At 41.6% G+C, this 283,335-nt stretch overlaps 13 protein-coding genes across 19 annotated transcripts; 7 read left to right on the forward strand and 6 right to left on the reverse strand.

Annotated features, from left to right (window-relative positions):
* The first annotated feature begins 6,032 nt into the window (after positions 1-6,032).
* On the forward strand, positions 6,033-33,746 carry LOC133128562 (C-1-tetrahydrofolate synthase, cytoplasmic-like). Its single transcript, XM_061242191.1, has 28 exons — positions 6,033-6,397; positions 6,479-6,563; positions 7,287-7,346; positions 8,592-8,645; positions 9,152-9,288; positions 11,380-11,480; positions 11,686-11,822; positions 12,424-12,535; positions 13,064-13,191; positions 13,803-13,900; positions 14,662-14,835; positions 15,491-15,627; positions 15,932-15,978; positions 16,386-16,493; positions 16,573-16,647; positions 19,896-19,998; positions 20,214-20,269; positions 20,625-20,759; positions 21,415-21,483; positions 22,563-22,674; positions 23,119-23,258; positions 23,867-23,908; positions 24,916-25,016; positions 26,523-26,700; positions 27,338-27,445; positions 28,964-29,116; positions 31,959-32,058; positions 32,381-33,746. The coding sequence occupies exons 1-27, from the start codon at positions 6,297-6,299 to the stop codon at positions 32,028-32,030; spliced, it is 2,823 nt and encodes a 940-aa protein (XP_061098175.1). The 5' UTR covers positions 6,033-6,296; the 3' UTR covers positions 32,031-32,058; positions 32,381-33,746.
* Positions 33,747-40,334: 6,588 nt separating this feature from the next.
* On the forward strand, positions 40,335-44,613 carry si:dkey-1h6.8 (uncharacterized). The gene is made up of 2 exons (XM_061243768.1): positions 40,335-40,451; positions 41,416-44,613. The coding sequence occupies exon 2, from the start codon at positions 41,591-41,593 to the stop codon at positions 43,229-43,231; it is 1,641 nt and encodes a 546-aa protein (XP_061099752.1). The 5' UTR covers positions 40,335-40,451; positions 41,416-41,590; the 3' UTR covers positions 43,232-44,613.
* Positions 44,614-50,397: 5,784 nt separating this feature from the next.
* LOC133128826 (zinc finger and BTB domain-containing protein 25-like) lies at positions 50,398-54,710 on the reverse strand. Its single transcript, XM_061242634.1, has 3 exons — positions 54,521-54,710; positions 53,684-53,937; positions 50,398-53,267 (listed from the first exon to the last, which is right to left on the reverse strand). Exons 1-3 carry the CDS (start codon positions 54,533-54,535, stop codon positions 52,184-52,186), a joined length of 1,353 nt encoding a protein of 450 aa, XP_061098618.1. The 5' UTR covers positions 54,536-54,710; the 3' UTR covers positions 50,398-52,183.
* A 1,720-nt stretch (positions 54,711-56,430) lies between these two features.
* LOC133129830 (zinc finger and BTB domain-containing protein 1-like) lies at positions 56,431-62,404 on the forward strand. Of its 4 annotated transcripts, none has more exons than XM_061244175.1 (2): positions 56,431-56,578; positions 58,436-62,404. In XM_061244175.1, exon 2 carries the CDS (start codon positions 58,446-58,448, stop codon positions 60,261-60,263), a length of 1,818 nt encoding a protein of 605 aa, XP_061100159.1. In that variant the 5' UTR covers positions 56,431-56,578; positions 58,436-58,445; the 3' UTR covers positions 60,264-62,404. The 4 variants fall into 4 exon arrangements, with proteins under 4 accessions (XP_061100159.1, XP_061100158.1, XP_061100160.1 ...); XM_061244174.1 differs by lacking the exon at positions 56,431-56,578 and adding an exon at positions 57,045-57,263; XM_061244176.1 differs by lacking the exon at positions 56,431-56,578 and adding an exon at positions 57,268-57,379.
* A 16,196-nt stretch (positions 62,405-78,600) lies between these two features.
* LOC133129680 (uncharacterized) lies at positions 78,601-80,538 on the reverse strand. The gene has a single exon (XM_061243931.1). It carries the CDS (start codon positions 80,266-80,268, stop codon positions 79,249-79,251), a length of 1,020 nt encoding a protein of 339 aa, XP_061099915.1. The 5' UTR covers positions 80,269-80,538; the 3' UTR covers positions 78,601-79,248.
* Positions 80,539-88,497: 7,959 nt separating this feature from the next.
* Positions 88,498-94,290, reverse strand: myh6 (myosin, heavy chain 6, cardiac muscle, alpha). The gene has a single exon (XM_061241596.1). It carries the CDS (start codon positions 94,288-94,290, stop codon positions 88,498-88,500), a length of 5,793 nt encoding a protein of 1,930 aa, XP_061097580.1.
* A 4,823-nt stretch (positions 94,291-99,113) lies between these two features.
* On the reverse strand, positions 99,114-128,412 carry LOC133129181 (serine/threonine-protein kinase PAK 5-like). Of its 3 annotated transcripts, none has more exons than XM_061243089.1 (9): positions 128,198-128,412; positions 115,073-115,303; positions 108,811-109,389; positions 107,006-107,500; positions 105,399-105,532; positions 103,674-103,800; positions 103,195-103,320; positions 100,805-100,939; positions 99,114-99,859 (listed from the first exon to the last, which is right to left on the reverse strand). In XM_061243089.1, the coding sequence occupies exons 2-9, from the start codon at positions 115,277-115,279 to the stop codon at positions 99,692-99,694; spliced, it is 1,971 nt and encodes a 656-aa protein (XP_061099073.1). In that variant the 5' UTR covers positions 115,280-115,303; positions 128,198-128,412; the 3' UTR covers positions 99,114-99,691. The 3 variants fall into 3 exon arrangements, with proteins under 3 accessions (XP_061099073.1, XP_061099074.1, XP_061099071.1); XM_061243090.1 differs by lacking the exon at positions 128,198-128,412 and adding an exon at positions 124,956-125,285; XM_061243087.1 differs by lacking the exon at positions 128,198-128,412 and adding an exon at positions 120,704-120,874.
* Positions 128,413-139,347: 10,935 nt separating this feature from the next.
* On the reverse strand, positions 139,348-149,561 carry LOC133129412 (protein phosphatase 1 regulatory subunit 14B-like). The gene is made up of 4 exons (XM_061243482.1): positions 149,142-149,561; positions 140,873-140,953; positions 140,403-140,435; positions 139,348-139,736 (listed from the first exon to the last, which is right to left on the reverse strand). The coding sequence occupies exons 1-4, from the start codon at positions 149,328-149,330 to the stop codon at positions 139,668-139,670; spliced, it is 372 nt and encodes a 123-aa protein (XP_061099466.1). The 5' UTR covers positions 149,331-149,561; the 3' UTR covers positions 139,348-139,667.
* A 3,429-nt stretch (positions 149,562-152,990) lies between these two features.
* On the forward strand, positions 152,991-169,249 carry LOC133129411 (kunitz-type protease inhibitor 1-like). 2 transcript variants are annotated; one of them, XM_061243480.1, is made up of 11 exons: positions 152,991-153,184; positions 153,581-154,022; positions 154,492-154,649; positions 155,348-155,489; positions 163,223-163,393; positions 163,953-163,985; positions 164,613-164,744; positions 166,681-166,731; positions 166,863-167,084; positions 167,442-167,498; positions 167,966-169,249. In XM_061243480.1, the coding sequence occupies exons 2-11, from the start codon at positions 153,629-153,631 to the stop codon at positions 168,145-168,147; spliced, it is 1,542 nt and encodes a 513-aa protein (XP_061099464.1). In that variant the 5' UTR covers positions 152,991-153,184; positions 153,581-153,628; the 3' UTR covers positions 168,148-169,249. The 2 variants fall into 2 exon arrangements, with proteins under 2 accessions (XP_061099464.1, XP_061099465.1); XM_061243481.1 differs by having other exon boundaries at positions 152,995-153,184; positions 166,914-167,084.
* A 1,199-nt stretch (positions 169,250-170,448) lies between these two features.
* Positions 170,449-228,489, forward strand: LOC133129813 (pleckstrin homology domain-containing family G member 3-like). The gene is made up of 19 exons (XM_061244143.1): positions 170,449-170,827; positions 180,909-180,976; positions 200,589-201,088; positions 208,205-208,305; positions 209,367-209,436; positions 209,627-209,673; positions 212,193-212,343; positions 212,746-212,877; positions 214,132-214,314; positions 214,871-214,963; positions 215,621-215,707; positions 216,179-216,212; positions 216,561-216,662; positions 217,092-217,124; positions 218,772-218,782; positions 219,457-219,831; positions 221,576-221,689; positions 223,396-224,803; positions 225,820-228,489. Exons 2-19 carry the CDS (start codon positions 180,928-180,930, stop codon positions 226,827-226,829), a joined length of 4,500 nt encoding a protein of 1,499 aa, XP_061100127.1. The 5' UTR covers positions 170,449-170,827; positions 180,909-180,927; the 3' UTR covers positions 226,830-228,489.
* Positions 228,490-231,308: 2,819 nt separating this feature from the next.
* Positions 231,309-244,196, forward strand: LOC133128015 (neuroglobin-like). The gene is made up of 5 exons (XM_061241214.1): positions 231,309-231,553; positions 235,538-235,645; positions 236,894-237,014; positions 237,609-237,689; positions 241,134-244,196. Exons 1-5 carry the CDS (start codon positions 231,384-231,386, stop codon positions 241,254-241,256), a joined length of 603 nt encoding a protein of 200 aa, XP_061097198.1. The 5' UTR covers positions 231,309-231,383; the 3' UTR covers positions 241,257-244,196.
* Positions 244,197-245,266: 1,070 nt separating this feature from the next.
* On the reverse strand, positions 245,267-247,584 carry LOC133129725 (zinc finger and BTB domain-containing protein 18.2-like). Its single transcript, XM_061243995.1, has 2 exons — positions 247,482-247,584; positions 245,267-246,980 (listed from the first exon to the last, which is right to left on the reverse strand). The coding sequence occupies exon 2, from the start codon at positions 246,934-246,936 to the stop codon at positions 245,452-245,454; it is 1,485 nt and encodes a 494-aa protein (XP_061099979.1). The 5' UTR covers positions 246,937-246,980; positions 247,482-247,584; the 3' UTR covers positions 245,267-245,451.
* A 3,455-nt stretch (positions 247,585-251,039) lies between these two features.
* LOC133128462 (RAC-alpha serine/threonine-protein kinase-like) lies at positions 251,040-278,527 on the forward strand. Its single transcript, XM_061241994.1, has 14 exons — positions 251,040-251,205; positions 258,425-258,570; positions 266,786-266,914; positions 267,027-267,142; positions 267,590-267,712; positions 268,319-268,450; positions 268,602-268,667; positions 271,107-271,175; positions 271,500-271,625; positions 273,661-273,789; positions 274,565-274,779; positions 275,052-275,139; positions 276,010-276,112; positions 277,293-278,527. The coding sequence occupies exons 2-14, from the start codon at positions 258,525-258,527 to the stop codon at positions 277,370-277,372; spliced, it is 1,422 nt and encodes a 473-aa protein (XP_061097978.1). The 5' UTR covers positions 251,040-251,205; positions 258,425-258,524; the 3' UTR covers positions 277,373-278,527.
* The last annotated feature ends 4,808 nt before the right edge of the window (positions 278,528-283,335 follow it).

A 283,335-nucleotide genomic window follows, 5' to 3' on the forward strand; every position in this document is an offset into this window, starting at 1 on the left:
TTTGCACATGCAGTAATGAAGTGAGACAGAAAATTGGATATTTTAAAGAAAAAAAAATGAAGAAAAAATAATATGAGAACAACTAAAATCGTAATTTGATTCAATTCATGTTAATCATTTATTTATTGCAATATGGGTAACTGCCACTAGATGGCAGTTTCACTTTACAATCTAAATACAAACAGACTGATACAGACATAGGCCTAGAAAGGAATCAAGCCAAAATAGTCCAAATAAGATACCAAGGTCCAGATTTACCCAGAAGTCTTTTGTGACTAGTTTCAGGCATGGATATGACACATTCTGCCCCAGAAACATGCATTTTATCTATAAAACAGGCAAACAGGGCCAGAAGGAGAGTACTGTATGTGTGTCATCTACATGAGTCATTGCAAGGTGCGCTTCTCTCATTAATGTATATGCATTTAAGGGGCGATCGCACAAATTACAGATGGAGATATTATAAGAGTGGGTGATTATATATTCTGTTTAATTTGTTAAAGTCTGTGCAATTTAACCAGGGTTTTTTTTGGTGTGATAAACATTCTTTGCAACAATAATTACACTCTTTTACCTTCCCAAGCAAGAAATCATCAAATGGTACAGATTGTTCATATTAATTATTATTAATTATTAAATATTTGTTTTAAACATTTGGTTAAAGTCACTGCAAAGTTGTTAAAAATCACAGACAACAGTCTTGGAGTGTTTAAAAACATAAATGAATGCATGACCATTTTATAGAAACAGCTGTTTTTGCAAAGCTTAGGAATTGTACCAAGTAGCAAATCCAGGTGGAATACAGTAAAATATTGAGTTTGCATGCCCCCTTTAGTGGTTGTTACAGAAGTCAGAGGTGGATTCCATGATTTGTCTCTTTTTTATTTGGCAGTTCCATGAATTTCCCTGTTTTTAGTACTTTCTATCAATTTTCTGCAGTGTTGGATGGTAACTAAAGTATAATGTAGGCTTCAGTCAGTTGTTGCAATCAGATTTTTTGATGGCTCCTGTCAATAGTGTTGATCTTGGATGCTGCTTCCGTATCTAGAGACAACAGATGCTCCATCAAAGGCTCAAACCTCGCAATGTAGGCTACAACATGTTCCAAATCTAACTTTAAATAAATAAAAACAAACACACAGTGACACTATTTTATTATTTTAGCCATCCAAATTGAGCATGCTCTGTATGCTCTGCTTCCTACTCTGTTTCTAACTGCCGTCACCTTCAGTCCTCACTACTTATTCCATTCCAGCCAGCGAAGTTGAAACAGAAACTTGAATCAAGAAAGCCAGAAACCAGAGAGCGCACAATGCCCCAGTTAAAAGTTGCAGAGGAGTGCAGTAAAGAGCAGCCTTTTCACCTTCTTTCAAACGTGTGGGCGGCAGCGATTCGCATGGGAAGGTGTGATATAGAGTCTTCTTGCGTTCAAGGCAGTGCAATCATCTTCAATCTAAAATGATTAAACGCTGTTGTTCTAATTAACTTTTCTATTTGTTCACACATTTCATTAAAATGATATTGCCCTGCCTCTAGATATAAACACAATGACTCACCGTGAGGCTATCACACATGAATAAGTATTTAGGGAAATATCTTTCAATCAGTTTCTGTATATATATATATATATTTTTTTCAACCAAATATAATCCTATGATCTTATGAAGTTGCAATATGAATGTATTTGGTCCGCTGCAATACTTGTCCTCTGACGCTTGAGCTGAACCAATGCTGTTACTGCTTCAGAGAAGCAGAAGGTACAATAGGTAAGATTTATGTGTTAAAACATTGTTACAAGACCATTGTAAATCCCTTCCTATCATTGATAAAGGCTCACTGAGACATTGACTCACCCCCTGCCTGTGTTTATAGTCCTTAAATTCGGGTTTCAAAACATACAGTTGGCGGACTCTGTACCAAAACATTATACAGCTGTACAATAATTCAAGCACATTGATTGAAAATTGATTCAAACTGCCACAGTCTATGGAGTGTGTGTGGTGGGGGGGATTCAACCTCAAGCGTGTTCACAGAGAATGATGAGGGATAAACAGTGTTTGTGGTTTGAGGGTGTTGCTGCAATTCCTCTGACATGACGTATTGTGCCTTTAATGCACTACTGGATACAAACCATGGTCACAGGCCCCCTGTCGACCATCTATCTATCCATTTTCTTACTCCTGGTCAGGGTCACAGTGGGCTGGAGCCTGTCCCAGCAGCCAGTGTGTGAAAGGCAGGAATATACTGGAGACGTCACACATCCAACAGAGGGCCCACACACCACTCCCTCACACATCCATACCCCAAGGACAATACACAGTCTCCAATTAGCCTGGCCTGCATGTGTTTGGACTATGGGAGCCTGGTATACCTGGATGAAACCCACGTGGACATGGGGAGGACATGTAAACACCACACAGAAAGGCCGTCAGGCTTTCAAACTCCAAGTACTTTCTTGCAGTCAGGTGACAATAGTACACACTGCCCCACTGTGCCACCCTCTCTTGTCTTGTTGTATTTTTTACAATGAGACGAGGCTTACCCAGCCAACTGAAACCCTTAGTGGGTCATGCTACAGTTAAACATTACCCTGTGGCATAGCTGGATTGCAGTCAACAATGGCACAGTCAGGGATTTTTGCCATCCAATATCTCTTTGAAGTGAGAATACAGGCTGTGGGCCAGCCTGTTGCCTAGTGGTCAAGATACATGACTGGGACGCAGAAGGTTGGTGGTTCAAGCCCCGGTGTAGCCACAATAAGATCAGCAACAACTGTTGTGTTCTCACAAGGCCTCAATCCCTGCATTGCTCTAGGGGTGCATATCCTCAGTTTAGTCTAATCAACTGTAAGTCTCTTTGGATAAAAGTGTCATCTGAATAACAAATTATAAGAATAATAATGCGAAAATGACATTTCACTGAAGCCCAGTGAAGCCAGTGCGAATTTAAAAGAGAAACGGAAGAAATGCCAAGGCATATCAGCATAAGGTAACTATAGCAATGTCACCAAGGGGCTGTTGTCAAGGACACTGATAAATACATTACAGAAAGCAACAGGCCCCAGTCAATTCTCTGTGACAATGAAATATTTAGTGAATTGTGTGGAATCAGAAATATTCTGTAAAAATAAAATAATTTCCAATAAATAAATAAATATACAAATTTGTGTCCCATATGTTAAGTTCAGAGCAATCAACTCTGATGAATAATCCTTGGCAGAGTGTGTTGGATCATTTTAGAGTAAAATAAAATTTTAAGGCTAATCCATTTCACTTAATTGCTGCTTGCCAGTTATACAACCTGGCATCTAGCAGAGCAGGCATTGACCTCCAACACGCCCACGTGTATGGCATGACTAACATGAGCAACTGCCAAATCACAGACTCCAGTCACCAAGTACTCCAAGGCTGCACTTTTGCTGTCGATCTGTTGGCTTTGCTTTCATGAACATATTGACAGGTTTGAATATGAATTCACCCATTTATTGCTTAAGACAAACATTCACAAACATTCCGACAATGGCTATTTGTATACTGTGACTTAGGCCATGTTTTTATTTATTTATCAGGGACAGTGCAGTTTTTTTATCAGTATCCACACCAATGCAAATGTGCCAGAGTTAGCTAATGAGCTCATTTTCATCTGTAGTCCCTAACATGCATGTCTTTGGACTGCGGGGGGAAACTGGAGAACCCGGAGGAAGCCCACGTCGACAAGGGGAGAACATGCAATCTCCACACAGGGGGACCGGGCAGGGCTTGAACCCAGGACCTTCTTGTTGTGAGGAAACAGTGCTACCCACTGTGCCACCATGCACAATCAGAGCCAATAAATTCCTTTTTAAAACATTGTTTGAGAGTGCCACGCAACGCAGTATTTTGTGCAGGTTCTGTAATCTTTCACTCAGCTTTAGGGACATACTGTTTTCTCTGGCCACTGCGTCAGCCCAAGCACTCATAGGTAAATGTCCTTTTATCCAAAGCGCAGTACAACAGATGGTTATCATTCACCCATTCACACACACAGCAGTTGGCTGGAATACAAGGCACCAACCAGCTCGTCAGGAGCAATTGTGGATTAGGTGAAGTTCCTCTGTAACTGGCTATTTGAGTATTTGTATTGCCCCTTTCTCTGAAAAGAAATGGGGTTTCTTAGTGGTAGAAGAGATCAGTGCTGACATGACTTGACTTAAATAATACAGGTTTTATTCCTGAATATTTGGACAATTTCACAAAACATCTTAACCATATTTTTACAGAACATGGCAAACTAAAGGCCAGTGGCTGTGACTGACAACATGCAATAGATGTCGCTGGTCACAACGAGAATTTGGTTTATACTATGGCCGACTGGAGTGCGTGAGCCGTTGATCACTGTCTACGTCAGGTGAAAATACATGGACATTCTGTGATTTCAGGCAACATACACTCTGTTGCTGGTCTATAAACTGGCCTTAAGAAATGTTGGAAAGGAAAGTACAGATTCAAGTTCACTTCCCCTGCTTTTCTTTTTTGGGTTTTTGGAAGGTTTGGTGTGCAATTTGTATTTCCATTTTGCGTAACGTACACCTACTGATCACATGCGATGATCTAATCAGCCAATCGTGTGGCAGCAGTGCAACGCATAGAATTATGCAGATATGGCTCAGGAGCTCAGCATGGAGAAAAAATATGATCTAAGTGACTTTGACCATGGAATGATTGTTGGTGCCAGACAGGGTGGTTTGAGTATCTCAGAAACTGCTGATTTTCATGCACAACAGTCTCTAGAGTTTGCAGAGAATGGTGCAAAAACCAAAAAAGCGTCCAGTGATCAGCAGTTCTGTGGGCAGAAATGTCGTGTTAATGAGAGAGGTCTGAGGAGAATGGCCAGCCTGGTCAAAGCTGACAGGAAGGTGATAGTAACACAAATAACCAAACATTACAACAGTGGTGTGCAGAAGAGCATCTCTGAACACACAACACATTAAATCAATGTTGACAGGCTACAGCAGCAGAAGACTTAATACATCTAAATATTATATTTTTTACAATGAGACGAGGCTTACCCAGCCAACTGAAACCCTTAGTGGGTCATGCTACAGTTAAACATTACCCTGTGGCATAGCTGGATTGCAGTCAACAATGGCACAGTCAGGGATTTTTGCCATCCAATATCTCTTTGAAGTGAGAATACAGGCTTCCCCCCGCAGACCTAAAAAATAGGTCTAATAAGTACCTAATAAAGTGCTCACTGAGTGTATACTTGCGCACAGTGTTCCTGGGAAAATATGAGTTGTGAAAAATGCAGAATTTCAGTGCTAATGATAGTTGGCTTCATATAAATGCTGTTTAGTTGAATGAGTTGAGGTGAAACATTTGCATTAAATATTTCACTGCGAAGTCGAAGAAGGCAGTTGTTCAGAAAAATCACAGAATGAGCCAAGGGCATAATTTCTGTTGTCACGAACTGCCGTTCAAAGGTGAGAAATTCTGATCCGCAGAAGAAATGGGCCAATAGGAAGCATTTTCTCTTAACCTCTGGAATGCTTCCAAGCGACACGTGGGAAGTTTATTTCAACGCAAAGGAAGTTTAGGGGTGGGGTGGTGGTGGGGGGAGGAGCACAAAGCTTTCAGCTGGAGACCGACAGGACTCCATGTAAAGTGAAACTATTCTTCTCCTCTACCAGGAACCCTCCCACCCTCTCAGTGCCAGAGAGCACCCACGTGCTTGTCCGCAGAAGAAAAACAGACTCGGGTTACACATTTCCCCCCTCTAACCCTCCACCTCCATGCCACGCGATTGGTGGAGGTGGCCCTCTCCCTTCGGGCCCTGGTTAACCCCTCCTCTGGGTAAATTTGGCACAGAGCTTTACTGGGCTGGCCTTGACAGAGCATTTTTCCTGTCAAGCTTATTCAGATTTGCACTGGAGCAAGCAGGATAAGGTGGAAAAAGCCCAGCTTTCCAAGATAAGATGCAGACAGAAACCCACGAATCTGAGCTAACAAGGTTGTAAACCAGCTATGCTGGGAGGGGCAGCCTGTCTGGCAGGCCGGAGGCTCGATCAAACTCTGGATTTGTCCCCAATGGACAGTTACACTCATACTCAGGACCTCCTGCCAGTTGTTTGTGGATTCCTGATCGAGGTCACTTTCTCCTGCTGAACTGTGCTCTCTCCATTCTGCAAGACAGCCGCTACACATCGGAGGGAAGGGACAGGGGAGGCTCTTTCAGTTCCCCCCTCTGTGCATCTCTCTCTCTTTCTCTCTCTCTATCTCTCTTTCTCACCAAAGCAACCAGAGTAGAAGTGTCTAGCAATGTATTCCGTGGCCACCCTGATGTTCAGGCAAGGGCCAAGATGCTGGACAGCAGGAGGAAGGACCATTGCCACCGTCGTCTCGGGAAACAAGACCTCCCTGTAAGTACCGAGAGCACCAGCGCTGACCTCCGAGCTGACCCTTGGGGCCCGAGGTTGACCTAGTCCCACTCGTGTCCCCAGACAGGTGCGGGAGAGGCTGAAAATGGACGTGGAGAAGATGGCCGCACAGTTTCCCAGATTCCGTCCTGGCTTGGTGGTGCTGCAGGTGTGTCCCCCACAAGCCTTCCCATGTGGCATTCAAACCATTTAACCCAGTGGACTTTGGTAGAATACTTTTAGCTGGAATATGAGTGCTCCACTTTCTAAGCTGAATCTCGCTGTTGAGCTGAGAGTGCAATTGTTACATGACGCCTGCAAATCCAGACGTGCACGCAGACATACAGTACGTGACTGTGTAGGACCTGTGTAGGATTGTGGCTCTCATTGTGCTGATTGCAACGCAGCCATCTGATCATTTACCAGATTGGTAGTACAATAAAGCAGTAAAAGTCAGAAAGTATTTAATATAAACGATGTACTTGAATTGTTTGCCAAATGTTTGATGGTGACTCATTCACTAATGCTAACGCTACAGATCCGCTAATTGCACACAGTCACAGGGCTGTTTAGAGGTCTGAGTGCTCATAGTATACTGCAAGGCAAGGGTATTCAATCTGAAAGGGGCCGGCATAGGTGCAGATTTGTATTTTAGCGCAGCACAACTAAGTCTTCAATCAAAACATTGATAAGTAGAATCAGATGTCTCAATGCTGGGCTAAAACCAAAATCTGCATGCACAGTAGCCCTATTCAGATTCAGCAGGTAAAGTGACAGGGATTTGAGTCTGTAGTGCAGACACTCAAACAGTTTGAATGACTGGGTAAGAGGTATTTGATTCTGTATTGCTGGTTGCGCTTCGGGAGGTGATGTTTAACCTCTTGTTTTCCAGGTGGGAGACAGAGAAGACTCCAATCTCTACATCAGCATGAAGTTGAAAGCTGCTGCCCAGGTTGGTTTGGGCAGATCTTGATGAAAACCTGCCATGTCTCTACCAGCAGGATAGCCACTCAATTTTGAGAGTGTTTAGGCTAACATTAGTCCTTCCATAATGGTTATTCAGAACACTTCATCTTTTAAATATGGCCCAATACAGGATTTCATCAAATACATGAACATATCATGATCATATAATAGCATGTAAATGCTAACACACCCTTTATATTTATGTTTATGATTTATATAACATTTCTAATAATAAAGGGAGAAAACGTTTTGGGAATGATACTTCCGGTATACTGCTAAATAGAGCTGCAAAAGCTAAATATGTGTAAACTAGTCTGGGTTCAACGTACGCATTTCACAGCTTAAATACAATTGGATTTCAAGTTGCAAAGTCCCGACTCATGCGACTTAAAAATCTGATTAACCGGCATGATTTTAACTTATGAATTTGATTACATGATTTTGGTACGTCCCATGAGACTGGCCAGCCTAGGATAGATTACGTCATCTTAGATAACGTTGTTGCATTTGGTACACAAATCTGACAGTGTGCTCGTAACTAGGATATTTTTAAAGAGGAATGAAAAGCTGCATGTCAATCATTCACTGATGATAAGGAGCCTTGTAAATTTGTGGTTGCAGAATGCTCAATTTGCTTATGAGGTTGTTGCTATTGCTGCCACATGATTGGCTGATTCAATTTTGCATTAACAAGCTGGTGCACAGGTGTGCCTAATGAAGTGGTCACTGACCCTGCTGGAAAGAAACAGCTCAAACTAGGTTTTGGAACAGCTGGTCGCTGGTTGACCAGTTAGACCAGCTCTATACACAACATGCTTTGACCAGCTCAATCTATGTGTTGAAACAGCTGGTAGCTGGTATTTCTAGCTGGTCATTTTACCCAAGCGGAGCATCTAGCCAAAACCAATCTCATGTACTCTCTTCCTGCTGGTCAGCAGCTAAGCCCTTCACACCCCAATGCTGTTTGATAGCTTAGCACTGTCATTCACTGAGTCTTATTCCACTAACTGCAGGTGAAATAATTCAGTATTTAATAATAAATAACATACTTCTCTCCCCTACAACTGAACTGCCAGTGTGAGACATGTTGCTAGCTTTTGAAACATTGAGTTGAAGTTGGGTGTGTGCAATCATTTGCACTTTGAATTTAATTGGGAATAGTCTGATTCTGTTATGTATAGAGGTTTAACTGGTTTTGAACCTTTTTTCCTTCTTTTTTTTTTTTTTCAAGATTGGCATCAACGCCAACCACATTAGGCTGCCAAAGACTGCATCAGAAGCTGAGGTGGGTGCTACTAGTAACCGTGTTCACAAAGAACAGAGAATAGTAGCACTGCATGGTATATTAGAACAGAGGTTGCCAAGCAGAGGTTCCCTTTATTTTGGGCCCCTCGGAAATGGGGGGATGTGAAATCGTGATTGCAGGCCAGTGGGGGTAGGGGAGAGGGGGAGTGGGTAGTTATGATTGCGTTCATGGACTGGAGGGGTGGGGATGAATTATGTATTGTGATCATGGACCTGGGTGGTGGGAGGCAAGATCACTTTCCCGCCCCCTGTCCCCCATGTCCCCAGCATTTTGCAAATGGACATTTAGTGGCAGTTACTGTACTACTTCGCATTAATTTACCAGCCCCAAATCATGACCTCTGATTTGGAAAAACCTAGTGGACCAAAAGATTTGCAGATGGCAGGCCGCTCCCTGGCAGCGTGTACACACTACTTGCTACCTTGGGGGTGGGAGGTCTTCAGGAACAAACAAGACAAAATACTTTCCTGTCTCATTTGCCACAGGTCCTGCGCAGCATCAAGGCGGTCAACGAGGACCCCGCTGTCCACGGACTCATTGTACAGCTGCCCCTAGACTCCATACACCCAATAGACACGGAGAAGGTCACCAACGCTGTGGCTCCAGGGAAAGACGTGGATGGGTAAGAACCCAGAGGCATGACCTACAGACCAGTTTAAAGACCGTTCTTTTTTTGGAACCCACCCAAAATATTGTATTCATTAACCATTCCAAACTACTGCGGCATTGATTACTCGCACTCAGATTCCAAAGGGTGCATGTGCCGTAGACCAAGGTAAACACCCACGGAAAATAAGACCCCTGTTTTTTGGTGGCCATTCAGTTTGCCTGTTTACACATCAGGTGTGTTGCATTCTAGCCTTAAGATATTACATCATATAACTAGTTTCATTCAGATCCATCCACACCTTTGTTTAACCTACCTTCTCACAGACTTACAGAGAAACATAGAGCAAGTAGTGGGTATCTTTTACTCCACCTCCCGCGGAGGGAACAACCTCTTTGTTTGGTCAGTCATAACTGCCAGCACTGCAGTGACAACCCTGTGAAGGTGTGCTTTTCCACCTTTGGGTAAACAGCACAGGCAAGTTCAAAGCACTGTCATGAGGGTGATATGACCTCTCTGCCACCTGCCTGTTTCATCCAGTTTCAACTAACCTTTCTTCGCTGGGTCAACCTGGGTCAACTTCTCTCCAGAGCCTGCATTTGGACTTGGTTTCCCTCAGCCAAAAACATCAGCATGAACATGGACATTCTACATTACCTTACATTACATTACATTACATTATTGGCATTTGGCAGACGCTCTTATCCAGAGCGACGTACAACAAAGTGCATACCCATAACCAGGGATAAGTTCGCTGAAAGACCCTAGAGGGAAGTACAATTTCAACTGCTACCTGTACAACAAAGATAAGGACGAGGGCCATTAAAAAATTTTTTTTTTTTTTTGAGAACAAAGAAACAAACAAACAGAGCAAAAGTGACCAAAGTTAACTATCTAAACACTGCTTACCTAGCCAACTAAAAATACCGATACACAAAGCAAGTCACAGAGACAACAATTAGGGTTCACAGGGAGGTAGGGAGGGATGGGGAGAGGTGCTGCTTGAAGAGGTGTGTCTTCAGCTTGCGCTTGAAGGTGGGGAGAGATTCTACAGTTCTGACCTCAACGGGGAGTTCGTTCCACCACTGTGGAGCCAGAACAGACAGTAATCGTGACCGTGAGGTGGAGGTTCGGAGAGGGGGAGGTGCCAAGCGGCCTGTGGAGGCTGAACGAAGAGGTCTGGCAGGGGTGTAGGGTCTGATGATGTTTTGTAGATAAGCTGGGGAAGACCCTTTAACTGCTTGGAAGGCTAGCACCAATGTTTTGAATTTGATGCGAGCCATGACAGGCAGCCAGTGGAGGGAAGTAAGCAGGGGGGTGATGTGTGAGTATTTGGGAAGGTTGAACACCAGACGAGCTGCTGCATTCTGGATGAGTTGGAGGGGTCTGATGGCGGATGCTGGGAGGCCAGCCAAGAGGGAATTGCAGTAGTCCAGGCGGGACAGAACCATCGCTTGGACCAGATTCTAGTTCAAATGGACACCAAAGACATTGTTCTCTCAGCCAAGTCATGTTCATTGATTGGTAAAAATTATAATACAAACACCCTCCGATGACACCACTGAGAGCCTTGCAATGGCCTTACCTCGAAATGGTTTTGAAAGCTAAATTTGTATAATCATTAGCCAAACAAAAGAGAGCTCTATATTTGGAAAATATATACCTTTAATGATGCATTCCTGGTACTATTCTATTTTAGGGTATCTGTTTTTTGTTTACATGCTTAGAAATGTGGTCATTAGGCTCTCATATTACTGTCAATTTGGATGGCGGATTTTCAGTGATTCCAATGGCAAACGTCCCAGCTTGCAATTAAATTTGGGAAGAGGGAACAGCCTGAACTGAGAGAGAAATGAAGGCATTGCTTGTCCTCACCTACTGAGAGGGGTACTGATCAGTCCTGTGGATTCCTGTTCGACACAGTGTAATTTGCAGGACCCATTCAACCACATAGCCAATGTAACTGCACAGGGAGGGAAAAATAGTCCAGCAGTTTTGCTATAAACATGTTTTCTCATCATGTAATGGCTGCCAACCCCTCTCCCCCACCACCTGATTTTGTTCACGCGTGTGTGTGTCCGCGTGTATATCTCTGTGTTTCCCCAGGTTGACCAGTATAAATGCTGGGAAGCTGTCTCGTGGGGACCTCGGAGACTGCTTACTTCCCTGCACTCCCAATGGCTGCATGGAGCTCATCAGACAGACAGGTGCTTAACCCAATAGGACTCCCCTGGTCTCTCCATAGCTCTTCCCACTAGAGCTGGTATCACAATTAATATGATATCAGTATACACGTAAACACACAGGTCACATGTCACCTTGACGCAAAGTTACTTGTTAAAAGTTAAAAAGGAGTAAAAACATTCAGATAAAACATAAAAAAGGCTGATAGAGCGGTTTGAATGCACACAGGCATATCGGTGGCCGGGAAGAAGGCGGTGGTGATTGGGCGGAGCAAAATCGTGGGGGCGCCCATGCATGACCTACTGCTGTGGAGCCACGCCACGGTGACCACCTGCCACTCAAAGACACCCGACCTCGCTGCCCAGGTAAGACTCCGCCTCTCCAACTGCTCGCTGCAAAAATCACCAGCTGAAGAATCGCCGCCTATAGTTACTATTGATACCCAATAGCATTTCTATTGCATTACACATGCTTTAAAATGTGTTACTCACACATTTTATGAACATTAAGCTTAACTCCCACTGCACTTTTCACCAAGTGCTACTAGTTTTTCATTTTATCACAAATGCATTAAATACTCCAACACTGAACCTATGTCATGTTGCAGGCATTTAAATAAATGTCATGCATTAATTTTCTGCCACAGTATTTAGATGTCTGAAGACAACACAATAGTATCATGGAATCTGATCTTTAGATTACTTGGAGTGATTACCGAAGAATAAGCCAGATAGGTGCCAGTCATGTCATGTTGCAGGCATTTAAATAAATGTCATGAACTGCACTGATTTGCTGCCATAGTATTTAGATGCCTGAAAATAGAAAATAGAATTCAATAGAATCATGGAATCCAAACTTTGAATTGCTTGCAGTGATTACTGAAGAATATGCCAGATCGGTGGATATCATGTCTTGTTCCTGACCTGGCATTAATTGTAGCCAATCATGATTCTGCATTATTTCCAGGTGGGCCAGGCAGACATTTTGGTGGTGGGTGCTGGGAAGGCGGAGATGGTGAAGGGAGAGTGGGTAAAGAAGGGGGCAGTGGTCATCGACTGTGGCATCAATCACATTCCAGGTGGGCCCCAAGCAGCTATCCTTCCCACATGACGTTGTTACATTACATTACATTACAGTTTTTTAGCTGATGCTATCCAAAGGGACTTACAGGTGGGTCAATCCACCGAATGTGGGGTTAAGGGCCTTGCTCAAGGGCTGCACTGTGGCCAAACTGGCACTTGAACCACCTACCTTCCAGGTCCCAGCCAAGCACCTTAGGCTGTAGGCTGCCCCCAAACATGTTGTCACGTTTCGGTTTGGGGGAAATGAAAGACAGGAGGCATTCTGTACCAATGTAGCATTCACACTATACCATGACTGATGAGAATATAATACTATGCGATGACAGATGATGAATATAATACTATGCGATGACTGATGATGAATATAAAGCTATTCGATGAATGATGGACAATGACATATCTGTATGCGGTGGAGGTATGACAGGTACATAATTACCTAGGGATGCACTACAACAGTCTTCGTATGGCAGTAAAAACCAGTTCAAGGCCCTTAGTTAAACCATGTCACTTTGCCTCCCTCTCAGACAGCAGCAAACCCAGTGGGAAGCGGGTGGTGGGAGACGTGCACTACCTCTCTGCCAAGGAGCGGGCCGGCTTCATCACACCTGTGCCTGGGGGTGTCGGGCCCATGACTGTTGCTATGCTAATGGAGGTGCCCCATTTTTTGCCAGACAAATTCAAATGCAAATCTTTTATTAACTGTGTAATATTTGACAGGCATTTGCTTCAGATAAGGTTTCGACTGAAGGATAAACATTTCTGTGTACTCTTTATTTGCGGAGTACTTGCAGGCATACAATTTTTTAGCTAATTAGCTTGGAGTTACATTAACTCTTTTTTGAGATTAAACTAGGTTTCTATTTTCCATTTAGCTCTTGCCTAAAGTGTTGCCGTTAAAATGGTGAAATTGAAAAAAAGCAAAAATAGCAACAAAAAAAACATATTATTTGGTTCATATTTCATGTCTGGTCTCACAAGTATTTCACTTCACACCATGGAATTTTGTCTCCCGAGCAAAAAGTTACAATGAAAAATTCATTTTAGTTTCCCTGTTCAGGCTTGCTATTTCTTTCCATAAGCTATGGGCCAGAATGTTCAGATGAGCTGTGTTGTACTTTATGTTGACACAGATTTAGCACATGATGTTTAAAATAGCATTGCTTTCATTTTCTCTGCACATTTTAGATGAATGTGTTGTTATTGCTTTGGCTATTGTTACTGTATATTATCACAACAATTTATTGAACAACTACTCATTTTTAGAATACAGTGGAGAGTGCCAAGCGTTTCCTCCAGACATACAAGCCAGGAAAATGGAACATTTCCTACACTAAAATGAGGAAGGAGAAACCAGTACCAAGGTATATATCAGAGAGCCTTTGACATTATGGCCTCAATTTTTCAGTTTTAGGCTACTTCGTGATGAAACTCTATTATCTGTACATTGTACACTCTATGAATTGCAAACTGAGATAGTGAGCTGTAGCACAACTAACATATTGGTTTATATTCTATATTATTGACAGAAAGCATTTCATGACCACATCATCACATCTCTAGGAAGTGTATTTTGATCAAACAGATAGTAATGTGGTGATTAAATGGTAGCATTCTCCTAGTTTTTGTTTTTCTACACCTGAAACTACTGCAAATGTATTAGATATAATTATGAATATCAATATCTCTGAGGCTGATATTCTTTAAACAAATCTGAACATATGAGAAATATGCATTCAAAGCAATGTTTCAAAATACTTTAGCAGTAGAACATTTGCCTGAGTTCACCAGCAGTGAATTACTTGCAACTACTTGTCTGATGTAAAAGACGGTGCAGCTCAGATACAGATTGTCTCCAAAAATTCTGCAACTTCCAATATGTTCTGATGAAGGAAGCATATGCTTGTTTGGTCTCTACTGAATTGATAGAGGACATTAGAGTAATGAGATGACATGAAAATGATGTGTCTTTCCAAATTAGACTATTGAAAAGACTCAGGAAAGAATTTGCTACGATCTGATTTGAAAGAAATGCCATGCTTCTCAGTGCTATTCATGCTTGTATCTTGGGTTCCTGCTGTTACTGTATATCATCTTGAAACCTTCCTGTGGCCTGGTCCCTCAGTAATGCCGTGACCTCACACTCCTGCACACCTAAGCCCATTACCCAACTGGCAAAGGAAGTCGGTCTCTTATCCACTGAGATGGATCTTCATGGGCACTCTAAAGCCAAGGTGCAGCTGGATGTCATGAAGCGTCTTCAGGAAAATCCAGATGGGAAATATGTCATTGTTACAGGGTAAGAACCCCCTCATCCCCTTATGTTGCACATAAACACATATTTCCTGGTTGTGTCATAATGTTGGAACCCGGTCTCTAGGCTGTTGACATGTATAGCACCTATACTCTAGAAAACTGTGAACAAACAGTAAATGAATAGTCATGAGCTTCTTTTCATTTCTTTATGAATGTGAACCTGATCAAAATGTTCCCTTGAAAAGAACATTATGAAAGGGTTTTTGAAGGATTTTCTATGGAGAACTCTCAGAAATCCTCCCCAATATGCTCACTAATCTCATGAAGTACTATAGAAAGCTTTCAGTAATGTTATCCTTGCAAATGTAGGGGGATAGGTTACTTTTGGGAAATAAAATTATTCTCTGACAATTGTATAGGTGTAAACTAGATAATTTCCCCATTTTAGCACACATTTTAACACATCCTTTCGTGCTCATGTTTATCAGGGGTACCAGTCATTTTTGAAGGCACTCTTTTTCAATTCAGTCAAAATGGCAGTTGTATGAAGGGACTGACAGGGCTTGGACTGTAAAGTTCACACGCATTCAGCAAACACAACCAGCGATGTAATGCTTCATCTGATGAGCCACTGTACACTCTGGATTTAGGAATGGGGGGACAATTCAAACCCTAGATATGTCTGTGTGCTCCATCAGGATCACACCCACATTGCTGGGGGAGGGGAAGAGGACAACTGCACTAGGACTGGCTCAGGCACTGGGGGCACATCTGGATGTTAATGCCTTCGCCTGCTTGCGTCAGCCCACCCAGGGCCCAGACTTCGGGATTCAAGGTATTTGTGTGCATTGGAGGAAAAACATTATTCCCATTGATGGTCACACTAATAGGATCTTACACAGCACTGAATGGGATATGAGTCATTGAGTGTGGGTTGTTAATTGAGTCTACATAAGTGGCTCAAGAATCTATAATTGACTAATTGACCCATGAAATGCATTCACACGTGTAAATGTACAAACAACTGAAAAAGACTTGGGCTAGCCATGGTTTCAATGAGATTCTTTGAACAGAAAACCTACAGGACACATACAGAGAGTAGAAACTTGGAACATGGCGGTTTTCAAATCTTTCCACAGGAGGTGCTATTGGAAGTGGATATTCCCAAGCTATTCCAATGGAAGAGGTGAGAAGCGGCTGTCCCTAATTATTCGCAAATGGACTGGGGAGCGTTGTCAAAACAAAATAAATTTCAGTTCACAGAGAGCTCGGCGTATGTGAGCTTTGCTTCAACCTCTGCTTTTAAGTAAACTATAACTTTATGTGGTGTGGCAGTGTCTGATAAAATGACCCATCACAGCTGCCGACTGCAGAAGCCATCCAGTTTTTCCTATGTATAGACTGGGAAATGCATCAGCGTAAATGTAGCTAATTCTGCAATTATTCATTAGTGGCTAATTAATTTATGAATTAATTAATATGGCTATTAATTCAGCGTAATTACCTGAAATGAAAATCGGTGTACGCACCAGCCCTCCAGTTTGGAGCCCCTGACCCAATCAGATTCAATGTCTTTCCGGTTTTGGGATCCAGGTCAACCTTCACCTCAGCGGGGACATCCAGGCTGTCCTGGCAGCCAGCCATCTAGTGGCTGACACTGTGGATTCCCGCCTTCACCACGAGTCAACGCTGACCGACAGGGTATGCATTTTAAATTCAATGTACTCTCCTGTGATTTGTGAGCAATTTGAGCATGCCCTGTGCCCTCTCTCACACACAGGACCTGTATGACCGTTTAGTTCCACACAACAAGGATGAGTGGAAGTTCTCCCCTACCCAGCTCAAGAGACTGAAGGTAAATTATTGCCACCCTGAACACACTCAAATGGAACAGAAATCCAAAGCCCAAGATTTCTGTGATAAATATGATTAATTTCAAAAATTGTATTTAATATGTTTTTGATTATTATATATGTATTTATATAATTTAGCACTGGGCAAAAGACTGTAAAGCCATTTATCTGTGCAGGGTCTCTTCATTAGTTTTTTTTTGGGGGGGGGGGGCTGTACATTTAAGTAAACCCAGAGAAACAATAACACAATGAATTGTAACAAAAACTTCCTATGGTCACAAAAAAATACTGGTAAGTAGTTCTGTGATAAAATCTTCTAAAACGTTTCTTTGAGGATTTGCCATAGCACTTATTTTGATTTTACCTGCTTTTCTTCTTACCCCTGTCCGAATGATCCATAGTTTCAATTATGTTGAGGTGGGCAATCTAATACTGTGAGTGCTGCATCTGCAGTCTTCTGCTCCAAGTAGACTTTAATTGTGTTTGCAGAAAGTTTAGCGTCATTATCGTGTTGAAAGATTTTGCCAATCGGTTGTTTTCCTAAAGGAAAACAACACGATGAACCAAGATCTGTTTATACTATCTATACAGCATTGACAATTCCATTCATTTTGACCACATCCCCTAGACTATTGGTGAAACATGCACCCCCTGCCCAAGTGAAAACCATTTTTTCTAAGACTTCAGTAAGACTTATGGTTGAAACTGTACTCCGGTGCCATATGACTTCAAGCACTTCACTCGGTTTCCTTCTCTCTTCCGTTCATCAGAAGAGACACCTTTCTCTCTCCACCTTTTTCAACACCTTTTTGGGTCTTCTACTGCATTTTCCGTCTTTGTCTGACCCAGCTTACTCAAATTAATTTGACGGATTCAAAGTCACATCTGGAAAATCTGGTCAGGCGGGCTGTTGCTTGCTAAGAATGGGCATGTTAATATGTCTGTTAAATTGTGTTATCTTAACTATTTCAAGAGCTCTCCTTGCGGCACCCTGGCTATTGCCAGTATTTGTTAAATTCGACCACCTGCACACCTAGTTCAGCTGATCAATATCTCATTAAGTCGAATGACGCATGCTGGTGGTGGAATTGAAGAAACAGATTAAATGGTTGGGGTGCCTCGAGGAGAGTTTTGTGAACCAACCTGTGTTCTTCTAGTCATCTCGCAAGATGTCAATAACTTTTTTGAAAACAGAATAAATTCTTGTTACTTTCTATTGCATTAATGTTTCTTTGTATTTATTCAGTGTTTCTCAGAGCAAATAAACACCTGTTGCTCAGATATAGATAAAATAACTTTAAACATTATTTTTTTTGGTGGTCTTTTATATATTTATCTATGCTGAACCTATTATACAAGTACCATGTGACTCTTCCTCCAAGGAAAGCCCTTTAATATTCTAAGCCATATTCAAACCAATGGAGGTGAAATGATGATTTAATCTGTTTTGAAAAAACACATTCCACTGTAGCTTCCCTTGTTGTGTGTTCCACACTGGGTTCATTTTGTCTAATAAGTCGGTTTAGACAATCTGTCGAAGGCAGGCTGAAGTATCATGAATGTGAAGGAATAATTTATCACAAAGAAAATGCAATGCAGTGGACCTGATTATTTAATCTTGAATGTGCCCAATGTGGCCCAACACTAACCGGTAACTGATGTCCATTCATTCTGGAGTACAACCCACACCATCACACCTCCTCCGACAAGCCTGCCCACTTGCAAGGTTTGTGCTCGGAGGGTACCTCTCCCCACGCGTGCAGTACATTTGCCTCCTGCCACTCCTTCTGCGCACAGCAGAAGGATTTGCTCATTTTTTTGGCCAGTTTCTGCTGGTATATTTGTATTCGCCTACACCTTGGAGATGCTATCTTAGTGTATGTGAGCAGACAGCACCATAGTACACGCCAGGGGGCTTTTCTGTGCTCTGGGATACAAGAGGGTATCCAGGGTTCACGCCACTTATTTCCCCTGACTGTTGGTAGCTGTGAAATAACCATTAGTTTGTGACTGCAGGCATGATATTGTGGATGAGCACCCACCTAATATGTGTTCTGGCTTTGATCTGACTGGGCATTTTCATTCTACTTTGATACAGTCAAGGAATTGATTGTCCAATATCCCCCTGAAGATTAATAAAGTGTCTGTCTGTCTGTCTGTCGGTCTGACAGTCTGTCCATCTCTCTCTTTGTCTTTCTCTCATATTTTCTGACTATACAGTGGCTTAAAAAAGTATGCAGACCCCTTCTCTTTTTGAACCTTTTATTGTCTTGTGGATTTAATTTTAAATGGATAGAATTGCCAAAAACCCATTACGACAAAGTGAAAACATGTTTTTAGAAAACATGCAAATTTATTAAAAATCTAAAATTGAAATCTCACATTTATATGTAAGTATAGAGACCCCTAATTCAGTACTTTGTAGAATCCCCTTTGGCAGCAATTACAGCTTTGAGTCTTCTTGGGTAAGTCTCTACAAGCTTTGCACACCTGGATTTGGGCAGGTTATCCCATTCTTCCAGGAAGATATCCTCTCAAGCTCTGTCAGATTGGATGGGGTCTCTCCACAGACCTATGGGGTTTATGTCTGGAATTTGGCAACTCCAGCGTTGTCTTGTCTCTGTATGCTTTGGGTCAATGTCGAGTTGAAAGTTGAACCGTGGCCCTAGTCTGAGGTCGCATGCACTCTGGAAAAGGTTTTCTTCAAGGTCTTCTCTATTTTTGCCTGCATTCATCTTTCCCTCAAATCTGACCAGTCTCTCTGTCACTGCCACTGAGAAGCACCTCATAGGATGTTGCTGTCACCACTAAGCTTCACTGTAGGGATGGTATTAGCCAGGTGATGAGCAGTGCTTGGTGTTTGCCAGACGTAGTGCTAGGATTTCAATTTGAGATTTTTATAAAACATGTTTTCACTTTGTCATTATGGGTTATTGAGTGTAGATCGATGATCGATTTTATCCATTAAAAATTTACAGTGTGCAAAAAGTGAAGGGGTCTGAATACTTTCTAAAACCACTGTATATGTTTAAACTCATAATTATTGTCGGGTTTCTAATTCACTGCCCCCACAGGACCAGAAAGAACAAGCAAATAATTTGCATGTCTACAAACCCTTCTGCACACGTGACTAAGATGAGAATGCAAGAAACATGGAATGACAGATGGTCAATGTGTTGTCAGCCATTTTGTATGCTGTTGTAGTTTTTCCGCCTGCTGGTTGGGTTTCACTTCTTTCTCCCTCTTTTAGAAATTGGGGATTGACAAGACTGACCCCATGACCCTGAATGAAGAAGAGATCACCCGTTTGGTCCGGCTGGACATTGACCCCGATGCCAGCATTTGGGAAAGAGGTACCGTACCTGTTCTGAGTAATACTACTCGGAAATGTGTAATCTGTGTGATTTTAACATATCTGTTGTGTGGCTTGTATATATATGTACACGTACAGTAGTTGTGATCTTGTTGTCTTGGTGGTGCATTTGCATTTTGAATATCCAACATTATGTTGTGGTTAGACCAAATAATACCAGTACAGCTTTTGAGTTTAAAGTATATTTCATTGCAGGACTGGATAACAATAACCAGAGCCAGTCTCTGGTGGAAACAAGACTGGCCAAGATGGTGAGTGATGAAGGAAAAGAATACTGGATGTGTCAATATCACCCTAAAACTGAGTTTTAACTGAGTGCAAAAAGAGTGAGCTTGAGGCAAGAGTGAAATAAAAATAGCCATTTGCTAACAATGTAAACATGACACACAGCCTATGTGGTTATACACAGATACAGTCACAAATGCAGGTGTGTATACAGGAATAAGAAGTTCATACTGTTCAGAATGTGCAAGGATTAAATCTGTGACAGCAATCAGTCAGCTTGTTGTTCACTGCAGTTTCCACTGACTGGAAAAGCACTGCCTTGCATGCTTTGAGACTTGGTTATTAGCAGAAGCAATGCCTGTTTGTTTGTTTTTTTTACAGTTCAACATTGCAGTGGCCAGTGAAATTATGGCCATTCTGGCTCTTACCAGTGGCATGGAGGACATGCAACAGCGTCTGGCCAGAATGGTGGTGGCCACCAACCGAAGCGGGGAGTCCATCACAACAGAGGACCTGGTTAGTGTGCCTGACCTGTTTGTGTGTGTGCCTGTGGAATGTGTGCACATGAGTGTGTGAATGTGTGGTGTGGAGTATGTTTATATATATTTATTATGTGTCTTATGCAGCATATACTCCCTGCTGGAAAAAAAACAGCTCAAGCTATGTTTTGAAACAGCTGGATCAGACAAGCTGCCAGCACTCACTGGTTGACCGGCTCATACCCAGCTAGACCAGCTTTATAACCAGCTTGGCCATGCTGGTTGACCAGCTCATACTCAGTTAGACAAGCTTTATAATCAGCTTGGTCATGCTGGTTGACCAGCTCATACTCAGTTAGACAAGCTTTATAACCAGCTTGGCCATGCTGGTTGACCAGCTCATACTCAGTTAGCTGCTCGTACGCAGCGTATGAGCAGCTTCACCAGCTTAATTTTCAAGACGGTCAAGATGGCATCGCTGGATTTCACATCAGGGCTGTCTCAGTGAATGTTCTGGAAAGGATTATGTTGTGGTTACATTTACTGCTCATAATTACAGCTGGTAATTCATATTAGGACTTCTATAGAACATACTGAGATCTGGGGAAACATGTTGGTTGAAAATGTGTCATGCCCACTCAAGATGGAGTCCAGGTCCCTCTGCAATTTAAAAGTGGTGTGTTCTCCGGCAGGGTGTTAGCAGAGCGCTGACTGTGTTGCTGCGAGACGCCATCAAGCCAAATTTGATCCAGACTTTGGAGGTGGGTGGAAACCAACAGGCAGTCTTTAGCCAAGCTCCATGGGAGATGGGTTCTTAATGTTTCCCCATGAAATGAACTGCAGTACTCTGAAGTAGTGGCTGAATATTCTCTGGCATGTATGTTATTTCTGAAAGGGGATTATGTTCCCATAAGGAGACAATGGGACAATGGCATTTGAGGGTGCAGTATGATCGCACCAGCTGAGTCGTAAAGATCACCCATGAATCAGTGCTATTACATCTTGCTGTGTGGGCAGATATCACTGGGGGAGTGCTCATTCTCCACATTTATTTACAGTATGTCATGTTTTTATATTTATAATAGCATAGCAACTGCATAACAACACTACTCAGGACAATTAAAGAACACTACACGTGCTCAAGACAATTAAATAATAATGCATTAATAATTTGCTTTGTGTAAAAATAAACTTGAGTTGGGATTCCTTCCGACATAATTTCTTTTAAATTTTGCGTAACAAAGCAAGTACAAGGATGTATGTTTATTCAATGCTGTATGGAGAGTGAAATGATCCCTTAACGGTACCACTTTACAATAAGGTTACGTGAATTGGCATTAACCAAGTTAATCTATACATCTACATATGTTAATGTATTTGTACATCATTAATTCATGTTAACAAATACATTAGTGCATGCCAATTCATGTTGGAATGAAATAACAGTTAGATAACAGTGGATAACAAATACATTAACAAACGAAAAGTTAACTTCATGCTTAATTAACGTATTTATACATCGATTCATTCATGTTAACAACTACATTTGCTAATGCCAATCCGTGTACCTTATTGTACAGTGTACCCGTGTTGTTATGTTATACTGCACACTCATCTTGACTCCCAGTCCCATCTATAAACTGTGCACAAGACTGATTTCTGGAATAACTTGAGTAGGTACTGATGCATCATTAATCCGTTTGGGGGCTGAGAACGGCGATGCGTGTTACAGCAGAGACCGCCGGCCCGCGGTTCTGACGCTTTTCGCAGCTGTAGAACTGCTGCGGTATCGCGTCTGCTGTCAGCCCCGCTGAATGGCTAAAGCGATGCTTCTCCCCAGGGGACCCCAGTGTTTGTTCACACAAACCCGTTTGCCGATATCGCCCATGGCAACCCCTCCGTTCTCGCAGACAAAATCGCCTTGAAGCTGGTGGGCCCAAAAGGATTCGTGGGTAAGTTCCCTTTCTTGTGTGATTTTTTCTCCATCTCTGTATTTCTCAAAGACGCCTGTTTGCATCACAGTCCTATATAATTTGTAATAATTGCAGATAAAATCTTTTATTTTATCTTTATTGCCTTAGCTTTTCTTCCAAAAATATAAAGGCACTATTTAAAGAAAAGGAAATATGAACTGAAACACTGAATTCTGAATATGACTGGTGCATTCTGATGATTGGCATTTTTACCTGATCACACTGGCAGGCAGGGAACATTCACGGTTTATTCTGCTAAGGGTTTTATCAGACTAAGGCTCAACCTCAACCACATGAAGGGGCAAAGTGCTCTCATATGAAGAGACATTAAGTACTTGAAGATCAAACACACATTATTCTGCCCTTATTGTCTTGCTCACTGATAGTTTTGAGCTGACATGTGACCCAACTTCCCTCCCTTAGTCACGGAGGCCGGGTACGGTGCCGACATCGGCGTGGAGAAATTTTTTAACATCAAGTGTCGCAGCTCTGGGCTGCAGCCACACGTTGTAGTCCTGGTGGCCACAGTTTGTGGACTCAAGCTGCACGGAGGAGGTCCCTTGGTGAGTGAATCCGTCAAATATTAAATGTTAAACCGATACTTACAGAGTACACATGGCCCCTGTTGGACTGGGCTTTCTTTGTTTGATTGGATTAACACTGGACATTTTACAGTAGAGGCTAAGGGATGAGAACACTCCTACTGAAGGATTTCAATTTTCTTCTTTGTAGCCCTTCAAAGGTGTATGATCACAAATATGTTATTAGAATGCTCTTAACTGAACACAGTAATGCCGATGTAACAATCAGTACTGGAATTTGAAAGCGACAGAGTTCTATAACACTGACTTAGAATTTGAACCCTCTACAAAGGGTTAAAATGTCACCTTTTGCACCTACTGGGGAAGAATCAGTATATTCTCCACATTGTAAATGCCTTACACCTCGTGCAAATGTGTGGAAACTCACAGCAGAGGTGTGCAGTTTTAGCCCACAGGTGTGATGTCATGAGTCATGCAAATATGTATCTTCAGTGTTTTACAGTCTGTGTGATTCTCTGAGCTTGTCCAACCTTCTGCAAATGTATTTGTTATTAAGGGGAGTATAAAAACCATACATGTGCCTTTACCATGCTCTTATGTAACTGGTTACCTTTGCTGCTGCGGTACAGGTCCTTGCCAGGAAGCCCCACCAAAAAGAGTACAAAGAGGAGGTAATTCTTTCTCTTCCTCTCACCAAGGTCACTGCACTACTTACGGCTACTTTTTCTCCTCCACTTTCTTCATCCTCCGTCTCTACGTCAAAGAGAACTGAAAGATGAAAATGACATTTTGCCCAGTGTCCATCACACTCCATCTTCCACGTCATGTTAGATGTTGATAACAGGAGGAAGTCTAGTGAAAGCAGGTCTCAAGATAAAAGAAAGGCCAAGCTTTAAAGACAAGCTGATACGGAAGTTACAGCAGCACTATATATGACGCATATATGTGAAACAAATTTTCGGGGGATTTTTGAAAGGGCATGCAGTTGATTTGACTGCCTGATATTAAATGAGGAGGGGGAACAACGTGTGCTGCTCTTTGAAAGGATATTGATTGAAGGGAAATTGACATTTGATAGACGTAATGTACACGTCCACTGGTACAACATGACGTAAAATCTCAATTCAAGTTTCGGTATGAAAATACACAGGTATTTAAATTGTATTCATTTTATGGAACATATACTTTAAGACATGTTCGTATGGTTATGAAGAATTGACTAAATTGAGGAAAAAGTGAATTTTGATTTCAGCTTGTCTTTAAATAATAAGTGGAGGGCACAGAACAGACAATTGTGTTGATGAAGAACACAGAAGAGAACAGACAGGTGTGAGGGCACATATCGAACAGACAGGGGCTTCACTGTGAAACTGACTGCCCAGGCCCCCAAGGTCAGATGGGAGGTGGAACTAAAAAGCCCTGGACTAAAACGTTTTTTGGGAAGGGGGTCCACAGACAGAGGATTTGTAGGTAGCTAGGTAGAGATAGACAAGGAAAGGCCTCAGAACAGACAGGTCATGTAGATAAGGGAGGGCTCAGAACAGATAATAAGGGGAGGAAGACAGGCTTACAGATAAAAGAAGCAGAGAAGTGCAGACATATCTGTAAATAAGAACAGGAGGGCCAGTAACCTACAGGTGTTGGATCCTGTGATGAGGACTCGTTTGTTCCCCTGTAGAACTGGCCCCTGCTGGAGAAAGGCTGCAGTCACCTAAAGAGGCAGGTGCAGAACTGCCAGGCCTTCGGGATCCCTGTAGTTGTGGCGGTCAACACCTTTGAGTGAGTGACCGTGACAAGACATCCCCACTCATTCCTTCCTGCTGTTCTAACCCTCCTAGCTTGACCAGCTACAGGGTGGCCTGTAGCGTAGTGGTTAAGGTAAATGACTGGGACACGCAAGGTCGATGGTTCTAATCCAGGTGTAGCCACAATAAGATCCGCACAACTGTTGGGCCCTTGAGCAAGGCCCTTAACCCTGCATTGCTCCAGGGGAGGATTGTCTCCTGCTTAGTCTAATCAACTATACAGCTGGATAAGGGCGTCTGCCAAATGCCAATAATGTGATGTGATGTGATGTGATGTAATGTAATGTAATGTAATGTAATGTAATGTAATGTAATGAAAACTGAGCTGGTCAAGCTGGTCATAAGCTGGTAATAAAGCTGGTCTAGCTGGGTAGGAGCTAGTCAAACAGCAGTTTCAAAACATAGCTTGAGCTGGTCAAACCATGTCATGCTGGGAGCTGGTCTTAATTGGTCAACCAGCTAAATCATGTCTGAACTAGTCAACCAGCTACCAGGTGTTTCAAACCGAGCTTGAGCTGTCTTTTCAGTAGGGAACAGTGGTACCAGCACTGGCTGTCTTATAGGACTTATAGGATTTATAGGACCCTACAATAGGTGTAAGTCTGCACTGGTAGACACCAGCATGTCACATATGTATGCATCATTACCGAGAAAATACGTCAATGTGTAGCAGCACGCTTATACAGGGCTCCCACTTTACATTCAATTTATGCAAGCCAGCCATTTGATTTATATGCATTGCTAAATATGCAAAAGGAAATGCTTCCCTTTGGGAGTCAAATCTGGTGCATATCACCACCTCGCTACATCATATGGCTGAAATATCTATCCCGGGGTTCAGTGACTCACCGTCCTCGAGGACCAATAAACTGCTGGTTTTCTACCCTCTCCTTACCTGGGAGCCAGTTTGGCCAATCAGTAGCATTAATTACCTGGGAGAATAGAAAACTAGGGCTGGATTTGGATTTGAGGGCCAGAGCTAATGATTCCTGATCTAGCCTGTTGCACATTTGTTCTGAACCAAGGTTTTGTGGGGCTAGGCTAGGCTAGCTAGGGCAAATATGGCATTCCGATTGGCTGAGACGTGAGCATTTTTAGGCAGTAATAATAGCATAACTTATAGCACACGACTGAGTGAGGAGAGAATGATCAAACTTTTACTGTCTGTGATTCACGGCACGCTAGACAGGGTTAGAGATGCTCAGAGATGCTAAAATATATTCAGTACACGTATATTCCTCTGCTTCGTGTTGGCCCATAGCATGACCCTGTCAGGCAATTATTTCCTCATAACTGACTCATTCATAGGGTATTATCCCTTACTTACAACAGCCACGTAGTTGTCAACTTTTATTCTCTCACCGTTTTCCCTAACGTTCATGGCGAGCAGAACAAGATTTGAATATATTGGTGAAAGTTAGCTAACCTTTGCTATCTCGATAGCATGTCTGATGGGCTAGTGTTCTGGGTGTGACCGCAGGACAGACACTGAAGCAGAGGTGGACCTTGTGCGCAGCACCGCCAAATCGGCAGGTGCATTCGATGCCGTGCACTGCTCGCCCTGGGCGGAAGGTGGCGCCGGGGCGGTGGAGCTCGGCGAGGCGGTGATGAGTGCAGCAGAGAAGCCCGCCAGCCTCAGGTTCCTCTACGATGATGAGGTAACTTACTGCAGATCAGACCTGGGCCAAATTCTTAATCATTTTGGATTCAAATGCATTTGTACGCTTTACTGAGCTTGTCTGGTGTATTGAAACCTATGACATACATGCAAACCCCGTCTTCTGGTCCCCTGATAGGCTCAATTGCACCAGGCAAGATCAATCGAGCACAAAGGCACAAGATATCTGTCAGCGATGCTCACTAAATTGTTCATGAATCCCACCTTTTTAAATATTTCATACATGGCTAAAGGCAGGAGTTTCTGCACGCGGTGCACATTGTATACTCCCTTGCCATCGTCCCACACACTTCAGAAGCAGAAGTTGAATGTAAATTGTATGATGGCCCTTTCAGCTACATGATAGATGCAAAGTCCAGGCATTCAACATTGGGGATACAAGTTAGAGTTGAAAAATTTGTTTTGAGAATATGTCAATTCAAAAATGTGTTTGTGTCATGTAAATTAGATTTTACTCATTGCAAAACCCATCGTTAAAATAGTAATAGTTTCCCTGACAACATTCTCTTGTATTAAAACCCCCATGAAAGAGATGATAGCATGGCGGGTGCACAAACCCAAACCCCCTGCTTGGTGAGAACCTAGCCACTCACCCGGGTGTGACACATCTCCCACAGCTGCCAATAGCAGACAAGATCAGAGTCGTTGCCATGGAGATGTGCGGTGCCAAAGATGTGGAGCTTCTTCCAGAGGCCAAGCGCAAAGTGGAACTGTTCACTAACCGGGTGAGATTTTGGGGGAGAAGCAATGAACTAGAAGGGGGGAACAGGTTTGCCCAGGCAGCTATGAGTGTTTCCAAATTCAATTTGCCACACGTACCCCGCATTGCCTTTGAGGGTAGCATCGATGGTGGCCCAGGTGCTCAGTCAGGAAAATGTGAATTCTGGCTGTGATGGTAACCCTGCTGTAAAATCCAGCTATGCTGGCTTGAAAATTGAGCTGGTCAAGCTGGATGTACGCTGGTCTAGTTGGGTATGAGCTGATCAACCAGCTTGTGGAAGTAGCATGTCTGCACTGGTAGCTGGTCAACTGGCTTCTAGCTGTTTCAAAATGCTTGAGCTGGTCAAACCAGTGCCAGACTGACTCAAATCAGCTGTGAGAACTTTTCGTAACTAAACACAACTTTTGGCTCAGATAAGTGAGTCCTTGGTGGGGTGAGGTGGTTCCAAGCATACTGAGGAGCATGTGAAGTTTTGCTCTCCCATCTGTTGAACTATACTCTGGAACATCTGCAACCATCATACATTTTCACATTTTCAGTCTGTGTTGACAAAGTAAGAAAGATGAAAGATTTCAAATTGCAGGTCTTTCTAAAAATGTGAAGTATGGTGACCTGTAGGTGTTGGGGTATGAAGGAAAAATCCACCCATGACAATCCAGTCATGAAAACACTTTAAACTTGATCTGAGGTCTTTGTTTCTTCCTGCTTGACAGAGTCAGGAATAGTAAAAAAGCATTATTTACAGCAATCCCTTATACCCTGTAATAGGGGCTATACAAATGTGTGAATGCCAGTTTCAAGGACAACCTTGAAGTAAAGTAAAGTAAGGCCTATGGAGGAGTTGGAACTCCCTGGCCTGAGACTTATTATGTCTGGCTGTTTACCTTTTTGATATTTGATATAAAAGATAGAAGCAATGTACTGTAGATCAGAATGGAATACATAATTATACAGTCCAGTCTGTATGTATTTTGGACAGTGGCACAATTTATATTCTTTTGGCTCCAGCACATAGAATTTGAAATGAAACAATGAAAATGAGGTTACAGTGCAGACTGTCATTGGCTTTCACTAGCTGTGGTCCTCATGTTGACAAGTGGCAATAACAGACTCCAAAGGGAATCGAAAGCCTTGAATCAAAACTAGACACTGAAAGCTTTCTTATACATGCAGGAAGGAAACAATTGAATACACCTTGACCAGTCAGAAACAGCTGAGAATCCAACTGTCTAAATACTTTGTAAAAGAATGGATGTAATTCCTTCTCAGATACTGGATATGAATGTAAATACCCTCAAATTAAAGGTGACAGAGTGCCCTTAAACATCATTATTCAGTGTTTCATTTCAAATCCAATGTGCTGCAGTACAGAGCCAAAAGAACACAAAATTGTACCACAGTCCAAATACTGTATACACTACAGTAAACAGTATGCGGTAGAGTACATATATAAATGTGATAATAATAAGAACAACAACATATTAAAGCTTCATAGGTGACACCATGGCTTCTTCTTGTTTAGGGCCATGGCAATCTGCCGATCTGTATGGCCAAGACTCCCCTCTCACTGTCACATGACCCAGAGAAGAAGGGGGTGCCCGATAGCTTTGTACTGCCCATCCAGGATATTGGGGTCAATGTGGGAGCTGGATACCTCTATGTGCTAGTCAACGGGGTAAGTTGCACAATGCCCGTGTCTCGCAGTAAATCACTAAGATTTCTGTTCAATATGTCAGCTGAGGATAAAGCACCGCAAACTCTCTCCAAGTGGTTTCTACACATGTTTATCCAATCATTACAGCATTGATTTCGCTCTAATATTGTAAAATGAGAGGGATAGATAATAGCAGAGAATAGCACCATTCCTATTTCACAAATCAATATTGTGGGACTTATTGTGAGTGGTCTCAAATGTCATGCAGACTCAGATCCACATAGTCCAATGCTTTATATTGAGGATATAACTGAAGATTCATCAGCAACGTTTCCTCACTGCAAGAAGGTCCGCCCTGGTTTTGAATCCCAGCCTGGGCCTTTCTGTTTGTACCTCTGGGTACTCCGGTTTCCTCCGACATCCAATGACGTGCAGGTTAGGTGAATCGTAGAGTCTAAATTGGCCTACGGTATGAATGTGTGAGTCAATGGTGAGTGAGCCTTGCCCTCAATTGCCGACCTGTCCAGGGTGTACCTCTCGCCCAATGCATGCTGGGATAGGCTCCAGCACCCCATGTGACCCTGACCAGGAATAAACAGGTTAGATAATGGATGGATTTCTTCATCATCGTGGCAAATCGCCAAACAACTCCCCATAAACAGCTTATGAATAAATAAGTAGCCGGGCAACATAACCTGTTCTGACAAGGTAATACGTCATGAAAATAAAATAAAATTCTCCCAGAGGACCTGAAGGTCGTCACCCCGACACACTCCGAGCACAGAGGAAGAGCTCTGTCAAGAACATCCGTGAGGCATCAGGAGGTGTTGATTAAGCCGTGAGAATCTAAATTAACCATGGGCCACATGACTATTTTTAACTGGCTGTCACGGGTCGTGAGGCAGCGCTGAATATGAATATGCAGAATAATTGATGTCAGCTGTCTTCCCAGTTTATATTTTTTACCGTTTGTTAAATCTGTCGCTTCCAAAGGCCTCTTCTTAACAGGTATGACTGACAGTATTTCTGATTGAGTGACCTATTTCTCGTTTTGTTTCTGAAGGCTGAAATATATTCCATAGAGGAAAAGCAACATATGTTGGTATTTATATGTCATTTATAAAAAAAACATTAAAAAGTTATTTTTATACTCTTTTTTGTGCTGTTGTATTGTATTGTAGCCATTATTGTATTGTAGCCATGTTTTATTATTAAAGTCTATACTCTAAATTTTAGTCCAGTGTGCTAAACTCAAGAAGCTATATACAGTGCAGTCTGTAAGTATTTGGAGAGTAACACATTTGTTGCTGTTTTTGCTCTGTACTCCAGCAAATAAAACACATTTACATCCATATTGGGTCGACCAAGTAGGAATGACATCCCTTTTTATACATAGTCCCCCCAATGTTAGCTCAAATGTTCCTTGAGCAGGTTTGTGAAGCTTCATCATTAGGTCATGCATAAAATAGCGAGCAAAAGTTCTAGAGTAGATTCTAGGGTGCAATCTGCATTTGGAGTCTGTTGTTGTTGTCCCTCAACATGAGAACCAGAGAAGCATCAATGCCAGTAAAGTAGGCCATCATTAGCTGAAAAATAAGAATAAATCAATCAAAATTAGGTATGCCAAAATCAACTGTTGGTACATTGTTAAGAAGCAGGAATGCACCGGTGAGCTCAGCATTGGCAAACAACCTGGTAGACCACGGAAGACCAGTGCAGTGGATGACAGAAGAATCTTTCAAATGGTGAAGAAAAAACACTTTGTAACTGTTCAACAGATCAAGGACACTCTCAAGGAAGTGGGCGTAGATGTGTCAAAGGCCACCATCAAGACAAGACTACGCCAGCATAGCATCACATGCTATTTAGCTGACACGTTTCATCTAACACAACTTACAGTTGATTACACTAAGCAGGGGACAATCCCCCTGGAATGCATGGTTAAGGGCCTTGCTCAAGGACCCAACATCTTATTGCAGTTACACCGGGGATTGAACTGCCAACCTTGAGGGTCCCAGTCATGTACCTTAACCACTATGCTACAGGCTGCACAGAGGGTCAGCTGCATGATGCAGACACCTGGCAAGCCGCAACATGAGAATGGCCAGGTTACAGTTTGCCAAAATGTACATTAGAAAACCTGTAGAGTGATATGGACAGATGAGATGGAGATCAACCTGTACCAGAGTGATGGAAAGAGGAAAGTGTGAAGAAAAAAAGGAATAGCTCATGATCCAAAATATGGGATGATTGCCAAAGTATACAGAAACATCTTGTCTCCTCAGCCAAGCAAATGCATAAAAACTAACTGGATGACAGTTCATCATGCAGCAATGAGCCAAAACATACAGCCAAGGCAACCAATTATTTTTTTCAAGCCAAAAAGTGGAATGTTCTTGACTGACCTCAATCCAACTTAGCATGCATTTCACTTGCTGAAGACCAGACTGAAGGCAAATAGCCCCCGAAACAAGCAGGACCCAAAAGAGGCCTGGCAGAGCATCAACATGGAAGATATCCAGCATCTTGTGATGCCTATGGGTCTAGACTTCAGGCAGTCATTGATTGAAAAGGATTTGCAACAAAATACTGAATATTCAGTGTTCATTTGTCCAATAAATTTCAGTCCCCTAAAATTAAAAAAGGGCTGTAATTCCTACATGGTTCACCCAATGTGGATTTAAAAACCTAAAAAAAATAAAGCTGCACTTTAACCATATAGTGATTAATTTACTAGTTTATTTGCTGGAGTACAGAGCAAAAACAACAAAAGATGTGCCACTGTCCAAATACTTTTGGACTTTGCTGCAGTTTACTGTTCCCATTAAAAGTTATATGTGTTGCTTTTTACTGCCTATCCCAGGCACTTGTGTTTCCAAAGGCTCCTGAATGGCCCTATTTTCATGACGTGGACCTGGATTCAGACACCAGTTAAGAAGACTGATTCCTGTGATTCACATCAGGTAAGAACATCAGCTGGCGGATTTTCATTTTCAGCAGTTGATAACAAATTCAAATGTGCGCTTTTTGTCCTGGCCACAGGCCAATGTTTTCTTCTGTGTTATGTAAAACAATTATTAATAGTTCTAGATTTCTCTGAGAAACATAACTGTTAAATGATTGTGTGAACGCATGAATGGACCATGCAGCTATCTGGGAAAAACGGCATACTCGATGAGACTTCAAGCCAATAGGAAGACACAGCTACTGTAGATGGCTGATTCTCTCACTCTCTCTCTCTCTCTCTCTCTCTCTCTCTCTCTCTCTCTCTCTCGCCTGCATTAGAACTGGGGAAACTTCCTCCTCCACGACAAAGTGCTGTTCTTTCATTTATATCTTCATGCTGTGCTTCTACAGCGTCTCTAGCCAGCTCCCTTCATCCTCACTGCTGGGAACCGGAGACAGACCGAGACTCCACGTGGCATCCACACCACATCCATGTCATGCTATGTTTTTCTACCATAGAATCTGCTGCCAAAAGACATCTATTTCTGAAGACGTGGATAAAAAATTGACTATCCCACAGGGAGAAAAACATGTTGCCTGCTTGTGCTCAGTCCTGACTGTCTCTCTTCTGTGGCAGAATACAGCCATTTTAGGCCAGGCCTAGGCAGCAAGCTTTCTTACAGAATCAAATCCAATCAAATACCCCAGGTGAAGTAGCCAGGATACAACATAACATTTGAATAAGCAATTCACATAAATTACACTAAGAAATAAAACTACAAGAATACTATTAAGGACATTCCAGCAAGAACTTCCGTGCATAAACTATATAGAACTAAAACACTAAAATACAGTGCATTTCGGACTATGCTAAATAAGGCAATTAAATTAAGCATTGAAGTATACTGTGTCATTGATGGGGGTTGAGTGTTCTCCTGGTTTTAAAGGATAAGATTCAAGAGAAGGACCAGTATACTTTTTCCCTTCTTGACAGTCTACTTCACATTTCTATTTAATCGTTCTTTCTTGTCTCCCTTTAATTTCACTATTCAGTAATGTCAACTTCTCCAGGTTAGTTTGTGCGGTGTTACTTAACCAAGCTGTTGAAGGTCAACAATTCAGTAATTTTATGAGAGAAGATATGGTCCTTTGGGACAGAAGACTGACAGTCATTACCACAATACACAAAATACTCTCCTTCCTGCTTATGACCAAGAATAGACCTCATAATTTGAATGAATAGTCTAATTACAAGCTCTGTGCTTCCTTGCTGACATATGGTTTAGGCATTACTGTGATGTTTCACATTGAGCAGGGTCGAAGATCTTATCCCACACATGCCTCCCCCTGTCTCCATATCTATGAGCAGACACCGCACCGTGTAGCTGGTGCTTCCGTGATTTAATCCTAGTTTCCGTTTACAGTACATGTCTATTTTATTGTTACTTAGAAAAAGGTTTTTTAAATGCTTTCAAAACGTTTGGACAGATTGTGTTAAATAACAAGATTGTAGCACAATTTGGAAAACAAACCCCAGTAACCGCAACTTTCCAGTTAGACTGTAAATAGTTCTAGACTTTATACCAAAGAAAATGTCTTGGAGACATGTTTGTGACCAAGAGTCGAAAAAAAATGTTGTACATTGCTTGCATGGCAGGACGTCTCTGGTGACTGTAACACCAATAAAAAGGAAATTATTGATGTTTATTGATTTATTGATTGAATGTATTTAAAAAACAATTAGGAGCCAAGTTGGGCTGAATGGTCTGTTGCTGTCAAAACTTTTTTATTCTTATGTTTTATGTTTATGAAATTGCATTGGTGCTGTTGATATAACTCACTTAGCCTTTTAAATGATTTGTTCTCTCGATCATTGTCCCAGTCAATAAAAAAAGCCAAGCAGGGGTATAAGGCTTAAGTAACAACAAATAACATTTTGTATGGTTGTGTGGACTTACCTCCTGGTATTTCTCCAGTTCACTCAGTGAGCACTTTATTAGGTATTTATTAGACTTATTTTTTTTACTTCTACTGCTGCAGCCTATCCACTTAGAGTTATAATGCGTTGTGTGTTCAGAGATGCTCTTCTGCACACCACTGTTGTAATGTGTGGTTATTCCTGTCAGCTTTGACCAGTCTGGCCATTCTCCCCTGACTTGTCTCTCATTAACAAGGCATTTCTGTCTGCAGAACTGCTGCTCACTGGATTTTTGTTTTTGTTTCTTGCACCATTCTTTGCAAACACTAGAGACAAGTGTGTGTGAAAATCCCAGGAAATCAGCAGACTCAAACCACCCTGCCACCAACAATCAGTCCACGGTCAAAGTGACTTTGGCATTTTTGCCCCATTCTGATGGTTGATGTGAACTTTAGCTGAAGCTCCAGACCCGTATCTAGATGATTGTATGCATTGGACAGCTGCCACACAATTGACTGATTAGATAATTGCATGAATAAATAGGTGTAATAAAGTAAAACTGTTCCTAATAAAGTGCTTGGTGAGTGTAATATCAGCATACCCAGGCATGGGTGTAAATATAACAATAAATCTATAAAATATTTATAAATCTATAGATATATTTTTCATCATGCTCAGGCATTCAGCATCTGATTTTTTTGGAAATGACAGGTTATGTGTTTGAGGCCATTTTTCTACAAATCTAGAATTAAACAGGATAAAAGCAGTTTATTTTTATACTGTAATTCTGGATTCTAGACCAAAAAAGCTGAAAAATGAATGTCCCCCTATCCACATCAGCAGAGAGGTGGGCTGAGGAAGGGAACAAGAACAGATGACCACTAGCCAAAGAGCAGTAACCTCAGGCCGACATTGGCTCAGCCGGTAAGAGGCAGTCGTCTGACAGTCGGAGGGTTGCCAGTTTGATCCCGCACTGGGTGTGTCGAAGTATCCCTGAGTAAGACAACTAACCCCTAAATGCTCCTGCCGAGCTTGCATGGCAACCAATCACCGTAGGTGTGTGAGTGTATGGGTGAATGAGGAGTATCAATTTTACAGCACTTTGGATAAAGGTGCTATTAAATGCCAACCATTTACCATTATCTCTGCTCCCTCTTCTACACTCCTCACATTACAAAGACTTCACAATTTCACAAATTGTCACACTTAATGATTGACTGCTTTCTAGGTTGGATTACTGCTTCACCAGTATAATCCTACATCCCATTACATTGATAAAATCCTGCCCTGCTACTTCAGGTTGCAGGTGCTGAGATGATCTGTAAAAAGGTCTCTGTATGACCATGCTTCAAACTGCATTGAAAGCACAGAAAAATTAGATTTTTCTGCAGGAGTTTGCTGCAGCTGCCCTCACTGTGGAACATTTTTTTCCCAAGGAAAACTTGTACCTACATTCAAATTCTCAAGGTTACAAGGTAAGCATCAAAGATGCACACAACAACAAATGCATTAACCCCAAGTCCTGATTGAAGATTAACCTCAATTCCATCTGATCTAAGTTTCACCTTATTTAACAGCCATTAATGTATGATCAGACAATGGATATCGCTACATTGTCACCAACATTCAATTATCGCCCCACTTTGATTTTGTAAGCTGTTGCTCATCAAAAGTATAAACACATACAGTAAACAATAAGAATGCATCATGAAAGTGGAGTCATTTGTGAGCTCAATACCTGGAGGCTATTTTATAGCTAGTGAACCTTCTATTATGTTGCCCTGACAAATCATCCATCGCTCTAGTATAAACAAAGTCATTGTGACAGACCATCAAATGTGATAATCGCTAGTGGCAACAATGATACATCACCTAACTACAAACTGGCCTTTAGTCCTTTTTGAAAATAGATTTGCTGCTGAACTGCTGCTTGTGCAAACAGAAAGATACAAGTAAAGATATTGCTCCTGAAGTGACCAGAATAATTGGTCAGTGTGAACAAGACTACCAAAGGCTACAGCCTAGCCATCCTAGTCAGTGACACAGTTCACAACTGACTGACACTCCAGTGTCTCTTTGTTGATATTCAAGACAAATTGACAAATTACTCATTCAAATTAGATATGTTGTCCGGTGCAGGCACTTCCAGCACTGGACAATCATTTCAGAAAAACACATTACTAATACTTACAGGATTAACTGTTAATGGATTTCAAAATAAGGTCAGTAGTTTGTGGCTTGGTCGAACACATTTAGTTTAATGCAGTTAGTCCGTAAAACAGCGAGAACAGAAATAGGATGTACTGCATTTGCCCTCTTACATATCCCGTATCACAAAACATAGGCCTTGGGAGTTATGCAGACATAGACAGGCGAGGGTGAGCATACAGAGCAGTTTCAAACCTACTGTCATGACTGATTCATCCTACGTCTTGCCCAACAGACAATGAGTATAAAACTTGCCTTCATACTTGTAATCTGAGTCTTCAGAGCACAATTGCACGGTTCTTTTCCTTCATACTCTATTGTCACCAGGTAAAAGCTATTCCGTGGCTGATCTCAGGAAGTGTCCCTTTACCCCTGTGTAGTCTTATCATTCTGTATACTCCCCTTGTCCTAAGGGTCAAAAATTACCCGCCTTCACTAAACCCCTAAAATAAAGCAGCTTAATTGAATTTTGAACCCCAAATCTATTTTGCATGAAGAAACAACCTGTGACTTATCACAAACTTTGTCACCAAATTTCAAGTTGAAAGGGGGTTTTCTCTGCTGTTAAACATAGTGGCGGGTCATTTTTGACCCTTAAGACAACACAAGGGTTAAACATAATTGGAACTCATTAACAATATTTGAATCTTTACGGAAATGTCAGCAATGTATTCTTTAAAAAAAGATACCCCACAAAGCCCATCAGCAAACACTTAGTATTTGTTTCATTCAGAATATATTTAGAAATGCTTGAAAGGTCCAAAAAAGACATCCCTGGACTTTATTTTTGCAGATGCAGCAGATCTGTTAATTAAAATACAGCATTGAGGGCATAATGAGACAAGAGTGAATAAAGGGCTTAATATGGTTATTAATCCCTTTATTCACTCTCATCGCATTATACGCTCAATGAGCTTCAGCCAAAGTTTCTTGCAGATAAATACAGAGAGAGCCAGTCATTTTCAGGAGTTACACAACTTAACCCTTGTGTTGTCTTAAGGGTAAAAAATTACGGCCACTATGTTTACCAGCAGATAAAACCCCTAAATTATTTTTTTTTCCAGCTTGGAATGTGATGACAAAATTTGTGATGAATGACAGGTTGTTTCTTCATGCAAAATAAATTTGGGGTTTAGAATTCAATTAAGACGCTTTATTTTAGTGGTTTAATGAAGGTGGGTCATTGTGTACCCTTAGGACAAGGGGAGTATACAGAATGTTAAGACTACACAAGGGTTAAACTTAGCAGCACTGATGCACCCACCAGCATTCAAACTGAGTGCAGCCTCTGAGACAATGTGGGATGGGAGCTGTATTTTCACTCAGAAAGGTAAAGCAAAGGATCATTAGTTTTACTCATGCAGGGCCATGTGTTCTATTACCAAGATGAATTTCTACCATTATGGCGATGCCATCATGATAAGTATGAATAGCTCTTAATGCCTTAGTTCAGCTGAGGACAACTTTTTTGAAAGGTAGAAAAATCTTAAATTTCACTAACCTAAGGGGGATAAGGAGGCTCAGGGTGGAGCATGGAGTCTAGAGAGTGGCTAAGGTGTATGGCTTTGAGATGAAGATTATAGTGGTAAGCACATATAATTCCATACTGGGGCAGATAGTAGATATTCCGTACAGTACCTTCCCCAAAAGCCTTCATCATAACAATTGCCAATCAAATGCCCACAGTGCATTGCAGCAAAGACACCAAGGTCTTGTATCATAGCTATTCTTGATTTATTGAGTGCTTAGGAGGACGTATTGCTGAATGAAATACACACATGACTAAAATGTGACACATTTATGAAGACCAGATGATCTGATTCCTATTGTTGTCCCACTCAGGGTTGCCAGGGGGTATTGAGTAAGGAAGACTTCATTAAAGTCAGTATTTGATTGAGGAAGTCATATACAGTACATACGTACCTCTGAGCACTCTTTCGCAAAACCACAATTATGTTCTCACAGGTACACTTTGTGGCAATTTTAAAATGAAATGTCCACTAGGGGTGGTAAAGAAGCTCCAGCTTTACGGGATATAACATCACAAGCATTTTTTAAATCCTCCAGAACTACTCCTTTTTATGTAGACTATTAGGTAGACCAGTGTCATGTGGTGGCTGTGTGAATCTAACAGCAAAATGTAAGATAATGAGAAAAAAAGAGCTTTAAATAGAGATTAAAATGGCCTTTCCACAAACCCACCAGACCCACCTCCTTGATTAGTTTTGATTTAATAGAGTTTGTATTATGGACTGTGTTGTATAAATGAGGTTTTATTACCCATATTGCAAAAGGGCAAAGCCCAAGTGCTAAAACACTAAACCAAGGGAGAAATGACACTCGTGCCTCACCTCCAGTACGTCTAAGCCTCCCTTTAGCACCCCCAGTCAACATTTGATTTCAAAACTGCAGCAAGGCGTACCTGTGAGAACGCAATTGCGCTTCTTCAAATAAGTGCTCAGAGGTACATTTACCCCATGAGACCGGGTAGCGTGCAATATTTAAATATGAATTTAGGGGATTTTGAGATATATTTTTGGGGGAGGAAAATTGTCCTTTCTTCCACCAAAATTATGGATACACATTGAAATATCCCATCACATTTCACACTTCAACTGAGTGAGGCTTGTCACACAGAGATAAGGGGTTCTGTGATGTTGCTGTGAAAACACAACTAGGCACAGTTGGGGAAGAACATTTCTGTGGATGCAAACCAGATTCCCACTTGTTGTGGGGCAACAACTTATATTCCAATCAAATTTATTTACATTAACCATTGCTAGAGACATTAATAGGTCCATTTGATAAGTTTCCGTAGCTTATGGAACTGGTCTCCATATATTCATGCACTTCTGTCAGTGCGGTTTGGGAGATGAAGTACTACACCCTCAACTGAAATGCAAAGTAAAATGAATGATTAACTTTGTCTCAAAAAGTTATTGATGATGATGAGGATAATCATGATGACGATATTGATACTGAGCGCTCTTATCCACAACTTATAATGTGATACAATTAATGTAAACATTCACACAGAACAGCAAGAATAGTTTTCAAGCAGAACAACAGTGCTAAATGACATAACAGGAAAAACATTGACTAATAATAACTCACAAGAGGAATATAATCATGTTGCATTCCATGTTCACACATAATATAAAGGAAACTAAGGAAAAACTCACCCATGCTACACCAACACAAACCTTACAAATCTGTACACCCTTTATGTCCATACACATACAGTATACATACAAACACAAACATACAAAGGGAAGTGTTGAGATGTTATACACTGGAAACATTCCAGGATGCTAAGCAAAATAATCTTCTAGCATTGGCTCTGTGCTATTATTAAATATTTTAATATATTTTGCCCAAATTTCTTCACTTTTCAGGGTTGGGGACAGGGTACCAGTTTTAATTACTAATATACGTATATAGACTCAGGGAGCACTTTTTTAGGTATTTATTAGACTTACTTTTTAGACATCTGCTGCTGTAGTCTATCCACTTAGAGTTATGATGCGTTGTGTGTTCAGAGATGCTCTTCAGCCTACCACTGTTGTAGTGTATGGTTATTTGTGTTACTGTCACCTTCTTGTCAGCTTTGACCAGTCTGGCCATTCTCCTCTGACGTCTCTAATTAGCAAGGCGTTTCTGTCTGCAGAACTGCTGCTCACTGGATGTTTGTTTGTTTTTTTGCACCATTCTTTGCAAGCTCTAGAGACTAGTGTGCATGAAAATCCCAGAAGATCAGCCATATCTGAGATAGTCAAACCACCCTGTCTGCTACCAACAATCATTCCACGGTCCAAGTTCCCCATTCTGATGGTTGATGTGAACATTAACTGAAGCTCCTGACCCATAGCTACTTGATTGTATGCATTGCACTGCTGCCACACAATTGGATGATAAGATAATCGCATAAATAAGTAGGTGTAATAAAGTAAAAATCGTCCTAATAAAGTGCTCGTTGAGTGTATCACATCATTACCTTAATTCATTTTAGGGCAATTACCTGCTGGTCTCTGAAGTGTCGTTCACAATTATGGTATTATACATTTGTGGAAACAAACTGTCAGTGGTTAGGTTTCTATGGCAACTGTGGTCGACACCTACCTGCTCGCTGACGACAGCCACCAGTCACCAGAGTGTTTTCAGCTTTGCAGACAAGCGCATGGTTGCAGAAGACTTTGCTTCTCAGTCCAGTGGGCTTTCGCCTTCCGGGGTATTTTGAAGTTTGGAAATAAAAAACCACATCGTCCTGCAAAAGATTTCGCGACAGTAAGTAAGCTCATCCACAGTTCAATGTGTTGTATTTTTGTTGTAATTGTCATCTGAGTAAAATTGTGAAAATCTTTGATTTTCGAAACTTATTTTGAACCATTAAATTAATTGTTAGCAAGAATAAGCGTATAATTAAAAACGATTATCTCTATATTAGCGCATGTCTATATTAGCACATGATGCATTATAATTTCTGAAGTAATAGATTTTGAATGGTTGTTAGGCAAATTCATTTTTCGCACGGTAATTATCCATCAAACATTTCATAGTATAACTGCTGTTTTAGTACTTAATGCTACAGGGTGCTTGGGGTGGTAGCGGAAATTTGAATGCATGTCGAGCAAGCGTCTCCAAAATAAAATATTTTACGTATTCGTATAGAAAGTAGCTGCTATTAACATGCACTACAGTGGTATATATTTTAAATATATGCACATTCATAGCACATTTTAGATAGCACGTTTCAAGAGTTTCCAGGTTGCTGAAGAAGGGAATCTCACGACAGTTCACCTGTTATTGTGCGGCGGTAGATGAAAAAATAGAAAATGAAAAGAGACATCGCTTGTATCACATCATGATTTGTAATATATCCCCGAAATATATTAAACTGACATTACTTTAAGTTATATATTTAAGGATTAAAAGGCATATCAGAGCTTTAATTGTATAGTGATTCAGGATCTATTTGTGGCATGCTATTTCCTGTCCTGCTGGAAGGTAAAGTTGTATTTTAGGTATTTAGCACTTATGTATATAGGTTTTCAATATAGAGCATTTTTAAAAGCATATAATTCTATAGCAATAACTATATAATTAAGTATAATGGCTATAATATACAATAACTTTTATTTTGTTGTAGCTTTTTGTATAACACTTGATCATCAAGACTTTTAAAAGGCGTAATATTGTTGAATTAGAGTATACTGAATTATGATTGTTGTTATGTTTTGATTTACTTCAGGTACTCTGGTGCTTCTCTTTGACATAATTTTAAAGGAACTAGGGTGAAAATTGGAAATGTAAAATCACACCCAGAAGAGGTTGTTCTGCATGTTAACCTACACATGTGCTGATGTGTACAACACATTTTTTGTTAAGTAAGGAAAATCTTTAAACCTTGTCCAAGTCAACAAACAATGTCAGGACAGGAGGTTCAAGTTGAACAGAGCCAACAAAAATTTGGTTTGAAAAGGAAGCTCACAGGTCCCCCAAGGCTGCTTTTGGGCAAATTCAGGGCTAAGACTCAGGGAGACAACCAGACAGAGGCTCAGACCAAGGGACCCAATGGCATGAATGACAGCAAGGGGCCCGGAATGGGCTCTCCCAAAAACCGGCAAGGCAACATGGGAGAAGATGGCTCCCTGGGCATCTGTGTGGAGAATTTCCAGAAGCTCACTGGCAAGCAGCCAGAGATGCAGGGTGTGCAGGTCTCAGCCATGGCTTCTGAGGTGTGCTCCACCATAAGGAATAGCGAAGCAGAGGGTGAGGGTTGTGATGTTGGGAATACGGTGAAAGGGCGGGCAAAGAAAAAGTCCCGGAGATGGCTCTGGGCCCCCTCTCTGGTCTGCATTAGGAGACGGAGGAGGAGGGCTTGTGGGGAACAAACTTCAGACAGAACCTTCCATGATGCAAAGACCGATCTTGCTGGCAAACTCTTCGTGGCTGACCCCACTGGCCCAAGCGAAGATCCTAAAGCCACCACTTCCCAATGTCAACCTGCTGTGACAGAAGGAAAAGGTGGATTCCCAGACAGAGCTGGATCCACCTTGAAAAGACTGCTCACATCCAACAAATCCAAGGAGCCAAAGGGAGCGCATTGGGACCCTGCAGTGCAAAGTAGATCAAGTGACCAGCTTCACCCGAAAGTGTCCTTCAGGAAAAAAATGGGACTTATCTTTAAACGTGGAAGCAAGAATGCCCCTACCTCGGCAGAACATAGAGGCACAACAGCTCCTCCGGATGAAGAAACTGGTGGACTGCCTCTCTCTGGCAAAGCCAGCAGCCCAGAGGGTGACTGTTCGGAAGCTACTTCAAAGTCAGGCGGTCACCTGACGGTAAGCGTGGAGGTCAGCAATTTCGGACACGCAGGGATGGAAAAGAGAAAACCTGCGGAGGGCAGCAATCGGGATGATGGCTGCGGGAGCCCTGTGGGGTTGAGGAAGATGGCAGAAGAGCATAAACCTAGGCGTTGCTATAAGGACGAGCAGGACAGACCTGACCGGAGACTGAAATCCGACCTTCCCTCAAAGGCTGCTGGTAGCCTTCCGCCGGTGATGGAAGAGACCCCTGCCGCAGAGAAAGACTCCGATTGGTCCCCTGGTGTCGGGGCAGATTCCCTCAAGGATCTGTTAAAGGAGTCCGATGTCAGTTCCCTACTGGATGTTGCATGTACCGAGAATGACAGAATTCCAGAGAACGTACGCACGGAGGACGCAATGGGGTCGCGGCTTTCCTTGAGCGGAATTGCTGTGGAGAACAGTGTGCAAGATCCCCTGGTCTTGAATGGGATTGACTGCATGGGGTACCTCAGCAGGGATGTTGTACCCGTGGACATTGAGATTGTGGTAACCAATGGACCGATGGGATCTCCTTTGGAGGACCTTCACCGTGGGGATAGATCCCTTGTAACCGACCACCCTTGCGAGGCTCTGCTGGTGCAGACCGCCTCCTCCTTGGTCCAGGCAGCAGTGAAGGCGGCCCTGGACCAAATTGCAGAAGAACTGGAGGCCGCAGCTGCTGCCCACCAGGAGGCGCAAGCATGCAAATGTCAACTCTAACCCCCTCCTTGACATTTTCCTACACATTAACCCTTCAAGGAGTAGGTTTATTTTTTAGTTAGTGTTCTAGAACTCCACTGCTTTCAGTAACCAGTAGTGATTATGACATCAGCATTAGAATGTTCAGTTAAGAACATTCTAATCACATACAGTGCAGTCCATAAGTATTTGGACAGTGACAAATCTTTTTGTTGTTTTTCGCTGCGTACTCCAGCAAACAAATATTTTACTGTCCAAATACTTATGGACTGCACATCACTTGTGATCTCACCTGTCACAGGGTTAATGGATCATGTCCTACAATACTTATTGGGGACAGGAGGCCAGCAGGCATGTGATGCGGCTAAACACCATACACACAGAACACACATAAAGAACCAAGTTTTTTTTATCTAACCTTGCATTCTCGACAAGTCCAATTTTCCATCAGTGCCCTACCAGAGCAGTGTGACAATTTAAATCATCCAGGAATGTCAGACTGAGTGCCACACCCATCGATACAATTAGGGAAGTAGCCATTACGATGTTCTTGCTTACATCACGGGAGGTGAATCTGAACATTAGAAATATGTTGTTGTGCTGGTAATAGCTTTAATGAAACTGGACAGACTAAATAAAACTTAGATTAAGCATTTATTAGATTAATCAATCATTTAAAAAAATATTATTTAATTTAATAATATTCATGGTGTCCAGCTGCTTGTTGTGTTGAAGTCTGGTTCATTATATGTCTGGCAGAACTAGGGAAAAAAAAGAAGCTTATTCTATTAATGCTATCCAGTGGCGATTGCTTTTTACACTGTGTTTCATACCAGATTGTATCTGAAATCTATTGGATCAGAATCTGAAGTGCATTAACATTGTTGTGCTTGAAAATATCTTGTTTAATGTATTACAACTGTCAATAGTGTGTATTGTAGCCAGTATTGTATTGAAACCATTTGTATACTGTATGGAAGGATACTTTGCATTTCCTGTTGTTTTCTTCTTCTGTGATTTCATCACGATCACACATCATTACTGCTGTGAACAGTGGGTTTGTGAACAGTGTGGGTTTAATGCCAAATGGCTGACCTGCTGGGTATGCTTATGTTCCTCCATATCAAATGCAGTGCAAGACATCAAGTTATCAAGTTTGCCCTTGAGAATTCTTATCAAAATTGATTCTCTGTGTTATTCCAATCTATAGCTCTGGTTTACCTTTTTATATTTATGCACATGTGTCCTATGCATTTGTCATTTCTGACTTTATTAAAATAGATTTTGTGTATTGCTGTTCATGAACATGCAGACAGATAGATTGAACAACGTTTCATCAAGACATTTGAGACACAACTTAAAATGGAGAAACACTGAGACACATAAAGATCCTCTGAAAGACCTATGTTGGCAAAATGGCAGTGACTGCTTTGTGTATTTGGATTTTAATTTATCTTAAGACACTGATTCATGCCTTCCAAAGCACTCTTATAGGGAAAAGGCTTCTACGAATGTGTTGTTAATCACCCACTAAGCCTGAATTTCATTAGGAAATTGCAGGATGAAGGGAAGTTTGGCAAATAAATTACAGTGTTGTGAATAAATTACTACCAGTGAGAAACAATAAACACTTTAGACATTATATATTCTCGCAGAGAAGCACATTCAGACAAACAAAATGATACAAAGACACAGGATTATTGGCACCCTTAATAAAGTAGTAAATGGAGAAAAAAGGCTGCATATAATAAACAACATGGATAATGATCTTTATTTTATGTTCAAACATACAGGAAAACAATATACTTTTATTTCAATACATTTACACTCATGTTTCAGTGTCTAAAATCTATTTTTTTCTGAAAACCACAGTTGGTAAAATTATTGGCACTCCGAACAATTATTGTAAATAAAAATCAAGTGAAATTGCCAATACAATGTTACTTTAATTTAGTTAATCTCGGTTTAAAGGAACAAAAAAAGGAAAGGTACTACTAAATTAACTATGTATATTGTGTCATTCCATCACATCCTGTTTCACGATAAAGATGTATAAAGATGAGGTAACAAGCATGCAAAATCCTTTTGTCAACTGTCGAGGACCCGGCCCTAGGCCCTCCTGATGAGAGATTGACAGAAGATGGGTTAGGCAGGAATGCATTGTTAACCCCTCGCACATGCCAATGGGGTAGGAGTAAAAGCTCCCGTAAGAGGAGAAGTATATGGTACAAGATAAATGTACAACCGTATATGGATACTGAGGAGTCTGAAGTCAGAGGACTTAGATTCAGGGTTTTAGAGAGCAAGGCTAAAGGCCTGACTGAGGCCATGCGTAGAATGTGTTCTAGCATGACCATGGAAGATGCTGAACACGCAGAACGGAAAATTGGAGACCCAGGGAGTTTTGCATTCAAGGAGACGATAGATGTGATAACATACTTGGTTGACACGTGTGTGCTGGCTCCTACAGGGGAGGAGCACGAGGCCTGGTTAAAAAAACAGGATGAGAAAGACAATGAAGATAATTGGGAAATCAAAGAGCAGGAGGAGATTGAAAAATGTAAAAGAGATAAGGAAAATGGCAAGGACGTCAATACCGAAAGAAAATTAAGAGGCTTCAAGGGCCTTCCTGAGGATAACACAAATAATTTATCGAATAGATTCAAAGGACTGACTATAGAGGAGTTAAATGATGAATTACACTCAGCTATTAGCTGGATGTCCTTTGTAGATCCCTTAAGGCGCCACAAAAAGGGGCACCTGAAGAGGGTGTTGAGATGGTGGCAGGCTTTAACGTCTGGCTTGCATGAGATCAAAGTTTGGAGGAAGTCAAGGAGAGATTATGAAACTGAAACAGACACCAATGATGAATAGGTTCATTAAAAATTACATAAGGGCTAGTGTTTTTCCACTCGTATATTAAGATGGTGGAAATTCCCAAACCAGAGGGGCCCATGAAATAAAATATTGGGGACATTTCTTTTGAGGTATGAGAAAATGACAATTGGAAAAACAGAAATAATTAATATGATCATTAAAAAACAGGTTATATAACAGATAAATGTCTTCCCGCTTGACATATTGGGGACATTTCTTACAACCATCAGCATGGGGGAAGCCAAAGAACTGTCACTACAGAAGACACAGAAGTCGGGTAATGGGTACAGAAAAATACATAAACGGTTAAACATACCACTTAGCACTGTAAGGGCAACAAAAAAACATATGGAATGGTTGCAAACTTGCCAGCAAAATGATGCAAGGGCATATTATCCCCACGGACGGTAAGGAAGATGGTGAGGGAGGCCATGAGTGACCCAATGAATGCAGTTTAAGAATTACAGAGGTTGGTTGTGTATTGGGGTCACCAGGTCTAAAGAAAACATAAAATGGCAGCTGCCTAACTGCAGACTCTTTGGAAGGGTGGCAAAATATTGAGTACAATAAACAAACCCACGCATCTGGAGTTTGCCAAACCTCATTGGAATTATGAAAAGAGTGCTATGGTCAGATGAAACCAAAATGTAATATTTTGGCTATACACACCATCAACATGTTTGGAATTCATTCAAGGAGAAACACTTCATACCTACTGACAAAAATGGCGGTGGGCCATTGACGTTTTGGAGATGTTTTGCAGCAAGTGATCCAGGGACACTATTTAAGATCAATAGCAAAATGAATTATTGGCAGAAAAAATGGTTGCCTCTGCTAGGAAGTTGAGTCTTGGTAGTAGGTAGATTGTCCAGCTGGATAATGACCATCTCAGTTTCCAGACTTAAATCCTATGAAAAACCAGTGGTGTGAACTGAAGAGGGGCGTGTCCCAAGGATATCCATGATTCTGAAAAGTTCTGTAAGGAGGAATGCTCAAAAATCCCCGCAAATGTGTTCTCTGAATTTATCACAACATTATTGGAAAGACTCATGGCTGTCATCTTTGCCAGGGGTGTTTGCTCAAAGTATTAAACTGGGGGTTCCAATAATAGTGGAACCAGTTTTTTTTATTAAAGAGTTTGTTTGATTCCATTGAATCACTAATAAAGCACACTACTTTACGCATTTTGGAAAAGAAAGCTTATGTCAATAACTATAATTTTTTAGTTGACAGCACTTTTTGTGCATATTCATCAAGGGCACCAATAATTCTGGAGCCCATTGTACATACACAAGCACTCTCACACAGTCTTGCACAAACATACAGTCTCAAATACAATAATAAGCACTTAAAGGCACCTCATGTACAGTATATAGTTAAAGAATCATTTTTAAAAAAGACTGCCTTAAATTTGGTATGCTATTACATTACATTAGGGCTTCTGTAGCAGTAGTTTGCCCTGCTGTAAAATTGCCTTGTTAATCTCAGGCTAAATAGCCTTTCAAAGCCAGGAAATATAATTTCACTGCCCAGTAATATCAACACATCTCCTAATTAACCAGCTGAATGTGACACCCCTGCTGATTATAACCTTGGGCACACAGGCACACATATCTGTCACTTTCAAACGCCCTGCTTAGCTGAATAAAAAGGGTGGTGTTCAGGTTTCGTGAAGGCTTCATCATCCAAGCGCCCTGGCAACTTTAGTCGTGTGATGTAGCTGTTCATGTTGCCTTTCTTTTTCAGCAAATGTGTCTCAGTTCTGGACATTCCCAATGTTCCTTCTTCCTGTTGTTGCCTAGTACCCCTGCTTGCACATGTCTATAATGTTAGCCATAAATAGTATATCTATAAATAGTAGTATCTTCCACAATGCTCAGTTAATGTGTGTTATTTGTAAAATTATAAAGCTGAATTTCATGAAGATAATGCTCAGCAAAGGCTGAAAACCTCATCGCTCGATTTATTGCTTTCAAAAAATGAGATGGAATGTTGCATACCTACTTACATAACCAAGTTATGTCAAAAGGCTCACATTTGTTTTATTTAGTTAACTCCTTAAGTCTTTCAAACAGTATGGGCCAGTGTGGGGTTTTTGGATGAATTCCTTTTTTCAAGGTGCAATTTTCACTATGGTAGCTGGATATACTGTTTGAAAACATTACAACGCATAGTTCTATCTCTATAACCTATTTGAATTGCTTTTCATTGCTTTAGTGAGAATAGATCCTTATCTTGTAGCATGTGGGTGGGGGACCTCCGCTTCTTTGCTTTTTCAGACTACACAAATCAAGGTAATATCAGTGTCCTTTTTCACAGCAAGGGTCCAGCGAACAAAATGCATAATAGTTCCTAATTCTAAAAAACCACAATAATCTGAAAATATTTTCAATGAGAAAAAAATCTTACACTGCCACTGTGTTTGAGCTTCTGTAACTTTGTTTAAGCATTTTTAGAGTTATTTTGACTCTTGGAAAAGACACCCCAAAGGGTTACCTTTCAGAAAAGACCTGTATGCCTGTAGTCAAAAAGGTTCAAGAATAGTAACCATTTTATTTTGGGTATGTCATTTTCAAGGTTGTGTTAAGAAAGGGGGGCTTAAACCAACTGGGCTAAACTACGTTACTGCTATTCAGCTACGTGGATCCTGTTGACGTAACTGGGTTATGTGAGTCCAACATTTTCTTTTTTTTCCTGTGTCCTTCCAACAAACAGATGTTTTCAGTTCAATGGCAGAGGCATTATAGATCCCATGTGTCATTTGTAGTTATGAAGTATGCACACTGGCTACAGTCCTTTTATACATTTCAGCGACAGAAGTAAAATAAGTACCATCTAAATGAGATATCTTGGCACTCTTAACCCAGCCAGGAGTTTCAGCAGTACACACACAAAAAGTTCAATGTAAACGGCCGGACACGGCTTCATACTGGAAATCACTATCTGACAGTGGACAAACTTTCCTCACAGACCATGTTTATCATTTTTAAATGTGTCAGTAATAAACAAAAGTCCATCAGGCCTGGGGTGAAAGGCAGCACTAATCATTTATTTGGCTTAGTGGATAATGAATCCAAAAGAACTAGGAACTGGTTACAGCCTTCTGCCACAATCTGTCTTAACTCACCAAACATATGTTACAGATGACTGATTTTGCCCATGACTACCATTTTGCATACTATACTGTATCCATGAATATTAATTTCATATGTAATCGTAGAAATAGCCTGTCTGTAGCCTGTTACTGCTATTTTGTGTCAGTATACTGCAGTCAGTGCATCTTCAGTCTTTATCTGACCAAACATAATTCCACTATACAGATCAATCTCCAATGAAATGGAGTAGTTTCTGTAGTTTTTTACATCCACAGCTTTCTGTGTTTTTGTATCTTCCGTGATTCAAAGTATGACACCACAGATTGTAAATCTTGTTTCCATAGCAATTTGTAAGGCAGTAAGATCAGCGGAGTCCAGCACGTATATAACACAAAGACTAAGTCTTCTGTGTGAAGCACATTAATTTTTATCACCAAAAAATCACTTAGCCTACTTTTACCACCCAATAACAACCCACTAGGATATGCCACAAGAGCCGCAAACAGACATATCTAAATAAGTTAATAATACTACCAATAACTGCCAGGCACAATGATCTGGAATAAATTCCACATTGAAGTCAGCATTCTGACTTAGTACCCAGGGATGCTGCAAGATTACGATGACCAGAAATGAGACAATAATCATATTACTCTTTTTGGTAATTCTGACAGACTAACAGTCTTTTTGGTTATTCTGACATTGGGCCTAAGGAACCACCCAACACTAACGTGTCATAACCCGTCTATTCATTATTTGGTCCAAGAACTCCCTCTAGAGGTGATGTGCCCTTACTGCATTGCAATGAGCAAACATGAAGCATGTAATCCCATGACATTTTCACGATTTATTTCCACAAAAAATGTAATTATAACGTAAAATAAAATGTATAGAATCTATATATTCTGTGGGCATAATCTTCCTATGCTCAGAGGGACGCCAACAGAAGCAATGTGATTTCTTTCTAATTTAGATTTTAGATTTAAAGTATCTACTATTATGGCAAAACTATCTACTTTTGAAGTCACAATGATCAATAAGCTCATAATACAATCAGAAATACTGTGACAGAACTTACATTGCATTCACTATGCAGCATGAAAACAAGACATAAAAAGTTAACTGAATTCTAAAGTAAAAATGTGAGCATTTTAACACAATCAACATTTATCTCTCCATGTGTGATGAAGGCCGGAAAAAAACAGATTAAGCCGATTTCTAAAAAAGGAAATTTTATTTGCAAAAGTTTTTTGTAATGTTCAAAACATTAACATACATAAGTGTTCTTATCAATAAATACTTGGATGTCCTAACATATTCTAACAGATGTTACTGACAAATTGCAGTAGGTATTATGATGACACACTGCAGAACAGTGAACTGAACCTACCACAGCAAAAATGACCACACCATTAACACACACTCACAAAGACAAAGTGGCAAGTAAATTTTAGGCAAGTTCTTTTCCTTTCTTGATCCGAATGAGGCAAAATCTCAATTTTGAATAGAGGCTCAAATAACTTCTAAATGGAAACACAAATGAGGTTGCTAAAATCTAAATATGAGGTTTGCAATCATTCAGTTGTATGTACTGTACTGTACAGTACAACCATTCCAGAATGACTTTTTTAAATGTAGCTACTACAGTCCATCCGACAACCATGGCAGACATACAGTATATAGCTGAACACAGCTATCATCAGTGAATGTCATTTCTTTAGCAGTTCCATGAAACCCATTCATAAGTCACCAAGGAAATACCTTAACAGCTATGAAAAACAGATTAACAGATGCAATTGATAAGATCCACAGCGTGTGTATTTCTGAGGTAGCCCCATTACCAATTTGAAATCCGAGAACATGTTTACTTTCTCTTAACAGAGAACAAAATGCTATTTATTTGTAGGTGCCTATAAGGAGTTTTCTAAGGCAACACCTAGACATTTTGGAACTGTTCGAGTGTTGTTAAACTGTGATGCCTGTATATGAATATCAAATAAATGATTGTGTTTTGGACATGTCCATGACTTTAATACTAGGGTGTTTTTCATCACAGATGTTTGCTCTTGAAGTGAGCTGTCCATTGCAAAAAGACGTACCTGTAATGCATTACCGAATGCATCTCCTTTTACTGGTTTGTTACATTATATGACATTTATTTAGGAGACATTTCTACCCAAAGCAACGTACAATAAAAGTGTTACAGAATTTCCCTTTGATGGCCAGAGACAGATTTTCTAGCCTATAATTTACACACCTTTTACCTGAATATGCAGTTTCAATAAATATTAGCTGCTGTCCAGTCGGATGATCATGGTTTACTGTTGCCCACCATTGTGGTATCTCAGAACTAAAAAATGCAGATGCTGCCAAGAGCATTGGGAATCGGATCTGGGACAGCTATGTAATCGTTTTGGATTCGAATACTCTTTGATGCTTTACTAAGTCTGGTATATTGGAACCTATGAAATACTCTCAAAACGTGCAACCCCTGCCTTCTGGTCCCCTTGGTTGACTCAATTGCACAAGGCAAGGTCAATCGAGCACAGAAAAGAACTTGAATCCAAAACAATTACGTTTTTGACCAAGGTCTAATTTCTAAGTAATTTGTTACTAAGCTGACACTTTTATCCAAAGAGGCTTACAGTTGATTGGACTAAGCAGGGGACGATCCCCCCTGGAGCAGTGCAGGGTTAAGGGCCTTGCTCAAGGGCCCAGCAGCTGCGCGGATCATACTGGGGCTACACCAGGGGCTTGACTCACCAACCTTCTGGGTCCCAATCATGTACCTTAGCCACTAGGCTACAGCCTGCCCTTGACTTTACCCAAAAACAATTACATATTAGACCAAGGTCTGGAGCAAAGCAGGGCAGGAATGGGCATGGACAGCGTAAAGACGTAAAGGCTACAGAAAACGAAAGAGAAACATCCACCAAGCAACCGGCAAAAAAGATCCCAGGCGGACAGCCATTTTACTTCATCTCCTCTCTCCCGTATTCCCTTACTCCACGACGAAAGTGTCGATGCTTTCTTGGGAGACCTCCGAGTCCAGGGAGTAGCAGGAGCTGCCGTTGTCGGGCACGTCCCTGGGGGAGCCGTCGGCGGCCAGCTCGGCCTGGCCCTCGCAGAAGTGCTGGGAGGCCTGTATGAGCTGGCTGCAGAGGCGGCTGTAGCGGTGGTAGCGGGAGCCTCTCCCCGTGTGGCTGTACATGTGCTCCTGCAGCTGGCTCTTGTGGGCGAAGCGGAGGCCGCAGACGGCGCAGACGATCCTGCGCTTGCGGGAGCGGGGGCTGCCGACGGCCCCCCCGCCCCCCCTCAGTTCGGCCGCGAGCTCCTCAGCCAGGGCGCGGCTCTGCTGCAGGGCCTCCTCCAGCCCCCCGCCCCCGGACCCCGACTCCGACTCCCGCGAGCTGGGGCTCCGGCCGGCCAGGAGGAGGTGCTCGCCCGAGCCCTCCAGTTCCTCCTCCAGCGCCTCGCCCGCCCGCTTGGGGCTGGCGTCGCCGGGGGCGCCCAGCGGGGGGCAGACGGCGGCGCGGGCGAAGAAGACCGCAGGGCTGGGGGTCTTCAGGGCCGGGGAGCGGGTCGCCCCGGTCTCGTCCTCCTCCTCCGCAGACACCTCCATCTCCACCTGCTCCTGCTTCACCGTCACCGCGGCGACCGGGTCATCGCCGCAGGCCACAGAGGACACCCCGCCCAGCTCTGCCCCGCCCAGCTCGGTCGACGCCCCCCCGGGCGCCGCGGGCGGAGCCGGCTGTGCCCGGGAGCGGTCGGATCTACCCGCGCTCCGCCCCGCGCCGGGGCCCCTCCCCGGGGCTCCTTTAGGGCCCGGGCCATCTTTGGCCGCCGACTGGGACGAGATCTGGATGCCGTAAAGGTTCGACATTTTGAGGGCGTCTTGGGCGGAGGTGTCCTGGCCCCCTTCGCTGGGACTCCGGCGGAGCTGATAGGCGTGGAGGAACTTGATGCCCTCCTGCAGTCGGCCCGGCTCCACCTGCTGCTTGGGCCCTGTGCCCGTGTACATGATGTGGAGCAGGTAGCTGAAGACGTCCGGCTGGATGTCTGTGGGCTGGATCTTGATGCATTCGCTGAGAGGAGTGAGAGGTGCGTCAGGAGGTGGGACAGGGGAACAGGAATGTCGCAAACTTCAAACTAAATTGTGACACTCAATTGATTTGGACATATTAGAAAAGCATCGGGATTTTTATTCTTTGTGTCGGCATTTAATTTGGTTATTGCCAGCCAATAAAGATAACAGCACGTGTATCTCTATGTCTTTCCCTGACATTTATTAGATCATAATATTATGCATATAGTATTTTCAACTTTTAATTCCAATTTCACAATGCCAAAAGGTCTGAATGACAAAATGAGACAAAAAGAATATTACTGTACAAACACACATGATAAACACGTCTTATGGAATAATATAAACATTATACATACTGGTAGCCATACTATCTATAAACCAGTGGCTGCATTTATATTCCACAAGGTATCTGACCTGGACTGGTGGATGAAAATCATTTTGAAGTAGTTGGAAAATGCCGCCAGCACAGCACGGTGGGCTTTGAAATAGACATTGCCGATTGCGACGGTGCAGTCGCACAGGAAGCCAAACTCCCTCTGGATGTTCAGCTGTTGCAGGAGGAACAAGCTGTGGCCGGACACGTCCATGGCGCCCCCCAGCTGCCACACCGAACCTCGACGATGTGCACAGTAGCTTTGTGGCTCCACCTGGGTCAATCGGATCGCCCCCTGCTGGTCAAAAGGCCACATTTTTCTATTGCGGTCCAACAGAGCCAGCTGTTTCCATCTGGATGGAGCAATCGCGCGCACACTGCTGCATTCGCCTGTCTTTTCACCAAATCCTGTCCACATTGTTTTCCTGGCTCATTTTGCATTTACATTAAAGAGTTCAACAATTAGAAGTATAAGAAATATGATGAAGCATGATAAAGCAGTGGCTATGTTTTCTTCATCCCATCAAGTTATCTAAATCTTTTTTTTATTAAACTTTTGTATCAGGGTGATTACCAATTCGTTCTTTAGGTAGCTTGCAAGGTACACCTATTTTCAAATATTCCCGTCTACTTAAATATCTATTCGGGTGGTTGCACTTATGATCTAGCCTACTAGCCTTAAGAGCGCACCACACGTCAATCATACCAGACAATACAGTTCGCTTAATATAATACACCAAATCTCAGTTAGAGCATCATGCAGTTTATGTCGTCAATGCACATATTACTTCACAAAATCAGCGGCATTTCCCGTTTTATGCATGTATGCATTCCGGTTCAAAGAATGCATCACCTATCAATATGATCTGCATAATTACCGTATGTGCTCCCATTTCATTTTTTGCCAACTCGCGACAGCTAGGCGGCTAAGCTAATTTCAAGACTGCATCACATCCATTTTTACACATCTGCGCTAAATGAAATGTTCTTGCGGGAATAAAAACAACGTGTCATGCAACCCGGGCTGTAACTGTACATGATTAAGAACAGAGCAGATAGCACCAAAAGGTATTCACTCGCATCGATTATGCAAAATCCCCCTTACCGCTTATGTACGTAAATGGGTTCAGATTAGTATTTGTTGCTGCAGGGTAGTTCTCGTTCGCTCTCGCGCTCCTTCCTGCGCGACTCCTAGCTCAGTTTGTTGTCTATCACGTGACCACATTTGTAGCGCTGAACACACAAAGGTAGAATATTTGCCTTTTTGCGTAAAGCCTTTTTATGTCACGCGAGCAACTGTACTTCCAACATATTTGAATCTTCACATCGTTGTTTCCATGTGTCGTGACATTAAGTCGGAAACAATAGATATGTTAAGGGAATTTGGTTAAATGCTTTGCTGTGCGTAAAGTAATGTAACGCAACACAATACTTCCAACACCTTTTATTTGAAGTTGGAATGTGCTGTTTTCATGTGTTGTGACATTACTTCGGAAACAAATATTGGGGAAATGTTTTGCTTGGAGTTGCAGTATTGTTATACATAAGCAGGTTGTCATGCATTGAGTGTTTCTCCAACTTTTAGCTGCGTTATTGTAATTATAACCTCCACATAGAACCAACTAGACTAATTTAATTATAATAACTGAATTTGCCAAATAAAGCACTTTGCCAGCAAATTATTAGCGTACGACTTTTGGTGATGACAACACCAATCTATTTTATAAAGTGGACACGATTTAATTTGAACCCCATTTAACCCCGTTGGTCACAGTAGTGACCGTAAAAAACGCATTTAGTTACAAGGCTCTAAGATTATTACTGAAGGATATGTGAATGTATTTTCTGCAACCATTTAGATAATAAAGGGTCATGAAGTATGTACAGTGTCACATGTGTAGTGTGTAGCCACATGGTCAGGGCTGTTTACTTCCTGGTTGGACCGTGAGAAGAGTGTGGCTACTTCAAAGATGTACAGAAAAAGAGGTTATTAAAGTATGCTAATAGAAATCGAAAGATGTCATATTTAAGGTGTCTATTATTGGCATGTACATGTACACAATTTATTGTGGTTATAGTATGAGTAAACATGTTGACGGTACAGTGTCTCCAAGTATATACATACTTATAGCCTACACATACATCGTTCTTGTTGAACCTAACTTTTTACCCTGTTCTTTCTTTTAGTTTGACTTTGAGTCAAGTCTTTGGTCCATAAGTATTTGGACTGTGGTATAATTTCTGTTCTTTTGGCTCTATACTCCAGCGCATTGGATTTGAAATCAAACGATCAGTACAAGGTTCAAATACAGACTGTTACCTTTAATTCGATGGTATACACATACCTATCAGGTGATCCCTCGAGGAATTACATCCCTTTTTATTCAGTTAAGTTCCTTCATTTTATGGGACCAACAGTAATCGGACAGTTGGCTTCTCAGCTGTGTCTGATTAGATCGCTTAAATCGCTTATTTAGTGCAGGTATAAGAAAGCTTTCAGTATGAAGTCTTGATTCTATTGTGGACTGTCAGTGACAGTCAAGGAACCCATTATGAGGCTAACAAATAAGAAAAGAACATTGTTGAGGTCAGTAGTTGTAATTGAGTAATATGCACTTGTAAGTCGCCTTAGATTAAAAGCATCTGCCAAATGACTAAAATGTAAAGTGGCTGGTAGGCCAAGGCTTCTACAGTTGATGACCAAATAATTCACACCATAATGAAGAAAAAAACACAAACACCTGTCTAACAGATCAGAAACACTCTTCAATAGGCATCAGTGGAGGCGTCGGTGACTACTGTCTGCAGAAGACTTCACAAACAGAAATACAGAGGCTACGCTGCAAGGTGTAAACCACTAGTAAGCTGCAAAAACAGGATGCCAGGTCACAGCTTGCTAAGAAGTACCTAAAAGAGCCTGCATAATTCTGGAACAGGTATTGTGGACAGATAAGACCAAGATTGTAAAATATATCTTTTCATACCTGTATAAGATGTGAGAGTAACAATGCTGTGATATATTAGGGATGGTATTAGATGGTATTAGACGTGTAAAAAAACTGGGCAGGGGTATATAGGAATGGAGACAATGACATGCGTAATGTGATAATTTAGCCTATGGTTAGAAGACAACACTTAATCGTGACCGACCATAAAACTCACTTTTTGACCTACTTATTCATAAAAATATTGTAAAAATGAGAATAGATTATTTCAAATGGTTACGAATGACACATGATGAGGATATTTTCAATTCTTGGGAAAAAAAACAGTATTAAATGGGTTGAACTTGAATCATGTACATATTGAAAATTACGCGCTATGCGGGTGTCCTGTAGGCCTATAATTTTGACAGATGTTCGGTGCCCTTCTCTTCAAGCAGTTTACAACCAGCTTTGGAGGGCTGAATTTTCGTAGGAAGGGTTGGACCTGGAACAGACTGACACAGACTCAGTGCGGTAGCACACAAGAGTGTCTGTGCGGAAGTGCTTCGAAACGCGCTGCAGGAGTGGTCTGCCGTCGCGACAATTCTCACGCTTTACACTTTAAAAAGACGCTAATCTCAGGTCACAAGCATAATCTTAAATATTACCCTGAAGGACTCGGTGCTCCGTATTAGTGGTGAGTCTCAGCTACGCATTTATTTGAGTAGGCTACTGCCATTTCTGTTTGTGCGTGGTAACTCGATTGCTTTATTATCGCTGGGTGGCCGTGTGAATGTGAGACCTCACAGTGTTGTAGGTTAACTCCGTCTCCGTTTTGGTTTACGTAGCCTCCTTTTATTTGATTGTAGCTATTGTAGTTAGATAAGTATATTTTAACAGGAATGACGTAAAAGGCGCAAGTACACGTTAGCAAATGCATAGTTTTGATGACTTTTGGGTGTGATTGACAGCCACAATGCCCGCATGACTCCATCGTTGGTACAGGCCAATGAAAATGTGTGGGAGGGACATAAACCACATAGCTTGAGAACGTCAACAATGAGTATCAACAAAGGATGCAATTAGCCAAAGTTTGGCAGGAAAATGTGTCACTGTCTTGATTAGTAATGGTAGTAAATTATGTTTAGAAACACGTGGTATGCACAAAAAGTGTTAAAAGCAACCATGTGCCCTTTCATTGTCACGGAAGTTCGATGTACGCATTTGAGCTTGTATATCCCGTTAGCTTGCGAGCTGATTAAACGGCTCGATAGCAAGCTAAGATTGATATGTTTGCTCAACACGAAACTAATTCGTGAAGCTCAATCAATTTGGACGTTTTAGAATTGTGCATTGTGATCTTTATTCTTTGAAAGTGTCAGCGTTTCTTTCGCGTATTGTCAGGCAATAAAAGATACGGCTCCAGACGAACGTACAGCATGCATAATTACCTCGCTAAATGAAGCTGCTATACCTACAGTTTTTGGTTTGGCAACCGCTGGGTGGCTAGAAGCACCACAAAATGGAAGGCGGAAGTAGAGGAGTCGAATATCTGCATAAGCGCGACATTTCTGTACAACAGAGCGGTTCCAAATGTAGACCATCCTGCTGCACAGGAATGTACAAATGTGAAAGGAATAAAATTGTAATCCTAAACTAGCATGAATGAAACTCTGGGCCTTTTCAATGATTAATTGTTAATAGCATAGAACTGCAGTTGTGTGACCGTTTTGAAAGTTTTTTGTTTTTTTTCAAATTGAGTTACTTCTTGTCGAACAGCTTTCATGAAATATGGTGTGCAAAACTCTTGAACTAACATGGAATACATACATCATGTCAAGAGGCTCCATTTGTTTTCCCAACTCACAGGGAGGCGGATATGCCAGGCAGACCCCAGGTAATGACGCGGCCGAATCACAGCGAGCACGTCCTGCAGCAGCTCAATAACCAGAGGGAGTGGGGCTTCCTCTGCGACTGCTCCGTTGCAGTGGGTGACGTTGACTTCCGGGCCCACAAGGCTGTGCTGGCGGCCTGCAGCTCCTACTTCCGGATGATGTTCATCAAGGACCAGCGGGCTCGCCTAGACCTCAGCAACATACCGGTCAGCGCCGAGTGCTTCGACCTGATCCTGCAGCTGATGTACTTGGGGCGGACCATGACAGAACCTGGAGACTTCGAGGAGCTGAAGGTGGCCATGGCTTACCTGCAGATGTATTACATCCCAGATTCCCTGGAGGATCTCAGGGGAAGCCAGAGCGCTAATGCTAACCTCCCTCCACCCTCCTCCTCCTCTTCCACCTCCTGCTCATCTTCCTCTAGCTCCTCCCCATCCTTGGGCCCAGCGGAAGCCAAGATGATGTTCGGGGTACGCTTATACGAGCAGCCGAGACGGAGCAGTGCGGAGGGAGAGCGCCCTCTCCAGCACCCGTTGGCTCCCGCGCCGTCCGTCCTGTTAGCCCCTGCGCCCGTCCCCCAGGCTGTCAGCAGGCCTCCCACAGAGGAGCCGATAGCTACACCCCTTGTGCCAAGGCCCGTGCCGGTGGACAGCGTGACAGAGCGACCCTGTGACCTGCGGAAGAGGCCTTCGGGACGCCGGGCTCCCGCCAGAGAGCGCCCCCGTTTCGGCCGCACCTTCACCTGCGACGACTGTGGCTTCGTCTTCAGCTGCGAGAAGCTGCTGGTGGAGCACGGCCTCACCTGCACCAACCGCAAGGCCTTCCAGACGCCGGAGGCCCGAGCCCGGGCCCACGGCGCCCCCGCCTGGGGGGAGGCCTCAGGCTTCGAGGGGTCGGAGGGGCAAGAGTGGAGGGAGGGAGACGACTGGCGCGAGCGTGGCCTGGACCCCAGCGTGGAAACGCCGATAAGGTCTGTAGGGACGGTCACGGAGAGCGGGCCCACCAGGAACGGAGCCACCATCAAAGTGGAGCTGGAGGAGATCTCTACCATGGACGGCGTGACGGCGGTCCGGGTGGGCGAGAGCACGGAGGACGGCGGCCCGTTGAGCCCGCAATACCAGGAGGAGAAGAAGAACCGGTGCCCGTTCGGCCGAGGGGTTGAAGAGACCGGCGCGTCAGGGGTGGAGGACGGTCTCGCGTTCGAGGAACCGGGCGCCGTGCCAATTAAGCGGGAGGAGCAGGGCTCGGAGTGTGAACCCTGCGAGCTCTGCGGCGCCCCCTTGGAGGAGGAGGACCGCTCGGCGCACTACATCTCCAGCCACATGGCCCACATCTGCGCCTGCGGGAGGTGCGGCCAGATCTTCGTCCGAGGGCGGCAGCTGCAGGAGCACGCTGAGCGCTGCGGGGAGCCCCGGGACTCCGCTCGGTCGCCGGCGGAGGCCGACGGGCAGGCCTGGGCGTGGGGCTCGGGGGAAGAGGGTCCGATGGAGCGCGGCGGGGCCGGCGTCCGCTGCCCGCACTGCAGCCTGCCCCTGGAGAGCGAGGAGATGGCCGCCAGGCACGCGGCCCGCTGCCGGGAGGAGGGCGGAGGTGGGGGCGGCCGCTCTTACCGCGCGGGCTCGCACAGGAAGGGGCTGTATGAGCGCGGCGGCCCGCGGGAACCGCGATACAGCCGGCGGCTCCTACGGGACAGGCAACTGCGTCCGCGAAGCACCCTCGGGCAAGACGCGCCCCGGTACTGCTCTCCTGGCACCTCCTCCGCCGGGACGCCGCCTTCCTGCACGACCACCTGCGCCACGTGACCTCTCACCTGCTGTGCACCAACTGGCAGCGCTGCCCACCCGCCATGATGTCACAGCCTCCTCCAGCACTGTGACCGAACCCACAGACAAGCGCCCGTAAGCCTATGGTCTACATGGGGAGAAACTCCATACCACATCAGACATGGAGACTTACTCCGACTTCTGACAAACCGAATAATTCCTTAGTGTTTTGTGCACGCACGTGTTAGTTCTATGTTTTACAGAAGCCATAAAATTTGTAAATGGTTGTATTCACAATAAGCACCGAAATTGCTTGTACAAAGTACAATTATGAATCGTATGTGTAATCATAACTGAGTCCACTGTGTTGCTTTCTTTTGGGACAATAGTGGCCTGAGCATTCTGTGCACATTAAAATGCGTTCCCTTTTTCAGCCGCAGTTACTTGTATACATACATTCCTGATGGCACAGGACAAGTCTTGTACGATTACACAAGAGGCATGGAGCCAACTTTGGTTGTCTACTGCTAAAGGACTAGCTGTTACTTGTACTCTTGTGGTAATGTGTCCTTATTTTTGTGTTTGTAAGAGATGTTTCATTGCCAGAATGTGACATCATTTTTTTCTATTAATCCACTCTGTCTTTCTCAGTCATACAGTTATCTGGATGGATTTGGATCCTAGCCTGTTCCTAGCATTAGAAAACCTACATTGTGGCTTATGGAACACAGAAAAACACAGATTCTATAGTGTCAAGCACTGGTCTGTAGCACACAGAATCTTTGCGTGAGACAGAAACTCTGTGATTATACATAAGTTTGGCAGACTTGCAGAACAGTGCATATGTCAGTTCAGTGGGTTTATAAGAGCAAGAAATACAGAGGACGGTAGACAACATCAAACAAGGAAGTGCTAGAGTAACATGTACTCTCCGCATAATTTAATATCCTGACAACATACCCAATATAAAAAGCTAAGATGCTTAAGGAAAGTTGATTGAGGGAGGCTAGAAACAGTCTGTTGTGTGGTGTCTGCACTGTGTTTGGCCTGCATGGGAACATGGCCAGCAGTACTGCTCTCCAGATGGTTGATGTTGTGACAAAAATGTTTATGGGGTTGGTTTTCCCTTTGAATTTATTCCCGCACACACTAAGTTCTCTTTTCTGGCTGAAAATATGGACTTAATTTGTGAAATCATAACGGTATGACTCTTGACTTTTCAGTTATGGTGACGTGTGCTCTGTTCTTATACCTGCCAAATGAAAAGCTGCAAGGTTAGCTAGGTCAGACAGATATGTGCATTTTCCCTGTCCGGCAGTCAGTTTTTTTAAAGAGATAAAAACAATGCTGCACGCCCTACTTAATGAAGAACACTACTATTTGTGTGAATTTGGCTAGCACTGCACCTAAACCAAGCATAGCCAAATGGATTCTGTTTTCAACAGAATGTCTTTCAACTACCCTCTGAAATATGTCAACAAATGCACATTGTTGTCCTTTGTTTAGCTTAAAGTCTTGTACTGTCTGTGCGGTTGTGACCTTTTACGGATCTTCAGCAAGTTCGGCTTTAGTTGCTACTGGACCCAAAGAGCCTGGAAATGGTGACATCACCTATGAAGCTAAATGTTTTGCCACTAGAGGCACTAGAGAGCAAAATGTGTAGCGGAGGACTTGGAGCCAACAGTGCCTGTTCTCTTGTTTAGATTTTTCTGCCCCTCTGCTAAGTGGCAGGCTCAGCGATATACCTTTGTGTAAGTTTGTGTTACAGGGACAGTGTGTTTGTTTACATTAAGACAATGAAATGTTGGCTCTATTTGTCAAGTAATCTAAAGATTGACTAGAACCAAACTAGTGAATACTGAGTTTTTGTGTGACTGTCCTATTTGTGTTCTCCCATTCTTTTGAAATTTCTAGGTGATCTGATGATGCTTTTTTAAATTTTAGTTGCAGTTATTGGAAACAGGCTCTTAGAAATTATCCTTGGTACTTTATTTTAGATGTAGGTGTAGAACTAGTTTTTGCATCTACGAGGTCAAAATGTTTTGCATAGTGGAGTTTTATTTTCTTTTATCATATACGGTAAATATTCTAGTTTGAAAAATGAAAGCTATCTTATTTTTCAAGCCGTCAACAAATGTCCATTAAATTGTTTAATTAAACAATAGCTATTGGAAACTTAATTGGGTGTCTTTGATTAAGTGAGTTTGAAGGGAAGTAATCCAATATTGATTGAATGAATGCAGCCAATCATGAGAATTTGGACTGGATGTCCAAATTCACACAGCCTGGTTTTCACATTCCTAAATGGGTGTTTATGTACTTGAATTGCTCTTTAATGTACAAAAGTTTGGAATCGCCTTGTCTTTTTCTACCAAAATGTATAAAAATACCTTTTAATATAAGCTCTGAGTCTGTGCTTTGACCACATGTGAATTGTTTGATTACAAACAGAGAAAATGAAATATTACGTCAGAAAAAGCAGAAAAAGACATGGTGATTCCAAACTTTTGAACAGTAGTGTACCGCATGGTTTGTTGATTCAGGCCAATACATACAATGTAGGCTGGTAAAGCCGGCAGTAGTCACGGAACAAGGCTGTTTTTAGAAGCCTTTTGCATGTAGGGGATAGTCAAAGTTGCTCTGAAGAACCATTTTCGACTGCTGCAATTGTGGAATGCCTGAATATCAAACTATAAAAACGGACATTTATGTATGCTTGTGAAAAAAAAGCTATAAAATGAATCCTATCATAAGTACAGCCTCCTAAATATAATTTCACTATACACGCTTTTTTGAAGTTACTTGAACAGCTATTGTAAAGCCAGCTGGTCATCATTTATGTCAATCGTTGCACATAAAAACTGTAAGGGCAAATAAAAACCATACAGTAATATACAACAACAAAAAAGAAAAATGCATTTAAATTGAACTTGAAATTGAACTTGAACCAGGCCAGTTTCTTTCCATCCTTTCCCACAGTATATCTGAACTGCTCTCTATGAATTTGCTGTTAACTTCTGTGCTTTTTAGATATATGATTCTCGCTATCTAAGCTTAGTCATACAAGTAACACCTGCTCTGCTGACTTGCAGGGATGCCTATCACAGTCCTCATCTGCACACTCTGGGACAGGAACCCTGTCTGTGTAAATGATCTGCATCAGGTTCAATGAAGTCTTCTGTCTTTTGGTTTGTTGTTTGAAAGCATCTTAAAGCGTGAAAAAAAAAACTGCAATCTTTCCAAATATAATCCTTCGCTTAAGCATGTACATCCACAGTTTATTTTCTTACCTTTCTTTTCTTGGTTCCATCAAATTAGTATACTTCTTCCAAAGTACACAAACTGTACAGCAAGCAGGTGGACTACTATGAAACTGCAGTGGTAGTGACTGGGTGTAGTGGAATGCAATGTTACAGTATCAAATTTATTAAAGTGCTAAACAGCTTTGAAATTAATGGTTGAGATATTAACAGGGTGTAATTCATGTCATAGAATGACACCCGTTAATATCCCAAGCGTGAATTTAAAAGGTGTTATGTGTTTAGCTAAAGTAAGTTGCAAAAAAGTTGTTGCGTATGTTGAAACTACACTCCGCCACATCCCATCACCTCTACTCAAGTTTCATAATAGTCCGCCGCCTGCACATTTTGATGTAGTCTGGCAGAAAATAATGACTGTGGATGTTTGTGCTTAACCGTGGGTATTTGAATATACCCATTTTGAATGTACATTATTGGCGCTTTGAGGCCCCAAGGCAAAGGATCTTTATGGCCCACTTTACCTGGGTGAACTACAACTAATATTCATAAAATGTTTATGTTCTATGTTTTATAAAACATTCTCGTAAAATTATGTGGATGGACAGATACTATTCCGGGTAAGTTGAAACATAACATAATTTAATTTTTTAGGTGAACTGCCCCTTTAAGAAACGCTTCAGAAATTGGTGGAATATTTGATTTTACCACTTGGGTGCAGTGTTGAGCTGCATTTTGGCTGAACCGCCTCTGAAAAGAACCGCTCTGACACCTTGTTTGGGTAAAGAGTGACTGACCTTCCATCGCACTTCCCTGAGAAGGCAGAATAGCGACAAGACGCCCACTGTGGTGTGAATATTTATCTGCAGGGGGTATTTTTCACAAAGAAAAATATATCATGTTCTGTTCATTGGTTTCTATGTATTGTAGGAGTTGTTCCTTGTCACACAATGTTACAAACATGCTTATAAATCATTGGTGAGAGGAAATATTCATATCATGTTAAATATTCGTAATGCTTGACTGATAACAAAACACACATTGCCATGCGTTTTCATGTCTGCATTTAATTTTGTTCCCTACAGACGGAATTTTTAAATTATATGAAAGCGGACAGACTTGCCATTTTCCCATTTTGTATTTGTCATATTTCTGCAGGCCTAGAAAAGGAGTGCTGATGCAAAAATGTCTGTGTCCAAATACTTTCCTGCACTTTACTGAGATTGTCCTGTATGGTGTATCGGAACCTATTAAAAAGTGCAAATCCTGCCTTCTGGTCCTTTTGGCTCAATTGCGCCAGACAAGATCAATCGAGCACAGAAAAGTAGTTGAATCCAAAACAATTACGTAATTTGACCCATGTCTGGCTTCACACAAAGGTGCAACACAGAAAACTATGCTCCAGACAACAAAAATGGCTCTCCTTTTCTCAAGGCCTTTTATCATTTTATGCATACAGCTGTGATATGCCCTCCAATCCTCCAGTCCCTTGATTTGACTTTTTCCTGAAATGAGTGATTTAGTCCTGCATGTCCAGAGTCAATTAACAGTTATTACAGCAGCCGGGTTGATAAAGACGTCTTTGCTGTGATCGTATCTGCCGTGGACATAATGGTTCCATTTGTTTCTGTTATGCAATTCCCTGGTTGTTTTGGTAAATGCAATCAACGATAAAGCACTCAGTGTACCAGCCTGACCTGTTTTTTTTTTTTTTGTTGGGGTGGTGGTGGGGGGGGGGGTCTAGTGCGCAGGTTACATAAAACGCAAGCTGTCAATCACCCACGTCTCAGCGTCATCACCCTTCCCTCTATATTGGTATGTCACCGTGCCCCGAGCACAGCACCACATCATCTGCGAGAGGTGCATTGTGGGTCTGATCAATGGCCTCTGTCATCAAGGACGCCTGACACTGATTGAGTGCTCCAGAGAAGCCAGCCTGGAGATTGTGCCGTATATCAGCACATATATCAGCGTGTGTGACAGGGGCTTCGCACAACATGCTGGGGTTTAAAATACCTGCCAACTCTCGAGAAACTCGCATTACTGCCTTTCCTGGTTATCTGTTTGAGGAGGGGGAAATGGTACTAGAATGCTAAATGGTTCGCTCTTTCCTATGCTACTTTGTTTGAGCGGTTGCAGGGGCAGATACAAATAAGTGACGTGAACAGTGTCTGGCTCGCTCTCTCATCCTTATGTAATGGCGTGACAGGTTCCCCATGGCCCCTGACATACAGCTCCTCCGGAGCAGGAAATTGAGTGCTAATTGAGTAGGGACTGGAAAGAGGCCTTGTAGGAATGGGAGCACAGAGCCTTCAGCCACATCCTTCAACTGCCCAGTGCCACACAGCTCTAATGGAAAAGATGTACATATATAATTGTACATAAAATATACACTTAGTGAGGACTTTATTCGGTACTTATTTCTTTAGACTTCTACTGCTGTAGCCTATCCACTTAGAGTTATGATGCGTTGTGTATTCAGAGATGCTCTTCTGCATACCACTGTTGTAATGTGTGGTTATTCCTGTCAGCTTTGACCAGTCTGGCCATTCTCTTCTGACGTTTCTCATTAACAAGGCGTTTCTGTCTGCAGAACTGCTGCTCACTGGATTTATTTTATTTTATTTTTTTGCCCCATTATTTGTAATCCCAGGAGATCAGCAGTTTCTGAGATTCTAAAACCACACTGTCTGCCACCAACAGTCATTCCACGGTCAAAGTGACTTAGATCACATTTTTTTCCATTCTGATGATTGATGTGAACATTAACTGAAGCTCCTGACCCATATCTACATGATTGTATGCATTGCGCTGCTGCCACACAATTACATTGTGGCTGATTACATAATTGCATGAATAAGTAGGAGGGAGGCACGGATGGTGCGGTCCTGGGTTCGAATCCCGGTCGGCCAGGCCCTCTCTGTCCGGAGTTTGCATGTTCTCCCCGTGTTCGCGTGGGTTTCCTCCGGGTACTCCGGTCTCCTCCCACAGTCCAAAGACATGCAGGTTAGGCTGGTTGGAGATTCTAAATTGCCCATAGGTATGAGTGTGTGAGTGAATGGTGTGTGTGCCCTGTGATGGATTGGTGACCTGTCCAGGTTGTATTTCTGCCTCTCGCCCAATGTATGCTGGGATAGGCTCCAGCCTTAACCCAGCGGGTTAAGATAATGGATGAATAAGTAGGTGTGATAAAGTAAAAGTTCCTAATGACAGGTGAGGGTATAACTGTACTTATAATAATTGACAACAGCATGATAGTTTGAGGCTCATTTGATACCTTAGACCAATGGTTCTTAACCTTATTGGAGGTACTGAACCCTGCAAGCTTCATCAGTGCATTCACTGAACCCTTCGTAATTGGAAAAATAAAATATGATTTCTTAAAAACATAGGTATATATTTTATTGGAAAATAAAATATATACCTATGCTTTTATCGAACCCCCTGGGGTTCAATCGAATCCAGGTTAAGAACCACTGCCTTAGACCCTTTACAACTTAAAACCATTCAGCCAACAAATGTGTTCTATACTGTATCAGCATAATTTACAGATGAATCTAGTCCCAACCCCCAATTGCCATAGAGATCCATTCAAATGTAAAGAGTTTTAGTATTGCTTGTAGGAAAACCTGAAAATAAGATATGATAGGTCACAAACATCAGGAAGTCATGGCATGCAAAGGATATGCAACCAAGTATAAAAAATAACTATTTAATCTGCTATTAACATGATTATGTTAATTTGTCCAATTATTTTTGAGCCCCAAAATTGGGGGGAAAAAAGCCAAAAGTCTCATTATTCATTATTAACTTCCACCTCCAATATCCTGTGTTAGACAGCTAAAATAACAATAACATTGTCAATGTCCAAATATATATGGACCTGACTGTGTGTAGCTAGTCATGACAAATGGGCAACTAGCTAGGGCGCAGACAATAGCAGGTATGGAAGTCGAATAAAAGTTAAAACGGCTTGCCATACTGAATAATATGCAAACTGGGAGACTCGAGTCACTGTCCCCAGCTAACAAGCAAACTCTTTGAACTCGCGTGGGACTCTACTGGGGGACTGTGGCTTGAGCATAATTAGCTTAATTTGCCCAGACTAGGGTAAAGGATCAGCAGAGCGGCATAATTGTCTGTGATTCCATTGGGCCCGTTTGAGCCCGTTACTTGTCTGTTTTCATTGAGCGTATGGCCCAGCCCTGGCTCACCTGCGCTGTGTCACCGGGGATCTGTCGTCTGCACGATATCATGATACCAGATGCTCACAGTGTTCCAGAGAAACACAGCGCCTGGGTGGCTCTTTCCAGCATTACTTTGAGGTTAAAAGCACGTAATGTGTGTGTCTGGCCGGTCGGCACAGAGGACGCTGACAGGTCATGAGTGTTTATGCCAGACCTGGGTCAGATACTGGGTTAAAACACTTTTCTAAGCTTTACTGAGCTAGTCTGGTGTATTGGAAACTATGAAATAGAAATCTCAAATACTGTAAACCCTGCCGTCTGGTCCAACCAACGGCTCAATTGCACCAGGCCAGATCAATCGAGCACAGAAAAGTATTTGAATGCAAAACAATTTTGTATTTCACCCAGGCCTGGTTTGAGAATTAAGAATTGACTATGCTACCTTCGACCAGGGGATTTTGATAAAAACAATACATTCTCAGATCAAAAGCTAGTTTCATTATGATTCAGTAGTGATGTTATCAGATGATGTCAGCATTTTGCAAAAGTGACTCTTGTGCCCTAAGGAGTTCACATTTTAATTTGTTTGACTATCACTTGATTAATTACTCCCCAGGCTAAAAGGCCTAGGGATTAATTGCCGCACTTGTCTTCCCAGGACAAACCAGTTGGCAGCTTGCCCAGTGATGCTGAGCTCTCAGTCCCAGTCTTTATGAGTCTGCTCTGGAAGAGGGAAAGAGAGGAGACAGGGAACAGGGAACAGGATGCCTGTAGCATAGTGGTTCAGGTATATGACTGGGACCCGGAAGGTCGGTGGTTCGATCCCGGGTGTTGCCACAATAAGATCTGCACAGCCGTTGGGCCCTTGAGCAAGGCAAGGCCCTTAACCCTGCATAGCTCCAGGGGAGGATTGTCTCCTGCTTAGTCTGATCAACTGTATGTCGCTCTGGATAAGAGCATTGGCCAAATTCCGTTAATGTAAATGTAATGGAACATATGGCATGTCTGATAAAACTGCCAAATGGGGGAGAGTATGAAACATGCAAAGACATTGTTTCCCCTCCCCCAGAGGCTTGTTGTTGAATTCTCATCTTATCCATTGAATTTTGATATTAAGTTAAGATGTGTACTTATTTTGCTAATTTTAAGATCTATATTGCTCTGGAGCTTGCTGTTAGAACATGCCTTCAGCCTTAAGTACAATAATCTTGTATCCTAATATATTCATTGAGGTCCATTTATTGACGTCTTTGTCCAATGAGACAATGATCCCAAAGCAACAAAGATTTTTTTCAAAGCTAAAAAATGGTCAATTCCTGGCTTTCATATGCTGAAGAGAAAACTAGCCCCTGAAACAAGCATGAGCTAAAGATGGCTGCAATACAGGCCTGGCAGCGAATCACCAGAGAAGACACCCAGCAACTGGTGATATCCATGAATCACAGACATCAAGCAGTCATTGTATGCAAAGGATATGCAACAAAATACTAAACATGACTGCTTTCATTTACATAAGATTGCTGTGTCCCAGACGTTATGGTGCCTTGAAATGGGGGGACTATGTATTACATTACATTACATTACATTATTGGCATTTGGCAGACGCTCTTATCCAGAGCGACGTAGAGTTGATTAGACCAAGCAGGAGACAATCCTCCCCTGAACCAATGCAGGGCTAAGGGCCTTGCTCAAGGACCCAACGGCAGTGCGGATCTTATTGTGGCTACACCGGGGATCGAACCACCAACCTTGCGGGTCCCAGTCATGTATAAACTGCTGTAATTTCTACATGGTGAAACCCAAATGTATAAAAATTGCCTTTTGTTAAAATGTATTTTATTGGACAATGCGCTCTTTAAACACACGTGACCTTTAAAATTACAAATCTCAAATTGTGGAGTACAAAGGCAAATAAATAAATGATGGGTCTTTGTCCCAAACTTTATGCAGGGCACTCTATATAATAGTGCACAGTAATAAAAGGAATAGCTGCAAACTGCAAAAACAAAATACTACTAATTACATTTACTAGGATGATAATAGATATACACCTGGTTAGTGCTGATTGACTCAATGTGAATAGAAATTCTACCAGAGCTATTATCCCCTTTAAGTAGAGTTTTGTCTTGCTATAGTGCATCCATATAGGTCATCCTTGGCAATGCCATCTTTCCATGTTTTTTCAAGAGCATTTACCCTTCTCTTCATTCATAAACAGCAGTATGGTGCTATAGTAGGCTATTCTGAGAGCCAAAAATGTAGGTATGAATGTGTAAGTGGATGGTGTGCAAGCCCTGCTATGGATGGTGTATTCCTGCCTCTTGCCCATTGCATGCTGGGATAGGCTCAGCCCCCACAGAGGTACAAAAATGCAGTCATGCCAAAAATAGAAAAGGATGCACTGATGCCAGAAAGCTGAGATTTTCATAGATCCTCTTATGCTATTCAATCAAGTTAAACCCTCTAATGTAAGTCCATCCATCCGCATTGTTTAATGTATTTTCTCAGCTTCAATCAGTAAAGCAATGCAATTCGGCTCTAGATTATACAGGCCCAAACCTTCACCTTTCATGTGTGCTTTGGAGCCCTCATTAGCGTGTTTGTAATCTTTTCAAAACAGTGAAATGCCTTTACATTCTCTCATACTCAATGAACAGTTACATAAAGGAGTCTGTGTTTATTACATGATACAATCAAAAGTGACAGGACTCCCGCAATTCAGCTTTCTTCTTATTAATGGAAAATATTCCAACACGCACAGAAATAAAGGTTTGAAAAGTGCCTAAAAAGGTACAAATGCTTGTCGCCGGGATGGTACCCTATAGGTACAGTGGGCTCCAGAATAATTGGCATCCTTAATAAAAATGGAGAGAAAAGGCTGCATATAATAAACAGAATAGATAATAATATATACTCAGTGAGCACTTCATTAGGTGTTCATTAGACTTTTTTTTTTCTTCTGCTGCTGTAGCCTATCCACCTAAGAGGTTTGACGCCACTTTTGTAATGTGTGGTTATTTGCGTTACTGTCACTTTCCTCTATACTCTAGAGACTGTGTAAAAATCCCTCCATACCAATAAACTCCTTGGAAGGGTGGCATGAAGACAGCCCTTACTGAGCACAATAAACAAAACCAAACATCTGGAGTTTGCCAAACCTCATTGGAATTATGACTGGAAGATATTGCGATGGTCAGATGAGACCAAAATTCAACGTTTTGGCCATACACTCCATCAATGTGTTTGGCCGCAAAATGGAATGCATGCACCTCATACCTAACCGTCAAATATGGAGGTGAGTCATTGATGCTTTGGAGATGCAGTGGTCCAGGGCCACTATTTTAGATCAATGGCACAATTAATTCAACAAAGTAAATCTTTGGTTGCCTCTTGAAAGCCTTTGGAGTAGGTAGATTGTCCACAACCATGTTCTGTAATGGCAATCTCAGTCTCCAGACTAAAATCGCATGAAAAGCATGTGGTCTGAACTGAAGTGTGGGGCATCCCAAGGATATCAACAATCCTATGCATGTTGGAAAATAAAGCTTATTAAAACAATTATTTTTTTGTTAGTTTTTAGTTAGTTAGTGCACTATAATGTGCATATTTATGAAGGGTATGTACAATGTTCTCTTTAGGTACAAATTAGTATAAAATGGTCGAAATTAATTATATATTGCAGAGTACAGTATATAATTAATTTCTACCTTTTTTGCTTGGAAGACATACTTATTTCTACCCAAAGAAAAACAATACTGTACTTTCAGGGTACATTTGGGAAATATGGTCCTTGAAGAACAAAAATGTACCTCCACAGTAACTTATTTTCTGAGAGTGAATGCAAAAAACTAATCAGTAAGATTTATGTAAAGGTCCCATAAATAAACCAGTGAAGTTCTCAGATGGGTCTGCTCCAAGATGAGAAATGTCTTATATACACAGATGCATTTGTCTATTTTTAGTGTGTGTTAGAATGCCTTGCCTTATTTGGGAAGGTTTGATAAGGCACAGGACAAGATAGTTTGCTTCCTTTCGGGAACATAATCTCTCAGCAAGGAATTTAGGGAAGCGTGTAAGAGATTCAAGCTAACCTTCTGTACCGACGACATTGTGTTAAAACAAGCTCAGTCAGGACACTTCAGTGCAAAGTTCAAAGGCTGCTGATACAAATTCAATGTGAGAAACATGGAAGTATACTTGCTGTATTATAGAAGAAATACAAAAACTCTCAGCTGCGTCATAGGGTGTGTAAAAGTGAGAAGCAGAGACAAAAAGTTTTATTTAGGTATTCAGTTTTTTACGTAATATTTACTGTTGTAGTAAGCTTAACCGATACAATCGAGTGCATAACATGAAATTGTCACTGTTTTAATTTTATTTTTAATGACTGGATAATCCTATTGTTTGTGTTTGTTGCTAATGTGAGTGCTTTGCCCTGTCAAATTCTCTATCAGGACAGTTTAATTTAAATGTTATAAAATCATCCTTACTCGCCAGCGGGCTTAACTGAATTGCTTTGGGTTGGGCTTTCCCCAGGATTTTGGTAATCTCTCACTTTTTCAAATTGCTTCTGTACAAAAAGGTGTGCAGTAAGTATCGCCGAATAGCTGTGCCTGTTCACAACAGCTGAATATGAACATCAGATCAAAATCCAAGGGCAACAGTCATTGAACGGCACAGAGGGCTCTACAGAATGCTATCAGCCTCTCTTGAAACTTCTACCCCCATTGGTCCAGGTAAAGCACCAATAAAGACCCATTGGCTGGGAATGGGTGAATCACAGACTAGATTGTAAATGGCTTTTACTTTTGCTTTTCTTTCCACCTCAAAAACATAAAAGGGGTCTTACCTCATTTTCCCCTTCTCCTGTTAATTTGATGATTTGAATTGAATTGCCCTCTCCACGAGAATTCTAAAAACTGGTGGAGCAACTATAGAACATTACTCTGCCCTCCATGCTTACAGCTAATCTACCTACTGGTCTGCTCCACCCCTGATGTAAGGTCCCAGTGAGAGTGTCTTTGAGATGCCTTAAACCGTACACTTGGTCTCTTCAATTGCTAGGCTATCTACTCTGAGATGGTAGATGGCAGGTTTTGAGCGTTCAGTGAGACTCAGCCCATTTAAATTATAACTGTCAAACTAGGTTGCGCTTCTCTCTCTGGCAAAGGCTTGCAAGTTGAGAAGTGCATCAGGGAGCTACATCCCATTGGTAGACCCAAAGCTCAAATCACTCAGATACTCTTAATTTCTGGATTAAGCCACACACCTCTCCACCCAGCTATTAAATGTCATTTGTAGCGCATGCTAATGTGCGGCAAGGTTACTTTCACCTTCTCTAAAATAGTTTTCAAAGGCATGAAATGAATATATTATATATAAAAAACAGATCATGTTTTTTTAAGTTTGAACTGAAAATGGCTGTCTTTTAACATTTTTCTCTGAAAGATTGAGGTTGTCTTTCATTATATATTGTGAATAAGCAATTAATTGATAGCAAGGTTTTCAGAGCATTTCATTATGGTAAAAAAAATAATCATAATAATAATATTGTCACTTATATAATATACCACAGTCCTGCTGGCTGGGATTATAGTGCTAATTGTTTGTTGTTTGAAACAAAACCAATGTTTGCCGACAGGAGTAAGAATGGTGCTACTACTCATGTTAAGTCAGGAATTATGTAATTATGCCAAGTGTAGGTGTTTTCACAATGTTGTTGGCATAAAGGGATATTGTATCAGGTATGTTGGCCCATTGTAAGCACAGTGCTATAAAGTGCATGCATAAAAAGGTGCCATAGAGAATTCCAGATTTGTTTTTCAGGACTGTTCAATTCACAAGGGCTTTGCTTATCACTTTGCTTCAGACCTAATGGGCAGAACAAGTGGTGCATCCAATTAAGCCTGTTGAAAAGTACAGTAATTGCAACATATTCATCTTCTTCTTTCTAAGACAAATGTAATTTTACTTCAATGTTCAATTTAATTTAATTATAGTATTATTTTGTCATATCTCATACTTTGCCCTGCAGTGGTTAAGTAAACAGGCCATTTCAAATTGACATTGTAATCCTGAAGCATTGCAGGTTTGCAGTTCTTTTGTTGAAAACAACAACAGACAATCCACCATGTAACCATCTCATGCTGAAGATAAGCAGGGCTGGCCACTGCTGGGTTCATATTAATTGAAACTATGGCTTTACTCATGATGTCATTATTTATACTGGTGCTGTGACTATTTTGTACACTTCCTCCGCATTGTGATTGATTACACTGGAGGGGTCAGAGCTGACACCTCTGTTTCACCTTTCCCTCCCCCATCTCTGCTAAAATGTGCAATGGGGACAGAACATGGTGAAAACATTTAGAAATTTGGATACAGGTTGTCTTTGAAGCCTCAACAAATATATCTCACCTTGATCGGCAAGTCCATAAAGGAAGACCTTGTAGAAGCTGTAAGCGGTGTAAAATGTTTCAGTTTGAAACCAAATTTATAATAAAATATTTATGTGTGTACCACAGAGTAGGTATCTGCTGATATGTGTGTTATGTCACCAGCAACGATACTGTAATAGTCATTTTAATATCCCAGGATTGGCAAAGGCACTGATACATTTGAAATAAAAAATAAGAATACTTGTAAGAAGCTGTCTAATTGCTGGTCAGTTTTTTTTTATCTTTCATTGCCCGGTGCTTTTTGTTACTATATAAATGGTAAATAGTCTGCATTTATATGTTCTGTTCTGGGAGGGATCAAACCGGCACCCTTCCGACTGCGTGATGACTGCTCTCATCTCCTGAGCCAATGTAGTTATCAAAAAAATCCCCATAATGAATCATCCACAAAGAAATCTGAGATAACAATAAAAATGGTTGTATATTTTCTGACATTTGATACAGTTACAGTGGGTCAAAATGAGCCCATACAACACATGCAATGTTGGTATGGGACTTTTGAAAACCAAGCAGTATGTTATTGCATGTTTACTATTTAATCCCACCAAAATACAAAATGAAAAAAATCGTACAGTATCAAGATGAAAAAAAGGTTAACAGGTTTTTCAGAGATATCAAACACGGCATGGGGTCAAATTGACCCCAAACATATTAGGAGGGTTTAAAAAAAACGTGCGGTAGCAACAGTATCGTATTGCACCGGTAATCGGAGTTGCGAAGCTTGATGTATCAATTAATACGCCTGAACAGTGAGGGGAGGGAGGAGTCAGCCGTCTCCACAGCTCCTGTGAGCATTCTGTCCTCCCTTGCTGTCCTTATTACTGCATTCCCGAGCGACATGTTGCTCTCACGACATCTCTGCGGATCTCTGCGATGTCATGTGAAAGCTGAGGCGTATTGGCAGGGTCGCAAGAGACCTTGCACGGTACGGTTATTTGTGTGTTTGCGTACTGGAAAGAGACACACCCCGCCCACCCGCTCCAATCTTCCTTATTAAGAAGAGCTATGGCTTCATATGCAATTCCGGGATGTTAGCGTGCGCGTGCCGAGCATTTCAGATATTTAAACAGCATGTCTTGCCGTTTTCGCAGTTTTCCGTGAATTGCTGCGATTAGATCATTGTGCGAGCCCAACCTTCATCTGTTTTACTATTTGCAAATAAAAAGTGTATGCCAAACCGAGTAAATTGTTTGGGTAATTTGGTAAGTAAGAGTAACTTGTGGCCTAGGCCATGTTTCACATCCATGTTCTGTGGCCACATTAGCATCTCCCTTAACCTTCAGATGTACCCTTGCTACCCTCCCTCTCATTACATTCACTCCCCTCCTCTAAAAGAAATCCAATAGTACAGGGCTTGGACAGTGAGAAAAAAAATCAGGGATTTCATGATTGTTTTAGCCACAAAGGATAAATGTAGGAGGCTCAGGGGTGGGGGTGGGGTTGTACGCATGCCACCATCCTGTTCTCTTTCAGTGAGGAATGTAACACAGTCTGACCATTTTCTCAGTCAGGAATTGCAGCATTGGACTGTATTCATTAATGTGATGGACTTGGCTTGCAGGACCATTATGCCAAAAATGTGATTGACATACTGACTTATAAATAATTGTGGTAAATAGACTGAATGATACAGTAAAAGCTATGCCTCGTGCTGCTGGTTGAAACAGGAACTGATTTGTAGCAATTGTCACATTTCTATTTCCTCCTAACTTCAAGCAACACATCCCTCAGGCTTGCAGTGATGCTATTCACAGTTGTTCCTGCTGATAGCCCTCTGTCGCTACACATAGTAGCACAGGGTCTGGGCTATCATGGAAATACAATGCTAAGAACGAGCTAAGTGATGTTACAGGCAGTGATGTCACAGTCGATGATGTCACAGGAAGAGCGCTGTCATAGCCGGAGTGATGCCAGACAGTATGACATCAGACGGTACACTCACAGGCAGAGCACCATTAGGGGTGATTCATTGATCTAATTTTTACCGCTGAGCCTCAGATCTCTGTATACTGACAACAGCATGACTGGGACCAGCATCCTGGTAAAGGAAGGTATATGCGTCATCGGTAAATATGCGTGTGTCACTCTTCGTCTCTATCTTTTGCCTGTCTTTACCCATTAACATTTACTGTCCGAGGCCTTCCGAAGTTGTTTGGTCTAAAATTGTTGTTCCTACAAAAGTAAAGAAAGTAGTTGAACAAACATTTTGAATGGCTAGCTAGTTTGTTAACACATTTTTATTTTATTTTTTTGTAAGCTAGTAGCTAGTAGCCTAGTTATTCAGTCATTGAAAGGCATGGCATGACATGAAAACATTAGCACCACTGACTAGCTAGTTTTCTGCAGCGGTTTAGGGTTGTTACAGACTTGGTTCGCTATTTCACTATATTGCTATTGATTGATTGCATGTTATTTTTGTATAACCACAGCTTATCCCCAATCCATCCCCCTCACCCAGTCAAAAATAATACATATGTGCTTTTTAAATGCTATGTTCCCCCGGCCCATGTTCAGCGGATTTTGACTGTGAACCTTCGCTGGCGGCCTTAGCTGGAACCCTGTTCTGTTCCAAAAGTACCAGCAGCAGCAGGGCTCTCCTGCTGAGAATGGAGACTGCTCTGGCCAGGGGGGTGGGCGGGTGTAGGGATGTGGGGGGGGGGGGGGGGATGAATGAGCCAGGACGGCTCACTGTACGTATGCGCAGCGGGAACATTAACAATGCCTGACATTCCCAAACAGTTTTCCCCTTAAGTGGGGGAGGGTGTTCTGAATGCATTTGCAGTGACATCGTGGGCATTTCCAGACCCTTGTTAAACCGAATGCCCAACATTTACCATGCTTGCAAGGCTCATGCAATTCCATTCTGTGGCGTGCACAGGAAATGCACACATGGATCTCTGGAGCCGAAACTGCACCTGCACCATCTTCTACTTTCTTAGCAAATCATTTTTACTGATTCCGATCTGGCCCTCACTATATTTTGGAGGCACATGCACTATGATGTATAGATTCTCCCTCACACCGGCCTGTGAGTGTATTGCATATGACCATAATACTTGCTTGACCAAAAAAAAAGGAAGGGAATTATCTCAGCTGAAAAGCCAGTTGTACACATGGCTAGTTCCCCTTCTTTTATTTATTTTATTCCACCACACTTAATTCACTGCTTCAGTAACACCATGTTCTACAGTAATACTTTCTCTAATAGCCAGCTCATGAAATCCACTGGGAATAGATTCTCTTTGTTTTTGGCTGTCTCCCCAGTAGCTATTTAGTTTTCTAAAGTGCTCCCTTTTATGTTATTCTCCTCCCCTTTGCAAAAGACATGCAAAGCTCCATTTAACATTGCTTTTCAAAGATGTCCTGGGCCTTTGAACTGAATTGACACATTCTGATTGGATGTTGATTTCACTTCCATCTGCGAGGCCTCACATCACAGACAGAGGTTACATCGGGCTCAGTTCTCGACTAGTAAGAGATCTATCTACTTGCAAGGGAGTTTTTAGTATTCATCGAGGAAAACAATATTCTCAGAATACCATTCTACCAGAATACCATAATTCTATGCACATAAGCACCAAAGGAAGCTTTTTAAACAGTAGGCTACGGTCGTTATGATGTAGCATGTTCTGAAGTCGATTAAGCCTGCTGTTTCAGGGACAATAGGAATCACGAAAATCCGTTGTACAGTCCACGCACGAAGTAAGGCTGCCTGAAACTAAAAACGTGGAACCTCTCGAAATTGGCTGCAGAACCACTGGCTTGGTCTGGCCATGCGCGAGGTATTTTTTAGTTACTGGTCATTGTTGAAGACCCAATCAAGTTGATAGGTGATTGCAGTGTCAAGGATTGACAGGTCTTATCTTCACAGTGTGTGCATAGCAACGGCGAATAACACATGTAGCCTACAGCTTTCAAATGTGCGTCAGTTGGATGCTATTCTTGATACTAGCAGCAAATAAACTCGCACGTAGTGATGTTATAGTGTTTCTGACGTATTTTTGTCAACTAAATCTCTTTAATTCCAAGGAATGTATGATGTCTTTGTTTTCATGGTATAAGTTCCGTTATTTGCCGCAGCTAGTGTGCCTGACCTTGAAATTAATCATTAACCAGCCCCCCATATTTTTCTATCACGTGCAAGTGACACTTGAAGAGAGTTGCGCGTGCAATGAGTTAATGCAATTGACTCCTTTCATCAAGCAGCAGGCAGATCACTCACTCTTGAAATATTAAAATAAATAGCTTTGAGATGTGCGAATTAACGGGTCTCTTGTCTCTGACTTTGGAAACTTTCAGTGAACTCATTCAAAACATCATAACATGCATTTTGCTTGCCAGTTCTTTCCCACCAAGACCGCTTATTGTAATGCCAAGATTAGACATCGTATTATACCTATGCATCGTTTGAGCCTACTCTTGTAATCTTACTGAAAACGGTATGTCGTTGATAAATGATCACGGATCACCAGTCTGCAATAAAAGAGCGTTTACATTACAATCGAATGCCCATATCTTACAAAACAACGATCTTTTAAAACAAAGTTTATTTATTACATGATATATCTATTGAACATTGTCTTTCATAAAAAGTATCTAATTTGACTAACATGATCTTTCCTATGTACAATACCAAATACAATGTAGCTATCCCACATTTACATGGTTATATGCACATAGTACCTGAGCGTGACACAATACGGGTTCCGCTGCCAGTCGATTCCTGATTAATTATTACAATGAAAATAGCTATATTCAAGCGAATCACAAATTAAAATGCCTGTCCAATTCCACTGTTCATTCGAAACATGGCTCAGTTTCCATATACTGGCTATCCCTATTGAAATCACATAATATTTACACTCACTGAAATCCAAAACCGTTCATCTCTATATATTTGTGTAAATGTTTTCAATAAGTTTCTTGTTGACAGAGACAATCTCGTGACCGCGGTTTGGACTATTCAAAATAAATATTAAAAATAAGGTTTGAGGCATGTTGTGTACATACATGTAATGGCATATCCGTATATAAAGTTATTAGTTTTAAAGCAGCTATTATGTATTTAATATGTATCAACATACCATTCATATCACAGTTTATGCTTTATCAAAAGACGTTCCTAAAAAAGCTTGTCTCTCACTGTATCCTCAGAATTCTTCGTAGGCAGGTCCTTTAATAAAGATGGCCCTTCAGTTGTATCAGTAACAGGTTGTGATTCCGTCGGACTCTCCTGGTTCTGTCTCTGCAAGGTTCTCTGGGTTTGTTCAGTATTTGTGTCACCAAACGGTCCGTATGAACTCATGAATGCGTCAGACGGGGCTTCCGACGAAAGCTCGTCGAGCCTGAGATAGGCTTCAGCAGACTGGAAGTCTGTCGAGGAAAGAGTTGCCGATCCTTCGTGGGTCTCCTGTGGCATTTCAAATGTCTTGATCAGCCCCGAGGCCTCTCTCTTTACTGCAGCCTCTTCAGCAATAATAGTATGAATAGTCTGGGGTGCTGGCTTGGTGGCAGCAACTCTTGTGGTCTTCACGCTTGTGTAGCTTTGTGAGGTGGTTTGGTGTCCTGTGGGTCGAACCTGCGCACTTTGAGTTGAAGTGTCACCTGAAAGAACAGCAGGGCTTTTAGGTATATTTCCCCAATGAAATATTTGGGCCTTGGTTTCGTCTTGCGGGTCAGTTATTAGCCCCGTCTTACCCGTTACAGTGAGCAACAAAGGTGAGCCTGTCTGCGTGGAATTTGTGTCCGTGGAATTGGCAAGAGTGCTGGGGGTGGTTTTGGTGGAGAGGTTGGATGCGACACTGACCCCCTCGGGTAGCCCTGGTCTTACAACCGAATACGATGATGATGTTGGCTTCCAAATCAGACTGTAGTAAATAGCCAATATGATAGCAGCCAGTGACACGGATAATACATACGCGAACACAGTGGCCAGTCTCACCCACTTTTTGTTCGTCTTCGCGGCCATCTTAGCCTTTTTGTCCCCGGTGTATGTGGCAGGTTTTCCTCTCTCCATGTTAGGCATGAAGTCCCGCTCCTTCATGGTCCCCCTGCGGCTTCCCCTGTGCCCCACGACCCCGTCCGTCTTGAATGGTTTTTGATTATCCAATATCCAAGAGAAAGCTGGATTTGTGTGGACCATACACCTTTGAGCGACTGTCTATTTTGAAAACAAACGGCTTTTGCTTTCATTTATATAGCCTCCGAAAAGAAACGCGCGCATGTCTTTGAAATCCATTTCTGCACTTTGTTCCTACATGACAATGATAGCAAGGCTCTGACGATGTTTTCCAGTGTCTGTGAACTCTCCGCGCTCTGAAAACAATCAAAACATACAGCAATACGGGGATCCCGCAGTCTAGGTTTAGGTGTGATATATCCGTTATTATATGCGATCATGAGGTACATAAAACGCCTCTTTCTTATCCAACAAATGAAGTAAATGGTTCAGCATCAAATACTGTAAGGGAGGCGGGCAGTGGTTCTTAAAGGGAAAACACCCACTGAGAGACCTGCATTCATTAATCTGTCAGCATAATCCACCGCAGTTTACGCGCGTAAAAAGCCTGGTACATTAAATGTAATTAAACGTTAAAACACAAAACGTGTGTTAGCACCGTGGAAATTGGTTTCCTAACAAGTCGTTGTGGTTGTGCACATCCTAAACATATTCTCTCTCCCCCATAGAATTTGCTTGAATTAATCATAATTAATAATAGTAATGTGTTGTGCTTAGTGGCACCGCTCTTAGCGCTTTCCTTGATTTGAAACATATTTCGCACATTTAATTATTTTCGACTTCACAATTGATAGTCTATGCAACTGAATGCTGTGAATGGCAGCTCGAATAAAATGCGGCTTGTTTCACATTTTCTTTGTCTTAATAAGCATATATTAAAGTACATATATTTAAATATGAACAAAATATTAAAGATATATTAAAATATCAAGAATAGATAACCTTGATGAATGTATACAAATGAAACATGATGAGTTTGAAATTAGTATTAGATTTTTCACTTTGCAATCTTCCAGAATACTTTCTACTATAAGGTCAGGTGTGTATTACATTATTATTATTATTATTATTATTATTATTATTATTATTATTATTATTATTCATTTACGTGTACTAGGCCTATATGCACATGGCTGGCTCAATTGCAACAATTCAGAACCTTGGACAGCGGTCACATTATTGCGAGATAATGGATCAATGTAGCGGAAAGACAACCTGGTGGGACTATATTTTGAGAAACTGTGGGAATTTGTGGGAATACTTTTGTTTTCTTCACAATTGGCACATGCAGTCCTACCACACAAGAGCAGCCATCCTTGTGGTTAGCATTTCATGTCAGTGCTAAAGGAAAATCGATTAGTTCGATAGTTATTTCACAGGGATTCCAAAACGTTCCAAAAAATAAATGTAATGCACTCTGTGACACAGGTGCAGCTACGCACTTGTACTGGCATGCAGTAAGATAAGGATAAGGATGTTAATGAGGCATATCTCCACGCAAACCATAATTCTAAAATACCTCTATGTCCACTAGTTTGTACAAGGAGGCTATATTAACGATATTAATTAATTAACTTGTTTAATGTATAACTAATTTATTTGCTTCTATTTGAGCCCAAATAGGTTCAATATTTCTCAAAACCTAACCTGCTGTATCCACATTTGAAACTTGCTGATTTTTACTTTAATGTTTCTCTTATAGTATTAGTAATGATGATTCAACTACAATGGCAATGCAATGATAATGATTTGCTGTCGGTGCTAATTGGTCTGATCCACTACTGGATGGTTTGCTTTTTTGTATTCCTGATGGTAACTATAGTGAGTTGCGAGGCTGGTGAGGAAAAAGTGTGGAAGCATGTACGCCCAATGTACGGAAATGCTAACGAGCACTTTTTAACACGTCTGACCTTGAGAACATGCCGTACAGCATTAGCTGACGGCTGACGGCGTTTGTCACAGAGGCACACGCAGGGCATCAGTGAGATGACGTAGAATGACCGCAAGTAAGGCTCATCTCATTCGCGAGCCCACTGCCACAGGGACTGTCTCAATCGTTTCTCTCGTGAGCACTCTCCTAAATTACCCACGGACTACATTTATTTCCTCCGCTGCTAACTAGCATGCTAGCCTGGTTGCCCTCTTGCTGCATTCAGTTGTGCATCACGTTGTCTTTAATTAAGATCCTGGACTGAGCTCATTACACAAGTGAGAATTTGGAGGTATTCACGCGTACACTCACAGAGGACTTTATTATGAACATTTTGACTTTATTGCACTTACTTATTCATGCGATTATCTAATCAGCCAATTGTGTGGCAGCAGTGCAATCCAAACAATCATGCAGATATGGGTCAAGAGCTTCCGTTAAGGTTCACGTCAACAATCAGGATGGGGAAAAATGTAACGTAAAATAAAGTGGAATGATTGTTGATGGCAGGCTTGAGACTGCTGATGTCCTTGGATTTTCATTAGTCTCTAGAGTTTGCAAAGAATGATGCAGACAGAAGCGCCTTGTTAATGAGAGATGTCAAAGGAGAATGGGCAGACTGGCCAAAGCTGACAGGAAGGTGACAGTAACGCAAATAACCACGCATTACAACAATGCTATGCAAAAAAAGCATCTGTGAACACACAACGCATCATAACTAAAGTGGATAGACTACAGCAGTAAAAGTCTAAAATATAAGTCTACTAAATACCTAATAATGTGCTCGGTGAGTGTATATCTCGTTTTGTATTACATTCTCTATTCATTATTAATAAACTGTCACTAGAATAGGCTTCTTTGGGCCTAGTTCTACTGTTTCTCTTGGTTTATAATTGTGTTATAAGTCTATGGCTTTTTAGTCAACATTAGTAAACAGAATGTTTTGACAGTGAGTACAAACAAGAAGCATGCATGTGTATTTTAAAATTTCACACTCTTATAGTCCTGTGTTGAGTTCAGCAAGCAAGCTTCTCCCCAAGTAATTGACTGACACCTACAACATGATTCCTATCCCCATATAATTATCATCTCAGAAAAGAAATTATTAAGAGCTGGGCCAGAACAAAGAGAAATATCCTGTGAATTATCAGAAGATGTACAAATATGTTAAAATGTGTGCTTCAATCCGTAGTAGGTGGCTGAGACCGGGGGGACCGCAGTCCGAGAGGGGTATTCGTGGTGACAGAGCTGGCTGAAAGTAAGGGTTTTGGTTTATTTTGCCTTTATTATTTTAGTTTGTTATTTTTACCTGGGTGAGGGTAAAGGGAGAATACTTTCTGTTTGTTTTGTGTAAGCCCTCATCTCTCTTGCTTTTCCTGCTCTGAAAACCAGAGACAACGCCTCTGAAAATGCAATTTAATATTTAGAACCGTATTTAAGCATGCCCTCCATTTTTCAATTCTTTATGGCATTACGGGTATTCTCTGGCGGTTTGTTCTTTTGACTGAGTCACAGTTTAAGCGAGTGTAATACCAGTGTAATAAATTGCCTCAGCTCTACATCATTATGGCAGAGTGAGAAAAGAACATACCAGCATGCAACCTCTACTTTTTACCTGCTGAACTGTACCTAATTTCCCATTGACACTGTTGCCTTTTTTGTGATGTACCCTTCCTGCAACTTTTGTTGTTAGTTTTCTTTGATATTGAAAAGTTCCTGTTGGTTCCTGTTGGTTGGTTGTGACGCACCTACATCAGTTGTTGCTGGAGCAGCATTGACATCACAGAGCACTGCAGGGCCGTATGAAATGAGTGAAAGTGTGGGCCCTTTGGATGCGAGCCTGAACAAACAGGAGGCATTCAGTCACAGCCAAAGAATTAACACGAGTACAAATATTGTGCCAGATTCTGTTTTCATATTTAATTATGCATTTTTACAGACCTACTGCACTAGTGACTGAAATGGGAAAGCTGGAATTTTATTTTTAGCACATTCCGTAACCATGAGACCAAGTGAACGTCAGTATGAATAAAAATGCTAATAACTGTTCTGATAAATCACTGTAAAGTACACTAAATTCTGAAATATTTACATATTTTTACATAGTTTTACATAAACATTTACATCAGGGGTGCACAACAAGGGCTGATGTGTTTCAGGATTTTGTGCCAACTTCTGGTCTTAATTATTTAATTGACTCGATCATATCTTATCTGACTTGTATGAGTACCGGCTACAGCTGCAGACTGCAAGTGTATCCTAATGATTTTACTGTGCTCAAGTACAGGCTTGATCCAGGGTAAGTTATAGAATGTCAGCAAATTAAAAACAAGGCAATTGGTTGGAACAAAAAGCAGTACGCAGACCGGCCCTTGAGGACCGGATTTGTACACCCCTGGTTTAAATATACACTCAGTGAGCACTTTATTAGGTGTTTATTAGACTTATTTTTTATACTTATTGGTTTTCTACTGTAGCCTATCCACTGGAAAGGTTTGACACAGAGTGTTCAGAGATTCTCTCCTGCATACCACTGTTGTTGTGATGTATGGTTATTTGTGTTACAGTCACCTTCCTGTCACCTTTGACCAGTCTGACCCTTCTGCACTGACCTCTCTCAACAATTCTTTCGTTTTTTTGTATGATTTTCTGCAAACTCTAGAGACTGTAAATCACAGGAGATCAGCCGTTTCTGAGACATTCAAACCCCCGCAGTCTGGCAGCAACAAACATACCACAGTCATGTCACTTGGATGACATTTGGTCTGAAAAACAGCTGAAACCCTTGTCTTGTCTGTATGCTTTTATGCATTGAGTTGCTGCCACATGATTGGCTGAGTAAATATTTTCATTAACAAGCTGGTGTTCAGGTCTACCTCATAAAGTGCTCAGAGAGTGTATATAGTCAGGATGCCTAAACTGCTCAAATATTTTGAAACCCCCAAAGTGACAACTAAGCTGCCACCAATTCAGGGTGGAATACTGTTTATGAGAATAACATTTAAATTGTTTCAAAATTACTGCTCAGTTGAATGGGTCACAGAGAACATATAGCATGTAATGGGTATTTGTATATGTACAATTTACAATGTAATCGTTTAACCATCATTTAATTTGCAGCCAAAGTGCCTCACAAAAGTATAATTCACATGATAAGCAAACACCACAAGAACTAAATATATGTAAAGTTATAGTCATATGGTAGATGGTGACACTACTGAGAAGGTGCATGTCTTGAGACCTATGAAATAAAAAAGTTGTTTGTTTTTCTTCTTTAATTAGGAACATTGAGGTGTAGTCTGAAAAGGTGGGTTTATTGAATAGGGAAAGTTATTTCACAATCAAGGTCAGGTCAAAGTCAAAGTAGATGCATGGCAGAAAAGAGCCCATTGTCTTCAGATAGGAAGGAATGGATCCACTATGGAAACATAAAAGACATAATGAAACATATTCCATGAATTAAACATGAAATGTCATACTTTCATGATTGCATAAGCACAAATGAGCTTGATGCAAGTGCAAGTGGAATTGGGTGCTGGTTTCATCTCCTGTAAATTGAATATTTGTTGTTGCGCCAGGTTTTGTTGTGAACAGTAAACTCATTTGCATCAACATGAGTTGGGTGCCACAATTGGGGGTGTGGCAATAGAAGCATTCTGCGCTGTGTCAATATTGCATTTCTGTTTTAGACCATAGACCTCTATAGAGCCAGTCTCCCAGTCTCTCATTCATGTAGCTTACATTGATTCATTCCATAAGTAGCTGGCATTGGGCTGCATAACTGAATGCAGCTTGCATATTACATAGTCAAATTGAAATAAGATATTTCTCAAGTCTGTGTTGTGTTCATACATGCAGTGCATTCATAATGCCAAAGCATATTAATTTTGTTTGAGGGATAAATAAACATGATAACTGCAACTATTCAATCTCACCTTTGTTTTGATATCACAAGTAATTGTTTATCGAGTGGCTTGTAATGGCCCCTCTCATAATGAGCTTTCTCTTTGTCCATGATGAAATTAGGCTATTTTTTTTTAAAGGGAAAGAAATGGGGCCATATGATATACTGCAGTTAATTTATTGCAATAGAGCCAGCCTCTTACACCTGTGCCATAGTTGTGCTAAAGCCTGGTGACATGAAATTGAGTTGGACGCGCCTCAATTTGATTTAAGGCTAGCATTTGACATTTGCACCTTGGCCGTTAAAATAGTGCCCAAAGGCCTTCAGTGACATTGATTGAAGTACAGCAATCTTAGGTTTAGCTTTTTCTGTTGATTTCATACTATTTATTTTTCTTCGGATTCACAGAACTGAGCAAGGCCATCCCGTGTCTATAGCATTCTCAATAGATTTTAAACCAGTGTTCTCTGAAACATACATAGCCAGGTGGTGTTTGATAGTTTAGAGATAGATTAGTGCCCGTGCTCTAACAGAGCATTTAATGTACTATGGTTAAAACATTCCCATTTTTAAAGAGACTGAATATGTTCCCTTTAATATTCGCGTATTCGTCCCTCTTGGACAACTGCTATTTACAATACTGTTAATCCAATTTATTTTTACTGTTCTCATTCCCTACTTTGTATGAATAAGTATATAGTACTAGACTGCTCTCAAGAGAGACTTGTGCACAGAGGGCTTCCCTGGAATCACGCTGAAATCCTGAAATAAGGCTGGCTTACTTGATCCATCAATACGCTTGATGGACCAAGTCAGTTTTCCCCGGAGGCCTCCCATCCAAGTACCAGCCCTCACTCACTTACCTGTAGTCATTCATCTGGATCAGGGTGTATGGAGGTATGGCTGCTGACTTTCCACATTGCATATTCATTAGTGAGACAAATTGGGAAATTAAAGAGCTGAGACATAATTGCAGTGAAATATATTGTTTTATTACCATGTTTGTGACAAACATTAGAACTTGCATGCTCAAAAATGTATAATCTTCAATATTAAAGAAGACATCTTCCCACAATACAGGTCAGTGAGGTGACATACTATCAGATTAATCACTGAAAGCACAGCTTAAGCATTAAGATTCTATTTAGGATTCATTGTCAATTATTTTATTGTTTTTCCAGCACCACAGAGGAACACATATTGATAGGTTTCTATATAGCAAACCAATATAATGGCTTAAAGCTGCATTTATAGTGCCTCATTACACTTTTAATGCACTAGGAGAACTTTAATGCACTAGGAGAACTGCTTCATAGATATAAGCAGTCATAACACATAGGTAATCATAAAAGCCTTTTATATTTTTATATAATTAATTGCTATGAGAAATCACAAGGCCAAAGGGTAAACATTTTATAGGGGTATATGATGTCTTATAGTTTGTCATAGGGATACTTTAAATCACATTATAAACTGTTACAATTACCTATAGGTTGTTATGAGTGCTTACATCAGTGTTTAGAGTGCATTACACGTATATCATAAGGCACTATAAATGCAGAGATCATCATATGTGCTTGCTTCATAGAAAGTGTTACACAAATATTAATTGTGCCACATATCAGACTGATGCATATCAAAGTAGCCAGTCTGAAAAAGATACAAAAAAGATACAATCCTAGGTCTGTGCAGTGTCATGATGAGATGTTCATACTGTGAATGTTACAGAAACCAATATTTACCATTAATTTCCAAAAAGTAATTTGCATAGAGGACGAAGATTTCAAGACGATTGCATACAGGATTGCAAGAGGATACTTTAGTTTATGTTTTATAATTTATTTGTTTATTGTACATGCCACTACTTCCTCTACTACCCTTCAGTAGAGGTCAGTTATTTATTTTCAGTTTTTTGGATGCTCTACCTTTTCAATTTTCATAGAAGCCCTCAGAAATACTCACAGTGAATAGCATCAAAGTAATTTGGTAACTGAGTAAGATTGAGCCATGTGGTGCATTACGTAGTTACTCAGCTTCAGTAATGGTCCTGATCATTGCTGCATTTGTTAACAAAGCAACTGAAAATCAGGGCACTAGGAAACTGGGCCAGGCATGTTTACTGTTACAATGAGAAAGCATAGCTGCAAAACTAAGAAGGCTATTCAGAAAAAATGTAACAAGTGATGCTATACTCCTATAACACCTTTGGGATGTGGTAGAACGGGAGATTCTGAATGTGAAGCTGACAAATCTGCAGAAATCTCATGATGCAATCATATCAACATATAACAGAATCTCGAAGGAATGTTTTCAAAAGAATTGAGGCTGTTTTGAGAGCAAAGGGAGGCCCTACCCAGTATTAGTATAGTGTTCCTAATAGATTACTCAGTGAGAGCACTAATTTTTTTTACTCATAACCTTAGTCATTATTCTCATAACTATACTATGTCATACTTTTAATTGTACATGCATTCAGAAGGTGTAATGGAGGATAACACACATGGATCCGGTTAATTTATCACTCATCATGTGATTTTTTGCCAGAGCCATCCCTGGTCTTGGCACGGAGCTTGTTCACCTGAGACTCTGCAATGTCGGCCCGCTCCTCAGCTTCCTCTAGCTCGTGCTGTAGTTTGCGGAACTTAGCCAGGTTGCTGTTAGCCTGTTCCTCGGCCTCCTCAGTTGCTCTTTTGTAGGACTTCACCTTAAGCTGTAGCTTGTCCACCAGGTCCTGGAGCCGGGCCATGTTCTTGCGGTCCTCTTCCGTCTGGTAGGTGAGCTCCTTTATGCGGCGCTCATATTTGCGTACCCCCTTGACGGACTCTATGCCCCGCTTCTGTTCTGCTTCCAGCTCATTTTCCAGCTCGCGGATCCGGCCCTCCAGCTTCTGCAATTGTTTCTTCCCACCCTTCATGGCAATCTGCTCAGCCTCATCCAGACGGTTCTGCAAATCCTTGATGGTCTGCTCCATGTTCTTCTTCATCCGCTCCAGGTGAGCACTGGTGTCCTGCTCCTTCTTCAGCTCCTCCGCCATCATGGCAGCGTCAGTGATGGCCTTCTTGGCCTTTTCCTCAGCGTTACGGCTCTCCTGCACGGATTCCTCCACCTCATTCTGCAGCTGCATAATGTCCGTCTCATGTTTCTTTTTCTGGTTTATCAGGCTGGTGTTCTGGGAGTGCAGAAGCTGCATCCTCTCTGTGGCATCTGTGAGCTCCTGTTCCGCAAGCTTCCGTCCCCGTTCTGTTTGCTCCAGCATGGCTCTCAGCTCTTCCAGCTCCGCTTGCAGCAGGTTGTTCCTGCGCTCCAGAAGGGTAATGTTCTCTTTCAGGTCTTCACTTGCATGGGACACATCATCCAGCTGCAACTGAGTGTCCTTCAGGTAGGCCTGGACAGCCTTGAGCTGTTTCTGGGCATCAGCAGCCTGCCTGTTGGCTTGGCTCAGCTGGATTTCCATCTCATTTAGGTCACCCTCCATCTTCTTTTTCACTCTAAGGGCCTCATTACGGCTTCTGGTCTCTGACTCAAGAGAAGTCTGCAAGGATTCAATCATCCGCTGGTAGTTCCTTTTAGCTTGTTCCATCTCCTCGTCCTTCTCAGAGAGCTTTCTCTCAATGTCTGCTTTAACCTGGTTAAATTCCAGTTGAGCGCGAAGGATCTTGCCCTCCTCATGCTCCAGGGAGCCCTCAGCTTCCTCCAGTGCAGACTGCAGTTCTGCCTTCTCCTGCTCAAGCTGCTTCCTAACTTTTTCCAGCTCATGGGCACTCTTTCCTCCCTCACCAAGCTGGTCTGTCAGGTCTGAGATCTCCTCCTGTAAGTTTTTGTTTTCTCTCTTTGTGGTCTCCAAGTGATCTAGGGCTTCCTCATAAGCATTTTTCAGTTTGAAGAGCTCGGTGCTGAGAGATCGAGCTTCCTTTTGGGATGATTCCAGCTCACACTGAGATTCCTCATACTTCTGCTTCCACTCTGCAAGGACTTTGTCAAATGCCCTTTGTTTCTTGTCCAGGGCTGCAGACGCTGCATTCGATCTCTCAAGATCTAGCATTAGGTCTTCAATCTCGTTCTGCAGGCGATGTTTAGTCTTTTCAAGGGAGGAACATTTGGCATTAACAGCCTCAACCGCCTCTTCAGATTCCTGCAGCCTCTGGACTAGTTTTTTCTTAGCCTCTTCCAGCTCCTCTGTCCTCTGGATACCATCAGTCTCATACTTAGCCCTCCATGTGGATACCTCAGTGTTAGCCTTGGACAATGCTCTCTGCAACTCTGCCTTAGCTTCCTGCTCTTCCTCATACTGCTCCCTCAGCAAGTCGCAGTCATGGCGGGCAGATTGAACTGCATGGGCAAGGGCATTCTTTGCTTTCACCTCTTCCTCGAGCTGTCTGCGCAAGTCCTCTAGCTGCTGGGTGTAAGAGCTCTTGCCTCGGGTGAGCTGAGAGATCAGGCACTCCTTTTCCTCAAGCTGGCGGCTGAGCTCCCCATTTTCAGTGAGAAGCTTGGCCCTAAGCATAGTGAAGTCATTGAGGGACCGTTGAGCCTCCTCAGCCTTGGTCTTGTGCTCGTGCATCTGGTCCTCCAGAGTGCGGCTCAGCTTTTCAAGGTTGTTCTTAGCTTTGATAATGGTTTCCATATTGGAGGCTAAGTCATCCATCTCCAGCTTCAACTCACTCTTTTCCTTCTCAAGTTTCTGCTTGACACGTTGCAGATTATCAATTTGTTCTCCCAGCTCTGCCACACTGTCTGCATGTTTCTTCCGCAGTGCAGCAGCAATAGTCTCATGTTGCAGAGTAGATTCTTCCAAGTCCCTGCGAATCCTCTGAAATTCTGCCTCTCTCTTTTTATTGAGCTCAACTTGGGTGGATGTTGCACCTCCGGCTTCTTCCAGCCGTTCACTGAGGTCCTCCAGCTCGCGAGATATGTCTGACCGCTGTTTCTCCACTTTGGCACGGGCTGCACGCTCAGCATCCAATTCTTCCTCCAGCTCCTCAATGCGGGCTTGGTTCTCTTTCAGCTTCTTCTGCAATTGAGCACTGATCAGCTGTTCATCATCCACCTTTCCATTTAGCTGATTGACTTCAAAATCCTTCTTCTTCAGTTTTTCTTCAAGTTGCTGTTTGTCATTCTCCAAATCCATCACATTCTCTTGGGTCAGTTTCACATCACCCTCAAGCTTCCTCTTTACCCGTTCTAAGTCCATTCTTACTTTTTTCTCTTGTTCCAGGGAGCCCTCTAGGTCATCAACCTGTTGCTCAAGCTTAGCTTTGGCTTTAGTCAATGTGTTTGCCTTGTCTTCTTCAGTCTGAAGGTCATCAAGTGTCTGCTGATGAGATTCCTGCAAAGCCTTCTTCTCCTTTGTCAACTTCATGATGTTATCATCTTGCGAGGCCATTTCCTCAGTGAGGTTTTTTACTTTGTTCTCAATGGCATGCTTCTCCTTTTCAACCTTAGCTAACGTGAGCTCCAGGTCATCAATGTCTTTCTTCAGCTCAGAGCACTCATCCTCAAGCTTGCGTTTTTTGGCAGTGAGATCTGCATTCATCTCCTCCTCATCTTCTATTCTCTCCATTAATTCTTTGGCCTTTGCCTCCATCTGAATCTTACTCTTGATTAACTGTTCACAGCGCTCCTCTGCATCGGTCAGTGTATCCTGTTCAGACTGCAGCTGGAGGTGAAGGTCATTTTTCTCTTGGAGAATGGACACCATCTTCTCCTCCAGCTCTTTCCGTCTGCCCTCAGATTTTTCCAGAGCCTCTTTCAGTTTGTGGAACTCATCCTTCATGTTTGCCATTTCTTTCTCTGCCTCTGCGCTCTTTAGCAGGGGTTTGATCTTGAAATACATCTTCATCCAGGGCCAGTTCTTCACACCAAGGAATGATCGAAGGTTCCACTGGATAACCATCAATGCATCCCTGCGCTCCACAAGCTTTTGGAACTCTGCTCTCATTAGTATCGCACGACCATTAGCCTGGATTCTTGTTATGATGCGTGCAAGCTGGTCATCCCTCATCTCTTCCAGCGTGCCCAGCAGTCCAGCTTTAAAAAATACTTTAGTATGTCCGAAGCGATATTGCGTGTGATCAATGTCTAGAGATCCCAGCAGTTTTTCTGCACTTTTCTTGCTGTCAATGAACTGGCCTTCTGGAATGGCAGATGGATTCAGGATTCTGTACCTCTGCTTAAAGTCACCATAGAGGACTCTGTTCGGGAAGCCCTTTCTACAGATGCGTATGCCTTCCAGTACACCATTACAGCGAAGCTGATGCATTACAAGGCAGTTGTCCATGATTCCTGGTGTCTTGGTTTCATTGGGGATCAAACATCGTACAAAGTGGGGGTGAGTGGTTCTTAAGTTATTCATGAGCTTGTTGAGGTTTTCCCTGTGTAGGGCAGAGACAGTTTGGAAAGAGGACCCTTTCTTTTTGCCTCCTTTACCAGATTTGTCATCAGCCCCAGCATAATTGGAGAACAGGTTACTAAGCAGTTTGAGGGCAGACTTCTGGTAAAGGCCCACCACAGTTTCATTAAGTGGGTCTTTGTTCTTTACCAGCCAGCCCGAGATGTTGTAGTCAACAGTGCCAGCATAATGCATAAGGGCAAAGTGTGCCTCTGGCCTACCCTTCACTACACGTGGCTTCTGGAACATACTTGACTTACCTAAGTGGTTGTCGTAGAGCTTAGACTTAAAGGTCTGGTCACTAGCCTTTGGGAACATGCACTCTTCCTCCAGAATGGACATGATCCCGAGGGGCTTTTCAATTAAATCGATACAAGCCTGCAAGTCCATCCCAAAGTCAATGAACTCCCAATCAATTCCTTCCTTCTTGTACTCCTCTTGTTCCAGCACAAACATGTGATGGTTGAAAAACTGTTGCAGTTTCTCATTCGTGAAGTTGATGCACAACTGTTCAAAGGTGTTGAAGTCAAAGATCTCAAATCCTGCAATGTCTAGCACTCCTATGAAATACTGACGCTGCTGCTTGGTTTCAAGGGACTGGTTGATCCTTACAACCATCCAGTTGAACATTTTCTCATACACTGACTTTGCCAGTGCACCAATGGAATAGTAAACTTGATCCACATTTTGGCCTTTGGTGACAAACTCATTTCCAACTTTAACCCTTGGATGGCAGAGTCCCTTGAGAAGGTCAGCAGAGTTCAGCCCCATTAGGAAGGCTGACTTGTCAGCAGACTCACTGCCATCAGGCTCAGCCTGCTCCTCGCGCTGCTTCTGCTTGAATTTCATATTTCCATAATGCATGATGGCACCTGTTAGCTTATAGACACCTGTCTTCTCCTCTGCCGTGAAGCCCAGCACATCAAAGGCACTGTCTGTGGCAATCAGTTCATCTGAGTCATCAATGGATGTGACCGTCACCTCTCCTTGGGAGACGTAAGCATAATCGTATGGGTTGTTGGTGATCAGCAGCATGTCCAGCAATTCTGGCTTTTTGTTGGACATGATCTGGTAGAATATGTGATAGTCCCTCTCAGCCTTGAGCTGAAAGGTCACACGAGATTTCTCAAGTAGGTAGGTTTCTATGTCAGCAGAGGACAGCTTGCCACTTACTCCAAAATGAATGCGAATAAATTTACCAAAACGTGAGGAGTTGTCATTCCTTGCCGTCTTGGCATTGCCGAAAGCCTCCAGCGCTGGGTTTGCCTGGATGATTTGATCCTCCAGTGTCCCCTTGCTGGTGTCCTTCTTTCCTCCTCCTGCAGCAGCAATGCTGGCGAAATACTGAATGACTCTCTTGGTGTTCACAGTCTTCCCTGCCCCGGATTCTCCAGTGATGAGGATAGACTGGTTCTCCCGGTCAGTTAGCATATACTGATAGGCATTATCAGAAATGGAGAAGATGTGAGGTGGAGCCTCAGACCTCTTCTTTCCCCTGTAAGCCGCCACCACCTCTGCATCGTAGACAGGTAACCACTTGTAGGGATTCACGGTCACGCAGAAAAGGCCAGAGTAGGTGTAGATCATCCAGGCTGCATAACGCTCTTTGAGGTTAAACAGCACAGCAGGCTCATGGAGGAATGTGAACATGGCCATGTCTTCGATTTTGTCAAATTTTGGCGGGTTTTGGGGGTGCACATCCCCCTCCTTGACAGTCACAGTTCTCCCATCCTCCGTCTTCACAGTCACTTTACCCCCATCTTTGCCAGTGATCTGGCCCTTGATGTATTCCACTTTATCATCAACCACAAAGCACTCAGTCTTTATGTCGAAGGCCCTGGTCTGGGCCTCCAGGCGCTCCTTGTCCGACTTCCTCAGGAATGGAGCCGCTTTTCCAAACTCGGCCATGGCAGCATCACCCATCTTTGGCGTGGGAGGAAAGTGTTGAAAGACAGAGCTTTCACTGAATGCAGAGGTCTACTGAAAGAACTCCAGGCACCATGTTGCACTTATATAGGCAGAGCTACTGCCAAATATGGTGGTGGCTGATGGCATGGGCGGAAAAGTAAACCATTTTGGCCCTACATTGAGGAAGACAGGTCAGTACAAGGACCTTTACTTTCCAATATCCAATTTAGGGAAACAGGCTCCTCATTTTATCTCCCCAGACCAACTCCATGTCCTCACCCCCACTCCCATCACCCTCACCCACTAGACATTCCACACACCTCCGGGAAAGGAAGTCACTGACCTACACTTGAGATTTATTTGGAATTGAATTCCTGGACAAAATTCTGTATATTTGTATTTGGAACCATACCTCATATTCCAAATCTGATTCCAAAGTATGTCTAGATTACTGCTAGATAGGAGAATGGTGCACAGAGAGCAGGCTGTTACACACTGCTTGGCTGGATTCAACACAAGTTAATTTCTGGAGACAGAGCGTGGTTTTATCTGGCTCATCCCTCTTCCAGATGGCACTGACACTTGCCTGTCCGTCCAGTCAGAGTGCTGGAGCTCACTCACACTCAACACTGATCTTTAAATATCTCCACACACAAAGTAACTCTTACACTATCCCATATCTGATTGTCTTATAACCGAGTGGAAAAAAGTCACACACAAATAAGCATATATGCACTAATTTATATATGAATACATATGTATGAAACATTGAGACATTATGGTATAATAAATAAATAGAGGGGGTGGGCTCTTCCACTAAATATGACCCAGAGGAAAAAAGAATGACCCCCTGAGTGATGGATGTATCTTAATTGAACCTAAATTCTTGCACTTGCAAATCACTTTAACTTTATATTATTGAACTGTACAGTGTATCGTTTTGCTTTAACCAATTAAGAAAAGAGATTTCCCAGCAGGGATTATGATTTTTAATTTTTTTATCTGTGTACAGATTTTGTTGTCACTGTCACTGTGACCTGTTGGATTTGACATCAACTTTACATCAAAGCTCTCCAAGCTCTCCAATACTGCAGGGAATATTGTTTTTATGAATGGTTTCATAGTTTCATAGGTAGAGAATCAAGATGCATCATCAACTTCAATAATAAAATATTGCGTCAAAAGAGAAGAAATTATTCAAATTATGAAACTAAAATTTTCCTGTCTTGTACTAACTGGCTGCATGTGTGTTTAATTTGGCTACACTTAATGATAAGATCTGACACATAACTCATTGCCAAACCTTAAGGGCTTCACTGAGTGCTGATAACACCAGCTAGTGGCTGCAAAGTATTTCACTTTCCAGCAATGTCTCACTTGCATCTGAGGCTTGCCATCACTCTGTGCAGCTAAAACAGAACAGAGCCTGTGATAAGGTATTATCATATGTTACATGGTATTTATAAATCGGTTGATTAGCAAAGCATGTGTCCTCTCAGAAAGACACCATCTGCCACATGTCCTTTCCACAAATACCATGGCTCTGGAACCTAAGTGAGCTGCTGGCTCACAGCAAATTCAGCTTAACCCCTTCGCATAGACTCCCAACCTAGCAACCATTTCCCATTTGTGCAGTATTCTACTTTGAGGCTTTATAGCTCCAGAGGTGAGAATCAAAGAGGCTTCTAAAATGGCTTACATGAAGGAAGACACTTGCACGATTTACAATACTAGCTTAAGACGAAGGTATGAACAAATGCAAATACCTTAAAAGCAAGAACAGAAGAAGACCTAGCAACAACTGTATTGGTTGTTATTAGTATTATGGTTGTCTGATTTCTTCAGGTATATGGACGTGGTCCATGACCTTGGACTTGAACCAAGGTCATATATTATGTGAAACATAAAGTCTGTCTGTCAGTGCAATCAGTCCAGATAAGATGCTTCATGATTGAATGTGTGGGGTCAATCTGCTTAATCAATCTTTCTTGGCCGCTTGACATTGAATTTTGCATAAGCATTCCATAAATCAAGTAATGTGATGGGACAAAAGCAAGGAACATACAAGGAACTGTACACCCTATTTATTTACACTGTAAAATAAGACTATGTTAGATATGGCAGGTAGGCTACCAGTAATTGCTCAGATTTATGTAAAATAAAAGCATTTATGCATATCATAAAAACATGGCATGTAATGGCAAGTGCTCAGATTTCTTTATTTAAATCAAAACTAGAAGCATAGTTAGCCAGTTTAGCTAGTTAAAAAGGGCAAAATGAATAAAAGCGTTAAAGCCTTCTCTGAGTAATCTGTTTTGTTTTACCAACACTGATAAATATAATTATGTAGCTAGCTAGCTAGCTAAATAAAAACATTTGAAAACTGTCATTTCACGACAGGATTTGGAAAACCTACCTCAACCATTAATTAATCCAATATAAAATTGTATTTGAAATTGTACTTCCCTCTAGGGTCTTTCAGCGAACTTATCCCTGGTTATGGGTATGCACTTTGTTGTACGTCGCTCTGGATAAGAGCGTCTGCCAAATGCCAATAATGTAATGTAATGTAATGTAATATAAGATATTTAAATTCCTATTCATCCTTTCCTGGTAAGGTACCCAGGGCACATGCTCTGGTGCCACAAAGCCCCATAGTCAAACAGCTCCCATAGGAATCCATGGAGCCAGTAAGCAGAAGCTGTCTCCAGTTCTCGATGATGTAGCTGCACAGAAATCCTGTGCTTGATCTGAATGTTTGAGACCACTGGAAGACAAGCCTGTTACCAAGACATACACAGCCCCACGTGGGCACCCAATTATATTATTACATTATTTAAACTGTTACTAAGATTGCAAGGCTGCCCATCCAGGTGAGGGGAAATTTGAGTGAAAGGTGTGTGAAAACGCTGCTGAACAACTCCACATCAATCTGTCCCGAAAAAAATATATATAAAAAAATTAAAAAATTCTCCTCTAGAGGGCACTACAGACATACGTGTTCAAAAGCAAGGCACAACTGGCCATGCAGCTTGTTATTTTTAAAAGGGCATTTAGGTCAAAATGCAGGGTATCCACAGCAATGGCTGTATGGCCAACATGTTAATTGAGCCCTAAGGAGGCTTCAACCTTGTATGAAATTCGAAGAGATCAGAGGAATCTCCTGGATTGGCTCTCGGCTCATGTCCGGATCCATATACATCACTTGTCCTGTCAGTCTTGCACCTCGGGCAGGCAACACAAGGCAGACTGGTAGAGACTGGTAGATCCAAAAAATGAAAGTACTCTGGTTTCCTCCCACAGCCCAAAGACATGCAGGTAAGGTTATTTACAGGAGGCGACACTGGCTCAGAGCAGTCATCTGGCAGTTCTCTCCCGCCCTGGGGGAAAGTGTCAAAGTGTCCTGAAGCAAGACACCTAACCCCCAAATCCTCCTAACGAGCTGGTTGGTGCCTTGCATGGCAGCCAATTTCCGTTGGTGTGTGATTGTATGTATGAATGGGCGAATGAGAAGCATCAATTTTACAGCACTTTGGATAAAGGCACTATATAAATGGTAACCATTTACCATTCATTTGGAGAGTCTAAACTGCCCCCAGGTATGAGTGTGTAAGTGAATGGTGTGTGTGCCCTGCGATGGATTGGCAGCCTGTCCAGGGTGTATTCCTGCCTCTCACCCAATGCAAACTGGGATAGGTTCCAGCACCCCCCACACCCTAACCAGGAATGAAAGGGTTAGATAATGGTGGCCTTACACCACAAAAGAGCCATTACATTACATTATTGGCATTTGGCAGAAGCTCTTATCCAGAGCGACGTACAGTTGATTAGCAGGGGACAATCCTCCCCTGGAGCAATGCAGGGTTAAGGGCCTTGCTCAAGGGCCCAACGGCTGTGCGGATCTTATTGTGGCTACACCAGGATTCGAACCACCGACCTTACGTGTCCCAGTCATTTACCTTAACCACTACACTACAGGCCACATCACAGTGAAGGGCACACCCCAGGCAGGAACTGGGTGTGCAAGCCACACGCCCTGGTTTGGCAAATCACACACCTCAGTCTCTGTGGCCAAGAGTGGATTCCTCAATCTTAAACATCTCAAGACCTTAGGATTATAAGGTCCTATCTGACATTTTTGACAAAAATGGGTTAGTGTCATACATATATTGTTTATAGGGCAATTTGATAGGATTTTGATATTGTAAATTCAGAGCACTTTTAGGATGTCTGTCATTTTGATATATGAAGAACCTGCATTTCAGTTTTGCTGTGTTAAGATGTGAAAGCTTTGAAGCTCAATATCTCAAAACTACTAAAAATTCAGAACCTTATAATTCCAACGTCCCAACCTCCTCTTACACCGACCACACCAAGCAATCCCACACAGCCTTGGTGCAGTAAGATACATTTCTGTTGCCCACTTCTAGCCCAATGTACTGCCTTAGTGTTATGTTAACTCATTGTATTCTGTGCACATTATGTGCAGTGCAGTAAACCTGTCCTATGAATCAGCAATGTAATAACAGCTATAATTGTATGATACAATAATTGTATGATACTACGATGTAATGCCAAAATAAGCCTTCTAATTAGCTGTCGTTGGACGTTAACTTGTATTGTGCTTTTCTATATGTTTGCTATATAAACACCCAAAGAAACTTGTTTGGTATTGGCAAACCCTGAACTGTGCAGTGCTTGCTTACATTGCCTTTTACTTGATAAAAATAGGGTTCAGTATTGAAACCAGGCAAACAAGACCAACAAAAAAAGGTATAAAAAAAAGTTCAAAATGGGGAGCTCTGACTGAACATAGACATTTAGAGAGGTACAGCAAGTTATTCTCAGTAAGGATGAGATTTAATGTTTGTACATGGACACATATTTTTACACATCTTAAAAAATGTTTTTTACAACCTTCAGACAAGCCTTCATACAAATCCTAGTATCGTGTACAGTGCATATAAAAAAAAGTAATCCTGTGATTATGAAAGCTGAAGATGAATGCTAAACTGTTAGCACTGCACAGTCAGCATTTTGGTGAACCCTCCCAGCAGGTGGGCGCCAGATCTTGCTCAAAAATATCTTTTAATAAAACCTGTTCATTTCATTTTAATTGTTTAGTTCTGCGGCCAACTAGCTTCTATACTTAGAAGACTCCAGAAGTCAATACTGCACCTTTTTAAATGAAACTTGAAAAAAAAAAAGTCCATGAGATTTAGATGATTTCCTGGTTCCTCCCGCTCCAAGTACTTGCTCCAACAGGTTCTCCTTGTACTGCCGAAGGTGAATATCAACAATCGCGCCATTCTCCTGCAGACTTGGACGGTATCTTAAAGGAGCTTTTGCTGCCCCTCCGATGGTGAATTAGGGGCCGGGTGTGGAGGCTCGGGGCCGGAGCCGGGGTCCCCCGGGGTCAGCATCTGGACATGCGCTTGCGGTGCATCTCCACCAGGGGCACTAGGCACCGGGGCGACCCTGCCTGCAGGAGGAAGGGGTGCTCCAGCAGTTCGGCTGCGCTCGCCCTCTGCTGAGGGTCCCGGGTCAGCATGCGTCCCAGGAAGTCCGTCAGCATCGGGGAGATCTTGGAAGAACAAACACGTGTCAGGTAAAGTGAGGTGATAGTCGATTATTCGCAGTTCAATGCCCTCAGTGTTTCAAACTGAACCTTCTGTTCACCGAAACATTTCCAGATACTCACTGGAACAAATTACATATTATTATTGTTGAGTTCTGTAAACGATCCAACATTTTTTCAGCTGACATGTAATTTTCAAACATTCCTGCTATTCTATTACAAAATAACCCAAAAATGGTAAAACATTTCTTTAGAAAAGCCGCTGCAAATTCAATTATTTTGGGCCACAATAATCACAAAAAGACTGGTGGAGCTGATTAGCTATATTATTAGCACAGACTATAAACTGCAACAAAAACTTCCAAAATATTATCATAATTCAAGCTGTAAGACCCTCAAGTGCCAGCACCCTGCGTGCATATACATAACTGCATATTTGCGCATGCATATCACTGAGCACTTTATTAGGAACACCTGTACATCTACTTATTCATGTGATTATCTAATCAGTCAATTGTGTGGCAGCAGTACAATGCATAAAATCATGCAGATACGTGTCAGGAGCTTCAGTTAATGTTCACATCAACCAGCAGAATGTGGTCTCAGTGATTTCAACCGTGGCATGATTCTTGGTGCCAGACTGGCTGGTTTGAGTATTTCATGCAGAACAGTCGTTTGTAAAGAAAAACAAAAAAATCCAGTGAGCAGCAGTTCAGGGCCTGGTTAATGAGAGAGGTCTGAGGAGAAGGGCCAGACTGGTGAAAGCTGACAGTAAGGTGACAGTAATGCAAATAACCACACATTTCCACAGTGGTATGCAGAAGAGCATCTCTGAACAGGCAACGCATGGATAGGCTCTAAGTGGATAAGCTACAGCAGCAGAAGAGCAATAGTCTAATAAATACCTAACGAAGTGCTCACTGAGTGTATACCGGTAGGACTGTGTCTCACCTTGTGCACGCTCCGGACAGTAGGTGAGGGCTCGTCCCTCAGCTTCTTCATGGCCACCAGTGGCGTCTCGTCGAAGTACGGAGGTTCTCCATCCACCATCTCCACCACCATGATGCCCAGAGACCACACATCCACCTTCCAAATGGCAGAGTGCACACAGAGTTACGCTACAAACCAAGCACTGCACTACTTCAGATTTCCCAAGGACTATGAGTTTTCCTTCCTACTTTTCGGAAACATAACTGTCAACATTTTAATATACACAACATTAAATTCAATTTCTGAATACCACTCTTCAAAATTATTTCCTCTTTGCTTTGAAAGTCAAACAAAGGGATACAAGCTCCTAAGACCCAGTGATTTATTTTTGTCCCCTGTAGGAGACACAAGTCTCAACTCTCAAGAACCATATTCATTCTGCTATAATGAAACCTACACTAAAAGGCACATTCAATAAAAATTGAATATTATTGAAAATATTTTTACTACAATATCTTATCTGGGTCACTTGAAAAATGAAAATACTGCCTCAGCAGGATATGTGAAGTATTTAGAATTGTACAGCTTGGACATACTAGGTCTCTACCAGGCCTACTACTTAACCCTTAAGTATTTACCCCTTTTTTTGACACAAGCTTGAAAATGCTTTCTGCAGTCCACTCCGCCCCCACCCCAATCGTGATGTCACTGTACCCTTTTCAGGGTACCTCTACGTCACATATAGATGTCAATCAAGATATTGAGTCGAAAAATTGTTGATGCCCACAAATTTGACCTTTTAATTTTAAAGGCTCATTTTCAAAGATGGAAAGCCTGCTATTACGGACCAGTACAAAACAAAACACTGACGGCCCTTGATTGGTTAGAGAATACGATTGGACACACCAACTCTACCCACCTCAGAATGTATTTTTCCAAAATTGTATAGAAAGTGTAGCCAGGCTGAAACAGGAAGTGCAATTACTATTTAAAAAGCAGGAGCATACCTCAGTCACTGAGCCAGGTATTAAACTTTCAAAATCAGCAATTGAAATTAATTTGTTTAAAAAAGATTTAATGGACTGTTCCAGCAAAATATCTGAAACCCAGCTTTCCAAATTCAAAATACCCCGCAGTTAATTCAGGTGTCTGCATTCTGTCTGCATCAGCTGCAAATTTATGGTTGGCCGCAGTGGCGAGACTAGCTTACAAATGCAAATCGGCGTTCCAGACTGGGAGAAGAATCGCAGTAAAAATGTACGCCAAAAAACAGGTTTAGGATGACAGTCACGTAACAGTATAATCTCTGTAAAACTGTCTGAAGGCTCTCCAGTAGCTGTGGGAAAACACCGTGCCTCTAAAGTCAAGGTAACTGCAAAATGAGCGGTGTCATTTCAGTTAAACATATGGCAAAATGGCATCACATAAAATGTAGATGCTAAAACATGTGTGAAAATTGATTTTCACTGTGGACTGTCCTATCGATTAAAAGTGTGTTTACTTCAACAACAGTGATTATGACTAAACAGCATTAAAGACATCCTGCAACAGAGGTCACATAGGATTCTGCTATAGCTCTAAGGTTTAATAGAACTGTATTCTGTAGCTAGATAGCCATTTAGCTCACATTTTTTAGTTATTTTTCTGTGATTAGCAGTCTAGTTTTAAACTAACCAGGGTCTAGCAGCGTACAGTCAGAACTTAGAGGTGTAGAAGACACACAAAAATACTATGAATAGATTATGAGGAATATACCACAAGCAGATTTCAATTGTGTTATTAATGGACTAATAGACTTTTTTTAATTTTCTATTTAAATTTGACCATGAACCTTAGGTATGGCCATACCATCCCATACCTAAATAACACTCCTGTGCAAAATATAATTAGGAAATGTTACTGTATATACAGAACAATCCTTAAACAGATAATTTTGCAGGAATTGACCCGAAATACAACAAACTAGATCAAGCCCTTCACTACAACAGACTGACTGATATTTTTAGTGCTTGACTTTTTGGTGCTTTTGAGCTCTGAGTGCTCCAGTTCTTCTTATTTCAGGTTAATCCTCGTGAAGTTGTCCTGGGAAGTTATCTGGATAAGATTCCTTCTGTATACATCTTGGATGAACTGTCCTAGCTATGAAGCTCCTATTTCAGTCATCTTTCATTAACTGGGCTGAAGCGCATTTAGGGTTGTAAGAGAGGTCTGGAGTGACCCACACCTGACCTTTGACCCCTCATTAGAAGAGTAGATTATAGATACAACAACATCCACCACTCTCCAAACTCCGTATGATAACAGTTTAAAGTGGCTTACATTTAGGAATAAAAGCTTGGGTTTGGTTGAGAAGCCACAGAAAGAGGAAGGCTGTGCACACATTGCTGAAACTTGCGGAGGTTGTATTTTACCTCAGGGCCATAAGGTATTTTGGAAATGACTTCTGGAGCCATCCAGTATGGAGTCCCCACCATGGACTTCCTCTTGGGAATGTCTTTGCTGATTTGGGCACAGAACCCAAAGTCTGAGAGTTTGATCTACACAGAGAGAGTGAGAGATTACGGCTCTAGTTTATATTTTGACACTCCATCTTACAGCAAAGTAAAGTCCAGGTTCAATAAAAAAATGTATGTAATGTATGTATGCACATAACCAAGCACACTGGGACAACATATACACGTGTGCATGCAACAGAAACACACAGACACACCTACTTACATACACTCATACACAAATGTGAATGCAACACATACTACAAGCACTTAGACATACACATGCAGTACAGTGGCTCACACACAATACACATACGCACACGCTGAGCACAAACATGCTTACGTATTTATGTACACAAATTAATGCGGAGAGAACAGGTGCATGCTGGGAAGCTCACCTCCCCGTCCAGAGAGAGCAGTATAGAGTCACTCTTGATGTCCCTGTGGATGACGCCTTGAGTGTGGAGGAAGGCCAGAGCTTGTAGCACACCCTCACACACCGTTGCAATCTGCTCCTCGTTCAGTCTGGTGAATGAGGATCCACACACAGTCAGTATCACTCTGAACCCATATACACTGGCCAGGACGTCATCAACCGCTACAAAGGAAGACCGCATTACACGTAAAAACAACCCACAGTTAGAAAACACCAATTGCTTAACCTTCATATTATGTCAGGATTTCATGGTCACTTTTATGTTTGGGGTCAAATTGACCCCAACAGTTTGAATATGCACAAAATTATTGTAATGGAAAAATGTTGACACTTTGTGTGTTGCCTCATTGCCTCCCAAATGACTAGCTTTTTACCCATAAACCAAGCAAAAATCATGCCATAGGCGTAATCACTGAGATCAAATTTTTCCCCCCGATTCTGATGGTTGATGTGAACATTAACTTAAGCTCCTGACCTGTATCTATATGATTTTATGCATTGCACTGACCCTACATGATTGGCTGATTAGATAATTGCATGGATAAGTAGGTGTACAGATACCTAATAAAGTGCTCATTGAGTGTAATGCTGCATGGTTTAAAATAATAAACATACTAGTTACCAACTATATATTAGAAGAAATATATTTTACAGGCGAAATTTCAGTGCATCATTACTATTATGTACCAGACTTTTAAACAAAACAAAATATCTTGATATTTACACAAGACAGGTAATATTCCATATAATTAGAACATGCTATTTATTTATTTATTCATTAACTATTTGGCAGTGCAGTTTTAAATTATTTTGTTTTTCATTTATGAGGCAACATTCTACTTCACAATGCCACATTACTTTACAAAGAAAATGCTCCACATTCATAACACATTCTGTGTCTATGGTTGTATTCTTAATTCTTAAAAATGTAAGCTACTGCACCTCCAATGCATCAAATGCAATTTAATTAAAATGTCCATAGGGCATAATGAAAATACAGTCTTCCTGAAATATTTTAACTCAGCTAAACTGCATATTGAGCAAAACCGTAATGGCTGGCACCAATGAGTCTGCTAAATTTTCTCTTCTGGTTTGCGCGATCTTCGGATTAATTTAATTCAGCTGACATTTTCGGAATATATTTAATGAGAGAGTTGTACAACATTCTCCCCTCTTGCAGACACTTTTTTGTTTTTCTTGCTTATATATATATATTGTATATATTTAATTACAGAACACAGTCAAATAATTTGGCCATTGAATATTCATTTCTACCATAAACAGATTGATACTGTTTTTTGTTTTGTTTTTTCACCTCAAAAGCTCCTATTGGCTCCATGTAGTAAAATGTCTTACAGGGGAGATTGCCCAAAGGGAGAGGGGCATGAATATGTTTTACAATCTCCCTTGCACAGGCAAATTAAATCCTTGAATAATCCTCATACTTCCCTCTTGTGGTCTTATAGAGTTACTGCAACAAGGGATGCTGAAGCACGAATGACACTATGACACTGGCATTCAGAAGTAACCACACATTCTTGGTGTGTTTTCTCAAGTGTTTTGTAAGTACTGATGAGGAAATATGGATTTATGACCAAGTTCCACCTGTATTACTTCTTTCCCTGTACTTACGACAGTTAAAGTGATGAGGTGCTATATTCCCTTTGAGTTGTTCCTCTGTCCTTACCTGGTTTCAGATACTATGTCGGTTAGAGCGCCGCCCTGGAGGTACTCCATGATTACCCACAGCTCTTCATCCACCAGGGCGCTCTTATACATCTCCACCACGTTCTTGTGCCGATAGTCCCGCATTATCACCACCTGCGTTAATACAGAAAACAGGAAGCCAGGTCAGCAGAAAGCATGGGGCATGAATCATTGAATGGTAGAGTGGCTCATTAAAATGGCTAGCTATCTTTATTTCATATGAGCAAATACCATATTTCAGACATATTCCCACTGGCATTTCTCTAGCAATGACAATTCAGATCATTTGCTTTGTTTAATTGCATGTATATATATATATATATATATATATATATATATGAAAGTTAGTGAAGGGACCGCCACTCCCACCCTGCATTGAAATGTACGCAAGGAAACCACCGAAGCCTCTGGAACAGTGTTGTGAGTGTGGAGATGCATAGTTTGCGTGACACATGCTTGCGGCAGTAATACAGGAGATTTTGAGTGGCATAAACACAAGATGAGGTTGTGCTCAAGCAGTTGTCTTTGTTTGCAGCAATGGATGAAAGTACAAGCAGTAAAGTGATTGAAAAAAGCAAACCACACCAACAATCAGAAGAAGGAAACGCAGAACTATGGGAATTGAAGCATAGAATAGACCTGTTATGACCACCAGTCAACATGGGTGGCCACTAAATCCACCAAAACCAAGGAAATCGTAGCTTGCCACTTTAATTATAATAATAATACATTTTATGTATTTATAATGCCCTATATATGTCCTTTCTGAAACCCAAGATTACACAATAAAATGACTTCCAACAGAAAACAAGAATACAAAGATACCAGAAGGTTAAAGAGACTCTCCACTAGCGAGAACAGCAGTTTAGATGCTTATCAGCCTCTAATTCACAATGTAGGGCAATAAAACCCGAGTCTCCTCCACACCGTGTTTATGGTTTACAACCCTCATGCTTATGGTTTATAACCCTTGTATGGTTTACAACCCTCATGAAGGTATATTTCATTCCATTGTAAATGTGATGTAGTTTGGTTAGAAAGTGAGTAATCTTCTTTGGAGAGCTTTATGGAGACTTTTGCCATGGTTTATAAGAACATACTCTCATATATAGTATGTGAATAAAACACAAATGAAGGTTCATTTTCTTTACATTTTGTATCAGAAAATCTAATCATTCATGTGCCTGGACAAAAAGATATGCAGACATTTTGTAATTGGAGAGATTTGTGGACACTTGAGGGTGCAGTTTTGAGAACTTCAATTTACAATGTACACAAGTTGACATAAAGTTTGTGCACACATATCAAGTAGTTCCGGGTTGGTCCTTGCCTTAGAAATTGAGATATTCAGTGCTAAACTATAAAAGCATAAGGCGTTTTGTATTTTTGTTTGTATTTCAGTATTTTATCTTGTACACTGTATGTACACGCTCTAAATTTGTTCTGTCTCACATTTCTGAATGGTACAAGCCTTTAATTTAAGTCTCCAACTATGTGTGTGTAGTAAAAAGTCTTTGAGATATTGACACTTTTATAGGACTAGTTCAAAATAGGTGGAATTTGCCCTAGGTTAAGAAGAGCTCTTGCCTCGTTGAAGAGCAGCTCCCGGCGTTGCTGCCCGCACAGGTCCATCATCTTCACGGCAACCTGTCGACCGCCGTGCTTCTCGCGGGCGATGCAGACCACGCCCGTCGAGCCCTCCCCGATCTTCACAAAGTTCTCCAGGTAGCAGCGCGGGTCCCCCCTGTCCACCACCAGCTCCAGGGCGGCCCTGAACTGCTCGTGGCTGACCTCGGGTGGGTCGTGGCCGGGGTCCGTGGAGGAGCGCTGGGGGCGGTAGAGAGAGGGGGAGCCGGTACCGCGGGGGCCCGGGGAGGGGGACCCCGCCGGGGTCGGGCGGGATTGGGTCTGACTGTCGTGCCTGGGGAGGGGGGGCTTAAGGCCCTGCCTGGCGTACAGGTGCGGAGACAGTCCGGCGGTGTAGCTGGCGGGCACGCGCACGGCCTGGTACGTCCGTAGGCCTCGGGGGATTGCGTCTCCGATGCCGTTGTGAAAGGAGTGATATCGTTGAACAGAGACGGCCTGCGTGATCAAACAGAGGAGACTCAAAAGCTAAAGCCCTCTTCACTACTCCATCCATATATTTATTGATTCATTCCCTTATTTATTTTATATACAGTATATTCTATTTAAAATTAAATACTTTAATTCTGAAATACACTCTTTATTTTACTTTGTTTTGTATTCTGTTCTCAAACACATCCCCTTTATTTAATACTCACCTTCAGAAATACATTCCCTAAATTGTGCACTTTGTTCTGAAATGCACCCCCTTTATTTATGAACTCTGACTCCAAAATTCAGCTGTATCATTCAACAGGAACATCTCAAATGAAGTACATTTTTGTCACAATTAAACCTAAATTCATCATCTTGTTCAACAATGACCCCAAATCCATTCCAACACTTGCTCAGAGGTCACTGCCCTTGGGACGCCATTTGTATTCATCTACATGGCCCCATTTTGATGTTTCCTTGGCAACAAAGCGTACCATCTCAATATTTATGTGTGCTTTTGAGCAGGTACTCGCGTATATTTTATCACACAGCAATACACTTAGTGTTTAATGCATGGTCTGTCAGCATGTAATGCAATGTAAATTTTAATGACAAGCCACTCAGTGTTCACATCACAGTGTCTTTAAACCAGATGAAACTGGCTCTGCGTAAACTGCATGTGTGTTCTGCGCTGAATTACTCATGAATGTGCATTTGCGGTGTGTGCCAATTTAACCACTGTCACATTCTGAAAACTTTTCTCTGCTTTGTATTTATTATATGAATATGAAACTACTAACCTTGTTAAGGCAATGCTCTTGCAACAAATATTACAGATGCTAGACACTACAGCCTATGAAAAATAATAAGACTCATAGGCTAAATTATTATTGCCAACAAATAAATAAATATTGCACATTTTGGGAATGCTTTATTTTAACAGACGTTAATTACCCAGTGTTTAGTGGGTAAATGCTAGCTACTTGTGTAATTATTAGGGAGCTATTTTGCTTTCAGAGCTAAGTACTATGAAACAAAATCAGTAAGTTCCATGAGACGCACTAGTTAAGTACTATGAAAATACATGTTACAGCCCATTTCATAGTACTTACCTCTGAAATCCAAATAGTTACATGATAATTACAGATAGGTAACTCATATTTATCCAGTAAATACTAGGTAATTAACAGCCTGTAAAATGTGTTACCCACATTTCTCCCCGCCCTGGTGTAAAATCCAGCTATGACCAGCTTGAAATGAAACTACCAGCTGTTTCAAAACATAGCTGGAGCTGTTTTTTTCAGCAGGGTGGGTAAGCGTGGATAGAGGCTCACCTGCCGATTGTAAGAGTTGGGTCTGCGGAAGCTGCTATGAGTGCGGAGCAGCGGTGAGGCGTTGACTCGAGGTTCCGGTGTGTGCGCTCTGAACTCCACCTGAGGCTCCTGTGCGAGTGCCTCCAGGGGGCCGTGGCCAGAGACAGAAACCGAGTGGGGGGCCACATCCGGATTCTGTTCAGGCATATCCATGGGCACCACCTCGCAATGTGTCCCTGGGAGGGGCAGCTCCACAGCAGCTATGTGGGGCACGGCCCCATTGGAGGTGCGGGCGTTCGCCTCGTGGTTAGAGTGGGGGAGGGCCGCAGCCTTGTCAGTCCAGGGGCGTGCGTGGCTCCAGTTTTCACCGCCCGCATTGTGTGTTCTGGCCCCGCCTCTATTGTCATTGGCGAGGCCCTCGAGCCTGCGGTCCCCATCCTCCTGCGCTTTTTCAGGCCGGCCCGAGGAGGGGGCCTTCTCCTTTTCTGAGGTACTGGTCTTCCGCAGCGCATTCGAACTTGTGACCGAGAGGTGGCTCAGCTGCGATAGAGCCGCGGCGATGTATTCCCCGTGTCCGATAATGCTCCCGCGAACAACGGTCTGAAAGAGAACGACCTGGAGTCAGTCAGTCCCAAAAAAAGCACAAACGCTTACCTTCAAAAACATAACAACATCATATATATATTTCATATATGAGGTCCGAAATTTTGTATACAGGACACAATATTCAACTTTAATCTTCAATTAGGCGAAACTTCCTTTCAGCAAATTGACTGAAACTGTAACAGATTGGAAATGTAAGCAAGCAAGCAATGGCAAATTTATTTTGGAAATGTAAAACAGTTTAAAATAAGCTTGTGTATTAAGAAGAAGGAATTGAATCAAACAGCAGCCAGCAACCTCAGAACAGTCCTGGATCAGCAAGGGATGTTCCAGCATTGAGACAAACCTTAAAATGTGACAAATGGACATTCCAAATGAGAAGAAAGCTAAACTAAGGGTCAGGTTGTGTCAAAAGACCTTTACATTCCACATTCTAAGGTTTCACAATTTCATAAACAGCCTTATATTTACCAGAGAAGATCCCCTAAGAGCACACATGTCAGGAGAACACTGAGGTCATTTTACCAAGGGCATATTTCTCAGATTGAGCCTGACAGCCACTTCAAGCAGCAAATTAAATGCTAGGCATGAAGGAGCAATCTGACAAAAATGCTGACTCAAAGGAAAATGGTCCAAAAGTGATGAGTGATGAGTGACCCTACCATGATAAAATGTGGGGTTCCTTCACCCTACTCCAAGTAAACACTTCAGACATGGGTCAAATACGCAATTGTTTTGGATTCAAATGCTTTTCTGTGCTCAGTTGAGCCAACCAAGAGGACCAGAAGGCAGAGTTTGCAGAAAATGCACAGTAAAGCGTAGAAAAGTATTTGAATCCAACACAATTATTTGACCCAGATCTGGAACACTTTTAACTCCTTAAAGAATAACTGAAAGCGAAACATTGTAGCCACTTTACATCCATCTGTACTATACCTTCTTACCACAGGTCACTTGAAAGCTTTTTCATGTACAAAAGGAACAGTTAGCCAACATTTTCATTATAGTTGTCTGTATGAGCCAGTTTGGGAAAAAGTAGATTGCAGGGACTCTATTCCTTTCTGAAAAATCCAGACTGTTTTTCCTTAAAAATCCTATTTGGCATCTATTTAGAAGGACCTTGGAACAACTAGCTAAAGTTAAATAAATATTAAACATTCAACGTAGGAAAGTATTTAGTTGGACATGCATATTTGCAAATGAACGGTTGAATGAAATAAATTTAGTGAAGAAAAAAAATAAATCAACAATATTCCAATAATTTCTTTTGCGGTTCCATACTGGTGTCATGTGAATTTTCCTGGCAGCGAACAGGGTGCATGAATGCAACTTAGAACCCTAAATCAAGCGATTATCTCCACCCTGTATTACCTTACTTTCCTCTTGCAGAGAGGGGTGTACTTCAAGAACACAATTCCCCCTACACATAGCACAAATCACCCAATCATTTGAGTAGAATAACACACTGAAGTTTTTATGGGATATTGTGGAACATTTTCCACTTCTCACTCCCTCATGGATGAGAGGTGCCATATTCCTCCAGCAGACCATGGCGCTTATAGCCTGCACTGGCTATATGTACGGAACAATGGATGGCATTTTTAGGCAGGTATAACAATGCAAACTGCAGATATCTTTGTTACCCTTTTAAATAAGTTGTAATACAATGTGCGTGATGCACAATCCCTCATACACCAAGCAAGTACACTAGTCTGTGCTTTGTTCCCTAATTCCTGTTTTTCTTCCTTTGTAATTGTATTGTGAAAGCAGGACTAATCCCCATTGTTCATGGGACCTTGTATAGCTAAACCAAACAGCTACACCCACAGTTGTGATGCAGCAAGACTTTTCATCCGGGTATAAAGTATAAACTGGAAATGACTGTTTCTGATCTCAAGTACTTTCGATGGTGCACAACCTTCTCAGTATGCGTACTGAAAAAAGTTATGGTTTGTTTATGCAGGAGAAACAATTCATGTCCTTTTAAGCAAGCCTACCAACCAATACACCCTTAGAAATATAATTGAATTGGCTCACATGCTTCTCAGTCCTCAGTACAATAGCTTGGCACTGGCTAGCTGTGCACTAGCCTGGAATTTTACTGTCTACATCCAGCACTTGTGCACAGTGGGTCCCCTCTGACGAAAAAAAGCCAGACCAGCTCCATACTCAACATGGTTTGACCAGCTCAAGCTATGTAGCTGGTAATTTCAAGCTGGTCATAGCTAGATTTGACACTATAGTTTGGCTATACTGAGCGACTGCTTGGCCAGTACTGGTCAGAGAGCCATCTTGTTCCTGAGAGTCTATACAAACCACAGATAGTAACATTTACTCAGCAGTCCTGGAATGTACAGTATACACTATATGGCGAAATGGACAACAATGATAATCGCTCTGGAGAATTGCTCAGGAAACAACGGACACTCTATCACTGTTTCCGGGAGACTGTGATTTGTGTTGTTTCCAAAATGCATATAAGCCTGCTCCGCCTTCCACATTTTCAGTTGGAAAATATTGGAATCATAAACTAGAGAGATAGAACTTCAACACTTTGACATATTGATTGAAAATTTCACTGTACAAAATGAATGCAAATGTGTGACTTAATTAATGTGATATGGGTAATGTGAAGAGGGATATTACACTGGGCCAGTTTTACGTACACGTAAACGTAATGCGGCCTGACGACAGTTTGTGGGTGCAGTCGCAAAGTCTGCCGGAAATTAATGTCTTATTCATGAAGGCTCCAGCTCATTAAGCAATCAGCGAATGGGACTATCTACGAACCACATTTTGAGAAACCTTATACAGCGCAGTTAAAACAGGTGTTTAGTGCATTGAACATCCAGTGTAGGACAAAATAGTACATAGTCCAGCTGTGGCAGCTATTTTAGTTTGAATTAAATGCGAGATGTAACGTTGCAATGAGCTTCACTATTGACGAGGTAGAATGGGAACGTCACGTGGGAGGTACCAGTACATCTTTTATTTCTCCCAGAAGCGTACTTATTTGCATGGTTGGGTGTTTGTCAGAGAATCGCATGGGATTTTCAGTTTTTTGGCAGTCTCTTTAATTCCCTGTTTCTTTTCCATGATTGTTTTGGAGAATAACTCATCAAAAGAAACACGTGCTCTTTCTGTGTTGGATACAAACGATTAGAAGCAGCATATCATTGCATTTAGCCTACTCCTATGTTTTAGTAGTGGCAACACTGATTTTATTTTATTTTACTTCAGCTAGTGACACTACGGTTATTTCAGTCACTTCCCCTGCTTCATATGACATATTGGGTAATTAAAAAAATTATTTTGTAGATATTTTCTGTGATGAACACCCAGTCTTATTTATTGCTTGGCTGCAATCATTCAGTAATATTTATTATTAAAAATCTGTAATTATTTCTTGCTCTAGTGCGGTTCTTGTTGCAAAGATTAATTCAGTGAATCTTTGTAGCTTAGATCTGTCTTGCGCCTCGGTTTACGAGTCAGAGGAATTTGCCGCACAATTCGACCCTCGTTAATTGCGTGGACTTTAGTAAATTCAACGGAATACATAATCAGCCACACTTATAATATCTCCGCCCTTTATTTGCACTATCCATCCCTAAATGCATGGGCATTAAGGACAGAATAGCGTCTTGCGATGACTCGAGTCGATCACACACATACTGCAGTTCTAGCCCAGTTTGATACATACAATGCATGTTTCCCAGGCAGAATGCATCACATGTGCACCTGAAAATTGCTGCAAATGGCTAAGTACATCTGGCCCTTAATTCAGATTGGACCAGGGCCCAGCTTGTCTATTTCCATAATTTTCTAAAGAAAAATAACTGCTTCATAAATTAGTAGATGGGCTAAGTTTACATGATCAAAATGCTTGAAGATGTCAAACTGATTAAATTCCAAAATACTTGTTCTGCACATTCGTTGGGTGTTCACAGATGGCGGCACCAGACGTTTGAAAAGTTTTTAAGCCACTCAGATATACAGTATGAGCATATGAAATGGCTTTAAACATAAGGTGGATTATCAAGGCTACAAGTTCATTGTCAGTGATCAACATTCACAATGCTCTGTTTGCAAGAATCAATGATAGTAGACAGCTTAATGTAGCAGGAAATGAACCCACAAGGACAACACCTACAAAGAAAAGATTTAATGAATAAATATTAAAAAGGGGGCGGCACGGATGGTGCAGTGGGTAGCACTGCCGCCTCACAGCAAGGAGGTCCTGGGTTCGAATCCCCGTCGGCCGGGGCCTCTCTGTGCGGAGTTTGCATGTTCTCCCCGTGTCTGCGTGGGTTTCCTCTGGGTACTCCGGTTTCCTCCCACAGTCCAAAGACATGCACGTTAGGCTGATTGGAGAGTCTAAATTGCCCGTAGGTATGAGTGTGTGAGTGAATGGTGTGTGTGCCCTGCGATAGACTGGCGACCTGTCCAGGGTGTATTCCTGCCTTTCACCCAATGTATGCTGGGATAGGCTCCAGCCCCCCTGCGACCCTGATCAGGATAAGCGGGTTCAGATAATGGATGGATGGATGGATATTAAAAAGGAATCTTAAGGTGGTAGTGTAGATAAATATATTTTTTAATTAAGTTATACTGTATCGATTAATCAATTTAATTAGTGAAGCCTTGATGCTTAATGGTAAGCTTTCTCTTAAATATGGAGACGGTGAAATGCCTATTGGGGTAAACCCATCCATTTGTCATTAAATGAGAGCAGTATGATGGCCCCTGCAGTTGCATAAGGACCGATTTTACAGCACATAATGGAGCTGGTTTTAAACCATCATGACCTGCTTCTGTCAAATGACAAATGTGAGACTGGTTAGTATTTTGATGCTCCTGTGAAAATGTAGTTACTACTGGAAGGGGTGTTTGTGGGCCAGTAGGGGGCAGTCTTCTCTCCCCTCTGTGCCTAACAGAAAACCAATGGTCCAGGACAGCTCTATGCACACTGTACTGTGGGAGATTTTGTCTTTTGGCTCTGACACAGCGTGGTTCTTAAAGGTCTCATGGTACTCATTGCAAAGAGTAGAGGGTTGTTTGGTGACCTGAAAAAAAATCCCAAAACAGCCTTTTCTGTCTGCCACCTAATGACCCTCCAGTTTTAGTGGCTCCATCGCAGCTGAGACTGTGGTGAGCCTTCTGGAAAATTGGAGTTGAGGCGAGTCCCCCCTTCATGAAAAACTTTCATAAAAAGAAGAGTATAATGCAATCCATTATCGCGACATGACGCAAACAAGATTTGCAGTTCAATGGTGCGAATTTGAGGTCTATAGGAAGGCTCTGATAGTAATCGCTTGCACAGACTAATGAATACATTTCTCAGAGATTCATAACCGACAACCGACTTCTTCCCTCAGGCTCTTGACACAAGACTTTGAAAAACCGACAGCAAGTAGACATACAGAAACTCAGAGCGAGTGCTTGGGTGGGCATAATGACCATTTTTCTGACAACATAGACCAACTCTTGAGATCCACTGACTTTTTTGCACGGGAATTATGTTAAATATATACTACTTTGCTGTACATGCTGAATATCAACAATGCAGTGTGATATCTTAGATAGGAGTTGCAAGACTAACTACAGATAATACTTTATGAAGGACAGCTCCCTTTAACAGGACATTACAAGACGACGTGAGGTGGAAGGTGAGGGGGCTTACCTTCTTTGGTTTCAGCTCCGTGGGGGTAATCCTGGAGGGGTCCACCATGGGCTTGGGGCGCCGCGGGGTCTCGATGAGGCCATGCCATTGGGTCGGCAGACCCACAAAGTTCCCGACCTTGGAATCGAAGGAGGTGTGGACCCGGTGCTCGAAGTCCTTGGGCGCCGAGATCTCCAGCTTCTTCTTCTTCTTCTTCTTGCGGAACATCCTCTGGCCAGAAAGAGATAGGACCTGCGGGGGGCGAGAGGAAGACCCGTCAGGGGAGAGGAAGCCTGCCGTTCTCCGCTCCTGCTTGAGGAGCATGGGGCTCAACACTGCGACGCTGCGAGACGCTAGCGCGAGGCGCTGCTGCGAGGCGTGCGAGGGCCCGCGATCCTCGCCCATGCGCGGGCCTTTGTTTACTGAAGGAGGAGCGACAAGTTCTGAAAACACCGAGACGCATGACAAACCAAACCATCCAGGCCTGCCTCATTCCTTAGCGGAGGAGGGGAGGGACAAGGAGGAGGAATGGAGAAAAAGGCAGATGCTTCCTTGACCCTGGGTCATGGTTTTACGACAAGTCATGAAGAGATCATTTCTGCTGTCACTTTCATCGTGTGTCAGCATTCTTAATGGTGCAGGATTTCAAGCATATAACGAGACTGGTGACTATTAACATAACATCAGACCAGAGGTTGGTCTATAACCTTTCATACTTGTGATATATCAGCAGAGGTGAGGGAAGATGTATATGAAATGAAGGCTACCCAGTCCATTGCAGTTCATTTGTTCCCTATAGAGACTTGCAGAGGAGCCCAGTGTACCATCAAACAAGCCCCAAGTTTTGTCCCCCTTCCTTAGAAAGATAAAGCATCAGAAACAGGTGAAATACCACCAACAGGTGAATGAAATTGCTTAACCGTAACCACCTTCAGGTCCTATTGTTTTAATCTCTGCAATGACGGGCTTAGACAAGAATGTATTTTTGTTCTGTACTATATTGCTTAGCAAACCTGTTTGTGCAATAACAGTGGTTGTATTAATATCTTCATAATTTTTTTAAGTTCACTGCATGCATGCATACGTGGCCATTACATACTACATGAATAAACAAACAAATAAATAAATTTGGAACACTGGATTATAATTTGTAATTTTCAGCTTCCTACCTGGTGTGCAGGGTCCATACTTAAAAAACCAAGGCAATATAGTCAGAACTGACACTCAAAGTGCAACGTTTGGAAAACTTTTTTAAATTATCCTTAAGCATAATTTCCTGTCCATATTGAGCAGTAATGTTGTTACTTCTGTTTCTTTAGCCAGAATTATCCCTGTTCTACAACATATTGAAATCACTGGAAACATACTAAATCAGGAAGTAAACCAGGTAAAGGTTTGAGATTAGATGGCAGTGGAGCCAAGCACTGATGGCTGGGAAATTATGTGACCCATCAAGGATAGTAGTAGTTACATGATATGCTTTAATGGTTAAACTAACAAATGAACATGGCTAGCATGCTAATATATTAAGGCATTCGTGACTTGTTCTCTGCTGTCATTATGGCTATTACGTGGTGCTGGGGAGACATGAAAGGATATTGTGAGGTCTACTTGCCTCTCAGCGACAGGAAAGGGATGATGGATGGACTCCCCATGGGGGAAAAGGACAAGAAAGACAACAAATACGTAACAAGACAAGAATCTTGGCCTAGCCCGCAACCAAAGAAGACGGTTTTCAAAATGAAAGGAAAATATGAAAATCACTGAAGCATGGGGTAGGGGTTTGGTGTGGGATTACACATGCAAATAAAAAATGAAAAAAGTTGATGGGCAACATATTTTCAGTGTGAATACTGTTTCAGCTGTGGCACCGCACAGGAATGGCTTCAGATGGTGCATGTGCATTCTAGTGCACTATGCTTCATCAGCTGTTGGCACAGAGGAAATATAAAATATCTTGGGCTATCTTAAAAATGCAGAGCAGGAGCCAAGATGATCAAATCACGCAAGCAGGAACGCAAGAACAGTTTTTCCCAGTGGGGATGCTGGAGGCTGGAGGTGTGTGTGTGGTTACAGGTTGAGGGGGGGGGGGGGTGTTCTTTGCAATCCATTGCTGCATATTTTAGCAGACTGCACCATCGCAAGACTATTTCTCAAAGCGTATGCTAATTACTTTGGCTCATACAGTGTATGTAAAAATAATTTACACTACTGCACAGTAGTGCTGAAACTAACTAAGTCACAAACTACAATATGCTATTCAGGAATATTACTTCACAGGCATAGAAATACAGCGATATGAAAAAGAAAATATACCCTCTCTGAATACTATGGCTTTACATATTAGGAATTTAGGACAACTAACACTCATCTTGTCAACACCAAGTCCTAAATTTAGCCTCATATCCCTGCTGAAAAAATAAACAGCTTAGACCAGCATGAATTCCATTTTTGGATTTATAGTTTTTTTTGCCAAAGGACTAATGAGTTTTGTTCCATTTTGTTCTGTTGATATTGTTTCTTGCTCTTGTTTATGAAATAATTATGTTGCTATGGAGATAGTCTTTATTTAACTAGTTACCAGTACAACTTGCATTTAGATTCATTACTGTATGTGACACATGTGATTTGCTTCTGGTCTGGCTACCAGCATCCCATGCCGGCGACCAGCATACCACAGGCCAAAACACAACATATGCTGGTCTTGCTGGTGGGACTATCACCCATTATGCTGCTCTACGCCGGTTTTTCCAGCAGGGTATGACATGTGATCTCGCACCAATTTTCATGCCCTGGAAATCGGTTCACGTATGCCGAATCCTGCATAAGCACCACCCCACGATGCCAAAGATGCCAAGAGATATATACAGTAATAGATATAAAATAGATGTATTTACACATAATCCATGGGCAAATGGCAAAATAATTGTAGCTATGGTTAGGGTTAAGATTTAACATTAATAATATTAATTGAGCATAGAGACACAAAAACAATGTGTACGCATGTGTTCAAGTGTCTGAGTTTTGGTTGGGGAATTAGAATGTATTTGTTAACTTCAACCACTAGTGGCGCATGTTCAGATTTCGGAACAGAGGCCGATTTCAATGGTCAGAACATCCGGTCACCGGTGGTCGAATTAGTGTGAGACCAGGGTGGACAAATGACACATGGCTCTATGAAGGCTCTACGGAGGACCAGACCGACTGAATAGGGAATCTTCAAGTTACCCACAGAACGTGTGATAACCACTCAAATAATCTAGGGTTCGCCCCAATATAATCTAGGGGGAACCACAAGAGGAGAAAGGGGAAACGGAAAACAGGACCGAAACTCCCCGGCAAAACACCAACCTGGTACACAAGTCTATTTTGACTTAATAGATGAAAGAAAAATAATAAAGAAAACCTGATGCAGTTACCCGAATACGGGGTAACACGTCTTTAAGTCTCTAATGAAATACCAGCCTTGAAGGCTACCTCTACCTGGCTCAGCGTCTGAAACACAAAGTAACACTCAAGCACAGAGCAGAGGGACAATGAGTCTTAAATAGGGTAGAGCCCGCCTACCAATAAGAGATAATTGGTCAGTAATTAGACTGCACCTGGAAACCAATTAACCAAGGCAGCAATCTGCATGTGCGAGCCCGAAAAATGATACTGCCTGAAAATTAGTAGGAAAACCCTGACAGGCATACTTTGCCATGATTTATTTGTCCAAAAATGAGCCAAACATGCAAAAGCCCACAGTGAAACAGCAAGTGATTGCAGGTTGCAGAACCCCCTTCAGCAGCAATAATGTGAAGTAATCATTTTCTGTGAGTGTATCTGTCTCTATTCTGGCCCTTTCCCACTTACAGTATAGAATTGCTCCAGCTAATTGATGTTTGAGGGCATTAATTAATGCACATCTCCTTTCCTCTCCATCACTGGCGTTGAGGTCTGGACTTTGACTTAGACATTCCAAAACTTCAATTCTTCTCTTCATCAGCCATTCAGTCATAGATTTACTGGTGTGTTCAGGATCATTATCCTGCTGCATTATCCACTTTCTGCCAAGCTTTAGTTGTCAGACAGAAAGTCCTGCACTTTCCTCTATAATACGCCGGTGGACTGAATGATTTAGACGCATCCAGGTACTCTGGCTGGCAGTTCTTTTGTTTGGGCTATCTATTACTTTCTCCGTTCTCCAGCACCACCAAGCACCAGTCACTTTTCCATCTGTGCAAGCAGGTTTCAGCAGAAACATAGCAACCAAGGGAATGGCTCTGTCAAGCAGAAAGATCCACCATTAAAAATGGGCCAGTCCTCAGTGATACCATTATTACAATAATGGGTTGTATTTTTATAAGCTTAATATCTTTTCAAAATGATCTTGCATCACCTAACAGACAAGGTGGGGAATTCAACGCAATAACTAACAAATGGCATCCACCTGGAAGAATGAACTTCTTCAAGGGCATGTTTTTTTCCAACTTAAATCCATTAGTGATAGCTTAACATTGTTTAAAATTCCCTGTGGCAATTATTTTCAATCCTGGGACAGTAAACCAAGGAAATGTTTTTTTGTGAAATGGAGCCAACATGGATGCTAGTAGACAGCCCAGAGTGCTCTTGTGTTGCTGTCCTACAGTCTTCTGCAGGGCAAGTGTAACAACACAGTGATGGATAGTGGCACACATAGCGCAGTAGAGTCAGATGTCGAGTCATATAGCAGCAGTCATGTAGGGCAATCAATATTAACTTTAGGACAAAAGGAGTGCCCCAACAGTGACTGGCTGTCAGCAGGTGGTCTGACAAGACGGAAAGAGATATCACTGCAGACAGGACCGTAAAGTTAATATGAAATCATTATAGACAGTCAAATAGGTCAGCATTTAAATTCGGTTTCAGCTATTTTTCACAGTGTCCCACAGTTATAAATCTACACATAGAAAACCGACAGCTGCACACCCCTTGGTAGCCAAGTCCACGTTACCATGGTTTTAGCCTACTCTGTTCCAGAATCTCAGTTAGTAGACAGGTGTTTCATTGATAATGATTCCTTCGTTCTGAATTATATTATCCTAAACTAATGTGTAACAGATACAAATTCCAATCCGTGTTCTGAGAGTAATGTCTAAGAACTACAGAGGTTCGTTCAATTAAACAAGTCCTGCTAAATTAGTAAATGTATGTGCCCCTCTCGCCTCCGGACTGCATTGTAGCACCTGTTAAAACGAAAAATGTTCCAATTACATGCACTGATCCCGAAATCGATTAAGTCCTCAATGAGCACCTCAAAAACGTTGAGTGTCTAAAAACGGACTGGCTGTAATCTCGCATTCTGAATGCATAGCCTATTTATCCACGAACTGTATGGACTAGATACGATGCGGGTTAGGAAAAAAACGCATTATCCACTTTATAACAGTGAATACAACCTACAAAAATATCCGGAACTGTCAATGAAGATATAGTACATCGATTTGAGAAACAAAAGGTTTTATCCAAGCATAAACTGACAGACAATCGTAGCCTATTGTAAGATCTGGGTTTACATGTATCCACTAATATATATTAGTAGCCTACATTTACGTGGCAGCTGCAGCCGTTTTAATGTCAAAAATGAAGTCTTCACATCTCTAGTCTGGAGAATTATTAAACGATTTTTACCGCTCTTTCCAAGAGGAATGACAGGTGATGCACGCTTTCCCCAAAATAGCGAGCCGCTCCGGGCTGACTGTTACCGGAGGAAAATCCAGGGCAGTATGCCATTCCCAGAGGAGCAAGAGCTATGCAAGCCCAGGACCATCAGAGATGAGCCGCAGTCAATGCTCCTCCGCTCAGATGATGCAGGAAACCACTAACAGCGAGCGCGTGCACTGCGCAGTTTCTCCGAACACCGTGCGTCATCCATGCAGTGAGTTCTGGCATAAATCGAAGGTGTCAACCAGAGAAAGGACAAGAGAAGGAGAGCAAATCGACATATTTGTGCACATTTATCACTCTGTCACTATCCCTGTCAAATGTCCCTTTCCCGCTTATTCTTAATGATAAAGTGTACGTGCTATATCACATATACGGTCTTCCTGTAAATGTCCAGTGACTAAATGATTGCTTAGGACAAGGTCGGTAGCCCATTAGGTGAACGCTTTGCAATAGCCTACGTAGCATAATAAGTTAATGACATTTGAAATATATGTATTTATATTTCAAAAGGCCCATCTCAAAAGGCCCATCTAACAAACGAAAGTTATCTCTTACCACTTGTGAAAACCAAACCAAGAATACATGTATACTTGTATATTTTCACATTTGTATTCATAACAAATGTCCACAAGCCTTTTCATGAATATCAAATTATAAGGCATCTGATCATCAAGTTAATAATTTGACATTGTTTTATATATTCAGAGGATAAATGGGCCTATATAAGCCTACCAGCCTCCTCAAGAAGCCTACAAGAAGCCTGTCCAGTGAGTATCAAGTATTTCCCTCATGAATAAATCAAGCCAGGTTGATCTGGATCAACTTGCCATGGAAAATGAGCTCAGAGGATCAAGTGTGCCAGTTTGGTTCCTGCTCTGTAATGGGAATGGGGTCCGCTTGCATCTTGAAAATATAAAGTGGAAGAAGCGCTACTTGGATCTGAGCTTGTGATGGACTTTTTGGATTGTAACTTTAACTGCCTCTATATATCCGGGTTTGAATGATGAGATTGATTATTCTGCAAATATTTTACTTTTTTATTATTTTTATTATTATTATTATTATTATTATTATTATTATTATTATTATTATTATTATTGCAGTGCTAAGTGGTTTGTTTAACCGTTTATGTAATTTTTGTACACATAACCAGACATATGGTCATTTACCATCTTTCTCTTTTGAATTGACAGTTCTTGTTAGACGTATTTTGTAATATGGGGATTGCTGCATTTTTCCCCCTCCCCTGTGCTATGCAAACCCATTCCACATCCTCTAATTTGTGCTTCTGTGATATCCGGTAACTGACAATTAACCAATTATGGCTGTTGGCTTTTTTCAGACTTACTGTGATTTTTGTGCTCATTAGAGCTTTGACGAAGACCAGTTCTTGGTCGACACTCTGTTGTTTTTAATCATGTATTTACTTCACTGAAGGCTTTTGAAAATTTTTATACCTGCAGATGGAGTCCCTTGGTTTTTTGTTTTGTTTTGTTCTTCGCATGGTTTTTTACTCTGTTTGCAAGGGATATATCTGGAATTTTTAGGGTCAGCTTGCATTCAGTGAATTATTTTTCCTGAAAAATAGCCAGTAATTGGAAAAAATGCAATCCAGGGTACCTGGGCTTTAACTTTGAGGTTGCAGGTTCAATTGTCGTGTGAGACACGGCCATTTTGACCTGAATTCTGTCAGTATACAGCCAGCTACATGAAAAGGTGAGCTCATAAGGTCAAGTCATAAGTCACTCTGGAAAAGTGCAGTACATGCACTTAAGGTTAGGATGATGGATTTAAAAAATCCTTTGCTACCCTTTCACTAAAGCTTTTTTTTTGGTTTTCATTAAAAACTGTCAATGACACACTGAGCGAACCGGTTCATAATTACTTTTTTTAGATCATTTTCAATGACAGGCTTGGGATATTACCTGCCTGCGGTAATTTAAGACCATTTCCTTTTCTTTATTTTTTTTAGACACACACAGAGAACAAGTGTGGGCACGAGCTTTTGGTTTAAGATGGTTTTTGTTTCTGTTTTTATAAGATCCTGCTGAGATATTTTAGTGCAGTTTCAACCTGCCTCATGAGGTATGTCATTTAACAAGGTGGGGCCCTGCATTGATGACCCTGGCTTACTGGTACCCTGGCAGCATATACACTCACCAAGCACTTTATTAGGAACTTTATTTTATTACACCTACTTATTCATGCAATTATCTAGTCAGCCAATTGTGTGACAGCAGTGAAATGCATACAGTCATGTAGATACGGGTCAGGAGCTTCAGTTATTGTTCACATCAACCATCAGAATGGGGAAAAAATTTTGATCTAAGTGACTTTGACTGTGGCTTGATTGTTGGTGGCAGACAGGGTGGTTTGAGTATCTCAGAAACTGCTGGTCTCCTGGGATTTTCACGCACACTAGTCTCCAGAGTTTGCAAAGAATGGTGCAAAAAACAAAATAAAATCCTGTGAGCAGCAGTTCTGCAGACAGAAACACCTTGTTAATGAGAAACGTCAGAGGAGAATGGCCAGACTGGTCAAAGCTGACAGGAAGGTGACAGTAACGCAAATCACCACTCAATACAAGAGTGGTATGCAGAAGAGCAACTCTGAACACACAATGCATCATAACCTAAGTGGATAGGCTACAGCAGTAGAAGGCTAAATAATAAATCTAATAAATACCAAATAAAGTGCTTGGTGATACTGATAGATATTCCAGTCCATGGAGTTTCATAACAACCGAAACACAAATGGATGAGTATGTTTTGAATGGTGCCTTGTAAACATCCTTTTGAGGGATCATAGAATAATTTTTAGCTTATTGCAAATTGGCTCAATTGGGGCTTTCTTTTTAACTTTTGATTACCTATAAAGTTTGATTGATTGATTGAAAACACACAGTGTTGACATATCTCTTATCATCACCAATTACATTCTTGCCTTTGATCTGTGATAAACCCCACCATGTAAAGTCACAGATTACTTTCTCTTTTATGGTTATTCTAAACACCCCTCCCCCACTACCAGTACCACCAAAAAGTCTAACTAAGCTTGTTTTTATGCCGCAGGCAGTAAAGAAACACCCGCACTCTGTATAATTAAAGATACCCCCTGACTTGCACTGGCCCTTAAACAGTCTCCCTTAGGGTAGATAACGAAGCATCACCAGGCTGCGCTCGCAAAGACAGAATGGATGGACTTCTGAAAGCTTTATTGATTAACAAAGTGTGTCATGCCCCTTGCCTTCTACCCTGAGCAGCGTCCAGTGTAAATGCAGTAAATGAAATCTCTTCCCTTTCGTCACTGTTTCCTTGTGTACGAAAATTGGCAGGATTTTCATAATTTTGAAAGTAGTTCTTATTCAACCGTGTATATTCCATTCGCGTCAGCTCACTCAATCTACCTTTCATCTTCCTAAAAAACCAAAACAAACATCAGTTTTTTGCATAGTTACAGTAAAAGGCACGAGAGAATCTGGCTTAAAGTTGACATAATGTATTTACCCACTATAAAATATGGACACTAGCCATTTTTTTGTTTACTTTGATAGAACTTGTTGTGTCATGATTGCCTGGGTATTGGCTCTTCTCTCTTTTTCTCCCCCTCTCTTCTTATTCTCCTTCCCAGGCTGTGACTAAGCCCAAATAGTCACAATAGCTATGCTAATTCAAACCTGTTGGTGAAGCTCTCAGTTTAGAAACGGCTGTCTCAGAGCTGAAATGAGAATTTTGAAGTCACACATATTAAATCTCACAAATATTTTTATTCCAGAAAGTTACATTGATTACTACACTGTAAAAAATTATAAACAGGCTTCTCTTTTTGGGGAAATACAGAAAACCTGTTCTGTAAATGTGTTGTTTAGACACCAGGTGTGTCTACTGCTTTATATTTCAATGTTATAGAACAGAAGATTGAGATGCCGCTAGCTGCTCCCTGTTTGTACACATTCCCATGGACTTTCACCCCCATTATACTGTTTCTCCTAGCGAGAGGCACACTATAGTCACAAATTTCCATAAGAATGCTGAAAACCAGGATAAAGCACTAACTGAAGCAATATCGAAAGCGCATCTGGCACAACAGTCGCAATTTGATACGATTTCACCCTTTGAACCATAATCTCAGTGATGGAAACGGCTCATGTATAATCAACAAGTAATCTACATGAGATTAAGCAAAACACAGAACAGGGCAGCGGTTACTTTCTCACCTCTCACCCGGCTACAGGTACCGTCTTGTCCAGTCAGAGAGGGCAGGTGGGTGGGTGCAGCTGGGAATGTCGGTTCTTTTGGTGCAGGCTGCACCAGCTACGTTCCAAAATCCCCATGTCTGCCCCCGCTGATGGTCATTCACGTCTGCACCACACAGGCTAACCTCACCTGTGCTGTTCACTGCTTCACGTCCTTTGCGCGTGAAATTTGGCTTCTGTCTCCCTTATATTCCACCCACTTAGATTGAAAACCACAGGCGGTCATACCTAACTGTTTAGTATATCACAAAGCACACAAACACACTCCTTCAAAAACTCCTACAAACACATTCACGACCACACACAGGTGCTAGGAACACCGACCGACACACCCACACCAACTCATACAGTAAGCTCTCTCACTGCAGGCTGCTGCTTGCCTGGAAAAGTAGAGTTAACTCCTCCCTTGGTGCAGTGAGATAGGACGGCAGTTCAAATAGTCCCTGCTTCTTCCTACTGTAGCAGCACAAATAATTTCTCATCCCACAGCTACCTTCCCAGGAGGGGCTGAATCGACTACAGTGCCCAGTCCCGAGGGATAATGGTACCATCCAGAGCTGGCCTTCCCTCCCCTGCTGAAAAAAAAGCAGCTCAAGCTAGGTTTGGAAATAGCAGGTAGCTGGTTAACCGGTTTAGACCAGCTCCATACTCAACATGGTTTGACCAGGCTATGTTTTGAAACAGTTGGTAGCTGGTCATAGCTGGATTTTATACCAGGGTCTATCAGTATTAGACGCTCTATACCTCTCTGTCTCCCTCTCCTGTTTGATCTTTTTGTGTTCCCTTCCTCTTTCACCCCCATTCATAACCATGTTATTTTTTCTCCTCTCTCCCTCACTCTCTCACCTTATTTATTTACTCTCTCTCTTCCACACAATTATAACCTCTCTCTTCCCTTTTTTTCCCTCTCCCTCCCTCAGGATGCCCTTGCAGAGTGACAGAGTGTGGCAATACCTGGCTCTGCCAAGTCTGAAGATAACAAATGGAAAACACTGGACGGTATTAGCTCTGCCTCCTTCCTTGTGAAACATTGAGTCAGAAGATATATTTAGTGATGCTTTATTTTACAGCCCGTTAATTAGCTAGTATTTACTGGGTAAATACACAGCTACTTGTGTAATTATTAGGTAACTACTTTAATTTCAGTGGTAAGTACTATGACAAAGTCAATAAGTCAAGTAATTTGTTTCACAGTACTTATCTCTGAAATCAAAATAGTTACTTTGCCAGCAAATACCAGGTAATTACAGGCTGAAAAATAGAGATTTTATTCACTATGTATGTCCAACCAAAACCTTTCCTCAAGTTTTGCATATAGCTTTGGGTGCCTCAGTAAGGTTGAACTGGGGTCAAATTATTTATGTGTTCAGCACTGCTTTTCCAGTATTTTGATAAATAAAATAAATACTGGAGGACAGGAAAAACATGTCTGTGCTAATGCATACCCACGCACACAGGAAGGTGTTGAAAACCATTAGCCTTGATAATGACAGGAACAACAATTAGATCTAGGAACTGCAGGGCAGGATACACATCAGAGGAATAGGTCACATTTAAACCGATTTATGTCTTTATCTTGTAACTCACTGCAGAGATGGCAGATGATTAGAGCCCTGTGCCCTTTTGCCTCAGTTGTTATAGCAGAAGCAAATTTGCGAGAGGCACTCAAACACTCCCTCCCCCTCTCACAGTGCAAGATGGCTGTCTCCATGTTCGGTCTCAGATTTGGTTATGTTGACTTTTGGCCTTTTAAGGTGGGGAGGAGCGGGTGTTGGGGATTCACGCTACATGTTCACAAATAGAACTTTGTGGTTTTATTGTAAGTCTAAAAAAACATAAAATGGCACCTCCATACCAGCAAACTCTTTAGAAAGGTGAACAATGACAGCCCGTACTGAACACAATAAACAAAGCCAAGCGTCTGGAAATACTAAACTAAAACCAAAACTAAATGGAATTTTTACCGGAAGAGAGGGCTATGGTCAGATGAGACCAAAATTGAACGTTTTGGCCATACATGCCATCCACATGTTTGGCGGCAAACTGGGCTGTCATCTTTGCCATGGGTGTTTGCACAAAGTAGTAAACCAGGGGTGTTAATAATTGTAGAACCTTTTTGGTTGATTTCATTGAATCATTAATAAAGTGCACAACCTTACACATGCTGGAAAAGAAAGTTTATGTCAATAACTATTATAATTTACTTGCACTTTTTGTGCATATTTATTAAGGGTGCCAATAATTCTGGAGCCCGCTGTACATGATGGTAAATGAAAATAACTAGCACATTTTAAAAATGCAGTGTATTCTTGATATTCCCATCATAAACTGAACAGAATTCCAACTATTAGTAAGGCACTGAGGAACACCTGTCAGTGTGTGGCTCTAACATCATAAAACTCCTCCATGCATGGTAAAATAGTAGGTTGGAGTTGGGTTTGGGGATGCAGCCATGTTGAGAGAAGGTTGTTGGTTTCACTGAGGGAAGGATGCTGGCAGTGCATCCTTGAGAAAGGCACTGAATAGCTTTAAGTAAATTCCCCTGCTGAATTAAATTAAGCCAAGTGTAACTGTGGATTAGAGTTTGTAGTGAGTAAAAAGGCTAATGTTGCCTTATTAGGAAATCGTATGTACTAAGAAGAGAAGAAATCAGTCCTTACAAGTATCCTGACTGTGGACTTATAGGGCAAAAAGACCCAGTAATAATAACGAAGGCAGGATTTAAAATATGAGCAATTGCTCCTCGTGGCTGAAAGAGATCAGCTGCCTTAAAGGGCCATGAACACTACATTGCAATCTAAACCCTCACTCCAAATGTTTTCACTTATCACCTCTCACTGCAGGAGTTTTTTAAGTATTTAGTTCAAAATAACAATCAACAATGTTCATTTCATTATATGAATGTGCCATCGATGCATCCTAGAAAACAATTTTCCTCTTAATTGGACACATTTATTACAAATATTTGTTTAGCTTTTTAAACACCTGGGAGCCAAATGAAAAAAAGAAGAAAAAAGCAAGATATTTTATTTCAAGCCATATTCAATATTTATAGTGTGAGTAAAGCCAATTCAAGCAAACATTTTCCTTGGACTGACATAGTGCTCCAACTCCGTAAACAACAGACAAACCACCATACAGCTGTGGATTAATATCTGTCCCAGCTTTCCCAAACATGCTGATAGAAAGTGCATTTCACTTACCAGACCAAAACCGATCCAAAGTCTTTTCAATTGAGCTGGGCCAGTTTTACTCTTGAGGAAATGGCCGTGGTCAGTCCTTAGACTTCAGCAAATGCACCGCTATACTGGCTTCACCTGGGCAGCTGCCTCAGTCCCCGACACAGTTATCCGGGAGCTGCTTAGCCAGTTTCTCCCGCGCACTCAGCCGAACGGTGCTGATTTGACTCACAAATGTGTCACCCTTCATCCTGTTATGTTTCACATACCCTCGTATGCTTCTCCCCACCTCTCGCTTACTGTCCCCGCGAAAGTTACTTCACAGTTAAGAGTCGCTTAAAAGTCGCTTCATGCCAAGAGTTGCCCCGAACCAAGACTAAAGGGGGGGGAAATGCTGTTTAGGCTTATAAATGACAGTGAAGGCTGAGCAAGCCCACACTTTGCTCCAAAACAAAAGAAATCTAACATGAAAAAATATTTCTCGCAGCTGCATGGACATTCAGCATATTTGGTTTGCATCCAAAATACGTTCCAGTTCCCTCCCTATAAACAACTTGACGCCCACTGTGAGGTCTGCTTAGAGGAGCTGGGCGTGAACCCAGGCAAACTCACAAGATTGTCATCTGGAATATGCTCAGCTGGGGGAAACTGAAGACAGCCAAGTAGAAAGACTGTTATCTTTCACAACATTTTCAGTGCGCGTCACTTACCCTGTGTAACCCATGATTCTCTCTTATGCGAGTGATGCATTTCAGACAAAACATGATGCTAAATTACTTTCTGCTATCATTTTCAAAGCAAATAAGTTTAAAGGAGCCAATCAATGTACACAAAATTGATCAAACACAAAAATAATGTAAATTTCTTGCAAATATCAATCTACATCTACATAAAGTACAAAACTCGTATTAAGGGAAACTTAGGATTCGTCATCTGTCTGATGTCATTCACAGGTTGAACACGGTCAATGTCTCGGGTTGCAAAATGGTTCCTCAGGTCCTGCCACAGCTCTGACAGGACTGTGACAGTGGACCGAGTGCCTAGGTTAACAACCTTCCGGAACAGTCTGCGTCTCTGTAAAGAGCAAACCTGAGGTGAACCAGGATGCTATGAAGCTGAAATTTTCCGTGCCTAGAAGAGGACTCTGATCCTCAAGCAGAAGCACACTGAATTCTCCTCCATGAGCTGCATGCTTCTTGATCTCAGCACCATGTGCACAGTCTCAACAATCCCAAGGAGGTCCAGCTGTCCATTTGAGATCAGCAATCAAAGATTAAACTCTATTTTTTTAGAAACAACAGTATATCACAGCATACTCCAAACAGCATGAGGGGAAATGAGCTTTTGGCTTGCTCTGCACATGACAGCTCTGAACATTCCAGTTAGTGCACTATCCACAACCACGGGCCAAGTTCCGCTTAGTCTGGGTTACCCTATTAGCCAACTGTGACAAGAATACCTGCTACCGTGTCCAGCAGGGTGACAGAGCACCCTGTCGGTGGTATGCAGGAAGGCCCTTGCATGGTGCCACTATGACTGCAGCTGGAGTTCCAGACAGGAGGAGAAATCTAGAACGTTCAGCTCACCTGATCCCACCTCAAGTCCCTTTGTCATGGTTGAGAGAGCAACCATCATGTAATACCAAAGGCTTTACGTTTGTGGGATCTTATTTTATTACTGAAAGTTTTCTTAATACTTTTTTTTTTTACTAGAGTGTCAATTTGGCCTTGTGCATGGACCTCCCAAAGGTTCTAGAGGAATAAAGAGCATGAAATAAACTGTCACAATATTTGACTGAACATTTGAACCAACATTTGACTGAAGCCAATCCCATCCATATCCAGCCACTGCTTGAAAGTAACCACTAAAAGTAGGAGACAGGTATGGTCATTTTGAATGCACTTAACATTAGAAAGGCCAGAGGCAACACCATGGGGCATTTCGATTTTTAAATTAAAATTACTTTGTAAAGGTAGAACTTTGCAGAACTTTTCCTAAATATTTTGGCTGAAAATAAATGTCTTTTTGAAATTCAAAATAGAAAATTGACTCAGTAAAGAAAGACAGGCAGTTTGTGTCATTTTCTTCACAAAAAAACCCACCAGACAATAGACAGCAGGTACTTGTACCCCTGTGTCCCTCTCCCACAACACGCTATTCAGCAACCAAATGGCTAACACTTTGATACAAACTGCTAAATCAAGCATGATCTAAACTAATTTCACACATATAATCACAAGAAATGCATTCATTGCAATCATGAGATGAAGTTGATGAAGACTTTAGGGTTGGGATGTGGATGTGTTGTGGATATTTATATAACAGATAGGTTTATAACTGTACTGTAACTCTGAGTAGTAAACAATTTGTCTGGCTTAAATAAGGCACTTTTAAAAATCTATTTTAACGTTGTCCATGATTTAAAGAAAGTTTTACTGGAAATAACACAACTCATTAACAGGTACCATTACTGTGTCAAATAAAACAAAATAGAGTTAATAATAGAGATAACGTAATAAAAAAACACTTTTTGATTAACCAATACAAATGGGTTAGTCCCACATACTCAAATCTTTAGTTTGCTCATAGCAAAAGAGCAGGAATGGACCGTACCAGGTAATGAATAATGGCAGCCATGAGTGATGGAGGCTAACTCTTATATCATTAATAGAATTCCCTATTTGACACCATCAGTGGTGATTTAAGACCCTGGCCTCCTGTTAAGAGTTACCTGGAGACAGCACGTTATACTCATGTATAGATGGCAGGAGGCCAGGACTTGACTCAAAGCCAGGACAAGAAGTAAGATCAACATCCTCCAGAAACCATCTACTGACTCTCAAACTGCAGGGGTCCACCATCAACAATTTTCATTAAGTATTTTTTAAAGACCTCAAGAAATGCTTATCAGCTAGAGTCATTTGGGTTACCATTGCACTAATGCCTGCCGGTACCACATCTCCCACAGACAACTTGTTGCCATCCAAATGTGACGTGTCTCTCTCCTCAGATCAGAGCACAGGGGTGTCCCCAGAGGAACACTATAAGCAAATTAAAAAGGATATGACAGAGGGATGTCGGTGTGTTGGGATATAGCAGAAAGACAAATCCAGCTGTGGAATTTCCTCTTGTCAGTGGAGTCTGTGTTGCACTGGGCCGGCTCCAGTTTGTGGTGGGGATTTAAGGCGTTCAGGCTAGAAACATTCCCCAGAAAGGAGGCCGGTCTCCTGGATCTGGCTGAGGAGCCTAAAGCTACTCTTGTTGAGACATGGGTAAAACGACAGGGACCTGGGGATAGGGGTGGGTGATATGTCAAAAGAAATTGAAATGGGTTTTTTTCTGATCTTTTGGGTGATGCATGATGGATGTCATGACATTTCACCATGCTTTGACATGCCTAGCACACGACCAGAGGTAAGCCAAAAAGAAAGTGACTAGAAAATGTTTTACTGCAGTAAAACTAGTCATGAAATATAGTAAGGAAATCAGTCACCATTGCTTGAAATATCCTTCCAGCCGATCAAGGTTTTTTAAAGCAATTAACAGTGGTTAGTTGGCCAGCTGGTTAGCAGTCATACCCATGATAGCTTTTCAAAAAGTCTCAAGATTTGCATGAAAAGGCATAGAACAGCTGAAATAGTACTGGGGAGGTTATGAAGTCTTCATATCCCACCCCAACCTGGGGTTATAACAATGCCACATGTCCCCAACCTTTGTTTGCTGGATTGCTCCCAATAAAGGAGATTAAACTGTTCTATGATGGCCATTTTACTAAAGATTGTATTTTCTGGAGCAATTCGGGTGAAAAGCAATCTTGAAAGAAAATGTATTTTTATTTTACTCTATATACACTCACCGAGCACTTTATTAGGTATTTATTAGATTTATTTTTTTAGGCTTCTACTGCTGTAGCCTATCCACTTACAGTTAGCATCTCTGAACACACAATGTTGTAATGTGTGGTTATTTCTGTTACTGTCACCTTCCTGTCAGCTTTGACCAGTCTGTCCATTCTCCTCTGACATCTCTCATTAATAAGGCGTTCTGTCTGCAGAACTGCTGCTCGCTGGATTTTTTATTTTTTTATATCAAAATCTAGAGACTAGTATGTGTGAAATTTACACTATATTTACACTACGTAGTTTATGCGGTTGCTTAGGTGGCTGAACAACAGCTGTGATCTACTGAGGATGATCTGGCCTCTCATTTACAAAATCCCATTTCATAAGGGGAGCATCCTGGCATAGCAAGAGTTAAGGAACTGGGCAACTGATAACTTGAAGGCCACTATAGCCTTGATCAAAGTACTAACGTACAATTAGTCACTTCAGTTAATATCTAACTGCATAAATTCACAATAGGTGAAAACAATGTTACACAGGACAAGGATATAAACAAACAAGTAAAATATCTTACCAGACATCTGTCTGGGGCTCAGAAATACATTTTCTGAAAAGACTCAATGCACTGAATGCACAATACACTGAAAATGGACACTTGCCCCATAATACTAGTGAGCTTTGGTGGAAACATTTGCTTGCGCAGACACAGTTGGCGAGTGCCAGCAGTAGAAGAAATAGTTCACCATTAAAATGTGCATTTTTGAGCTCTGTTGATGTTCATCAGTAATTGTGGCATTATATTTGGAAAGAGACCAAAGTTTCTTTTGGTGCATTGATTACCAGAAGAGGTCCATTATATTACGGTGAACAGCATCTGTAAAAGATTTTAGTGAAACTATCTGGATGGATAGATCATACTCTGAGTAAGTGGAAACATACATTAATTTCTTCTTTCGGTGAACTGCCTGTTTAAAACTAACAATCTATATGTTTACTACAGTGGCTTCAAAAGCAATATATGTTGTGGTTACATCAGCAAATCCTCACACTTCTGTAGGCTTATCTGTTTCACCTATGAGGGTTTTTTTTGTGACCACATGCTTGTAAACAAACCTGAAATAACCTCAGGATGTGGATATAAATATTAGTCTTCATAGAAATAATATTCATAGAAATTATTACAGAGGCGGATTTTAAACATGCACACATGCAAATGAGAGACTTCATTGCCTGCAGACCATTTTCAGAGAAAACTTCATAGAATTATAAATATTGTGTCATAAATATGTGTCATAAATATGTTGTCTATAGAGCATGATTTGGTAGGATTTTGAGTACTTTTAAGGTGTTTGTCATTTTGATCTGTGAACAATTTTGTTCTGTTAGCCTTGAAGCTCGATGTTTCAAAATTAATCCGAATGCAGATCAAACCTTATAATTCCAAGGTCATTATTCATGGATCTCAGCATGGTGATGCTGTCCAAGTCACACCATTGGTCATTTGTTTGGGTATGAGCTCATGCTCCTTGGTTCAGGGATTGGGTCCCATCCTGAGTTTGGACCTATGTTTGAAAGGCTCTAGGCGTGAAGGTGCAGGCTGGTTCTCATCAAACACTGTCATCAGATTGGTTTTAACACTATGAGTTGTGGCAGGTTGCTGTAAGTTCAGGTTGCAACCTGTTGCGAGCAAGTACAACATAAAGCAACAGGACGAATGAAAGGAAAAGCATCTGAACTGTAATGGCATTAACGCCCTCATGCAATTTCATAAAAATGTCTATAATAATCATCCAAAGGTTACCGTTGACAGAGGCCAAAACTTGACTTTTGAGGGTTGGGTGCAACCGCCTTTTTCTTTCCCCTAATTCCAGGTTGATCTGGGAGGTTCCCTGGGGCAATACTGGCTTAGTTCTTTAATCTCTGTGTCCCCGGCAGCAGAATTCACTTGAGGTGACACATGTGCCTGGAAATTCTTTGGAAGCCAATCAGAATACAGTGTTCACATTTCCAACAGCAAGCTTGTAACAAATATGGGGAAAGCACCTACCACCTTTAAGGTGCTCACAAACCAACCTTGGCACGCAACGCATTCCGTTCATTTTCTATGGAGGGCCTTGCTGTGCATGATGTTCACAGGCTGGCCAGTGCTTTGCTTTTGGTTTGGGAGCACCATCAGACTGTGACAATAATGGGCTGCAAGAAAAGTAACATGATACAGAAACAATTAAGGTCATTGGCTATTGCATATTTCCTACTGCAACCAACCAGATTTCCAGCCTCTTTGTCAAACCACACTTAGTCACTTGTGACAATAAATTGTATGACTGTAGCTTAGTGGCTAAGGTACATGACTGGGTACATGACTGGGGCCCACAAGGTCAGTGGTTCAAACCCCGTTGTAGCCACAATAAGAACCGTACAACTTTTGGGCCCTTAACCCCCTTAGCCCTTAGTTCTAGGGGGGACTGTCTCCTGCTTAGTCAATTCAACTTTAAGTTGCTTTGTATAAAGCATCAGCTAGACATATAATGTAATAACAGCTCCACCCATGCAAAGGGTCCTATAGCCTACCTCTCACTGGACTCAGGAGACAATAAAACCGGTTTTATGGCAAATATAAAGCATCATTAAACAAAAGCAGTGAATGCAAAACTCTCATTGTCATTGCATGCAGCAAAACCGCCTGGAACCACACACGCATCCCTCTATCGGCCACTTGTGGGTGTACAATGCATCCGATTCAAGGCCCTAGTGTTGGCATTTCAGGCTGCTAAGGGGACTGCCCCACCTTACATACAATCCTTGATCACTCCCTACTCCCCAGCTAGACCACTTCGGTCTGCCAGCTCTGGTCGCCTTATGGTTCCCTCTCTACGTGCACCTGGCGGTCGAGCTGCATGTTCACGCCTGTTTTCCGTTCTGGTTCCTCAGTGGTGGAATGACTTGCCTACCACTGTCAGGACAGCAGAATCCCTCCCCCTATTTCGACGCAGACTCAAAACACACCTTTTTAAACTCTACCTTAGTCCTCCCTCCTGATTTCCCCCCCCTTTCTGATATCCCTATCCTCCTTGTCTAACCCCAAAAAAAAGAAAAAAAATTGCATATATGAGGACGACTATATGTTTAGAACAGCATTCCATGTGTATTTTCCTAGTTATGGATGTGATGCTTTGACTTGTGGAAGAACCTATGCACTTGTAAGTCGCTTTGGATTAAAAGCGTCTGCCAAATGACAAAAATGTAAATGTAATTTTTTGACAGACAGTGGTGTTTGTTCAATTTCAACTGATTTCAATGTTATGTTTTCATTCTCCAGTTTTAATAAGACCGAAAAATCTTGAAAATGTAAGATTGCATTTGTGGTTTGAGCTGCCAATATTCTTGCATTATTTTTATGTGTACTGTGAGACTGTGGAAAGGGGTACTTTATTCATGAACATTTTCATATGAACTAGGTTACATTTTCACTTATAGGGACATTACGTAGTATTGTTTTTATTATTGTTTGCATGGATTCATTTAAGGAGCTTGTGGCGATTGGTGCAATGTAGAAATATGTTACCATTTGTAGCCTATTGATAAGAGCAAGTAATCTTCTGTTTAACATGAGACTTGTGGTGAATGTTACAGCATAACAAGCTAGCCAGCTTTTAACTCCACCCCACACTGCTTGCCCGGAAAGCCCTGTGCCGCAACCAATCCCAACATGCTTTGCGGGGGCGCAACTGCCTCCCATTGAAAATGAATGGTGTCTTCAGTGTGTCTTCACCATAAAAACTCTCTAACCAGAGCCCAGTGTCTTTCTACACAAGTCACTGAGTGCATCATCATCATCATTCATACTCAAACATAATTTATCCCTGGTTATGGGTATGCACTTTGTTGTACGTCGCTCTGGATAAGAGCGTCTGCCAAATGCCAATAATGTGATGGAAAATGATGTGCTTTCTTTTAGAATATTTATTTGAGGTCCAGGTGAACTTGTGAGTGAAATTGGGCCATATTGCTACTTGCCAGACAGCTGGGGAGGACCAACGATTCAACTGAGCTCTTCCATGCAGTTAGGGACAGGCCCCACTTTTACACAACCTTTCCACTGACAACCATTAGAGGGAGCTATTTTACCATAAACCATGTTTGCCAGCCTATTCAGAGTAAAAATCAAGACAGAAAATTAGATGAATGTACTGTACATATACAGTGGCACTGTTTATGTACAGTATGCACAAAAAATGTAAACTAAAATATAAAACAGTTATTGACATACGCTTTATTTTCCAACGTGTGTAAATTAGTGCACTTTCCTAATGATTCAATGGAATCAACCAAAGTCTTAAATAAATGTTGTTAAATAATTGGTGTTCCTGCCATCCCTCGTGACCAGAGTCATCTCTTCTTGGACTTAAAATTCTATACTATAGTTTATATTTACAACAAACCGGTGTCAACCAGCGGCAGATGAGTTCCGCTACTGAGTCAGGTTCTGCTCAAGGTTTCTTCCTGCCCCAGGGAGGTTTTCCTTGCCACCGTTGCGCTAGGCATACTCTTGTGGAGCCGGTTCTCTGTAAAGCTGCTTTGTGACAAAGCCCCTTTGTTAAAAGCGCTATACATTTATGCTTTGGACACAAATCTATCTATCTATGATCAAGACTCAGCTTCCTAGCAGAGGCAACCCGATTTACTGCCAATATTTCACGGTACTTTGTTGAATTCATTGTGCCATTGATCTTAAACAGTGCCCCTGGACCACTGGCAGAAAGACATCTCTAAAACACCAATTACCCACCACCATATTTCACAATAGGTATGAGGTGCTTCTTCTTGTATGCATTCCATTTTGCCACATGTTGATTATGGCCAAAACGTTTCATCTGACCATAGCACTCTCTTCCAGTCATAATTCCAATGAGGTTTGGCAAACTCAAGATGTTTAGTTTTGTTAGCTTAATTGTGCTGTCTCCGTGCCACCCTTCCAAAGAGTTTTTTGGTATGGAGGCCATTTTATGTTTTTTGTTTTTATTAAGTTTGCAACCATTCTATACGTTTAATTATTGCCCTTACAGTGCTAAGTATTATGTTTGAACTTTCTTGGATATTTTGTACCCATTACCCAACTTTGGTTTTTCCCATGCTTATGGTTGACAAAGGAATGTTGTATGCTTGTTACCTCATTTCCTCTAGTGAAACAGGAAGCAATGGAATGACACAATATAGTTCCTTTAGACCGAGATTAACTAAATCAAAATTTTAGTTAATGTATTGCCAATTTCACAATAAATATTAGGGGTGCTGATAGGTCGGTTCTTGGGAAAAGAGTCAAAGTCCGGGGCTGGTGCAGAAGAGTACTGCACAAGACAAAAACGAAACATCTCTTGGTCATTTAATCTTTATACCTTCTTCAAAACTCGTCATAGGAAGGGGGGCTGTTCTGCCGAAGGTCACAATGCCATAATACAAACTATATACATTCATTTAACATAAGTTTTAGTAGTAGGACAGTCTTTTTCTTTGATATACATATGTTTTACATTTGACATTCCAGTACACACAGTTCTCTTCCAGAACAATCTTTTAAACTAGGGCTTATCAAGGCCCAAAGGTAGATTACATGCAAACTGCATAAATTCAGCGGACAAGCAAACTCGTGTCTCTTAAGTCATAAATTTGGATTCACGAAAGCAGAAGTTCAAACAGAGGCCTGTCACTGAATTAAACCATCTTCCTCAGCGACAGGCCCCACCAATCCCCCCTCCTTTTCTGTTTAGCTCAGCTTTTCAAAAGAGTTTGTGCAACGGACAAGGCCAAGACGTTACACTGTTTGACCTGAGCATGCATCCTGTGCATGCACACTCTTTTACGTTAAAGGGTCACTCACAAGATATATGTTAATTAGTTAAAAAGATATATATGTTTTAGTCACGGCAATCAGCTCAGAACTTTTTAATAAGTCCTTTATTCACAGCCCCTCAGGTGCCAATAATTCTGGCACCTTTAAATTTGGCACCTTTACATTTTGGCACCTGACATAGATTACTAAATAAAAAACATGGAAACATGATAGTACATGCATTTAAATAAAAGTATATCATTTTCCCTTATGTTTGAACATATATTATTATCCATGTTGTTTTTATCAACAGCCTTTAATTCCAATAATTCTGGAGCCATCTGTACGTGCTGTACACATCCATGTTTATATCCACATCACCGAACATCTTGACATCACCACATGACCTCACGCCCACACATTACTACTTCACTGCAGGCAGACAGGAAATCACCCCACCAACACACCCAAACAGCATCACATTCTCACAGGTATACGTTTCCACACATATAGACCACAGTCCACACACCCACACATCACCCCAGCCAAAATCGTTTCGTTATATATTTAACAACCAGGAAAAAGCTTTAAAGGATGTTTGAAGACAAGACGAATAAAAAGTGTCAAGACACTGTCAAGACAAAATTATTTACTTGTCATTTTTAATTACAGGTGCATATTCAGTAGTAAATGGAAATCTCCTTTTCCTGCTGAACAAGATATGTCAAATAATTTCAGCGAAGCAGGTTAAAAACCCATTTTCTCTACTGTTTAATGAAAAAGGATTGGGTCTGGGCTCATTGTATTTCAATTAAAATTGTGAAATGTATAGATTTATAAGTGTTATGAAATGTGTGTTATACATATGTATACAGTATATTCAGGGTTACTAATAATGTGTTATTATTTAGCTTTATCCAAAGTGACTTACATTTGATTTGGCAAAGTATCGTGGCTATACCGGGGCTCCGAAGCCGACAGTCAGTTACAGAAGTGGCAGATGGGGTGAGGTGGACCCACAGGTCAATCATTGATACGTCAAGCTTTCCAAATAAATATTTCTGTAAAGGCTGTGCTCATGTGTCCTTGCTTCTAGCTCCTAGAAGGAACAGTTGAGATGGTGTAACTAGATCTATTTCCGGGTCAAGAGCAAGGAAAAGAAAAAAGAGGTGAAAAATAAGCCATTCAAAGGTCCTTGAAGGCCAAGAACTGTTAGTTTTCCACCCTCCCTTTACCTGGGAGGTAGATGAGAAGACAGTCTGGCCAATCTGTAGCAATAATTACCTGTGAGAAAATAAAACCAGGGCTGGATTTTGATTTGAGGGCCAGAGTTGATGATCCCTGCACAACAGCTAGCAAATCAAAGAACGAATTCAGTTTGCAGTGAAAGTAAGCAGAGAGTCGGAGAGATATACATAAAACTATTTATTTCATTAACACATTACATAATACTAATGGGAACAAAATATATAAATAGAAAAACAATTGTATTTCTTTGCTAGTTACAAACAGGTGTCCCATAAAGGTTTTCTAACAGACAACACAATCAATGTTTTACTTCCTTTTAGTGAGAAAAGTAAAAAGACAACAAATAATGTCATCTGTATGTTGACCTTGCTGACAATGCTAAGACTGTCCATTAATCACGACTAAGAGGGAGTTCAAATAGACTGTTTTCACAGGGGCTGAGAGTGTTTTTCATGGGCAAAGACAGCCATTGCTGTCATCATCAGTTAGTTCTGTTATCGCAGGCTTCCTGGCTCAGGAGGGTGTCTGTGTCGCCAGTTAACTCGTTGTCATGGCAATGTCTCTGTGAACCCATTTATTTTCTTAGGGTGCCTGACATTTTCCGAAGACCCTTGATCCGGTAGAGCAGGCCGTTAATGAAGTCCTGACAGGTAGGAGAGACAGTGGGTGGTGTGATTATCGAAATGTCCGACAGCTTCATAGACAGTGCCAGAGTTGTTAAAATTGTGTGAAGACAGATTGTGATATATCCGTGTATTGGTGCGGAACAGGGATATCAAAACAGGATGAGGACAGATTACAATGCAGTCCTGTTACAGATAGATTAAGCTACTTAATTCTAGGTTGGCACCATTACACATATATCTTACAGGCTGATTTAACCATGTGCTAATAATCCTGGCGCCAAATAATATCAAATTATAATTCCACCCATATAAATTCATGAATGTTGATGGCTGCTTTACTCTTAATAAGAATAAACAGTGCACACATCCTAGAGGTAAATGAAGACCAGCAGTGACATCAGAACCACTACACAATCTGTGATGAAATATCAATGCCACTAAAGAATATACCCTTAAACTTCTGTATGGCGAAAGATCATTGAGAATTCGGTCTTTTAAGAATAGATGATTATGTTGTAAAAAACTGAAGCACTTACACTCTGCAATGACCTCATACTGCCTATCAAAGAAGGCTCCATGAACAAAGGAATCCATTTGACTCTGATTTTATGAAGCAGTGTTGTACAGTAACAAAGAATACAGGCCATATGACGGTTTGCTTGTGCCACATTTCATTTACTTACATCTTTGGGTTTGCCACATTCCTGGAGTAGTTCCTGCAAAGAGAGTGACCTCGAACTCAAATTCAGTGATTGGTGTGAACATTCTAATCTCAATCCCATGCTCCCATAGTGTTGCACAATTGTTAAATAGAAATAAAGAAAATAAATGTCTGTGGTAATCATCCAACTGCCGGACTGACATATACAGAGATGTGAATAATGTGATATTGGTATCTGTGATATTCTTGCCAAGAATATATTTTTCTTTAATCTATTTATTTATGTTGCTTTAAACTCCATTATGAATCACAGCTATGTTTCACAGATGCACTTTGCCCCTCCCAAATACATGCAATGGACCATCCATAATTTTTTCCACAGACTTTTCGATGGTCATACCAGTATATGAGGAGCAATTTGTCTGAAATCCGGCAGGGTGATCCCACGTTTACTGCGGAAAAGGGACATTCTCATTGTCTGCATAAGCCCACCTGCAGCTTGGATCTCTGATCAGCATCTGGTAGCTCCAGGAGCACATCGATATCGATTTCCAGCTCTGGGATGTCCTCTTCCTGCAGATTGGTAAAGTGAGACAAGAAGAAGTTCAAAGCTGTTTGAAGAAGGCAACGCATATCACTCCCCTTTCAGAAGAAAGGGTTCCCAAAATCTCCATAGTGTCTCCATAGACGCACCCTATCTGGTTCAATCATGCAGCTTTCACTTCCTTATCATAGAGGGTTCCATAAAGAACGAAAAATGGTTCCCCTATGGAGACAAGCCAAATAACTTTTTTTAAGAGTACATAAATGTACTTACGACTGTGTAACTGTATCGTGGGGTTCAGTTAGGTAATTAGGATTAATTAAGGACACACTGGAATTTAATTCCAGTATGTTCATACAGAAAGATAGATTTGGCACAATATGTTGCATATTGTAATTGAATCCAGGCAAGAAATATGTCACCAAAAAGTTCTCCAAGGTTTGGAAGAAACCCAACGCACCAGTCACTCATCCAATATCCAATATGCAATTTGTTTTATATGAATAGCATTTTTTATGTTGTCAATTTTACAGAAAACTGAAAATGGACAAATTAGAAAGAATGGGCGTGAAACAGCAAGTGAAGTTCAATAACTCCCCAGTAGTGATAAAAGTACTCAAACAGTGGAGAGAAAGAAATTCCCTGGTGGGAATTCATCCTGTGAGGAACCCAGTTATTGAGGGGAGTCCGTCCTCGCTGGCCTAGGTGACGAGGAATACAACAGAGAATGTATTCAAAGTGGGCAGATTAAAAAGGTGTTAATCTAACTGCTGAAATAGACTCTTGACAAAGGCGTGCAGGTCAGAATAGCAAAGCAATCTAGGCCCCCATGTTGTTCATTTTACGGACAATTGTCAGGACTGCAGCAGTCTATATCACCTGAAACATCAACAAAGTACCCAGTTTAAAAGAACAAGGTTTTGTTCCACACAATTAAAGTAGAGCTCCTACCACACAATTAAACACTTGTGAAATTCTGTGTTTCTTTCTTGTTCCAAGTTAAGACTTTCTTTCAGCTGTGAAAACAGTTACTACCAGCTCACATTTTTATTCATTCACAGAAAGGCCTGGAACTCAATTGAATTGGAAAAAAAGAAATGAATCTTGATGCGAATGTTTAATTTGTGCATAGACAAATACTGTACCTCCACCTGCAACACAAAGACAGTCTGTCTTCTTACCTAAATAAAGCTGCTTTTAAAGGCATCTCTTTTCAGTGAAACTGAAAGACATAGTTCAAGACGAGTTAGTCTGGATGACTTCCCCCCTGTGACAGATCGTGCAGCCATGACAACAGATCCACAGCTACACAGAGACAAGAGCCTTTCTAATTCCAGGCCATGCTGCCACAGAGAACTATTCTTTATAAGTGGAGCAATCATCATTAATGTAGCTGTTCTCACATTATTACATGCTATATATTCTCCCCATGCTGTGGAAAATATACAATTCACATGACTTAATGAATTAATACTGTAATGCTGCTCTTGGAACCTTAACCTTCAAATCAGACAGTAGAGTCCTTAAAACAAACTTCAATCTTTCGTAAGCAACCTGCGCAAGGCACACACTGCCGGTGCCCTCCAGATTTGTGTTTTGTGTCTTTATATGGATTATGGTAATTATATACTTTATCTATAGTAGATGGTAGGCCACAAATGTAATAATTTTGTGTTCAATTTCAAATTGCAAATATGGTCTGAATTGACCTGTCTAATCAAATATAAGCTACATTTGTTATGAATCTCTTCAGATACACATGCACACAAACCTGTACATAAAAAGTTTTCCACAGTATGACAATTATTGATGTTCATGTAAATATTATTTTATTTCAGACATACTTTTGCTATTGAAGCACCAAATGCCTTAACAGATGGCATAGTGATCAAGAGAAACTATTATGAAAATGGAGGGTATCATTCTAAAAGTCAAAAGATTTAGATTTAAGAGTGTGGACTGGCACAACAATGATTTTCTTCTCCCCTGACCACAAGAGGTTTGGGATACATAACAGTTTAAAACCTGAATAATGTGATTGTCACTGAAATCATTGATATTCCTGTTTGAAATTCAATGGCATTGTAATAAAATATATGTGAATGTGTGTTGAGTGTTAAAAATTGTTGCCGTATATCACCTACGTGGGTGCTACATGTGTGGTGTTGAGGTGAGGTCCATACACTCAGTGAGCAGTTTATTAGGTATTTATTAGATTTTTTTTTACTTCTACTGCTGTAGCCTATCCACTTAGAGCTATGATGCGTTGTGTGTTCAGAGATGCTCTTCTGCATACCACTGTTGCAATGTGTGGTTATTTGTGTTACTGTCAGCTTTGACCAGTCTGGCCATTCTCCTCTGACGTCTCTCATTATCAAGGCGTTTCTGTCTGCAGAACTGCTGCTGATTTTTTCACCATTCTCTGCAAACTCTAGAGACTAGTGTGTGTGTGAAAATCCCAGGAGATCAGCAGTTCCTGAGATACTCAAACCACCCTGTCTGCCACAAACAATCATTCCACGGTTAGATCACATTTTTTCCCCATTCTGATGGTTGATGTGAACATTAACTGAAGCTCTTGACCCGTATCTACGTCATTGTATGCATTGCACTGCTGCCACACAATTGGCTGATTAGATAATAGCATGAATAAGTAGGTTTAATAAAGTAAAAATGTTCCTAATAAAGTGCTTGGTGAGTGTATGTTAATATGTACACAATGTAATAGCATGATGAAGGCATGTTGATGTTAAAGTCATGTTGGGCAAACACAGCGCTGTATGTTTATACTTTAGCCTTGGTTTTTCAGCTTTGTGGTGCTTTGCTGTATGACAGACTGTTCAGTACTGGATGTGCATTTGCATTTGTTCTTGTGATATGCTTCGAACACATCTCACAATCACATGCGATTGGCTTCTGGTTAGCACTAGATGTGACAGACACAATAATTGCTATCGAGCAATAAGTGATAGCACTCATAATGTAAGATTATTGTGTCCTTGTCCTAAGAAATAGGTACTGTCTTCTTGAAGGACTCAGAAAGCCATGACCTTTACAGTTGCAAATGAGAAACGTCCTTTAATAATTTAGTACAGCAACACAGGGGGCTGACAGACTTCTGCACAAGGAACTTGGCAACAGAACACCCTCAGTGCGACCTTTACTCTTAGTTGACATGAAAATAATCAGCATTTGCCAAAGTCACTACATAATTTATTGGCTTTAGCAGATACATGTTTTCTAGGGTGATTTTCCCAGCTGATATCTCACACATAATCCACTCACACAGTTTAGTTATTTTATCAAAGAGATTCTGCTCAAGTGCCAGGATGATTGTGGATTCAGAGGTCATGTGTCCCGGTCAATCAATCACACCATCCCTTATCACCACACCACCACACATGTTTTCCCCTACATTTTCATCTTGACAGGGAATCTAGAATCAACCGTAGTGTAAGGCCTACGAAAAGTATGACAACCATAACATTATAACAACTGAAAAAAGCTGTGAAACCTATGCTATGCTATGCTATGCTATGAAGCTATGAAAATGGTAACAGCTATTTCGACCTTATGGTAGACCACAAAACTGCTTTGCTAAAGAACCATTTGGGATGAAGTAAAACTCAGCTGGAATAACAGAAGCCACTTCATCAGAATTCCACTTTTGAATGGACTAATTTCTCAGATTGGAATGTCTTCACTATTACAGCAATATTATGTATTATATTGTACACGTATATACACCTCCGTTGAAAAGTTTTGAACCACCTTGCCTGTTTCTGCTTTTTCAGATTTTATGTTTTATTTTCTCTGTTTGTACTCACATATGTTCAAAGCGCATACTCTGAGCTTTTGTTAAAACATACATTTTGGTTTCACTATGTGGTAATTATAGAACTTTTCATGTGCAGTACCAAACTTGAATGTTTGAAACAAATTAACATAATGTAAAATTATTTGCATTTGAATGGATTTCTATGCGAACTGGGGGAGTGGGACTAGATTGAGCTGTAAATTATGCTGATGGTAAATTATGAGCTGGAAATTATGCTTATGCTATAGTATGGAACACATTTGTCATTAAAAGGGCACAATATCAATGATATCACTAGATATACAGTAGATACATCAAGGGTTGCTTCTCGTGAATATGTTTGTCCACTGAGTTCAATGGGAAGATTAGTCAGGAGAAACCATTCTTGTAATATTTACTGAATATCTACATATCAGCAGCATGATGGTTTGAGGCTCATTTGATACCTTGGACCCTTGATGACTTAAAACCATTTAGCCAACAAATGTGTATCAGCATGATTTACAGCTCAATCTAGTCCTATCCCCCAAATCCCATAGAGATCCTTTCAAATGCAAGAGTTTTAGTATCACTGGACAACCTGAAAATAAGATATCCAGACTCTGATGATGTTGATAGGTCACAGACATCAGGAAGTCATGGCATGCAAGAATATGCAACCAAATACAAAACATTGCGCATTTATTTGACATTATGTTAATTTCTGTCAAACATTGAATTGGGGGACTACATAGAAAAGTGCAGACATGGTCCAGAATCAGAGAATTGTTAACCCGATGGCCTAATTATCATAGTTACAAAGGAACCTCCACACCTGTGCCACCACATTTACAGTTCACAGCTATCAATTGTAGAAAAGAACCAGTGGGCAATTGGCATCTACCACAGACAAAGGTGGCTAAACACCATTAGCATCAAGACCAAGAATCTGATCTGCAATGGAAGCATAGGTTAATTTGCAACATTGTAAACCTATTGTCTGCTGCCATTTGTTTGATGGTATAAAAGGTCGTTCAATGCAAAAGTTATCTGAGTTAATGCTTGGCAGACAGAAACACCTGATTCCATCACAGCCAAATAAACAAACCTGTTTCTTCACAAGTACTTTTGGTCTGTGAAAAAAATCCAATAATACTGTATATAGTATATAGTATATAGTTATTGGCACCCTTGATAAATATGCACAAAAAAGGCTGTAAACTAAAAAATTAAACCATTATTGAAATAAACTTTAGTTTTCAACATGCGCAAAGTAGTGTGATTTATTAATGATTCAATGGAATCAACCAAAAAACAGGTGCCACATTTATGCATTTAGTTGCTGCCACATGACTGGCTGATTAAATACTTACATTAACAAGCAATTTTATATAATACTATATATATATATATATATATATGTATATATATATATATATATATATATATATATATATATATATATATATATATATATATACACACACACACACAGACACACACTATTACATATTATATAAAATAAGCCATTCAGCTCCAGTCACTCCAGCTTTTCCCAGTGGTTTTGCTCTCAAATTTGTGCTGATTCTGGGAAATTTTACATTAATTCTGAAATCCAATAGGAGATGTGAGTTAGATTTACATGGCAAATATGTTCTCATGGAACAAGGAGAGGTGACCTTTATCAAGTAAAGTAAGGTTGAAGAGTGACGAGTGTGTGGTGGGCATAGAGTCGAACAAAGATGAATAACTTCAACTGTTTCCGAAAACAATGAGAGTCTGTGTTAATTTCCTTTCTGCATCTTTCTTCTGGTTCTTATGAATTTACAAATGCATAAACTACAGGAAATATATTCACAAAGCTTTGTGTAATATTACTGTAGGATCTGACTGTGACCTCATATGTATGCACTCTGCTTCTTGGAAATCATTGCAGGTTTCTTACTGCACTACCACTTTTATGATATCTATAAAGTTGTTAAGTACTCATTTCTCCTTTTAATTTTAATGTATCAACTAGGGGATTCTATTCAGAAGTGATGTAAATCAGTATATAGTAGCTGTGATAATCAATTTATGACAGAGTTACTGTATTTAATTGTAGAGTTTATTTGACTGAACTATATCAATAATTCTATATACTATTTCCTCTATATTTTTAGGCGTTAACAGTTTTCATTGTCTATGTCATCACGCTTATAAGTAGACAAAGATACCATCACTGAGTATGTGAATTTTTATCCATGGTAGATAAATACTTAATAATAATACTTTTCTGCACTTGATTGATCTTGCCTGGTGCAATTGAGCCAACCAGGAGGACCAGAATGTCAGGTTTGGTGGGAGTATTTAATAGGTTCCAATACACCAGACACACTCGGTAAAGAGTAGAAAAGTATTTGAATTCAAAACTCTATGGAAACACAACTCAGTTCACACACAGTTAAGTACACACAATCTCACACCATGCAATTTTCATTTCAGCCTGGTTTCCCTCAGTGGAGCCTGCCAATTAGACATAAGCAATTTTACAGCAAATTTCTCAGTTTAGGGATAATTTCCCAACACATTGTCATGTAATTCGTATCTAGATTCAGTAATACAAGAAAGAAATGCATTCAACTTTTGATGGAAAACAAATTAGTTTGAAACTGTCATAATTGAAAGTGAGTAGAAGGGTTTATGATTCAGTATCAGTATATATAGCAGGTACACACTATTTATCATTTATGGGGGATTTTACAGCTACTGTTGGCCAGAGATGACCTGGCTGGGTCACACTAAAACAAGAGGCTAAACTCAGACACCACACTGCCTCCATTGTCACCCCTGTGGTTTGTGGAATGGGGCCCAGCTTAACTCTGACTGCAGCCTTTTCTCCCAGAACACTGACTGCCTTTGGTTGCTTTTTTCTCAACCCGGTAGAGAAACTAATTTATTCAACAAATTAATTTTTTGCCATGAGCAGTAATTGTTATTCCACGATAAACGGTTGCAACTTTGCATTCAATACATTGTAAATGGCCTTAGTGCCTTTTAAAGCATATCTCCGCTTATCTACCACTTGGCTGCCAAAAGTATCCCCATTATGTTAATGGAGATCTAATACATGTGAAATAATAAATTAAAAAACATATTAGTGAGATCCATATCACCTACTATCATGCACTAAACTGGCAATAAACGTATATTGAACTACATTGTATGCCATTAATCCTGACGTACTTTATGTATGCACACACAACAGACAACACCCACCCACACACACATGTACTGCTTTGTCATTGTGTAGCTGTGTTTGCATGGGCAGTAATCTCAGTTTCCAGCCCATAAGAAATGCTGCCTCACAGGGATGCTTTGCCAAATAGGTCCAGTTTCCAGGGGATGTGTGAACTCTATTACCAGGGTTTTGTGAACTTGTAACCAAACCAAAAACCAAACTAGTGTGTGATGTCACTAGCACAAGGACTTTCATTGGTACGTGGATCCAGAATGGTTCAGCAAACATTGGCCTATATGTTTCTGAGATATGGTGGGCGGTTTGTCAATGTCCAACCTTTCAAGTCATTAATTAAATATACATTTGATATTAATTCATTGATTTTAAATTCAAAATGAAAATGTGTGGATTGGAAGTGATTTATCCACTCACAGTATTTGTCATAACAACAATGAAGGGCATTGTGCAATATTTCTCAGATAAGCTATTTTATATAGTGTCATAAATTATCTTACATAAGATTCCTTTAGCTGTTATATATAGGTGTAAATATTTGTAGCTTAATAGCTATTGTGGGCTATTAGACAAATATTATTTAATGTGTTTGTGATAAGCAAGGTAGCAGTGGGAAAATCCCAATACAAAGTCCAACAGACAGCTTATTAGTTAATTACAAATATACTCTATAATTCCTTCACAGACCAAATTGTGCAGTATAAGGTTAGTATTTCACTGCAAATTCCACCAAATAAAACAGAACAACTAACGGTTCTCTAGGTGCTTACATTCACCTTTTAAAGTCACACTGACTGATCATTCAGCTCCACCAGTTGAGAGTAGTTTAGAGAGTAGAGTGGTAGCATTACATACAGTAGCCTCAAATCTTCACACAAAACCATGATTGAGATAACGTTTCTTTATAAGTAAACAAAAAGAGCGTATGGTATCATGTTCAAGCATAATCAATCAAATCATGGCTACCCCAGGAGTATTGGCCGATAAGTCCTGGAGATATGACACTGGAGCACAGTGAAGAATTCACAGCAAAACTTGCCATGGCATGACACCGCACTGCAACGGGGTTATCCGTCTTCAGTAGCGCCCAAAAGCCGGTCACTTAGGAAAGACCTGACCTGTGAGTGTCCCCCCCACCTTGACTGACGGCGTGTATCCACCACTCCCCTCTCCGACAGCAGCTCACCTCACAGTCGAAAAGCAGGTGCAGCTGTCCGTCGATCCACTCCTCGATGTCCAGCCTCCTCTGCAAGTCTTTGCGGTTGTACTTCACCGTCAGCTTGCCCAGACGGCGGTACGGCGGGTCTTCCTCCTCTTCCTCTTTGCCGGCCGTCTGGAACATCACCCTGGGCTGGGTGCCGGCCCCCTCCGCCATGCCTGCTTCCTGCCTTCCTCAGGGAACCAGGCTGAGGAGAGCGAGTGAGAATGGCGTGCTGTCTCCGTCTCTCTTCTCCTCTGTCTCAATTGCCTCTCCTTAGGGAGCTTTCCCTCTTTGGCTCTCTCTGTCTCTCTGTTTTTCTGTTTCGCTCTCTCTCTGCCTCTCGGTCATTCCTGGTTCTCTGGTGGTGATAGAAGATGTTTGTGCGGGTGTGCACGCCTGCCTGCTGTTACTGTGTGTGTGTGAGTGTGTGTGTGTGGAGAGAGAGAGAGAGCGAGTGAGAGACAGAGAGAGGGAGAGAAGGGCAGAAATTGGACAAATGTAAGCATAAGAACAAACAAGTGGGGTGCCAACTGAGAACTAGATCACACTTTCTTATGAGTAAAATACAGTTCTAGATCGAATAAAATATGGACACTACCTACCTTCAATTGCTCAGTGAAACATGGGGTGCAAGTCCATAAGAAAAAAAACATTGTAGGCTGGAAAAGCTCTACAAAAATACACACTCAAGTCAAAGCTTTTCCAGCCTACAATGTTTTTTTTTCTCTTACATTTATACATTACACATTCCGTAGTTCTCGCAGTTAGGTTGACAATGTTTTCAAACATGTAACACTGCACTCAACAGTCCAAGATAAGACAATTTAGATGTGGCCAATTACCGTTGTGTAATCAAGTTGAGTTGAAACAAATGATATGCCTCACAATATGGCAGTTAACCTCGGTCCTGCATGGTGAGGACATCGCTGCGAACGTCAGTTACACATGCTGAATTATTGAGCATGCTTTGCAGCTCGCCTTTCCCGGTGAGTGGATTCACACTCTTTCCCGAACCTGTGCCTGTCCACATACGGTCCCTGCCTAAATATATCAATGGCCCAGAGTCTTATTGAGAGGTATCAGGTTTCACCCCACACACAACATTACATTACCTTACATTACAGTTATTTAGCAGAAGGACTTATCCAGAGCGACGTACAATAAGGTGCAAATCAAACCCAGGGACAAGTGCGTTGAGGAACCTAGAGGAAAGTACAGTCCTAGAGTGATCACATAGATACAACTTGAACCCGTGAAGAATACATCAGCATGCCAACTAGCATAGAATACCCCGAATACTATAATAACTATACATAAGTGCTATTATAAGCTATGGTATACACATGGCTAATCATAGTAGTGAGGTAGGGAGGGTGTACAGACAAATAAATTATGAGGGACTGTTGTCCTGAATAGTTGCATGGGAGTCTGGGAATATTGAGAAATATTTTGGGCAATACAATGATGGATAAAGGTAAGTTTGAGAAAACCTATGTTGACTTATTGCTGTATGTCTCAGTCAACAAACAGCATTATTGTATTTTCGAATTTAATATAATGGCTACACTGTTGAACTGTACTGCAAAGTTTTCTGATTCTGATTAGAGCATTCTTTGCATGGGTCGTTGTTGTGTCATGACCTGTTTTCATATGAGTATGTTCATGCGATATGGTCCAGTGATATGGTCCAAAATGATGCTTTCTTATCAGTTGCACTGAATTCCGCTGGTGAAATTCAAATGGAAGACAAGCTAATAAATAAATAATTTCTCCTTACCATATTGCAGTATATAGTTATACTACCATAAACTTATGCCAGTGTAATTATTTCGGTTTTCTGATGATATCTAGCATTTTAATATTGGGCTTTTTGTTTAGATTGACCTTTCGGGGTACATACATCACATGCACACATGTGCAGTTTAAAAAATTTGAAATGTACCCAAATTATCATGAACGCTTTATGGTTCAACAAAGCAAAAAGAACAGTCACACTGTGACGTCTCGTGCCGCTACATTCTTGTGATTTCCTGATTTCCCTGGTTTAGGTATTTTCCAGTTCCATGTTCTGTTTCATGTTTTTCTGTCATCCCGTGCCTTAGTTTGTTTCCTTGTTTCTCCATTTCTATGCATTCTCTGTGTTAATGTTCTGTTTCATGTTTTCCCTTTTTCCCCAGTTACCACACCCCCTGCACCTGATATGTGTCTCCTCATTTGTAATTGTCTCACTGGTACCTCATTGTCTCTTCGTTAGTTGTGGATATAACCCTACCTGTTTCCTTTGTTAGATCATCTTGTGCCGTCCCTTTTGTTTGTGTCCTGGTTTCCTAGCCTCTGTGGTCCATGTTCCTGACACCCTGCCAGTTCCTGACACTTGCCTGGTTTTGGCCATCACTCACCCTGTACCTCATTCTCTGCCCAGTCCTCTGTCTCCTCTCCAGCTCCCAGCTCCTTCCCCACTCCCATTCCACTCCCATTGGACTGACTTCTGGGTTTTGACCTTCGCCTGCTTCAACTACGTTCTGCCTATTCTCTGTACTCCTGTTTTCTGGAGTTTTGAACGTGGACTAAACAACCTTACTAATGAATTTACTTATTCTGCCATTCGCGTGTTTGCTTTCTTCCAGTATTTTGTTTCCTGACACACACAACATATGTGTACGCATTTATTGTTTTTATGAAAATGTGGCATTCGGTAGCAAAATATAGAAATCACAGCAATGGCTCACATACTGCTCAGGAGTGTTCACCGCTTTTAGAAGACAGACCTAATGCACTGATTTGTCATTTGTTATGTGCAGTTCTGTTTTCTCTAGTTCTTGCTTTGCTGAGACTTGGCAACCTTTTCATATTGACATACCTTTTGCCGTCTTCCATGGCACACTTTTTTCAAGAGTGCCCTGTACTGTATAATTTGTTTGTATCTCAAATATTCATTTTAGGTCATGCATTTTTAATCTTAAAAATGTTACTTCATTACAGATACACCTCTTACTCGAACTTAAACTCAGGATTGTTCATTGAGTAAACTATATCAATTCAATGAGTATAAAAAGTATGAATTATGAAACTTTGTTTTCAGAATTATAAGTCCAAGTAAACTGAATCACAAAAGTACGTAGAGTGCTTACACATTTACACATATAATGTTGTCCACAAATATTTGCACAGGAATCGACAGTAAATTATTAGGCCTGTAAGAGGAGGATGCTATTAACTTATTATACCTATTACTCCCTCGGTTGGAACGCAGAGATTTACTGCCCCCCAGCGTCTACACTCCGTACTTTGCGATCAACAGGTGCAGTGTTTCTCATTTTCTCACAACACAATAAACCCCTCATAACGTAATCTAAAATAGCAATAATTTCCGTCTGAAATGTATGTCAGCTACAACAGAAATGTCACGATGAAAGTCAATTTTAAAACAAAACAGTCTATTGTTTCGCTGTCTCGTCTGGGTGTCTGTCAAGTGTCACAAATTACCCAGCCGCAGACACCGCTAAAGCCAATGTTTTCCCCGGCTAATGCAGGGTTATTGGGCATTTGTCCACAGCCTCTTGTCTTGCTCCTTGTAGACAGACCACTAAAAGACAGTGGTCAGTGGGTTTTAGCAAGTGGACAGTGACTGTTAAGATTAAAGCAAGATACTTGGCCCTTCGTGTACTTATAAAACAATTCTTCTGATTTTGACCTCCTGGTGTAATCTCAGCAGACTTTGTTCCTTCAAAATAAAAATAAAGAAGGCTGAAAACGTAAACTCAAACTCCGCCCTGTAACCTGACAAACCCAGGTCGCGAAAATGCTCCCACACCCTTCCCTGCGACCTGCGTCACTCTGTCTGGAAGGAGCGGCGTAAAATTTCACTTCCTGAAACTTATAGGTAAAGAGGCAAACCAACGAAACAAAAGCTAGCACCTCGTACTCAGAACTAAATAAAATATCCAAACGTAAGGTTTAGTATCTTTTATGTAAATTCACGCGGTATCCAGCGCACGGAAAATAAGGGTCGCGTTTAATGTATCAAGGTGCGTATGTGTTCTTTTTTTTTTTTTTTTTTTTAGCAAAGCAGAAACACTTTTTTCTCAACAGCCGTGTTTTCTGTTAATACATGTTATCTAAATATACAGCATAAGGCTAAATGTTCACAGAAAACGTTGGGAATCATAAACTAAGATTCTAAAAATGTATTGCTCGCGATAATCATTGTTAAAGGCTACATAATTTTACAACAGATCAAATGTCTGAAATTACTTTCTGTGAAAAGAAGTGACCCTATTACAAACGAATGCTGTGGCAAGGGACGGAGAATATGTTAATTACTCAAGTCTAGATCAGTAGATGATCATTCCAAACTTTCGATATTTCTGTTTTGTGACTACATATACACGAAATTGCTTATTGAAAGTTGTTTTCTTTTTCAGCTTATCCGTCGGATCAAAGAAGGCGACGGTTTTATTTACTGCCTTAGGATGCCTCCGTTTTTAATCGGACTGTTTCTGAGTGCCTCACTACTGCTCCAAATTGGCTGTCCGGTGCGCGCCCAAGAGTGCTCAGTGAAGTACCAGGGTCGAGAAGACTTTGTGCTGGAAGCAAATGAGTCGGTGAAAAATGGGGGCGAATTTTTCAGTTCCCCCAACGTACAGAGCGTACGCGAATGCCTAAACTCCTGTTGCAAAAACCCAAATTGCGATCTAGCTTTGATCGAGAAGGGACCAGAGGCGGATACAATCAAAGCTTGCTTCTTGTTCATCTGTGTCTACAAGCAAAAGTATGCTTGCAGGTTTGTGAAGAAGAAGGGCTTCAGCAGCTATATATTGAGCTCTGTCTTCGCAAAGTACCTTGGTGCCCTGGAAGAGATTCCTGGTAAGCTTTCAATCTTCCGTGAAACCACAATACAGTAAATAATTGGCATTCAATATTTAGCCACTGATGAAATTAGGATTTTGCACAGAAATTCCAAATTAATCACACTTACACCAACAGTCAGCAAACTTTTTTTGTTCTGACTGTCGTGCATATGTGGCATAGCATAACGTGATTGTAAAACCTGAACTAATGATACAGGCAGATGCGGGAAGGTTGCATTGGCATTTTAATTGCAATGCAATTGAATTTTTGTGTAATAGGCCATTTGAATCCTTCTGCATGTAAAATCCCTTGCTAAATGTCAGATGTTCATGTAAATCATGATCTTGTTTAGTAACATTTATTTGCCTTTATTTGTCTACTTCAGTACATTTTAGACAAGATCAGCTGTCGCTTACTAGACGAATACATCACTTCTAATAGGCCTACAACATCCTGAAAACAGACTATTTTTGTCTATCTGCAGGTGATGAGGATAAACACCCAATCGCCAATGGGGGGCCAGCTCGAGTGATGCAACCAGGTCAGGTTCTGATGCTGAACGGGCTTGAGAGTCGCGATGACAAGGCAATCATCAGCTACAAGTGGAGCCTGCTCAAGGGGGACTCATCAGCCGTCATTAAGGTGAGGCTGGGCGATTCTGTCCCGGGTAACTGATCTCAGATCAGTCTACACTAATGACAGAAATGGGCCATTTCCACCAACCAGGACTACCACCGTCATCTGAAGAGCTTTGCCCCTTTACATGTTTATGGATTCACAGTTTGGTCTTGTAATAAGAGTAGTTAAGCATTTACGTCTATGTGTTTGTGTGTGTGTGTGTGTGTGTGTGTGTGTTTGTGTTTGTTTTATTTGGGTAAGGCGCAAGACGTAAGAAAGAGCATGTGTTGTTTGTGAACAAAGCATGTGTCATTTCAAAACAGAGCTTGGCCCAGATAAGATAGGATGTGTAATTTTAAATCAAGATAGAAGACTTGCCCAGTGTGATTGCAATACACTTTATTTCGGAAGGTGTTTGTTGTTCCTGTCACATCCTGATGAATTAAATTAGGATACGGTTATGAAGGATTGCAGTATATCCAGTTATTGGAGCCAAACCAAAACTATACTGAGTAGATACATTTGTTCATATGACTTCTGGTTTGACAGTGGATACATCACAATCTATCTTATCTCCTATTAACTATGTAGCCTCTTACACATTCACAATCTCTGCCCCAGCCTTCTGCTTACTCTTTTCTTAGATTGCTTGTGTTTGTGTTTGGTCATAGAAATGTGGCCAAAGAAAGATCTCTGTTTAACTGTAATCCAATGTCGTCTAGAAAACCGCAATGGATGACCAAGTGATGGTGACCAACCTCAAGTCTGGAGTATACGTGTTCCAGCTGATCGTCACAGACTCGATCGGCCAGTCAGACACGACACAGGTCAAAGTGCATGTGCTGGACGCAGAGGAGTCTGACAGTGAGTACCCACTCAGCAAAAATAACTCCTGCCAGTGTTGTTTCTTCCCTGCCTGTATAGAGCATTATTTACTTTTCATTTCTAGCACCTCCCCGTTAAAAATGGTGTACAGGTTACTTGCTTCCTTGTATAGTGCGTACCCTGGGAAAATATGGGTGGCTACTTTGGCTGGGATACCATGAGAGATGGAGTTGGGAGTGTTGACCAATATATATATATTTCCACTTTGTAATTAATTGTAATGTAAAAAATATTTGAATTGCCCAAAGGGCATAGTGTTTTATATTTCACAAGATTAAATATTGCATAATTGATTAAGGTGTCAGAAGCTGGATCATCTCTGCGTTATATTCTGTTGCTCTTTAAATTGGTATCTGGGAGCCATTGCTCAGCACAAGTTTGTTTTCAGAATTTCAAAATTCAGCATTTTTATGGCTGTAACCATATGAAACAATCTTGTCAATTTTATACGAGGCCACCAATGGAGCTTTCAGAACTGGAGAAAAGTCCATTACAACAGTCAATGTGGCATGTGTCAATATTCACGAACTTCAGTCACAAATTAATCCAACTGTCAAATAAACCTACTAGCTAAATTTCTTTGCTGCACAGATAAATGCCCAAGTTTGAATGATAGTTTTTCTTTCTGTATTTTTCAACCAAATAATATCTTTGTCTTTCCTTATTTTCATTAAAAAAAGTTAGTAGACATCCACCTTGTGATGCTATATACTGTAGTCAGCTAATCGGGGCATTTAGGGCAACAACATCTTCTGGTGCAATAGAAATGTACAATTGTGTGTCGTCTGCAAAGCTGTGATGTACCAAGATGTTACCAAGAGGGAGCATATACAATGAGAAATGAAGCGGACCAAGAATTGAACCTTGTGGATTTCCACAGATAATATTATTTATTTCTGAAAAATAGTCTTTGAGTATGAATTATAAAGTATAAAGGCAGTTAAGAGCTGTGCCAGAAATAGCAACCTTGTTCTCAAGTCTGTGAATGAGTATCTCATGCTCAGTGGTGTCGAATGCTGCATTTTAATCTAGGACACAGGTGTCAAACTCCAGTCCTGGGGGGGCTGCAGTGTCTGCTGGCTGTAGGGTGTTCTCAGCACCGGAAGTTCATTTCAGTTATTGATTGGCTAAAACTCTACAACGTTTTCTCAACTCTTTAATTGGCAACTGATTGAAAGGAAACCACAGGGTGAATGAGAGGCATACATTGTAAAGCGCTTTGGATAAAAGCATTATATAAATACAGTCCATTTGCCATTTATGATGTTCTCTGGATATGGCGGGGGTACGAAGTTCGGAAATACCTGGTAATTATGATAGGAGCTCTGAGAATTCTGATAAAAAAAGAGATGTTCTGCTTGGGAGGCCAGTAAAATCTTACACAGAGTACGGCTTGATGGTTTGTTAGTAAGAACACCACATACTCAAAAGCTTAAATCCAAAATAAAACTAAATAATCTGCAAAAATAGTGCCTATCCTCAAAAACAGCTATATAAACACAACAAAACCAATGGTCGCCATTTTATTCAATTTGGAAGGTTGTTACATCTGTGGTGTTACGGGTCAAAAATTACCCAGCAGAGATTTGTTGGCATGCAGAATTCTCACAATAAACTTGAACGCACAAAGGCACACAAACACACTCATACTAAAAAGAACTTTCTCTTTCTCTATCTCTCGATCTTTCGATCTATCTATTTTTTTCCTCGCCGACAAGCACATTATAATTATTTAGCTGATGCTTTTTATCCAAAGTGACTTACAGACTTGATTAGACTAAGCAAGGGCCAATCCCCCCTGCAGCAATATGGGGGAGTGTGGCATGAATAATATTCCACAGATTTCTTGCTACACTGGGATCATCCATTAAGGCTTGTTTGAGTTCTTGTCAATTTCATTCTGTGCCAGCATCTGTATATTCCAACATGTGCAACAGATTCACTGTCTATGAGGTTATTGATCATATCTTTGATCATGACCGTGATATGGAGGAGAGAGAGCACACACGCAGTCGTATACACTCAAGGTGAAATAGACACACCCTCTTCAATGGTAAAGAGATCCTCTAATCCTGTATCCGGTACTGTGTACTTATGAAGATAATTGTTCAGGGTTCTCACAGATCTTTTCCCGGTAAAATTTGACCTGTGTTTTATCTTGGCACAAAACGCTGGGGGCTGGCGAGGGAGTTTATTATTTTGAGCCTTCAATCAAATCTTGTGCAACCTTGGCAAAGAGATGTTGTCCAATATTTATGTAAGCCTTAATTGAGCTTTGAGTATGGATTGTTATTAAGTTAAATAACAGGAGAGTTAATTTAGGATTAGCAGGGTTCATTTGATGTTATAGATGATAACAGTTTTAGATGAATGGTGCTTTCTGATAACTGCAGGTGCTTTCAGCTCAATGTCAGAAACTCTTGCTTCAGGAAAGCAATGAACACGGATATGTTTGTAGTCCATCGCCTTACCCAGGTTCTGCACAATAGTCAACAATAATAACATCGTCACAGGCTGGAGTTGAAGCCAGTGGAATTGTTGCAAATCTATTAGAGAGGCTGAAGCATTGAGCATTGGCTTAGCCCTGTTTTTGACAAGGGTAAATGTGTATTCTGTGTTTTCTAACTTCGACCCTCAGCTCAAACACGAGTATGCAGTTTGGACACCGCAAATGGTGACATAGTCCCAGGTATTGTCCCAGAACTGCCAGTAACAACTCACTGTCATGTTCCACTTTATTTGGCGGTGGTCAATTTTAGGTCTATTAGTTTTGTTTTGGGTGAAGGATTTTGGTTTCCTGCTAGATAGGTCAACTTGTGCATATTCATGTTTTCAACATGAACTAGTTTCACTGGTTGGGACCGGTTGGGTGTGTGCTTCACACGCTTTCACAGGGAAATCTTTGGCTAAAGCCTTTTTTAGCCAAAGATTTCCTTGTGAAAATGTGTTGTGTTTTTGCTGCGTTCTTAACAACATTTTCTGTTTTACAACAGTAAAGCAAAGCATCTGTCTGTTGTCAAGCAGTTCTTGAGGTATCGCTGTAAAGCCCCCCCACACATCATACTGCGCTGTGATTCCAGTACTCAAAGCCCTTACAGCATTTATAATGAAGCAGGTGCATGCATTTTGTCCTCCTATTGCTACTGCTTTGTCCTACGCCATTCCAGCTAAGCAACAGAACTGCTGCCAGCTCCCCTTGTCTCATGGTTAAAACAAACAGGATTGTCCTTTCAAAGTGTAAACGATGAACCAGCTTATTCTGTTCACCAAATCCAAAATATTAAATATTTGCTGGATTCCATGTCCAGGAGTTTGTTTCTTGAAAGTGGAAACTGACAGAAAAGAATACATTGGGCTTGTCTACCCTGTGGCTGGAAATCTGTCCGAGGTTCATATACCGAGATGAGCAATCGTGCGACGCGACCGTGGTGAAGTGACTGTCGTGAAAGAACACGAAGATCCGGCTGAACACACCCTCCTGTGCCCCCAGGCCTGTTTTCCTGTTTGGAAACTGCAGGTAGAGGGACCTGCTCAGGCACGTCTGCTCATTTCGGTGAAGTGGACAGCCATCCTCCTTCTGAGATCACACCGAATAGTGAATGTGAAACCAGGACACAGCGGGTATAAAAGGTTCCTATGGCTATCTCTGGCATTTTCTTATAGTGGTTATTATTGATAAATGGCCTAATATAAATATTTGTTTCACATTTTTGGCATTAGAAATCAATCTAATTTCACTATGCCAGGTGAACGTGGTGTTTTTGGATATACTGAACTGTGTATGTTGGGCGACCTTGTACGACTGTTTTGGAAATGCTCATTGAATCCAACCAGAAACATCCCATGGTTTAGGCCTGAGCACAATTTAAAATGTACATTGTTCCGAAAGCTTTGATTCTGTAATGTACAGTGTACATTTTAACAAAATGGCAATACACTGCAACGTGGGTGTAGCTTATTCTATTATTCAGCCTGGGCCAGGTGTTGTGTTTCTTGCATTTGGCAGTTGGTTCTTTCTCACTAGCAGTGCCAAATACTTATACATGTTGTACAGTTAAAATTTCCAGTTGGAATTTTTTGATCATGCCGCTATTGACTTAATTATCTTATGATGTCACGTGTGCATTCTAATGCTAACCTGGGGGGTCCAGGAAGGAATGATTAACAAGAACTGTTTGTGCATCTGTATTGGTCCCGGAATCTGGGGCAGGGCATGACCATCTTCACTTGCCCCCTAGAGTCTCTGTTGAAACAGGAAGTGACTGTTCCTTTTCTCGGGAGTTAAGCGCGCTGTCCCATCAGATTTAGGGAACCAGTCAAGCCAGTTCCTTTGGCTGACTCATCGCAACCTCATTGCTCAATACACCAACTTGAATAACAAAACAAAAAAACTCTTCTTTATCTATTGTTTTTCTGTTGTTCAGTTGATTGTTTTGTTGCATACAGTCCTGTGTAAAAGTCTTAGGCACCCTAGATTTTTTGTAAATACGAAAGAGAAAATGTGAGATTTCCAAAGATTCATTTTCCACAAAATTAAATGTAACAGTGAAATCTTTGCATTTGCGTAAATAAAGTTACATATTTAGTAATAGACCACTTTTCATATAGAAACTTAATCGAGGCTGTCTGGCGTTACCTGGATAGCTGGAAGCAAGCGATTCAACTTCAGTGAGTTTCAAGTGGTATAAATGACTATTGCTGTAAAATGTAGTTTTGTAAAGGGGTCATCTGCTAAGCAAACGCATGCTGTAACTGAAACCGGATAGTCTACATATAGAACAAGAGATCAGAATAAGAGATTTGACTCGAATGATTTGAATGTTCTGCATACCAAATTTACTACATCTAATTCATAGTGTCACATGGCTTTCGTTAGTGAATGGGTACAAAGTAAAAAGTCATTGAAACAGAAGTATTTAATCACTGCTATCTCCGGCCACTACCAACAATTAATAATTGCTTCACTTTGGGGAGAAATGTGTTTCACAATTCATGATCATGTATTTCCATATGTTGGCATACAAGCTTTGAGGGAATGTACGTCTTCTGTGCACAGTTTTCTCATGTTGAAACAAGGCTATGTTGTAGAAGGAGGGGCTGCCTCATTGTCTTGCATGACATATCCCACAATCCATTGGGCTGACAGCCCACACGTCCCAGACGCAGTCAACCACCAGGTGAAAGGGTCCTCAAAACCCAAAAACAAGTCTAGTTGACATAGCTGTCACTGGTCAGCATGGAGACCTTGAAAGCAGCTCTTTCTCCTCTTGTTCCACCTAATGACCTTATGCAGGTGTATTATGCAGGAAACATTTGTTTGCGCATGTTCCACTAGGTCCAGAGGAACCTTAGTCTAGAGTACGACAGTAGAGGGAAATGCTTCCGGAACCTTCTGAACTTAAGCCCAACTCCATAACAAGGCTACTCTCCCACACCTTCAGTTCATTTTTGAGATATTATGTTTTCTTTTAGAAGAAGGAATGGAGGTGATCTGGTGATGAAAGTATGCACTTATGCTAGTCGCAATGAACTGCGAACAAAATGTGAACTGTGTGAAAATCAATAGGTTAACTTTAGTTACTGCTGTCGAAATGTATTTGTCATTTTCATTTAGGATGTTCACGCACAAGTTATCCCATCTGGAGTTGACATCACTGTTGTTTCCCTGAAATGGATTAGTCCTGCGAGATTTTAAGTTTTCTTTTAGATTGTGAAATTATCTCAGAACATGTGCAAAGTTTCACAACTGTATTTTATAAGCTTATGAAAAGGTTCTATAGAACAGCATGTGATCTAATCTTTCATATTTTATTCAAATGATGAAACCATTTGGAATCATGTCAGTTCTTCACCCCTTTGCGAAAACCGTGTTTTGCCATGCCGCATGCACCACATGACTGCTTGACTCTGACATTCAGTGCTCCTGCAACCACAGGATGAGAGGAAACCTTCAAAGTTCATCCAAAGTGCTGTACAATTGATGCTTCTCATTCACCCATTCATACACACACAAACACACCAACAGCGATTGGCCATGCAAGGCACCAACCAGCTCATGGGGAGCTTTTTGGGTGTTCGGTGTCTTGCTCAGGGACACTTTGACACACCCAGGGCGGGAACTGGATCGAACCGGCAACCCTCCGACTGCTCTTACCGCTTGAGCCAATGTCACCCCTATTACAACGTGATGCAGGGAAAGTGTTAAAAATGCGGGTTTCCTCAGCTCTACTGCTGTCCCCTAGTTCACCAGTCAAAGAAATGACAAATATGGATGCTTTATACTGGACAAAAGACCTTATGCTGTTGAAAATATAGTAATTGCCACTTGGAAATGATGTAGAGTTTCATGAGTCAAAACAACAAAAAGTTGTTGAAAAATATGTTTGTTTTATGATTTTCCACAATGCACAATTTATCCATTTGGATAGATTTGAGGCACAAAGGGGCACCAGGGTTCACTGCTTACATTCTGCTTCATAGATCTTTAGTAGTTCTATCTATCATCCTCAGATTTTGCACACTTGTGGTCAAGGAGTTTATAATTCAGCATATGTATAGGTTTATCTCTTACCCATTTGTGATTTGGGTTGTTTTAAATGCTAATAGAAATTGTCACAAGGTTTAGTTGGAGCGAGGGCCTGTGGGTATTCACAGCTTAGGCACACACTTGGCTCGATTAGGTATTCTGCAAGTTTTCCTTATCAGCTGTTCCATCCGGTTTGGTTGCTCCACCCCTTCTCCTCCTGGCCCAACGGCATTTGCATTGATTGGCTGAGACCGTCGTCATGCCATTCCCCTCGCTTGGATGTGTTCTTTTTTATTATGCTTCAGCCTGTGTGTTGTCACATGCGACGCTGGTATGCTGCATGCGTTAGAGGCTTGTCTTGCTGGGCTACAAGACACCAAATCTTCTAGTAAATAATTGAAGACATTGCCAATCTTCCAGTAAATAATTGAAGACATTGCAAAATGCAGGAGAAATAATCTCTAGGTTATAACATGAATGATTGATCCTCTGCATTAGACAGAATTTTGCAAATAAGTATGGATTCTAAAGCAGTAATGGGGTCTGCTAAATTTCTGTTTTTTGTGTTTGTCCCACCAAATTTCCCTGTTTTAATTCATCCATGTAACGATTAACTGTGCGCTTTGAAACTGGTGCATTTTCCAAAAATGCCCTGCTGCAACTTATTCCAGTACTTGTGAGATTTTCAGATGTAATGGGTCTTTTTTATCATCCTTCTAATCTCTGTGAAACCCAGGGCAGATTGTAATTGTTTTGGATTCAAATATTCTTCTGTGTTTGATTGATCTTGCCTGGTGCTATTGAGCCAACAAAGAGGCTTGCGCTTTCTGAGAGTATTTAATTCGATAGGCCAGACAAGCTCAATCAGGCATAGAAAAATATTTGAATCCAAAACAATTGCGTATTTGACACAGGTCTGACCCAGGTAAATGGTTGGCTTTTATATATTTGATGGTTCTCATTCACCCATTCATACACACTGTCACACACCAACCAACTCATCAGGAGCATTTGGGGGTTAGGTGTCTTGCTCAAGGACACTTTGACACACCCAGGGGGTTAGGTGACGACTGCTCTTACTGCCTAAGCCAATGTCGCCCCCAGGGAATGGTAGTCAGGTGAACAGTCATGTTTAAAATACCTGTATGACTCACAGGGTTCTGAAATGTACCCATGCGTCTCTTAGGTTACTGTCGGGCCCCTCTGAAGATTGGGCCCTGCCGTGCAGCCTTCCCTCGCTGGTACTATGACCTCCAAGCCCAGGACTGCAAGCAGTTCCTTTTCGGTGGCTGCAGGGGTAATCAGAACAACTACCTCTACGAAAAGGAGTGTTCCACCGCATGTGATGGAATAGCAGGTACTGTCTGTGTGTGCGTGTGTGTGCCTGCGTGCGTGCGCGTCTGTCTGTGTGTGTGTCCGTGTGTGTGTCCGTGTGTGTCCGTGTGTGTGTGTCAGTGTGTGTGTGTCAGTGTGTGTGTGCCAGTGTGTGTGTGCCTGTGTGTGTGTGTGTCAGTGTGTGTGTGCCTGTGTATGTGTGTTTGCATGTGTGTGTGTGTGTGTGTGTGTGCGTGCGTGCATGTGTGTGCGTGCATGCGTGCATGTGTGTGCGGGTGTGCATGCATGTGTGTGTGTGCGTGCACACGTGGGTGTACACTGGTCCCTGCATGTGTGCAATTATCTGTGTTAGCAGCGAGCAAGGTGTGAATTCAAAATGTCAAAACTGTAACCAACATTGTTCTGTATTGTTTATTAGATGTTAATTAAATGTGATGAATTTCCCTGAATTGTATGAATGGCTTCGCTGTTAGGGAAAGAGCCTCAGAAGAAGTTTTTAGTTGGAATTAACAGCAAAAACTAAAAACAAGTAAATCTTAACAAGTATTTCAGTCAACATGTCTCTCTTTTTCTCTCCATAGCTTCAGCAAGCAGAAGTGCTCCTCTTCCGAAAGGTAACTGATTTTGAATGAAAGTGAATGCAATGCTGCATATTATTGCATATTTGTTACACTGAATGGTTGCAGATCTTTAAACAAAAAGGAATGTTAGGCAAAGGGAGCCTGAGGAAATGCAAAGCAAAAATTAAAATGAATAATTTCATTTATTTAATGAAAAAAGTTATCAAACACCCAAATCTCCCTTGTGAATAAGTCACTGCCCCCTTAAACTTAATGAGCAGTTGCCAGTCATTGTTGAGACAGGAAGCGGAATCAATCAACTTATTCTATCTTTGTGAAATGTATGATACTATAGAACAGATGGAAGATATGGGAGAATATAAGATACATAATAATTTCCTAAAATAAAATATATCATTTAAAAATGGAATGCTTTAAAATCATTAGTTTTTGCAGGTTTATGTATGTTTTAGCTGCAGTTCTATGCAATTAAAACGTATTTTTATGTGTGAAAACCGTTATATTGTCGGTTAATAATTATGATTGGATGAAATGCAGTTATGTGGAGAGGGGTCCTCAAGCCAAATGTATGGTTATGTGCAGCTCACTCTGCAGAGGACGGAAGCACAGTGTGTATTTTCTGTGGAGTTTCACAACTCTGACAGGCATGTGTTTTCTCAGGTGAGGTGTGTGGCGCCCCCTGTGAGGCCGAGCAGTTCAACTGCGGGGACAACTGCTGTGTGGACGGGGAACCTGAGTGTGATAATGTGAACCAGTGCAGCAACGGCGTGGATGAAAAGGCCTGCAGAAACTGTGAGAGCCGCACGCTTCACTGCTAACTTCACCGACAGTACTCACACACTCGCATGCTAACACCCAGTCTCATATTCAACAGTATACTCACACACTCGCATGCTAACACCCAGTCTCATATTCAACAGTATACTCACACACTCGCATGCTAACACCCAGTCTCATATTCAACAGTATACTCACACATTCGCATGCTAACACCCAGTCTCATATTCAACAGTATACTCACACACTCGCATGCTAACACCCAGTCTCATATTCAACAGTATACTCACACACTCGCATGCTAACACCCAGTCTCATATTCAACAGTATACTCACACACTCGCATGCTAACACCCAGTCTCATATTCAACAGTATACTCACACACTCGCATGCTAACACCCAGTCTCATATTCAACAGTATACTCACACATTCGCATGCTAACACCCAGTCTCATATTCAACAGTATACTCACACACTCGCATGCTAACACCCAGTCTCATATTCAACAGTATACTCACACACTCGCATGCTAACACCCAGTCTCATATTCAACAGTATACTCACACACTCGCATGCTAACACCCAGTCTCATATTCAACAGTATACTCACACACTCGCATGCTAACACCCAGTCTCATATTCAACAGTATACTCACACACTCGCATGCTAGCACCCAGTCTCATATTCAACAGTATACTCACACACTCGCATGCTAGCACCCAGTCTCATATTCAACAGTATACTCACACACTCGCATGCTAGCACCCAGTCTCATATTCAACAGTATACTCACACACTCGCATGCTAACACCCAGTCTCATATTCAACAGTATACTCACACACTCGCATGCTAACACCCAGTCTCATATTCAACAGTATACTCACACACTCGCATGCTAACACCCAGTCTCATATTCAACAGTATACTCACACACTCGCATGTGCTAACACCTATTCTCATATTCAACAGTATACTCACACACACACATGCTAACACCCAGTCTCATATTCAACAGTACTCACATGCTAACACCCATTCTCATATTCAACAGTACTCACACGCTCGCATGCTAACACCCAGTCTCATATTCAACAGTATACTCACACACTCGCATGCTAGCACCCAGTCTCATATTCAACAGTATACTCACACACTCGCATGCTAACACCCAGTCTCATATTCAACAGTATACTCACACACTCGCATGCTAACACCCAGTCTCATATTCAACAGTATACTCACACACTCGCATGCTAACACCCAGTCTCATATTCAACAGTATACTCACACACTCGCATGCTAACACCCAGTCTCATATTCAACAGTATACTCACACACTCGCATGTGCTAACACCTATTCTCATATTCAACAGTATACTCACACACACACATGCTAACACCCAGTCTCATATTCAACAGTACTCACATGCTAACACCCATTCTCATATTCAACAGTACTCACACGCTCGCATGCTAACACCCATTCTCATATTCAACAGTACTCACATGCTAACACCCATTCTCATATTCAACAGTACTCACACACTCACATGCTAACACCCATTCTCATATTCAACAGTACTCACATGCTAACACCCATTCTCATATTCTACAGTACTCACATGCTAATGCCCATTCTTGTATCCTCACGCCCTCACACACATCTTCATTTACTCAAATACTCACACCTGCATTTGCTCAAATACTCACGCATACTCTCTCTCTCTCTCTCTATCTCACACACACAGACACAGAAATGCACTTTCACCAATCCTGTCAAAGACCCACTGTATACTGCCGTTGCATTGTACAGCAATTTTAAGACGTTTATTGATGCGTATATGACCTTTAACTCAGCAATCCCAGGAAAGAAAAGCGTCTGCTTGAATGCTGCTTGTTTATTCCTTAGACAGGCCTGACTGTAACCCGACTTCTCTTTTTCATCAGTGAATTTAACCTTTGGCCGTCTGCTGGTGATCCCTGTCAGCGAAGTGAAGGGTGAGCTCTCTCTCTCCTCCCTTGCCCGTTCTCACCCTCCTCCTCTCCCCTCTCCATCCCCTCCCCCTGTCCCGATTGGGTAGTTGCTCTGACCCTGATTGAAGAGTCGTCATTCTTGTGCGTCTTGTTAGTGCGGCAGTGCTTCAAGTTTCCCCTGGTAAAGGCCCCCCCTGTCCCTGCAGCCCGCTGTACTGAGCCCCCTGAGACGGGCCCCTGCCGAGCCAGCATGTCCCGCTGGTACTATGACCCCCTCCAGGGGAAGTGCCTACGCTTCAACTTCGGAGGCTGCCGAGGCAACGAGAACAACTTTGCCGAAGAGGACAGCTGCATGAACACCTGCCGATCTGTGACAGGTAACCAGGAAAAGCCACAAACCTCCAGAGGTGTGATTAACACTTCCGGTGCCAATCAGCGCCATTCCATGTTTTATTGAATTCGATGGAATCAAAACGGAAGACCCGGGCCCAGTTTCACAAAGCAACATTACCAAGTCAGCTGGATAGATACACTAAGTAAAACCTGCAACCTTCAAAGTGTTGTTCCAGGTTTTACTCAGTGCAATTATCAAGCTAACTTCGTACTCCTGCATTGTGAAATTACCCCCCTGGAATGGTACACTATGCATAGGCAGTGCAATTTACAAAATTGGAATCTTCGTGCTGACTCCAGCTATATTCTCCTATGACCCACCTGTGTGTGTTTCCGTGCAGATAAGGACGTCTTCACGACTTACGTTGCTGGACGGTCAGGAGCTAGCACCGATAAAGGTAACCGTCTATCCACTGGCTTCGCCGCCTTTTTTTTTTAGTCCAACCCCAACAATGAATTATTTGATGACTTTGCTAAACAACAGTCCTATCAGTATCTCTTCTGTGTGTTTAGTATTGAAATTACAGTGAAGTCCACAGCGACACAATTTTAAAGGCCTTTATTTCCTACCCGGTTCACCCCATATGGATGTACAGTAAATATTCCCAAGTGAAAGCTGATAGTATTTCTCTTTGGATGGAATTACAGTCAAGTCCATAAGTATTTGTACAGTAACACAATTTGAAAAAGCCCTGTCATTCCTACATGGTTCACCTCATATAGTAAATATCTTCAAGTGGAAGCTGATAGTCCGCACTTTAATTGTATGTTCATGTATGTACATCCATATCGAGCGACCATGTGCTCTCCGAATACTGGTTCTGGCGTTAAGGCGGCGTGGTATCTCTGTCTCCTCCCTGCACAGGCACGGCCGTCATTGCTGTAGTTCTGGCCGTCGCCATCCTGATCTTGCTGGCCGTCTTGGGGTACTGCTTCGTCAAGCGCAAAAAGGAGCCGCCACGCCCGCCTGTGGCCGGAGCCACCCCGGTGTCCACCACCGAGGACACAGAGTGCCTGGTCTACAACAGCACCACCAAACCCATCTGAGCCCTTGTGCCTGTGCCTGTCCCCCTCCCTCCTCCACTCTGTCCCCCCCGCATCCCATCCCACCCTGACCCATCCAGACCTGGGTCAAATATGTGATCGTGTTGGGTTCCAGCGCTTTCCTACCCTTTACTGAGCTTGTCTGGTGTATTGGAACCTATGAAATACTGTAAAGTGTGAACCCCGCCGTAGCTCAGTTGCGCCAGGCAAGATCAATCAAGCGCAGAAAAGCATTTGAATCCGGAAATGCTGCCATTTTGTCCCTTCCGTAAACCTGTGATGCCCCCGTCCCAACACCCTAAACGCACACTCATACCCAGCAACCCCGGCTTGTTTTAACCTCCCTCTCCATCGATTGCAGATACCCCCACTATATTTCTTTTAGTTATTTTAGAGCCACTGCTGGGAGGCATGGCAAGGAAACTGTTACATCTGTAAATAAGTGGGACTTATTTATTTTTAGAGTTTGAGTTTTCAGGGATTTTTTTTTTTGTCCATTCTTTTCCCATTAGCTGAAATGTTGATACCTTCCACATTGTATCTGTCCAGTCAGTCTGTTGAATACAAATTCATGAATGATATAGTATATCTGTATAAACCTTCATCTCTAAAATAGGGATACTACCACTTTTTCCACTCGGGTTATCTTGGTTTTTAACAACATTTTAAATGTGGAGGGTGTTTTTGAAATGTGAGTTTAATTGTACATAATTTTGTCTATATGATGAGAAGGTAGACGGTTGTCATTGTGAATGCTTTGCCTTCCCAACACCCAGTGAAAACCACAGAAAAACCAATTCAAATTGGTAGCATTTCAAATTACTAGACACCAAAGTTGCAATACCTTCTGTATATAGTGTTTTGTGTGTGTTGTTGAGTGGTTATTAAAACTAACAGTGAAATGTTGATGTCACAGTCAATTGCTCAGTGGAACTGATGCTGAAGCAAAATGTTTTGATTGTATTTGTTTAAGCTTATTGAAGTCATATATTCATAATATGGCTCGGTTATCAGCTGTTAGAAGATTAATAACAAAGCATTTATCTTTTAAAGCTTAAGATGGTTTTTATTTTCAATAGAATAAAGATTTCCCACTTTGTGTAAATGAGCGTTTATTATTTATGAATTTAATTACCTTTTGGATTCTAATATAACTTTTGCGTTTGCTTTAAATGTTATTCAGCTGATGTATGCGTTCCTCATATATGATCTTTTTCAGTGTTTCTTTTTATTGTCGATTGACAATGGCTTTGACAATCTCGTGTCAAACCCATAGCCGTGTCTGATTTGCTTATGTACTTATAATGGAAACGTCTTCTCTATTCTCCCTTATTTTGTACGTCTGTCCTGCAGGTGGCAGTATTACTTAAACATTTCACATTTTGCCAAGCACTTGCTGGTGATGCGTGCCATAGATGCAAACCTATATGAACGCATCAAAACGGTGTTGGTAATTAGTAGTTATAGGATAAATATTTTATGCAATGTCCCAGCTTATTGTTTAATGTAAAAGTGACTTCATAGCCATGTGTACACGTGGTCTATTATCATACAACGTAATGCATGTGGGCAACGTGCTTTACAGACAGTTCCGGGATTGCTGATAGTGGCAGGATGACAGAATTGGATATGTTGTGTTCTTGTCACTCAATGTATTTAACAAAGGCAACACAACATAATTTAAGATAACAAATGAATGTCCCGAGCCACCACTACATGCTTCTGCATGAGGTAACCATGCAGAATTTAATTTATTTTGCTTCACCTGAGGAAAACGTCTGACTGATTATAAGCAAAACAATGTGGTCTACTGTATTAACATATATATTGAGCAATATCGTAGGAATTCGTTGTTTAAACGTTGAATGCACCTGTGCATGGAACTACTTCCAATCGACTTCAAAATTACTGGGTCTTAACACCGAAAGATCTGGAAAACAGCCTTTGTTTTAAGTCTCGTCATCGGACAAGGACCTAGGACTAGGGTCCCCGTGCCTATGTTCGTTTTTGTTAAAGCCAAACTATTAATTAACAGTGTTGAAAACATGTGTTTTAGTTTTTAATAATTGATTCCTTAATTTTTACATAATCCAGGTTTGGTTCATTGCTGTTTGCTTTATATTGGAACTTCCTTGACCAAATGTTCACATTTTCAGCCTTTTGTGTCATCTCTCATTCTCAAACTCGATTGTGTTTGGAAATGTAGGATAGGGCGCTGAAATTAAATCCCGAAACAAATGTTTATTGTTCTACTCCGCCGATAGATTGGATATTAGAACGTTTCTCCACCTTTCGCTTGTATGCACCGCAGCTGAATGATATTTAAAATCTTTATTAAAATATCTTCCAGATGTGCACCACCCATTCCGTTTAAAAAATGCGGCCTTATGCACCCGAATGAAGAACAGACTTCCCTTCGAGATGTAAAACAAACCAGTTATTTCATACAGCGTTTACGCGCAAGCGCAAAGGACGGGGCGCTTTCCTGACGGTAGTCGCTCTAGAAGTTAAGCTTACTGTAAATTCGTTTCGGCTCCGTGAGCATCCGGATAGCGGAATCGACTTTGCGCGGAGTTTTAAGTTTGTCTTCAGGTGACTAGGAAAAAGTTTTCAGGAAAAACACTTTTCAGGAAAAGCATTGCTTCTCTTTGGGCAGTGTCGAGAAAAAGTTTTAACTCGTTAGGTAAGTTGTTACGCGTATTGTTTGCGGAATTGGGACATCAATAACTACTGGACTGCACGCAGATGGGGTACTGAAACCACCAATAGTGCTTTAGGTACAATTTCAGGTAGACTTTTGACTTTGATGTTTCCCACGTTCATGTGATTTTGTGTGACTAATGACGAAATTATTTAACTGACATATTACCTGTATTATCTGCAATTACGAATTTCCTTGAAAGAAAACTGTCATTAGGCTTGTGTTCTTGAGTTTGATGCATCTGGTTTGTGCATTCCCGATACCGAGAATGTAGAAAGAAGTCTCCAATTGTAAATGTAAAGTGTAAGTGTAAATGTGGGTGCAATGAGGAAAGAAAAGAAAGATTGAAGCGGATGACGTAAAGCAAATATTGATCCTTAATGACAAGTAATATTATGAGTTCTCCATTGAGTGCGTATGTACGTACGTCTTGATGAGGTGTTATACTCAAAATAACTGAAAGAATGTAGTTATTTGTTAGTGAACACTGTTTCGAGCAGTCTACATTGAAACCGATGTGATGACTTGTGTATGTAATACATGGTTAGCCGTTTTGTTCATCGTGTCATTGCTTGTGTAGCCTACATTACTGAACATCCAGATTGAGTGACACTGCTGGAGTTATTTTTATGTTATGTAACCGATTTATTTTCTATTCATGTAATATATATTTTTATTAGTCTATTCATTCAGTAATTTTCCATTTACACAATGCGGTATTGTCAAAAGCAATGCTGGAGTAAAATATTAAACTGAACATAACCTATTTCATAGCATTTACATTGAGAAAACGAATGGCAAATATGACAATCGTAGGAGAGATCATAAAATAAGTATTGGGAGTCAAAGGTAAGGTGTATGACTCGTGATTCCCTTTAGGAACTTTCTTTAAATGTATTGTTATACATTATTTGCTTAACAAACTGGCTGCTTTTGGTGACTCACATCTTACAATTTGCATATCCAAAAGTATTGAATTTAATAAATTATTATTTTCTTTGTTCGTGATGGCTTACCATTTCTAACACGTTGGATGCAATATGTCTACTTACAGGTTTTATTACCATATTGGGTTTCCATTTGAAATACAAATTTCCATTTGAAAATGACTAGTAGTCTAAGAAGTTTGGAAGTCATGAGCAGTATTATGAAAATGGGACTTTATAATCTGAAACTTGACAGAAATGTCTGTCAGATTACATGTTTTCAGGTTTTTCATTGCTTTACTACCAACGACATGATGCTCCAAAATCTGTGTGATTTGGTTTCTAGAAATTCAAGTGCAGTTTGTTTGTAATTTAGCCAACAGCCATTCCCTTATGTTCTCCCCTATTGGGGTAAAGTAAGTTGACACATTACAGGCGTCCACATTCATACAAATGTTGTATGGGGCAGATATACTCAGTGAGCACTTTATTAGGTGTTTATTAGACTTATTTTTTTAGACTTAAGTCTTCTGCTGCTGTAGCCTATCCACTTACAGTTTTTACGCGTTATGTGTTCAGAGATGCTCTTCTGCATACTATTACTGTCACTTTCCGGTCAGCTTTGACCAGTCTAGCCCTGCCCCTCTGACCTTCCATTTCTGCCCTCAGAACTGCTGCTCACTGGAAGTTTTTGTTTTTTTCACACCATTCTCTGCAAACTCTAGAGACTGTTGTGCATCAAAATCCTAGAAGATCAGCAGTTTCTGAGATACTCAAACCACCCTTTCTGGCACCAATAATCATTCCACAGTCAGTTACTTAGATCACATTTCTTCCTCATTCTGACATTTGGTCTGAAAAATATCTGAACCTCTTAGTCATGTCTGCATACATTTGTGCATTTAGTTGCTGCCGCATGATTGGCTGATTTATTTGCATTAACAAGCTCATGTACAGGTCTGCCTAATAAAGTGATCACTGAGTGTATATTTCCTGGTGTTGACAACAACAAACAAAAACTGTAACCACGTCCAAAGCTCTTAAATAATTTAAGGGGGATTTTGGGATGTGCTAGGTCAAGCAAGGAGGTTTTAAATCTATTTTTATATAATGGTATTGCCTTATGGAGGTACACCTACTTTCTCTTTTAGTGGAGTATTGCCTTTGATACACACCTCTGTTGCAAATGGGGTACTCTTCTGCCTCCAGGTGTTTGTGATCTGCTGCATATATGCATGGACCTGGGGAGAGAGGCCTAATCTATCTAAATCCACAACTACTAGTTTTCTATGTACACTCATGTTATCGAGCGACCATTTTCGTTCTGTTGTTGTACGATCGCAGAGGGGAGCGGGTTTGCACTGAAGCAGTTTAACACATCGAAAGTTGGAGAGTCATCTCACAGTGGCACAAGTGTATAATGGCACATGAACTGTACCGTGGTTCCAATACTGCCAGCTAGCCATCTGTTACCAACAGCCAGGCCAAGAGAGGAGACTGCTTCACTGTAGCAGTCAGAATTGGGGGTTATGGAATCTTGGTTTCATAAGTGTAGATTTTTTTTCAGGAGTTCTAAACATTCTTTCCATACCAAGGGCTTACGTATTTCTGCTGGTTTTACAAAAATATGCTGTTATATTCAGTGTTGCAAGGCAGCTTTATCCCCGGTACACAGTTGTCTGGTTTGATCTGATTTCTCTTCTTTCTTGGTTATTTCTATCCTACCACTGTGTAAGTCCATTCACTGCCAACTGGTCCCCAAATCCACCGCAACATTTCTTGAATGTCAAGATCCTCATGAAAGTTGCTTAAGCTGCATGATCCTCATGTGAACACCAAGTGACAGTTGCAGCTATCGTCAGCAAGTCCCCGCAGACAGACTTGGGCTCGGCTGCCATTTATCTCTGCCTTCTTCCCCGGCCTTCCAAACTTTCTGCACAAATTCACTGTGTCCTGTGGTGACAAAACTTTGAGTCTGTTGTGTTTAACATTTGACTGCCCAGGAGCGTGACAGCTGCTAAGCCAGTGGTCAAGTAACAAAGCAAATGCCATTGAATCCTAAGAAAACAAGCAGAGATGTAATCGGAATGCGGCCCTCTTGACCTACCTTATAGGGATTTATGCTGCTACATAGCTGTAAGCCCCTTTATCTCTGGAAGTGGACATAGAGGCTCAGCAAGCTTTGAAACCAGACTTTTGTAAATGTCTTGCTCGGTGTGTTTGGAAGCACAAAAAATCTATTATTTTTGGATCTGCTGCGAGTTCAATACTCGTTAATTGCTTTCCTGAAAATCCAACCTGTGAATGTTAGTTCCTCTGTGATTAGTTTGTACACCTGTGGTGACACTGTAGTACTGGGTATGTAAGACTGCCATCAGCATGAAACAACATTAGCTCCCTGAATTTGCTTGCATTCCTTTTTTAGCTTAAAGCGGCTCAGGACCAACCACCTCCAATCCTCAATGTGTCTGCTGCATTTTACAGTCCCCCGATGCGTTCAGTTACTGGTGTTCACACAGAATACCAGGTCAATTGCAATTCTTTCCGCATTATGACTTGCAACAGTAGCAGCAGTTGAATACTAGGAAATCACGGGCCCGCCTAGGGACCTCGACCCACAATGCATCTCTGCTCCCCCAGCTTGGCCATGCTGGAATAACTTTTGTCTGCCAGTAAAGACACATTTTGCACACCTTCAGTGACTGCCTACTTTACATTACAAGGGAAAACCCTCCAGCAAAGACAATTGCAGAGCTAGTGTCCAAGAAACACTATTCCTGGTTTATCAGATCTGATGCCAGGGCAACAGAGCAGGACATTGAAAAGAGGCCAAGAGTGCATTCCAGAGGTTCTCGCTTCCTTTTGATGGGATGAGTTGAAAACTTTCTCTTGCCTGAAAACCTTCACTTGCCAGTCTCTTGCCTGCCTCAGTGGGATGAAAAAACTGACTGGTGAACTTGGAGTAATTTGGTAATATAGGTAGCTCAGTGAAATAGATTGATGGATCATTTTCATTTATATAGTGCTTTTCTAGACACTCAAAACACTTTAAAGTGATGAGGGGGAAACTAGCCTCAACCACCACCAGTGAGTAGCAACCACCTGGGTGATGCATGGCTGCCATTTTGCCCCAGAACACTCACCACACACTAGCTTAGGTGGAGAGGGAGAGAACAATGTTTTTGCCAATTGAATCAGGTTGAATGAGCCAGGTTTGGAATTTAGCCAGGACACCAGGGAACCCCCTACTCTTTGGAAAGCATGTTATGGGATCTTTCTTGACCACAGTCAGGACCTTTCAGTCTCATCCGAAAGACAGCGTCTTGCAGTGAAGCAAATACGCTTTATATTAAAAACATATGCTCACACAATAAACCATTTTATCCTTCAGAATAAGTTTATTGTTCAAGTCTGGCTCTTTTCTGAGTATCTGGTGGTTGAGTGAAAAAGCAATTTTTTTCTGGTCATGCTTCTGTATGTGGGGGAGTTTGGCTTGGCTCTACAAATGTTGGAAGACAAAATTGTGGGTAAATAACCACATTACAGCAGCACTTTGAAGAATATAATATTGCATGGGATATTGCAATACTCAGTGAGCACTTTATTAGGTATTTATTAGACTTCTACTGCTGTAGCCTATCCACATGACTTATGTTGCGTTGTGTGTTCAGAGATGTACTTCTGCATACCACTGTTGTAATGTGTGGTTATTTGCCTTACCGTCACCTTCCTGTCAGCTTTGACCAGTCTGCCTATTCTCCTCTGACATCTCTCATTAACAAGACGTTTCTGTCTGCAGAACTGCTGCTCACTGGTTTCAGAACATATATATTTTTTCCAATCATAAACACCTTCCAAGAGCGAGCTCATACAAGCTGTTTCTCAACTCAGTCTTCCAAGTGCAATGTTCCCTTTGGGAACTAGCATATTTCTTAATTACCTTCAGCTGGAGTTGTAGTTCTTAGCCCTCCAGTAGTAGGAGAGGTGAGGCGTGGGAAAGCAAGAGTCTAAAAACTGCATGTCTATGCACACACATTCAGAAATTTTTATCAAGGGTACCAATAATTCTGGATCCCACTGTATATGTACATATGTGTGTATGCTGCATGCCTGCATCTTTCCAGCACAATTGTGCTGATGTGTGCATGTATGTATGTGTGACTTGAGGCAAGACATTGGCAAAATACTACATTTGAGGCAAAAATGAATATTTTTGTAAAGTGACTTATAGCACATATGGGCTGGTGCTTCCTGGCGGGCATTCATGTTGTTCCCAGCATCTTCTGGGTTTTGCTGGACAGAAGATTTTGGCTTTTCATTGCCCCAAATGGCTGTGAGTGTATGCACTGCACAGAACTATGATTATGTGCAAATTCACTAAATTATACAGTGTGTGGATTGACTTCCTCAGAGATGGCTTTGTGGCGAGCAGTATCTGTCACAACATCTTTGGCCGTGCGTGTTAACATTTTCATTGTGTTAACACTGCATGAGAAACTGAAACTGCTCAGCAGGCTATACTAAGCGCACTACCATTCAGTAGTTTTGAATCTTTGAGAATTTGTTATGTTTTTGAAAGAGATTGATACATTTATTTGCCAAGGTAGCATTAAATTGATACAGACAAATACAGACAAGGCATCAATAAAGTTACAAATTAGAACAGTATAATTGTTTGAAATACATGACATTTTTTTAACTTCAGTCTTTACATATGATTGCAAAGTCCCATTGCCAGTAATCCAATGTACTAACAAGTATCATGGAGTCTCACTGTTGCATAAGAATTTCATATTTGACAGGTGCAATCAATTAAGCTACCAGCAGAGTACTTGTGTGGTATCTGTTTCTCAAATCTATCTGGATTAGATCCAGTCAAAATAGTAGTTTGCACCTTTGTATGAAATCTTCAGTTTCTTGCCAATCTCAGGCAAGGAATAGCCTTCATCTATCAAAACAATTGGCTGACAGGTTTCTGGTTGAGGGGCTGTTCTTTTTTGGCCATTTTTAAACCAGAATTGAACTGCAGAAAGTATACTAGATGCTGTAGCGACAAGATATTTCTACCTTCATTAAACAGCTGAATTGTTTTCAGCTGAACTTAACATAATGAGAGTGGTTGCTCTGGTACGAAATTAGCACATGAATATGATTATGTAAGGATGAGGTAACAGTGTAATATTAGTATACTGGAGTAGTGCTTGCTGAACATGGGGCTTTGCAAATCATGTGTGTTACATTGTCAATGTTTTGGCTGCATTTTTATGCCTCTGTGTCAGCAACAGCCATGGCCTGAGATATTATGTTTTCGGGTTGTCCATCCGTCCATCCGTTGTCCATCTGTCCGTCTGTCCCATTCTCTTGAATGCAATATCTCAAGAATGCCTTGAGGGAAGTTCTTCAAATTTGGCACAGACGTCCACATCGACTCAAGGATGAACTGATGAGATGTTGTTGGTCAATGGTCAAGGTCACTGTGACCTTACATCTGTTCCATTCTCATGAATTTCATTATATCTGATCAGCTCATACTCAGCTAGCAGGATTTTACACCAGGGTTCTTAAGACAGATGGGAAAGCTGCATTGGTGAGACCTTTTTCCTGAAAACTTGATTGCAAGCTGCAGTTACAGTCCTCCATGTTAAACATTACCAGGATTTGAAACAACTGTTTGCTTTTTTGCTGGAGTCATTTGCATATTATCACAGAACAGTCCACAGTTGTTTTACTAGTTTGCATCAAGTCAGCCTCTTTGTTGATACATTGAAGCTGCAACAGCGCTCAACCAAAGATTGTTCTTTTTAAAAAACATTCAGCCCTATTTTATTCCACCCTGGAATGTTAGACAAGGCAAGAATATATGTGTACATGTGTGTCTATATGCTTTTTTGCAAATGTGTTATGTGCATATTTACATACTGTGAGCTTCAGAATTATTGGCTCCCTTGATAAATATGCACAAAAAGTGATGTTACTGACAATAAGTTATTGACATAAGCTTTAATTTCCCCCAAAACAGGTTCCACAACTATCAGTGGCAAAGATGATAGCCCACTGTATGTGTGGTTTGTGTGTGTGTGTGGGTGAGTGAGTGAGGGAGCGAGTGAGTGTGTGTTTCATTTGTGTGTCTTTAGAGAGGGGCCGATCATGTCTTGTTTGAGCTCTGTCACATGACTGCTGGCCCCTGCCCAGGGTGTGTTTGTTTACTGCAAACCACCAGCTGGGACACTTAACCCGTCCTCACCCTGAGGGAATCTGTTGCACCACTGTACGGGCCCTAGGCCTGGGCAATGAGGGGTTAAACATCAGCACTCACTTTCCTCATCACACCCCCCTCCTCACACTGGATTGGTACTGACCCCAGGAATGTTACCATGGCGAGGAGAGAGCTCTTGTCTGCAGTGCGTTTTAATGGGCTAGCCATGGACTGGGTGTGTGTGTGGGGGGGGTCACACTTTGAACTTTTGAACAATATTGGGCTTAATCCCCTGCCCCCCCACCACCGAAACACGCTCCTCTGATCTTGCAGAGGAGACAAGTGTATGCGATTGTTCGAAAGAGCATGAGGGGCGTGGCTCCGGCTCAACTGGACGAATGAATTTAATTCTGAGAGAGCGAATTGAATGCTCCGCCTGAGCCTCTGACGTGGAAAACTGCCGATGCAAGGCTGGAACACTGTAATATTAACAACGTTCAGCGAGGACGGCATCTCAGAGAAGCTCAAACCATGAGAGGCAGAGGGCTTTACATGGTATTTTGCTTGCAGGGCCTTAAAATGGCAAGGCTAATGAGAAATTGCACCTGCTCTTTCTGAATGTTTGAAACATAAAATGGCATCTTGGGTCATTCACTGATTATCAGTCACCACTTAACAGTATATGTAATTTAATTAACATTTTTGTCTACAAAGTTTATTATCTGTCAAAAAGATCATGCCCCAATTCTATGTTATGCTACCTAGAAAGATCTGGAAACCTTTATTTTGCCTGTTAGTATTTTGTTATGCGCTGCCCTGTTGGTCACGGGTGGGCCGTGTCCTCGCTGACGCCATTGCAGACAGCACTTCAGTCCCAGCCCCGCAGTCCAGCTGTGAGACTTTGAACACAGATGCGTAGACCTCCTGGAGATCAGCCCAGAAACGGCCTGGTGTGGCTCCCAGTGACTGGCACAAGCTGCCGCGGCACACTGAGCGGCTCTTTGTTATGTGACAACAGGAAATTCAGTCCAATAATGGTGAAAACCCCAGCTAGTTTGTAAACAAACATCCAAAGGGATGTAGGCCTGTAGTTAATATGCATTTTCTGTTGTATTAATGTCTCATTTAAATGACGTGTTATCGATATTGATCATATATGATAACGATACTATGTATTGCTCATCCTAAAGAATAATAGGCTTACTTTATGCAAGCCGGTTCTTCATATGAATGAGGCATAGCTTTTCAAAAATACATTTGCTTTATTCAATAAGTAGATGTATCACTCTGCTGCAACAAATAGTGTGGCTGTTTCTACTCTTAGATTATTGCGTATCAAACTCTCTTCACCCTGCATTAAATGTTCCCTTGAATTCAGGTTATTTCTGTGATTCTTGTTCATTTAAATATCTCATGCAATCATATTCAATTGATTAATATAGTGTTGTTAGGTAGCAGGTTATTGGAGGGTTACAGGCTTTCTAAAAAGCTCCAGTCATGGCTTTTGTTTGGGTTGTATTGTGTTTAATCAGATCCATTGCTGTTTATATTCTCATCACTGACTGGAAAAGCTGGAAGATCTGCACACAGCCATTGTTTACCTCATATTGGTCATTGGCACACCCCAGAGGAGTGGTCATTGACACCCACATCTCAGTGGAGACCTCTGCTGGCAGACACGTGTGCTGCAGTTTCTAATTTGGCTCAATCCAAAATGTGTAAACCAGCTGACACTTCTGTTCAGTGTCAATTTAAAGTAATTTTTCCCCTTTTGGTATGCAGAATTTGTTTTTATTTTTTGGAAATTATTCCTCTTTCACTCAATCTGGTTTGAAGGTCTGCTTCGGTTCTAGCAACCAGTGGGAATGGGAATCAGAGTTGAGGTAGATGGGAGGGTGTTTTTTGGGGGGGTTTGGCTATTCCCACCTACTTAATCATTCATTGACAGAGATAATAGGGAGGTGTCAAGCTGTAGGAAAGGGTAGAGGGGCATCTGAACCACATTATTCTCTCTTCTGGCCTTAAGAATCTTAATGATAAGACAAATTTAGCTTACGCGTTGGGAATGTGTGAGGGAGCCTCAAACAAACTTTCCACCGCTAGTCCTTGCCAGAAAAAACTGAGTGACACGAAAATGAAGTGTCAGAATTCAGCCATACAGTAATAGAAGTAAAAGCTAAAGACTTGGAAATGCTCCAGTGTCTGGTGTCCTGCTCCCATCTTGGTTTATAAACCCAAACCAGTCAGAAGAAATACAGTAGCTTTGTTTTGAACTAACAGTCTCTAACAGTTCTCTGGCAGTGATCACACCACCACCAAAGATTTGTTTTCATGTACTTGGGGATTTCTATTTACAGGAAGTGATATCCTGAGATCAGTGAGGCAGCCCAATGCAATACAATTGTTCTGTGCGATGATTCACTATACTGTCTTGGTCAATACGGACTGTGACTAATTTCAAAGTCTGTTGCAAATGAATGTTACTGCGTCAATTGAGGAGGAAGAGTTACTTTCTAATTTTTGTAGATTTGATCTGAAGTACACTTCCTGAAAAGCTGCCAGCAGTGTTTACACCAGTGTTTCCTTAATCCCATACCAGACCTAGAAAGATTGACAAACTCAAATTAATTATTTTATCTTATTTAAAAAAATAATATTCAATATTTAATTGTATGATACATGTAATTTCTTTAGTGAAAAATAACAGATCAGATCATTCCCCACTATTAATGAGTCAGTCAGAGCACTGTGCAGCGCTTCCTGTTGAGCCTGCCAAGGTCAGGCCACATCCTGTGCAAAGCATGTTGGGACTGGTGTACGGTTTGATAGCAGCTGTTGCGGAGCTGAGCAGTGATCGTCTTCAGAGGCTCTTGACTGCACTGTGTGGCCATCTTCCCCCCTAGCTCTAACCCTGTCCTTTCCCTCGATTGTGTCTCCGCAGATCTTCAGGCCCCAGTACCATGCCAGAGAGGGCCCACGGTGAGGCCTGTGACATTCCAATGGGCGAAGGTAAGAAATGCCACTTTCTCCGAGAGGTCCTCCTCCCCCAGGTGTCAAAGGTGCTGTCAGATAGATCCAGAGCTGGGATCAACAGTCCATCCATTTTCACCCGCTTGTCCGGAGTCGGGTCGCGGTGGCAGCAGGCTAAGCTGGGTATTCCAGGATCAACAGTCATAACCCCTAAAAGGAGCAGGCTCTGTGTGCAGCCGGGAAAATCTACCCAACAAAAAGCTGTCATATCAAACCTCTCACTCTAAGCCATAAAGGTTTTACATTCAGAGTACTTTTGGGGTGTCATTTCGATATACAAATAACTGCTTTGCTGTTAAGCTGAATATCTCAAAACCAGCACAGGACGCAGATAGAACCTTAAAATGTCATGGTCACGTTTCTATGTTCCCCATTTTTTTTGAAGCCGCTAGCGCCCTGCTATTGCCAATTCCCAGTCAGAGTAGGCTGTTGGCATAGCTGATGCTGACAACTGAGCCTGCAATGATAGGGCCTAGCTACTGCTTGTCAGCAATTTGGGAGGTGATATTTTATTTTTATGACATTTATTTTTTTTTGCTCTGGCTGTGACCTCAGATGCTGGCTACTGTGCTGAGTCAGCTCTCTCACGGCTTGCTTCAGGAGCTCTAATTTCCTGGTTTATTAATCAATTTATTGACTGAGACTGTTTCCCTCTCTCGTCCGGTTCTATAACGGTACCGTATCCAGCAAACTGAATATGGCTCTTAGCAAGTTGAGAGCCGATTAAACTGCATAGATTCATGAGACTGTCATCTTTGTGTCATCTTGCTCACAGTTTACTCCTTTCACGATGTCTCCATCAGTGCTAACACAGCCATCGTTCCAAATATGGATCTGCTCAAGCAAGTTTCCTTTTAAATAACATTTGTTTGCACTGTCCTATTCATACACTATTTTGCTTTCATAAGGATGTTATAGTTGTGCTTTTATCTTAAATTGGCTAGCTGGCTAGCAGAAATATTCATTGGATAAGACAGTGTCCTTAGCTATCGATAGTTGATATACTAATTTAGCTATATAAGTGAAAATTCAGTCTCCCAAGATGAGCGTGTATCATGGAGCTCTGGTAACAATGTGTGGAAAGTGGGGCCACGTAGTAGCTAATTGACAGTTCTCATTACAACCCCCAGACAATTTGGGTGAACTTTTATAGTGGAAAGTAAGCATTGGATGCAAGTTGGTTCAAGGCCAATTGGGCTAGACTTAGTTAGCAGTTATGAAGGTCACTTAAATTAACACGAGGACCCAAAAGTAATTTTTCATTGGTCATAAGGGGGTAAGTTCTGGCAGCCGCAGTGTGTTGAAAGGATAGCCTTACTGATTAATGCATATTTCCGGCCCTGTGGAGAGGTTTTTGCTTCCAGTGAGTAACATTGTGCAGATATGCCAATCAGCATTTCCAGCTCCTTGACTTCCTTCCTGTGAGGAGAGCGTAGTTTGCTTCCTGCTAGAGTCCTTTATTTATTAAAAAAATAATAATAATAAGTCTTGGTTGTGGGTGGCTCTTTAAACAGATGAGGCATTTGCACACTGCTTGTCAGGACAAAAACCAAGCCATGAACTCCAAAGAACTGTCTGCAGACCTTTGTGATAAAATGGAAAGTGGTGAGGCATAGATCAGGGCAAGGGTATAAACCATTTCTAAAGCTGTGGCCTCAATAATTGTGACGTGGAAGAAGTACACCAGGACTCTTTCTAGAGTTGGCTGTCCGGCCAAACTGAGTAACTGGGCAAGAAGAGCCTTGGTCAGAGAGGTGACCCAGAACCCAACAGTCACTCCAACAGAGCTTCAGAAGTCCTCTGCAGAGATGAGAGAACCTGCCGGAAGCACGACCATCTCAGCAGCTCTTCATCAATCAGGCCTTTATGGTAGAGTGGCTAGACGGAAGCCACTCTTGAGTTTGGAGTTTGCTAAATGGCATTTAAAGGACTGAGAACATGAGGAATAAAGATTCTCAGGTCTGATGAGACAAAAATTGTCTGTTTGGGCAGAACTCTAAGCGCTATGTCTGGCGAAAACCAGGCACTACTTATCACCTGGCTAATACCATTCCTACAGTGAAGCTTGGTGGTGGCAGCATCATGCTGTGGGGTTGCTTCTCAGGGGACAGGGAGACTGGTCCGAATTAAGGGAAGGATGAATGCAGCCAAATACAGAGAGGTCCTTGAAGAAAACCTGCTCCAGAGTACACCTGACCTCAGACTGGGGTGACGGTTCACCTTTCAGCATGACCTGAAGCATACAGCCAAGACAACGCTGGGGTGACTTCAGGACAACTCGTCGTTGAGTGGCTCAGCCAAAGCCCAGACCCCATAGAACATCCGTGGAGAGACCTGAAGATGGCAGTTCACAGACGCTTCCCATTCAGTCTGACAGAGCTTGATAGGATCAGCCAGGAAGAATGGGATAGCCTGCCCAAATCCAGGTGTGCAAAGCTTGTAGAGAATTAACCAAGAAGACTTGAAGCTGTAATTGCTGCCAAAGGACTAACTTAAGGGTCTGAATACTTATATAAACGAAAGATTTCAGTTTTTGATTTGTAATAAATTTGCCAAAAAAATTATTCTAAAAACCTTTCAATTTGTCATTATGGGTTATTGAGTATAGATGTATGAGAGATGAGAAAGTGCATTACATTAAAATGTGCAAAAAGTGAAGGGGTCTGAATACTTTCTGAAGCCACTGTAGCTGATGCAGTTAGCGCAGGTTGACCACAGGCACCAGATCGAGTAACAGGGGTACCCTGTTGGCCAAAACCCTCTCACATTTAGTTGGTACACCAAAAATGTACTCCCGCAGCTGTAGTCAACTCAGAGTCTGTCAGGTTTGATCTACTGTAATCTATACTCTGTGTCATTCCTCTGGAAACAAGTGCGCCCACAGGAATTTCCACGCAGGAATCCTGGTGTTGTCTTTTGAGTATGTCAAAAAAACACCTTTAAAATGAACTTCTATTGAATTAGTTATTATTATATAGCAAATGTAATAAAATCACTAACCTGGAGTAATCTCCATGTCCCCCATTTTACTCCCTCTTTTTATGAGCCTTTATTTGTCACTTTTATTTATAACATTTCGTTTTTGAAAAGCCATTTAATCCTATCGACTGTGCCAACTTAAACCACAGGGAAAGGACACATGCTTAAGAACACAAGCCATTACGCAATGTCAAATTAAACCCCCAGAGCACTGTCACACAGGGTCTTATGAGTTCAGTTGAGTTGTAGATCTGTGTTCTCGAAAATGGCTGCACATTCACACCCAAAGACATCCATTAAAACTGCTTTGTCATAAATTGGTGTAATAAAACAGCCCCACCCCTCCAAATTTGATCTGTTCACATTTTCAATTGTAAGCCTCTAATATCCTCAGTGCCATGTACATTCATGGCTGCCATGTATACACACAATTGCATTGGAGAGTGGTGTGCATAACTATGTAATGCTGAGGGAGTGCACTGTTGCATTCACTGGCTTTAGGTACCCTGTGTTCAACATAATAGGATGTGAAAGCTTACTCTCTCCCTAGGGTTTCACACTTGCATGCCTGAGCCCCTGGGATGCTATTTTATACTAATCAGAAACAGCTGAGAAGCCAACTGTCCAGTTACTTTTGGTCCCCTAAGATGGAGGGACTACGTATAAAAAAAGATCACCCGATGTGGCTGTAAATAGACATGTAAACATTGTAAACATTGTTTAATTAAGTCCAATGTGCTGGAGTGCAATCAACTTGTACCAGTGTCCAAATACTTACGGACTGCACTGTACATGCTATATTTTGACAGGTTGTCTCCATGACACTTGCCCCACTTGCATTAGCACATTCTCTGAGGGTCGCTGCTTGTTACATGTGTAGGTTTTAACACAGGTAAGTGGATTACGTGGATTAGACAATGAGGTAGATGAGAATAGATAAGGTTTGTGGGCTGTTCTTTGTTTGCATTGCAAACTATGGAGAATCAATACGTTTTGATGACATCAGCTGTTGGAGGAGGATCCAGCTTTCATTGTTGGCATTTTGTATCAGTACAAAGTGATCTCTAAAAATACGAAGTACATAGAGCTGCTGTTGTGAACATTAACTCTCTGGGCTCTGTCAGTCTTGACTTTTTGATTTATAAATTTTTGATAACAGTAATTAGATGCAGGTGGAGGCATTATTGTATATTTGAAGTTTAAGTCTACATCTTGGCTATTTCAGGATCACAGACTTCTACAGCCCTGCTTAGATGGGCCTCTGTGATTTTGGTGAATGGAGTTTTTGTGCAGCGTCCTTGTGTAGCGTGCCAACATGAATCAGAAGGCTCAGTTTCCAGTACGTCGGAGATGAAAGGCCGCATAAAGGATTTCCAGACCGCAAATTTTACAGGACACTGGTTGCAACCCTGATCGCGTTCGCTTTCTTGAAATACAGTTTACTCTTTGACCGGTCATCTGCAACATGCCATGATTTGCATCGATCGAGGTCACAGGCTTTCAAAATCTTAATTAGCCTATGTGCCGGAAATCATCCGCACACAGTTCGGCCAAATAGGCATTGTGGAAGAATGCTTGATGTTGTTTTCTTAGAGAAACTTTAAGGTGATTATTATGGATTGGGCAAGTGTAGTGTTGTGTTGATGTTCCATTTGTTTTATTTCATTTGACCATACATTCATAATTTGGCCACTGGAACAGGGAATGGACAGAACAGTAGCGCAATGTAGCCAGGACAGTGCAGAACTTGTATGTCTGGCAGATACCTCGAGAGTGTCTTGCACTGGATGAATTGTATTTTATTTAATTTGTGGATCCCTGCCCTCTTAATCATTTAGATAGCTCTATCCATTCACTGACCTGCTGTTCTGACCTATCTGTGCACTGTGAAAGTCATTGTACAATTGTACAGTCTGCACAATGCTGACCCAATAGAACAGGCTCTCCCTCTCTACTCCCTCTCCCTCTCGCTCCGTCTCTCATACACACACACACAACGCACACACACACACTGTCCCTCACTGGCCTTGCTTGTCAGTGCAGACAAGGGGCGGGCCCTGCCCTGCCCTCTCTCTCGCGTTGCTGTAATTGGATTGAAGTTCCCTGCGTGCTGCCTGGAAGGCCAGGGGCAGGTGTAGGTGAGCAGGAGGAGTGCACAAGACATCAGCTCCGCTAGCGCAACCAGCTGGGAATCCTTACCTTCCCCGGAGCAAACAAACAGGCTGTTTGGGAGATACTTTTCTTTAAAAAGAAAAAAAAAACTTTTGCAAGGTAAGTAAAGACTTACCTACTGCCTACCTACCCGCTTAGCTCCCAGTATTTTAGTTTTAAAGCTTATTTCTGGTGGAATGAAGAATGACTTAAATGCAGTGCTGCTTCTGGTAATACAAATATATGTTCTGCAAACTTAGAGGGTTCCTCTGACAATGATTTCAAGAAGTTGTGTGAATAATTTCTAAACATTCCTCCAATGTCCTGATCTTTCATTACATGTGCTCAAGCATCTGGAATTGGTAGCTTATTGACTGCATCTGGGCCACGTTGACCTTAAAAATGCTTTGCAAGCTTGAATTGTACTGGTACAGCAAGAGGGGGATCAAGGTCCTTGGATGTTCAGTGTGCGGGTCTGTTCTATGTGCTCAGCTGCACATAGCTGTGTTACAATAAGGTATACACAGCACCAAGCCCTCCAGTACTTTGTATAAAAAATGCATTATTCAAATAACAGCGTGGCTTATTTTTATTACCTTGGCAAATGTCCTTTTCCGGGTAGTTGAGTTGCATGAGTAGATATCCAGGTGGCCTTCCTGGAAATACAATGGTTACAGACCCCTTCCCCACCATATGGTGGCACAGTAAACAGCGATGCTGTTCAAGATAATTTTTTTGCTAAGGCCCTTTAAAAAGGGAAAAGACGGAGCGATTTGACAACAATGAGAGTGTCTGTGTGGAACTGGCCTTGTGGCAGCCCACCTCCCACACACTGAAGTATGCTGTAAGCAACACTGTGTTGCCTGCAGGCTGTACTTAGCCGGACAAGGAGGCTCCTCCAAAGCCAGCAGACCACTGCAAACGTCAGTGGCACTAAGCACAAAGAATAAAGTTAGCCTTTACATCACAGAAATCACAAGCCAACTGCTTGTCTAAGGAGTAGTTTAGTTCTGTTTAATGTGTACTGTCACAGATTTGGGCCAGAACAGCTGAAGCTAGGTTAACCAGTTCAGACCAGCTCCCAGCCTTACATGGTTTAGCTGGTTGACAGGTTTAGACCAGCTCCCAGCTTGTCATGGTTTAACCAGCTCAGGTTATCTTTTGAAACAGCTGGTAGCTAGTTGACCAGCTAACAGCTCAGACCAGCTACCAGCACTAGCTAGTTGACCAGCGCATACCCAGCTAGACCAGCTTTATGACCAGCTCAATTTTCAAGATGCCAAAGATGGATTTTACAGAGCAGTATGTTAGTTTGGTGGTATTATCTCAGTTATGATCTAACAATGGTACCCAGTCCTTCTCTGCTTGGCATTCAGTAATAAAAGGATGAATTTTGGGTAATGACCCATTGTTACTGTAGATTGACATCCTCTCCAGACTAGGTATTTGAACATCAGCTACTTCCCAGTTGCTTAGCTTGTCACTTGCAACTGTTTTTAGCAGTATAATTCTGTAGTTTTAAAGTTTAAAGACATTTTCCCAAAGCAGTTTAATTTCCACTATTGTAAGTAAGTGTAACTGCAGCTTTCTGTAACTCCTTTCTATGCAATCCTACCGTGGTTTTGCGCACCGTATATGGTGACGACAAGCGATGGTTTTGGTCTTTTTTTTTTTTTTTTGGAAATGAAGGCCACCCCGTCACAAAAATAGCAGCCCTGATTGCCGCCATTTGGCTCGTGTCCCGTTGGCCTTGCGGCAGGATGGGAGGAGTCTGTCTGACGACCTCACCAACCAGGCGGGATTTTTTGGATTTAACTAATCTTCCTGCTGCCCCCGAAAGGGTTTTCCGGCCGGAGGCTTACACGTGCGAATAACACGAAACCTTAGACGGCTTCCAATCCCTGGAGCCTTGTTGCCACACACGGCTGCTCCTTTGACCCCGTGGAACTATTTCAACATTGCTTATTTCCCCTCTTAGGGATAAAGAGGACACACGCTGTGTGCTCGCTGATGCACCTGCATTAGCTGCACAGAGAGAGAGAGAGGACAGAATAGGTAGAACATGGGTAAAACATATGAGCAGACTATTTATTTGGCCTGTCTGTAGAGGCAAGCCGTGCCCTAGTTTATGCACGTCTGCATCTTTTTTTCTGTGTATTTGTTTGCCCCCGTTTTCTTTGGGGGGTATAAGTAGACCATGAAGATCATCAAACTGAACAGTTATTTTGTATGGGAGCTCTTCTTAAGAGTGCAAATTAAAGGGCCGACGGAATTTTACATAAGCCTCGCATCACACTCTGTGTATAATTGGAAAGACCTGTAGACATTATTTCTCTCTCCTTCAAGCAAAAATCCTGCGAAATACCTGCCGATGTTTCGATTTCCCCCAACATTAACAGGCCACTGAAGAATGACTTTGTTTCACTTGGGGTGGGGATGGAGGATTATGGAATATAATCTTCACTCTTGCTTGAGACGCTCGAAATGTCCTGACATCAGCACTAGAATTATTAAGCACTAACCTCACAAATTCACAAAGAGCACTGTCAAGAGTTCCACATTAATTCATCCTGAACCTTTTTGTAATATGTTGAATTATTAAGCATGATTAGCATATCATCTTGATGGAACACTCATAAAGGAGCACATTCTTTTTAATTGAATGGCTCTGGCAATTTATTAATTTCACATGAATTCATATCAGCTGTAATTAAACAATTTTGGGTCGAAAACCAATCTCCAATGTCATTTGTTCAGTCTTTAGCAGTGGCTTTTTCTAGACTTGAAATGTGTCCATATGAAATGGGGCATCATGAATTGTCTAACATTATTTCAAAGAGTAGGATAGGTTTTCTTTGCTTTGTTCAGACAGTGTGAAAGTAGAGAAGGTAACAGAGAGGGAATGGGCCGCAGCTGGGAAAGTGTCATGGTGGCGGTCAAACCACTACCCACATGAGGGACTCACATATAGGAGAGTCGTCCCCACTAGAGTCGTCTCACAGGCCAATTTTCTTTTCTTTTCTGGGCCAGCAAAAACTTGGTCTGTGGTTTTGGAAGCTACACTATTACATACATTGACATATGGCATTGCCAGTGGCATTATTGTAGCTAGCCATATTGTTAGCTGTGGAAACATTTACAGACACACACTTCTGAATTAGACAGGAGTATTTTTATAAGACATTCTTGCACCATAAAGAGTGAATGAAACAATATTTATATATAAATGATGGAAATGAAGGGAAGGATTTATTAAAATGGCCTCAGGGAGTTTTAGCTTTGTAAGGAGGCATACAGATTGTTTGTATCATGTTGCCCATGTTGGTGTGTCTAACTGGTGTGGGAAATATGGGAAAAAACAGAGCTGTCCTCAGTTGCCCTGTTACAGTACACAACTGAGATACAGTACACACTGAGATACATCTTTGTGATGAATTTATCCTGATCTGGGTGAGGTCATATTTTTTTTTCTATAGTGATTTTGTTACCCTCATTAGTAGCCAAAGGTCCTGTATAAAAAAAGTTTGCGTTTTGTACTGAGACCAGAGTAATTGGAGAGCGTTGTCAGACGAGTACTTTGATATAGTTCATAGTTACTACTCTCTCTCTCTTTCGCTCTCTCTCTCTTTCTTTCTCTCTCTCTCAATTCAATTCTGCTTGCTTTATTGGCAGGAGAACAACAGTCATATTGCCAAAGCCATACAATATTATACAGTACATAGAAACACACAAAAATATGGAAATCACATAAATGACATGCATGAACACTTACAACACGAGCATGAACCACATTGTCCAAATTTGAGAAGAGTCAGCAGCTAGCACTCCCTCCTCTGAAAACATATGTTACAGATAAGCAGGTTGTGACATGATTTTAGGGAGTATGTGACAGGAGACAGGATAGGAGGAGTGGGGGTCTTGCTGATTTTTTTGTTCTTTTTTGCTGATATCTTTACTGGGGGCATTACAGACACCGAACAGGAATTCAGAGAATTGGAGCGAGGAGTCTGGAATTACTCCATCTGGAATCCCAGCTATTCTTTCCAAGTTAGCCGCCCTGCGATTAATAGCATACGTCCTGATTTCTTGGGGTGTAGTGCGAGGTAGCGTGAGGTGGTCCCCAGCAGTATGCTGTTTGAGAACTTTAACATGCGAAAGAAAATATGTCAAAGGATGCCTTTTGTGTGATGCTCACTCAGCATTTCCTCTCTGCACCTTCCTTGATCCATTCCTATATCATATACAATGGCCAGGTCAAAGAAAAAGTTCAAGTCTCTGGGTTCCATCAGGAAAATGGAAGAAATATTTTCCCCTCAAATAATATTTTTCCATATTTCATAAATGACACATAGTTTTTCATTAACATTGGTTTACATATACAGTACTTTGTTATATAGCTGATGCTTTTATCCAAAGCAACTTACAGTGGATTAGACTAAGCAGGGGACAAACCCCCCTGGATCCTTCCGGGTCCCAGTCATGTACCCTAGCCACAAGGCAGGCTGCCCCTATAAAATATTGATGAAATATTTTAACACTTTTGACATGTTGTGTATAGTATATGCAGGTTTTTGTCTCTTAAATAGCAAACGTATTGCATTGTGTGGTGGCTATTGGATAAAGGTGTGAAAAGTTAACCATTTTATTGAGTTACAGTGTCCTCATCCATTGTAAGTGGCTTTTAGTTTGAGAAACATTTGAGAACCATTGTTGGAGGGTCTTTGTTCAGTACAATAGAGGTATGAAGGAATTTCAATCGCACAGAGCGTATGCTAATAATTGTTTGTTTACTCTGGAGCGGCCAGCTTTGTGTGAGTTAAAAAGGTGTGTGTGTGTGTGTGCGTGTGTGTCTGTGGCTGATGTGTTTTATAGGCATGTTTTGGATTGGCTTTGGTATGCAGTGCATGAGCAGTTTTCATTTATTGACTGTATATGACCCTTCAAATCAGAGAGCCTTTCTGTTTTTTGTGCCACATGAAATGTTGAGAGAACCCTTGTGATTTTAGAACAGAGCTCCATTGTATTGCATGGAGACACAGAGATGCACATAAACAACGTGCCCGCCCATTTCTGCAGTTCTAGAAATGTCTCTATGTATGCTGACCAGCCCCTCTATAAATGACCAAATACTCAATGAACAGTTTATCTATTGAAGAGTACAAAGGAGCACACCAGTACACAGAATTAAAGCAGCAATTTAATAAAATGAGTAAATGTGCTCTCTCTTTTACCTGAATTAAATTCTACTTATGGATTTCTACTCTACCATAACATAAGGCAGCAATAATTTCTCTTTAGCCTGCTCTTGTTGAATGGACAAATCTGGATGAAGGCAGCAAATAGGTCATCTGCCCATCACTCACACACTCACCCCCCATTTGCCATAACATGTGTGACAAATTAATCTACGTAGGGTCAGCTTGCCTTGCATTTCTGTTTAAATCATGCTGTGCTATGAAAATATTTATTATGTTTCACCCTTACAAGGAATGTGAAATGGCCTCTTTCCATATACGGTATCCCATGCATTGTGGGTAGGCTGCCTCTGTCAAAAGCAGTATCCTCCCAGACTATGAGCAGTCTCTAGGCTGACAGTTTTAGTGTATGATAAATACAGTCCCTCCAGGCAGGTGGTGAAGTGAACATAGTTGAGCATCACCAAGCACCAGTGAGAGTGCTTGGCACTGAGTGATCTCCAGAATTATTGGTACCCTTAATAAAAATCGAGAAAAAAGGGTGCATATAATAAACAACATGGATAATGATCTATATTTTGTGTTCAAACAAACGGGAAAACTATATCATTTTATTTCAATACATTTACTCTCATGTTGCAATGTTTTTTAGTTAGTAATCTTTTTTTAAATATTTTTTTTATATGGTGGTCAGTCATTGATGTTTTGGAGATGTTTTACTGCCAGTGGTACAGGGGCACTATTTAAGGCAAAATGTATTTAATGCCACAAGTATTTAAAGTACCATGAGATCTAGGAAGAAAATCTGGTTGTTGAAACATAGCCTAATTAGTGATTTTAAGTGACCCTTGTCTATGTTTTTTATTTAGACTAATATTCTACACATTTATGGATGGTTATTATTATGATTTGCATGTACACTTTGACTAGGTCATAATCTGTAAAAGAAACTCCTAATCAGTTACAGTTTGTGACACAAATGCCCACCAAATGAAAAAAAATACAGATTGTCTATCTGACCACAAATATGAACTGGACCAAAATCAGCCAATCAAGTTTCTTTTTTCCAATGTTAATACCAGTCATTATGTTTCTGGAATTCTGGAAATAAGGTCCAATTAAAATATTAAAGAAAAAAAAAAAAGAAAAGAAGGAAATTCAACCACAACTGGAAGTGAAATTCCTCCTTTACGATGACTGGGTTAAACATTTTTTACTTTGTCGCCAATGTTGTTGGCCTGAATGCCAGCCATGAATTCAGGAATGAGGAAGGGAGCGCCCTGTATGTTACTACTCACTGACCTCTGACCTTTGCCCTTTTCCCTTTGACCTCTGTCCTGTGTGTCTGTTAATGGCTCAGACTGTAGGCTCAGAAATATTGCAACAGAGGCCATGAAGCCAAAATCTCAGAGCGGGCTAGCGCTGACCTTCTCTCGCTGCCCGCATGCAGCCTCTGACATTTCCCCTGTTCAAAGCCCTGCCATAGCTCACAAATTACATCATCAGCTTTAAACCACTGACCTACATGGCAAAATACCTTCTGATGTTGCCCAACACAGAACCATGGCCCCCCTTTCAAACACTCTTCTGAATTTCCTGTCTCAGTATTTAAAATGATGTGAAAGCTCAGGTGTGTAGCGTACTCTCCCTTACTGTGGATTACACATGTATGCACTTGTGGATCACCCCACGTGAGTCGCTGTCACAGTCACGGCTGGCGTGGTCTCTGTTCACTCTCAGTCATAGGAAGCATGACTGTGCCATGTGCAACTCTGCTGAAGAAAACTTCTCATGCTGGGTTTACAAGCAGCTGGTTGCTGGTTGACCAGTTCAGACCAGCTCCCATTGTGACATGGTTTAGCTGGTTGACAAGTTCAGACCAGCTCCCATCTTGACGTGGTTTGACCAGCTACCAGCTCAGACAAGCTACCAGCCTAGCTGGATGACCAGTTCATATCCAGCTTTGCCATGGTGGTTGACCAGCTCATACCCAGCTAGACCAGTTTATGACCAGCTTGAACTGCTGAAGTTAATTTTAATTTTTAATTAAATAAAATTTTGAATTTTGAATTTTATAGCCGGGAAGTGCTTAACTTAATCCTTCAATTAGCTCAACAAGTCCCAGTATCTAAATGGTGTGATGGCTTCTGGTTCAGTTGTGTTGATTAGTGATATACCCCTGACAATACACAAGGTAAAGTCTGAAGGAAAAGCAAAATGGCAGATTTCATTAGGTGATGAAAAAGTGAATCAGATTTAATGTCATATGAAACAATGAGGCCACTGACTGATTCATAGTTAGCTACAAACCATCTCCCCTCTCTGCCAGTCAGCTCTTGGTACCTGTGTACTGCAAGGGTCTGTGCTGCTAAGCCTCCTGCCAGATGATTGACCGTGGAATTCAACCAGCAGTGAGTCAGCGTCGCTGGTGCCTCAGGTACCAAGCAGGGTTTGTCTGCTGTCTGATTTGCCTCCCTGTCATGAATTTTTCCATGACACTTTAAAGCGTTTAATAAAACTCTACCCTTTGGGCAGTTTATCTGTTCCCCATCTGAGACTGCTCTTTCCTTATGAGTAAAGGAAACTTATTCTTGGTAGCAACCTACTTCATATTTAACCCCATCAGATGTAGAACATTGTGGCAGGCCTCATCTCTATTATTTATTGTGGGGAAGATTGTGGTGGTGTTGTTGTGGTTCAAGGACTTTTTACACAATGGATTGTATGTTCAAATGCTGCTGAGGGAAATTGTGCTTGTACCTCTAAACAAGGTGCTTAATTGCATGTGTGAAAATGTATAAATACACAACAGTGTTGTACAACTCCTATATATAATAAACAACTTGGTATAATAAAATGTATATTATACTTAATATGAGCGTGAGATCATAGAGCAGCAGACACAGCATTTGTCTTATGCTGTTAGTTTGGAAAGCTATGCTAATTAGCTTGTAGACTCTTGTAATAGAAACCTTCTGGGCTGTATTATAGCGTATTAGTCTTATTGCTAGTGTGTGCTTGTGTGTAGTGATGATAGTGAAGGTATTCTGCTGCAGGTACAGGGCGTGACATGCACCCAGGCTGTGTACGTAGCCAGGCAGGGAGGCTACCTTCCACTTCTGGGCTCAGACAGAGGCTGCTGTTGTCCTGAGAGCCAGCGGCTCTGCCACTCGAGGTCACCCGCGCCGAGTCAACGTGAAGCCGGAGCTCTTAGCGGGATAATGTTTCCCAAATGCATTCCTGCGCTCGCACAGGAGGCTGGAAACTTCCCTTCCTCCCTTCGCAAGCCTCCGCAAGCCTCCCACTCCCTTACTCACACGCTCTCAACCCCTCCCCTCCCTCCCCAGCCCGGCCCCCCTCCTGGACCCGGCGGGGCGTGTCCCCGCGAGTGTGCGCTAGCGCAGGTAGCTCGGTTACGGTCACACCTGTGGGAGTGGGAGTTTCTTTTTCTGGCTCAAGGGCTACCAGGGGAGTCTCGAGAAGGGCTGATGAGTCTGCCCGCAAACTGGAGCATCCATCTTCTCTGACATACACATGCACACGTACGCACACACACGCTGTATGTAGCAGGGAGAGAGGGGATATGAGTCTGCTCGCTAGGAACAAGGAGCGGGGCTGGGTTGTCTCCCTGGACGCTGTGGAGATAGCCGCTGCCAGAAACGCGTGGGACAATCGGAGCTTCCTGATCGGACTCAACCGTCGAATCTCACGGTGGTTTGGTGAGTCAGACATGGATCAGGGCACAATATTCTCTCTAAAGACTTTCTGAACTAATTCATTATTATGATTATGGTTATTTTTCTTTCTGATTCTCATTTTTTGCAGCACTACTACTTATCATTCAAAAGCTTTTAAGAAAACCTGTACATTTGACTTCTCTTTGATGTAGGGGCCTGTCGTGGTCCAGTCCATCCAGGGATTCAAACTTATAACTACTGTTTGTTGAGACTCTGGTCACTTAACCACATGCTAAGTAGTAGGGTGAATATGTAGTCAAAATGTTATCAAAATAATGTTTGTGAATCCCAAGGAACATGCAGTTCATTTTTTTTGGAGTTGCTGGCTTTTTGAGACTTGGAAGTGGTTTGGTTCTTTTGGAACACATAGCGGCAGGGGCCAGGCTACACATGGAGTGACCATGGCTGGACCGTGGATCCAAGGGGAGAGGTACCATTTTAGGGCCCCCAGAGTTTGTGTTCAGTCCGACCACATTCTCAGATGAGTCACAATCAGATTCATACACAGGTAGCGATTTTCAGACATTAGCAGCATGATGCAGGTCCTACAAAATACAGTGATCAGTGTGAGTCACTTATCAGCCTGATAAAGTCATCACTGAGGTATATGAGTAACAAGCAGTGAAATGAAATAATAGTGAGGAAAGCTGTGGTGAATATCTTTGATTTCTGTACTATAGGAAGACTAGACTGTGGGCTGCGTCTAGCATCTTGAGCTTTGCTCTGAACTGAGTGTGACCCTTTGAAGTGGCAGTTTGAATTAAAAAAATTTTTTTATGTAACTGTCGGCCAGTTGATTTGTGTGTAGCTATGGCTCAGTCCTGTCCAGATATGGCCCGCAGCTGAAATCACACAGACCTGCAGCTGGGCTGTATGGTGCATTCAGGATGTGCATATAAATGAAAACTGTTATTTATATTGTGATGAAAGCTGGCGCTTGAGAAAGAAAGCCTCTGGTCTGTCTGTGAAATCATTTGTCCATGTCACTATACCCAATGGTCTGTTGAGAAATATGGCTCACAAAGAAAAATGCAGGTCACTTTGTCTTTCCTGCTTTGTTTGTATGTGTGTGTGTGTGTGTGTGTGTGTGTGTGTGTGTGTGTGTGTGTGTGTGTGTTTGCATGCGTGTATGTGTGTGTGTGTATGTGTGTTTATGTTTGTGCATGTGTAACTAATTGGTTAGAGGAGAGTGATGTGTGCTATGATTATAGGACAGCAGCAACACTTTCAGGAGTCTTTGAGTTTAATATCATCAGTCCACGCACCTGTGTGTCTGTGTGTGTATTTGCATGCTTTGCCATTTCTGATAACAGCAGTCACTGTGGAGGTGAAAGTCCAGTTCAGCTGTATCTGGAGTGGCTGAGCGAAAACGGCAGTTTAAAAGTGTTGTCTTTTAAAAGTAGGTGTGTGACGTCACTGTTTGTGTGTGTGGCCAGGCTAAGGAGGAGAGACGCCATGCTTTCTGGGCTCTGTTCCTTCCTCAAAGATTGACCTTGGAAATGCTCCACTAGTTTAACTCCTTCCCCCACATACACACACAGTCCCTGCTCATAAATCTACTTGGAATTGTCCGTTAAACAGCCATTGTCACAGCACATGTAATGCCTAACAGCCTTTGACTTGAGCCGGTTAGTCATGACATCACCTACCTGGTTTGAACATGGTGTAAATAGCACACGCTTTCTATTTAACCTTTATCTAAATGACTGTTACTTTCAGGGTTGAAATATTTCACACTCTCCTCTTCAAGCACTGCAGCAAGACACACAATCTCCATATAAAGCAATGCTGCAGTCCCTGTGTTTGAGCTCTCCTGTGTTTGTGGGATGATATATGAACGCCTATATGTTATTGTGTTTTTTTTTAGCAGGTGGGGTTGCAAGCTCAATTCTTTACAAAAGCGTTGTCAAACCAGCGCAGGGCTGGTTTACGGGTATGTGTTCCCAACCTGATCTCATGCTGAATCGATCTTCTTAAATCATTAAACAACCTTTAATTCTTGTGATTTGAAATGTAATGTGAAAGTACAACTTTTGGAAATTGTCCATCCTAATCGCATCGGATTGGATTGTTCTCCGGTGGGGGTTTTTTGTGTTTACCCTCAGGTTTGACCACTGAAGATATTATCCTTTAACTGGAACTTTAATCAGGAGCTTGTTGCTGAAACCAACTAGTTTTGTAATCAGGTGGTATATTGGAGTATTTAATATAAGTTTGTATTGAGGATTCTATTGAAATATTTGAATGGCTTTGAAAAAGCAAATACTCTTTTTAATGCAGTAATTCCACTGGCAGCCAGTATCCTTTCTAAATACATCGCTTAGTTGTGCATGTCAGGTTTAATCTAATACAGGGGTGGGTGTCAAACATCAGTCCTGGAGGGCTATGGTGTACAGGTATTTGGGGTTTCCTTTCAACAAGTGGCCAATTAAGGCCATGAAAACAAGATATGTGGACACCAATCAGTGCTCAGACCAATCATGGTCTGAAATGAATTAGTCGTGGTGAAACAAACCAAAAACCAGTAGACACTGCAGCCCTCCAGTACTGGAGTTTGACAACCCTGATCTTGTGGAAAGTGTGAAATGTGAATGTGAAACACAGATACTTACACAACAGTCAAACCTATATAAATAAAATATATCAATGAAATTTCAAATAACTGTTTTTCGATAACATTACTTTATTCAAGTCTTTGAACAACTGACCCCTGAAGTATATGATGCCCGCAGTACATAAACAGTAGTTGCGCAATGTTTTGCATTTTACTTTATTTTATTTTATATTCAGAATGCTGTGTGCAGTGTTGAGAATGGGGACAATGATGTCATTTGGCACTCACAGTCATTTTCTGATTTGTGACGACAGTAAGACTGGGCCTCACCCTGACCTTTTCCTGTTCTGCTTTCCAAGCTCCTGTCTGGTATGCAGTGGTGATAGGAAATTACGTGGGTATTTCCTTAAGAATGTGGCATACTTTATTTGGGGCATGTTGAGGAAAGACCCCTTTAATAGCAAATTAATGAGTATTTCCTTTTCTGGTCTTCTCGGGGAGGGATCTTGACATATCTATGTGCACTCACTGTGACAAAAGAACAAAAGAAAGTGTTAGTTTGTGTCAATGGTCAAGCTGCTTGAAGCCTTAGAAGTGTGAGTGGAAGTTTATTACAGTATCGGAATGGAGTACGGTCTGTAAGTATTTGGACAGTGGTACCATTTCCGTTCTTTTGGCTCTGTACTCTAGTACATTGGATTTGAAATGAAACAATGAATATGAGGTTAATTTGAGGCTATTTCCAGCCATATCTGGTGATCTGTGTAGGAAATGCAACCCTGTTGATACATAGTACCCCCATTTTAAGGGACCAAAACTAATTGGACAGTTGGCTTTTCAGCTGCCTCTGATTCCAGTTTGTTATTGGTGTTTTCTAAAATGAGGACAACATAAGGACCAAAACGAGTTGTGCCATGGACAGTCAAGGAAGCCATTATGTGGCTGAGAAATATGGAAATATAATCAGAGGCTTGGCCACATCTTAAGTTTACAAAAACTGCTGGTAGCAGAACGAATTCTGAAGTATATTTACCGACTCAAGTTCATTCAGTTGCCTCCAAAATCATTGGACAGCACTTCATTCCACAGCAAGGTAGTGATCCCAAACATACATCAGTGTTCTCTTTCTTCTTAATGATTTTCCAGTTTGTTTTGGTTAGCTTACATCTGGTGGCTGACAAGGTGACAGTCTGCACTTTAACCTCATATTCATTGTTTAATTTCAAATCCAATGAGGTGGAACAAACGGAAATTGTACTACTACCCAAATACTTATGCACATCATTGTTTTTTACTCTTTTAAAATATACTGTATATGAAAATAATATGTGTAGTGAAGTTTTAAGATGGCTGAATTGTTTCTTTAGTGTTTCAGTAAAGAGTTGAGGGTGCAGGTATTCTTGCAATATAACCTCGCATCAAATTCAAAACATTGGTGGTAGCCTTCCAAGCAGTTAAGGGGTGTTCCCCAGCTTACCTACAAAAAATCATCAGACTCTACACCCCTGCCAGACCTCTTCGTTCAGCCTCCACAGGCCGCTTGGCACCTCCCCCTCTCCGAACCTCCACCTCACGCTCACGACTACTGTCTGTTCTGGCTCCACGGTGACAAACTCCCCGTTGAGGTCAGAACTGTAGAATATCTCCCCACCTTCAAGCGCAAACTGAAGACGCACCTCTTCAAGCAGCACCTCTCCCCAACCCTCCCTACCTCCCTGTGAACCTTAATTGTTGTCTTTGTGATTTACATAGTGTTTCGGTATTTTTAGTTGGCTAGGTAAGCAGTATTTGGATAGTTAAGTTTGGTCGCTTTTGCTTTGTTGTTTGTTTATTTGTTGATTAAAACCATAGTTAAACACAACACACACTAAATCTTTTGGCCTTTCAAGGCTGATACTTCATGCATTCAAACAAAAGTCTGATAAGTAAATGCCCATACCCATGGTTTTGTACTGGATGGTGAGATTAGGTTTCTTTGAAGGAGGGAGGGTCTGGTGAAGTAGTGATGATATCACTTTTGTTCTCTGTGGACATGAGTCACACAAGCAGATGTTCTGATCTGATTAGCTTTCAACAGCTGGAGCATCTGAGAGATATGGAAGGAGAAATCAGTAAAGTGCTTTGGGTTAGAAGGTATAACATTGAGTCTGGAGGCTTCATCTGTGCTGTTTCAAACAAATACTTGTAGTATTGTAGTATTGCTTATTTACACAGCAAACCCCCTTATTCAGGAAGCGATAAGGAAAGCAGTTCATGCATTATGCATTCATACAGCTGGAAGGCAGAAACACTGGGGTTTTTCAAGACCAGGCTTTATACGGTTTAGGCAAACTAAGCAGTAGGTACACTCAGGGGTAGGAAAAGGCTAGTGTTGCTCGGCTGAATGGCTGGTTTTCGTCATTACCTTATGTTATGTTATATGTATTGAAGCAGTGCACTGCAGCTGTGTTGCTTAGGGGCACAACAGAAATGTATTTTCTGGTATTCCGACCAGCAACTTCAGTGTCATAACCCATATTCCCACATGCCCACTGTGTCAACATGCTAGCCAAATGGAAACGCCATGTGATATTTTGCCGTGACAGTGTTAGCATACTGGTCTCTTTTCCTGAGGTCTATGTTTTGTGGTGCTCAATTTTTAAGGAGGGTGAGACGGCAGGTGAATTGATGCCATATTCTTCTCCCTCCTCTTCACATCCCAAAGACCAGTGATTGGATGCTAAGTACTGTAGCTTCTCAAAGCAGTTTTGCCCTAAAATGTATTACAACTGAGCTCTCATATTGCTTTCTTTAGATGAACATCCCAGGGTGATTTATAAGTAGCTCATGTGACTTCAGAGATGATCTGAATTTCTGAGATCTGGTTCAGTAACTCAGGTTTTCATTGTAGCTGAAGGTCTCTCGGTATGCAAGAATGCTTTGGACCAGACCTTTATCCCTCCTTGCCCTAACCCCTACTGTTCTTACTCTCTCAGAATCCCCCCGGTTATCCACAGCCTCCACCATCAGTGGCAATGACCAGACACCCACTCTCTCCGTGCTGGACTACCCCGTCCCGCTCAGCTCCGCTTTCCATGAAGGCCAGCGCCCAGCAAGCCTAGTGTCCACCATCTCCTCGGGTTCGGGTTCGGGCTTGTCCCAGGACGGGCGTATCTCAGACTGCAGCAGCGCCACCTTCGAGCCCACCGCATCCATCGCTCAGGACAACGATCGCGACGTCGACTTGGAACTGAGCCCAGCAGAGGGCGACGGGCTCACAAGTGAACGGGGGCAGCTTGACCCTCAGCTCAAGACACAGCAGAAGGGCAACAGCAACGTGGGTGTCCAGGGCAAAGCTGACAGGACGCACCAGCGCCCCCTCTCGCCATTCGCAGCCATGGCGCCCAACCCCAAACTCTCCTACCTGGACCGTGTCATCATGGAGATCCTGGAGACGGAGCGGATGTATGTCCGGGATCTCCGAAGCATTGTGGAGGTGAGGAATAATAAATAATTACATTTATATCGCACCTCTCATTTATGGGGGCAAATCTCAACATACATTACAGGAATAACAGTAGCTGAAAAAAAAGGTTCATAGGAAGGCTTTCCGGTAAGAATTTTTCTTTAAAAGCATAGGCAGTTCCAGAGGCAAGGGCTAAATGAGCAAAAGACTCAATCTCCTGTAGGAGTGACGTGGAGCAATGGGAAATGGCTGGATCACAGATAACATGAGGCCACTTGGTGATAAAGTGACTGTGGTAGGCCATGGCCATTTAGGGCTTTATAGGTCAGGAAGAGGACTTTGAAATTGATTCTTTAGTGGATTGGGAGCCAGTGGAGTTGGGTGAATATGGGGGTAATGTGGGCTGACTTCTTTTACCTAGTGAGGCTTTGGAGAAGGATGGATTCAGTTTGAGTTGAGGTTGGAAAGAGTGTTGATTTGGTTGGATTTGGTTTTAATGTAGACCTGAATATCATCAGTATAAGGGTGGAAGTCGATGTGGTTGTGTGATGATTTAGCCATGTGGGAGAAAGGGCTCACGGACTGACCCCAGGAGGTCACCACATGTCACTGTGGTGTTTTTGAACCTGGTTCCAGTCAGTAAGAGTAAGAAATTACATGTTGAGGTAGGTGGAGAGCACTCTAGGGTGGTGTCACAAGTGGTCCACAGTGTCAAACACCATCCTGTGGTTGAAAACGGCCATGATGTTGTGCAAGCCAGTCAGTTGCCATCAGTAGGATGGTCTGCTCCGCCCTCAGGCAAAAGGCAAGACACTGATTGGTTGAACTTTTTAACCTAACCTTACCTTACCTTACATTTGCTTATGACCTGAGGGTATTACATTACATTACAATCAAATAACAGATAACAGACTTATTGAGAGTGACAGGCAGACAGACAGTGCTATGAGCTAAAATGCTAAAAGCAAGGGGGTGCATTGCTCTGGTACCCCTACCCAAAGCAAGTATTCAGCTGAAATGAATAACATACTGTACTGTAATGTATATGGTGATGACTCATCGATTTTGAAAAAGAGATCAATCACATTTGAAATGCCTGTTTCCTTTTATGAAAACTGAAATTGGCTAATGTTTAAAAGCAAAATTAATTTTGGACTGGAATATTTTTATTAAAATATTATGGTGTAGGCTGTGGCAGTCAAATATGTTTCAGCATGTTTCACTGTTCCGTGAAGCTTGGTTTAACAGGATCACGTGACGCATGGACATCCGTGTTTCTGTGTTGACAAATACTTTAAGATGAAAGCTGTCACTCAACTTTAAGGACTAATCTAAACACAGATTAGTAGTCCAGTGTCATAGATGTAAAACATAGACATATTTTTCTTGATTTGGCTCTGTACTCCACAATTCTTTATTTATAATCAGTTGATGTATTATCAGTAAGCCTATTGTTTGGCCTATTTTTCTGATGCTGCTTCATCCCACAGCAAGGCAGTGATCCCTAACACAGCAGTGCTCTATTTCTTCTTAAAGCCATGCTGAACTAGCAGCAATAGCTTCCACAATATGTATACACGAGTGAACGGCCCTTTTAGGGGGAATTTTTGGAAGGCAAGGTAGTCGATTTGACTGACGTTAGCAAAGCCGTAGTTTATGGCTCTGGGTGGAATACGCACCACCGCGTGAAAGGATATTGATTTAGGAAGGGAACCAGCATTGTTGGATGTTGAAAACCAAATAATCGTTTAAAGATTCCAGAATTATTGTATTTCAGGGAAAACTATTGTACATTCAAATGTAGACTGTGGCACACCCAGAACTGCTCCCTAATTATAATTTTTAATTGTATTTATTCATTTTCCAACCGGACATTTTGTAAAACGAAAGGATTTTCTTCATCTTCACTCCCTTTTTTAGGCTGATGGAGTGGCGACCGTAGTGTCTGTGGGGGGGATTGTACATCGTGCAAAGGGCCAAACTATCATACAAATACAATAACTATCGTACATCTGGCAATGCTGAAGGGAACAGAAAATTTACAGACATTTGAGCTAAATACTCCATTTGAGCTGGTACACAATGATGTGAAATCTCATAAAATCTTGTTTTCCAGGGAGTGAATGGTGAACTTTGTATTTCAATTTCATAATGTTCCTGGAATGTATACTTGAAGACGTGTTTGTATGGTTATGAAGAATTGACTAAATTGAGGAAAATAAATTTCGATTTCAGCATGTCTTTAATGATTTGTTCCGGTAAGTTGTGTTTGTTTGTTTTTTCATGGCATCCTTGACTTTCACTGGCTCAACTCTCTTCCTCATGTTGACAAATGCAAATGAGAGACTGCAAAGACAAACAAAAGCATAGAATCAAGACTAGATACTGAGACCTCTCTTATACCTGCACCAAGGAATCGATTAAACGCACCCGACTAATCAGGAACAACTGTGAAGCCATTTTTCCCAAATGTTATGGTTCCCTGAAATGGTGTGAAAAGTACCATCATTTCTACAAGGTGAAACCAAAATGTATAAAAATACTTTAATAAATAGCTGAAAATCTGCACTTTAACCACATGTAAATTGTTTGATTACAAATCTAGTAATACAGAGTACAAAGCCAAATAAAACAAATGTCTTTGTCCCAAGACCTATGGATCTGCATATTTGTATGTGTGTGTGTGTGTGTGTGGGTGTGTGTGTATGCAAGTGTGTGCATCCCTATTTGGCAGTGTGCATGTTCGGTGGGTATGAGGTTGCAGTGTACTGGTGTGATTCTTTCATAAAAGCAATCCAGTGCTTGCGATGAAGAGCAACAAGTTATTTCAAAATTACCATACAGAAGATCCATGTTAAATGTTTTGTTTTGTAAATCTGTAAATCTGCATCTCCGTTAACAGCGTACATCATCTCACTGGGTGTGTTCCTAGCTGATGTGTGATAGGCTCTATAATTAACCCTGTAAATCCCAGACATCCTGTTTGCCAGGATAATCATGTTGCGTAACCGTGAGGTAATGCTGGCCTTGCTACTTAAGTGACGCTTGTAGAAGCATTTAAAGGCTCACACTGCCGAGCTGTGTGTGTTTGCTCGTGCTTAGGGTGCTTGCGTGTGTGCCTGTGTGCATGTTTACATTCATCTGCAAGCAGTTATGCATGTGCATGCACGTGTTGCATATGTCCATGTGCATCTAGGCACACACATGCAGTATAATAACAGCACATGCATGTATGTGTGTAGGTGGGCATGCAAGCATGCATGCAGATGTGAATGCACTTGCATGCATACAGTGCCCTCCATAATAGGTCTGGAAGTCAAATACCAAATAAAGTGGTCACTGAGGCTATCTCACAAGTGTGTGATGTACCAGAATCTACAACATGTAGATTTTATCTTTAATACTTGCATTATACATAAAATAACCAAATAAAACAAATACAGGGAGCAATCTTTTTTGGGTTTGATCATTTGGATGCTGTTAATTGTGTAAGTAACATGGCATTTAATATTTGTACCAAATTAGAGGTGCAGCCATGTAGTGGGCTGCCAGTCAGAAGTAAACCTAAAATACATATCCTATAATATTCTTAATATATTTAATATTTAGATATTAAGAATATATTGATATGCCCCTGCCCCATTGTCTGAAATGTTAGTGGACTTCCAGGTTCCATTTTATTCTTTTTTGTGTGTATTCATATTGGGAGTTTTTAATGTGAAGCATATGTTAAGCGTTTCATTATCTCAGTACTCTGTACTGTATTCTGTATATATGACAAATAAAGTTGAATGGAATAGAACGGCTGGGTGTCAGACCAGTTTTTAGGAATTATATTATTTATATCAAAAGGAAATTGTGTTATGTTAATATTCCTGATATATAAAAAAAAAACGAATAGATATATATAATTCATACATCGTTACCTTGTGGGTTAATGAGCAGTCTAAGTGCAAGAAGAAAGTGTCTCCGTAGCAACAGAATCACAACATACACTGAGGAGCTGTCTTTGCGTTTCTTTTGTTGTTTGCTTTCATTTTTGTCTCCCATAGCAATATGATCACAATATGCATTGAGTGTCTGGTTTTGTGTGTTTCTTTGTTGTACCAGTATTTTTTGTGCATTGCCAGTGAGGTGTGCTAATAATTCTGGAGCACATTGTATGCGTGTACAGAATAGTACATTATCATTCCTTTTAACACTGTATTGGTTAAAAATATATGTTGGTTTAAGACTCTACCACTATCATTATGAAATAATACCATGTTGAAGAGCCAGTTCTGTTAGCATCAGTGCTACATTTGGTCTTTAGGTGGACAGGACAAAAGGCAGGCAGGCCCATACAGGCCTGAGTGAATGCCCACAAAGGAGCTTGTGTTTGCCCCATGCAGTAATAAATGAGAAAACTGTTGATAGGGTAACTAGTCTTAAGTACCTTGGGACAATTTTAGACAATTGCCTTGTGGTTTTATATACAAGTAGTGTCTTCAGTGGACAGACCTCATTAGGAAACTGTGATATTGAGGTGACATTACATTACATTAGTGGCATTTGGCAGGCATTCTTATCCAGAGCGACGTACAGTTGATTAGACTAAGCAGGAGACAAGGGCTTTGCTCAAGGGCCCAACGGCTGTGCGGATCTTATTGTGGCTACACCAGGGATTGAACCACTGACCTTGCGGGTCCCAGTCTGTTACCTTAACTACTATGCTACAGGCTGCCAAGGTATTGCAGGTTAGCCAAGGTATTGTAGAGATGCCATATGAAAACCTTGTTAAAAGTGACTTGTGCTTGGTAGGACTGTTTGGTTTGGTAATCTTAATGGCAAGGGCACATTTTTGAGAATGGTGAATACAGGTAGTAAGGTTTTGGGGGAAAACCAGAAACCGCTCACAAATTTGTATAGGACTCATAAGAAAGCATGAAATATTGTTGATGATATGTGTCATCCCCTTTTCTCATAGTCTATGCACCTTCCCTCAGGTTGGCGATATAGGATGCCAAGGGCCACTAAGAATCTCTATATGAGGCCCTAGTTTCCAAATGCAGTAAGCATACTGAATTGCTAAAACATGGAATCAATGTATAGTTTTGTATTTGGAATGTACTGGAATGGTGGTGGAATGTACGGTTACACATCTTTGTTGGACATGAGTTTTTATGAGTATTTATGAGTACATTACCTATGTGTATTATCTCAGTATTGTGTTTCATATGGCAAGTACAGCTAAAAGACGCATCTCCACATGTGTGGGTAATAAAGTTTTTATCATCTAATCTAATCTAATCTAAATCATGTCATCACATGCCGGAATTTGGGTTTTATACCTCCATGCAGTGGTAGGTATTACAAAAGGTTGCAGCAAGTTTTCCAGAGAACTGGTGGGCTTGTCGGCTGAATTTCAGTTTCCCATGGAAATATCACTCTGTTCGGGAAAGATAGGATGTCCTTCTCTCTTTCGGAGAAGCTGAATCTTCCTTTCATAATGGCGCTCCCTGAAACGTGCTTCCAAATAGAAGACCCCCCTGTCGATTTTCCGTACATAGATTGTGCTCTCACGTGGGAAAAGCTTAATGAATCCTTCTATTGATGTCAAGGAAAGGGGCTTATAGGGACTCAGTTCATTAAAAAGATAAGACGATTCCACGGGTTTCACAAACACCCCGTCATAAAAAGGCTATTCTCCTGCTGTTAGCCATACTGTATCTGTCTGAGGTCACCGTAGAAACCCACCCTGGGAGTTTGGAACAGACTGTTGCAGATTTGAACAAATTATCTCAGCTTTTGAGATGATGTGTGTAGAAATGCCAAAATGAACAGCTGCAGTTATACTTTCTTGAAATGTTTGCATGATAAGATTATGCAGTGACTGCTTTTTGTGCCAAATCTTGGTCACTCTGCTTGTTCTCATACCTCTGTGTTTGTGCATGTGTCTCACATATATTTTGTCTCTGTGTGTCAGACCTGGGTCAAGTATGCACATAATTGTTTTGGATTCAAATACATTACTATGCTTTAGTGAGCTTGTCTGGTGTATTGGAATCTAAGAAATACTCTCAAAAAGTGCAAACCCCACCTTCTGGTCCTCTTGGTTGGGTCAATTGCATCAGGCAAGATCAACCGAGCACATAAATGTATTTGAATCCAAAACAATTTCATGTTTGACCCAGGTCTGGTGTGCATGCCAATATTATATTCGATTGCATTTGTATGTGTGCGCGTGCATGTGTGTGTGTGCGTGTGTGCCCCATGGGTTTGTACATGCGCTTGTATTTTCAGTGTGTGTGTGTGTGTGTATAAAGATGGCAGTGCAGTTCTTCCTTCATAGTAAAATTTCTGTTGTAAATGGAAACTTGGAATGATATTGGTGTATTAGGGAGTCCACAGTAATGGCTAACAGAGGTCACTGTCACATGTTGTGGGATACCTGTTTGAGTTATAGGGTCTCAGTATGCCAATGGACCCTGGACAGGGGAACATGCAAAGCTAAAAGACACTTCAACATAACCAGGAGTTCTTCACAGCTTTGCCGATCTGCTTAGCTTGCCACTAGGGGGAGTATGTCTGATTATAATTTTTTGTCAGGAGGCTTCCTGGGGGAGAGATAACCTTGGCATTAAAGATTAGATGCTCATCTGAGGGAGTTGAACCGATTCCACTCTTTTTGGTCCACATCTCGAATACATCTGCTTGGATGGCAGCAAAAGATAAGGCCTATACAGAAGCATTCATTCGTCTCAAGAACTGTATAAATGGCTAATGCAATTTATTGTTCAAATTGCATTAGACTCAAACCTATCATCCTCAATATAAGCACAGGTGAACAGCTGTTCTATCTGTGTACAGGCGCCCTCTACTGATAAGTGGCTGAAATTGCGCAAACTAGAGCCAACCAAGACAGTGTTTTTCAACAACGGGGGTCCCTGGCCCTTTTATATGTAGGCACTCTGTGGTTGAGGGCCCTCCAATAAAACTGTTAATATCTGACACATCTGACATTATCCAACAACCACTACAGACTGCAATCCAGCAGCCAATTGGCAAAATAGTACATAAGCAGATCTAAATCACGATGTCAGTATATCCCAGATCTATGTAAGATGTGTCTGGACCACATTATGCCCTCGTGCCCTTCCTTTCCAGGACTACTTGGCCCATATTATCGACACAGGAAACCTGCCCATCCAGCCTGAGCAGGTGTGTGCTCTGTTCGGGAACATCGAAGACATCTACGAGTTCAACAGGTGAGACCCAGCCACCACCCCGAGTTTCATGTTTACACAGCAGACCTGGGTCAGATATGTAATTGTTTTGGATTCCAGTACTTTTCTACACTTTACTGAGCTTGTATGCTGTATTGGAATCTATGAATTACTCTCAAAAAGTGCAAACCCCACCTTCTGGTCCACTTGGTTGGCTCAATTGCACCAGGCAAGATCAGCTGTGCACAAAAAAGTATTTGAATGCAGTACAATTGTATATTTGACCCAGGTCTGCATAGGATAAAGCACAAATGCACACACAGTGACATTAATGGTGCGCGTGGATGAAAGAAGCAGCATACCTCAGGGAGACTCAGGGAAACTCTATCTGCTGCTGATCTGTAACTAGCTGTGACTTGTGCATCGGTTGACATCAGTCGCAATTGGCAAAGGACTCATTTCACAAGACCATTTCTGTTCATCTTACCATGTGGAAAGGATTTTAAAAGCATTGGGCTAGAACCGCCAATGTAGACAGTTATTTTCTTTGAGCTAACACTCCAAAATCACTCGTATGCATGTATCCAGCAGTACTGACACAATAGGTGTGTTAAAAAGAAACTCCATGTGTGAGGCTGTCCCCATGGTTTTCTCAGCCATTGGAGTACATTACAAACAAAGCTTTAAAATAAACACTAAAATAGCTGCCCTTCCTTAGAATAACACTGTCGTCCATCTTCTTGCCAGCCTGAGGTACTAAAGAGAGCATAGTGGCCTAGTACAGATATTCAGGGTGTCATTTTCTGCAGTCGGACCATTTTCTGTGCAGTAATTCTGAATACATAAAATGGCGTATTGGTGGTGTTGTTTTTACTCTGCTGACATATTTGTCCCCTTGCTTAGTGCATTGAGGAAGGACAATTATTTGGTATGTGGTGGGAAGGGTAAGTGAAGGTGTGGTTTATGCATGGCTTGGAGTGAAAGCATGCTGACTCTAGGTATGTTAGAGGGATTCCACTGTGTGTGTGTGTGTGTGTGTGTTGGTGGGGTGTTTTCCAGTTTAATGGCTGAGGTTTGGAGAAGTCCTGCTTTGTTCCCTTTAGTGAGTTGCTCCAGTCTTTGGACCTGTGCGACAACGACCCCGTGGCCATCGCACGCTGTTTTGTCCTCAAGGTGCGTTGCCCCCCGCAACAGCTCTGCTCTCGCCCTGACCCCAACCCCACCCCACCCCACTCCACTCCACCAAACCCAACGTGTGGCTAGATTCAGTCCTTGTGTGGCAGCATTACTTTAGAGATTATGGCTCATTTGGGAATAACTAACATGTCACATCCCCTCCCTCTCCCCACTTTCTCCTCTTCAGAGTGAGTACTTCGAGATCTACACCCAGTACTGCACCAACTACCCCAAGTAAGTGAACCGGTCCAAGCCAATTGCCAATACCAAAAAAAGCCAATACAGGAAATGTCTTTACCATCCCTGCTGTAAAATCCAGCTATGCCAGCTTGACCAGGTTGAGAATTGAGCTGCTCACGCTGGTCTTAAGCTGGTCTAGCTTGGTATGAGCTCGTCAACCAGCTAGTGCTGGTCACTTGTCTGCCAGCTAGTGCTGGTCGCTTGTCAACCAGCTACCACCTGTTTCAAAACCTACCTTGAGCTGTTTTATTCAGCAGGATTTGCTTCTTTTCAATTGGAATTTAACCCTTGTGTAGTTTTAACATTCTGTATACTCCCCTAGTCCTAAGGGTAAAAAATGACCCACCTTCACTAAACCCCTGAAATGTAGCACCTTAATTAAAGCCCCAAATCTATTTTCTATGAGAAAACAACCTGTCACCCATCACAAATTTGTCATCAAATTTCAAGTTCAAAAAATATAATTTAGGGGGTTTTCTCGGCTGTTAAACATTGTGGCGGGTCATTTTGGACCCTGAAGACAACACAAGGGTTAAAAGATTTGTCACTGGTTAGCAAGTCTGAGAAAAGGAAGTATGCGCTGATCTTCCTAAGCATGCGAGAACCCAAAGGGGGAAATTCTTTGCATACTATGCATACTGTTGTATAAGCCAATTTTGTAACAGTACTTGATACATCAGCCATGAAAATCCATAACTATGTGTGCTGAAGACAGAATTGAAGTATGCAAGCTGGAAGAAAGCCTGAAATGTGTTTTGTCATCAGCAGGGCTTTATGCCGATGACTGACTTGATTTTGTGAGGCTGACTGATAGTGTTCCAGGTCGAAATAGGGCTCAATGTTTTATTGAAGGTTTTAGTGAACATTTAAAATGAAAGATGATCTGGGTGTGGCATCACTCCAGGATTATCCGGCGATGACTTCACTGCGAAAGGGAAGAGTAATTTGAGATGTTTGTGCTCGCAGAAAGAGAAAGGCGGAAAGCTTGACTTACTTATTTGGAACAGTGACATTCAGAAATGTGAATAAACTTAATTGTTTTAACTGTTCTAGATTACAAATTATATGTAAACAGTTGTTCTGAATTAATACTTCATTACTAAACTAAATGGCACAACATAACAAACATACATTGGGTAATACCCTGCACAAGGCACATTGACCATTTTCTACTGCTAATGATTTATAGTAGATATCTGTAAATATCAGTTGTTATTGCTTAGCCAAACCTGATTAATTGTGCCCAGCCTGAACTAGAGCCAGTGAGTCACTGTCACTTGGTTTTGAGAAAGAAAAACAACAGGAAGGCCTGACTGATGTTTGACTCTACCGCCACCTACTGGGAACACCAACACAAACAGTTCCTGGTGAAAACACAGATGCCACTATGGAATGAAAATCCAATGATATATTTAGTGCATTATGACAATATAGCAAAAACACCTCCCTGATAATGGTGTTTTCTGTTGTCACTGGAAAATGATAGCAGCCAAACTGGAACAAACCCTGAGGAACAGCTGTACCTTGCTGAAAAAAACAGCTCAGGATTTTGAAACAGCTGGTTGCTGGTTGACCAGTTCAGACCAGCTCCCAGCTTGACATGGTTTTACCAGCTCAATATGTGTTTTGAAACAGCTACCAGCACAGACAAGCTAACAGAACTAGCTGGTTGACCAGCTCATACCCAGCTAGGTCAGCTTTATGACCATTTTGGCCATGCTGGTTGACCAGCTCATACCCAGCTAGACCAGCTGGTTGACTGGCTCATACCCAGCTATGCCAGCTTGACTAGCTCAATTTCCAAGCTGGTCAAGCTGGCATAGCTGGATTACAGCAAGGTAGCCATCAGTAGAATAACCTCAATATGTAGTCCTTTTGTGCAGTGCTGCACTTCTCCTGGTAATCGGTGCCAGTGTTCTCACAATTTTGCTGGCATGTTGTGGCCATGTGACAAAGTCATTTCGAGAGTTGTGGCAGCTGTGCAGTTGGCCAGCCCATTCAGTGTTTATTGCCTTATAATCTAGGCTCAGAACCAGAAGGCATCTGATCCTATTCCCACACCCTGTCTGGCACCATCACACTTTCCAGAGCTCAGAAAGGTCACAAGTTCAGAGCACAATGACACACATGTACAGTATGGTGTATGAAGTGTCCGTTTGTGTGTGTGCATGTGCATTGGTGTATGTGTGTGGATGCGTGTGTGTGTGTGCATGCGTGTGAGACAGTGGAGAAATGATTGACTGGTTTTAGCAGCAGGCGTGTATTAATGTGTGGTTGGTGTGGGTGGGATCTCTCTTTCTCTTTCTTCTCAAATTCAAAATGCTTTATTGGCATGACATACTTTCATAAATACTGCCCAAGCGTACACACAGAAATAGAGGAAAACATTAGAACATGAATGCAAACAACAGTGTGGTAACAACAACAGCTAGGCTGTATCAGATTAGTACTAACACAAGTCTCTCTCTCTCTCTCTCTCTCTCTCTCTCTCTCTCTCTCTCTCTCTCTCTCAGCTCTGTGGCCGCTCTGACAGACTGCATGAGGAATAAGACTCTGGCCAAGTTCTTCCGGGACCGGCAGGCCTCACTGAAGCGCTCATTACCACTGGGTTCCTACCTGCTCAAGCCTGTTCAGAGGATCCTCAAATACCACCTGCTCCTGCAGGTACCTACCTCACACAGCTGAGCTGAGCTTTAGACCAGGCTGAATCTGACTACACTGCAAAAAATGTTTGTCTTAAGTGTTTTTAGTCTCGTAATAAGACTTAAGATCATATTTATTTTATCTGAAGTAGAAAATATTAGAAAATATATAAACTAACTTACTTCAATGGTAATATTTTTGTCTTAAATTCTTATTTGAATTTTTTTTCTCTTAACAGAGCTGAGCTATCTCAGACCAGTCCAAATGTCTCTCTAATTAAGCTGTGTATCAGAACAAACCTCACACTTTCCTTCAGACTTTAGAGCAGCCTAAATCTCTCCCTCTCCAAAGAGCTGTGTTTTAGGCCACTCCAAATCCGTGTATCCGTGTAGGTACTCCTCTCTAACTGTCAGTTCTTTGCAGGAGATTGCCAAGCACTTTGACCCAGAGGAAGAAGGCTATGAGGTGGTAGAGGAGGCCATCTACACCATGACAGGGGTAGCCTGGTACATCAACGACATGAAGAGGAAACATGAGCACGCTGTCCGACTGCAGGTCAGCTCTCAAAACACACACACGCACACACACATACACACACACGTGCACACACACAAACACATATTCACTCCTGTCGGACATTTTATCAACAGTCTGTCAAAACACATTCGGCACAAATTGGCTGAGACATTTCTCCTGACATGACTGGATCGGTTGGGAGTCTTGTCTTGAGCCTGAAGCTACCATCCCTGCATGAGAGGATTAATCAGAAAGCTTCTGCTTCTATCACATATCCTCGAGTGCAAAGCTGTGACGTTTCATACTCAGCAGCGATATCCCACTGTTTGATTTGGGTTTAGATGGCCTAAAAGCATTTATACCAGCCTGCTTGGTACAGGAACAACATGATTTTAGAACATAAAACCACAGCAGGCCAGTACCCCACTGTGCTTGTCTGGAGTGGTATGATGCTAAGCGTTGGGTAGTGGACAGAAGCCTTTTATAACTTATCTCAGGTGGTAATCCTCTATTTCTCTCTATTGCTCTCTCTCACATACACACACACACACATCTGCATGGACTTACATGACTACTAAATACTCCAATCGTGTAAGCTGCAAATTGTGTATGGAGATGTTGAGGAAAAAAATGGAAGGAATGGGTTAAAGATTTAACCACAGCAGGCCCAAAATGTTTTTCCTTTGTCTGTTTTAGTGAACCATACCGACTATATCTGTGCTTTCAACACACTTGACTTCAGTGTCTGTTGGACCTCACAGCTGGAGTTCAGCTGCCTTAGGCAGTCTGTATTCATAAACGGTTTTGTATTTCTATCATGTAATAGACAGGCCTTGCCCAAACTCCCCGATAAAGCAAGACTCCTTCTACTGAACCTTTCCCATTCTTGAATGTGACTGAAGTCATCATTCACACTGGTGACATTTTCCAATGTTCCTCTTATTAGTTTCATTGGGGAATTGAATGATTGTACATTAAATGCAATTATTAAAAGGTATGGAAGTGTCAGTGAGTGATCGCCCAGTGCTAACATTCCCACAACACTCCCAAATCATTGTGGCAACACTGTGCAGTCACTGTATTTTAACACATAAAGTCTTTAATCAATATGCAAGAAAACTACAGGAGTCATCAACTCCTGCTTTCTTCCGAGTAATTAGTGTACTGATTGGTCAGACTGTCTTAATGACTGTGAGTTGCTGATCCCTGCAGTAAGGTAATGTCAGTCAGGGTCACTCTTTGGTTGGTCTGCCATCTACTGGCAATGACAGGTATGGGCTCGTGTCTCTGCAGGAGGTCCAGTCGCTGCTCATTAACTGGAAGGGACCAGACCTAACCACCTATGGGGAGCTGGTGCTGGAGGGAACCTTCCGGGTCTACCGGGCCAAGAGCGAGAGGACGCTCTTCCTCTTTGACAAAATGATCCTCATCACCAAGAAGAGAGGGGAGCACTATGTCTACAAGGCGCACATCTCGGTAAGGGTTCCCTGCCAAGACAGTACACCAGTCAGGCATGCAGTGAGCGTATTAGAGCGGCTATTTTTCAATGTAGGTGAGGACCGTCCTCCACCCCTCCCTACCTCACCTGCCCTCTCCCCCTTCTTGTTATCTATACTTTGTCTACAAGGCACACATCTCGTTAAGGCTTCCCAGCCAAGACAATTCACCAGTCAGGCATTCAGTGAGCGTATTAGGGTGCCCATTTTGCAACATGCGTGCTCCTTCCCGCCTCCCTTTCTGAACATTCCAGCTTATACCAGTCTAAGCTGGTCAAGCTGGTTTAAACTGTGGTTTTGACACCTTTAGTGGGTCAATGCAGTATAGTAAGCTAGTGAACCAGTTGACCATCAGCATACTCAGTCGGGTTGACCAGCTTTACCCAGCTAGAGACCAGCTGTGACCAGCCACAGACCAGCTATGACCCGCTAGAAGTGTTGAAAACACAGCTTAAACCATCTAAATTCAGTTTAGAATCCCAGCCTGTCTTAGCTGGAATTAGCAGCATGGTCACCCCTCCACCTCTCATTTGCAGTGTTCCACCCTGATGTTGATCGAGAGCGCCAAGGACTGCCTGTGCTTCAGCGTCACCCACTACAAGCACCCGAAACAGCCCCACACCATGCTGGTGAGTGACTCACACATCCTCTCCACCTCAACGGGACCTCTAACCGCCAGCGAAGAACCCTCTCACCTGCACAGTGTCCTCTTCACAGCCTGTGGATCAGGGTTCATCATCTCTGGCCCTCAAATCCAAATCCAGCCCTGGTTTTCTTTTCTCCCGGATAATTAGTGCTACTGACTGTCTTCACTCCTGACTCCCTGGTAAAGAGGGGGTGGAAGACCAGCAGGACCATGAGTTGCTGATCCCTGCTGTAAATGTGGGGGGTGAAAAGTGTTCTGTTCACACCAAAGTGAACAGAATTTCGACTCAATTGAATAGAATTTACCAGAATGTAACCAGACCTGGGTCAAAAATGTAATTGTTTCAGATAAAAATACTTTTCTGTGCCTGGTTGAACTTCCACGATGCAATTGAGCCAACCAAGGACCAACCAAGGACCAGAAGTCAGGGTTTGCACTCTACAATATGCCAGACAAGCTCAGTAAAGCGTAGAAAAGTAATTGAAACCAGAACAATTACATATTTGACCCAGGTCTGGTTGTAACTTTACCCGTTGAGTGAGGTCCCAGGAAAGCTGTTTGCATTTGCACAGTGTCACGTTTTTACACTGTTATAGAGTAAAGTGTTGTGATACCCCCTCCTCACTATATTCCTCCCTAGGCAAAAACTGTTGAAGAAAAGAAGCTCTGGGCTCATCATATCAAGCGACTTATTTTAGAAAATCACCATGCCCTGATTCCACAGAAGGTACTTACTTACTTACTGCCATTTTGTAATGGACTTGTTCAAACATACTGCATAATGCATCTAAAAAACATCTAATTTCCACTCTCATAGAAATATATTAATTATACATATACATATTTTAGAGTATTGTTTTGCAATGCTGTAATGTAATACTGGTGATAATAAGGTGATAATTTGTAATTTCTTCATGTGCAGCAACTTTGGATGTGTTATTTTTGAATTTTGTATATTAGAGTTAGAGTTAGAGTTCTGGAGAACAAACCCACTGACATAAACAATAGCTTTTTCCCTTCTGTTGATTCAGCATTAACATTGTTTTTGTTATTGTGTTGTTGTATTGTGTTGACTGTTCACTCTCATTATTTTTTGTTGTACTGTATTTAGATTTCATTGATTTACATCTGCTTTGGTGAGAAAGCATTTTGAATTGAAATTTGAATTAGACAGATATATTATATTTGCATTTTCCAGGCAAAAGAAGCCATCTTGGAAAGGGACTCCATCTGTGAGTACTGGCAGTGAAGGGCCTAGCTTTCATCACATATTGCTCTACCCTTTCCTCTGCCTCAATTCCGGTTGCTATGGCAACATCATAATGACATAAGATGCGGACAGCGTACGGAAGCAACAAAAAGCTGTTATTGTCCGCATGACGGTGAACAAGACAGACAATAGAAATCACATTATGTTTACTGATGGATGCTTTGGCTGGCACGACTATTGCTTGCACCATAAATCACGGGGAAGAATGTCTTATAGAAACACCTTTCAAGCATTTTGGAGATATTGTATTTGATTAATTTTAGCATTTGCAATTCCATCCCTTTACTAATGTTGTTGCCACACCTGACAGACCCAACAAAGTACCGGTATAGCCCTGAGAGGATAAAAAGGGCACAGTCCAGCCAATTGGAAGACTTTCCTGGTACGGGTCGTCAGGGGAGGAGGCAGTCAGGTAATCTTGCTTTTGAACCCTTCTGCCTTCACTCCTCTCACACACATAGTGAGTACATGTGGAAGCTCAATATATCGATGCGATTTATTTGACTCACAAAAACATTTACACGGTGAGTGGTTCACTCAACATGGCTGTGATATTCAATAATTTCGCTATTAACTTTTTTTGACTTGCTTGTTTGTCCAACCCTTGAGACCATTTTCAGCTGTCTTATGTGAGAAAATGTACATAATGTGGAAGAGGCAATTACACACAAACATGTATTTATTTAGTTATTTATTAATTTATTAATTAATTTATTCATTCATTAATGTATATTTGCCCCCACAGTTTATCTGTTACTCTTACCCTGTGGCCATAGTTAATGGTGCAATTAGGATAGAAGATTCATGGATATCTTTCTCATTTCTGATTGTCTCTCCCCAGAGCCCACCAAGCAGATCACCAAGATCGCCAAAGGTAAGCAAATAGCAGTGTACACATATTCTTCCATGGTCCCTCACCTGTACCCAGACCTGTCTTGTCTCTCAGCTTTGTTGCTGGCATCGAGCAAATTCAGCATTTCGTTAATCAACATTATACTGAACACGTAATTGTCTGGCATATACAACACATAAAAGGCCCATGCAAAATAAAAACACTTCATTAAAGTGTACAATACAGCTGTACAATAATTCAAGCTCATTGGTTGAAAATTGGTTCTAATTGCTACAGCCAATGGCATGGGGGGTAATTCTGATTGTTTGCGTGTAGCTGCCCAAATTGCAATACCAGTTCGCTATCGGTAGCAAAGGATATTCGTAAATTCAGCAAGCTAACTAATAGTTAATTTGCTTGTTGCTACCGATAACAAACTGGTATCATTTTATAATAATTTATTTAAGCTGTTTGGCTCAATTTCACCCCAAATGTAAAACCGGTCATACAATCTGAGCATAATAGGAGGGTTAATAACACTGCGTGCAGCCACTGCCCATAATTTTATTTAGTAATCACATTTGGAGTGCATTACACAGCGACAGCACTGCTGTCTCCCACAAATGCTGCAAGGAGTCAAAGGGTGGAAACAGTCAAGCGAGGTCTGAAGATAGAGCTGCAAATTTGTTGCTGCAAATCCATCAGCAGTGTGGTGGGCCCACCATAGTCCCCAGCTATCATTCTGACTTCAAAAGACTTAGTAACGGGCGGTGAGAGCCATGTAGCCCTCTAAAGGAGATCAAAGGCCAGGTGCTCCCTGTCCTAGCCTCCTGAAATAATTATATAAAAGCCCCTTGTGTTGCATTATTGAGGGTCTCTTATATTTTAGTTCTTTGCTGCCGTCAAACATGCTTTGGCCAGATATCAGTGGCTTTCCCATTTTGTGAATTAGAACGTGCTATGAAAAGGAAAGCTAAGCAGTTGCATATAATCCATATATAGTAGTGGTTTAGATGGCCTAGCGGTGCATGGTTTTTGTTTTGCGTGTTACACGCTAATTTTAGCAGGGCATGGGGGGAGGGGGAGATGAGAGCAACTAGCAGTGCTGGCATTAGATGTTTGGGAAGAACTGTTTCTTCTTCAAATTTGTTTTAAGAACCCCCCACTTTAAACTAAACCCCTTTTAACCCCCCTTCAATTGAATACATTAATGTTAAGGGTTCCATTCTCTCCCCCGATTGCTACGCTACATGAAAGGTTTGACAAATTGTAAAAGTCTTGCAAATGAACCTTCGATTGAAGTACAAATATTGCTGTTGGAAGCCAGATTGTTTTCAAGGTTTATTTTATTCATCCTATTCTTCAACTCAGAGCTTAATCTGAAGTGCAGATTGCTGATTTTATGGATTACTAGGTACATGTATACAAACTTCAGGTTCAGCAGGAGCTCATCCTATTCCTTGATGCAGCCCAATGTTCGAAATCAAATCCTGTTTCCGCTAATGTCGATTGTGCTTGAATATTAATCTGTGCTTGCCTGAGGATTACAGATCTACAAATATGATTGGGTATTCCAAAGTGGATAAAAGTTAAATCAAAGATAAGTGTTTGTTTAGAAAATGATGTTTGATAAAAATGTTTAACATATTTCTCTGTCTTTTACCCTTGTCGCCTGTGTGGATCTGGCAGCCAATCTCAAGGTACATGTTTGCACATTAAAACTATACATTATGTGTGTTTACTGTTAATGTATTCTTAAAATTGCCAGGATTACACTTTACTTGATTTTGTCTAATAACATTATCCAGTTTTCAGTACATTTATGGTTTTCCCTGTTCAAGATTTATTTTCATTGTAACTTCACACAACTAGACCAGACAAATATCATTTAAAAAGAACAAACACCACCATAACCATAACCTTTAGAAAAAGGTTTTTACGAAAGAATGTGATCAATCAATCATATAACATCAATTAATTTCATGTCTGGAACATGCATACATTTTGTAAATCATGTATCAACAAGTGGAAGCACCCCACATAACTCGGTGCTCAAATATAACAAGCTTACAATCACATGGTAATTCCTGCATATGAACAGTCTTTTGCGATGTGTTTATCTCAATGATGAAAAATTAACGATATATCGTGCAGCCCTAGATTCAAGCAAAGAACTCAAACTCTGGTCACAGTAATGTATGTTTATACATTCAAATATTTTCCATTGAATTTCTTCTCCAAGCCACTGAAAATCAAATGGACTTGTTAAGTATCCAATGATAAAGTGATTTTACAAGAAATCTGGCAGCCAGGATTGAACAGAAACTCCAAGAAACTCCAAGGCCATAAATGCTTTTGTTACTCCACACCACAGCGCACAGACAGCGACGGGGCCCTGCAGGCCAATGCGTGGTCCGTGCGCCCCCGTGATAGCGTCAGCACCCTTGGCTCCAGCCTAGGCGAGCCTGAGGATGAGAGGCCTAGCCTGGAGGAGGATGAGAGGCCTAGCCTGGAGGAGGATCCAGGTTTTGGGAAGAACGCTTACGAGCAGCCGTTCCCTAGCGGCAGAGAGGAGGCTGGCCCGGGCGGGGGAGAGGGTGGGGCTGAGCAGGCGGCAGAGGGAGAGAGCGACAAGGACGATGTTCTGATGGAGGGGGACCAGGTAGCCGACTTTGCCAGCTCTATGCTGGAGGCCATCTCCTGCTGGCACTACAGGGCCAGGGCTTTACTTTCCATTGGGGTGCCAACGGTGAGGCTTTCTGCCAACATCGGGTTTCCCGTTTTCCTGTTCAACACACCCAACCCCTATGCTTGCGCTTCGAAATCTGATTTAACCCACTAATAACTCTTGAATGTCCAGACGTCGCCAAAGCTAACCAACGCCGGTGAGCGGAAAAAGTCTTGGCAAAGCATGGAAAATCTTGTGTTTTTCTCCTAAATGCATAAATGGATGGATGTATCTTCCCTTGAATGCTGATTAACTGCCACTAATACTGACTGCTGAGGACTGACAAGCATGTAGATGGTGACTAATCCATTCCCAGGTGAAAGGACCTTGAAGGTGCTACTTATTAGCATTAAAGTCATTTAAAGAAAAAAAAAAAACACAGTGCAATTTCACTTGTCAACATGAAATATTGAACTGTCAAGCAAGAGAAAAGGTGTGGACTTTTTCACGAAAATATCAAGCAGTTAGACACTTGGATGAATCTTCACCACTCCCAATATGTGTGAAGCTTCAGCTTAGTCCAGCTTGGAAAGAAAAACAATAGTTGTTGTCCTTGTTTGTGGTTTGTGGGATGATGTGAGACTCACAAATTCACCTTCCATGTCAATGTATGGTTGTGACCGGTTGCATGGCTGTTTCTGGGTGCAAGGTTGTGTGCTCTTGAGGATGTGTTCACCTTGTTTACCTGCTCCTGATCTTATATTAATGCCTTGCTTACATGCTTGATCCTCAATTTTAGATCTGTTATCACCTAAATTGTCTCAAGCTGTGTTTTACATGTGTCATAATAATAATAATAATAATAATAATAATAAACGAAGACATACTGACTCGCCACACCATTTTCATGTAAAATGAAACCATGCATGTTTTCCATATTCTAAAAAAACGTAAAAAGCAACCAAATTATGAAATGTGTATGTTGTGAAATTGTTAGTATCAATGTTTACGAAGAGACAGTTTCTCATGAATTGTTTCATTATGCTGTTGAAGGTTTTTCCAGTCCAACATTAGTATTCTGCATTGATGTAATGCCGTAGCTGTACACTAATGTAATTGGGCCATGTGCCATATTGTCTGGTCTGGAATGACTGAGAGGTAATGAAGCAGTAATGACATTCATAATTGAAACATTCCACAAGATGGATTTTTATTCTTAAATTACACAACCATATTTAGGCAGCTCATCACTGTCTGAACCCACACAAACATATGCAATGATAATGTCTCTTTCAGTTGGGCAATTTGAGCAATTTAACTTTGTTTCACTGAATAAACACTTTTTTTTCAAACATTTGATTTATTTTCGAACATTTGATTTATAGATGGATCATAATGTTCCAAAAAAAGTAATGGTCAACTTGGACATGACCACATCCTACACATTCAGTCTGTTTTTATTATCAATTTATACCAGAGGTTATTTGCATTTCACAATTCCAAAGTAGCATTATTGTTTAAAGTTGTAAAGGTGTCTTATTCACAAGGAAATTCTAATCTAGTTGTCAGTTATTTTAACCTGAAAGAAGTGCATTTCTCCAGTGTGGAAAGAGCAAAATATTTTTGGTATTATTATTATTATTATTATTATTATTAATAGTAGTAGTAGTAGTAGTCGTAATAATTACACATATCATAATAATAATAATAATAATAATAATAATAATAATATATTTTCAGGATATCTGTTCGTGTGGGCTCTTGACAGACTGATTGAAATGAAGGTATCTGTACTCAATAAACCCTCATTTTTATGTTCCTTAAGAAAGAAGAAGGGAATGACATCATGGAAGAGAATGGGGTTCACAGGGAGAGTGGCCATTCATCTGGACAAGAGGAGACATGTGACACAATGGAGCGCAGGCTCCTCTCTAAGCAGGTAAATCTATTTTCATAGAAGGAAATATCAGAACGCAAAATAATAATTCTGGGGAAAAAACACAAAATTCATGTCTCGCCTCTGTCTTGAAGTTTTCATATTTCACAGAGGTCATCTTACCCATCCCTACACCCCCCTCCCCCCACACCAACACTTACTAGCCACACAACCTTTTACTACTTAGCATATGTCCTTTAGCTGGTAGCAACTTCTTGCGGCTGTTCAGTTCAGATGCATTCTGCAATGAGAGCTTTGCATCAGAGGGGAAAATTGCTATCTGGCTCCACTTGTTTTTACAAGTCCCTGCCACATATGCTATGCAAAAAAACCAACAACATAAGACCCCATCTCAAATTTTCCCTTTTGGGTCCAGACCACTTCTCTACTTCCATCACTCAAATAAAAGTGCGTACATTTAAACAATGCTCTCATGCGTCATTTCATTCTGTTATCCATTCATTCAAACATTTTGATAGTTAGCAAATTTGCTAGCCCCTACTATGGGATGCCTGTTCCCATAATGCACTTCTTGCATATCCCTCTCTTATCTCCCATTTACAGCTTCCGCCACCTGGCTTGGACCGGCCATCCAAAATCCGATCGTGCTGTAGAGCTGTCCTGTTTGTTTGACGTAATGGCTTACATAACAGCTGCATAAACATGTTCAGCTCTGTGATTCATGTCAAAAGAGGCACTCTATGTTTTGTTGTGTAGTATAGTTCATGTTAAGCCTGAAAGCTATTGAGCTTTTTTCAAATATGCTCTTTGCATCTGTTTCAGTGAGATATCCTCCCTCTATGAGGTTTTTAGTTCATCTTATTGATTGGCTCTTATTTCCCCAAACGAAACAAACTAATTTGCATGTGATATTTATAATGCACCATTACAGAGATTTAAGTTTTCTATTTTGAATAAATGTAATACATTTTTTACGAATGTTTTTCTAAAAACATGTTTTCACTTTCATTATGGGTTATTCGGTGTAGATTGTTGGGCAATAATTTTAAATTAAATTGACAACACATTTAAGTGTGCAAAAAGTGAAGGGGTCTGAATACTTTCTGAAGGCACTTCACAATTCTGGGGATTTCACAATTCAGGATTTTACTGGTGTTTTATGGGTGAAATACATAATTGTTTTGGCTTCAAATACTTTTCTGTGCTCTGTTGATCTTGCCTAGTGCAATTTGGCCAGCTAAGAGGACCAGAAGGCAGGACATACACTTTTTGAGAGTATTTCATTGGTTCCAATGCACCAGCCAAGCTCATTGAAGCGTATAAAAGCATTCATATCCAAAACAATTACATATTTAACTCAGCAAACAAACATAACCAAAAATCATTCACCCACCGCGAATAACAAACCAAAATAGCACAGTGAAAATAAACCAAACATAATGGGACATTTCCGGCTTTAATGCTTTTCAGCTTGATACTCTTTTTGCCCTTCTCGCTCTCATTCTCATTCCCAGTCTCAGACAATTAACGTGAAAAGAAACACTCTTTTAAGCCCTTAAGGCTGATTCTTAATGCAACCAAGGTGTGTGTGCGGCTACTTAACCAGTAGGTGTGGCCCCAGATTCCTCCAATTCCCTCTTCTAGACTGAGCGAACCACACTGAGAAACCTGTGAAACTGATAGTTATGCTATAACGTAAATGAAGAGAAGCCAAGTTTCCCTTACAAAATGTGTCCATCTCATCCTAGGGGGCTACAGAAAAGCAACTTGCCCAAAGCAGCTGTCTACCTGGGTCCACAGAAAAGCTTGAGCAAGACCTTCCCTCAAACTTTGAGGCTGCAACCATGGCTGCGCCAATCTCTAGCGCTCCCTCTGGCTTGGAAGAGTGTGAGCTAAAGGAGGACCAGAATGACGATGGGGATGAGAGGATGGAGATGTCACCCGTCCACCAACAGGCAGAGGCTAAAGCCCTGAGCAGCGAGGAGTCATCAGCGACAGAAGACGATGAGGACGAGGAGGCGACAGCGCCAGGGGGCGAGCCTGCCAGTATCCTTCCTCCCTCCGTGCTGGACCAGGCCAGTGTCATCGCTAAGCACTTCACCAGCAGCGCCCAGCGGGGTAGCCTGATCGACGAAGTGCGGTCGCTGGGCTGCCCCTCCCCCCGACTGCAAACTAGACGTGGCAGCTCCTACAGTCTCGGTGCCGAAGCCCAGGAAAGGCCTCAGAGGCCTCTGGTCACCTGCTTAGATGACCCGCCCAGCCTGCTCACTCCAGACCATGCCTTGCTCTCTACATGCCCCGATAACGCCTTTGAGGCAGACCCGAGGCGGGACTCCACCCTCTCCCGGCAGGACCAGCTACTCATCGGGAAGATAAAGAGCTATTACGAGCATGCCGAGCACCATGGCGCGAGCTTCACCATCAAGCGCCGCGAGAGTCTCACCTACATCCCTGCCGGCCTGGTCAGGAGCTCTGTCACCCGGCTCAACAGCATCCCCAAAGACGATGCCGCTGGCCCAAAGAAGAGCCCAGACTCCGCCTCTGGCCCTGCCTCAGATATCTCCAACCCCAGCGACTACCACACCTCCTGTGCAGAGTTAGACCTCCAGGGGCCAGTCGAGCCCTTCGGCTCAGAAGCCAACGGGGATGAGGAAGAGTTCCGGCCTTCCTCCGAGATGATCAGGGTGTGGCAGGAAATGGAGAAGGATCTCGGAGGCCCAAGGTATCCCAGGCAGGGCTCAAGAATTGGAGGGACCTGTCCGCGCCTACCCGGGTGGGTACAGGCTACTTGTGGGAAGCCTGAAATAGACCATTCCAAGCTCCCGCTGGCCCTCAGGGAGACCAACCCGGATGCAGACAGCGAGGAGCCAGCAAAAGACCCCAAGAGCCAGGCCATGGGTGCAGGACCAGGGGAGGAGGTCAGAGCCAAAAGGGCCCCCATCCCCAGGGTCATCCAGCTGGGCTCTGAAATAGCTGAAGAGCTGGACGCGGAGCGAGCCAAGAACAAGGTGTTCCAGTTAGCGCGGCAGTACAGCCAGAGGATCAAGTGCAGCAAGCCCCTGGTGCGACAACGCAGTCAGGACACGGACATCTCCGCCAGCGCCAACGTGCACCTCCCGCCTCTGCTGGAGGAGCGGACAGAGAAGGAGAGCAAAGGTAAGGTCATGGCCCTCCAAAAGCTTCACCTTAACACAGGCTGTGACTGTCCAATCAGAGGAAGTCTTTTCCAGACTTTGAGTTGTAAGAGGGGGTTGAGTATGTTATGGAATGTGGCCGCTTCTTACTATGGCCTGTAGCATAGTGGTTAAGGTATGTAGCGTAGTGGTTAACATGACTGGGACCCACAAGGTCGGTGGTTCGATCCCCAGTGTAGGCACAATAAGATCTGCATAGCCATTGGGCCCTTGAGCAAGGCCCTTAACCCTGCATTGCTCCAGGGGAGGATTGTCTCCTGCTTTGTCTAAACAACTGTATGTCACTCTGGATAAGAGCGTCTGCCAAATGCCAATAATGTAATGAGAGGAGCTCTTATCCCCTTGGTCCAGGATCACATTCATACACCTGCCACACTCCCACAATCACCTGCTCCTCTAACAAGATATGGCATGAATTTGAATATAAATTGTGAATGTACACACACTGAGCACTTTATTCGGTAGACCTGTACACCAACTTGTAAATACAAATATTTAATCAGCCTATCATGTGGCAGCAACTAAATGCATAAAAGCCTGCAGACATGGTCAAGTGGTTCAGCTGTTTTTCAGACCAAATTTCACAATGGGGAAGAGATGTGATGTAAGTAACTTTGAACGTGGAATGATTGTTGGTGCCAGACAGGGCAGTTTGAATATCCCAGATACCTATATGATATATTTGGACAGAACAAACAGAATAGAGCAGATTCATTCAGCAGGGAAAGTCATGTTAGTAGTAATAATAAAAGACTGGTACAAAGTACATACATTCCTAATGTGAATTAGGACAGGTGCATAGCATTATATTTATTATAACAGTAATATTATATTATAATAATATATTTAGATTAGCAGTTGCATAGTGACACGCCTGCATTTTTCTAGAACTATATTAGAGTGCTACTTCAAACCTGTAGACAATTTTTACATGTTACAAATCCCAATTCTTTCTCCTCTGTCTGTGTGTTTCTACAGGTAAACCCAACCTCACACTGCCCTTAGCCACATATGACCAGGTGGTCCTGCGAGCGCTGGCCGTCCCTGCGAAAGTGAGGTCCCCCAGCCCTACCGACACCGCAAGCTCGGCGGGGAGCCCCAGGGTCCCGTCGCCCAGCCGCTCGTCCTGCAGGAGCCCCGTCAGCCCCACCCAGTCCGAGAGCTTCGACTGGCCGGACGTGCGCGAGCTGCGCTCCATGTACGCACAGGGCGGGCCCGAAGAGGCCCAGGCCGGCTCTGGCCACATCCCTGCAGGACGTAGGCGTTCTGTGCTAGAGAAGATGGAGTCGGACGGTTACAGGAGGCGTTCCTGCTGCTCCTCCAGCTATAACGTCTGTCCAGAAGCAGGCACAGCCCCCGGGCCCCCCTCACAGCCGCTGGCCCCCAGGCCCTGTTGTCCGGGGAACCAGAATGAGGGTCGTGCACGGGTGTGCAGGGCAGGCTCCCTGGACCACCGACACAGCGGACTGAACCTGAGCAACCTTCATGACCTCCACAACCCAGAGCTCAGCGCTGCTGGCTACTATGTCTCTGGCCATGCCCTCCTGCCCAACAACCACAAGGTCTTTGTTGTGGAGAGGGTCACCGAGGCAGCTCCACAGGAGGACGGTACAGATTTGGGGCTGGCAGAGGAAGACAGTAGGCCGTTGGGGATGGAGCCAGAAGAGGCTCAGGATTCGGATGGAAACTACGTGCAGATCCGTTCACCCACCTCCCGGGAAAAAATATCCATCAGGGCTGTCATTGACCGATGTAAAGCCTACCAGGAGTCGGACGAGTACCAACAGAGGCAGGAGGGCGGGGTTAGAGTGGAGACAACCACAAGTCATGGGAGGGACAAAAAGCAAGAGCACCAACCGTCCCTCAGTGAACAGGTGGACGACACCCAGAGGAACACTGTGAGCCCTGGCAAAAAGATTGATGGAGGGCAAAACAGTGTGGTGAAAAACTTAAGGGACAAGTTCCTGAACTTGAGATCAAACACATAAACACTTACGGAAAGGAAAAAGCATTTAGCTACCCTTATGTTAATGTGAGCCATTTTAGAAATGATCTTCCGCCAATGAAGAAAGCTTTGGATAAGTATGTGCAAAATTGCACCTTAAATGAAAAAAAAGAAGTATTTGTGAAGTTGACTCGCTTAGGTTCCAGTGACTGTCGCTGCTTAATCATTCAACATGATTTGGCAGCTTCATGATGTGCCAAGACTTTCCAGCATATCATCTATCACATTTCAGATTTGCAAACTCTTTGTCACACCTGAACCAATGAAAATACTTGGACAAGAAGTTTTTTTATTTTTATTTGTACTATTTCTTTCCTTCAGATTGGATTGTCACCAATCTTTTAATCCTTTATCTTTCTGTGAACCCGGTGGTTGTATTTGGCGAGTATCCTATGAATTATAATGAAAGTAAAAGCTCTTGTTGTATCATAAGAGCCTAGGGAAGGTGCCATTTTGGCTCATATGTAGCGCAGGAAAGTATATACGGTATGTTCATGTACATCACACCTCTTCCAGTTTTGTATGCATCGTGTTAATGTAAGAAAGTGACTATCCATTTTAGCTAAAGCCTGTGGCTTGTTTCTGTTTTAGAAGGGGAGAGGAAATGTATTTTCCTTTGACATTTTCTTTTAGCCTCACTGTGGCAGTGAGGTCAACAACACAAGTATCACATATGACCCTATTACCAATATGGCTTCTCACATTAGCAATACAACCAATTGTTTTGCCTCAACATTTACACTTTATTTAGTATTACAATATTGTTAAACAGGGAATGACCACTTGAAAGTACTTCTATGTCTGGTTAGGAGAAACTTTGCCCACCATCCCCCAACACTGAGAGTAACTGAGTGGACGAGCACAAACCAGTCACATTATCCATGGTGATGTCATAATGTATCTTTCAGGGTGAAATATTTGCTTGAGTCTGTTCTCTGTTTTTCACACTTGGACACTATTTTCTGTCAAAGTAGATTATGAATGTAAAACATGTTATTACATTCTTCAGAGTTGTAGCTAAATTGTTCAAAAATGCATTCCTTTTTTCTGTTTATTGATTGAATATGAAATTCAGAATTAATGTTTAAACCTGGCCATTAATCCAGCCAAAGCCTGTCAACCCCTAGTACCTCCTGTAAACATCCCATTAACAAGAAATCAATGAATATGTGTTTACGAAAGATGTACAAAATGGTACAAATAGGTTTGAGATCTAAGGTCCAGGCCACAAAAGGGATTACAGCAGTCTCAGAGACAGAAAGTCTCCATGTGAAATAGAGATATTACCCACAATGACTTTCCTTTAACCCCTGCACTGTTATTGTGCCAGTTCTGCAGTTTAAAACTGAAGTTTATGCTAACTTCCCAGTGAGATATTCAACCCCAATTTTTGAGTCTTCCATTTCACTATCAAGAAATTACACATTGTTTTAATTTGCCTGGAAAAGAAACCTTACTCCTGGATATTTCTCAACTTCCTATTTATTAAGTTGCTGTAAATTTGACATGCATCTGTCTGTACATAAATGTCTACATGTATACTATCTCATTTCAGAAGATTGCTGTACAGAAATGTAATTTAATGTTGCATGGAATAAGCATACATTCCATATTAAAACAGCAGATTGCTAGACAGTAAAAAAGTGGGTTTGTTGATTTCCTTAGAGTGCCAACTTGCCGATTTCTTAGGGCACTTTCATACCTAGTTTGCTTGATTTGGGACGAACCAAATGCAATGTTGCATTTTTTGGTTTGGAACGGTTATGTTTCACATTGCCTTTTTCTAAACAAAACCATGTGTGTGCTAATGTTGTTCATTTATTGGACATAAATTTGCAGCGTCAGACAAACCGGAAAAAGAAAACTTTTCCTTATCCTGTATTGCACAGCACAGCTCGCTATGGCAGCCAGTTTTACGCAAAATGCACAATGCTTCCTGTAATTGGGTCCGATCATGTTCTCACCACAAATGATCTGCTCCAGAGTTTGTTTGTAACCGGACTGAAACCACCGTCTCAACAAGGTCTTGGTAAGGTTGTTTTGGTCCGCCCCAGGGTTCACACGCTGTATTCACACCTGCCCAAAAGGACTGCACCAGGGGGGGGAAACGCCCCAGATTAAACAAGGCAGGTGTGAATGCACCCTTAAAGAGCAATGCTAGTGTACAAAAGAAAATGCAGCCACATACTGTATGCAATGTATGCAAAAGTCAGAGACACTTTTTCCCCACTATTTGTGCTACTACCACTTAATGTTTTCCATCCTTCCAGTGAATGAACAAGTTACCACTGTGTCCTCCCAAAAAAGGTGTTACCAAATGTGTCAATAATAGAACCCTTTGCCCTTAAAAGCAACATTCAAATAAGCAACTACACAAACATCTGCTGCCTTGCAGATTCTTTGTCATGTGGTTCTAAAATGGTAGATATTTCTGATGAGATTAGATATTAAATAATTCGACTGCATAAGGAAGATGAACACCAGAGAAAAATAAGTGAAAAAAACTTGAGTTTCCATAACTGGAGTACAAACATTTTCGCAAGATACAGAGAAAATGGGACTCCTAACAACCGTGCAAAAACCAGTAGACCACCAAAACTATAACCATCACGAAGACAGTACGATAATGACCCCAAACACCCTGCTGAGAAGCCAAAGCTGCTGTTCTCAGAACAATGGGCTGACCACCCTACAGTCTAGACCTCAACATCATTCAATGCGTTTTAGATTACTTGGTTCGAGAATAGCTTGGAAAGCTTGGAGAAATATCCCTGTAGGTTCCATAAGAACTCAGAGCAAGTATCCTGAAAAAATTGAGCCTGTAATAAAGGCAAGACGTAAACAGTAAATACTAAATGTGTGAAGAGAACTCCGGAAGTTGTGTGGTTGTGCTCCTCACCAAGTGACACCCAGTAAGTCAATAAATAAGAGAGAGAGATGATAGCTCATGCCCTCCATTAGTACACCATCAGAGTCATTGTCTGGTCTCCTAATTGTAGTAATACCAATAAAAGGCCCTTGCCTATTTATATGCTGGCTTTGAAGGTTTGAGGATCAGGTTCCCTTGGTAATTACACAGGATTTTTGATGAGGTTCCTTGCTCCACCCAATGTCATAGACAAGGAGAAAGCTGTCCGTATTCTGGGAGCGTCAGTTGTCTCTGACAGCTTCAATGGAAGATGAGTTGATGGCAGGGGGTTTGACCGCTGAAGAATTATTGGTGCCAGACGGGGTGATTTGGGTATCTCAGAAACTGCTGATTTCCTGTGATTTTCATGCACAACAGTCTCTAGAGTTTGCAGAGAATGGTGCAAAAAACAAAAAAACATCCAGCAGAATTTCTGTTGGCAAAAAAGGGTTTCAATGAGAGAGTTCAGTGGAGAAGGGCCAAACTGGTCAAAGGTTACAGGAAGGTGACACAACGCAAATAACCATACATTACAACAGTGGTATGCTGAAGAGCATCTCTAAGTGGACAGGCTACAGCAGCAGAAGATCAATACATCAAAAAAATAAGTTAATAAATACATAATAAAGTGCTCACTGAGTGTATATGTATACTGCAAAATGCACAGTAGAATATAATGCAATATGAGTATGGATGTAATAACAAGCATGTAAATCATACTCACTGTTCCTAGATGAAATTACATTATTCATAAACATATTGTGATGCAAATTAGAAGCAGTTATTCATGAATAAACCAGTAATGGGCCATTGGTGATCTATAGATAAACCGCAATTAGATAAGCTGCTCCTAAAACATGTTCTGAATTCGATTTTCGATGGAAAATAAATCTCTTTAGATGTAACTATTAGTGTTCATTAATCACTGAGATACGTTTAGAACTAGGGGGCGGGTACCACATTAACAGCAGCAGTACGACATTAACATCAGCAGCAACGTAGTGTTATTAATAATGCACTTCCATGTATTTTTTGTAATTATTATAAATGCATCAAATAAACTATTGACTATTTTCTCATTTAGCAATACACATTTGGATATGACAGTTTACCACTTTGACAATATCGTTACTATAAATGTACAAACGTCCACTATATGTCACGTCCCGATGAGCGTATGCGCTTGGGCAGTGCGCGCGCTGATTTTTCGTGGGTGTTTGTGGAAGTACTTGGAGTGATTATTGGTCAGTACCAAGTCCAGCGGATCACCTCAAAGCAGTTTCTTTGCCACCTGGGATTTCATCATGATTGCATCTAATTTGTTCTTCACGGTTGCCTACGTCTGAGATCTGCGTAGTTTTCACTTTTTTGAGAAATATAATCCCTATAATCAGAAAAGTGTTTGGGTTGTTCCCTACACAAATTAAACGTTTTACCATATTACTATAGGTATTATTATATTATAAACACAGCTCTATAAAATTGAAGAGTTAGCGCGGAACCTACGCATGAGTGAAGTAAATGCATGAATCGGTTTGCGAGGATCCGGTTACGTCTCGGATATATTGTGTGGCTGTTTTCCTATTGTTATTTTATTACCATCTCGTCGTTCCTGTACCACGTTGGAAGATGGGATGCGCAATATCAGGACTGGGTTTGGTAGCAAAACCAGCCGGAGACATAAGAGATGAGGACGTTGCGGTGACAAAACTAAGCCAGGAACAAATTGAAATGATCAAAGAGTCTTGGAAAGTTATCCAAGAAGATATCGCCAAAGTTGGAATAATTATGTTCGTCAGGTTGGTGTCTGTTATTTGTAATTGTTCTGTATGATATTAAGCGGTACCTATTCATTATGATTATTGTTATTAGTAGTATTATGATTAGTATTATGATGATGAGTATTATGCATTGATATTGTTGTTGTTCTTAGTAGTAGTAGTAGTAGTAGCAGTAGTAGTAGCAGTAGTTGTAGCAGCCTAGTAGTAGTAGTAGCATTAGTAATAATAATAATAATAATAATAATAATAATAATAATAATAATAATAATTGTACCATATACAATTGTATTGTATTATATAGCCTATATAACATATTCAGTTGTCAGCAGTTTACAGAACACTTGCCATATGGTAACCACTAGGCTAGCTTTACAGCGAACTGGGCTTGCAACTCTTAAGACTGTGGGTTTGATTCCCGTCTGGAGTAGTAACCTATTTAGCTTCAGTAAACAGTCTAGATAAACGCGTATGCCAAAATGTAATTGTGCCGTGTATTGCTAGAATGGGATGATTGGTATAGTACTACTATTTGTATCTTGACCTGCTATATGCGATATGCTACGTACAGTACGTAGTATTTCTGGCAATTCACTCAGTGTTTAAACCATATTAAAAGTAGGTAGTACAGCCTACGCAACAGGCAGATGTGAGAGAGAGAGGCACACTCTCCACTTGGAAGGTCCAAGATGCACCCCATTAGACAACATGTCGGGCACAGACTAGCCTACTAACTGGCAGTTCTAGAGCTAGAACTACAATATAAATAATATTTCAAGATAAATGTAAAATTAGTGTTATAGTAATACAAATTAAAAGCTGTATATAGAAAACTCACAAATACGCTTGTACTGTAGTTTTCAATTAGAAATGAGATTTCCCTCATTCCTGCCCAATACCAGCTTGCATACGGTTCAACTGTCTGAGCACCTTCTGCAGGAGATCATCATTGTTTTTTGATATCCGATAGATGACTCAGCCTGAAAGAATCATCTGTCTGGGAGGAGCCCTTGTCGACAATCAAATGGGTAGCAGAAAAGTGATTGTGTTGCTAGAAACAGGCTGTGCTAGAATATCTCTCAACTACAGGATTCCAAGTGAAATGCGTTGATGTACTGTACTTGAAGCTGTGCAGCCATTTAGAACCAGGACACAACCTGAGAAAGTTCTGATTTAAACCAATTGATGTTTATAAATGAAGGCCACTGAGACACTAAGATACCAATCAGAAAACAGTGGGAAAACCCAATCTGTCAGTGAGGAAAACAGAATTTAAATATTTTCATTAAAATGTTTTCATAAACATATTTGTAATATTTAATTTAGGCTTTTCTCCCGGCTGAATTGTCGATTTTAGCTTACAGAAAAACGTGTACATAAATAGATAATATTTAAAGTCTTTTCTTCTTTTTTCTCTCATATCTGTCAGTTTTGGCTGGGCATGCCTCTTGCTTCCAGCCGTGGAGCGCACTTGGACTGTACCCACGTGGGGGTTCAATTGGAGGGGCGTGTTTTGTCTTTAGGGTGATGTATTTTTGCCACGCTGATTGGCTGCTCCCAGAAACCCACCAGGGAGTGCTTTTTTGCACCCCTGGGCCTTAATCAGCAGATTTAATTAATTCTATTTTAGGCTTTAGAAAAACCTGATAAAATGCAACAGTGTGCATAACCGGCAACTGTGTTTTAATCATAGACTGTATAAAAATAGAGTTTAATGCTGCTCCCCTCTAAACTGGGTAAGTTTGGATTTGTAAATGCTAATCATCATAAGCCATTCAGTTATTTCTTGAGATGCACCGCTGTTGTTTATTGTACTCCTTAGCCTGTAGGATACTACATGTAGTGTTCATGTTATTGTAACAAAATGAAATGATGAACTTCCTCATTTGAGGAAATTGGTCTTGATGCATCTCGTCTTTGTCTTTTCGCTTGTGTGGTTAAGATGTTCTTGTAAAAACGGTTAATGTGGTCAAAATGTCCTCTGTTTTAGTTGCAGGCTTTCTGTTTCTCTTGTTTTTTGTGTTGCTTCCCTGTGAAGACAAGCCGAGTTTAAATGTATTTAGCCCTTGTGTATATAACAAAGTCCCCCATATCTGCCCTCTAAAGCCTCTTACCATCTAGGGTTATTTTAATTAATTTATCTTTTCACTTTGTCCAAGAAACAAATCCATGCTCCCAAGACTGAAATGTTTCAAGGGTAGATAATGATTTCATATAAAGTTTAAGTACTCTTTTTTTGGAAGCATTTGTATTCGGCTTCAAGTTTCCTTGTTATATTAACCCGATACAGTGTCTTAAGCCTCCAAGGTTAGGATTGTTGTTAACTATATACAAAAATGTTTATTTTAACATTGCCATTGCTTTGTCTTTCTTTTATAATTATAGAGGTTGGAAGGGAGTACTGGTGTGTGTCTGTACCTGCATATGTGCATGTGTGTATGGTACCCCACCCAAGTAAATGGCCACCAGCCACCACTGAATACAATACGATGCTAAGATACTCTTAACCCTTTAACTGTCACTCATAAAAATAGCTGAACATTAAAATCCTAATAATTGGAGACCAAATAACAATGTCTTGTAGTTTATAACTTGAACATTTATGTAGCCATATGGTTGAGATAATAATAATAATAATAATAATAATAATAATAATAAGGTAAAATATGCCATTCACAAAGTATTATATTTCTGAACATTTTTCCTGAAACACAATGATTTTAACCTCTCATTAGAACCTTTAACAGTTCATTGCTTTTTACACTTTACACTTTTACACAAGAGGCCAATCATTTACTATGGTTAGGTAGACACATCTGTACATATAGACATACTGTATATTGCAACATATGCCATTTCTGCTTCAAGATCAACCATGAACAGTAACATTGTTTATGAAAACAAAATTCTCAAAAAAACATTGCCAGGTATAATTGAGTTGTTTTAATATTTAATCTCATATTATCTATTATCTATGGCTAGGAACACACATCTCTACAGGAGCCCCATAATTTCTGGGACAAAGGAACAGGATGGCTGACCTACAGTTTGCTAAGAACTACAAAAAAGACCCTGCGACATTTTGCACCGTCCGTTGTTATCCTATACGGCACATACGTACCTCTGTTTAGATAAAATTTACTGCTTTATTCGCATATGTAGTGAATGGCCACATAACCACTTTGTTTGATGCTTGTGACATGTAATTGAATTTAAGAGCCTAAATAAATATATGTCATGTAGACAAATGTCACATTTTCACATTTCAGGGCTTTTCACTGTTAATCTAAGGAGAGGGTAATTTAAGGGCTCTATTTTTCTTTCCAAGACAATAGACATTTCAGTATGTAAACTAGACTGTGTGGGTTGTGTTGCTAAAGGAGCTTCATACTTTGTGATCATTGATGATGGAAATATTTTATGCAGGTTCTGTTGGAATAACAAGCACAGTCACCACAGTCGGGGTAGCCACTGGGGGGGCTGTTTGCCAAGTAGTGGGTGTTAGCATGCGGGTTGAACACTGTGTTCAGCTCTGTTTCCAATGCTGCAAGGTTATCTGTTCTATTCTATTTCGTTAAAGCCTAGCAACAGACAAGGCTCTTATTTACAAGGCCGCTGATCACCAGCATATTATAATATAGGTCACTTGTTTTTAAACCCACTCCAGTACTTGTAGTACGAGTCATGTCCATTTCTGGCAGGGTTATAGCCTACCTGCTGCATGTCAAAAAACATCTGCATATGTGGGGAGAAAAAATAAAACACTGTATATTTATGCTTTCATGCTACCAGTGAACACAATTTCCATGCTATCCATGAGAGGAACAATAAATATTTCCCTTCCACAAAGTGCTGGTTTGTAGCCTTCAAATGCAAGGATGGGAGAGAGAATGTGTTTACGTGCCCCCCTGAGAAAAACCAACAAGACCATTGAGAAGGGACGGAATTCATGCAATTATTAGTGCGATCTAAAGAGCTCACAGCCATCCATTGTCTTGGCAACAGATTGTTTGAGACCCATCCAGAATGCAAAGACGTCTTCTTCCTGTTCAGAGATGTGGAGGACCTGGAGAGGCTGCGGACTAGCAAAGAGCTACGGGCTCATGGACTGAGGTGGGTCGCGCCCCTTAAGGCTAAAAAAATAACTGAAAACATTTTACATTCACAGAGTAGATAGCAATTGGGGTAGTATGCGTGGCCGATGTTAAAGCCTGCCATTTGCACGTTTGTTTCAAAAATGGATTGTTCAAGACAACAAATAACCACTGAATCATAAAAGGCACTTATCTTTGTTTAAAACCAGTGGAAAGACTGTATTCTATATTTAGTCGCAGATACGAATCGTAGAATGACATGTTATAATTAGACATTAATTCCTGTGGTTCAATTCGCTATTCAGTGAACAGCATTTTTCACTGCTGTATTAGAGCTATGTATCCAGAGCGATGTGACAATGATGGTACATACTGATAAATGAGGCCCTATGATCTCAAACATGCTGCTAAAGTAGCAAAGGAGTTTTTCAAAACCAAGCATATGATTTAGTTTTAGTGTTGTGCTTCCTAATGAAACTGGAACAGAGACTTTGTTGCTTCCTCTCATAGTTTGATTGCAGGAGCACTGAATGTCTGAGTTGAGCAGTCTCATGGCACCAGCACCCCTAGGGAGCTTGTGCGAAAGCATATAATTCAAAAGACTGAGTAAGCAAAAGTAAACTGATGAAAAAGCCATTTTGCAGTGCGAAGAAAAGGTCTCACACATCTAAATCTAATGCAAACTGTTTTTGACTGGCCTATCGTCCTGAAATCGAGGAGCTGCCAGTATCCGGCTGTCACACATTGGCATTTGAAGAGCTCTCACCAGACTGTTCAGCTCCCAAGAGTGGGAGCTCTGAAAGACATGGAGTAGGCCTTAAAAAGGCACAAAAGGGGCTGGTGAAACCCATCAAGCCACAAGAGAGATACCTCTTAATAACAGGGGTGCCCAACAAGGGCAAGGCCATGGGGACAGGCAGGAAGCTCAACAGCTCATCACCATGCTGCTCTGTAAGGAGATCAATGGGCATTTGAGTCTCTCAAACCTAAATCAAATATAGACTCCACGCCATTCCAGAGTATGCCGTTGTCGCCCTACTGATCACTCAGAACTCGCTATGGCCATCATTGCTGATTATTTTCCGTCAATCGTGAGCAATACCTGAACAATAACAGGGATTGGGTCCCAGCATTAGCATCTGTTACTCCATTCTTTATCTGATGCTAATTTTCTGTTCACCAGTTTCTAAGAGCTGTTCGATCATTTTGAGAATTTCTGATGTATAATGTGGCTTCCAGTGGTTTTCACAACATTATGCCATCACAGGGTGATGTCTTTCATTGAGAAGACTGTGGCCAGGCTGGACCAGCTGGAGAGGCTGGATCAACTGGCCCTGGACCTGGGAAGGGGCCACTACCGTTACAATGCTCCGCCAAAGTACTATGGGGTTAGTGCTTATGCATGGCCACCTACTGATCTACTAAGCTACAGGACTACGCTTACCACAGTCAAATGAATCTAATCAATGTTTGAATGTTATGCACAATAAAATCCAATCAGAGAAGCAGCTTGCATCATGATGCAGATGACACATTTTTGACTGCACATATGGGATGATATTAGCTTAGGAGGTAAGCGCGATTGTCTGGCAGTCAGAGGGCTGCTGGTTTGATCCCTCACCCTGGGTGTCGAAGGCTCGCTGAGCAAGACACCTAACAAGTTGATCGGTGAATGGCGGCTCTTCACTGTTGGGGTGTGAGTATATGGGTGAATGAGAGCCATTCATTGTAAATAGCTAAATGGGCATAAAATGGTGGCATCTTCAGCCTCATATTCTCATCATTTAAAGTTTGGTTCCTTTCATTGCTCAAACTTTCATTTGTTGTAATGATATTTTGTTTTCTGGAGGATATTTGTGAAGCTTTTTCTCGAGATGATCATCAGTGAGTCCAGGCCTGTAAATGGTCACTGCTGAATGGTCTTATTTGCTTTACAATAATCGCTGTTTAAAGCTGTAAATGTTTTGCCTGTTATTTTTTAGTATGTGGGGGTGGAGTTTATCCGTGCTGTCCAGCCAATTATGAAGGAGAAGTGGACTGATGAGCTGGAGGAGGCCTGGAAGGTATAGACTGTCACACAGTATCCTGTTATTATTATGTTATTACCAATTAATGTCGTTGCCTGTATTAGGGAAAATGCCCTTTTTACATATCACAGGTGAGCATTGTCTGATGAAACAGATCCACAGTAAAACAACAATATACTTGAGATTTAACTTTCTCATTTATTTGCAAATAAATAACATGAAGTGAGAGTTTACCGGCTCTCTGATTTGAATCAGACATAGTAAGACTCTTATATACACTTTTCCACAAGGAAGACATGATGCTGACAACCAAGGATTATTATTATTTAGTCTCCAGATGAACTCCAACCTTGCCAAAAGATCAAAATGTGCAAGCTAGGAAAAGCAGAGACATTAATCTCATTCAATAATCTTTGTATTAAGTTAAGAATTGTGAATATATTTTGTTTTCCATTTTTGACCATGGCGTTTTAGGCCCACTGGTAAGGAAACACTGACCTCCTGTGGAAAGGCGATGAACTAAAGACTTTCACCATTCATTCAAAATCTATCACACACTAGAAAATGTTTTGCTTTGTTTTTTTATTGACAGGAAAATACAAAATATAAATTAATATATAAATATTTTTAAATGTATACATAGTATAGAGGGCAGAGGAACTCTTTCAAGTTATGATACTACACAAGTGAAAGTGACACTTTGCAAGCCTCATGAGGCTCTATACCAGAGGACAGCGTGCCAACAAACAAGAGCTTAGCATTCATCCAATATCCATCTTCAGGAACAGATTACTTTTACATCAGATGTCCCAGTGACCACTTGAGACTGAATACCATGGCAACCATGTGGAGTGCACAGCTTTAAGCACATATGGGAAGGTGGAAACAGCTGTGACGAAGGTCTGTCATCTTGCAATTTAGAGCTGACACTTATTAAATGCATCTGATACTCAAAACAGAGAATGTAGCTTGAGCCAAACAAAGATTCTCATGTCTTTTTCATCAAGTGCAAGCTCAAACATGAACACATTTCCTGCTTTAGGCAGCAACGGATTTTTTAAATATTTTTTTTACAATTTACTTCCACCAGTGATTTCTTTTTTCAGTGGTTCAGAAAGAGCCCTAAAGGAGAAGTTGGCCTACACTGTGGGCTCATTCGAATCCTTTATTTTTCTCCTCTTTTTCCTTTTCTTTTCTCCTGTTCTTGCCCCGAGCTCCACCCATTGGGAGAGGCTAGAAAAATAAGTAAAGATGAGGAAATGTAGAACGTAAATTAGGCAAATGGAATGCCCTTGCTCCTTCAAATGTCCAAGCCAAGTTACAGATGTGGCAGATGTGTGGCAGATGCGGAGAGGTGGATACACTACTGCCAATCCAAATCCTGTGGTTGCCTTGCTGTTCCTGTCATGTTTCTTCACTCTATCTGCAGTTGTTGAATAAGCTCTGCTGAATAACTGAATTCAGTAGTATGGTCACGCTAATACCAGGCAAGCTAGTGCATCCCTGTACTTGCTGAACAGTGCTTCAGTTATACTCTTATTTTACTACATATTCAATTGGGATAAAGAGTCATGGAAGGTTCCAGACATGTCTTCTTTTGATGGGACTAGAACATCAGGCATTGTATGAATGGTGCTTAGTGTGACATTGGCACCTACATGTAATGTAAATGTAATATTATAAGGAGAAAGGCATATGTTGTTTAAGCAATAGCTAAACGACAGGAAGCGGTATATATATCACATCATATATATCACAAGCGGCATTGCGTGTCGGGCTGTAACCCTTAGTGGGATAAGATCACAATATACCAGATAGATATTGCATTACATTACATTATGGTCATATAGCAGACGCTCTTATCCAGAGCGACAATAAAGTGCATGGACAAGCATGGACGAGGATTAGCTCCGTTTTACCTGGGTTGAGCTTTAGATGGTGATTGTCCATTCAACTCTGGATGTCTCTCAGGCAAGCAGAGATATGGGCAGAGACCTGTGTATCAGATGGGGGAAAGGAGAGAAAGAGTTGGCTGTCATCAGCATAACAGTGGCATGACATACCATGAGCAGAGATAACAGTGCCAGTGGATCTGGTGTGGATCTGGTCCGGAGACCAGAATGGTAGGACTCAATCCAGTCTAGGGCTGTGCCACAGATCCCTGTAGCTGCCATGGAGGATAGGAGGATTGTGTGTCGAGACCTAGAAGGATCTGCTTGTACAACTTGAAGGGATTCACTGACAGAGAGGAGTGCAGTCTCTGTTGAGTGGCCAGGTCTGTAGCCGGACTGGTCCAGCAGGTTTTTCTGTGAAAGGAAAGAAATGAGCAGATTAGAGGCCGCTCATTGAAGTGATTTGGATAGAAAAGGAGGAAGAGATACCAAACGATGGTTCTGGATAATGGAGGGGTCCAGAGTGGGCTTCTTCAGAAGTGGGGTGATGTAGGCCCTCTTGAACGATGAGAGGAAACATCCAGAAGACAAGGAGGAGTTCACGAGGGAGGTGACAAATGGGAGGATGTCGGGTGCGATTGTCTGGAGGAGTATGAGGGGATAGGGTGGAGGGTAGGCTGGTGGGAGAGCAGGAGTTGTGTCTGTGAGGGGAGAGAAAGTGGAGAAACAAGGGGAGGGCACAGAGAGAAGGACAGGTGGAGAGGTGGAGGTGAAGGAGGTGAGGTCATGAAGGTGCTGTTGATGTCTACCATCTTCTCACATAAGTCATCAGCAGGGAAGGAGGACTGAGGTGGCAGAGGAAGTGTGCTGACTAGAGAAGAGAAAAAACAGTTGACGAGGGTTAGAAGTGGACTGAATAAATCTTGGTTTGAGAGAGAGGGAAGCAATGTGGAAGATGTGGTGATACTTCTTTGGTTCTAGTGGGACAGACTTCAGCAGTTCCTACGCACCTGGTGGAAATATGAACAGTTACCAGGTGTATTATAGCATCCCTCTGAAAAAATCTACAAACACACCCTTTTAATTGCCAAATAGAATAAAATGACACAATCCAAAATCTGAGTTTCAATTAACTATTTTTAAATGGCTGCAATGGTAAGAAATGAAATTATAGAAACATTCACAGTTTTCATTTCAGTTAATGCTATTTAATGTTGTTTACAGATTATATGCCTTAGTTTAGGAAAGCATAATTGCTTTGAGTATAATTTCAAATATAGCTCTACTCCACAGGACATTTCTTATGCAATGCATTCAGAGTAAGGGTCCTAAAACCAACTGTCCATAGTAATTATGTCACCCGGTAATCTCAAGTCAGAGATGTTTTGCTTTTATTGTTATATTGCAAAAGAAACAAACAAGTCTGTCTTCAGAGACTTTCTGTAAAAAGTGATTCTAGTATGGTACTTTTCTGAATCAAGAACTCCTCCCACTAAAGTACATCCATTAAATATTCTCCAAACCACTTAGTCTCAGTTTCTTAATCCATGCTGAACCAATGTTTGATTATTTCCCTCTCCTTTTCCAGGCCCTATTTCTGTATGTCACCAGAATAATGAAGAAAGGCTACTGGGAGGAAGAGTGGAACCAACGCAACAATTATGTGGAGCCAAGCAAAGACAAACCAGACAGGAAACACAACCGTCTTTAAGACCCTCCGCTGCAGTTAAAAAGCACTATCTTTTAATAATCCACTGAGGCTTCTGAAATTGCCTGGCTTCTCTGCAGACTTCACTAACATCCAAACAGATTGGGCCCAATTAGCATACTCATTTATAGCCCTCGTTGTTGCAGACGCACCCAAAGACTGTGGTCAATGGTGAAGCAGGGACATGTTACTAAGCTGTACATACTTTGGAAATGGCTATATATTAATTCTGAGCACATCCAATACAGCCAATACTCTTTCATTTCTACCTACCTATCCATGCTTAAAGGTACAATAGGTAATTTCGGACTTCTAACAGTCTAACAGAATTGCAGCAACAAACACGCTCAAACCACAACACTGTTTATCCCACCCCTTCTCTGTGAACGCGCTGTGGTAATTAGAACCCATTTTCAACCAATGAGCTTTAATTATTGTACAGCTATACAATGTTTTGGTACAGAGTGCCGGTCAATCAACTGCATATTTTGAAACCCAAATTTAAGGACTATAAACACAGGCAGGGGGTGAGTCAACATGTCAGTGAGCATTTTTTAATGATAGGAAGGGATTTACAATGGTCTTGTAACAATGTTTTAACACAAAAATCTTACCTATTGTACCTTTACCTCTAACCGATTAAATTCCGCTTCGCGAAAAGTTGGGCAAGACACTAAAAGCACTAGTGATGGAAGAATGAGACTTTGTGTGTTCTATATTAACAGTGCATATTAATGTACACACATTCACAAGGTCTGTCAAGAGAGAATATGTCAGTAGACTTTGGGCTCGCTGTACCGGTGTCTGTTGCATTTATCTATTTTCCACAACTGTTAAGAGTCAACTAATGGAAGAATAACCCTTATGTACAGTCCATTCAAAAAGTATTGCAACAGCAAGGTCAAGCCCATTGTTTTTGCTATACACTGAAGACAATTTCAGCTTTTATTTCCTGGTATTTCTATCTAGATTTGTTAAACTACTTAGAACATAATACCTTTTGTATCAGACTACCCAATTTTTAGGTGATCAAAAGTACTGGAACATGTGAGTGACAGGTGATTCTTGTTGCCCAGATGTGTCCTGTTAGATTGATAAATAAACAATAAATTGTTCTGAATGTCTACTCTTTGTTTGAGCCTTGGGTTTTGACTGTAAAGACTCAAGAATTGCAAAGAAGGTAGCAAAGAAGAGGAGTTAGAAAAGGTGAAAGGTGAAAACCTGAGAGCTGTTTTTTGGAGAAAAGCAAGCCATTATGAAGCTTAGAAAAGATGAGAAATCACCATTGCACAAGCATTGGGGATAGCTTAATAACAACTTGGAATGTCCTGAAAAAGAAAGAAACCACTGGCGTACCAAGCAACAGATAATGACAGAAGCATGGTGGAGGAAGTGTCATGGCTTGGGCTTGCATGGCTGTTTCTGGAGTGGGCTCACTAATCTTTATTGATGATGGTAGCAGCAGGACGAATTCAGAAGTCTACAGAAACATTATGTCTGCCAACTTACGGAGAAATGCATCCAAACTAATTGGGAGGGACTTCATCATGCAGCAAGACAATGACCCAAAACACACTGCCAACATAACAAAGGAAAAGATTAAAGGTTTTAGACTGGCCAACTCAATCACCAGACCTTAAACCAATTGAGCATGCATTTCACCTCCTGAAGAGGAGACTGAAGAGAAAACCCCCTGAAACAAACAACAACTGAAAGAGGCTGCCGTAAAAGCCTGGAAAAGCAACAGTGTGGCAGTGTGTCAATGAGTCACAGGCTTGATGCAGTTATTGCAAGCAAGGGATATGCTACCAAATAGTAAGTGTTATTTACTTTCATTTGATTAAATATTCTCTGTTCCAATACTTTTGCTCACCTAACGATTGGGTGGTCTGATACCAAAGGTGGTATGTTCTAAGTAGTTTAACACATTCAGGTGTACATACCAGGAAATAAAAGCTGAAACTCTTGTCTCATGTTCAACTATTCATCGTAACCCCAAATGTATTCAATGTATTGATATACAAAGATATACAAAAGATAAAAAATTAGTATATATGCAATGTGCATATACAACTGGTTGAAACCACTGGTTAATCATTGCTAGAGTGCTGAGACCAGGGGATCAGGTATTGACATTTCCATTCAAGCTTGCAAAATCCAGTCAAAAAGCCAAAAAGCTAATTTCCCCATTGGTGCCAAAAAGCACATTCCCCAATTGATGTCCATTCTAAACTATTTTACCTGGCAAAATTCACGTTTAGGATAAACAGTGCATATGCTCTGGTGGCAAAAAAGCCCCATAGTCAAATATAGCAGCCTCCATGAACTAGCTTCATGCACCAGTGATCAGCTCCCATAGGAATGAATGGAGCCAGTAAGAGGAAGCTGTCTGCAGTTCTTCTATATCTTGATGGTTAAGACTGAGGCCCATCATTTATTCAAGGGACTAAAGCGAATGACACTTTTAAAAAGAATGCTTTTAAATGAGAGAATGGTGGCAAATAATAATAATGGTCCAATGTGCAAGTTAGTCTCCTGTATGGAGAGTTAAAAAACATAATTTTTGCCCGTTAAGACACACTAAAGGGTGAGGAGTTCTCTCCCCACAAAGGAGTTTTTACCTCATGTGCTATCAGCGGGGCTCAGGGCTAGCATTTCCTTTTTTCCCCTCTGTTGTTCTGTGGAGTGTCTTTATGAAATCAAATTGAATTGTTTTTATTATTATTTATACAATGTTTTTTTCTGTATCCATTTTGTCTTTATTTTTCTGTATCCATTTTTTCGTATTTGTTTTTATGAGTTTATTGATTTTATATTTTTATTTGATATTAAGTATTCAGTCATCATCTTTCATGGCATTGTGTCTATTTTTATGATATGTGTTTTCACTGCTGTAAAGCACTATGCTCGAAAAGTGCTATACAAATAAAGTTGTTATTAATATGCTGGATGCCTTTCACATTGGAAATGTGGCATTCTAGAGATGTTGTTTTTTAGATTTTTTTTAACACAGGACGATAAATCAAAAAATTAGATTCAATTAAAATGTACACTCAGTGATCACTGTATTTGGTAGACCTATACTAGCTTGTTAATGCAAATATTTAATCAGCCAATCATGTGGCAGCAACTAAATGCATGAAAGCATGCAGACGTGGTCTAGAGGTTCATGCCAAATGAAGAAATCCAAGTGCCTTTGGTGATGGTGGAATGATTGTTGGTGCCAGACGGGGGGGGTTTGAGTATCTGAGAAATTGCTGATCTCCTGGGATTTTCACACTCAACAGTGTTTAGAGTTTAAAGAGAATGGTGCAAAAAATTAAAACACATCCAGTGAAAAGCAGTTCTGCAGGCAGAAATGCGTTGTTAATGAGAGAGGTGAAAGGAGAAGGGCCAGACAAAGGAAGGTGACAGTAATGCAAATTACAACATTACAATATGCATTATTTACAAATCAATATCTAAGTGCTCATTGGGTGTATAGCACACATGGCACCTTGGAAATTTAGCAAACTATTACAATATACATATCATTTTACTATCACTTAAAGATACAGTGAGAACACTAGCAATATAACTTCAGAATTTATGAAATCACAGACAAACCACACTATCAAAGGTACAGAAATACGTTAAGTAAGTTCATATGTTCATGAGTTCTGCTAGCAAGTCCATGGATGAAGACATAGCAAATGTTCATGTGAGCTCATCTTTTGAGTCCACTATTCTGTGTTTAACATTTTATTTGACTCTCAGCAACGATCAAAATAACCTGAACATCTGATTTAGTATTTATGGAATTTATGTATCATATATCTGCACATACATACATTACATATTGAGAGAGTCAATGGTGTAAATCTAAATTTAGTCAGTAAATCTTTCTTTGTAGAACTATTAAATACCTTATCTGCATCATTTTAAGTTATATCCACCAAAGGCGTAAATGAACAGTTGAGACAGGGCAGAAACCAGCAGGCCCCTCAACCCTGCTACACTACATTGTCCCCCACAGCATGCACCAGGACTTAAAGAAAACAAGTACTTAGAGCAAAGGACCCCATCTCCATCTCTGGGTGGCTGCAGGGTATGGCGGTTTTTCCTTATATACCTTACAACAACAACCAGCTGAGACCCAAGGAACCAGGAGAGGCAAGTTAACAGTACGCTCAACTGAAAAGTGTTGGGGATCGGTGTCTTAGGGGAGCCCCTGCCATTCAGCAGCAAGCTCTGCGGTCACGCCACGGTGGAACTTGCGTATGTGGCGGTAAAGGTCCCCAGACTGGGTGAAGCGGCGTTCGCACAGCCTGCAGGCATGAGGTTTCTGGCGAGTGTGGACCACGGTGTGTCGAGTCAGGTTGTGGGAGTACTGGAAGCTCTTGCCGCAGTGACTGCAGGTGTAGGGCTTCTCGCCCGAGTGGGTGCGCTCGTGCCGCTTCAGGGTGTACAGGCAGGAGAAGGTCTTGCCACACTGCTGGCAAGTGGGCTTGCCCCCCCGGCGGATCAGGCCGGGCAGCTTGGAGGGTGTCCCGGCCCTCTCCCGGAAGTGGGTCTCCAGGTGCAGCTGCAGAAGCCGGGGGCTCGGGAAGGGGAGGCTGCAGAGCGGGCACGTGCAGGTCTGATGCGGGCTGGAGCAAAGCTTCCGCAGCGGGGCGACTGTGGATGTGGAGACGTCACCATTCTCCTCCTCCTCTTCTTTGCTACCTTCCATAAGTGCTCCACCCGCCTCCCCATCCCTCCTTCCATCTGCCTTTCCCCATTCCTGCTCTAGTAATTCAGTAGTTTGGATGGGGCTCCTGGTGCTGGTTCCAAAATGCTCTCTTTGTGCATCTGCCTGGGCTTCATCCCCCACCTCCGACTGCACACCCAGGCTATGCCCTCCTTTAACGTGAAGCATGGTGTCCTGCTGCCCCTCACCCAGTTGCCCTGGGACAGGGGCACAGAAGGGGCCCCAGTGATCTTTGCCAGGTGGAGGCTTGCAAGACAAATCCAAAGCTCTGTCCACATCAACCAAATCCCGGGACCACTGTGATGGCAATGTTGCAGCTTTCGTTTCCTCACCAACCCTGATGTGAGACTTGGGTGCCAGCTTACGAGCAAGGACCAGGGACCCAGTCATGTGGCCCCTAGCCTTCCACTTCCATACAGACCCTTTATAGTCACAGAGAGCTGGCTTGACTAGCTTTTTGTTGGTTTCCCCTAGGGATGTTCCCGTCTGATGCTGCAGCCCGCTCTTGTGATGCAGCTCTGTGTCAGGACTATCCCAGTCCTTGGCCCCCAGGGCAATTCTTTCATTAACCTTCTTCTGCAGTGAAAGCAGCTCCGTATCATCCAGCTTGCCAGTGCATTCTCTCACAATGTCATACATGTGAAGGTAACTGGCAGCTGCCAGTACATCCTCCACCAGCAGCCCTGGGGTTTCTAGCTTTCCCTGGTACATAAACTCCAACAACAGACCAAATGCCTGGGCAGTCACTATGTCACTGTTCAGACGCACAACGTCCAGTCTGTCCATCTGCTCCTTATACAAGAGGTGGAAGTACACGCTGCAAGAGGCCAGCACGGCCCTGTGCGCTGTGAATTGCGCCTCTCCGACAACAATGGTGCAGTCGCAGAGAAACCCTTGGCAACGCTGCTGTTGCAGACGCTGCAGCAACCGACGGCTGTGGTTCGGGAACTCCATTCCTCTGTCATAGCCTGAACAGAAACAGGAAAAACTGGATAGGCCTAGTGAAAACACAAAAGCCAAGCTTCAATCTTGGAAATAAAGAAACAGTGGAGATATATTTCACAAATGTACCCAAAAAGTACAACAACGTTCTAGTATAGATAAGTACGCTTTACAAGCAAATAAAGTTTAGATTGTGTGTTGCTGGCAAGGGGTACACTATTCTGTACCAATTGGGTACCACCCCAGTGACAAGTGTTTGTACCTTTATAGACACATTTTCGTACATTTATTTTTTCAGTTCTGTGTGATTTGGCAACGCAGACTAGTAACTACTAATAGCCAGAAATACTGTATGCTCTGACCTGTTTAATGAAACATACTTTAAAAAAAATACGTTGTTCGTTAAACAACGAAAATCTTCGTTGTTTAAACCAGAAGACATATTCTTTGAATACTATCAAAGTTTTGTTCCGCAAGATGTGGGTCATCCATCGTATTAACATTCATGTATAACGAGTATACACTAGAGTAGCAGTTGAGGTTTTCACCTGTCCTACCTGAGACAGTCGATTCGTTGATAGTTACTTTTTGTGCTTCCCTTGGAGACCATAAACTATGTGAAGGCGACCACAATAATTATTCTTTGCTCTTCCTCCTTGCGTAATCGCAGATTGGCATGCACGGATAAACCAAGATGACCCATAAATACCAGAAATAGCACGGTGAAAGGAGAAGGAGGTAAATTTAAATAATCTGTTTGCTAATAAATGCTACTAACTGGGAACTCAGCTGGTGGGGCTGTTCCTGCGTTCCCTCGGCGAACTGACAGCCTCTTCCTCTGAAGACATTCGTTGCACAAACCACGAAACACAACTCTACAACCGACTGCATTGAACACACTAATTGGAACCGTTTCATGCACATTGATAAACAATTACTGTATTTTGAAAAAAAAATATATATATATATTTTGCATTAGGCTGTAAACTATGTACAATCGGATATTTTCATGGCTAATTTACATGACGTTCCGCGTTCAACTAGTGCATGGCCGTTTTGGTGAACACTGAATTAAGATTGTGGAATAGGCCTAGGCTACTGGTTGGACTGGTTCATTCATGTATTTTATGGCTAAGCGTTACATTATTACATGCAACCACACGTTTTGATCTCCTATCGTCCCACGTCCCACGGCCCACGTCCCAACAGCGTCTGTGAAACAAGCTTTAAATAGATAATCTCGCGATTACGCCATACGCGGTCATCTAATCAATTAAAAATAATCAGCATAGACGCAAAACCAAGGAGAATCTGCAGCCATTTGCTCAATTCGTTATCTTTTTTAAATGTGAAATTCATAACAGGGAGGGTAAAACCAAAGACACAAAATGGAAATATATCTGGCTCCTGATCCCCACCAATACATTAAAAAAAATATTATGATTTTGAGGCCAGGCATAACTTTTAGCTCAGTTCTTCTGCTTCTCTTCTTTGTGGAAATGATCAGTATAACACTTTATTACTGCATCTTGTGCAGGCCAGCCCTACAGTGATGTGTTAAACTAATTGCAGAGCTGTGATTTTCTGGGTTTCACAGACCAGCTGGCCCCCACAACACCCTGCACTCAGGAAGACACAATATAGCATTGCACAAACTAATTTTCTTCAGAAGCCCTTTTGTTTTTTCCATATTTTGAATGACCAGTCATATTCTGCCACATCTCTTCATCCAGCAGCTGCTTAAGTCGAGTTGGTGCAGGCATTTCAAAAAATGCTCTAGATTTAATTTCATATCATAACCTGGCTGACCTTCTTTTTTCAGTAAAATTTGGCCCAAGCATTTTTGTAAGGTTAATTGTTTTCAATTTCAAAGAGTACATAAGGAGTCGGCATTTTTTCCAATAGCATTGCTAAATTAACACCTAACTTGAACATAAATACATTTAGTATATTTAGAGGAATCTTTTGATAGTTACAGTATAGTGCCAGTGAAAGCATTGAAGGATAATTTGTGTCCATGCAAGTACTTGGGCTATCAAAGATGAATCCATTCGTAGCAACAGATATGAGAGCTGTTCCAAACTAAGCATGGCTATTGTCTTTTGGCTGACTCTGTTATGTCCTTTCTCCCATCTTCCTTATTTCCTTGAATCTATCCTCTGATTTTTTTAAATATTCTCCTCCACGTTTGGAATGTCCAGTTGTATTTCTAGTGTAGCCTAATTGCTACTGCCTCTTCAGTAAATTCAGTAGAGAGCAGGCAAACACGTGCTCGCCACACTGCTGGTTGATTTTCTCTTATGCACTGTCCACCAGGCAAGCCACACAGTGCACTCCATGCACAGCAGGCACAGGCAACTTTGTCATGAAAGGGTCATTTTTGACCCTTAAGACAACACAAGGGTTAACAAGATAACAAGCCGCACAGTTACCATTTTCCTTTCTTCACAGCAGTAAATGGAGTCAAACAAAATGTTGCATCACAGGACAAAGCTTCAGACTCCTTCAGGAAACTTCATATTGGGATTCATTAGCTTCAGATTAATCAGAGAAGGATTCTCATTTTAATATGCTTAACAATGACAACAGCAGCAGTCTGACCTCTACTGGGGATTGAGAGAATGGATTTCTTTGATGAATACAAAGTGAAACTGTTTCATTAAAGTCCATCAGACCAAATCTATTCAAAACATAGTGTGTGTGTGTGTGTGTGTGTGTGTGTGTGTGTGTGTGTGTGTGTGTGTGTGTGTGTGTGTGTGTGTGTGTGTGCTCACTTATGAACTACAGGACAGCTCAAAAAGCCAGACTCCAAACCTGTGAGGTGAGAGATGCAGGTTTAAACCATACCCAGAGCAAGGCTGTAGTACACTTCAGCAGACTGCATTCTTTCCACATTTTTATTTACTTATGTTAAACCGTTTGTCTTTTTTTCATCCAGTTTGGACAAATCATTTAGGAGAGTACAGGCAAAGTCCTGTCTTTTTCCACAGTCCACCAGCTGAGCTGTGTAGTCATTCCATTGCAGGAGTACTGTAGCCAATACAGAACTGACCAGACCAGAGGAGGCCAATGGTGCATGACTAGGCATGGTCATCCTTGAAACAAAGTTCTTCCCTTTGTGAGACAGCAACAGCAAATGATGTCTCACAGTGTGGCCAGGCCCTGAAAAGGTCAAGTTCTTAAATCAACATTCACTCTGTCAAACAGAGTATGTACAACATGTACAATATTAACAGTATTAAAGAGTTGGAATTAGACTGTTTTGATGGGAGGTCTACATTACGATCTTGAGTGGTGCATTTGTAATTGTAGTTCAGTTGGCCTCAATGTTTTCCCTTAAATAACAGACTCTCAGTTGTACTCATTTTCTTATTTTTTTTGTAATGGGGGGGGGGGGGGAATAATAACCTTTTGTACTTCCTACTACACTAGTCTATCTTGCTGTTTACTGGAAATGTTTGCATCAGGGAATTTCCTATGTGTGAAACAGCTCCTTTTCTAGGAATATCAACTTTGTGAAACTGAAAGAGAAAGTGGTTCTGTGACATATATGCACACATAGACTATTGAGTACGTGCATACACATATGCATGCATATACATATACACTTGAAAATAATAGCAGTCCATCCATGCCAGTCTGTCTTCATTTTAGATTGCTATGAACATTATTCGTTTCCTCAAATCTGCATTTATTACACACAAAGGGAATCCTTAATTCAGGGCTACACGCCCGGTGAACAAGCATCATTTGGAGAAAAAAAGATTGCGGTTAGAGAATTCGTTTTTAAAAACAAATGTAAAATTAGAACGTATTTGAAACACATTTTGTGCGAATTGACTGGAACATACATACAGAAGCAATAATTGCACGCTCGTTAGCTTTGTATAGGTGGTAAAAAAATAAAATAAAAAATAAATAAATAAATAAACAAAAATCCCGACAGTAAACGGTTTGTTGTACGGTGTAGCCCACTGGAAATATTAGCAACAGTCGGTGTTTGTTACTCTATGTATGTTGCGTTGCACGCCAAAGGTCTGAGTTGCAAAAGTGAGGTTTAAGTTCTTTGAACCGTCGGTTTTAGGACCCCGGAGAAAGCAGTGTGACACAGGAGCAGTACAGACAGAAAGCTTGGGAGATATAGTGAAAGAACGGCAAGAGAACTAAGAGTAGGTACATTAGAAGATTTTTACGAGGAATCTACAAAGATTTATCAGCCTAATACATCGCAAAAGGTTGCCTTGATAATGGCCGGGAGTCACTTCTGAAACATTGGGCCAGGTAAACATTTGTACTTTTGTTTCCCTTGTTTTGTCAAAGCCCGACTGCAGATACTACCGAAGGTAGGTTCTATTGTAGTCAATGGGATGCAGCTATCCTCTCCCGTGGCTAGGCCCAGAACCCACTGAAAAACGAACAAAATACGAGAAAAATATGTGAATATTGCGATAGGTCATAGAGTAATTTGTTTCGAGGTTTTTTGTTATTTCGTCTTTGACCTATTTGACTGAGCACATACACTTTTTGCTCTACGGATACCTGTTTAGTTTAGCAAGGCTTTGAAGCTTAGAAGACTTTTAGTAGTCATTTTATCTATATTGTAGTTGAGTCGTATCAATTTTCTGCCCTTTCATAATGTTCTTTAGGTTAGTATTTAATTTATTTCGTAAAGTTGCCTAGGAGGATTGCACGTGTCCCTTAAACTGATCGAACTTCTCTATTACTTGAGATCTTGAGGAAAAGTACTGTTCAAACCACATTTACAGGCCCTTGAAATACATTTTTTACAATGCGTGGCAATGTGTTTTGGCTGCAGTAAACCGATCGCTACTGCACTTCAAAACTTAAACGCTAAACGAAGTTTCGACGACGTTTTTGACTGCTGTGCGATAAAAACGCTTTGATGCTTTCGGATGTAGGCTACTGTTCTTGGGCTGGTAACTGTTAGAGGAAATTGATAATATGGACAGTCGACCAAAGCGTACCAGGATGGAGTGCGCATTGCAGCTTCGCTTGAAACAATTTTAAACAAGTTGTTTGTCTGTATTTGCTGAACTCCCGTTAAGGTAAATAACTACAGTGTTTCCTGTACAATCATGGATTAAGACAAATGTTTCTTTCGTTCTTTCTTTTTTACAAGTAGCCTAAACATTTCGATAATTTCCCCAATTGAATATTAATCAATTAATTACTGACACAAGAATGACAAATTCAAGTTCCAGAAAGAGTTGAATTTTATAAATATAGGCTAATTGTGTAATGAGTAAATTAGCTTCGGAACATCACTGGTTGTGATAAATGGAGCGTCCCCCGCGAACGATGTGGTTCTCTTGTGTATTGGGTTATTATGGAGGCCTGACATTAGTGGAAGCGTATTGGCAATACGTTTAAAAAACGACATACATTCTTGAAATATGCACTGCTCTCACATCGGGTAGCCTATGTCGAATAGTGTAACACAATTGTAACATCTAATGTGTTGTTCAAGTAGCAAATGCCTAACTATTTAAAAATGAAAATGGTAAATTCTCTGGAAACCACATTGGGATTATGAGCGATTATGACTGCATACTACTTGGAGAATAAAAATGTGACATTACCTTAAGCATGCTTTAATCATATCTGAAACTGTAAGCTATATTCGGATCTCCGCATTATAGAGTACCCTGTATCCCAGAAGTGAAAATCTAATTTCATACGGAATAATCATAATTGTACGTAGCTGAGTTTAAACATCAACAGTTTATTATTTTTATTTTATTTTTTATTATTATTTTTTTAATCAGTAGTTGAACATTCACAGGGGTGGCGTAGAACGTAAATATTTAGTGTTTAACCATTTTAAAAAGAATTAACCAAAGTCAGTTTGTTGCATTCTCCAGTAAATTGATGTTGCTTTGATAGTTACCAGTATGTTGTTATCACACTGTATATCATTTTCAAAGGCATGTGAGCGCACTGAAAATTGCATCTAATGTAGTGCCTCTGTTTCTACAGGTGCACTGCTGTAATTTTCAGTCTTAAAAAAAGATGATTTGAGGCTTAAATTTCAAATAAGTCATTTATTTGAATGACCGTACTGACCATACAGAAAAATACTGCAGCTGTCAAAATAACTTCTCTACATTTTACAATGTTTAACCTAACCATTTACTACAGGTTCCAATTTTTACAACATGCTCGCCACATTTTCATTTTCAGACTTGAATTTATGGAACTGCATTATGTTTTTATGTCGAAGGGTCGTAATGATGTGTGTGAGTTTATACGAGCTCTTAATAGAGGCATGCCATTTTTATTAAATTCTTTTTAAAACTTTGGGCTAAAGCTTTTGGACATATGCTATGTGAATTATTTTTGGAGATGACAGACAAGGAATGCTACTCCAAGAGTAAGATTTTTTTGGGAGGTGGATTTGCACTCATTTGTAACCAGGGAGTCTGCATTTCAAGTTGGTACCACAATAAATATACTTGCCTATTCCAAAGTTGCACAATCAGGGCTCTTGTATTGCTTGCACTGTTCGAAAGGTACAGATACCCATCCAACAGTTACTTCCTGACATTTTGGATAAGGTGTGAATGGGCCTTTTTTCCATATAGGTACATGCAGAATCAGTGGAAAGCTAGTAGAACTTTTTCTCAGTGGTGGTGTGTTGAGGTTGGGTTGCATTATTAGGCAGTTGGAAATGGAGGTTCCCACAGTGCTCAAGTCCTGTGGTTAAACCTTGAATACCTTGAAAAGGGTCTGCTGACTCATGACTCTTCTCGTGTAACTGTAACTTTATGTAACAAAATAACTAATCAGTCATCCTGTGTGAAATGTGTAGATATTTGGTTATTAGAATAGTTTGAACATACAGAAAGATAAAAGCTCAGATATTTTAAAATGTCAAATCGAATTCATTTCCCTCCCTCACTGGTTTTCCTTTGAACGGAGTTCATTTATATAAATCCCAAGCAATTGGTGGGATGCAGGTCATTAAGGTCATCCCATCCACACTAAAATTAACACTTTAATCCAAATCTGCTGTAGGGTATTTATTCTCATTCTAAAAGGGCAGGGCCTAGGCAGTGTAGATTGTGGACTGTGTTGGGTGACACACTGTGAAGCATTTACTGGCTGTGGTTTCATTGGGGAAGCACAAGCCCCGCCTCGTCTCTCGCTCGTGGCGAGCACCTGCTACTGGCCAGCGTTGGCTATACGGAACCATGCTATTCTCACCGAAAGGTGAGGTAGGGTGGTCTGTAGCCTAGTGGCTAAGGTCCATGACTGGGACCCGGAAGGTTGGTGGTCCAAGCCCCAGTGTAACCATGATAAGATCCGCACAGCTGTTGGGCCCTTGAGAAAGGCCCATAAGCCTGCAGGGGATTGTCTCCTGTTTAGTCTAATCAACTGTAAATCACTTTGGATAAAAGTGTCAATAACAATTATTATTTATCAAATTAGACAATTATTAGGGAGTATACAAACCGATGGGGAAAGTGACAGGAAAGAGAATGGACTGTGTAGCTGCTTCAAATTGGGGATAAAAAAAATACAGAGGTTGGTGACAGATGGAAAGAAAAAAGAATGCGAACAAGTGGTCAACCAGATCAGAAGCCTCTGCTTACGACAGACACCCAGAACTGAAAACGATCTGAGCAGCATTATAAGGCAGTGGGAGGAGACAGGGAAGCCATCAGCTGAAGCAGTTGGCCACAGGGAAACATTCATCATTCACAAGGCCAAGAGTAGTGCACCCTGACAAAGTACATCGCCGAACAGCACATAGTCTTTTGAGCTAAAGAAGATGTATGTACATCAAATGCACATTTCTGGCACCAGTATGATAGATTTTGACAGGAGCGCTTCTTTAAGGGACTTGCCTTGCATCGCAGAGTTTAAAAGGGAAGACCATGAACTTAAACGACCCAAAAATCTAACCTAAGTAATTCCTTTAACCCCACCCACCCAAACACACACCCCTCAGGCTAGACTCAAAAATGTTCCTTCTCCTGCATGGTGGTCTGTTCGAAACCAAGGGGATGGCAGTTGCTAAGTTACCGGGCATTAAAACAAACAACACACTAAAAAGCTGTAATTAGTAGTGGTGCTTAGCTGAGTCCTGGTTCATTTCAGAGGATGGACCTGCCATTCCGTGCTTGTTTTTGTTTATGATGACGCATCAACTTTGTACTCGTATAATTCCACCGTTATCCCCTGTGTCAATTTCAGCACAAATGGAACAGATTATGTGCTATTTCGTTGGGCTACGTTTTATTTATTTATTTATTTGCTTTGGACCATTTTTTTAATGCTTTTCCATTTGCCCAGTCATATTCATCTCTGCAGCCTCCACTGTCAATTCAGGAGGAGCACAGACAAGTGTATGCAGTCTTGTGTCAAGTCGCTTCTGCTTTTTAGTACTGCTGTTGGCAAGCCGAGTTTGAAATGAAGTGAGTCAGAGGAAGGCTCTTCCCACAGCTTGGGCAAGCAGGTTGGGGGCACTTGATTGACTAGCTGGGGTAACTGGTAAGTAGAATTAAATAAGTAATTGTTTTTGATTCAAGTCCTTGGTTCAAAGTACTCGATTTATCTTGCCTGGTGCAATTGAGCCAACTGAGAGGACCAGAAGGTTTGCACTTTTTGGGAGTATTTCATAGGTTCCAATACGCCAGGCGAGCTCAGTAAAGCGTAGAAACATTTGAATCCAAAATGATTATGTGTTTGACTCAGGTCTGGTGCCTTAATAGGATAAGCCACTCAGCAGCCACAGGACCAGGTTTCAAGGGTAGGCTTTACATTTGCATTCTGGCAAATCATTTTTCAGGAGCTGATGGATGCTGTTTACTTCCCCCTCCTCTAATAGTTGTTGACTGTGTTGCTGTTGATATGGCATGCAGCAACTAAACTGTCAGTTGATTAGATTGTCATTTATCCAGTCCTTTCCGACTGGCCAGAAGGGATTTCTTTCCTGCAGTAAACCAGGATTACTGTCTTTAGCTAAGAGTAAAAGCTAGGGTTAAAGGCACACTAGATTCAATTCTGTATCCATTCACTCTCCAGGAAAAGCTGCCTTTTTCCTGCCACCGCTTCGATGTGAAAGACACCTGGGGGTGTACATCGAAGCAAGAGTAAGAGGGTAGCAACTTAAATTCAGCTTTAACCCTGGGTTTTCCGTATCACGAAGCTGACTTGCTTTTCATCGGAGTATATTGCCCAGCGTGCAACTTCTTAATCCATTTGCATGACGTTTACTCCCCGCCCTGAGTGTGCCGAAGTGTCTGCATGAGCAATTTGGTGCCTTACATGTCAGTCTCGCGTGAGAGTGAGCGAGAGTGTCAGTGAGAGTGTGAGTGAGTGAGCAAGAGAATGTGAGAGAGTGAGCGAGAGAGCAAGTGAGAGTGAGCGAGAGAGAGAGAGATTGAGGCATCAACTGTAAAAGCTTTGGATATATAGTGCCATATAAATGCTGTACTGTCACCATTTAGCAAGTGCTGCATATCCGTACCATAGTGAGTGTAGCAGACGCCGTAGCAGATGTTGTCAGATCGCACGTGGCAGCGTCCTTCGCCTCCGCCCAGACTGCGATGGTTTTCCCTCCGTCTGAGGCTGGCAGGCGGGGAGTAGGGTGGACGCCTGGAGCCAGGGCCCGAATGCTGAACCATCCAGGCGGGGGGGACACGTGACCCCCTGTGAGGGCGCTGGGTTCATCACATCCCCGCCAGGCCAGGGCTGGCTGCCTCCCAGCCTCTCTCCCTCCAAGCCCTGCTGCGGCTGTTGGCAGGGGAGGGCAAGGCTGTGTGTGTGTGTGTGTGTGTGTGTGTGTGAGAGAGAGAGTGAGAGAGAGAATGAGTGTATAATACAGGGTGTTTATGTGTATATGAATGATGCATGTCTGTTTCAGTGTGTGAGTGTGAGAGAGAATGAGGGTATAATACAGGGTGTTTATGCGTATAGTAATGGATGCATGTCCGTTTCAGTGCGTTTGCGCGTGTGTGTGCGCGTGTGTGTGTGCGCGTGTGTGTGTGCGCGTGTGTGTGTGTGTGTGTGTGTGTGTGAGAGAGTGTGTGTGTGTGTGTGTGTGAGAGAGAGAAAGAAAAAGAAAGAAAGACAAGGAGTGTGTATAAGACAGGGTGTTTTTGTGCATATGACAGGATGAATATTTCAGTGTGTGTGTGAGGGTGAGAGAGAGAGAATGAGTGTATAATACAGGGTGTTTTTGCGCATATGAAAGGATGAATGTTTCAGTGTGTGTCTGCACCTAAACACAAAACATATTTGTGTTTAGGTGCATGAAAATATGCATGTCAATTTCAGTGCGAGAGCTAGAGGGAATGAGTGTGTGTATAATACAGGGTGTGTTCGTGTGCATGTGAGGATGCATCTCTGCGTCAGTGTGTACGTATATGCGGTAGAGTGTGCGCTATACACCAGCGGTCTGTAATCCCTGGCATTGGATGCGAGTTTGGTTCAGGGAGTGAATCCCAGAAAGCCAGCCTTCTGCTGCAGCAGGGTGTCTGTAGACTGTCTGAGAGGCAGGAACACCATGTTCTACCCCACCCAGCATAATGCGGCAGGCCCACCTGCCTGCAGTGCAGACCAGTAAGACCTCACGTGTGTCTCCGAGGCAGCAAACGACATCTCCTCAGTCTGTTGCTGTGTGGTCCACTGTACAGTACAACCGCCCTGTTGGAAATGGCCAAACAATATATTCTAACGGCTTTATTCAATTCAGGTAAAATATAGTGGTGATGAAATAAAGTTTTTATTTTTTGAAACGATACTGTCGTACAAGATGGAGCTTGCTAGACTTGTCAGAACTTTGGTTCCCTGAAAAAGTTGCGGATAATTTTCACCAGGCTTGCAGGTGTCGTTTTTTTTAACCTTTTGCCCCCTTTGACGCATCTGACAGAAAGAGTTGCGCAAAAAAAACAAAAAAAAAATGCTATGTCCGGTCAAATTAGAAAATCATTAAACGCAGGGGTCTGCTGTGCGTGTGGATAATTTGGAACCTGTCGATAGCTGACGGACGTGTTCCTTCCCGCGCGTGCCTGCGGCCGTCGCAAATGAGGAAAAGGGGTTATCATAAACAACAGGACAGGGAGCGCATGGAGTGATTTTCCCGAGCAAGTTCCAACTGCTAATAAGCAGCCAAATCCCTTCGCCGCCTCACGTCATGGAGCGCGGGGGACGGAACTGGTTTTGGTGGGTGACGAGAGTTTTTGGGGTTTTATGTAGGAATCTATTTCATAGGAAGCTCCACTGCAATTAGGGAGGGTGTATTCCAAGCAGGTGTCTGCAGAGAAGATTCTAGTATGTACTCTCCTGTTGTGCCTTGGCCTGTTAGTAGCCTCTCTGTTGTGTCGGACTAACTGCCCCAAACTCCGGGGGTCACCTGGGTTAGCGTCCGGACGCAGCGGACGTTCGAGTGGGCACAGGGAAATGTTTCACAGAAACCCACGTAAATTTTTAGCCCTTGTTTTTTTCTCTCCTCTTTCGTCTCGAAAAACCCCAGCCGGTGACCTCAGCTTCCGCCCCGGTTGGAGTGAAAGGCCGCAGGACCGGACTGTCTCATCTCGCTTTTAGACCCCTGTGGAGCCCCCCCGAGGGCCGCCATGAGCGAAGTGGTGATCGTGAAGGAGGGATGGCTTCACAAACGAGGTAAACGTTATGACCTTATATTTATATTCAAATGTATTTACAATGTTGATCAGAACAGAATATTCATTTGTTCTCATCTACTGTCTACCGGGTCAAAAGCACTGTATTAAGCCAGGTTCTGGTCTGCCGGGATCCCTACTTCTTTAGCCAAACCTTTACTGCTTTGACATTATTGTACTAGTATTTAGGATATGGCTTAACTTTTTAATGAGCTGGCGATGTCTTGCTTTGCTTGTGACTCTCATGACGTCTTATGACGTCTTAACAGTCGTCCATGAGACTGTAAGGCACAGCCATGGATGGCTGCTTGAGGTAAGCTATGGATCAGCTGGCATTTCAGCCATCTAACTTCTGTTCTGTTTAACCAGTTTTTAGCCTTGAGAGTTTGTGAGCTGAGAATGAGAAGGTTCTATCTGCATTCTGAGAGTTTTGAGATATTGAGCTTCAAAGATTCCACAGTGAATGGGCTCCAAGCAGATACGACTACATTTAGATACGACTACATCTAAGCAGTATTTTTGTATAAAACTTCACACATGTATTTAGTGTTTATTTATAACACTAACAAAGTTTTTTTTTTTTTTTTTTCAAAGTTTCAATTTTTGCTATTGAAAGACACCTGGAAAACTTGCTTGACTTTGGCCCTCTTGGGCAAGCCTTCGGTATGGAGGTTTAGTGTCAGCTGGGACCAGACTGTTAGTTTTCAACCAGCACCTGCTTCCCTTTGACCCCAGTGTTGTTCCTTCAACAGAATACAGCAGGTCCTCTGCTGACCTCTGACTGCCGCCTGTGCTGAGCTCTGCTCCTGTATCTCGCAGCATAGAAAAAGCTGTTGTTACAGTCACAGTCATGACCAGATGACAAACAATGACGGCAAATATACACCCACAATCCACATAAATGGGCCCTTGTCCTGCAAAGGTACACTATTGACTGAGATGCATTAGATATATTTGCATTAGATACATTTGACAGATGTCATAGACTTAGGCAGTCTACCTTAGGCAGTCTACTCCACCAAGGACTGAAATTTATTGGACAAAAGCTGTCCAATAGTCACGTTTTCATACACACTGTTCTGGTTAATGTATAAACACTTTACATGGCCAACCAAATAGTTTCCCAGGGTTTAATTGTATGTTATTCAGCAGCACCTGAGTGCTGTTCAAATACAAAGCAGGGCCTCATCTGGAATTTTGCCATTTTTATGCACGGTGGCATACTTTGAATACCTGTTGGCTTTGAGCAGCTTTGCATGCAATCTCTTCTCTCTTTTTTGCTTGAGAGTACTAAGTCAGACCGCTAAAAGAAGGCTGAGCTCAGAACGGTAAACGGGCTAGTGCCATGACGAGGGATATTTTCCTCAAACACGCACATCTTTTTATTTTGTGGGCGTGGTGCTGCTATTTGCTTCTGGGTGTTTAAACGACATGGGGAAGTTGCCGAATTGTTTATAACATGCATTTATTGTGTTTATTCACCATTACGTTATTGAGGTGTTAGATTAGGCCTGTTAACATTGGAAATGCTCCATATTATAAACAGACTATTTCCGTGAAACTTGAACATTTGTTTTAACTCTACGTTTTCGGTTCCACTGCGATAATAGAGTAGGGGAAACCAAATGGGTATTTTTTTTTTTTTTTTTTTTTTTAAGATATTTTTATATATTTTCTATATTTATCTATATAATCTATATTTTCAGCTTTATTGGACAGTATATAGAGACAGGAAGAATGGGGGCGAGAGAGAGGGAAAGACATGCGACAAATTGTCAGAAGGTCGGATTTGAACCGTTGACGTCGCGGCTCACAATGAGCATGCGGTTAGTGCTCTGCAGGCTGCGCCACCAAGACACCCCTCAAATAGGTATTTTCTAGAGGGGATCCAATGGGGAAATTCCATTTGGAGCATAACCAGTAGGGTTGGGGGAATTGTGAAACAGTACTCTTATTTTCATTTTATTTTATTATTGATCATTAATTTACTTTACATAGTACCATATGTTTTGCTTAATTAGCTATGATTTGTTTTTGATTTGTTTATTCATTATTTTGTGTTCGTTAGTAATATAGGTGGGCAGAGCTAAGGCCTTCTAATGGCTAGCCAGGAGCTCTTTCAGAGATGTTTTGAGCTTACATATACATCGCAGCGGTCTAGCTATTTGGTCCAACCAGGTTGACATAGACTTGCTGCCTCCTTTTTTTGGGTATTTTGCTGGTGCTCACTAACAGACTCCACACAATCCTGCTAAATTTGATGCTACCCACGTTTGAGTATTTTGGGGAAGGGCAGAGGAACGATTTGCTGCCCTGCACCCCAAAACACAACCAGCGCTGTGGTGCCCCAGGGTCATCCAAGTTCAGTTATTCAGATGGACACCGTCAGTGAGTCTGGAAACTCGGAATGCGGCGCGCTTTGTTTTAGCTACCACGTGGCTGGGCCACACGCGATTGTGAGGCTTTTGTAGCGGTGACATCATCTGTGGGAAATTGCTCTTAATCGACCAGGGGCAGTTGAATTTGTTTTTTGTTTTGCTTTTTCCCCTGCCTGTCCCATCGGAATTTTACAGAGGATTATGTAAAGGGACAATTTAGTTCTGATTTTGCTCATCTGAAAAGAAATGGAGAACATCTTAGTTTCTGATTCACTGATGCTTCTGATTCACTAATGAAAGCCGAGAAGTGAAGGCGGTGGGATTTTAGTTATTTTGTATAGTTTCAACTGAATTTTTTTTCTTTTTGTCTGTATTTGTGTAGCCTCTTTTGAATGTTGGGGTTGTCCTCAATGGCACCAAATAACATTCAGAGGAGAGGTTAGGCTGTAAAAATACTTTTCATATTTTGGCCTAAATTAAGATCATGTGGGGGAAAAAAACAAAAACTTATGGTTGTATGACGTTGTTTGTCGAAAAACACCTTTCATTAGTCAAAAGAATTTCCCTGGAGTGAGGTACTGTGCTGTAGTTCTGTAGTAATCCTAGAAATGCATTGTAAGCCTTTTTTTTTTTTTTTCATTTTTTCATTTTTTTTTTTTTTAATACCAATACCACAGAAGGATGAGTCAACAGGAAGAGGAAATAAGACTTCTCACGGTTTTATTTTCCTATTAAGGCTAGAGAAGTGTACAAAGTCTGCAGTGACAGGCCATGATAGGGTAATGAAATATGAAATCAGAAATTCCTAAAAACATGTCAATATAAAGATTTTTTTGCAAGGGCATTGTAAAAAATCTATTGAATGGGTGCAGTGCATTTCAGAATGGCCTCCCTCATCGCTTCAACCTGGTGCATTTAAATGACTCTTTCTCGGACCAAGAAAGCCACTACATCAACAGGGATGCTACCTCCGCTGGCCTTGGTCCAGATTAAGGGAGGAGGCTGGGTGTAGCTGAACTGAATGCAGGGTGGCGTTACTGGCGTATATCGAAAAGAAAATTTCTGCATGAAACATGCTACCAAAGTGGAGAAGGAAATTGATTCTTAATATAAAAGCAGCCTGTTGCTGTGTGGCCACATCCTCTTCATATCTGCTACTGTATCGGTGTGGTGTCTTTGAATCTGCAATGTGTTTAGTTGGCCTGGTTAGAATGGTTGTGGGGGTGCTCTGCTGTCAGCAAGTTGCAGGTTTTACTCTCGAGTGTTGCACTCCGGGGCTAGCTGTGTTACTTCAGTGCACTGCCCATCTATACGGGTGTGTGATTGAGGATGAGTGTAATGTATCATCATTTTGATGAGTGAAGTCTCAGAAGTGTTTGCGTAATAAAGCAGTCTCAAAGTTATCCTCTTACTCTACTTCAGGATTTTGTGCTAACTTGTTCTCTATTAAATAGGCTCAATCTTTTACTTTGTGGCTATAGCTGAAGACTGCGCACATATCCTTGGTGAAAATGTTTCACGATGGTCGTGTAAGTAGAGCAGTGTTGGCAAATCACTAGCTGTTTTGGAATCTAATCCTAGGCAATTGGTCTGGACAAAAACCAGCTTACACCGTCCCTTGCACCCCTGCTCAAATAATTGGAAATGGCAATGCCAGCAATGCTTTTGCAAGTCGGGTCGCATCGTTTTGTCTTTGTGTCTTCGTGTGAGCGAGGCGTCAAGATGCTTTAATGAAACCTTCCCTTCTTGTGGATGGCAGCAGTCTTCTGTGCATGGGTATCTTTTTGTGCGTGTTTGCACACATGCCATTGTTAAAGTGTCTCTACTGTATGTGCTTTTCATAAATACGTTTCGGGAGAATGCGTACGCGTGCAAACATGCTTTTCTTCATTGAATTTACGCTTTTAATATATTGCATTACTTAACTTTATCAGCATTTTCACTTGGTCGGCTTTCCTCAAGCCGTTTTTCCACCTAGAACATGCGCGGCAAAGATAGCATCGCTGTTTCTCTTCTGTCAGGTTTTTCTCTCTCTCCTCTCTGCCTACCCTGGTTTCTGCATCTTTCGTTGCTTCTCGTCCATCCCACTTGCTTTCTTTTCCGCTCCCTTCTGTTTTCCCGAGACCCGGAAGACCTTTTGCTCAAGTGAACGAGTGTTCAGCAACAGGCTGGGCATCGCTTCGCGGTAAAATTTGTTATTTTCAAGAAACTTTTAAACGCGATTGTCATCAGGTAATCTAATCTAATGTCCTCCCCCCCTCCTAGTGTGAATGGTCCTGCGCAGTCTTGTCAGTTTCCAGTCGCGAGTGCTGTGCAGAGTTTTGTTTTTGATCTTATCTGGCGGTTGGCCAGGCTGTCTGGTGCATCGCTTCCTGTTTTGTAGAATGTTCTTGTTCATTATCAGAAACAACAGCTTCTTTCTCGCTCGTGGCTTACAAAAAACCTTTCAAACCACGCCCAGTGCAAGGGACCATTTTGGCCTGTCGTTTCATAGCAGCTCCGCGACCAACCAGCTATCGAATTTGTCGAATGTTTTTACCCCGTGCATTACCGTAAGTGCCGATGTGACTCCTCGTGCTCAACATTTAGAACATTGCAGCCTGATGCTGTTGCTCTTTTTCCTCGGTTGATGTTGACTTAGTCTTTACTACAGGTGTGGTTTTGATTCAAGTTTTGATTCAACTCTGCCTCCCCCAGCCCCCAGAAAACACCAGGTGTTTGTTGTAGCTTACCAGGTTCACGCCCCTCCTTTTACCTCTTTAGTGTGACCGTGTCCCAAAAATTGAGCTTCCTGTGATGACCCAGGGCAAGCTTTGGACGGTTTAAAGAGCACGACAATCAAATATACAACTAACATAATGGGTGACAAAAACACATCACTCTTCACTATAACAGGCCACACGAATACATCACTCTTCAATATAACAGGCCACAGGAATACATCACTCTTCAATATAACAGGCCACACGAATACATCACTCTTCACTATAACAGGCCACACGAATACATCACTCTTCAATATAACAGGCCACATGAATACATCACTCTTCAATATAACAGGCCACACGAATACATCACTCTTCAATATAACAGGCCACATGAATACATCACTCTTCAATAAGCATGAATATCACCAAGGGGCTAAGCAGAGCAAGACCATAGCATACAGACGAGGGGACAATGGCATACGGAATAGCGCCCAGTTAAGCAAACAAATTAGTCACACAGAACATAAAGGTAAACGGATAACACTAACATACAAACGGGGAGATCATGACTTTAGTATCTGACTGTGTGAGTGACTCCTTAGGGCAGGGTGTTCTGATCCCCAGACTCTACCTGTGAGACCAGGACATGGGCTTGCCTGGAAAAGCACAGGAATATGCATTGCATGCGGAGGACAAGGAAGAACATATTATTATAGAACTTATTCATCCATGTTCTCAAATCTATACTGTGTCTTTGCAGGGGGAAAGTGTTAGACCTTTTCACTTGTGCAATACATAGCAGCCAAGGGACTCGCCACATGTATCAGCTGAGTTGGGTGACCCCTCCATTTATTTATCCAATCCAATGGCGGGACCTAGAGAGCCCAATTGTAACAGGGTGAGACTAACTAAGTTGAACTAAGTTGAGTCAGAACTAAGTTGAGTAGGACCTTAGTTTTGGATGTATCCCCATCACCCCACTCGGGCTTCCTCTCTGTTTTGGTCCGGACAGAAGGCAAGAGAGGAAGAGGTGAATGTTTGGTAAAAAAAAAATTAAATAAAAAGTAGAAGTGGTGAGAATAAAAAGTGGAAGGAAGAAATGAAGGAAAGAGGAAGGATGGGGTCATGAGGCATGCCCGCACAGCGAAGTCTCGGCCAAAACCTGGCTGTATTCTCGGGCCGCAGTGTCAACATGATTTTGAAAACATTGTTTCACTGTTTTTCCAATGTTGACATGGCGACCAAGAATACTGGCATGCTGGAAGAGACTTTTCTCTCCGATATACATGGTTGATGTACTTTGGTATAAAGTAGTTGTCAAACTACTGTGGATGTGTGTGAGTAACCGTGTAATATTTGGAAAGGGACATTGCTGTTGAGGTTTTGTACATTTCTGCCGCCTTGAGCACTCCAAACATTGGCCCCCTTGAAGTCTGTTGAGGTCTCATTGTATCTATCTAGATGGATAGATGGAACTCTTATATGTGTTTATATTTATATGTATCTAGGACACGTGTTTATATTTCATCATTTATTCATCCAGTACCTCTCCTCAGCAAAGAATTAAAAAGGCAATTCAACAGAATAAGCAGTACTTGGTTCACTCATTAGTACTCTCTCAGTAGCAGTTGTGGTTCATTTCATTTCATGTAGTCCAGGTAAAATCATATCTGTGGTAACTATGAATGTTTATTAAGTTAATGTTAATACACTGTTAATACATATGCAACATGGTATGTCTTTATAGGCACAGTCATTTCCTTGCATTTGTCGATAAAGTCAAAAAAACTAGGTTTTATGATCCAAATTTGCCTTGGTAGTCTGCCTATAGTTGCTGGTCAAATACGTAATTGTTTCGGATTCAAATACTTTTCTATGATTGATCTTTCCTGAACCAGAAGGTTGGCTTGCTCTTCAGGAGTATTACATAGGTTCCAATACACCAGACAAGCTCAGTAAAGTGTAGAGAAGTATTTGAATCTAAAACGATTGACCCAGGTCTGGTGTGGGTTATGAAATTATTCACTCACTCGATAAATACTGAGAGGGGAATCATCTTGTGCTCTGTTATATGCTGCTGAATTAAGTATGGCACAGCTAGAGTACTTATCTAACAGGTTCGGTTTGACCTGGCTCTCCCTGATGCAGCCAGCCAATCTGGGATGGTGAACAGTGTTGCAACACAGTTGTGTAGACAGTCAGGCACATGATGAGCAATTTCTTTCAGAGAACAAGAACTTAAATGGAATTAGAGCTATTTAAATCCATTGACTCTACTGGTCTGAAAATGTGATTACTGAATTGAGCAACTGTAATGATGTAAACTTGTGGAAATTTTGACTAAACTTAAACTTTCAGAGATGCAAGACTGTTGAAATTTTAAATTCTTTAACCCATTAAATTGCACCAGCCCGTATTCTTTATTTCTTTTTTCACGGTGCAATTTTAAATCAATATGGTCGCAGCATATACATTTTGAAAGCGTTAAAACTCACAGTTCTATCTATTTAAACTATTTTATGATGCCATTGCTTTAGCGACAACAGTTCTTTATTTTGTAATGTGGGGTGGCCTCAAGCGAGGGTGGCCTCACCTTCTCTGCATTTTGGGAATCCACAGACGGCCTTTTCATGTCGAGGGTCCAGCAAACCAAATCCATCATAGTTTATAATTCCAAATATATGCCAACTCGGAGAAACATTGATAGAATGCCAATTGTTTACTTGATAATTCCTCCAGAGAAATTCTATTTTAGTCTATTTCACCGTTGCATACGTGTACAAATACATAGGCTTGCATAAAATGACACAGATTTTTTCCTTTGCATAGGCGGTGGCTTATACCAGTTGTTGGGTTTGTGTCTACATTGATTTCCCGCAGCATTTATATATGTCATCAGACTTCATTGTGCACCCACTAGTCCAAAACCACTCTCAAAATTTTATATACTTTTTATTTTAGCTATGCATTTTCTGAGGTAAAACATGTTTATAAAGGAAATTTTAGTTGAGCATAATGAAAGCATATGAAATAGCTTTTCTGAAGTCTGCAGGACTGAGGACTGAGCCCACAATGTCTGGTTGCAGAAATTCTGTAATGTTAAAAGTACGGACCAAACCCTTTCCTGCAGGAGAGTACATCAAGACCTGGAGGCCGCGGTATTTCTTGCTGAAGAGCGACGGTACGTTCATCGGCTACAAGGAGCGGCCGCAAGACGTGGACCAGCTGGAGACGCCTCTGAACAACTTCTCCGTCGCACGTAAGCCGGCCCGTATCTCCATGCACGTGCTTGTTCTGTCGGACATCGTAGCAGCCGTGGGAACAGCCCGGGGGTGAAATAATCATGACCATGGTCTGCCCTCTGTGGTCAGAATGTCAGCTGATGAAGACCGAGAGGCCGAAGCCGAGCACCTTCATCATCCGCTGCCTGCAGTGGACCACGGTGATCGAGCGCACCTTCCACGTGGAAACGCCTGAGGAGAGGCGAGTGTCCAGACTGACGCACCACACCGCCACACAGTTATTAAAATGTACTCTCCTCACCATGACGCATTTACTAACACACACACACTCACACACTCACACACACACACACACACAATCACCCAGTTACTAACACGTAAATTCTCCTGACCATCACACCGTTGCTTAACACATACATTCTTGTGTGACTCTGTATGTAAGTAGCATGTTAGACCCGGACTGCTCCTGGAAAGCTGCAGTCTGCTGTGTCTCCAGGTGTCTTGGAACCGCTCTTGGTTCAGGATGATGATTCCTTCCTGCCCTCAAGTACTATTAAAAAAATAAATTAAAAAAATACCCAGCTGGAGACAATAACAGTTAAAGGTGCAAATCAATGTTTTTCTTTTTTCTTTCTTTCCTTCCCTCTTTCTTTCTCTCCTTCCTTCTTTCCCTCTTTCTCTCTTTCAGGGAGGAATGGACGAAAGCCATCCAGGCCGTGGCGGACAGCCTGCAGAAGCAGGAGGAGGAGATGATGGACTCCTCTCCGGACCCCATGGACATGGAGATGTACCTGACCAAGCCCCGACTCAAAGTGGTGAGTCCCTCACTACGTTCCCCCCCTACTCTCCTCTCCCCGTCTCCTTTCTTCAGTCCCCTCCTTTACTCCCCTCCCATCCCTTCTTCCTCCCCATTTTCTTTCCTCAGTTCTTCTCTTCCGGTCAGTTCTATTCCACTTTTCAATCCCTGACAGGGGTCAATTGCTTTGAATTGAAATACTTTTCTGTGCTCAGTTGATCTTGCATGATGCAGTTGGACCAGCCAAGAGAGTATTCCATAGGTTCCAGTGCATCAGACAAGCTCAGTAAAGCGTGGTATTTGAATCCAAAACAATTATATATTTGACCCAGTTATGATCCCTGAACCTTCTCACCAAAAGTACCTGTCCAGATTCTATCTCCCCTCTGACCCTTTTCCAGCACACGTGCCTGTGAACACGGACAGCTCCATTGGCTGTCTCCATTTGTGGATGTTTTCACATTCTTTCATGCGTCAGGAGGTCAAAGGTCAAGCTCTCGGCCGGTCCATTGCAGTCTAGGCAACGTTTAGGCATATCCGTGCCCAAAATGGTTGGGTGTAGCGGGTGTCAAGTGCAGCCTGATGTCCTGTCTCCCCTTTCCCCACCACCCCATCCCGCCTCCAGACTATGCACGACTTTGAATACCTCAAGCTTCTCGGGAAAGGCACGTTCGGGAAGGTCATCCTGGTCAAGGAGAAGGCCACCGGCCGATACTACGCCATGAAAATCCTCAAAAAGGAAGTGATTGTGGCTAAAGTAAGTACTGCCTTCCCGTAGACTGTCCAAGTTGACTGTGGGTCATTGCGTGTTTCTTTGTCTTATTCGACCTTGGTGTGTAGTGTGGATGACACCGAGACCCTCTTTATGAACTGTTTATGAACCCTCTTTATGAACTGTTTATGAACAGGATGAAGTGGCACACACGCTTACGGAAAACCGAGTGCTGCAGAACTCCAAGCACCCGTTCTTGACGGTGAGTTCGGTCATCGTGACCGCAACCGCCTGGGCCAGGAGACTGAAGATTCATTAAGCCCTAAATGAATCCCTCTGAGCTCTCTTGCATGAGCCTATCCAAAGTTCTAGCCATAGAAACACTCTGAATGGCTCAAGTGAGTGAGTCACTATTTCCATGATAACTGTGGATAACCGAGCACCACAGAGTTTCTTCACTCACCCACCACTACCAAGAATCATTATGAATGAGTTGTAGGCCATGTTTTAAGAGAATGTGGACTGTGAACTGTAGACAGTTATGCAAATAGATGGCAGGGCCAATGGCAGGGATAGATGATAGGGAACTACAAATAATGTGTAATTGTACCATTGGAACAATGCTGTCTTGTCTATTTGTTATGATGACATTCAGGGCTATCAGTTGCCTGAGAACTGTACCACAAAATTAGTTTCCTATTTCTCTCCCTCTTTGCTACATTGAAGAGAGTAGTGTTAAAGTTTGTGAGAATTGTTATGCTTCAGAATATTGCCACTGTTACTTGCATTTGGAGAGTATTGCTACTGTTTAAGAGGAATGTACAGTGGGCTCAAATTATTGGCACCCCTTACAGAAAATGAACAAACAATACTCATTCTAAACAATATATTTATAGACAAACTCGAAATACCAACATGTGATAAATACTGTGCTATATTAATGTTTCAATGGAACCAACAAAAATCATTTGATTTAAAAAAATAATAATTAAAAATCAATTTCCTCCAAATCAATGTTTCACAATTATTGGCACCCTTAAATATTATTGTAAATAACACCTACCAAAATTAAACCAGGTATTAAATTCCACTTATTTAAGTTTATCTATGTGTTAAGGAACTGTATTGAGTGATTACATCACTTCCTGTTTCACTAGGGTATAAAAATGAGGTAACACATGCAATATCCCTTTGTCATCCAACACCATGAAGAAAACAAAAGAATTGGCAGTTCAAAAGAGGCAGATGGTCGTAGACCTTCATAAACGTGGTAATGGCTACAAGAAAATTCACAAACGATTGAATATACCACTGAGCACTGTCGGAGCAATTATAAAAACTGTTGAAAATCTCATGGGTAGAGGACGCAACTGCATCTTGCCCCCCAGGATACTGAGGAGATGGTGAGAGAAGCAACAAAATCCCCAAGGATCACGGTGAAAGAATTGCAGGCCTTGGTGGCACCTTGGGGTCACCAGGTTTCAAAAAGCACCATCAGACGCCACCTCCATAACCACAGCCTCATTGGAAGGGTTGCCAGAAGAAAGCCTTTTCTGACCACAAGACACAGAAGAAAGCGCTTGGAGTTTGCCAAACGTCATTTACATTATGACTGAAACAAGGTTCTCTGGTCAGATGAGACCAAAATTGAACGTTTTGGTCAGATACAGCATCGGTATGATTGGCGTATGAACAGAGATGCATACAAGGAGAAGCACCTCATACCCACAGTGAAATATGGTGGTGGGTCAGTCATGTTTTGGGGCTGTTTTAATTCCAGAGGTCCAGGGGCACTGGTTAGGATTGATGGCATAATGAATTCCAGCAAGTATCAGGCAATTTTGGCTGAAAATCTGGTTCCCTCTGCCAGAAGTCTGGGACTTGGTCGTAGGTGGACTTTCCAACAAGACAATGACCCAAAACACACCTCAAGATCCACACAGAAATGGTTCTGTGACAACAAAATCAACGTTCTGCAATGGCCATCTCAGTCACCAGACCTCAATCCAATCGAAAACCTGTGGGCTGAGTTGAAGAGGTCAGTTGATAAGCACAAACCCAAGAACGTGAAGGATCTTGAATGGATATGCAAAGAAGAATGGTCCAAAATCCCTCCAAATGTGTTCCTAAATCTTGTCAAAAATTACAGGAAGAGACTCCATGCGGTTATCCTTGCCAGAGGTGGTTGCACTAAGTACTAGGTGAAGGGTGCCAATAATTCTGAAACCTTGATTTTGTTGACATTTATTTTTTATTAAATGATTGTTATGATTTTGTTTGTTTCCATTGAAACATTAATAAAGTACAGTATTTGGCACATGTTGGTGTATTACCTTTCTCTATAATTATATTATTCTTTTTTTTTTTTTTTTTAAAGCCTTGTTTGTGCATTGCTGGTGAGGGGTGCCAATAATTCTTGAGCCCACTGTATATTTGATTGGCTTCAGCTGCCGAGTTTCTGTTTCTGGATTAGATCTGCTTGTGAGGTTGTATTACAAACTCTTCCCGGATTGCCAGCGTAGGCCATTATAGACAGCAGTACTGTCTGATCTTATCTATCAACAAAGAATTGGGACACAGAACTAGACTACAGAAGAATATACAAATGTACAAGGTCCATTGAAATGAGGATCCAGTTATAGGCCAAGGATAATTTTTCATGTTGGTGCAAAATGTATTGAAGTTTTTTCTCCACTGCTAGGGTTTGAAATATTCCTTCCAGACGCATGACCGGCTGTGCTTCGTCATGGAGTATGCCAATGGTGGGGAGGTGAGTCTGGGAAATTGCTAGGGAACAGTTGCTCACAGGTCGGCCATTTTGCCTCCTCCAGCACCACCCAACACCACACCACCTGCTTTATGATACCATAGGTGGTTCTGATAGAGAAGTTAAGCTAAGGAAAAGTGTATGGTTGGACATATAAAAATTGGTCAATGACTTAACTTTGGTTAATTTGGCACACAAATTACACAAAATTGTAAACTCCAAGTAGTGGTGCAAGCCAAACCGAAACTGTATAGCAAGGTGCAGATAGTTTCCACGAGAACAGCCTTAGGTGAACTTTAACCTCCCTCCGCCTCCCTCCGATTTCAGCTGTTCTTCCACCTGTCCCGGGATCGCATCTTTTCTGAGGAGCGGGCGCGCTTCTATGGGGCAGAAATAGTTTCGGCATTGGATTACCTCCATTCGGAGAAGAACGTGGTGTACAGGGACCTAAAGGTGAGTAGGCAAGGCCTGTCCCTCCTGGAGATAAATCGCCAGTCAGACCCCAGATATGTACTCTGGCTTCAGCAAGTATTCAGACACCTTCACTTTTTGCACACTTTATTGCATTGTAGATAAAATTTTAAATGGATCAATTGACATTTTTGCCCATTAAACTACACTCAATAACCCATAGTGACAAAGTGAAAACATGCTTTTAGACAGTTTTTTGTGGATTTATGAGAAATTATAATTATGAGAATTATAATTCTGTTTCAAATTTGATGACAAGATCACAAAGAAAATGTATTATGCATTGTTTCCTCCAGGCTATGTCAAGGCAGTTTTTCAAAAAAGGACATTTGGAGACTTCAAAAGGACATGTGGAAACTAAATGATATTATGGGTCTTAGGAGGTGTAAAATATTGTGTTACTAAACTTCTTATCCTGAAAAAAGGTGTTTGCACTTCTCCACCTGTCACCCTCCCCCTACCTCTCCCTCTCCTTTTCTCAAGAAGATCATACAAACTAAGTACAATAATGACAATAATAACATCTCGTATCCTAATCTATTCATTTAGGTCCATTGATGGGAGTTTTTGTCAAATGCCCAACCCCCATTAACAAGTCAAATACATGCCACAATTTCACATGCTATTTATTATTCAAAAGCAGGCTGGCTCCTTATATATAAACTTACTGAATAATAATAAAATATTTTGTGAAAGTATTTAGATGCTCACCCTACATCTAAATACTGTATATAAAATGAGGTCACGTCACTGAAAATGCCTCTATTTTGGACTCAAAGGTATTTTTACGGTCTTCCTCAGAAATATTCACTCAGGTCAGAGATTCCTTGGAAGTCCTCCAAAGGAAGTCCTCTATTTAGACTTTGGCATCGCAAAATACAACAAAAACTTTTTGGCATAAAATCACAAGAACTCATGCGTATTGAAAATGCTAGTTTCATTAGGTGAAAGGTGAAAATTAGCAGGTGAGAAAATTCTGTGCTGTTTCATGCAAGCCTAACAAACTATGCACTGTTGGAAACGTAATGTCATAAGCTAAAATGCTTTTGAGTCCTCACATCAACATGCACGTACTCTGTTCTGGACTGAAGTTATACTGTAGTTGATTTGTGCACAGATGGGGAGAATGCCTATAATGCAACTGCAGTGACTGGTCAGAGAAGATCGTCTGTGAGCTCACTGTGTTCCAGACGCCTATACAAAATATAGATAATAGCATTCCTGTCTACAAGGACAACAATTATAATTCCTCCAGAGAAATTCTAAGTAAACAATGGACATTCTATCGAGGTTTCTCAGTTATTTTTTATTGCTGTGTAAAGGACACTGGCATTACCATATTTCTTGTCGTATGTGGATTTCCAAAGAGGTCCCTCCCACGCTTGTTTTGCCGCCCACAAAAGAAGGTACTGTTGTCGCTAAAGCGATGGCATCTTAAAATCGGTTACCATTTCAATGCTTTCAAATAGTATATCCTGTTGCCATAGTGATTGAAAATTGTACCATAAAAAATATTTTAAAAAATATTTAAAAAATTAAAAAACACACCAGCCCAGCCCAGCCCTGGCTGGCCCCAATAACAGACACCAAAGGCTATCCAAAGCCTAGAATCAAGACTAGATACTGAACTTTCTTATACCTCCTCCAAGGAAGCAATTGAATACACCCGACTATTCATGAACAGCGGAGAAGCCAACCGTCCAAAATTACTTTTGGTCCCCTACAATGGAGGGGGGGAATATGAATAAAAAGGGATGTGATTCCTACACCTGATATAGATGTAAATAACCTCAAATGAATGGAGACAGCCTGCAATTTAGGATAACATTTATTTTTAAATTTCAAATGCAATGTGCTGGACTACAGAGCCAAAAGAACAGAAATTGTACCAACTGCCCAAATGCATCCGGACTGCACTGTAGGTACAAACCATGAATACGAGGCACATCAGGCAGGAAGTCAGGGTGGGTCTCTGAGTGACAGCTGAAATGACGTGAGATCTATACCCCTCCGGCAGCTGGAAAACCTCATGCTGGACAAGGACGGGCACATCAAGATCACGGACTTCGGCCTCTGTAAGGAAGGCATCAAGGACGGAGCCACCATGAAGACCTTCTGTGGGACGCCCGAGTATTTGGCACCAGAGGTATACAATAATAGCATGGATAGTGATTAGTAATGCGACTGAAAGTCATTAGCGCTTTGTATCAGATACCTGAGCGTTTTGAACAGTCAGTGGAAATCACTGCCGACTTGTAGCCTTCCATTTCGGCTTTTGGGTAGCTTCCTGTGTCAGACGTGCTGCCATGTATGAGTGTTACACAGCCGCTGAATTGCATGTAGTTTGTGTTGGGTGTTGCTGTCAAACATAAAAGCTTGGAGGTATTTAGACAGAAGGGGGGGGGGTCATTTTGGAGGGGTTTTGAGATTAAACGGATAGATGATTCACCTCACCTCCCTGGAGATACAGTCTCATACAACGATAACAGAGGGCAACAATTGAGAGGTCCAACCCAGAGGCTACGTTGCTTAAATCTGCATATGCAGATCTCTGTTTTTGCAATGGGTCCCTATATGAAAGTTTCTTACGATGAGCTGTTGAGCCATATTTCTTGAGACCTTATTGAGACATTGCATAGCCTAGATTGTTAGGTACGAAATGGAAGGTTTATTTTGGCGAAATATAGCGTTAATACAGAGGAAAATGCAATTTATCTTGCAGTAGTTCACCGTGGCACGTGCTCAGTGTCTTGAAATTGAATGCTTTCTCTGGCTTTCCTCAGTGAGCAACAGTAGACTTGCGCAACAATGCATGCGCATGGTACTTCCAGGCCTCTTGTTGGTTAGGCTAGAGTGGAATAGGAGCTGATAGTTGGGGTTGCCGTCTTTCTCTTGTAAAGTCTTTGCCATTACTCTTGCAGGTGCTGGAGGACAACGACTATGGAAGGGCGGTAGACTGGTGGGGGTTGGGCGTGGTCATGTACGAGATGATGTGTGGCCGCCTTCCGTTCTATAACCAGGACCACGAGAAACTGTTTGAGCTCATCCTCATGGAAGACATCCGTTTCCCTCGAACCCTTGGCCCCGAGGGCAAGTCCCTGCTCTCCGGGCTGCTCAAGAAAGACCCCAAGCAGCGGTGAGTGCTCATGCCCCCGATTGGTGGGTGAGTTAACCAATCAGAGGAATTGTAGGATTTGGTGGAGTCCTTTCTTATTTACAGCGCTTTGGATAAAGGCACTATATAAATGCAGACATTTACCATTTACACACACACTGGCCTTTTTTGGATATGATTGGACACCCTTGTAGAAAGCCAAATACATTTTGTGAGACCCATCCTTTATTAAAATGTAGACATTTTCAAATATGGAATTAAAATGCAATATATGCCTCCCTCACTCCCTCCAGGTTAGGTGGGGGTCCAGATGATGCCAAGGAAATCATGCAGCACAAGTTCTTTGCGGGCATCGAATGGCAGGACGTATATGAGAAGAAGGTAAAGGCATAAGCAGGCACTGCCAGCCGGATCTGGCAAGCACATCAGATGTCGCCCTCTTGAGGACTTGATTATGTAGTGCAGTATGTTTTGTTTTCACAGTAACCAATGCAGGCAACAATGTAGAAGCTATTAAACACACAAGTACCTGCAAGCATGTCTAAGTGATGCCATTTTAACAAATACACTCTATAAAAACCACTTTATTAGGAAAAGCTGTACACAAGCTTGTTAATGCAAATATCTCATGAGAATGCAGAAGAAATGTGGTCTACTCTAAGTGACTGACTTTGACCGTGGAATGATTTTTGGTGCCGGGTGGGGTGGTTTGAGTATCTCAGAAAGTACTGGAGTATCCTGGAATTCTCACGTACAGTGAGAAGTCTCTAGACTTTGCCTGTAAATGCCTAATAAAGTGGCCACAGTTTTGTGTTGTGTATATATAGATATAAGACAAACCCTACTCTGTTGAACACCAGGCTGGCTTACCTATGAGGTCTTGGAGCAGTGGTGTCTACTACTGGTCTTGGTGTCCCGGTCCTGGAAATTGAATAGTTGGTTGCAGACTTGGGTCAATTACGTAATCGTTTTGGATTCAAATACTTTTCTGAGCTTGATCAATCTTACCTGGTGCAATAGAGCCAACCCAACCAGAAGGCTGGGATTGCACTTTTTGGGAACTGATCCAGGACTGGTTGCTTGACGCCAATAAAAGTTCCCACCTGAACAATGGCTTGAATGAAGTAATTAAGCCCTGACAGTCTGTCAGTTTCCCGATGCCTACCTGCTTTTTATATCTCCTGCTCTGGAATATTTCAGTCCCTTTCAGGGAGCTGGGTGATTGACAGGAGTGTATTCTTTTTCCTTCAGCTTGACCCGCCATTCACGCCCCAGGTCACCTCAGAAACGGATACTCGGTATTTCGATGAAGAGTTCACGGGACAAACCATCACTATCACCCCCCCAGGACAAGGTATCCTGCCTCTGCAATAATCCCTGTTTTTTGCATGATCATGGGTAAAGTTGCAGATTTTTGTATTTGATTATACACTTACTGAGCACTTTTAGGTAGACCTGTACACCAGTTTGTTAATGCAAGTATTTCATCAGCTAATCATGTGGCAGCAACTAAATGCATACAAGCATGCAGATATGGTCTAGAGGTTCAGATGGTTTTCAGACCAAATGTCTGATCTAAGTGACTTTGACCGTGGAATTGTTGGTGCCAGGCAAGGGTGGTTTGAGTATCTCAGAAACGGCTGATCTCCTGGGATTTTCATGCACAACAGTCTCTAGAGTTTGCAGAGAAAAATAACGTCCAATGAGCAGGAGTTCTGTGGGCAAAAATGCATTGTTAATGAGGTCAGAGGAGAAGGGCCAGACTGGTCAAAGCTGACAGGAAGGTGACAGTAACGCAAATAACAACACATTACAACAGTGGTGTGCAGAAGACCATCTCTGAACACACAACACGTCAAACAGGGTAGGTTAAAGCTGCAAAAATAATAAGTTGAGTAAATACCTAATAAAGTGCTCACTGAGTGTATACATCAGTTGATTTGGTTTGAGAAAGATAGGATAGGACTCCCATGAGGAACTACCCCTCCTAGTGGAAGACTTGTGTAACATTACTTTGGTCTGGAATTAAGTACCACAGTGCAGTATTTACAGTAAATTCTAACCACTGTGTTGTCATAAATGGTAAATATAAATAGCAGACATAAATGGAAGCCATTTACAATAGTGCCTTTATCCAAAGTGCTGTACAATTGATGCCTCTCATTCACCCATTCATACACACACACACACACACACACACCATCGGCGATTGGCTGTCATGCAAGGCACCAATCAGCTCGTGAGGGTTAGGTGTCTTGCTCAGGGACATTTCGATAACCAGACTGCCAGACGACTGCCTCTTACCTCCTGAGCCAATGTTGCCCCCACTTTCTTATTAGCACCTGTTTTGAAGCTCCTTTGAAAATTGTTTCTTTTTTTTAACACAAGGAACATTTCATGAATCACGGTGTGCTGGCTTTAGTGATGACAAATGCTTCAGAGCTTCACTCACTCTTTCTATTTTTTCCCCCTTGATGTTCCTGTCTGTCCTCTCTGCTGTTTCTCTCTCACTCTCCCTCCGTCTCTCTTCCCAGATGAGAACATGGAGTCATTTGACAGCGACAGGAGGCCCCACTTCCCCCAGTTCTCCTACTCAGCCAGCGGTACGGCCTAGAGGGCCCTTGCGCATTTCCCCCTGGTCCCACCATTTCCCCCACCCCCTCCACCAGGCCGTTTTCTCAAAGACCTTGACCTTTGAACCTTTTTTTAATGTTCTCTCTTCAATGTCACATGTATAAAAAAAACAACAAAAAAAAAACGGTGGGCACTTTTTTTTCTGTCACCTTTTTTATTTTTATTTTTTATTTTTTGCATTTGTTATCACCTGTGTGGAAAAAGGCACTTGAGCAGAAGCGATGGGCGGCTGACCTGCGTGGCCTTCGAAGACCATCGTCCTGTGAAGTGTCCGAGCGGCAACACTACAGTGTACTATTCTCCTGTCTTCACTCAGAGGTATGAGTTTTTCCTCGGACTTGGACTGCGGGGAACCGAATGGACCAGAGCCTTGCAGGAGTCCAACAGCACTGTGACTCAAGATCCCACTTTTGTCATTGTGATTTTGCCTTTATCAATTGTAATGTTCCCTGTTCACAAAGCAGGCCTTAAAGTTGCTAGAATATCATATCAATTTCAGATTTTCTAGGGCACATGAATTCCATGTCCAAATTCAATTGTTTTTTTGCTGTTTTGAAATTTGTATGAACTGTGTGGACCAACCTATTTTTCCCAGATTTGGGATGTTTTTTGTTTTGTTTTTTTGTTCTCAATTTTCTTGTTGACCAGAGGTTAAAGCAGTGGCTGAAGCCTTGGTTTGGTTGCCAGGTTGAAACTGAAACATTTCTGAAGAACCCCTTGAGTTGGCCTTGAATGTAGTTCAATGATTTTTTAATTAATAACAAGCTTTAAGCACGTATAACATGTATAGGGTAAGGTCTCTTTAGTGAAACATTTTTAAATGGTTGTTTGAAAGACCTTGTACATTTCCAAGACCTTTTTTTCCCTCACTATTTTCAAAAACAACAGTGTTGATACTGTGAGTACTCATTAATTAATTGGCACCCTCCCCCTTCAAATAAAATTTTTTTTTTTCCCCGGCATGCACATTTCTGCTGGCACATTCAACCTATTGGCCAAAACTCCTGGCTCCAGTGTTAACTAGATGTAAAATGTACAAGAACACAACCATGCTGTGTGGACCACCATTCTTCTGAACAAACTGCTTGGAATCGAACTCCTAGATTGTGCAATAATGGCTGTACAACACATGCACTTGGGGGTGGGGTGGGGTGGGGGGAGGGAGATTCACACACTTTTGGGAGATGCCCCCAGGATGCAGGAAGGGGTAAAAAAAGAAATGAAAGAAAAGTACAAGTATTTAGTTCCAAAATGTCTGCAGATACAACTCTGACCAAAGTACAGGTTAGTGGCCTTGTGACTATCTTCTGTCTGCATGGCTTCATTCAATTGTCCCTTATCCAGCTTGCCTGGAATACCTTATTCTCATTTACAAGCCGTTTATCAAGTTTTTTTATTTTTTATAATTTAGTTTCTTCTAGGATTTTTGTTGTTTTGGAAAAACTGCCCATTACATACAGCACAGTCTCAATGAAGACACTTTAGGGATATACTCAGTGCTCCTGGGATATATTTGTTGAAGTTAATTTTAGTTTAGATCATGCAGACATGATGACTTGGATTTGCTTGCCTAGTTTTTTGTTTTTGCCATTGTGTTGGTATTGTGTATACATCAGCAATTACACATACTGCACCACCGTGTGCATCCCAGCTCTGCAGTCCCCATGCATTGCTATATTTATAGCCCGTTTAAAATTTCTGTCTGAAACGCAACAGAATCGGAATGTCTTTTTTACATATTTAAAGCGGAAACGAGAGGCTTAAATGGCATTAAGAAACATGTTGTGACAAATAAGCATTTTTAGTGCAAACATGAAACTCAACAAGATGTAAAATTAGCCTCCTCTTTCACGATTGTCCAATTGTAGGCAAAGTAAGCACTGTTTGTTTTGGTCATTTTTGAAATTCTTTAAATTATTTGTTTCTGATAAATTATTCTTGTTTTTTTTGTTTTTCTTTTTCTTCTGATTTTGACTGATAATTGTTTGGTAAGTATTGAGTGGTTCTACAATTGTTGATGAATGTAAACGTTTTTTTGCAGTATTTTTTTCAGGCCCCGCTCCATCTCATTTTGTAAGCTTTGTTTATTTGCTTGTTGATGTCACTGAACAATATGTTTTGTCTTTTTTTTTTATTTCAACATAATCTTATTGGACCCTCCCCACATGGCTGTTGCTTGGCCAACAGTTGCCAATCCATGCATTCGGTCTACCTGGTTCTCATTCAGTCATAGATATTCTGGTGGGAGGCAGATTGATTTTAGAAATGGATTTAAAATATATTTCTATCTCTGCCCCTCCCACCCACATTATCCAGGACACTGAACTAAGATTATTGTCTCCCTCTCTGCTTAAGCAGCGTTTTGTTTCCTTTAAACTCTAAAATAAAGAACTATGATTATATCTGGTCCATGGTAAATATGTTCTTTTTTGTTCATTACCATGTTTCATGTGTATTTGCAGTGGTCCTCACTCCTGCTCCTGGAGAGGTACAGGGTGTGCTGGCTTTTGTTGTTGCTCAGCACTTAATTAAGTCAATTAAATCAGTTAATTACACACTTAATTGCCATTATGTTTTGCGACGGTTCCCGTGTTGGACGTTTCCTCCCAACGGTGTGCAGTGTTTTGCGACAGGTTTCACGGTATGTTTGTTCCCGTTTGGTTGGTGTGTCAGAGGTGCAGCCCAATTCAATAATTTTACAGGCCTATGCTTTAAAGCCCGGAGAACACCTTCTCGGGCACCATAGGAGCAAGCCGTACTATGTCAGTCAGTCCACCCATGCTTTGCAACAGGATGTTCAACGTGCCACTGTTTAAATAAACATTTTGCTACGTTTGGTCGGGGCTGAACGTGACCCTGGTTTCTTGGGTCTAAGTTTGTTGCTGATAATAAGGCAAAAACAAAAAACAACACACCCTGTAGCTCTCCACGACCAGGAGTGAGGACCACTGCCTTAGAGCAGTGGTCCTGGAGGGCTGTTCTGTGTGCTGGTTTTTATTCCAACCGATTGCTTTCATTTTAGTTTTCTGACCGCTCTATTAGATTACACTGGTTCACTCCTGTACTGGATCACAGTGAAATCTTCCAAGATACACCTGCAGCCTGTGACTGTAGCTGCTGCTGATATAAATGACCAAGACACAGTAAATAAAATAATTAAGAGCAGAAGTTGCCTCAAAATTCTGAAATGGTCCGGCCCTTGCTGTGCACCCATGCTTTAGAGTCATTGCTGGCTGTCAAAGAGATGCACATGACCTAAAATGCAGAGTGGAGGAGCGTTGAGTCGGTTGAGGAGCTGAACCCGCTCTCTGTTGCTCTCTCTGGGGCGAAGGGGACCCTGCGGAACTGACTGTGTCATCCGGCAATGAGCCCCAGAAGCAGTGCCAACAACACACTGCTCTGAGCCCAGGGGGTGTTCTCTAGGGCCAGGGAAGGTTTGTATGTGGCTTCATTATCAGGCTCCTATCCTTACGGCAGGTTGATACTTTAACGCAGTGTTCTTCATTCCTGGTCCTGGAGAGCTACAGGTTATGCTGGCTTTTTTTTTTTGTTATTCTTCACTTTAATTGATTGATTAACTCACCTTACATGGTTTCTTGGGTCTGATTCTTGGGTTGTGATATTAAGGTGAAAACAACAAAAACCAACACACCCTGCAGCTCTCCAGGACCAGAAATGAAGGCCACTGCTTAAATGTGAGATGTCTGCTCGAAATCCAGCGATATGCTTCAGTAATAAACCTGTGGTCCTTCACTTCTGACAAAATCATTTAGGTGGGACTCCAGTTGGAGGTGGCTATTCAAATGGAAATGGGATTCCTCGGTGCTGTATCAGCAAATAACTACCTAAAACTTGTGTGTGTGTGTGTGTGTGTGTGTGTGTGTCCAGAACCAGTCGATGTCCAAGTATATTTACCCAGGCAGGCCAAAAAATATAATTGTCTTTTTTCTCTGTTATTCCATCAGATTTCCTTTAAACCAGAATTCAGGCAACTTAGTTCATTTGTTAATTAATTTTTATTAGAACACCGAACAATTTCTGTGCCAGAAAGTACAGGAAGTCATTTGAAAATGCTGATCGATGAAAATAAATTTCTCCATACAGGACCCTACCTAGTTTTAAAAATACTGAATACAGAAAATTATGTCAGCTGGAAATGACAGTGTGGTAGAAAATGGTTTTGAAAATAAACACTATCAAATATGAAATATTGCACCGGTTTAGAAAGGAACATATACATAAAGAGTTCTGAAAGGGTTCTTTGGTTTGTCTTCATAGGGGAAACTATAAAGTTGTCAGTTCTTTGGGGAACCTTATGCTAGGAGTGAGATGTGTGTAAAGCTTGCAGAGTGAGCCAGGTTCCATTATACCAAGGAGCATTTTGGAACCCTGTCTTCTGTGAGTGTTTTAAGCTGTTTCATGGTTCAATGGGGTCACTTTCCATATTTTGCTACTATGGATTGCATTGTTTTAACTTTCTTTTCTTTTTTTTACATTGTTTTGCACATCTAAAGAAAATGAACCAAATATTTTTAATCAAACAACATTTTTTAAGCTATATCATAGCTAGGGCCACCAGCTTGTCTCCACCATGTGAGGTGCAGGGATTTAAACTTCAATGGCTATCCTCCAGGGTTCCTCATGAGTGCTCCGAAAGCACAGTTAGTGACTAATTGTACAATTGAGTTCTAATTGAGACATTTATTTAAAAAAATGGTTGATTTAGCATTGGGTGAGTAGGGAAGGAAAGTGAACATGAATGGGAGTTGATATGCTATGAAAAGCATGGCTGGTGGTCTTCACTCCTGGTCATGGGGGATTGCAGTGTCTGCTGGCTTTCGTTGCTACTCAGCACTTGAGCAGTACAGCAGTCAGCAAGCAGTCGATCACACAGTTACACCTGGTGACCTGGTTTCTTGGGTCCTAAAACTGCTCTAAAGGAAAAACTTCAGACATTGTGGATATCCAGGACTAGTATCAGTAAAAGAAAAAATATATCCATATAAACCAGATTGTAACTGGTTTTAGCCCAGCACCTGATTCTACTTAAAGTCTTGATTGAGGATCATGATTAGTTAATTAGTTGAATAGTTCTACTGACTGGCCAGACTGTTTTCACACCTGACTCCCAGGTAAAGAGAGGGTGGAAAACCAGCAGTCCTCATACCTCGAGGACCGTGATTTGATGATCCCTGATTTAGATTATTGAGGTGATGCAAATGGTATAATTGTTTGGGAAAGTGCTGCTCAAAGAGACGATTGTTACCTCTTGCTGGCGGAGGACTAAAGCACGATGCGAGTACTTCAGTGGTCCTTATTACAGCTTATATCAACATTAATAAATGTATCAGTCCTCCGGGAAATGGACAAATGTGTCATCACAATCCCCCTCTCGGGATATGTGCATAACACTTCTTTATATAGCAACAATAATTTAATGATTAGGATAATTAAATCATGGAAAAGTCACGACAACATGATTAGCCTGCTGTATGCTATAATATGGGCTAGCTTATGACTGTACATGACAGTGATTGGCTATATGTGAAATAATTAAATGCAGTGCCTATTGAATTCGGGAAAGAAAATGATAGTAGAAGAAAAAGAAGAAGAAGAAGAAGAAGAAGAAGAAGAAGAAGAAAAGAAGAAGAAGAAGAAAAGGAAGAAAAACATTGTTGACTATTGCCAACACATCAGTGTCCTTTAGAATGCATAATGACGGGTTATTTTCCTCAATTACTGAACAACTGTTTCATTACTATCGACAATGTGGACAACACAAGCCAACAATTAGGCTAAGTAAATAATGGGCTGTACTATAAAACAGGAGCAGAGTGTATGTCCCATTCCCGACTCACGGGGAGACAACACGCATCTGTTAATGCAGAGGTCTACGCTAATATAATGCGATTAAATGGGTAGGCTTAGGCAAATACACACTGC

Source organism: Conger conger, chromosome 5 (assembly GCF_963514075.1).
Source record: "Conger conger chromosome 5, fConCon1.1, whole genome shotgun sequence".
Lineage (NCBI taxonomy): Eukaryota > Metazoa > Chordata > Actinopteri > Anguilliformes > Congridae > Conger > Conger conger.

Coding starts and splice junctions, on each gene's coding strand:
- LOC133128562 (XM_061242191.1), top strand. CDS start 6,297: ATGTATTCCGTGGCCACCCTGATGTTCAGGCAAGGGCCAAGATGCTGG. Junction 7,347..8,591: donor AGTTGAAAGCTGCTGCCCAG/GTTGGTTTGGGC, acceptor TTTTTTTTCAAG/ATTGGCATCAACGCCAACCA. Junction 25,017..26,522: donor GTGGCGGTCAACACCTTTGA/GTGAGTGACCGT, acceptor GTGTGACCGCAG/GACAGACACTGAAGCAGAGG.
- si:dkey-1h6.8 (XM_061243768.1), top strand. CDS start 41,591: ATGTCAGGACAGGAGGTTCAAGTTGAACAGAGCCAACAAAAATTTGGT.
- LOC133128826 (XM_061242634.1), bottom strand. Junction 53,268..53,683: donor ATTTTCATCCACCAGTCCAG/GTCAGATACCTT, acceptor CACTCCTCTCAG/CGAATGCATCAAGATCCAGC.
- LOC133129680 (XM_061243931.1), bottom strand. CDS start 80,268: ATGGTCCACACAAATCCAGCTTTCTCTTGGATATTGGATAATCAAAAA.
- myh6 (XM_061241596.1), bottom strand. CDS start 94,290: ATGGGTGATGCTGCCATGGCCGAGTTTGGAAAAGCGGCTCCATTCCTG.
- LOC133129181 (XM_061243087.1), bottom strand. CDS start 120,805: ATGGCATACTGCCCTGGATTTTCCTCCGGTAACAGTCAGCCCGGAGCG. Junction 107,501..108,810: donor CCAACTCTTACAATCGGCAG/GTGAGCCTCTAT, acceptor TTGATCACGCAG/GCCGTCTCTGTTCAACGATA. Junction 103,801..105,398: donor GACATAGTATCTGAAACCAG/GTAAGGACAGAG, acceptor CTCATTCACCAG/ACTGAACGAGGAGCAGATTG.
- LOC133129412 (XM_061243482.1), bottom strand. CDS start 149,330: ATGGCGGAGGGGGCCGGCACCCAGCCCAGGGTGATGTTCCAGACGGCC. Junction 140,954..149,141: donor ACCTGCTTTTCGACTGTGAG/GTGAGCTGCTGT, acceptor ACCAATCTGCAG/GAAGAGGACATCCCAGAGCT. Junction 139,737..140,402: donor AATGTGGCAAACCCAAAGAT/GTAAGTAAATGA, acceptor CCTACCTGTCAG/GACTTCATTAACGGCCTGCT.
- LOC133129411 (XM_061243480.1), top strand. CDS start 153,629: ATGCCTCCGTTTTTAATCGGACTGTTTCTGAGTGCCTCACTACTGCTC. Junction 154,650..155,347: donor ACTCATCAGCCGTCATTAAG/GTGAGGCTGGGC, acceptor AATGTCGTCTAG/AAAACCGCAATGGATGACCA. Junction 155,490..163,222: donor GGACGCAGAGGAGTCTGACA/GTGAGTACCCAC, acceptor TGCGTCTCTTAG/GTTACTGTCGGGCCCCTCTG.
- LOC133129813 (XM_061244143.1), top strand. CDS start 180,928: ATGCCAGAGAGGGCCCACGGTGAGGCCTGTGACATTCCAATGGGCGAA. Junction 201,089..208,204: donor ATCTCCGAAGCATTGTGGAG/GTGAGGAATAAT, acceptor CTTCCTTTCCAG/GACTACTTGGCCCATATTAT. Junction 214,964..215,620: donor AACAGCCCCACACCATGCTG/GTGAGTGACTCA, acceptor ATTCCTCCCTAG/GCAAAAACTGTTGAAGAAAA.
- LOC133128015 (XM_061241214.1), top strand. CDS start 231,384: ATGGGATGCGCAATATCAGGACTGGGTTTGGTAGCAAAACCAGCCGGA. Junction 231,554..235,537: donor GGAATAATTATGTTCGTCAG/GTTGGTGTCTGT, acceptor TCTTGGCAACAG/ATTGTTTGAGACCCATCCAG. Junction 235,646..236,893: donor CTACGGGCTCATGGACTGAG/GTGGGTCGCGCC, acceptor ATGCCATCACAG/GGTGATGTCTTTCATTGAGA.
- LOC133129725 (XM_061243995.1), bottom strand. CDS start 246,936: ATGGAGTTCCCGAACCACAGCCGTCGGTTGCTGCAGCGTCTGCAACAG.
- LOC133128462 (XM_061241994.1), top strand. CDS start 258,525: ATGAGCGAAGTGGTGATCGTGAAGGAGGGATGGCTTCACAAACGAG. Junction 268,668..271,106: donor CCAAGCACCCGTTCTTGACG/GTGAGTTCGGTC, acceptor CTCCACTGCTAG/GGTTTGAAATATTCCTTCCA. Junction 271,176..271,499: donor AGTATGCCAATGGTGGGGAG/GTGAGTCTGGGA, acceptor CTCCGATTTCAG/CTGTTCTTCCACCTGTCCCG.